Raw genomic sequence first — 274,594 nt, forward strand, 5'->3', positions numbered from 1 at the left:
GAATGAACGAGGGTGGCTATGTGCAAACACGACTTTATTTACAGACACTGAAATTTAACATAATGATCATGTTGAAAACATTTTCATTTTTGAACCACTTATGAATATGTTTTAAAATTTTAGATCATGGGCAATATAAAAATCACCAGCGAGACCTTGGGCACAAGTCATGGATTGCTGACTCTTGCTACTAGATTGGTTTATCCAGAGTTAATGGTACCTTAAATGTTTAACAGAGTTCATTCACAAACCAAGTGACTTTAAATAGATGAAATCCTGCCAACTTTCTCATACTTGAGTAATGCATTAATAGTTTTAACTCTGCATATCAATCTTGCATTTTCTATTTAATTCATTTATTCCAAATGGCCTATTCATTCATGTTCTCTACACTATCAAAGACTGTTGTCAAACATAAACTTGGATTTTGTCACCAAAAAGCTCAGATCACCTTACATTCGTGTAGATCAAAGGGAATGTCACAATACTTCTCAGCATCATGGAATCAAATTTTAAAGGAACACAGGCAAATTTCATTAGCTACCTGCAGAGCTCCACTCCTGACCCACGATCGGCTTCTCCCTTCATCCCACTGCATCATTTTTACGAGATGACTACCATAACTTTTTCCTATTCCTTTTTCCCTCCCTCTGGTGCTAGGGATCAAACCCAGGGCCTCACGCCTGCTAGGGAAGGACTCGACCACTGAGCTACATCCCCAGCCCCTACAGTCACATTTCAATGTCCAGGGCCACCCTCAACAACTTAGTGCCATCCTACCAAACACTAAGAAGGGTTGTAGATGCGCTCAGTGATAAAGCACCCTGGGTTCAATCTTCATTACCACAAGAAAAGAAAAGGAGCAAGTTTACTGAATGCTTGGTATGGACCAGCACTGTGTGGCACACCTTATGCATTAATCATTGAGAGGATCACAATACAAGCTTTATACAAATGAATTAATTACATTTTCACTTAAAAAAAACAGTCTGACTGTGAACAATGAACTTATAAGGGACAAAAACAAAGGGCAGACAGATGAGTTTTTAAGTGACATGATGCAGCTGAAATGGTATCCTGAGACTACGGCGATGGCAGTGAGGAAGGACTCCAGAGGAATCTGGGGAAGAGGTCCACAGAACTGGACGTGGAGGAGAGGGCAGGGCGCGTGGAGGACTCTGCAGAGTGGCCCCGCGGAGGGTGGGCACAGTGTGCTGTGGGCCTGAAGCCTCTCCTGCTCTTCCTGCAGCCGTAGGGCCTCTCTCCAGAGTGAACTCTCTTGTGCTGGTTCAAGTGCCCGATTTGGATGAAGGTTTTCCTGCACTCCTTGCACTCGTAGGGTTTCTTCCCAGAGTGAATCCTCTGATGGACGCTGAGGGACTGCCGGTGGCTGAAAGCCTTGCCGCACGCACTGCACTCGTAAGGCTTCTCCCCGGTGTGACTTCTGCGGTGACAAATGAGGGAGGACTTGGTCTTGAAGGCCTTGCCACACTCCAGGCACTCGTAAGGCCTCTGGCCAGTGTGGAGCCTCTGGTGCTGGGTGCAGGAGGAGTTGTCCCCAAAGGCCTTCCCGCACTCCACACACTTGTAGGGCTTCTCCCCCGTGTGCACGCGCTGGTGCTGCGCCAGGTGGGTGGTCTGGCTGAAGGCCTTGCCGCACTCCTTGCACTCGTAGGGCCGCTCCCCCGTGTGGGTCTTCTGGTGCTGCGCCAGGTGGGCCTTCTGGGTGAAGGCCTTGCCGCACACCTGGCACTCGTAGGGCTTCTCCCCCGTGTGGATCCTCTGGTGAGTGGCGAGCTGGGAGCTGATGCTGAAGGACTTCCCGCACTCGCCACATTCAAAGGGCTTCTCTCCAGTGTGGATCCGCAGGTGACTGGCCAGGTGGATGTTCTGCCTAAAGGCTTTCCCACATTCTTTGCACTTGAAAGGCTTCTCCCCAGAATGCACTCTCTGATGCTGCGTGAGGGACGCGTGATGGCTGAAGGCTTTTCTGCAGACCTCACACTCGTACGGCTTTTCTCCAGTGTGGATCCTCTGGTGCACAGTGAGGGAAGAGCCGTACCTGAAGGACTTGTGACACACGTCACATGTGTAGGGCTTCTCTCCGGTGTGGATCCTCCTGTGCTGGTTCAGCCCTATGTGATCACTGAAGGCCTTCCCGCAGTCGGCGCAGTCGAAGGGCTTCTCCCCGGTGTGGTAGTACCTCCAGTGGCGGACGAGGGACGTGTTCTGTATGAAGGCCTTCCCACACTCGGTGCACTCATAGGGCCTCCTGCCCGTGTGACACCGCTGGTGTCGTGCAAAGGAGGAACCGTCACTGAAGGCCTTCCCACACTCGCTACACTTATAGGGCTTCTCTCCAGTATGAATTCTCTGATGAACAGTGAGGGATGAGCTCTGAGTAAAAGTTTTCTTACATTCATTACATTTGAACAGTTTTTTTCCTGCATAGATTCCTGCTTGTTTTATTACCACTGAAGTTTTCTGAAAACCTTTACCTGAATCACAACTATGGACTCTCTCTTCTGAACTATTCAAGTGGAACCATCTTCTAGGTTTGTTATACAAATGCTCTCTCTCCTTTGGGGGGGCTTGGTCATGAGTGACTGTCTCGTGATGTGCCAGCTTCCCTTCACACACACACTCAGAAGCCCAATTTTCTCTGAAAGTGGAACCCGCAAGTTTGGCACTCGAAGTTCTGTCTATTACTCCATCAGCACATAAGTCCTGTTTTGGAAATAATTCTTGGGTCTCATGAACAGATTGCTGGCCTGAAATAAATCAAGAAAACAATTATTCTTTCTCAAGTGCAAGAAAAGAGAACTCAGCTAAAAGGAAAACTGGTGAACTAATTCACTAATTGGCGAATGAAACACAAATTCTGCAGCTCTAAAGCCATTACATTTAGACATGCAGTCTGCAAACACGTGACACTCCAGACTGAAGTCACACAGGACCGGGGGAAGTTCAGAACAGTTAAGTACGCCTGAGCCCGTCGCACGGCAGAGAAGAGGCCGCGAGAGGCTGTGATGTTCCTGCCTTGATCTCCCTCTCAGTCACAACTGTCTACCTGCTTTGGATGCCACGTAGTGGTCATTCAGTGTCACACTACCACATCACTAATGTGTCCAAAGGAGCATGCAAAAGCACACAAAAGACCCTTATTCTACGGCGATCATTAGGATTATTTGGAAGTCCAGTTATTTCTCTATAAGTAGAAAATGTGTCTTATTTTATTCAGTGTATTTGGACACAGACACATTTGCAATGGATTGCTCAAACTCAGCCGTCACTGCACATTTCTGTGCTGTCTACAAGCCAGGAGAAAAAGAAAGGAAGGAGAAACCTCACGTCCCTGGCCGTTTCTTAATGGTGCTTGCAATGCCACTTTTTTATAAGAAACTTTTTTCCAGATTTGTTGAGGTGTCGTGACAAATGTGCACACTTAAGATATGTGGTGTGTTCTGACACACCCGTACACTGCGGCATGACTGCCACAGCAGTCAAAGAGCACGCGTCACCTCACGCACTTACTGTGTGTGTGCGCGAATGCTCCAGACCGTCTTCCTGGTGACTCTCCCGCGGCCGCCGTCACTCATCACAGTCACCACCAGCACGTCCGCCGGGCCTCTGGGATGGCTCCCAGTGCACTGCAGTCTGCACACCCGGACGGACACCTCCCGCTTCCCCGCCCCGTCCCTGGCAGTCGGTCACTCTCAGCTCCTCTCCCGAGTCTGAACCCTCCTCCCATTTTGGACACGGTCCTTCCTCTTGGTTCCTCGCTTCTTTCTGGGCTGCAGTGTCAGTCTCATGAGACCCCACTTATTCCTGCTTCTGTCACCTGCACTTCAGTGTCACCTCCAGACAGTCATGCCAAGACTGATGTCAGGTGCCTTTTGCCTGTTCTAGCTGGCGCGTGGGTCTCATGTTGGAACTGATTTCTACACCTGGTGTCAGGAGCTGATCTCTTTCTCCTCCTCTCAGTACTGCTTGAACCAGCGGACATTCGACCAAGAGGCACCGTCTCCAGCCCCTTGTTTTATTCATAACTTCTGGACACTGGTGATTGGACCCAGGGGTGTGACCAGTGAGCTACATCCCCAGCCCTTTTTATCTGGAGACAGGGTCTTGCTCAGTTGACGAGGCTGGCCTCAAAACTGAAACCCCCTCAGGCTCCTGGGTCACTGGGATCACGGGCATGCCCTGCACCTGACTCTTTTATCTATTTCTCTTCTTGCATGTGACATTCAGTTTTCCAAAAACTATATATTGGAATCATTATACTTCGGCTTCTGTATATTCTTGGCCTCTGTCAAAGGCTGGTCGACCTTATAGGCATGGGTCTATTTCTGGGGTCTCTCTTTGCTCCTTTGGTCTATGTGCCTTATATGGTTTAATTCCAAAACATAGCTTTGTTTTTTTTTTTTAAAGAGAGAGTGGGGGGGGGACAGAGAGAGAGAGAGAGAGAATTTTAATATTTATTTATTTTTTCTTAGTTCTCGGCGGACACATCTTCGTTTGTATGTGGTGCTGAGGATCGAACCCGGGCCGCACGCATGCTAGGCGAGCGCGCTACCGCTTGAGCCACATCCCCAGCCCCCGATAGCTTTGTAACAGAATTTAAAATCAGGAAATAGGATGCCCTCAGCCCTATCTTTTAGCGACTTGGGGTCTTTGGGGGTTCCATATGAATTTTCTGTTGCTTTTCCTATTTTTAGTAAAATGCCTTTGGAGTTTGGATTAGGCCACACTTGAGTCTAAGAGCACCTTGAACACGGGACATTGGGCAACCCCATCCATCAAGCCCCCTTACTGGTGGTTCAGTTTTCAGCGTACACACTTTCACCTCTTGGCCTGACTTTGTCCCCAAGTGCTCCACTCCTTTTTTTGGTCACTGTTGTAAGTGGTGTTCTCGAATTCTTCTTCAGAGCGTTCACTGTCTGTCTAAAGGACTGTCACTATTTTCCACGTCGGTTGTATATCCTGCTTCTTTTGCTCAGCTCGGGTCTGGCCGGCTTCTGTCGTGTGCAGGGACCTTAGAGTTTCCTACGTACAGGGGCATGTCATCTGCGACGGAGACACGAACTTCTTTAAACTCACAGCCATGTACTCCTTTTCTTGACTAACAGTCTGGCTAGGGCGTCCAGTGCCGTGTGAAGTGAGAGTGGGCAGCCTAGTCTTGTTCCTGGCCTTCAGGGACAAGTGTCCCACTCCTGCACTGACGACAGTGTAAGCTGTGGGTTGTCACAACAGCTTTGATTTTGTTGAGGTAGAACTCATTTGTTGAGAGTTTTTATGAAAGAATATTGATTTTTTCAAATGCTTTTCTTGCATCTATTGAGATGTTAATTTCTTTTTTGAAAAGACTGTTTTATAGCAATACCAAATACTAATATTATATTTAATTACACTCATATACACTATTGAGCAAGCCCATTCTGACTCATGGGGAAGAGAGAGTGTGCCTGACATCTTTTCACTAAGTCACCCAGCATGTACAAGAATTTTGGGAAAGCATAATTATCCCCCCCCACAAATATAGATGAAATTGTCTTGAGGGAACTGATGCAGAGCACCAAATGTTTGGAAAAAGACTTCTTCCTCATGTTGAACGACTGCAAGTTCTCTGCCTCAGATCAGGACAGAACTGATGCTGCCTCCCCACCCCACTGAGCACTGCCCTGGGCGCTGCAGTCAATGGGCGAGAAAAAGAAGGCATCCGAGTGAGAAAGGAAGAAGTGCAACACTTCTGTCCCCAGCCCCACGTGTCCAGGATCCTAAGGAATCCATGAAGAAGCATTCAGCTAATGAATCTGGGGAAACTGCAGAAGAGTGAATTCAGAAAAAATAAATACACAAAAATCGGTTCTATTTCTATATACTCAAGAATTCAAAAAGGAAATTATAAAAACAATTTCATGAAAAATGCCATTTAAAAAATCAAATACTGAGAAGTAAATTTAGCTAAGGAAGTGTAAAATTATATGTTGAAAACTACAAAATGTTGCTGGATGAAATCAAAGAAAACCTAAATAGATATCACACATTCATGGTAAGAAGATCAACAAAGGTAAAATGTAACAGTCCCTAAAGTAATCGAAAGATCCAGTGCAATCCCTAGCAAAATGCCAGTCCTCTTTGTGCACATGTGGGAAAGCTAACCCTAAAATTCAAGTAGAGTTGCAAGGGCCCTTAATAGCCAAAATCAACCTTGGAAGAGAACAGAGTGAAGGAGTACAATTCCTGACCTCAGAGCCTACTACAGGGTGGGCTGTGACTCAGTGGTACAGGGGGTCCCTTGCATGCGTGGGGCACTGGGTTCAACCCTTCGCACCATGTAAATACATAAAGGTACTGAGTCCACCTACAGCCTTGAAAACCACCACCACCAGCACCTGATGCAGAGCGAGGTATCCAAGCCAGTGAGGTACTGGCCCAACGACAGACACAGATCCACGGAACAGAACTGAGACCTCAGAAGTACACCCATACAACCAAGCCAACTGGTTTCCTAATAGAATTATGATTATTATTCTAACTATTTTTCTTTATTCCATTTTATCATGGAAAGAACACTTAAAATTGACCTTCTGAGAAAAATTTCAAGTGTGCAGGATACTCGTGGTCACTGTAAGTGAAATGCTGTATGAAGCAGATCTCTCGTACCTATATTCATCTTGCTTCTTTATGCTCCAATTGAATCCTGACACCCATTCATTCTAACTCCTCATTTCTGCCTGCCCCCAGCCACCGCCAATTACCATTCTACTCTCGGATTTTGTTCACTGGACTATTTAAATGCCATGCCTCTGAGCAAGCACTCCCAGCCGTGTTGTCACTACTGCAGGGTTTCCTTTCTGTGGAAACAGAGTGTGTCTCATTGTGGGCATTCACCACATTTCCTTGTTCCTCTCGGGACGGACACGTGCATGTTTTCCACATGTTGGTATATGAATGGTGCTGCAGTGTGAATTCATGTAAGAGGACTACTGTCTCTTTGAGATCCTGACTTCAGTCCTTTTGGACCGACACCCAGAAGTCAGCTGGCTGAGTCCGACGTACTCCTGTTTTCGATATCACGAGGAATCTCCATACAGTTCCCCACTACACCATCCTGCACCATCTCTTTATCTAACAGCCCAACATCCGTGTCTTGATACGACCTGGTCCTGGTCCGCATCTCCCTGAGGGACTCTGAGCACTTTCCATGTACTTGCCATACACTTCACGCTTTCTCTGGAGTCAACTGATTTTCAAGGGTCCTGAGACCCACCACTGGGGAAGAACGAGTTGAGGGCTGGGCTGTGGCTCAGAGGTACAGCACTTGCCCGGAGTTCAGGCTCCAGCATGGAAGAAAGGGAGGGAGGGAGGGAAATGGAGAAGAGGAGTGGGAACAGGACCAAAGATCTTTACCTCACATCAAATACAAATACTGACACAACACGGGCCAAATCCTACTCTAATGGAAAACCACACAGACCGTACAAGATCTCTAGGACCCATAATCGGCGATGGTTTCTTATGTAGCATCAAAATAAGCAACAAAAGAATGAGTAAACTGGACCTTAACAATATTAGAAACTTCTGTACATCAAACATACTACCAAGGGCTGGGGATGTGGCTCAGTGGTAGAGTGTCTACCTGGCATGAACGAGGCCCCGGGCTCAATCCCCAGCACCACTGCCCACACACACACACAAACAAACAAACAAACAAAGAAACTATAAGATGCTGGTGCAGTGGCACACACCTGTAATTCCTACACACTGGGAGGCTGAGACAGGAGGACTACAAGTTCAAATCTAGTCTCAGCAACTAAAGTGAAACTCTGTCTCAAAATAAAAATTTGAAAAGTGAGGGGGGTGGCTGGGATGTAGCTCACTGCTAGAGCACCTCTGGGTTTAATCTCTATTAACAACAACAACAACACTATCAAGAGTGAAAGAGAGCCATATATAATGGTGCATGCCTATAATCCCAGCAGCTCAGGAGGCTGAGGCAGGAGGATCACAAGTTCAAAGTCACCCTAAGCAACTTAGCAAGACCCGTCTCAAAACACAAAAAGGGCTAGGAATGTGGCTCAGTGGTTAAGCACCTCTGGGTTCAATCTCCAATACCGAGAGAGAGCGAGCGAGAGAGAGAGAGAGAGAGAGAGAGAGAGAGAAAAGAAGTACAAAAAAATATTCCACAAAATAGGAAAAAATATTTTTAACTCATAGGTATCATAAAGGTCTAGTTGAGCATGGCAGTACATGCCTATAATCCCAGAGATTCAGGAGGCTGAGGCAGGAGGATTGCAAGTTCAAGGCCAGCCTTAGTAATGTAGTGAGACTTTAAATGATTTAGAAAGACCCTGTCTTAAAACAAAAAATGAAAAGGGCTCCGGTTGCAAGAACCAAGGCACACACCTGTAATCCCAGCAGCTCAGGAGGCTGAAGCAGGAGGAGCACAAGTTCAAAGCCAGCCTCAGCAACTTAGTGAGGCCATAAGCAACTCATGGAGACCCTGTCTCCAAATAAATTACAAAAAAAAAAAAAAAAAAAGGTGGGGATGTGGCTCAGTGATCAAGTGCGATCAAGTGTCCCTGCATTCAATCCTAAGTAGTTAAAAAAATAAAAGGCTGGGGCCATAGCTCAGTAATAGAGCATCATGGTTAAATAACCAACATTTAAAACAAAAAAGAATTGAAAGCAGGAGCTTAAATACAAACATAATGTCCAAATGTCCAAAAGGTAGACACAGCCCCAGTGCCCACCAGTGAGCTGACCGACAGATGTGGCAGAGCCACAAGGTGCAGTGTTGTTCAGCCGTAAACGAATGCTGCTTGGCACATGCTGCACCCCAGGAAAGCCTAACCCTAACCCTAACCCTAACCCTAACAGAGGCTGCATGGTACAGGTTCCTGTATGTGAAGTACTCAGAACAGAGAACCCCTGGACAGACAGACAGTGGTCACCACGGACTGGGGAAGGAGGAATGGTAATGACCACCTAGTGAACAGGAGGTTTTCTTCTAGAGCAATCTTTAAAACCTCTGGAATTAGACAGTGGTTTTGCTGTAAAATACTGTGAATGTACATAAGGCCACCAATCGTGTGCGCTAGGATAGCTACATAGTCATGTGTACTTTTCCGTGATAAAAACAGGTAAATAAAACAGAACAGCAGCCCGCACGGCAAAAGAGAGGACAAAGAAAGGTGGGCAGGGAGAAGGAGGGGCAGGAAGCAGGGGTGGGCAGGCGTCCCAGCAGGGAGCCTGTTCCTGTTCCTGAGCACGGGCGTCCCTGCACTGCGTAGAGAAGAACTCTAAGGGCAGGAAACGCAAACAGAAACAGCCTGCAACAGACAGACCCTGCCTGTGACGATCTCCAGAAAGGGGCACTCTCCTGTGTCCAGCAGTGTCTGTGAGGCCCATGGACCTTAAAGAGGTATTCTGACATATAAGCAAAGAGAATGTGCAAACTGAGCCTCTTCACTACAGGTAGAAAGTGGAACAGACCTAAACGGTCAGACGTCTTCCGCAGTAAGCGCCAGGGTAGTGGATGTCATGGGCTGTACTACTGGACAACCATTATCTCATATATATATATATATATATATATGTATATACATTTAGCTGTCAACGGACCCTTATTTTACTTATTTATATGTGGTGCTGAGAACTGGACCCAGGCCTCGCACAGGCCAGGCAAGGGCTCTACACTGAGCCAGCCTAGCCTTTGTCTTACTTCTTATCTTTGATGGGGTTCTTTTTTGTTGTCTTTTCTCTTTGGAACTGAAGCTCAACCCAGGGCTTTGCAAATGCAAGGCAAGGGCTTTGCTGATGAGTTCCATCTCGCCCCAAAGGTTGTTTGTTTTTTAACCTTATTTTTTTTTTCTAAACAACCATTGAAAAATGAAGCACAACTATGTGTATAAGTTTATAAAGACAGAAACAGAGAAATCATAATAGAAAACATATAAAAATTCAGGGCTATGGTTGGGGCTCAGTGGTAGAGCACTTGCTTAGCATGTGTGAGGCACTGGTTTGATCCTCAGTACCACATAAAATAAATAAATAAATAAAGGTATTGTGTCCGTCTATAGCTAAAAAAAATTTAAATTAAAAAATGCATATGAAAATTCAAACATTTTATATGTTCTAACTGAAAAAGATCTATTAAAATCAAGACTTTTAAAAAATTTTTTTTTGCAGTTGTAGATGGACAGCATGTATTTATTTTATTAATTTCATTTTTATGTGGTGCTAAGGATAGAACCCAGTGCTTCCTAGGTACTAGGCAAACGCTCTGCCACTGAACTACAGCCTCAGCCCAAAATTAAAATTCTTATTACCATTTGTCAAAAATGGTTTGAGACAATATGTCTATGAATTTGCATGTTTATACATAAAAAATACCAGGACTGTGAAGAAAACATCTCAGGCAAACAGCAAAGTGCAGGTAAACATGGAAAAGAAAACAGAGGAAGAGGGAAACAAAACTTAGGGGCAGCACCAAATCTTTCATGATAAGATGATGATTTCAAGCTATCTAATCTTTCACCAAATAACAAGCAAGAGTCGGCAAATCAATAGCCAAGATTTTGAGGGTGCTTCTTTTTTTCCTGAACTGGGGACTGAGCCCAGGGGAGCTCTACCACGGAGCTACATGACAGACTTTTTTATTTTGAGACTGGCCTTGAACTTGTGATCCTCCTGCCCCAGCCTCGAGTTGCTGGGATTACAGGCATGTGCAAGATTACCACATCTGCTTCAGGATGCAATTAAATCCACACTCCCAGTCCCTGCCAACCTCACCAAAACAAAACACTGAGCGAGCGCCTAGCAGGCAGTCCTGTCCAGGGGTGCAGCAATCGCCGGCTGTGCATAAAGAAACCGTTGTAGCATCCCTTTAATAACTGAGAAACCTAACACGAGCAGTGGGCGTCCACGTCCACGGTGAACCCAGGGCACCCACCACTGTGTGAAAAGGAGCGCAACCACCATGTGAGAGGTCTAGGGTCACGGGTGCCACTCCTTCTCCAGTAGGCAACATGGTCACGTGTTCTATAAACCGTCAGCTTGACAGGGATTTCTTGCGCTTTACCTGCTGCCCCTGCCTTCTAGCACACGACTTCTGCCAGCCGTCCTGAGACACAGGGGCCTCTCAGGCCCAGGCAGGCTCTGCCGGCTCTGCTCCTGCGGTTCTCCAGGGCTGCGGTGTTGTCCTGCTGAAGTGACCCTTCCCTCAGCCTACACACTCACACAGGCCTCAGCCTGAGCATCCACCTGCCTCCCTCCAGTCGCCTGCCTGCACTGGGCAGAGGGGCCCACTGGCACACCCCAGATGGTGCTTCTCACAGGAGGGGTGCGTGATGGACAAACGGGCCCTTCGGCCATAGAGGAGTGAACCTGAAAGACGCTCAAGAGCACGTACAGGTCAGGAAAAGTCACTCAAAGCTGAGAGGCCGACACAGGTGCCACTGGCCGAGAGGAAGAGGGCACTGTGGGAGATAAGCTGTTAGGAGGAGCAAAGGCGGCGGCCATCCTTCTGGTCCAGGACTGACTCCCTCCTGGATCTGGAGGGCTTGGTAAAGCTTCTACAGCCTCCTGCTGAGGACCCGCGCTCTGTGGTGACAGTTCACTCTCACCTGCAGGGACTTCTCCACACCAATGTCCACACTCACCTGAGAACAGGCCTGCAGCCAGCTCTCTGGGCACCATCCAGGGCTCCTCCTCTTGCTCCAGGAAAGAGACCACGTCTGGCTTAGAAACGCCCCGTCCTGCGTGAGGGCGAGAGATGGGGTGGTCACACTGTGGCCCTCTAAACTCAGGCTCTCATTCCCTGGTGAGGATGGGAGTGGTCAGGAGGAGGCGCCATCAAGACGACCCCTGGAGCACAAGGACCGCACCAACCTTCCCCTGCATGGAGGCCAGAGGCGCACGGCGCAGCCAGGGCCGGACCCTGGGCGGCACCTCAGAAGACCCTCCCCTGTGTGTGCAGTGGGGCTCTGCAGACAGACCTGGTCTGGAGAGGGAGGTCCTTACCTACAGACTCCTGGTCACTCTGCTCCTCCCACAGCACATCCTGACAAAAAGTCCTCTGAGCTGGGTCTGGCTGCCGGGAGAAGTCCACGGCCATGCTGGTGACGGTCACCGAGCCCTGGAAAGGTGTGAACACGCTCCTGATCAGGTCACGCCTGCAAGCTTGCGTGGCCTCAGTGGAGTGGCCATGGTCTGTACCAAGAAGCGTGACCTTGGTCACTCAGCGTGGGGCTGAGTCGTCTCAGTCGCACCGTAATGGCCTTGTTAAGCCGAGGTGCTGGGTGAGAGCAGGAGAGAGGCTGAGGGCTGCTCCCAGAGTGCTCGCGTCCTCTCCAGCCACCCCCAGCCGGCTGGCTTCACCTCGTCCCAGCCACCCCCTTTTCTGCAGTGCAGCGAGGGGACAGCGTGTCCACAGGGATACTGCCCTCAGATGGAAGCCTCTCCCAGCGCTGCTCATAAAAGGCTGCCTGAAGTCTACCTCCTGACTTACCGGCTGTGTCTCAAATAGAGCATTGGAACCCCAGTTCTCCCCTAAAACAGAGTCCTCCAGACAACAGCCCGCGGGCCCCGCTGCTGCTGCCGCCGGGGTTCGTCCTTCCTCACGTGGGCGATCGGGAAGGGACTCCTGGGTCTTCTGCACAGCCTTCGCTTCTGAAAGATAGAAAACCAATCTCTCCTCCGTTACATGTTAGCATGAAGAAAGTGCCCAAGCCCAACAGCTGAATTAAGATCCTCAAAAGAGCCTGTCATGGGCTGGGCTGGGCTGGGCTCAGTGGCACAGCGCAGGCCTTGCACATGTGAGGCACTGACTGGGTTCGATCCTCAGCACCACATAAAAATAAACAATAAAGACACTGTGTCCATCTATGACTGAAAACATTTTTTAAAAAGCATGTTGGGCTGGGGATGTGGCTCAGTTGGTGGAGTGCTTGCCCTGCATGCACAAGGCCCTGAGTTCAATCCCCAGCACCACACACAAAAAAAAGGCATGTTATTTTGGAAACTTAAAAATGACTATGAACATGCTTAACTTTGTGAGGTCACAGCACAAAAGGGTGCAATGTGAGCCTTCCCACCCACAGGCTGAAGACGTAGTGCTCGCTGTGTTATCCATAGAAGACTGGAAACGGAGCTGAGAATGGGGAGCTGCGAGTCCTCCGGCAGGGCACAATAAGCCTGAGGCCAGTTCCACCCAGTGGCACAACTGAGAGGAGGTTCCAGTCTGAACGTGGCTCACCCAGACAACCAGGAGGCAGACGCCATGAAAGGAGGCTGCCATGCGACTGCTCCGGCTTCCTCCAGTCTGACGAAAGCCCACCTCTAGCTCCCCATGCCTCCCTTTGGTCCTAAGAGAGCAGCTCCAGCCTCACGAGCAGCGGGTCTCCACCAGGAGAGGCGCCTGCCAGGAAGACCAGCTCGTCTCCTGCACAGTCCACGCAGGGGACTTGGTGAGACGCTGCAGGGCAGAGAACTCACAGGCATGGCCCGCCGGGGCCTCGCCGGGTACAGGGCCAGCGACCTGTGCTTTCCTTCAACACAACTCCACCTTAGAACTCAGATTTGAGCAGAGATCTATGAGAGTCTCACTGCCTTCAAAACTATTGCCATTTCCTATTATAATAGAGCCTCCAAAAGAAATCTACGTCCCCAGCTGTGTCCACTTGACCAACTGCTGCTGCAGGAAGGACGCCCTCCTAGTCCCAACAGCCTGATGTCATCACAACAGCAGGACGTCTGTCCAGCCACTCAGGCATCTTCTGAAAGCCAACTACCTAGCTGCGCACTGCCCATCTGCACTGAGAAGCCCCCTGGACCCCAGGCCCATCCCCACGACCCTCTCTCCTGCCCGACGCTCTGTCGAGCTCCAGTGTGACTCTAGCCGCCCCGGCTCAGCCCTGGGGCTCTCTTACTCCCTAGTCCTGCCGTCCTTGCCACCCGCAGACCCCAGCTGCTGCTCCCTTCAGGGGTGTACAGAGGCACCTCCCCCGGGAGTGGGTCACTCTTCCACGTCTGCCCTCCTCGTGCCACCCAGCATCTGAGAGACTCAGCTGACCAAACCCTAACCAACATCAAGTCCAACAACAGACCATGCGAGCATCAGCCAGCGCTGGGCTGGGGCTCCGTGGTGACGCTGCCTGGCACAAGAGGCCCTGGCCTGGTCCTCAGCAGCACACAAAAATAAACACAATCAAGCCATGCTGTCCTCCTGTAACTACAAAACGGGTTTCAAAAGGGATCAGCAAAAGATTTTTCTCAAAACCACAGGTGATTCCACACATCTGGAAGACACAGGAGAGGAGGCCCTGGAGCAGGTGGCTGTCTGATGGAGAAGGGAGGCGGGACCGACACGTGGGCAGGAGGACTGCCCAAGGGACAGTGTGCAGGCAGCGAGCCAGGCCGCAGCCCGCCCGCCCCACACTCACCTGGGCACCTTCTCCTCACCGTCCAGGGGGCTCTTCCTTGTTCTAGGGAGGAGATCACGTAGGGCTTAGAAGCACAGAGTCCTGGAGGGGTAGGAACAGGCATGTCACACCCACCGTGGGCCTGTCCAGACAGGGGCGCAGCCAGGACTGGGCGCTCCTCAGTCACAACAGTGGGCGGGGCGGGGCAGGTGGGAGGACGGAGGGGGAGGGAGGGGGGCGGGAGGGAGGACATAGGGGGCGGGAGGGGGGCGGGAGGGGGAAGGGAGGGAGGACATAGGGGGCGGGAGGGAGGACATAGGGGGCGGGAGGGAGGCGGAAGGGGCAGGAGGGGGGCGGGAGGCAGGCGGGCAGCCCCTTACCCAGCGATGCCAGGCTCCGGTAGTTCTCCAGCATCACCCTCCTGTACAGGCTCCTCTGCGTGGGGCTCAGCCACTCCCACTCCTCTGGGGAAAAAGCTACAGCCACGTCCCCAAAGGTCACCAAGCCCTGAAAGGACACAACCCCAGTCGTGCTCACCGGGTGGTTCCCAGATGTGTCCCGGGCTCTGTGCAGTGGGAGAGCAGCTGTGTGCAGACACGACTGTTAGGGAGGAAGTCACGGAGGCCTGGGGTGGAGGCCTGCTCCAGGAGCCCCTCAGAATACGAGGAAAAGACACAGGGACAGCACGGGGAGAGGGACAGACGGCGCGAGGGCTCGGGAAGGCACCGTCTGATAGCCAGCGCCCGCAGCCTGAGCTTGCAGAGTGAGGAAGGAGACTTCTGGGATTGACGCTCCCCCACCACCCCGTGTGTCCAGGCCGGACCGCCTGTCCTTGTTGTAGTTGCTGGTGGACCTTGACTTTATTCGTTTATTTATATGCGGTGCTGAGAACCGAGCCCAGTGCCTCGCACATGCCAGGGAGGCCCCAGCACTGAGCGCAGCCCCAGCCCAGCTGCCTCTCCTTTCAACACACTTTGTGCCATCTTCTAATCACCTAGGAAGACTGGATGCTTCAAGGAAGGACTGAAGTCTGTCCTCGACCTGCACAGTAGTGTGGAGCCTTTTTTTTAAATAAAAGACCGATGCTTGGTGAGCTGAGGGCTGAGGGCTGGTGGACAGCGGCCCCTTGCTTGCTTTCTCTCCTGGTGCAGAGGTGGGAAGCCTGGAGCACACGGAAGCACATGCTGCCTCGCAGAGCCACATCCGGGCCTGGACAGCCGGCTTCCCACCTCAGCCTCCACAGACAAAAAGAAACATGGAGACACCCCTGCCTTGGAGTCTGCAGCTTTGTGGGGTGGCAGGAGGCGCACCCATATTTGCCATCAGTTCCAAACAGTACATAACAGGGCTGACTTGTTCCATATACAACAGATAGGAGGGCATTTCTCACACTGGGGACAGGCACGTGGCCTGGGGTAGCACAAGCATGGGGAAAGATAGAGTCGACTGACAGGAAAAAAAGAATAGGGCATGTGTGAGGCCTGGGTTCAGTCCCCAGCACCAAAAAATAAATAAATAAAGGTAAAGCCTGCTCTGACCCACACCCTCCTGCTCTGACCCACACCCTCCTGGATTCGCCTACAGCTGGCACACACACACCGCCAGATTCTAACGTGTGCCCTCAAACTCTGACCCCTGGAGTCTGGTGAGCATCCGTGTGACTCGCAGGGCAGGCGGCTGCGCCTCACCTACACAGATGCCCTGGGCTGCCTCCGCCCAGTCCCGCCAGCCCCTCAGTGTGCAGGACGTGCGAGGCCAGGCAGAGGCCAGGTGAGTGCCAGTGAGTGCGGACCACCTGCTGCTGCCTCGCACCCCATGCTGTCCCCAGCCTGTCACCTGCATTCCCAGGGCAGTCCCCACTGGCTCCCGCGGTGCTCTACGTCAATAAGCCCCACACTCCAAGCCGTCTGACCTGTCTCCAGCCGGCCACCCCAGTCCCCATCCAGCTTTGCCCTCCCCTCAAATGAGCCAAACCACCCCGGCCGGGAAGCCCACCCAGGTTACACCTGGACCCCAGAGGGGGCTGCGCCCACAAGCCCTGCCTGCCTCTCCCCGCTGCTGGCTGAGCATGCGTGCTGGGTGCTGTCTACCCCGCTCCCTGTTGGCACTACCCTCTGGGACCTGAGTAACCCCCGATTTGGGGTCCCTCACTGTGCAACTTGCCCAGCTCGGACCACACCTAAGCACACAGAGACCCCAACACTGAACACCTGAACCTAAAGGTCGCACAGTGCTACCAGGAACCAAAGTCCTGAGAGGCTTGGCATCTGATGAACAAGAGCCAACCATTACTTCAGAGCCTGCCACCAAGCTGCGGGGGCACTCTACTGAAGAGTGCAGAGGTGAGTGGAGGACCCTGTGGGGAAATCTCCCAGGGTCCTACCCGGGACAGAGTGCCCGGCAACACCTAGAGAGGGCCAAGGATGCACTAACACACCTGCCTGAGCCATCGAAGCTACACACGTGCTGCTCGGCCCTCAGCAACAACTGTGCCAGCTGCAGGATCTGGGCACAAAAGCACACCAACTGATTTTTGGGAGGATGGATTTTTTTGCGGGGGGAGCAGGTACCAGGGATTGAAGTCAGGGGTACTTCACCACTGAGCCTCAATCCCAACCCTATTTTGTATTTTATTTAGAGACAGGTCTCACTGAGTTGCTTAGTGCCTCGCCCTTGAGGAGGCTGGCTTGGAACTCCTGCCCCAGCCTCCCAAGCTGCAGGGATTACAGACATGCACACTGCGCCTGGCAAGAGGTTTATCTGGATGGGAAGAAGCACAGCTGGTTTCCTGTTGACTGTGTCCTCTATCACGACCTGCACTTTGCACCAGCAGATGTCACATGCCACCACTCAGGCAGTGGGAACCCACAGGCATGCTGAAGCACCTCAGCATCCCAGACGTCCCAGTGCACATGTGGCTCTGGAGCTGTGTTCCAGGACAGACACAATTAGGTGCTCAAACAGTGCTGCGCCTGGGCAGGGAGACGGGCTCCTGCTTGACTGCCCAATCCTAAGACAGGCTCCCACGATCCAGCCCAAGACTCCAGCTGTACACTCCTGCCTGCTCTGTCTCACACAGACTATCTTCATATTTTCAAATATGAAAATATTTTTAAGTACACCTCTGTATGTAGAGCAAGTTATTTTTATGATATCTTTTAAAAATCTTTACATTTTTATAAATTTGTTAATACCAAAGTAAAATGTTGCCCACTCTTCTATCATTTTTAACTACCTTGTCACTGTCAGGAAACCCGGAGTCTAGTGACTCCTAAAGAGAAGTAAACAAGTTCAAGTACTTTCTTAAACTGGGAACAATCTTTTTGGTTTTGATATGTTTTAACAAGAAATGTCTCCTGCCGGGGAAAGTGGTACACTCCTATAAGCCCAGCACCTTGGGAGGCTGAGGCAGGAGGATCCCAAGTTTGAGGCCAGCCTCAGCAACTTAGGGGGGCCCTATCTCAAAATGAAAAAGAAAAATGGGCTGGGGATGTAGCTCAGTGGTTAAGCGCCCCCTGGGTTCAATTCCTGGAACAAAACAACAAAAACAAAAAAAAAAAAAAAAGAAGAAGAAGAAAAGAAAAAGTCCCCTTCTCCATCTCTCTGACCTGTGTTCTGAGGGACCCACATTAGTCATGTGCACATCCTTCTAAGACATTTTCTCAGTCAAGGACTTTTGTCAGCAAATGCCTGTGGCTGTCAATAGCAGCTGAGGACATTCCAGAAACAATTCTGCACCCTCATATATTAGCTTATTTTATCCCACAACTGCTTTCCTCACACAAGAGAAAATAAGGAGCTGAAACTTGCCCTGGATCCGTGTCCGTTGGCTGCAGAGCTGGGATGCAGCTCGGCAGTCTGACCCCATCACCCATGCTGGACATCAGAGGCCAGCAGAGTTTCTCTGCAAAGACCCAGAGAAACAAAATTAGGCTTTCTGAGCCACTGGGCCTCTGCCACGACCACTCCGCTCCGCCTGGGCAGCACAGGTGGCCCAGGCAGCAGGACGTGAACAGGCATGCCCTGCTCCAGGACATCTTGCGCAGGGACACCAAATCCAACTGCACGTGACCTCCACATGTCCTCAAATACTGTTCTCCCTTTCATTTCTTTTAATAATTGAAATATGTAAAAACTATTTGCAGCTCATGAGCCATATAAAAAGAGGTGACGGGCCAGATTTAGCCAGAGGCCATAGTTCCCAACGTTCTTTGTACATTGTGTACACTTTTAAAAAGCATGCCACCTTCAAGGCTTACCTGCAAACCTCTAAAACTGCCATGACATCATGAGGCTGCTGCCAGCTGACTCCAGCAAGTTCGTCCAATGTGCTCGGCACTAATGAGACGACAGAGGCAGTCCTTACGAGAACCACGGAAGCAGCCTTTCATCTTCCTCACGGACAGAGGAAGAAAATGGGACCCAGTGATTGAATGTCAGCCCTGACGCTCGACCCAGGCAGCCTGGCTCCATAATCCACGCCTTAAGCGCCATGCTTCTCTGCCTTCATTAAAATGCTTAACTCCTGCCGGGCGCGGTGGCGCACACCTGTAGTCCCAGCAACTTGGGAGGCTGAGGCAGGAGGATCATGAGTTCAAAGCCAGCCTCAGCAATTTAGCAAGGCCCTAGCAACTTAACGAGACCCTGTCTCAAAATATAAAAATAAAAAGGGCTGGAGATGTGGTGGCTCAGTGATTAAATGGCCCTGGGTTCAATCCCTGGTACAACAACAACAAAAACACCTCAACTCTGACAGCGATAGAAATAGTGAACACACTCCTCCTCTCCTGACCAGGAAACCAGATGCACTAGAAGACAGCACGTCCTCCCACAGAGGAAGACAGACTTTCTCTGACAGCTAGATCAACCTGCTTAACTCCAGGTACAAACACCTGCTGAAAGGTCCAAGTCCTGTTCTATTCCTGTGCTGCAGCATACACAGGCAGACCTCCATCCAAACAGGCTTCACGATCCACACCACACCACTGAGGACACGTTAGTTGAACCTGGTGCAGCCTCAAATTCAGTTATTTAACTCTTCCTTAGTACACATGTGAAAACATGAATTTAGCCCCCCAAACAGCAACTCTATCCTTACAGAAAAAATGCTTTCTGTTGAAATTTTACAGAGAAAAGTGAATTAAAAATGTTATAGGAAAAAAGTATCAAAAAGTGTTGTTGTTTTGCTCAATTAAATGCAGTTAAATTTTAAAAGCATGTAGAAACAAATATTTGGTGATTATATTTCTGGGTGGTTACTTTTTTGGAGCATCAATTCTCGTTTTTGACATTCTACTGCTGTTGTCTCCACATAAAATTTTCAAAGTACCATGTTTTCACCTAAGTTTGGGAAACCTTAGTCCATAGAGAAAGGAAAACTTCTGGGAATGTTCCCAATAAAATAATAAGAGATGATACAATTATCAAGTGTAAGAATAATTATTCTAGCCAGGTAAGGTGGCACACGCCTGTAATCCCAGCAACTTGGGAGGCTGAAGCAGGAGGATTGCAAGCTCAAGGTCAGCCTCTAAACACTATACTAAATAGCAAAACATTGGTCACAAGAGAACTGAATATATTTACACATCTATCTAACAAATATTTTCTGTATCAGGCACTAGGGCAAAATTGCTCTGAATCTCTGCTTATGAAGTATGGCAATGAGGTAGGAGAAAATAAGATATTAAGTAAAATAGTATATTGAAAGTGCTTAATTTTAAAATAAGTAAATAAATAAAGCAAGGAAGAGGAATTTGAAGAATTGTGGTGGGAGGCTCTTAGATGTTAGAAGGTATGATCTGGAAAACAAGAAGGTGATTTTTCAGAAAGAGTGGTGGTGAGGCAAAGCAGCAGGTATCAAGGATAACAAGAAGCCAGTTGGGGGCCTGTCAGTCATAGTAGGGATTTTGGCCCTTCTTCAGGGAAACCATTGGAAGATTTCAAGCAAAGAATGACAAGAGCTATGTTTGAGCAGGGTTACCAGCTGCTGCATTGGGGAGGGGCTGTGGGAACATGGGCAGAAACAGGAGGTCATAGGGGCCAAGAAAAAACCTGAAAGCGGGGGTTAGAACCTGGTGTCCAGACCCTTGCTTGCCTCCCTGACGTCCTGTCAACAGGCTGTGAGCCCCTTGAGAGGAAGGAATGGGGCTTAGCCAGCCGGACATGGTGGCACAGGCCTGTAATTCCAGTGACTTGGGAGGCTGAGGCAGGAGGTGTGCCAAGTTCGAGGCCAGCCCCAATTTAACCAGGTCCTGGGTGAAACCCTGTCTCAAAATTAAAAAAAAGGGGGGGGGCTGAGGATATTGCTCAGTGGTAAATCGCCTGAGTTCACGCCTCCAGAAAAATCAAAGAAAGAAAAAAGAAATGGCATTTAGGGGACTGGCATTGAATGGGCACAAACAAACCAGGCACAGCACAAGGGGCCACCTGTTTCCCCAAGGAGCACACTTCCACTCCTGGAGACCACCTGTGACAAAAACGGCACAGAGGAGAGGGGTCGGAGCCCCTCATCGACCAAGACTGAACACTGGCCGGGGTGCAGAGGAAGCAGGTGGGAGGCGCTGGGCAGCGGTCAGCAGCACTCAGGACAGATCTCCCAACCAGGAACTTCACGGAAAAGAAACCTCAGTGAGTAGGAGGCAGAGGACCGCCAACTCACCTGCGCCATGGCTCTCAGTCCAGCTCCCCGCCCCGCCACCTCCCGCTGGCGGTTCCTCTCCCGGAGCGGCGCGGTGTCCCCGGAAAGCAGAGCTGCAGAGGAGAAAGAGAAGAGACGCGCCTGCAGCACGCTCCCCACCACCCGGGGCGCCCCTTCCTCAGACGCGGGGAGGCGCTCTGGAAGGCGCAGGGGGACCCGCAGGGCACGGCCGGGGAGCGCGGGCCGGCCACCTCCGCCCCAAACCCCAGCGCCGCCGGCCCCACCCTACCCTCGCCCCCGAGGACGCGCTGTCACCTTGCGCCCGCCGCCGGGCTCACCTCCCCGCACGGGCGCCCAGGACACCGCTCCTCGCCGGGCCTCGGGGACCAGGCGGCCCCGCGATCGCGGCCTTCTCCGCGTGGCGCAGGCCGGGGCCGCTGGCGCCGCCGCTGTCCCGCCCCGGCCCGCCCGGGGCTGGGTGCGCGGACCGCCTCGCCTCGGGAGGGCGCGGGCGCCCGCGGCCCCACGCATGTCACCGGACGCGCGCACCCGCGCCCTCGGGCGGCTCCGCGACACGCCCCCGGCCACACCCGCGCTCCCGCCCCGGCCCTGCCCCGCAGCCCGACGCTCGCGCGCACTCAGCCGGAAGTGGGCGTGGCCACGCAGCGCCCGCTGGGAGGCGTAGTCCCAGCTCAGGCCGCCGGGCTCGGGTTCCCTCGGGCCTACTTCGCACGTCGTTCCGCCCCGGGCCGGCTTTCGCGCGACTCGCCCAGGGAAAGCCCACGCCGGGCCGGGAGCGCGCAGACGTAGCGGGGGCGGGGCTTCCTCGGGGCGGGGCCTCCCGGGGGCGTGGCCTCCCCAGGCCGCCTCCACCCTCGAGCTGCCCGAGACGTGCAGGCGGGACCCGCGCTGGCCTTGACCACCGAAAGATGCGGGCGCGGGGGCGTGGGGATACTGCTCCCGGCCGCCCTTCGGGCTCCTCCTGGTCTTCCGCGTGCCTCCCGAGGCTGCCCGCGTCCTGGATCCCTCCGGGGCCCTGGCCCGGTGGAGGTGCGTGGCCTAGGACAGCCCCGCGGTCCGCCCAGCGCGGGCGGAGGTGGACGCCCTTCGCACGTGCAGCTGCGGACCTGCAGTTCCCGTCCCTAGTGGGGCTGCGCTCGCCCGGCCGCCCCAGGCCCGACCCGGTTGGACACGGGAACCAGTAGCGGACAGAGTGGCCACAGCCCCCGGGCCTTGTCTCAGTCTGGTGCCAGCGGCTTTCCTGCTCCCACTCCCGCGAGGGCAGTGTGCCCCTGCCAGCCCTGCTCACCATGGACGGGGGTCGGGCCTGCGCAGAGACAGGCCCTTCCCCAGGACCCAACTCAGAGACCGCGGCAGCCGAGCAGCCGGCTGGGCTCGCCTTCCCGCCTTCCTGTGGGCAGTTCCGAGCCTCCAGAGCTGTCCCTCACCTGGAGGCGGAGCCGTGCTCCCGCTGGTCCTCCAGCTTGAAGCTTGGCCTGCACCTTCGTGCTTACTTTAAGTTCGTTTTAATTGACACCGGTCCCAATTTCCCCAGCCTGTGGCCTCAGTGATGGACTCAAAGCGACTTACATCTCAAGCCGGTGGGGCGGGAGGGTGTCTGTCCGCGTGCTCAGGAAGACCAGGCCGGCGCCCCCTCCACGCTCTGCGGCCTCCCGGGGAGCGCTGACCCCGCGCTCCTCTGCCGTGGGCGCCGCCAGTGTCCTCCCCCAAGCCTGCTCGGCCCTACCTCCCCGCCAGCGCAGCGCCCAGTGGAACCCAGGGGGCCTTTCCACTGGGCGGCCTGCGTACCATCCCCAGGCCGGTGCGGGCCGTGCCTCTCATTTGGGATGTAATTTTTAGTCCAGTGAATTTCGCTATCAAGTCAACCTAATGAAAATATGAATTTTGTACAACTTCCTAGGTTGGGATCTTCTTTCTGAGGGGATTTTGTTTTATGTCCACGGACTTTGACTACATCATGAGATGTCAATCCTTCCTTGGCCCACTCTGCCAACAGGGCACAACCCCACCCTGGGCCAGTACCAGTATTCAAAATAAGACTAAACCAATGACAGTCTCCTGTCGCTGCGAATGAGGAGGCTTCCCGTGAATCCTGGGGGTAAAGAGATCCCCAGTACAAGGTGAGCTTTGTTAGGAAAGACAAAGGGGTGAGTGGAGACCAGGCGGACAACCAGGAGAATGTACTAAGGGAGTGCCAGGGGAAAGTCAGACTGGGATTACAGCGCCATGGGCAGTTCTGCAGGTGGGCAGCAGAACACAGACTTTGTCTTCTACTAGAAAAAGCATTATGGGGCTGGGGTTGTAGCTCAGTGGTTGAGCACTTGCCTTGCATGGGTGAGGAACTGGGTTCGAGCCTCAGCACCACATAAAATAAATAAAACAAAGATAAACACATATGAAAAAAAACAAAGATATACATGGCACCTACTATAATTGGAGAATGGCAAAAGGCTTCAGCCCATCAGTCTCACTTTGGTCACACGTTTATGAACTTTCCTGAAAGGCAATACAGTGACAAATTGTACTTCATCAAAAGAATGTGTTTAAACTGGAATATACAGCATGTTAGAATTTCGCTGGGCTTGCCCACACGCTGGGGCACACCTCTGATCCCACTGACTCTGGAAGCTGAGCAGGGGCACTGGCCCTTGGGTCCTTGTCTCCTCAAGTTCTGTGACCCCAGGGCTGTGGCCTGCATGTGTGCTGTGTACAAATACGTCTCCTAATCACTGGAAGGGTGTTCTCCATCTTAAAGATACTAAATTAAAAGCCAGTCGTGATGCCAAGCACTTTATGTGCCACAACTTAAAATGCCATAGTAATGTTTTTTTTTAAAGAGAGAGAGAGAGAGAGAGAGAGAGAATTTTTAATATTTATTTTTTAGTTCTCGGCGGACACAACATCTTTGTTGGTATGTGGTGCTGAGGATGGAACCCGGGCCGCACGCATGCCAGGCGAGCGCGCTACCGCTGGAGCCACATCCCCAGCCCCAGCAATGGTTTTTAAAGAGAGCAACATGGTGACATTTACATTTACCTACAGCCTGGAGAATGGCCCGAGGGGACAACAGCAGCTGCAGATCCGTCCAGGCCACGTCACTGTACTTCACCTAGGCCAGGCCAATGGGAACCAAACGTGGATGATCCCAAATGCTCAGCAGATGGGTCTGCGGGCCTCGGTGCCATGGGGAACATGGAGGAGCCAGATGCCCCAGAGGACAGCACAGCACTGCTCCGTTGGAGATGGCTCCCATTCCTTGGGTTCACCAGTGCCCCAGGGTGGATTCCTCCGCGCAGATGGAGGTGTCCAGTCTGGCTGAAGGCGCCCTCGTTTCCGGCACTGCTTTCCCTCCAGGCTGAATTCTCTGAAGAACAGCTGAGGGCTTTGCCACAGGCACACCTTCAATGTTTCTTTCCAACATGACATCCGGTGACGGTCATCGGATGGCTTTGTTCTGAACGCCTTCCCACATTGAACACAGACATAGGGCCTTGGCCAGTGTGAGGCCAGTGTACCTCTGGTGCTTGGTATGGGCTGGGCCATCACCAAAGGCCTTTCCACATTCAGTACATCTATAGGGCTTCTCTCCAGTGTGAACCCCCTTATGTCTGATCAGGTGGGCAGTGCAGCTGAGGCTTTGCCACATTCCTGATATTCATAGGACTTTTCTCCAGCATGAATTCTCAAATGAACAGCGAGATGTATGCTCTGCCTAAAGGCTTTCCCACATTTCTTTTTTTAAAAAAATATTTATTTTTTAGTCTTAGGTGGACACAATATCTTTATTTTATTTTTTTTAATGCGGTGCTGAGGATCGAACCCAGTGCCTCACGCATGCCAAGCGAGCACTCTACCACTTGAGCTATAGCCCAAGCCCACATTTCTTATATTCATGAGGTTTCTCTCCACAACGAACTCTCTGATGTCCAGTAAGTGACATGCGATGGCTGAAGGCTTTCCCACAAACATCACATGCATAAGGCTTCTCTCCTGTGTGAATTCTCTGATATGCAGTCAGTGATGAACCACTGCGAAAGGGTTTCCCACACACATTACATTTGTAGGGTTTCTCTCCAGTATGGATTCTCCTGTGCAGAGTAAGTCCTATGTGAACACTGAAGGCTTTCCCACAGTCAATGCAATCAAAAGGCTTCTCTCCAGTATGGTAACGCCAAAAGTGTGGAGTAAGGGACATGCTCTACCTGAAGGTTTTCCCACACTCCATACAGTTGTAGGGTTGTTTGCCAGTGTGACATCTCTGATGTTGAGCAAAAGATGAGCTATCTCTGAAGGCTTTTCCACATTCCTTACATGCATAGAGCTTCTCTCCAGTATGGATCCTCCGGTGCTGAGCCAGGTGTGATGGCTGCCTGGAGGCTTTCCTACATTCCTTACCCTTGTATGTTTTTCTCCAGTGTGAATCCTTTGATGTATAATAAGGTGTGCGTTCTGGCTGAAGGCCTTCCTACATTCCTTACATTCAAACAGTTTCTCCTGGGTGTGTGTTCTGTGATGCTGAGCAAGGTGGGGACTCTGCTTGAAGGCCTTTCCACATTCTGCACATTCACAGGGTTTTCCACCAGTGTGAATTCTCTGACGTGTAGAGAATCAGATGTAACTGCATTACTATTACTGTCCTTGATGGAGTCTGCCTGCAAACGGGATATTCTGTCAAGGTATAGATAAGTAACAGTGGATATGCTTGAAAACGAGGTGTCTGCTGTCCTTGGGAGGACTTGCCTGCAAACGGGATGTTCTGCCAAGTGGGCTAGGAGGGCGCTGAGAAAAATTTTATTATCTGTTCTTAACAAAGAGCACAGCTCAACATACTCTGGGCTGAGAATAGATTAGCCAAGAGAAGCGGGTCACTTCTGATTAGAAAGTAAAACTTCTGTGTGCTATGTTTAATTAGCTGAAAGACCTGATTTATTGATGTTGGAAGGCTGCCTTCTTTGTTCACAATACTATAAAAAGATTGCTTGTACACAATAAAGGACTTTTTTTTCTGCTGCTGCTTCGCTTGCTCTGCTGCTTCTTCTTTCTTTTCCCATGCTGACCTGCAAGTGAATTACTGCAACATTTGGCATAGTCGGCAGGATCCAGCACCGAAAGGGTAAGCACCCCGGGTTAAGAAAATGAAAGGGGGACTTTCGGGATTAACAAAATATCGAAAGGTATCGCCCCAGGTTGAAAGAAACTTTAGGGGGACTTTCAGAACTAACAAATATCGAAAGGTATCACCCCAGGTTGAAAGAGACTTTAGGGGGACTTTCAGAACTAACAAATATCGAAAGGTATCGCCCCAGGTTGAAAGAGACTTTAGGGGGAACTTTCAGAACTAACAAATATCGAAAGGTATCGCCCCAGGTTGAAAGAGACTTTAGGGGGACTTTCAGAACTAACACATATCGAAAGGTATCGCCCCAGGTTGAAAGAGACTTTAGGGGGACTTTCAGAACTAACATGGGAAACTCCCAGTCCTTAAAGGAACAATATGTGGAGTTACTACAGGGATTATTATATTCCATAGGTGTGAAAACATCTCATAAGAGACTCAAGGAGTTATTTAAATTATAGAATGTCATTGTCACTGGTTCCAGTCTCAAACTAAGGTCCAGTTAAATTTAAGGGAATAGAAATTGGTTCAAAAAGAGCTCCGTAAGCAGCATCAGGCTGGGAATGTTATTTCTTTAGATTTGGACATTGTGTAACGCTATTACTCAAGCATTACAATTATTAGAAAGCAATAATGAAAAGGGCTCTCTTTGTGAAAGGCAAGTTAATACATCAGAATCTGATAATAAGATTAACAAAACGGAGCCCTAAGAAAATATTTGTGATACTATAGATGACTCTCCTAAATCAGATCTGGGCAATGAGGAAGATTCAAAAAGTTCAGATAGTGACTCCAATATGAAAGAAATTATGGAGGGCCTTTGTGGATAAAATGAAATTTAAAAAGCAAAGGTCCTCTCTTAAACCTACTGCTCCTTCTAATGCTTCTCTCTTTCCAATGACAGAGTATAGAGTTGATGTGGGTAGAGAACAACAACGTTTTTCATTTCCTCTTACTATGATACATGATGGTGATGATGATCTTGCAGCCCCTCCTGGTTGTTTTGTTGATCCACAACATTTGTTTCCTATAACTAGACAACAAAACCTTCAAAATCCCCCAATGACTGATGTTCACTATACTGCAGTGGAATACAAGTTTATAAAGGATTTAAAAGCTACAGCCTTTCAATATGGCCCTCAGTCTCCTTTTGTGTTAGATATGTTAGAAAATTTGGGAACTTCTAAATTACTTATTCCTTTGGATTGGGGGGCATTAGCCAAAACAGTTTTGGAGGGATCTCAGTGGTTACAATTGAGAAGTTGATGGGAAGAGGAGGCACAAAAACAAGCTGGAGAGAGTGAAGTTCAAAATCCCCCGGGACCTATGGAGGATAAGTTAATGGGGGAGGGTAATTACCGTGCCTTTAGAGACAGGCTCAATATACAGATCCAGATCTTCAACAAGTTTGACAGGTTTTCTTAAGAGCTTAGAGATGTGTGATACCCACTGGTCAAGCACAACCTTCCTTTACTAAAACTGTACAAGGGGCTACTGAACCTTACACTGATTTTCTTGCAGGACCGAGTACTTTTATAATGAGGGCAATAGGTCAAGATCAAATAACAAAGGTATTATTGGAAACATTAACATTTAAAAATGCAAATCCTAAATGTAAGCGTATTTTGGGGCCATTAAAAGGACAAAACGCCTCATTGAGTAAATATGTGAGAGCTTGTGCTGGAGTGGGAGGAATTGAACATCAAGCTTCTGTTTTTGCTGCAGCCATGGCTGGAGCCCTTAAACCCAATAAATCAGGAACCTGTTTCAACTGTGGAAAAGCAGGTCATTTTAAAAGGAATTATAAAAAATAAAATAGCTACAAGGCCTTTATTGTGTTATGTGTGCACATTTGTATTATATGTTGTATGTCTGTTTGTGTGTATGTCCATATATAATGTACATGATATAAAGATTGATATATATGTAAAGAGCACTCATAAAAATTAAAAAAAATGGATCCAAATATTTTTAATTCACTGATTTAAATGGTTCAATTTAAATTGGGTAAACAGATAAAAATTAAGATGTCTTTAAAATGTTAATGACTGATGTGCTTTGGTTCTAGGACTTTTCTTCAACAACAACAACAAAAAAATGGCTAACATGGTTCATTATACTTGTCTAATGTTTTGATAAAATAAGTAAATTAATTAGACATAAGATTATTTGTTTATGAGTATTTGTTAAATATCTGATTGTTTTACAAGGTTAATATGCTAAATGTTAAATATACCATTAAATGCTTTTAACTCCTTAAATTACATTAGATAACATTATTAATAATTTTTTAAGTTGGTAAATAATATGAATGAATGAATGAATAAATAAATAAATAAATAAATAAATAAATAAATAAATGGTTCTTTATCATCCCTAATATTTAGACACTATATTTTCATAATATGGTAAACAAATGTGATTAATTGTGTACTACAAATAACAAAATATCTCTTATTAAAATGGAATAATTTGCCTAAATTCAAAAATTTACAAGGATTATTTCAAAGTGTAAATAAAGTAGGGGTTAAAAAAAATTAAAAAGGTTCTAAGTATATATTTAATAAAAAAAAGAGTTTCTAAAAGTGAGTAAATAAAAGAATTTAAGCAAATGATAAAGAAGGTCTGTGTACGTTGGCTATATATGTAAATTTTTGAACAAATAATCTTGAAAAAATTAAGGATTATACAGATATGGTTAAACAACAACTGTTATTTTGCAATATTCTATTATGTTATTTAAGAGCTAAACTTAATTAATATAAAAACATCAATAGTAATTATGGTACTATTACTCTTCTTTGTATATTAAATGTGTCCATATTTTCCAGGTATATAAGTCATTAAGATAAAAGCTTTAAAAAAAATTATATCAAGCTGGTGTTCTCCAAAAGGTTGCATGGTAATTTTAGGTTTATAAAAATAACATATTGGAGATTTATTTATATCCTTTAATGTTCTATAACTGGGCCTATTATCAATAAGATATATAAAGTTTTATGTTACTTTTTACACTGCGGTACAATTTAAATGTATTTTTTAAGTTAATGAGAGCCTTATCTACATAAAGGTTAATATTATAAAACACAAGAACATTTTTATATTTCTCTAAAAAAAGCTAAAAGCTTTCAGCCTTTCTTTATTTCATGTTTTAGATGTGTTATCATATTGTGTTAGTTTTTACTCAAATAAACTTAAACAATTATTTATATAAAATTTATAATATTTAAAAAATAATAATAAACTTTACAACACTTTACTTAAATTTATAAAGAGCCCTACTTACCTAAGATAAGACTTTATGTCCTATCTGACTACATGTAAAAATAACAACAATAATAGTAGGCCAAATTTCAGCATATTTTACTCATATTAGAGCACATTCTACACTGCCAGGACCATTAACTAGAAAAAAATCAAAATATTGATCAACTACTATTCCCCTTACAAAAGGCTCATCTAGAGCATGCTTTACATCATACAAACACTAAAGGACTTTATAAAAAATACAAAATAACTGTTCATCATGTGCTCCTTTTAATATTCCTTACTGTCCTCCTGGTGTTAATCCAAGGGGACTCCATCCTAATGCCCTTTAACAAATGGATGTTGTTATAATTCAGTCATTTGGACAACTAAGATATGTACATCATACTACTGACACTCATACTCATTTTCTATGGGCCACAGTTTATCTTAAAAAAAGCTGATGCAATCATTTCTCATTTATTATCTTGTTTTGCTATCATGGGAATTCCTTAAGAACTTAAAACTGACAATGCACCTACATATACCTCACAAAAATTGCATTCATTTTTACAAAAGTATGACATTACACATACATTTGACACATCTTGTAATAGTCAGGGTCAAGCTATTATAGAAAGGGCAAATTGTACGTTAAGAGAATATATACTAAAATAAAAAGGGGGAATATAGCTATGGTTTATACACCTCAAAATATACTTCATAAAACTTTACTAACTTTAAATTTTTTAAATGTCTGGTCAGCTTCCGAGGTTCCTGAAGCCCAGCAACATCTCTCTACATTTAAATCTCAGCCATTATTTCTAAAATTGGAAATACCTATGTGGTACAGGGATGAAACTTAAGAATGGATTTCTAGGTTGTTGCACCACTTGGGAAGGGAGTTTGCTCTTATTTCTACAGGTAAAACACCTTTCTGGGTACCTTTCAAGACTTATCAAATTGCAGAATGAGCGACCCGTTTGTCAGACAATTTCAGGAGCTGACAATGCAGAGAACTTCTACGATGGCAACGAGAACAGCGGACCCCCAACATGGGGACAGATGAAAAAGTTGACTCAAGAAGCTGAAAAAAACCTTCAAAAGGCAAATCAGCCTTTAAATCCTGTTAATCTTTTATTAGCTATGCTTGCCGTTATTAATTGCCAGGTAAGTATAGTTTCTGCCCATTCTTTTGCTTATTGGGCCTATGTTCCTAACCCTCCTTTGGTGCACAGTGTTTCCTGGGGAGAACCTGAAGTTCGTGTGTGTACTAATAATACTAATTTTCCCCCCTCCTGTATGTGGGGGAATTAAAAATATTCCATTCCATTAAAATCTGTATAATATTTCTAATATAACTGTAGCTGTTGAAGGAGTCCCATCGTATATAGGGGCTCATTCTTTCTGTTTGCCTCTTATAGCACATAACAACTCTCTTTCTTATAATAGTTGGGGAGTTAATTATCCTAGTTATTCTACTGCTGTTTTTACTGTCATGATATCTTCCCGAGGGTTTAATACCTCTAGTATGTATGTTAATCCATCATGGCTATCATCTGAAGAATGCTTTGTCAAAACTCATCTTCCTTTATGTTCAGCTAAATATTTTGAAACATTTTTAACTCATTTAAAGTGGGAAAGATGTCATGATCATCACCCTAAAAAACAGTAGTTAAATATCAAAATATCACTATAGTTGGGTGGAGTCCTGATCATTCTGAATTTATAGAAAGTTGGTCAAATCATACTTTAAGATGGCATTGACATAATGGGACAATAAATGCTTGGGGTAATGAGACAATTAAAATGCAACATTATGCTTTGGTCTCTCCAATGTTACAGCATATAAGGTTTTCCAATATTCAAGGGGATATATGGAAATTATGGGCAGTATCTGGGAAACTCACTCTATGGACTGGAAATTTCACGTTAGATGTATCCCGTTCCTCTCCTTTTGAAGTACATCTACATAATAATCTGACTTATTTTGCTTCTGCATGTGTTAAATTCCTTTATTCTCTTATGATTGGAAACTGAGATTGGAATAAAACTTGGGGAACAATATCATGTGTAGACTGTTATCTTACTCAATGTGTAAATAGAACTAATTGGGAATTAATAGAAATTAATAATTATTCTTTAGTTATTGTTAAAGCTTGCACAGAATTGTGGGTGCCTGTTAATTTGACTCATCCTTGCTCTGATTCATTGTCTGTTACTCATGTGTACAATGCTGTTCAAGTTTTGTTATATCACTCTCTACGATTAATAGGAATAGTTATAGCTTCATTCCTTGCAGTTGCTTCTGTAACTGCCACTGCTGCGATAGCTAGTGTTGCTTTGCATCAAGACATTCAAACTGCGAATTTCATGAAAACATAGCATCAAGATGCTCATTTAATATGGCAACAACAAAAGGACTTAGACTCTCAATTGGCTACAGATGTGATCAATTTACAACATACTGTTTCCTGGCTTGGCAATCAAGTGACTATCTTGGCTACCAGAAGTGTTCTGAAGTGTGACTGGAATTCTTCTCATATTTGTGTGACTCCTGTGCCATATAATACCAGTGATTTCTGGGAAACTGTTAAAAGATGGTTAAATGGACATCAAAATTTAACTTTAGAAATTATGAATTTGGAAAAAAACTATTATGGATACCTTTAGTAAGACGTTACTGGAACTTACAGGATCTGACATTTTACAAAAATTGTCTTCAAGTATTGCTAATTTAAATCCTTTAAGTCATTTCTCTACCTTGTTGTCAACTTCTTTAGGTAACACTGTAATAATTTTTGTTTTGTGTTTTGTTTTGTATATAGTCTTCCAACGCTGGAAAAAGCAAAGGCAACTGAAACATGAAACCTCTCTTATTGCTTCTGCTAAGGCTCATTTACAAAAACAAAAGGAGGGAGATGTAGAGAATCAGATGTAACTGTGTTACTATTACTGTTCTTGATGGAGTCTGCCTACAAACGGGATATTCTGTCAAGGTATAGATAAGTAACAGCGGACATGCTTGAAAATGAGGTGTCTGCTGTCCTTGGGAGGGCTTGCTCGCAAACGGGATGTTCTGCCAAGTGGGCTAGGAGGGCGCTGAGAAAAATTTTATTATCTGTTCTTAACAAAGAGCAGAGCTCAACATACTCTGGGCTGAGAATAGATTAGCCATGAGAAGCAGGTCAATTCTGATTAGAAAGTAAAACTTCTGTATGCTATGTTTAATTAGCTGAAAGACCTGATTTATTGATGTTGGAAGGCTGCCTTCTTTGTTCACAATACTATAAAAAGATTGCTTGTACACAATAAAGGACTTTTTTTTTTTTCTGCTGCTGCTTTGCTTGCTCTGCTTCTTCTTCTTTCTTTTCCCATGCTGACCTGCAAGTGAATCACTGCAACACTGACGAACAGTCACAGATGAACTATGGGTGAAAGTTTTTTCACATGATTACATTTAAAATTTTTCTTTCCTGCATGAGCATTCTTGTATTTTCGTACCATGGAATGTTTGGAGGATCTTTCTGTATCAGACTTATGATTATAAACGCTTTCTTCTCCATTGTGCAGGTGGCCACGATCCCCAGATCTGATGAATCTGTAGCCTGGTTCTGCAGTGCGGGCTTCTTTATGAGGAGCTGATCCTTTCCTGCTAAATGTCTCTTGACTCTGCCTCTCAACAAGGTCTTCACACTTCCAACCTTTTCAAAGTGCAGAGTGTGAAGTTCTCTCCACTAACACATCATCACACAAAGATTGTGTCAGAGACAGTCACTGTGTCTCACATTCCACCTCTGAAAGATGGGGAAAACAAAGGTTTCCTTTATCATGGGCTATTAGCAATGGAAACACAGCAAGAAAGGTAATTCAAAATTATTTCATGAACACCCCCGCCCCCAAATCTATTAAATACCAGCATCTCAAGTGGAAGATATGCAAGGAGGTTCCAGAGAACAAGAGTAAATAAAAGGATACAAAAAAAAATGACTAAGACTTGAGACCTGCGATCCTGGAGGAGGAGTCTGCAGTGACCCTGATGACACTCTATGCCTACGTTGACCCCGGGGACTATGGAAAGCTCGCTCTCTTCCACTTGCAATTGATTTTCATATATGCAGTAGGTTTCTCTGTTGAAATACCAATAGTGTCTTATTACTACTGCTGCTCAAGAGTCTCTAGAGAGGGGCTGGGGCTGGGGCTCGGTAGGGTAGCACCTGCCTGGCATGTGTGAGGCACTGGGTTCGATTCTCAGCACCACATATAAATAAACAAATAAAATAAAGGTCCATCAACAACTAAAAACATCGTTTAAAAAAATCTGTGGAGATCCCTCACAACCACACACATGGTGCTCTGTGACCTTCTCTGGGATGTAGAGGCGATCCTGTGGCTATCTTCTCCTAACCAGATGATGGATTTTTCCGGTTGTTTTCTTACTTCAGTAACCTAGGTGTGCCACTTCTCAGGCCAGTTCTTAACGGGTTTTATTGTTTTTGTTTTGTGCAAAATGAGTTATAAGAAGAAAATGAAGTGCAAGCGGCTGTGTTGGGGGTACCTGACAGCAGCAGGCTTCCCTCTCCCCCAGACATGTGGGGTGTGAGAAGCAATTCTGAGAAGCCCCAGTGGCTCCCACCTCTGCAGATGGCTGAGCCACTTTCTGAAGGGATTTCCCTACCTGGTGCTCCCACACTCACCTGGGAAGGGGCTTCTCGTCATCTTGCTCTTCACCTCCCAAGGCCGTTTCCCTAGCTCCAATACAGAACTTACATATGGCTTAGAAATGCAAAGTCCTGAATACACAAGAAGACATGAAAATCGGTCATGTTCTGGGTTATTCCACAACTATAATCCAGTTCCTTACTTTGATACAATGACAACACAGGAGTGGCTAGATACAGAGACAAACCACATTCACAAGATAGACCACATAACATTGGAACAGTCCCATAGGACTGCCAACAGTAGATTTAGAAAAATAAAACTCTGGGGGTTGGGGAGCAGAAATCTAGCCCAGAACCTATGGACCATCAGACACTATGGACCATCAGACACTATGGACCACACAGACACTAGAAAATGTTGTACTTTTATAAAGGATCCCTAGAGACAGAATTTGGAGTGTAACTCCAGTTAATTGCTTGTTTAACAAAACAATCAATACCCTTCAGAAGAATGGAACAGAATTCATTCTCTACAATGTTTTATTTATAGTGTCTATAATATAAACCCAAATTATTAAACAAAGGAAAGAGGAAAAAGGTAATCATCAAAGAATAAAATGTAATCAATGCAGATCAATCCTGTAATAACACAGATGTGGGACTTAGCCAAAAAGAGTTTTGTTTTTGTAGTGCTGGGGATAGAACCCAGGACCTCATGCATGCTAGACAAATGCTTCACCACTGAGCCACATTGCCAACAAGTAGACAGAATTTTAAAAGAGCTGTTGCATCTCTGTGTGCTCAATAATGTAAAGGAAGTGAGCTGAAGGCTGGGTGAGAGCAAAGGGTGTGAAGATTCTACAATAAGTTTATCTGCAGTGACTTACATGAAGTTTTCACAAGAGGATTAAAAAAAGAAACCTTTCATGTGGAAAAAAAAGGAATGTAAAGGAAAACATGACTGTAATATAATGCCAAACAGGAAATCTCAGCAGAGAACAGAAATTAAAAAAAAAAGCCAAATGGAAATTCTAGATTTGAAAATACAAATGGAGGCCAGGCATGGTGATACACACCTATAACCCCATTTCCCCACAGGCTGAGGCAGGAGGAGGATGTCAAGTTTGAGACCACTTTCAGTAACTTAGCAAAATTCTGTCTCAAAAAAAAAAAATCTAAAGGGCTGGGGAGCTGGGCACATAGCACCTGCCTATAATCCCAGAGACTCAGGAGGCTGAGACAGGAGGATCAAGTTCGAGGCCAGCCTCAGCAAGATAGGGAGTCCAGGTTCCTCTAGTTCTCCAGCATCACACCGTTGTAGCTGTGGGATGAGACAGCCTCACCCAGTGACACCAGGTACCTGTAGTTTTCCACCATCACACCCCTGTAGCTATGGGAGGAAACAGCCTCACCAGTGACACCAGGTTGCTGTAGTTCTCCATCACACTCCTGTATCTGTGGGCGGGGACAGCCTCACCAAGGGACACCAGGTTGCTGTAGTTCTCCACCAAGACACTCCTGTATCTGTAGGAATGGACAGCCTCACCAAGTGACACCAGGTACCTGTAGTTCTCCACCATCACAGCCCTATATCTGTAGGAATGGACAGCCCCACCCATGACACCAGGTTCCTGTAGTTCTTCACTATCACACTCTGAAGCTGTGAAGGAACAGCCTCACCCAGAAACACCAGGTTCCTGTAGTTCGCCACCATCATACTCCTGTATCTGGGGGATAGTACAGCCTAACCCAGTGACACCTAGTTCCTGTAGTTCTACACCATTACAGCCCTGTAGCTATAAGAGGGGACAGCCTCAACAAGTGACACCAGGTTCCTATAGTTCTAAGCATCACACTCCCGTACTTGTGGGAGGAATCAGCTTCACCCACAGACACCAGGTTCCTGTAGTTCTCCAGCATCACATTCCTGTAGCTGTGGGAGAGGACAGCCTCGACCAGTGACACCAGGTTAATATAGTTCTCCTACATCACACTCCTGTAGCTATGAATGGAAACAGCCTTACCCACTGACACCCTGTTACTCTAATTCTCCACCATTACACTCTGTACCTGTGGGAGGGGACAGCTTCACTATTGACACCAGTTTCCTCTGTTTCTCCAACATCACACTCCTGTAGCTGTAGGAAGAAAGAGCCACACCCAGTGACATGAGAATCTTGTACTTCTCCACCATCACACTCCTGTGGCTGTGGGATGGTACAGGCTCACCCACTGACACCAGGTTACTATAGTTCTCCAGCATCACAATCCTGTGCCTGTGAGAGTAGAGAGCCTCATCCAGTGACACCAGGTTCCTCTAGTTCTCCAGCATCACACTCCTTTAGCTGTGGGAGGGGACAGTGTCACACAGTGACACCAGGTTCCTATGCTTCTCCAGCATCACACTCCTGTAGCTGTGGGAGGAAACAGCTTCACCTAGTGACACCAGGTTCCTGTAGTTCTCCAGCATCATACTCCTGTAGCTGTGAGAGAAAAGACCCTCACCCAGTGACACAAAGTTCCTGTAGATCTCCAGAAATACACTCCAGTAGCTGTGGAAGGTACAGCCTCACACAGTGACACCAGGTTCCTGTAGATCTCCAACATCACACTCCTGTACCTGTGGGAGGGGACAGCCTCACCCAGTGACACCAGTTTCCTATGGTTCTCCAGCATCAAACTCCTGTAACTTTGGAGTTGGCAGTCTCACTCATGACACTAGGTACTTTTAGTTCTCCTGAATAACACTCCTGTAGCTGTGGGAGGGGCAGCCTCACCCAGTGACACAGGTTCCTCTAGTTCTCCAGCTTCACACCCGTATAGTTGTGGGAGAAGACAGTCTCACCAAGTGACATCAGGTTCCTGTAGTTCTCCACCATCACTCCTGTAGCTCTAGAAGTGGACAGCCTCACTCATGACACCAGGTTCCTGTAGTACTCCAGCATCATATTCTTGTAGCTATGGGAGGGAACAGCCTCACCTAGTGACTCCAAGTTTTTCTAGTTCTCCAGAATCACACTCCTGTAGCTGTTGTGGGGGACAGCCTCAACCAGTGACATCACATTTCTGTTGTTGTGCACCATCACACTCCTGTGGCTTTGGGAGGAGATAGCCACACCCAGTGACACCAGGTTCTTGTAGTTCTTCAGCATCACACTCCTGTGAATGTGGGAGGGGACAGCCTCATCCATTGATATCAAGATCCTATAGTTCTCTACCATCACATTCCTATAGCTCTGGGAGTGAACAGTCTCACCCAGTGACACCAGTTTCCTGTAGTTCTCCAGCATCACCCTCCTGTAACTCTGGGAGTTGGCAGTCTCACTCATGACACTAGGTACTTTTAGTACCCCTGCATCACATTCCTGTAGCTGTGGGAGGGGACAGCCTCACCCAATGACATCAGGTTACTCTAGTTCTCCAGAATCATATTTCTTTAGCTGTGGGAGAGAACAGCCTCACCCAGTGACACCAGGTTCCAATAGTTCTCCACCATCACACTCTTGTAGCTCTGGGAGTGGACAGCCTCACCCATGACATGAGGTTCCTGTAGTTCTATAGCATCACACTCCTGTAGCTGTAGAAGGGAACAGCCTCGACCAGTGACACCAGGGTCCTGTAGTTCTCCAGCATCACACTCCTGTAGCTGTGGGAAGGCACAGTCTCAACCAGTGACACCAGGTTAATATAGTTCTCCTACATCACACTCCTGTAGCTATAAATGGAAACAGGCTCACCAATGACACCATGTTATGCTTATTCTGCACCATTATAATCTGTAGCTGTGGGAGGGGACAGCTTCACTATTGACACCAGTTTCCTCTGTTTCTCCAACATCACACTCCTGTAGCTGTGGGAAGAAAGAGCCACACCCAGTGACATGAGAATCTTGTACTTCTCCACCATCACACTCCTGTGGCTGTGGGATGGTACAGGCTCACCCACTGACACCAGGTTACTATAGTTCTCCAGCATCACAATCCTGTGCCTGTGGGAGTGGAGAGCCTCATCCAGTGACACCAGGTTCCTCTAGTTCTCCAGCATCACACTCCTTTAGCTGTGGGAGGGGACAGTGTCACACAGTGACACCAGGATTCTATGCATCTCCAGCATCACACTCCTGTTGCCGGGGGAGGAAACAGCTTCGCCCAGTGACACCAGGTTCCTGTATTTCTCCAGTATCATACTCCTGTAGTTGTGGGAGGGGACTGACTTACCAAGTGACACCAGTTCCTCTAGTTCTCCAGCCTCACACTCCTGTAGCTGCGGTAGGGGACAGCCTCACCTTGTGACACCAGGTTCCTATGGTTCTCCAGCATCACACCTCTGCAGCTGTAAGAGAAGACAGCCTCACCCAGTGACACCAGGTTCCTATGGTTCTCCAGCATCACACTCCTGTAGCTGCAGTAGGGAACAGCCTCACCCTGTGACAGCAGGATCCTGTAATTCTCCACAATAGCACTCCTGTTAACTGTGGAGGAGTAAGCCTCACCAAGTGACACAAGGTTCCTGTAGTTCTTCAGCATGATACTCCTGTAGCTGTGAGAGAAAAGACCCTCACCCAGTGACACAATGTTCCTGTAGATCTCCAGAAAGACACTCCAGTAGCTGTGGAGGGCAAAACATCACTCAGTGACACCAGGTTCCTAAACTCCAGGATTACACTCCTGTACCTATGAGGGTGAACAAGCTCACACAGTGACACCAGGTTCCTGTACTTTTCCAACATCACCCTCCTGTACCTGTGGGAGGGGACAGCATCACCCAGTGACACCAAGTTCCAATAGCTCTACACCATCACACTCTTGTAGCTCTGGGAATGGACAGCCTCATCCATGTCATGAGGTTCCTGTAGTTCTATAGCATCACACTCCTGTAGCTGTGGGAGGGGCAGCCTCACCCAGTGACACAGGTTCCTCTAGTTCTCCAGCATCACACTCATATAGCTGTGGGAGGGGATAGCCTCACTAAGTGACATCAGGTTCCTGTAGTTCTCCACCATCACTCCTGTAGCTCTAGAAGTGGACAGACTCACTCGTGACACTAGGTTCCTGTAGTTCTCCAGCATCACATTCTTGTAGCTATGGGAGGGGACAGCCTCACCTAGTGACTCCAAGTTTTTCTAGTTCTCCAGAATCACACTCCTGTAGCTGTTGTGGGGGACAGCCTCACCCAGTGACATCACATTTCTGTTATTGTGCACCATCACACTCCTGTAGCTTTGGGAAGAGACAGCTGCACCCAGTGACACCAAGTTCTTGTAGTTCTTCAGCATCACACTCCTGTGAATGTGGGAGCGGACAGCCTCACCCATTGATATCAAGTTCCTATAGTTCTCCACCATCAAACTGCTATAGCTATGGGAATGGACAGCCTCACCAGTGACATCAGGGTCCTGTACTTCTTCAGCATCAAACTCCTGTAGCTGTGGGAGGGGACAGTCTCACCAGGTGATACCAGGTTCCTATAGATCTCCAGCATTAGACTCCTGTAGCTGTGGGAAGACATAGCCTCACGCAGTGACACCACGTTTCTCTAGTACTCCAGCATCACACTCCATTAGCTGTGAAAGTGAACAGCCTCACCTAGTGACACCAGGTTCCTATCATTCTGTAGCATCACACTCCTGTAGCTGTAGGAGGGGACAGCCCAAACAGTGACATCTGGTTCCTATACATCTCCACCATCACACTCCTGTAGCTGTGAGAGGGAACAGCCCCATCCAGTGGCACCAGGTTCCTCTAGTTCTCCATCATCACACTTCTGTAGCTGTAGGAGGGGACAGCCCAACCCAGTGACATCTGGTTCCTATAGTTCTCCACCATCACACTCCTGTAGCTGTGGGAGGGAACGGCCTCACCCAGTGACACCAGGTTCCTCTAGTTCTCCAGCATCACACACCTGTAATGCTGGGAGGGGACAGCCTCAACCAGTGACACCAAGTTCCTATAATTCTCCAATATCACACTCTGTAGCTGTGGGAAGAGACAGCCTCGCCCAAAGATACAAGTTTCCTAATGTTCTCCAGAATCACAGTCCTGTAGCTATGGGAGGGGACAGCCTCACCCAGTGATACCAGGTTCCTGTAGTTCAGCATCATACTCTGTAGTTGTAGAAGGGAACAGCCTCAGCCAGTGACTCCAGTTACTATATTTCTCCACCATCACACTCCTGTAGTTGTGGGAGGGAACAGCCTCAACCAGTGACCCCAGGTTCCAGTAGTTCTCCAGCATTACACTTCTGTAGTTGTGGGAGGGAAAACAGCCTCACCCATTGATACCAGGTTCCTATAGTTCTCTACCATCAGACTCCTGTAGCTGTGGGTGGGGACAGCCTCACCCAGTGAGACCAGGTTCCTATAGTTTTCCAGCAACACAATCATGTAGCTGTGGGAAGAAAGAGCCACACCCAGTGACATGAGAATTCTGTAGTTCTCCACCATCACACTCCTGTGGCTCTTGGAGGGGACAGGCTCCCACTGAAACCAGGTTCCTATGAATCTCAACCATCACACTCCTGTAGCTGTGGGAGCTTTATCCAGTGACACCAGATTCCTCTAGTTCTCCAGCATAACTATTCGGTACCTGTGGGAGGGAACAGCCTAAATAGTGACATCATGTTCCTGGAGTTCTCAGCATCAAACTTCTGTAGATGTGGAAGGGGACACCCTCACCCAGTGACACCAGGTTCCTATAGTTCTCCAGCATCTCACTCCTGTACCTGTGGGGGGCAGGAGACAGCCTAAACAGTGACCCCAGGATCCTGTGGTTTTTCACCATCACACTCCTATAGCTGTGGGTGGGGACATCTCACACAGTGACACCAGGTTCCTGTTGTTCTCCACCATCACACTTTAGTTAGCTCTGGAGGAGGACAGCCTCATCCAGTGACATTACTTTCCTATAGTTTTTCAGCATCACACTTCCGTAGCTGTGGAAGGAAAGAGAATTACCCAGTCATAACAGGTTTTTGTAGTACTCAGCATCACACTCCTGTAGCTGTAGGAGGAGACAGCCTAACCCAGTGAAACCAGGATTCTATAGAAGCGAGCATCACACTCCTGTACCTGTGGAAGGAGAAAGCATTACCCAGTGACACCAAGTTCCTGTAGTTCTCTAGCATCACACTCCTGTAGCTGTGGGAGGGAAAAGCCTCATCAGTGACACTAGGATCCTGTAGTTCTCCACTATCACACAGCTGTATATATGGGTGGGTACAGCCTCACACAGTGACACAGGTTACTGTAGTTCTCCACCATCACACTCCTGTACTGGTGGGAGGGGACAGTCTCACCCAGTGACACCAGGTTTTTATAGTTCTCCACCATCACACACCTGTAGCTGTGAAAGGGGACAGCCTCACCCAGTGTCAAGAGGTTCCTAAGCACTCTAGCATCAAACTTCTGTAGCTGTGAGATAAGAAAACCTCAACCACTGACACCAGGTTGCTATAGTCTCCACCATCAAACTCCTTTAGCTGTGGGAGTGAAGAGCCTCACAAACTGACACCAGGTTCCTATAGTTTTCCACCTTCACACCCTGTAGCAGTGAAAGGCGACAGCCTCTCTCAGTGATATCAAGTTCTTGTAGTTCTCCAGAATCACACTCTTGTAGCTCTGGGATGGGACAGCCTCATCCAGTGACATCATGTTCTTCTAGTTCTTCAGCATCACATTCCTGTACCTGTGGGAGGGAACAGCCTCACCCAATAACACGAGGTTTCTGTAGTTCTCCACCATTACACCCTCTAGCTGTGGAATGAGACAGCCCCACCCAGTGATACCAGGTTCCTATTGTTCTCCACCATCGCACTCCTGTAGCTATTGGAGGGGAAAATCTCACCAAGTGACACCAGGTTCCTATACTTTTTCTACATCACACACCTGTACCCATAAGAGGGAACATTATAATCCAGTGTCACCAGGTTCCTCTAGTTCTTCAGTATCACACTCTTGAGGCTGTGGGAAGAAACAGCCTCACCCATGACACTAGGTTCCTATCGTTCTCCACCATCACACTCCTATAACTGTGGGAGGGGACAGCCTAACCAAGTGACACCATGTTCCTATAGTTCTCCAGAATCACACTCCTGTACTGTGTGAGGTGACAGTATCACCCAGTGACACCTGGTTCCTGTAGTTCCATAGCATCACACTCCTGTAGCTGTGGGAGTGGACAGCCTCACCCAGTGACACCAGGTTTCTGTACTTATTCATAATCACACTCCTGTAGCTGTTGGAGAAGACAGTCTCACCCAGTGCCACCAGGTTCCTGTACTTCTACACCATCACAGTCCTGTTAGCTGTGGGAGGGTATCGCCTCACCCAGTACCACCCGGTTCCTGTAGTTGTCCAGCATCACACTCCTGTTGCTGTGGGAGGGGACAGTCTTACCCAGTGACATCTGGTTCCTGTAGTTCTCCAGAATGACACTCCTGTAGCTGAGGGAGAAGACAGACTCACCCAGTGATTTCAGGTATCTCTAATTTTCCAGGATCACACTCCTGTACCTGTGGGAGGGGACAGCCTCACCAAGGGACACCAGCTTCTTGTAGTTCTCCACAATCACACTCCTGTAGCACTTGGAGGGGACAGTTTCACCAATGATACCAGGTTCCTATGATTCTCCACCATCAAACTCCTATACCTGTGAAGGTGGACAGACTCATACAGTGACACCAGGTTTCTCTAGTTCTCCAGAATCACACTCCCATAGCTATGAGTGGGGACAGTCTCACCCAGTGACATTAGGTTCCTGTAGTTCTCCAGAATCACAATCCAGTAGCTCTGGAAGGGAAGAGCTTCACCCAGTGACAACATTCCTGTAGTTCTCCATCATCACACTCCTCTAGCTGTAGAACAGAACAGCCCCACCCAGTGATATCAGGTTACTATAGTTCTCCACCCTCACACTCCTGTATCTGTGGGAGGGATTAGCCTCATCCAGTGACACCAGGTCCCTATAGTTCTCCAGCATCAGGCTCCTTCAGTATGGGAAGAGACAGACTCACCCAGTGACACCAGGTTCCTCTAGTTCTCTAGAATCCCACTCCTGTAGCTGTGGGAGGAAACAGCCTCACAGAGTGACACCGGGTTCCTCTAGTTCTCTACCATCATACTCCTGTAGCTGTGGGAGAAGAAAGCCTCACACAGTGACACCAGGCTTCTCTAGTTCTCATGCATGAGTTCCTGTACCTGTGGGAGGAGACAGACTCACCCAGTGACACCAGGTTCCTGTAGTTCTCAGCATCATACTACTATAGCTATGGGAGGGAACAGCCTCACCCAGTGACATCAGGTTCCTAATGTTCTGCACCATCACACACTGTAGCTGTGGGGGGAGGGAATAGCCTCACCCAGTGACATCAGGTTCCTAATTTTATGCACCATCACACACTGTAGCTGTGGGAGGAGACAGCCTCACCAAGTGACACCAGGTTTCTGTAGTTTCCCAGCATCACACTCCTGTAGCTGTGGGAGTGGACAGACTCACCCAGTGACACCAGGTTCCTATAGTTCTACAGCATCACACCCCTGTATTTGTGGGAGGGTACAGCCTCACCCAGTGACACCAAGTTCCTAGTTCTTCACAATCACATTTCTGTTAGGTGTGCGAGGGCATAGCCTCACCCAGTGACATCAGGTCCTGTAGTTCTTCAGCATCATACTCCTGTAGCTCTGGAAGGAAAGAGCCTCACCCAGTGACACCAGATTCCTGTAGTTCTCCAGCATCACACACCTGCAGCTGTGGAGGGGACAGCCTCATCCAGTGACACCAGGTTTATATAGTTTTCCACCATCAAACCCCTATAGCTCTGGGAGTGGACAGCCTCACCCATGACACCAGGTTCCTGTAGTTCTTCAGCATCACACTCCCGTAGCTGTGGGAGTGGACAGCCTCACCCAGTGATACCAGGTTTCTCTAGATCTCCAGCATCACACCCGTGTATCCATGAAAGGTGACAGCCTCACCCAGTAACACCAGGTTTCTGTGGTTCCCCAGCATCACACTCCTGTAGCTGTGGGGGTGGACAGACTCAACCAGTGACACCAGGTTTTTTTTTTTTTTTTAGAATTTTTAATATTTATTTTTTAGTTCTCCGCGGACACAATATCTTTGTTGGTATGTGGTGCTGAGGATCGAACCCGGGCCGCACGCATGCCAAGCTGTGGGGAGCCATTCTGACACGTGATTGGGTGACTCCCGTTAAGGGCCTGAGGCACTCTGGCTGTGTCGGAGTTATCCCGACCCTTTCCTGATGAGAGAGCCCATCCGTGTGGGGGTGTGCGTAACCACTGACCCTGGAGACCCAATCACTGACCCTGACCTTGGAGTACAGCCCCCCCTCAACCTTCATTGGATGGAATTCTCCCCTGAATCTCTTGTTTCCCCCAAATAAAAGGCTGATCCCCGGCGTGTTCGCTCTCTCTCTCTCCTGCTAGCCCAGAGTAATCCTCGCTGCCCTGCTGAGCGGCTGGAGGCAGGGAAACAGGGAGACCGAGCCGTCTCGGACCTAGCATTAAAATAAGGTACTGTCTGTGTGTTTTATTTTGATCTCTTCTAACTAACTGAATGCCAGAACCTCATTAATGAAACCACTGCGCAGGCCGCGTGGTAGAATTGGCGCCCAACGTGGGGCACATTCTGAATTAGTTAGATTGAGTGGAAACGCGCGCTAAAAAGATTAAGGGAAAGAAATAAAGAGAAAGGAAGATAAGGAAATAGAAATAAAGAAATAAAGAGAAAATAAAGGAAAGTAAGGAATAAAGAATAAAGAAAAGAAAGAGGTGACATTTGGGTCACAAAAGTAATAAAGAAGATAAAGAAAATAGAAATAAGATAAGAGAAAGAAAAAAGTGACATTTGAGTCACAAAAGTACCGGAAAATATTGAAGGAAAGAGACGTTAATTTACTTAAAATGGGAAATTCTACTTCTTCGGATAAGGAAATGTATCTAACTATTTTAGACAGTATAATTAATCAGAAAGGAAAACAGATAAAGAAAACTCAGTTATTGCAATTCTTAAAGATTGTAGGTGAATATTGTCCTTGGTTTTGTGACCAAGAGTCTCCAAATTTACTTACTTGGGAGAAATTAGGAAGAAAGTTACAGAGAGTTTGTCTTTCTACTGAAATACCTGGAGGCATAGAGAATATACAGAAAACTTGGACGGCCCTAGAAATTTGTCTCTTTGAATACATGGACCAGAGTCCGTGGCCACCAGAAGAGCTTCTGAGAGGTATTCAAAGAGCCATTAGGTCTATTCAAATGGAAAATCAGCCTGAGGCTAAGTTAATTTCCTTTCCTTTGAGCCGTTTTAAAACAAAAGCGCTAGGAGCTAAAACAAAGGTTAGAAATGTGCAAGCTAGCCCGAAGACAGATTATACAGAACAGCATGATAAAGAAGAAGCATCTCTAATCTTGGAGAGCCCTCCAGAAGTGGTAACCAATCTTCCTGGAGAGGAAAATACAAAGGAAACTCCTAGCGGGGCTCAGGTTTCTTCTCAGCCACGTGAGTTAGAAACCCAAATTCCAAATGGCGATAGTACAGAGTCTGATAGCAGCTCGCAGTCTGAGGAAGAAGAATTAGACATAGAAACTCAGGACTTAGAGAGAAATTTTAATAGATTGCATTTAGCACCACCTGCCCAAGCCTTTAAAATTCAGCCGATACCTGCTAGAAGAACCAAATTTAACAGGTGTGCTGAATTAAAGATGACTTTTCTTACCCCAGTTCAGCAAGGTATTAAGAAGGCTCAAGAAATGGGGGAGGATACTACTGGTTTTCACCTCTTTCCAGTTTTTGAGCAAACTGATGAGCAAAATCAGAGAGTTAGAATTCATGCTGTAATTCCATTTAAAACTATCAAGGAATTAAAAAATGCATGTGAAACGTACGGCCCAAATTCGCCTTTTGTTCAGAGTCTGATAGAAAATATCTGCTCACAACCCCTTCCTCCTAGTGACTGGGTTTTTTTAGCCAGATCTTGTCTGAGCGGGGGAGATTACTTACTTTGGAAAACTTACTGGACTGATTTTTGTAATGAACAGGCAGAAAGAAACAGAAGACAGGGCATAAAAACGCCAGTAACGATGTTTTTAGGGACTGAAGATTTTGCTGATTTAGTAAGACAGTTAAATTATAATTTTGTAGTGTACAATCAAATAACTGATTGTGCAAAACGTGCCTGGAGGCAAATTGTCCCCAAGGACCAGTCCAATTTAGTTCTTACCAAAATCAGACAAGGTGCCAATGAGACTTATTCAGATTTCGTAGCCCGACTATATCAGGCTGCGAACAGGTCCATCGGAGACCCAGGAGCTAGCGAATTTATTGTTAGACAATTGGCTTTTGAGAACGCAAACAAAATTTGCCAAGATGTTCTCCGCCCCCATCGTAAGAAAGGAACAATTTCTGAGTACATTCGCTTGTGTTCTGACTTAGATTCCACTCAGTTGCAAACGGTAGCCTTAGCAACAGTATTAAAGGAAACTTTGGGGCCACAAAATTCAGTTCAGAAGTCCCACAACAAGTGTTACGTTTGCGGAAAACCCGGTCATTTCGCCTACGAATGTCGCCAACGCAAATTTAGGTTTAGGGCTCCATCTACTGGCGATAATAGATATTGCAGGACTCGGCGCCACATGGTTGATTCGGGTGGCGCGGATGAGCCCGCCTTCTCGCCACAAGTATTTCCTCCTAGCGAGGGGACAAAAAACTTCCGTTCGGCCCCTCCCCGGGCCCAGAAACAATATGGGGAGACATCACACAGTGTGACGTCACTAGCGGCGCCGACCAGGACAGTCCGCGATTTTTACCGGAGCAGAGACATGGATCACAGACAGTTTTCTTAGGACCTTCAGAGACAGTTGAATTAGATCCTGAAACGGGACCAACACAAATCCCTACTGGGATTTTCAGGCCACTTCCTGAAAATACTGTAGGTTTAATTTTGGGGCGTAATAATTTAAAGGGAGCTATTGAAGTAATACCTGGTGTGATAGATTCAGAATTTAAAGGGCAATTATATGTTACTGTAAGATCCAATTATGCCCTAAGACTCACCCCAAAGGATATTTTTGCTCAATTAATATTATTGCCTTGTGTCTCAGAAAGGCACCTGCCAGCAGATTCAGTTTCTAAACCGCCGGACAGAGTATATTGGTCCCAGTTAGTGCGACAAGAACGCCCTTTATTAAAACTTAGAATTAATAATAAAAATTTCCTAGGAATAATTGACACAGGGGCTGATAGTTCAATATTGTCCAGCCGATTTTGGCCCAGGCAGTGGCCTCTACATACAGCCTCAGCTAATCTAGAAGGAATAGGAAAAATTTCACAGCCTGCTCAAAGTGCCAACTATCTCCGTTGGGAAGATTCTGATGGGAACAGTGGAATATTTAAGCCTTATGTGTTAGAGTCTTTACCAGCTAATCTATGGGGAAGAGATATACTAGCCAAAATGGGACTGCTACTAGTCACCCCAAATTCTATAAGGTCAGTTGAAGAAATTAATCAGAGGTATTTTCCTGGAGATGATAGGGAAAACTTTCAGGAAGAATATCTGTTTACAAGCCAGTCTACACGGCAAGGATTAGTAAATACTTCAGGACAAAATTTTTATTAGGGGCACTGAGTACTTCCCCGATCCTTAAGACAGCTGAAAAAATTACATGGCTCACAGAAGAGCCTATTTGGATTTCTCAGTGGCCCATCTCAGGGGAAAAACTTAAAATAATTCATAGATTAGTTGAGGAACAACTTCAGGCTGGTCATATTGAACCAACACTTAGCCCTTGGAATACACCTATTTTTGTTATTAAGAAAAAGTCAGGAAATTGGAGATTATTACAGGATTTAAGGGCAATAAACCAGGCAATTCGGCCTATGGGATCATTACAGCCAGGACTTCCCTCCCCCACAGCCATTCCTTTAGATTACAGCTTGATGGTAATAGATTTAAAAGACTGTTTTTTCTCTATAAGGTTACATCCTGAAGATTGTAAAAAATTTGCTTTCACTGTCCCAGCAGTTAATTTTAAGGAACCTGTTAAAAGATACTGCTGGAAAGTCCTCCCTCAGGGAATGCGTAATAGCCCTACCCTGTGTCAAAAATATGTTGATCAGGCAATAGATCCCATTAGAAATAGCTTCCCTGATGCATACATTATTCATTTTATGGATGATATATTATTGGCCCATGCTAATTCAGAAGTACTTTCAGAAATTTTTACTCAGTTAGAGACCTCACTTACAACTATGGGTTTAAGTATAGCTCCTCAAAAAATTCAAAAGGTATCTCCTTTTCAATATCTAGGTCAGATAATTCAAGGGAGTACAATCCGTCCTCAAAATCTTCAGATAAGAGTCAAAGAGTTACGTACCCTTAATGATTTTCAAAAACTATTAGGAGATATTAACTGGCTAAGACCATCCTTAAAGTTAACTACTTCTGAGTTAAGTCCTTTATTTCAGATATTACAAGGAAATCCTTCTCCAACCTCTCCACGTCAACTAACTTTGGAGGCCAAAACAGCCTTAAGGAAAGTGGAAATTGCAATTAAAAATGCACAGCTTACTAGAATAGATCCTAAAGAAATACTGTATTTATTAATATTTCCAACTGAACATACCCCAACAGGAGCCATATGGCAAAAATTAGGAGTTATTGAATGGATTTACTTATCTCATTCCCCTCAAAAAACATTAACACTTTTTCATGATTCTACAGCTCAATTAGTGATTAAGGGTAGAACTAGGATTTTACAATTAATTGGATCTGAGCCTGATATCATAATTATTCCATTTTCTGTTCAACAGACTAATTGGCTTTTTCAAACTTCTAGTTCATGGCAGATAGCTTTTGCAGATTTCCCTGGCCAGATAGATAGCCATTATCCTCGTGATAAGATTGTACAATTTGCATCATTAACATCACTTATTTTTCCAAAGATTGTACTTTCCCATCCAATAGAGGGAGCTTTATCGGTGTTCACAGATGGTTCCAGCTCTGGTAAGGCAGGTTTCTTCAGCCGTGTTCATACAGAGGTAATACAAACTTCTTATACTTCAGCTCAAAGGGCAGAACTTCAAGCCCTGATTTTGGCCTTAGATTATTTTTCAAATGAGCCTATTAATATCTATTCTGACAGCTTATATGCAGTCAGAATTACCAAAAATATTGAAACCTCAGTTATTGGGTTTACTTCATCACAAGAGTTATTTGAATTATTTCATAATTTACAAAAGACAGTGCTAATGAGGAAGTACCCATGTTTTATTGGACATATCCGAGCACATTCTAGCCTCCCTGGACCTTTGGTTGCAGGTAATGATAATATTGATAAATTAGTAGCTTTTTGTCAACAAATGTCTTCATATGACTGTGCCCTAGCTTCCCATTCCTTGCATCATCAAAATGCTTCTAGCTTACATAAAAAATTCAGTATTACCAGAGAACAGGCTCGTCAGATTGTAAGCCAATGCCCTAAGTGTGTTATTTACACTCCATCTCTGCCATCAGGGGTAAATCCCCGTGGTTTAAAACCAAATCAAATATGGCAAATGGATGTAACTCATATTCCTCAATTTGGTAAGCAATGTTATGTGCATGTCATAGTGGACACTTATTCTAGATTTATTTTTGCCACAGCACGTACTAAGGAAAATACTCAACATGTAATTTCTCATTGCTTAGCAGCTTTTTCTGTTTTAGGGTGTCCTATGCAGATTAAAACAGATAATGCTCCAGCTTATGTAAGCTCTGCTTTTCAACAATTTTGCCAAGAGTTTCAAATTAATCATAAAACAAAAATTCCTTATAACCCCCAAAGTCAAGCCATTGTAGAACAAGCTCATTTATCTATTAAGCTTCAATTACAAAAATTAAAAAGGGGGAATAAGATAATGACTCCCCAAAATAGCCTTAATCATGCCTTATTTGTTTTAAATTTTTTAAACTGTGACACAGAAGGTCACACTGCTGCTGAGAGGCAAATGTCTCCCTCGGTGACAGGCCCTTTAGGCAGAGTTCTGTGGAAAGATTTACAGACTGGTCAGTGGAAGGGCCCAGATCCGGTAATATCATGGGGCCGAGGGCATGCTTGTATTTTTCCAGAAGGTGCTTTTCGTCCTATCTGGGTGCCTGAACGTGCTATCAGACATGGAGGAGATAGAACCCAGACTCAAGCGACTGAGGATAGACACGGAGGAGCCACAACCCAGAAGGAGGAGATATCGGAAAAAGATGAAGAAAGACCAGATTGAACCAGCCGAGAAGCTGATTTCGTGGAAAGATGTGAAGAAATTGACAACCCAGGCTTCCCAAATACTTCGACGCCTAGGAAAGAACAGGACCCCAGTCTTGATGGTAGCGACAGTAATTGCCCTACTGGGCTGTCAGGTAAAAGGGAATCAAGTAGACACTTATTGGACATATTTCCCAGATCCACCCCTGGTACACCCAGCTGTGTGGACTGGAGAATCTATTCCAGTATTTACTAATGACTCATTCATGATGGGAGGATTTACAGATGCTCATATTACTCCCAATCATGTGACTAGATTTAATTATTCTGGCTACAGTGCCCAATTACCTTTATGTTGGTCACATGATAAACATGCTGGCTGTCTAAAAGTATCATTTGAAGAAAAGACAGCAATTGGTAAACCTAGACTGACAAATAATTCTATTTATGGAGACTTAAAACCTAATACTAGATCAATAATTAAGATGGGACTTTCCCATAACAAGCCAGTCATTTCTGCAAAACCTCCACCAGTACCCCACTGTCCAAATAGTTCTATAATTGAAATTGGCACCTTTCCAAAATGGATGGATTGTGTAAATACCTTTCCTGTACAACATAAGGTGTCTAAAGCTAGTGGGTATATTTTAGACTGGTCTCCAAAAATTGATAAGAGACAATTACGAAGAAATTCTGCTATGACACCTACAGGATTTGTTAGTAATATTTTGACTTATAGTGAAGGAGGCATTCAAAGAGATATTTGGCGTTTAATTGCTGCCTCAGAATATTTACATTTTACAGATAAACCTTTACCAAAATTTGTCGGCAAGAACTGTAAAGAGGGATCTTGCTATGGCCTAAGAGCCTGTGTCCAATCTCCTTATGTTTTAATTATTGGAAATGTAAAAGTTAGATGGATAGATGATAGATATTTTGTTACTTGTAATAAGTGCAACCTAACCAATTGTATTTCTAGGTATAATGGAGGAAAAGGAGTGCTGATACTTCATCAGCCCTCTTTTGTTTTATTACCTGCTAATATTTCAGAGCCATGGTATGCTGATGCTGGTTTACAAGTTTTACAGCAAATTCATGCCCAGCTAACAAGACCTAAACGTGCTATTGGAGTCATAATTGTTGGTGTCTTAGCACTGGTCTCATTTATTGCCTCAACCGTCTCTGCATCTCTGACATTGTCTCAGAATATTCAGCATGCAAAATTTCTTAATAATTTAGCTCAAAATACTTCCAAGGCTCTGCGTAATCAAGTAAATATTGATGAAAGGATTGAGACTAAATTAAACGCCTTAGAGGCGACTGTTATTAACATTGGTAATGAACTTTCAGCCTTAAAATTTAAGGAAAGGCTTAAATGCCATGCTAATTATAAGTATGTATGTGTTACAGCTGCCAAGTACAATGCTTCTCTCTGGGATTGGGAGAAGGTTAAAAACCATTTATTAGGTATTTGGCAAAATAGTAATAATAGCTTGGATATTCTGGAACTTCATCACCATATCCAAGACATTCAAAATAATAGAGCTGATTTTTCAGATCCTTCTTCTTTGGCTAACCAAATATTGAAGGAGTTAAATGGATTCAACCCTGGAAATATTCTTAAACACTCCGCTTGGTACATTATTGGATTATTCTCTTTGCTGTTAATTCTCTTTTGTATTGTAACTATAGGATGGCGAGTCCTCCAATCAAGAATCCGGGGACTCCAGAGAGTGAACTGCCGCCTCATTGTTAAGAATAAAAAGGGGGAATATGTGGGGAGCCATTCTGACACGTGATTGGGTGACTCCCGTTAAGGGCCTGAGGCACTCTGGCTGTGTCGGAGTTATCCCGACCCTTTCCTGATGAGAGAGCCCATCCGTGTGGGGGTGTGCGTAACCACTGACCCTGGAGACCCAATCACTGACCCTGACCTTGGAGTACAGCCCCCCCTCAACCTTCATTGGATGGAATTCTCCCCTGAATCTCTTGTTTCCCCCAAATAAAAGGCTGATCCCCGGCGTGTTCGCTCTCTCTCTCTCCTGCTAGCCCAGAGTAATCCTCGCTGCCCTGCTGAGCGGCTGGAGGCAGGGAAACAGGGAGACCGAGCCGTCTCGGACCTAGCATTAAAATAAGGTACTGTCTGTGTGTTTTATTTTGATCTCTTCTAACTAACTGAATGCCAGAACCTCATTAATGAAACCACTGCGCAGGCCGCGTGGTAGACCAAGCGAGCGCACTACCGCTTGAGCCACATCCCCAGCCCTGACACCAGGTTTCTCTAGTTCTCCAGCATCACACTATTCTAGCTGTGAAAGGTGACAGCCTCACCTAGTGACACCAGGTTCCTGTAGTTCTCCAGAATCACACTCCTATATCTGTGGAAGGGGACAGCCTCACCCAGTGATACCAGGTTCCTATGATTCTTGACTATCACTCTTCTGTACCTGTGAGGGGGGGACAGCCTCAACCAATGACACCAGGTTCCTCTAGTTCTCCAGCATCACACCCCTGTAGCTGTCAGAGGGGAAAGCACACCAAGTGACACCAGGTTCCTATGGTTTTCCACTATTACACTCCTGTAGCTGTGGGAGGGGACAGCCTCACCCAGAGACACCAGGTTACTATGGTTTTCCACCATCACACTCCTGTAGCTGAGGGAGGAAACAGCATCACCCACTGACACCAGGTTTATATAGTTGTTCACCATTACACCTCCTTACCTGTGGAAGAGGACAACCTCACTCAGTGACATCAGTTTCTTCTAGTTCTTTAGCATCATACTCCTATAGCTGAGGGAGGGGACAGCCTCACTCAGTGACATCAGGCTCCTATAGTTCTCAGGCATCACACTTTTGTACCTGTGGTAGGGGAAAGCCTCACCCAGTGACATTAGGTTCCTGTAGTTCTCCAGCATCATACTCCTGCAGCTGTGGAAAGGGACACAATCAACCAATGATTCCAGGTTCCTATAGTTCTCCAGCATCGCACTCCAGTAGCTGTGGGACTAAAAAGCCTCACCCTGTGACACCAGTTTCTTCTTATTTTTCACCATCACACTTTTGTAGCTATGAGAGGGAACATTCTCTCCCAGTGACACCAAATCCTTGTAGTTCTCCAGCATCACAATCCTATAGCTGTGAGAGGGGACAGCCCCACCCAGTGAGATCAGGTTCCTCTAGATCTCCAGCATCACATTATTTAGGCTATGGGAGGGGTCAGACTTACCCAGTGACCCAGGTTGCTTTAGTTCTTTAGCATCACATTCCTGTAGATTTTTAGGGAACAGACTCACCCAGAGACACAAGGTTCCTATGGTTCTCCAGCATCACAATCCTGTAGCTGTGAGAGGGGACACCCTCACACAGTGACACGGGACACCCTTACACAGTGACACAAGGTTCATATGGTTCTCCCTGATAACAATCCTATAGCTGTGGGAGAAGACAGCCTTATCCAGTGACACCAGGTTCCTATAGTTCTCCAGGATCACACTTCTGTACTTGTATGAGGGGACACTCTCACCCAGTGACCCCAGGTTCCTGTAGTTCTTTAGCACAACAGTCCTGTAGCAGTGGAAGTGGAAAGCCTCACCCAGTGACACCTGGTTCCTATAGTTCTTCACTATCACACTCCTGTAGCTGTGGGAGGGGATAGCTTCACCCAGTGATACCAGGTTCCTATAGTTCTCCAGCATTACACTCCTGCAGCTGTTGGAGGAGACAGCCTCACCTATTGCCACCAGGTTTCTAGAGTTCTCAATCTTCATGCTCCTGTAGCTGTGAGAGTGGACAGCCTCACCTATTGACACCAGGTTCCTGTAGTTCTCCAGCTTCACACTACTGTGGCTGTGGGAGGGGACAGTTTCAACCTGTGATATCAGGTTCCTCTAGTTCTCCACCATCACACTCTTGTAGCTGTGGGAGAAGGCAGCCTCACCCAGTAACACCAAGTTTCTTAGTACTCCAGCATCACACTCCCATAGCTGTGGCAGGGGACAACCTAACCAGTGACACCAGGTTCCTATTGATTTCCACCATCACACTCCTATAGCTGTGAGAGGGGACAATCTCACCCAGTGAAACCAGGTTCCTGTACTTCTTCATTATCACACTCCTGTAGCTGTGGGAGGGTATAGCCTCACCTAGTGACACCAGGTTCCTGTAGTTCTCCAGCATCACACTCCTGTACCCGTAGGAGGGGATAGTCTCATCTAAGTGCCACAAAGTTCCTCTAGTTCTTTAGCATCACACTGTTGTAGTTGTGAAAGGAAACAGCCTCGCCCAGTGACACTAGGTCCCTATAGGTCTCCACCATCATGCTCCTGTAGCTGTGGGAGGGGACAGGCTCACCCAGTGATACCCAGTTCCTATATTTCACCAGCATCACACTCCTGTACCTGTGTGTGGGGACAGTCTCACCCAGTGACACCATAATCCTGTAGTTCTTTAGCATCACACTCCTGTAGCTGTGGAAAAGCACAGCCTCAGCCAGTGACTCCAGGTTCCTGTAGTTCTCCAGCATCACACTCCTGTAGCTGTGGGAGGGGACAGCCTCACCAATGACAACAGGTTAATATAATTCTCCAATATCACACTCCTGTAGCTCTGGGAAAAAAAGCCTCACCCAGTGACACCAGGTTCCTATAGTTCTCCAGCATCACACTCTTGTATATGTGAGAGGAGAGAGCCTCACCAGGTTATACCAGGTTCCTGTAGTTCTCCATTATCAAACTCCTGTACCTATGAAAGTAGACAGTCTCATGCAGTGAAACCAGGTTTCTCTAGTTCTCCAGCATCACACTCCTCTAGATGTAGGACAGGACAGCCTCACCCAGTGACATCAGGTTACTATAGTTCTTCACCATTACACTCCTGTATCTGTGGGAGGGATCAGCCTCACCCAGTGACACCAGGTTTCTCTGTTCTACAGCATCACACTCCTGTAGCTGTGGGAGGGGACAGCGTCACCCAGTGACACCAGGTTGTTATAGTGCTGCAGCATCACACTCCTGTAGCTATGGGAAGGGACAGCCTAACCAAGTGACACCAGGTTCTTGTGGTTCTCCACAATCACACTCTATTAGCTGTGGGTGGGGACAGCCTCACCCAGTGACACCAGGTTCATCTAGTTCTCAAGCATCACACTCATATAGCTTTGGAAAGAAAGAGTCTTACTCAGTGACACCACGTTCTTGTAGTTCTCAGCATCACACTCCTGTTGATGTGGAAGGACAGCCTCACCCAGTAACTCCAGGTTCCTATGGTTCTCTAGCATCATACTCCTGTGGCTGTTGGAGGGGACAGCCTCACTCAGGTACACCAGGTTTCTATAGTTCTCAACTATCATATTTTTGTAGCTGTGGGAGGGGAAAGCCTCACCCAGTGACTTCAGGTTTCTATTGTTCTCCACCATCGTACTCCTGTAGCTGTGGGAGGGGACAGGCTTACCCAATGACTCCAGGTTTCTGTGATTCTTAACCATCACACTCCCATACCTGTAGGAGGGGACGGCCTCATCCATTGACATCAAGATCCTGTAGTTCTCCAGCATCACATTCCTTTAGCTATGGGATGAAACAGCCTCACTCTGGTATACCAGGACACTATAGTTCTCCACCATCACACTCCTGTAGCTGAGAAAGGGGACAGCCTCTCCCAGTAAAACCAGGTTCCTGTCGTTCTTCAGCGTCACACTCCTGTGGCTGTGGGAGAGGATAGCCTCACCCAGTGACACCAGGTTCCGATGGTTCTCCAGCATCACACACCTGTAGCTGTGGGAGTTGACAGCCTCACCCAGTGACACAGGGTTTCTGTAGTTCTCCACCATAAAACTTCTGTAGCTGTGGGAGGGGACAGCCTTACCCAGTGACTCCAGGTTCCTGTAGTTCTCCAGAAACACACTCCTGTGGCTGTTGGAGGAAAGAACCTAACCTAGTGACACTAGGTTCATGTAATTCTCCACCATCACACTTCTGTAGCTGTGGAAGGGGAGATCCTGACCCAGGGACTCTGGGTTCCTACAGTTCTCCAGCATCACATTCCTGTATCTGTGGGAGAAAAGAGCCTCAAACACTGACACCAGGTTTCTGTAATTCTCCACTATCACACTCCTGTAGCTGTGGGAGTGGACTTCTTTGGCTATGGGAGGAAACAGCTTCACCCAGGTACACTAAGACACTATAGTTCTCCACCATCACACTCCTGTAGCTGAGAAAGGGGACACCCTAATCCACTGACACCAGGTTTCTCTATTTGTTCAGCATCACACTCCTGTAGGTGTGGGAGGAAAAAGCCTCACCAAGTGACATGAGGTTCCTGTTGTTCTCCAGCATCACACTCTATAGCTGTGTGAGTGGACAGCCTCATCCAGTTACTCCAGGTTCTTATAGTTCTCCACCATCACACTCTGTAGCTGTTGGAGGGGACAGCCTTACCCAGTGAGACCAGGTTCCTGTAGTTCAGCATCACACTCCTGTGGCTGTGGAAGGGGACAACCTCACACAGTGACACCAGATTCCTGTAGTTTCCCACCATCACCCTACTGTGGCTGTTGAAGGGGACAGTATCACCCACTGACACCAGGTTCCTATAAATATCCACATCACACTCCTGTAGCTGTGGGAGGAAACAGCCTCACCCAGTGACACCATGTTACTCTAGTTATCCAACATCACACTCTGTGCCTGTGGGGGGGACAGCTTCACCCACTGACATAAGGTTCCTATAGTTCTCCACAATCACATTCCTGTATTTCTGGTAGAAAATAGCCACACCCAGTTACACCAGGTTCCTGTAGTTCTCCACCATCACACTCTTCTAGTTGGGAAAGGGGACACCCTTACCCAGTGACGCCAGGTTTCTGTAGTTTTCCAGTATGACATTCATGTAGCTGTGGAAGGAAACAGCCTCAACGAGTGACTCCAGGTTCCTATAGTTCTCCACCATCACACTCTTAAACATGTGGGAGGGGACAGCCTCACCCACTGATATATAGTTCCTCTAGTTCTTTACCATCACACTCCTGTGGATGTGGGAGGAGTTAGACACACTCACTGACACCAGCTTCTTGTACTTTTCCAGCATCACACTCCTGTAGCTGTGGGAGAAGACAGCTGCACCCACTAAAACCAGGTTCCTGTAGTTTTCTACCATCACACTCCTGTGGCTTTGGAAGGGACACCTCACCCAGTGACTCCAGGTTCTTATATTTCTCCACCATCACACTCCTGTAGCTGTGGGGAAAACAGCCTCACCCAGTGACACCAGGTTTCTGTAGTTCTTCACCATCACACTTCTTTGGCTGTGGGAGGGGACAGCTTCACCCAGTGACACCAGGTTCCTATTGTTTTCCAGCATCACACTCCTGTAGCTGTGGGAGGGGACAGCCTCACCCAGTAACTCCAGGTTCCTATAGTTCTCCATCATCACATGCATGTAGCTGTAGAGATGTCAACCTCACCCAGTGACACCAGGTTCCTAAAGTTCTCCATATCACTCTCCTGTAGCTGTGGGAGGGGACAGCCTCACCCAGTCACACCAGGTCCTGTAGTTCTCCAGCATCACACTCCTGTAGCTGTGGGAAGGGAGAGCCTCACCCAGTGACAAAAGGATCCAGTAGTTCTCCACTGTCACACTCCTGTGGCTGTGGAAGGGGACAGGCTCACCCAATGACACCAGATTTCTATAGTTCTCCAGCATCACACTCCTGCAGCTGTGGGAGGAGGAGCCTCACCTAGTGACTCCAGGTTCCTATAGTTCTCCACCATCACACTCCTGTAGCTGTGGGAAGGAACAGCCTCAACCAGTGACATCAGGTTACTATAGTTCTCTAGGATCACACTTTTGTAGCGATAAAAGGGACAGCCTCACCCAGTGACAACAGGTCCACTTAGTACTCCAGCATCGCACTCCTGTAGCTGTGGGAGGATATAGACTCACCCAGTGACACCAGGTTCCTATAGTTCTCCATCATCACACTCCTGTAACTGTGGGAAAAGACAGCCTAACCAAGTGACACCAGGTTGCTTAGTTCTCCACATTCAAACTCTGTAAGCTGTGGGTGGAGACAACATCACCCAGTGACACCAGGTTCCTGTAGTTCTCCAGCATCACACTCCTGTAGCTATGGGAGGAAAGAGTCTCACTCAAGTCCACCACATTCCTATAGTTCTCCAGCACAATACTTTTATACCTGTGGAGGAGACAGTCTCACTCGGTGACACCAGGTTCCTATTGTTCTCCACCATCACACTCCTGTAGCTGCGAGAGGGGACAGTCTCACTCAGTGAGACCAGGTTCCTGAACTTCTTCACCATCACACTCCTGTAGCTGTGTGAGAAGACAGCCTCACCCTGTGACACCAGGTTCCTGTAGTTCTCCAGCATCACACTCCTGTACCTGTAGTAGAGGAGAGTCTCATCCAGTGCCACAAGGTTCCTCTAGTTCTTTAGCATCACACTCGTGTAGTTGTGAGAAAAACAGCCTCACCCAGTGTCACTAGGTTCCTCTAATCCTCCATCATCACAGTCCTGTAGCTGTGGGAGGGACAGGCTCACCCAGTGATACCAGGTTCCTATAGTTCACCAGCATCACACTCCTGTACCTGTGTGAAGACAGTCTTACCCAATGACACCAGGATCCTGTAGTTCTCCACCATCACCCTTCTGCAGCTGTGGGAGTGCACAGCCTCACCCAGTGACACCAGGTTTCTGTAGATCTTCAGCATCACACTTCTGCAGCTGTGAAAGGGGACAGCCTCATCCAGGAACATCAGGTTCCTGTAGTTCTCACCCATCACACTCCTGTACCTGTGGGAGGGGACAGCCTCACTCAGTGACACCAGGATCCTATAGTCTCAACTATTAAACTCCTGTAGCTGTGAGAGGGGACAGCCTCACCAATGACACCAGGTTAATATAGTTCTCCAACATCACACTCCTGTGTGGGAAGCCATTCTGACACGTGATTGGGTGACTCCTGTTAAGGGCCTGAGGCGCTTTGGCTCTGTCGAAGCTTTCCCGACCCTTTCCTGATGAGAGAGCCCATCCGTGTGGGGGTGTGCCTGACCACTGACCCTGGGGACCCAATCACTGACCCTGACCTTGGAGTGCAGCCCCCCCCTCAACCTTCATTGGATGGAATTCTCCCCTGAATCTCTTGTTCCCCAATAAAGGGCTACTCCCAGGCGTGTTCGCTCTCTCTCTCTCCTGCTAGCCCTGAGTAATCCTTGCTGCCCTGCTGGGCGGCTAGAGGAGCGGACCAGAGAGGGGAGCCATCTCGGACCTAGCAATATAAATAAGGTAACTGAGTCTGTGTGTTTTATTTCGATCTCTTCTAACTAACTTTATGCCTATAACCTCATTAATGAAACCATTGCGCAGGCCGCGTGTTTTTCTTAACAATGAGGCAGCGGTTCACTCTCTGGAGTTTCTGGATCCTTGATTGGAAGACTCGCCATCCTATGATTACAACACAAAAGAGAATTAACAGCAAGGAGAATAATCCAGTAATGTACCAAGCGGAGTGTTTAAGAATATTTCCAGGGTTGAATCCATTTAACTCCTTCAATATTTGGTTAGCCAAAGAAGAAGGATCTGAAAAATCAGCTCTATTATTTTGAATGTCTTGGATATGGTGATGAAGTTCCAGAATATCCAAGCTATTATTATTATTTTGCCAAATACCTAATAAATGGTTTTTAACCTTCTCCCAATCCCAGAGAGAAGCATTGTACTTGGCAGCTGTAACACATACATACTTATAATTAGCATGGCATTTAAGCCTTTCTTTAAATTTTAAGGCTGAAAGTTCATTACCTATGTCTATAATAGTCATCTCTAAGGTGTTCAATTTAGTTTCAATCCTCTCATCAATATTTACTTGATTATGCAGAGCCTTGGAAGTATTTTGAGCTAAATTATTAAGAAATTTTGCATGCTGAATATTCTGAGACAATGTCAGAGACGCAGAGACAGTTGAGGCAATAAATGAGACCAGCGCTAACACACCAACAATTATGACTCCAATAACATGCTTAGGTCTTGTTAGCTGGGCATGAATTTGCTGCAAGACTTGTAAACCAGCATCAGCATACCATGGCTCTGAAATATTTGCAGGTAATAAAACAAAAGAGGGCTGATGAAGTATCAGCACTCCTTTTTCTCCATTATACCTAGTAATACAATTGGTTAGGTTGCACTTATTACAAGTAACAATATATCTGTCATCTATCCATTTAACTTTTACATTTCCAATAATTAAAACATAAGGAGATTGGACACAAGCTCTTAAGCCATAGCAAGATCCCTCTTTACAGTTCTTGCCGACAAATTTTGGTAAAGGTTTTATCTGTAAAATGTAAATATTCTGAGGCAGCAACTAAATGCCAAATATCTTTTTGAACACCTCCTTCACTATAAGTCAAAATATTACTAACAAATCCTGCAGGTGTCATAGCAGAATTTCTTCGTAATTGTCTCTTATCAATTTTTGGAGACCAGTCTAAAATATACCCACTATTTTTAGACACCTTATGTTGCACAGGAAAGGTATTTACACAATCCATCCATCTAGGAAAGGTGCCGATCTCAATTATAGAACTATTTGGACAGTGGGGTATCGGTGGAGGTTTTGCAGAAATGACTGGCTTGTTATGGGAAAGTCCCATCTTAATTACTGATCTAGTATTAGGTTTTAAGTCTCCATAAATAGAATTATTTGTCAGTCTAGGTCTACCAACCGCTGTCTTTTCTTCGAATGATACTTTCAGACAGCCAGCATGTTTACCATGTGTCCAACATAAAGGTAATTGGGCACTGTAGCCAGAATAATTAAATCTAGTCACATGATTGGGAGTAATATGAGTATCTGTAAATCCTCCCATCATGAATGAGTCATTAGTAAATACTGGAATAGATTCTCCAGTCCACACAGCTGGGTGTACCAGGGGTGGATCTGGGAAATATGTCCAGTAAGTGTCTACTTGATTCCCTTTTACCTGACAGCCCAGTAGGGCAATTACTGTTGCTACCATCATCACTGGGGTCCTGCTCTTTCCTAGGCGTCGAAGTATTTGGGAAGCCTGGATTGTTAGCTTCTTCATGTCTTTCCACGAAATCAGCTTTTTGGCTGGTTCAATCTGGTCCTTCTTCATCTTTTTCCGATATCTCCTCCTTCTGGGTAGTGGCTCCTCCGGGTCGATCCTCAGTCGCTTGAGTCTGGGTTCTATCTCCTCCATGTCTGATAGCACGTTCAGGCACCCAAATAGGATGGAAAGAGCCTTCTGGGAAGATACAAGCATGGCCTTTTCCCCACATTATTACCGGGTCTGGACCCTTCCACTGACCAGTCTGTAAATCTTTCCACAGAACTCTGCCTAAGGGGCCTGTTACTGAGGGAGACATTTGCCTCTCAGCAGCAGTGTGAACTTCTGTGTCACAGTTTAGAAAATTTAAAACAAACAAGGCATGATTAAGGCTATTTTGGGGAGTCACAATCCTATTCCCCCTTTTTAATTTTTGTAATTGAAGCTTAATAGATAAATGAGCTTGTTCCACAATGGCTTGACCTTGGGGGTTATAAGGAATTCCTGTTTTATGATTAATTTTAAACTCTTGGCAAAATTGTTGAAAAGAAGAGCTTACATAAGCTGGAGCATTATCTGTTTTGATCTGCATAGGGCACCCTAAAATGGAAAAAGCTGCTAAGCAATGAGAAATTACATGTTGAGTATTTTTCTTAGTACATGCTGTGGCAAAAATAAATCTAGAATAAGTGTCCAATATGACATGCACATAACATTGCTTACCAAATTGAGGAATATGAGTTACATCCATTTGGCATATTTGATTTGGTTTTAATCCACGGGGATTTACCCCTGATGGCAGAGATGGAGTATGAATAACACACTTAGGGCATTGGCTTACAATCTGACGAGCTTGCTCTCTGGTAATATTAAATTTTTTACATAAGCTAGAAGCATTTTGATGATGTAAGGAATGGGAAGCTAGTGCACAGTCATACAAAGACATCTGTTGACAAAAAGCTACTAACTTATCAATTTTGTTATTACCTGAAACTAGAGGTCCAGGAAGATTAGTATGGGCACGTATGTGTCCTATGAAACATGGGTACTTTCGCATTAGCACTGTCTTTTGTAAATTATGAAATAATTCAAATAACTTCTGTGATGAAGTAAACCCAATAATTGAAGTTTCAATATTTTTGGTAACTCTGCATATAAGCTGCCAGAATAGATATTAATAGGCTCATTTGAAAAGTAATCTAAGGCACAAATCAGAGCTTGAAGCTCTGCTCTTTGGGCAGAAGTATAAGAAGTTTGTATTACCTCTGTGTGAACACGCTGAAGAAACCTGCCTTACCGGAGTTGGAACCATCCGTGAACACCGATAAAGCTTCCTCTATTGGATAAGCTCGTACAATCTTTGGAAAGATAAGTGACGTTAATGATGCAAATTGTACAATCTTATCATGAGGATAATGGCTATCTATCTGTCCGGGAAAATCAGCAAAAGCTATCTGTCATGAGCTAGAAGTTTGAAAAAGCCAATTAGTCTGTTGAACAGAAAATGGAATAATTATGATATCAGGCTAAGATCCAATTAACTGTAAAATCCTAGTTCTACCTTTAATTACTAATTGAGCTATAGAATCATGAAAAGGAATTAATGTTTTTTGAGGGGAGTGGGATAAATAAATCCTAATCTTTACCATATGGCTCCTGTTGGGGTAGGCTCAGTTGGAAATATTAATAAATACACTATTTATTTAGGATCTATTCTAATAATCTGTGCATTTTTAATTGCAATTTCAACTTTTCTTAAGGCTGTTTTAGCTTCAAAGGTTAGCTGACGTGGAGAGGTTGGAGAAGGATTTCCTTGTAATATCTGAAATAAAGGACTTAACTCAGAAGTAGTTAGTTTTAAGGATGGCCTCATCCAATTAATATCTCCTAATAGTTTTTGAAAATCATTAAGGGTACGTAACTCTTTAACTCTTATCTGAAGATTTTGAGGATGGACTGTATGTCCTTGAATTATCTAACCTAGATATTGAAAAGGAGACACCTTTTGAATTTTTTGAGGAGCTATACATAAACCCATCGCTGTAAGTGAAGTCTCTAACTGAGTAAAAATTTCTGAAAGTACTTCTGGATTAGCATGAGCCAATAATATATCATCCATAAAATGAATAATATATGCATCAGGAAAGCTATTTCTTATGGGATTTATCGCCTGGTCAACATATTTTTGGCACAGTGTAGGACTATTACGCATTCCCTGAGGAAGTACCTTCCAGCAATATCTTTTAACAGGTTCCTTAAAATTAATTGCTGGGACAGTGAAGGCAAATCTTTCACAATCTTCAGGATGTAACCTTATAGAGAAAAAACAGTCTTTTAAATCTATTACCATCAAGCTATAATCTAAAGGAATGGCTGTGGGGGAGGGAAGTCCTGGCTGTAATGATCCCATAGGCTGAATTGCATGATTTATTGCCCTTAAATCCTGTAGTAATCTCCAATTTCCTGACTTTTTCTTAATAACAAAAATATGTGTGTTCCAAGGACTAAGCGTTGGTTCAATATGACCAGCCTGAAGTTGTTCCTCAACTAATCTATGAATTATTTTAAGCTTTTCCCCTGAGATGGGCCACTGAGCAATCCATATAGGCTCCTCTGTGAGCCACGTGATTTTTTCAGCTGTCTTAGGGATCGGGGAAGTACTCAGGGCCCCTAGTAAAAATTTTGGTTTGGAGCATTTACTAATCTTTTTCGCGGAGACTGGCTTGTAAACAGATACTCTTCCTGAAGGGTCTCCTTATCATCTCCAGGAAAATACCTCTGATTAACTTCCTCAATTGACCTTATAGAGTTTGGAGTAACTAATAACAATCCCATTTTGGCTAAAATATCTCTTCCCCATAGGTTAGCTAGTAAAGACTCTAACACATAAGGCTTAAATACTCCACTGTTTCCATCGGAATCTTCCCAACGGAGATAGTTGGCACTTTGAGCAGGCTGTGAAACCTGTCCTATTCCCTCTAGGTTAGCTGGTGCTACATGCAAAGGCCAGTTCCTAGGCCAAAACCTACTAGACAATACCGAGATATCAGCCCCTGTGTCTATTATCCCTAGGAAATTTTTATTATTAATTCTAAGTTTTAATAAAGGGCGTTCTTGCCGTACTAACTGTGACCAGTATACTCTGTCTGGCGGTTTAGAAACTGAATCTACCGGCAGGTGCCTTTCTGAGACACAAGGCAGTAATATTAATTGAGCAAAAGTATCCTTTGGGGTGAGCCTTAGGGCATAATTGGATTTTACAGTAACATATAACTGTCCTTTAAATTTTGAATCTATCACACCAGGTATTACCTCAATGGCTCCCTTTAAATTATTACGTCCCAGAATTAAACCTACAGTATTATCAGGAAGCGGCCCGAAAATCCCAGTAGGGATTTGCTCTGGCCCCATTTCAGGATTTAATTCAACTATCTTTGAAGGTCCTAAGAAAACTGTCTGCGATCTCTGTCCCGGCAAAAATCGCGGGCTGTCCTGGTCGGCGCCAGTGACGTCACACTGTGCGACCTCTCCTGGAATTCCCCGTATTGTTGCTCGGCTCCCGCTAGGAGGAAATGATGGCGACGAGAAGGCGGGCTGATCGGCCCCATCTGAATCCTCTGCATGGGGCTGCGAGTTTAAGTTCACATTTCTAACCTTTAGCTTGGCCCCTAGTGCCTTTGTTTTTAAACGGCTTAAGGGAAAGGGAATTAACTTAGCCTCAGGCTTATTTTCCATTTGAATAGACTTAACAGCTCTTTGAATGCCTTTTAAAAGGTCTTCAGGGGGCCTCGAACTCTGGCCCATATATTCAAAAAGACAAATTTCTAGAGCTGTCCAAGTTTTCTGTATATTTTCTATGCCTCCAGGTAGTTCATTAGAAAGACAGACTCTCTGTAACTTCCTTCCTAATTTCTCCCAAGTAAGTAAATTTGGAGATTCCTGTTCACAAAACCAAGGACAATATTCACCTACAATCTTTGAAAATTGTAATAACTGAGTTTTCTTTATCTGTTTTCCTTTCTGATTAATTATACTGTCTAAAATAGTCAGATACATTTCCTTATCCGTAGAAGTTGAATTTCCCATTTTAAGTAATTTAACGTCTCTTTCCTTCAATATCTCCAGGTACTTTTGTGACTCAAATTGTCACCTCTTCCTTTATCTTTATTTTTTCCTTATCTTTATTTTTTTTCCTTATCTTTATAGCGCGCTCCCACTCAATCTAACTAATCTAGAATGCCCCCCTCGTGGGCGCCAATTCTACCACGCGGCCTGCTCAATGGTTTCATTAATGAGGTTCTAGGCATAAAGTTAGTTAGAAGAGATCAAAATAAAACACACAGACTCAGTTACCTTATTTATATTGCTAGGTCCGAGACGGCTCCCCTCTCTGGTCCGCTCCTCTAGCCGCCCAGCAGGGCAGCAAGGATTACTCAGGGCTAGCAGGAGAGAGAGAGAGTGAACACGCCTGGGAGTAGCCCTTTATTGGGGAACAAGAGATTCAGGGGAGAATTCCATCCAATGAAGGTTGAGGGGGGCTGCACTCCAAGGTCAGGGTCAGTGATTGGGTCCCCAGGGTCAGTGGTCAGGCACACCCCCACACGGATGGGCTCTCTCATCAGGAAAGGGTTGGGAAAGCTTTGACACAGCCAAAGTACCTCAGGCCCTTAAAGGGAGTCACCCAATCACGTGTCAGAATGGCTTCCCACACTCCTGTGGCTATAAACGGAAACAGCCTCACCCAGTGAGAACAGGTTCCTATAGTTCTCCAGCATCACACTCCTGTAGTGTTGGAGGGGACAGCCTAACCCAGTGACATCAGGTTCCTCTAGTTCTCCAGCATCACACTCCTGTAGCTCTGGGAGAGGTCAGCCTCATTCAGTGACACCAGATTTTTTTAGTACTCCACCATCAAACTCCTGTACCTGTGAAAGGGGACAGCCTCACACAGTGACACCAGGTTTCTCTAGGTCTCCAGCATCACACTCTTGTATCTGTGAGAGGGACAGTCTCACACAATAACTCCAGGTTTCTGTAGTTCTTCATCATCACACTCCTCTAGCTGTAGGAAGGACAGTCTCACCCTGTGACATCAGGTTACTATAGTTCTCCACCATCACACACCAGGTTTCTCTAGTTCTTCAGCATCACACTCTTGTAGCTGTGGGAAAAGACAGCCTAACCAAGTGACACCATGTTCCTGTAGTTCTCCACAATCACGTTCTGTTAGCTGTGCATGGGGTCAGCCACACCCAGGGATACCAGGTTTCCATGGTTCTCCAGTATCATACTCTTGTATCTGTGTGAGGGGATAGCCTCACCAGTGACACCAGGTTCTATAGTTCATTACCATCATACTCCTCAACCAGTGACAGCAGGTTCCTGTAGTTCTCCAGCATCACACTCCTGTAGTTGTGGAATAAAAGAGCCTCAACCAGTGACACCAGGTTCTTGTATTTCTCAGCATTGCACTCCTGTTGCTCTGGGAAAGGACAGCCTCACCCAGTGACATCATGATTCTATAGTCCTCCACTATCACACTCCTGTGGCTGTGGTAGGAGATAGACTCACCCAATGACACCAGGTTTCTATAGTTGTCCAGCATCACATTACTGTACCTGGGGGAGGGGACAGCCTCAACCAGTGACATCAGGTTCTTGTAGATCTCCACCATCACACTCCTTTAGCTTTGGGAGGGGACAGACTCCCCAGTGACACCAGGTTCTTATAGTCATACAGCATCACACTCCTGTAGATGTGGAGAGGACAGCCTTACCCAGTGACACCATGTTCCTATAGTTCTCACCATCACATGCCTGTAGCTGAGGGAGGAAACAGACTCACCCAGTGACACCAGATTCCTATAGTCCTCCATTATCACACTCCTGTAGATGTGGGAAAAGACAGCCTAACCAAATGACACCAAGTTCCTTAGTTCTCCACATTCACACTCTGTTAGCTGTGGGTGGAGACAACCTCACCAAGTAACACCAAGATTCTGTAGTTCTTTAGCATCACATTCCTGTAGCTGTGGAAGGAGGCAGCCTCACCCAGTTATTCCAGGTTCTCTAGTTCTCCACCATCACACTCCTGGAGCTGTGGGAGGTGACAGACTCACCCAGTGACTCCAGGTTCTTCTAGTTCTCCTCCATCACATTCCTTTAGCTGTTGAAGGGGACAGCCTCACCCAGTGACTCCAGGTTCCTATAGTTCTCCAGCACCACACTCTTGTATCTATGGGAGGGGACAGCCTCATCTAGTGATGCCAGTTCTCCACCATCACATTCCTGTGGCTGTGACAGGTCCCTATAGTTCTCCACCATCACACTCCTGTAACTGTGGGAGGGGACAGCCTCACCCTGTGACTCCAGGTCCCTATAATTCTCCACCATCACACTCCTGTAGCTTTAGGAGGAAACAGCCTCACCCAGTGAGATCAAGTTCCAGTAGTTCTTCAGCATTACACTCCTGAGGCCGTGGGAGGGGACAGCCTCATATAGTGACTCCAGGTTTCCTCTAGTTCTCCAGCATCACAATCCTCTAGCTGTGGGAGTGGACAGCCTTACCCAGTGGTACCAGGATCCTATGGTTCCCCAGCCTCACACTCCTGGAGCTGTGGGAGGAAACACACTCACACAGGTAGACCAGGGCCCTATAGTTCTTCACAATCAAACTCCTGTAGTTGTGGGCAGGGATAGTCACCCAGTGACACCAGGTTCCTGTAGTTCTCCAGCATCACACTCCTGTACCTATGGGAGAAAACAGCCTCACCCAGTCACACCAGGTCCCTATAGTTCTCCACCATAACACTGCTGTGGCTGTGGGATGGGACAGTCTCACACAGTGACTCCAGGTTCCTTTAGTTCTCCAGCATCACACTCCTGTAGCTATGGGAGGAAAGAATCACCCAGGTACACCAGTTCCCTATAGATCTCCACTATCACACTCTTGTAGCTGAGAAAGGGGACAGCCTCACCCAGTGACACCAGGTTTCTTTAGTACTCTAGCATCACACTTCTGTGGCTATGGAAGGGGTCAGCCTCACCCAATGACTCCAGATACCTGTAGTGCTCCAGCATCACACTCCTGTAGCTGTGGGAGGGGACAGCCTCACCCCGTGATACCAGGTTACCATGGTTCTTCAACAGCACACTGCTGCTGTTGGAGGAGACAACATCATCCAGTGACACTAAGTTCCTGTAGTTCTCCACCATAAAACTTCTGTAGCTGTGAAAGGGAATAGCCCCACCCAGTGCCACAAGGTTCCAGTAGTTCTCCACAATCACACTCCTGTAGCTGTGGGAGGAAAGAGCCTAACATAGTGACATCATGTTCCTGTAGTTCTCCACTATCACACTCTTATAGCTGTGGGAGGGGTCAGCCTCACCCAATGACTTCAGGTCCCTGTAGTTCACCATCATTCTCCTGTAGCTGTGGAAGAGGAAATCCTTTCCCAGGGATTCCAGATACCTATAGTTATTCAGCATCACACTCCTGTATCTGTGGGAGATTACAGCCTCACCCCATGACACCAGGTTCCCTTAGTTCTCCAACATCACACTCCTTTATCTGTAGGAGGGAATAGCCTCACCCACTGACACCAGGTTTCTATAATTCTCCACCATCACACTCCTGTAGCTGCGGAAGGGGACAGTCTCAACCAGTGACAAGAGGTTTTTTTAGTTCTCCACCATCACATTCCTGTAGCTGTGGGAGGAAACAGCCTCACCCAGTGACATTATGCTTCTGTATTTCTCCACCATCACCCTTCTGTAGTTGTGGGAATGGTCAGCCTCACCCAGTGACACCAGGTTCCTATAGTTCTCCACCATCACACTCGTGTAACTGTTGGAGGATAGAGCATCACCCACTGACATTAGGTTCCTATAGTTCTCCAGGATCACACTGCTGTAGCTGTGGGAGGGGACAGCCTCACCTTTTGCCACTATGTTCCTATAGTTCTCCATCATCACACTCCTGTAGCTGTGGGAGGAGACAGCCTCCTCCAGTTATATCAGGTTCCTGTTCTTTAGTATCACACTCCAGTAGCTGTGGAAGGGGACAGACTCACCCAGTGACACCAGGTTTCTGTAGTTCTCCAGCATCATACTCCTGTAGCTGTGGGAGAAGACAGCCTCACCCAGTGACACCAGGTTCCTGTAATTATTCAGCATCACATTCCTGTAATGTGGGAGGGAACAGCCCCAGCCAGTGAAATGAGGTTTCTTTAGTTCTTTAGCATCACTTTCCTGTAGCTTGTTAGGGAACAGACTCACCCAGGGACATGAGGTTCCTATAGTTCTCCAGCATCACACTCCTATAGCTATGGAAAGGGTCAGCTGCACACATTGACACCGGGTTCCTATAGTTTTCCAGGATCACACTCCTGTACCTTTGTGAGGGGACAGTCTCATCCAGTGACACCACGTTCCTTAGTTCTCCACCATCACACTCCTGTAGCTCTGGGAGTAAAAAGCCTCACCCATGACACCAGGTTCCTGTCATTCTCCAGCACCTTGTAGCTTCGGGAGGGGACAAGATAACTAAGTGATTCCAAGTTCTTTGGTTCTCCAGCATCGCACTCCTGTAGTTGTGGAAAGAAATAGACTATCCCAGTGACACAAGGTTCCTATGGTTCTAGGCATCACACTCCTGTAGCTGTTAAAGGGGAAAGCCTCACCCAGAGACATTAGGTTCCTGTCGTACTGCACCACCACACTCCTGTAGCTATGGGAGGGGACAGCCTCACTCAGTGACACTAGTTCCTGTAGTTCTCAACCATCACAATTCTGTAGCTGTGGAAGTGGACAGGCTCACCCAGTGACTCCAGGTTCCTATAGTTCTCCAGCATCACACTCCTGTATCTGTGGGAGGGGACAGCCTCACTCAGTGACACCAGGTTCTCTATAGTTCTATACCATCAACTTCTGTAGCTGTGGGAGAGGACAGACTCACTCAGTGACACTAGTTCCTGTAGTTCTCAACCATCACAATTCTGTAGCTGTGGGAGAGGACAGACTCACACAGTGACTCCAGGTCCCTATAGTCCTCCCAGCATCACACTCCTGTAATTGTGGGAAGAAACAGCCTCTCTCAGTGACAACAGGTTCCTATGGTTCTCCACCATCACACTCCTATAGCTGTTGGAGGGGACAGCCTCACCCAGTGAAATCAGGTTGCTGTCATTCTGCCATCCCACTCCTGTAGCTCTGGGAGTGGAAAGCCTCACTTTGTGACACCAGGTCCCTTTAGTTCTCCTGCATCACCTACCTAAGGCTGTGAAAGGGCACAGCCTCACCAACTGGTACCAGGTTCCCTTAGTTTTCCAGCATCACACTCCTGTAGCTGTGGGAGGGGACAGCCTCATCCAGTGACACCAGGTTCATGTAGTTCTCCAGCATCACACCCTTGTACCTGTGAGAGGGCACAGCCTCACCCAGTGACATCATGTTCCTGTAGTTCTTTAGCATCACACTCCTGTGGCTGAGGGAGGGGACAGACTCACCTATGAAATCAGGTTCCTATAGTTCTCCAGCATCACACTTTTGTACCTCTTGGAGGAGACAGCCTCATCCAGTGACATCAAGTTCCCATAATTCTCCAGCATCACACTCCTGTAGCTTTCGGAGGGGACACCCTCAACTCGTGACTCCAGGTTCCTATTATTGTCAAGCATTACACTGTAGTAGCTTGTGGACAGGATAGCCTCACACAATGACAACAGGTTCCTGTAGTTCTTTATCATCACACTCCTGTAGCTGTGGGAGGGAACAGCCTCACCCAGTGACACCAGGTTCCTGTAGTTCTCCAATATCACACTCCTGTAGCTGTTGCAGGGGCAGCCTCACCCAGTGACATCACCTTCCTGTCGATCTGCACCATAACACTCCTATAGCTGTGGGAGGGGACAGCCTCACCCAGAGATGCCAGGTTCCTGTAGTTCTCCACCATCACTCTCTTGTAGCTGTGGGAGGGGACAGCCTCACTCAGTGACACCAGGTTCCTGTAGTTCTCTCCACTATCACATCGATGTAGCGGTGGGAAGGGACAGTCTCACCCATGGATACCAGGTCCCTGTAGTTCTTCAGCAACATACTCCTGTTCCTGTGAGAGGGGACAGTCCCACTGAGTGCCACCGGGTCCTCTAGTTCTTTAGCATCACACTCCTGTACTGTGTGAGGGGACAGCCTCACCCAATGACACTAGGTTCTTTAGTGCTCCACCATCACATTCTTGTAGCTGTGAGAGGGCACAGCCTCACCAAGTAACACCAGGTTCCTATAGTTCTCCAGCATCACACTCCTGTATCTGGGTGAGGGGACAGTCTCACCCATTGAGACCAGGTTCCTGTACTTCTTTAGCATCACACTCTTGTAGCTGTGGGAGTGAACAGCCTCATCCAGTGACACCAGGTTTCTGTAGTTCTCAAACGTCACACTCCTGTACCATGGGAGGGGACAGCCTCACCCAGTGAAATCAGGTTTCTATAGTTCTCCAGCATAACACTTTTGTACCTGTCCCTGGGAGGGGACGCCCTCACCCAGTGACACCAGGTTCCTCTTAGTTCTGTAGCATCACACTCCTGTAGGTGTGGGAGGACAGCCTCACCCAGTGACATCAGGTACTTATAATTCTCCAGCATCACACTTTTGTATTTGTGGAAAGAGACAGATTCACCTAGTGACATCAGGTCCCTGTAGTTCTATAGCATCACACTCCTGTAGCGGTGGGAGAGGACACCCTCACCCAGTGTCTCCAGGTTCCCATAGTTCTCCATCATCACACACCTATAGCTCTGGGAGTGGACAGTCTCACCCAGTGAAAACAGTTTTTTCTAGTCCTCCACCATCACACTCCTGTACCTGTGAAAAGGGACAATCTCTTTATGTGACTCTAGGTTCCTCTAGTTCTCCAGAATCACATTCCTGTAGCTGTGGGAGATGATAGCCTCACCCAGTGACCCCAGGTTCCTATAGTTTTCAACCATCACACACCTATAGCTCTGGGAGTGGACAGCTTCACAAATGACATGAGGTTCCTGTAGTTCTCCACCATCACACTCCTGTAGCTGTGGGAGAAGACAGCCTCACCCAGTGACACCAGGTTCCTCTAGTTCTCAAGCATCCCACCCATACAGCTGTGGGAGAGGACAGCCTCACACAGTGACACCAGATTCCTGTAGTTCTCCAAAATCACATTCCTGTAGCTGTGGGAAGAGACAGACTCACTCAGTGACAACAGGTTCCTGTAGGTTTCCACCATCAAACTACTGTAGCTGTGGGAGGAAAAAGCCTCACCCAGTGACACCAGGTCCTTGTAGTTCTCCTGCACAGCCTCCTGTAGCTGTGGGATGAGAAAGACTGACAAATTGACACCAGGTTCCTGTGGATCTAAGTATCATATACCTGTTTCTGTGGGTGGGAAGAGCATCACCCAGTGACAACAGGTTCCTGTCGTTTTCCACCATAACACCCCTGTACTTTGGGAGGGGACAGCCTCACTCATGACACCAGGTTTCTATATTTCCCTGCAATCACACTCATGTAGCAACAAAGAAGACAACCTCACCCAGTGATACCAGGTTAAGGTAGATCTCAATCATGACACAGCATCTGCTCTGAATGGGGACAGCCTCACAGTGACGCCAGTGTCCTATATTTCTTCATAATCACACTCCTTTACCTGTGTGTGGGGACAGTATCTCCCATTGCCACCAGGTTCTTCTAGTTTTTTAGCATTACACTCCTATAGCTGTGAAAGGAGACAGCCTCAGCCAGTAACACCAGTTTCTTCTAGTTCTCCACCATCACACTCCTGTAGCTCGGAAAGGGGACAGCGACACTCAGTGATACCATGTTCCTGTAGTTCTCCAGCATCATACTCCTGTAGTTATGGGAGAATACAGCCTCACCCAGAGACACCAGGTTCCTCTGCTTCTCCAGAATGTCATTCCTGTAGCTGAGAGAGGGAAAGCCTCACCCAGTGGCACCAGTTTCCTATAGTTATCCACCATCACACTCCTATAACTCTGGGAGTTGGCCATCTCACTCATGACACTACGTACATTTAGTTCTCTGGCATCACACTCCTGTAGCTGTGGGAGGGGACAGACACACCCAGTGACACCAAGTTCCTCAAGATCTCCAGCAAGACACCCATGTAGCTGTGGGAGGGGACGGCCTCACGAAGTGACATCAGGTTAGTCTAGTTCTCCAGAATCATATTTCTTTAGCTGTGGGAGAGAACAGCCTCACCCAGTGACATCAGGTTCCAATAGTTCTCCACCATCACACTCTTGTAGCTCTGGGAGTAGACAGCTTCACTCATGACATAAGGTTCCTGTAGTTCTCCAGCATCACACTCCTGTAGCTGTGGGAGGGACAGCTTCACCCAGTGACACAGGTTCCTCTAGTTCTCCAGCATCACACCCGTATAGTTGTGGGAGAAGACAGTCTCACCAAGTGACATCAGGTTCCTGTAGTTCTCCACCATCACACCCTTGTAGCTCTGGGAGTAGACAGCTTCACCCATGACATAAGGTTCCTGTAGTTCTCCAGCATCACACTCCTGTTGCTGTTATGAAGGACAGCCTCACCCAGTGACACAGGTTCCTCTAGTTCTCCAACATCACACCTGTATAGCTGTGGGAGGGGACAGCCTCACTAAGTGACATCAGGTTCCTGTAGTTCTCCACCATCGCACCCGTATAGTTGTTGGAGAAGAAAGTCTCACTAAGTGACATCAGGTTCCTGTAGTTCTCCACCATCACTCCTGTAGCTCTAGAAGTGGACAGCCTCACTCATGACACCAGGTTCCTGTAGTTCTCCAGCATCATATTCTTGTAGCTATGGGAGGGAACAGCCTTACCCAGTGACTCCAGGTTTCTCTAGTTCTCCAGAACCACACTCCTGTAGCTGTTATGGAGGACAGCTTCACCCAGAGGCATCATGTTTCTGTCATTCTGCAACATCACACTCCTCTAGTTTTGGGAGGAGTCATCCACAGCCAGTGACACCAGGTACTTGTATTTCCTCAGCATCACACTCCTGTGGATGTGGGAGGGGACAGGCTCACCCATTGATATCAACTTCCTATAGTTATCCACCATCACACTCTTGTAGCTGTGGGACAGGACAGCCTCACCCAGTGACACTGGTTCCTATAGTTCTCCAGCATCACACTCTTGTATATGTGAAAGGGGACAGCCTCTCCCATGACACCATTTTCTGTAGTTCTCCACCATCACACTGCTATAGCTGTGGCAGTGGACAGCCTCACCAAGTGACACCAGGGTCCTGTAGTTCTTCAGCATCGAAACTCCTGTACCTATGGGAGTGGACAGTCTCACAGAGTACCACCAGATGCCTCTAGTTCTTTAGCATCACTGTCCTGTATTGTGTGAGAGGACAGCCTCACCCAGGGACACTAGGTTCATTTAGTTCTCCAGCATCACACTTCTGAAGCTGTGGAAGGGGACAACCTCCCCCAGTAACATCAGGTTCCTGTTTTCTCCAGCATAACATACCTGCAGATTTGGGAGGAAACAGACTCACCAGTGACATCAGGTTCCTCTAGTTCTCCACCATCACACTCCTGTAGCTGTGGGAGGGAACAGCCCCACCCAGTGACACCAGCTTCCTCTAGTTCTCCATCATCACACTTCTGTAACTCTGGGAGGGGATAGCCTCATCCAATGACAACGAGTTTCTGTAGTTCTCCACCATCACACCCTTGTAGGTGTAAAGGGGGACAGTGTAACCAAGTGACACCAGGTTCCTATAGTTCTCAGCATCACACTCAGGTAGTTGTGGGAGAAAATATCCTCACCTAGTAACACCAGGTTCCTGTAGTTCTCCAATATCACACTCTATAGCTGTGAAAAGGGACAGCATTGCCCAATGACACAAGATTCTTCATGTTCTCCAGCTGCACAGTCCTGTAGCTATGGTAGGGGACAGCTTTACTCAGTGATACCAGGTTCCTGTAGTTCTCCAGCATCACACTCTGTAGCTGTGGAAGGTGACAGCCTCACCCAGTGACTCCAGATTCTATAATTCACCATCATACTCCTGTAGCTGTGGGAAGGCACAGCCTCAACCAGTGACACCAGGTTAATATATTTCACCAATATCACACTCCTGTAGCTATAAATGGAAACAGCCTCACCCAGTGACACCATGTTATTCTAATTCTCCACCATTATACTCTGAAGCTGTGGGAGGGGACAGCTTCATTCTTGGCACCAGTTTCCTCTAGTTCTCCACCATCACACTCCTGTAGCTATTGGAGGAAACAGCCCCACCCAGTGGCACCGGGTTCCTGTAGTTCTCCAACATCACACTCCTGTAGCTATGGGAGCAAACAGACTCACCCAGTGACTCCAGATACTATATTTCCCCACCATCACACTCCTGTAGCTGTGGGAGGGAACAGCCTCACCCAGTGACCCCAGATTCCTATAGTTCTCCATCAGACTCCTGTAGCTGTGGGAGGGAACAGCCTCACCCAGTGACCCCAAGTTCCAGTAGTTCTCCAGCATTATACTTCTGTAGCTGTGGGAGGGAACAGCCTCACCCATTGACACCAGGTTCCTATAGTTCTCCACCAGCAGACTCCTGTAGCTGTGGGTGGGGACAGTCTCACCCAGTGATACCAGGTTCCTATAGTTTCCCAGCAACACACTCCTGTAGCTGTGGAAAGAAAGACCCACATCCAGTGACATGAGAATCCTGTAGTTCTCCACCTTCACACTCCTGTGATTCTGGGAGGGGACAGGCTCACCCCCTGACACCAGGTTCCTATGGATCTCAACCATCACACTCCTGTAGCTGTGAGAGGGGAAACATTCACAAAGTGACACCAGGTTCCTGTACTTTTTTAGCATCACACTCCTATTGCTGTTGGAATGGACAGCCTCATTCAGTGACATCAGATTCCTCTACTTCTCCAGCATGACAATCCTGTCCCTGTGGGAGGGAACAGCCTAAACAGTGACATCAGGTTTCTGTAGTTCTTTTGCATCAAACTCCTATACCTGTTGGACAGGAAAGGCTCGCCAGTGACCAGGTTCCTATAGTTCTCCAGTATAACACATTTATACCTGTGGAAAAAGAGTGCCTCACCCAGTGACATCAGATTACTCTAGTTCTCTACAATCACTCTCCTTTAACTGTGGGAGCGACACCCTCACCCATTGACTCCACATTCCTATAGGTCTCTGGTATCACACCCCAGTAGCTTTGGGAGAGGACAGCCTCACCAAGTGACATCAGGTTCCTCTAGTTCTTCACCATCACACTCCTTTAACTTGGAAAGGGGACAGCCTCCCTCAGTGATAACTTGTTCCTGTAGTTCTCCAGCATCACACTCCTGTACTTATGGGAGAATACAGCCTCACCCAATGATACCAGGTTCCTATAATTCTCCAACATCACACTCCTGTAGCCGTGGGAGGGGCAGCCTAACCCAGTAACACAGGTTCCTCTAGTTCTCCAACATCACACATGTATAGCTGTGGGAGAAGACAGCCTCACCAAGTGACAACATATTCCTGTATTTCTCCACCATCATTCCTGTAGTTATAGAAGTGGACAGCCTCACTCATGACACCAGGTTTCTATAGTTCTCCAGCATCATATTCTTGTAGCTATGGGAGGGAACAGCCTCACCTAGGGACTATAGGTTTCTCTGGTTCTCCAGAATCACACTCCTGTTGCTGTTGTGGGGGACACCCTCACACAGAGACATCACGTTTCTGTCATTGTGCACCATCACACTCCTCTAGTTTTGGGAGGAGAAAGCAACAGCCAGTGACACCAGGTACTTGTAGTTCTTCAGCATCACACTCCTGTAGCTGTGGTATTGGACAGCCTCATCCAGTGAAACCAGATTCCTCTAGTTCTCCAACATGACAGTCCTGTAACTGTGGGAAGGAACAGCCTAAACAGTGACATCAGGTTCCTGTAGTTCTTTTGCATCAAACTCCTATACCAGTTGGACAGAATGGCCTCACCAATGACCAGGTTCCTATAGTTGTCAAGCATAACACTTTTGTACCTGTGGGAAAAGAGAGCCTCACCCAGTGACATCAGATTATTCTAGTTCTCCACCATCACACTCCTTTAGCTTGGGAGCAGACACCCTCACCCATTGACTCCAGGTTCTTATACTTCTTTGGGATCACACTCCAGTAGCTGTGGGAGAGGACAGCCTCACCCAGTGACACCAGGTTCCTCTAGTTCTCCACCATCACACTCCTGTAGCTCAGAAAGGGGACAGCCTCACTCAGTGATACCATGTTCCTGTAGTTCTCCAGCATCATACTCCTGTAGTTATGGGAGAATACAGCCTCACCCAGTGACACCAGGTTCCTCTGCTTCTCCAGAATGTCATTCCTGTAGCTGAGAAAGGGAATAGCCTCACCCAGTGATACCAGTTTCCTATAGTTATCCACCATCAAACTCCTGTAACTCTGGGAGATGGCCGTCTCACTCATGACACTAGGTACATTTAGTCTCTGGCATCATACTGCTGTAGCTGTGGGGAGGGACAGGCACACCCAGTGACACCAGGTTCCTCAAGTTCTCCAGCAAGACACCCGTGGAGTTGTGGGAGGGGACGGCCACACCCAGTGACATCAGGTTAGTCTAGTTCTCCAGAATCATATTTCTTTAGCTGTGGGAGAGAACAGCCTCATCCAGTGACATCAGGTTCCAATAGTTCTCCACCATCACACTCTTGTAGCTCTGGGAGTAGACAGCTTCACCCATGACATAAGGTTCCTGTAGTTCTCCAGCATCACACTCCTGTAGCTGTGGGAGGGACAGCCTCACCCAGTGACACAGGTTCCTCTAGTTCTCCAGCTTCACACCTGTATAGTTGTGGGAGAAGACAGTCTCACCAAGTGACATCAGGCTCCTGTAGTTCTCCACCATCACTCCTGTATCTCTAGAAGTGGACAGCCTCACTCATGACACCAGGTTCCTGTAGTTCTCCAGCATCATATTCTTGTAGCTATGGGAGGGAACAGCCTCACCCAGTGACTCCAGGTTTCTCTAGTTCTCCAGAATCACACTCCTGTTGCTGTTGTGGGGGACAGCCTCACACAGAGACATCACGTTTCTGTCATTGTGCAACATCACACTCCTCTAGTTTTGGGAGGAGTCATCCACAGCCAGTGACACCAGGTACTTGTATTTCCTCAGCATCACACTCCTGTGGATATGGGAGGGGACAGGCTCACCCATTGATATCAACTTCCTATAGTTATCCACCATCACACTCTTGTAGCTGTGGGACAGGACAGCCTCACCCAGTGACACTGGTTCCTATAGTTCTCCAGCATCACATTATTGTATATGTGAAAGGGGACAGCCTCACCCATGACAATGTTTCCTGTAGTTCTCCACCATCACACTGCTATAGCTGTGGCAGTGGACAGCCTCACCAAGTGACACCAGGGTCTCATAGTTCTTCAGCATCAAACTCCTGTACCTGTGGGAGGGGACAGTCTCACCGAGTACTACCAGATGCCTCTAGTTCTTTAGCATCACTGTCCTGTATTGTGTGAGAGGACAGCCTCACCCAGGGACACTAGGTAAATTTAGTTCTCCAGCATCACACTTCTGAAGCTGTGGAAGGGGACAACCTCACCCAGTAACACCAGATTCCTGTTTTCTCCAGCATAACATACCTGCAGATTTGGGAGGAAACAGACTCACCAGTGACATCAGGTTCCTATAGTTCTCCACCATCACACACCTGTAGTTTTCAGAGGATACAGCCTCACCAGGTGACACCAGGTTCATATAGATCTCCAGCATAGACTCCTGTAGCTGTGGGAAGACATAGCCTCATGCAGTGACACCACGTTACTCTAGTACTCCAGCATCACACTCCAGTAGCTGTGAAAGTGAACAGCCTCACCTAGTGACACCAGGTTCCTATCGTTCTGTAGCATCACACTCCTGTAGCTGTAGGAGGGGACAGCCCAAACAGTGACATCTGGTTCCTATACATCTCTACCATCACACTCCTGTAGCTGTGAGAGGGAACAGCCCCATCCAGTGACACCAGGTTCCTCTAGTTCTCCATCATCACACTTCTATAACTCTGGAGGGGATAGCCTCACCCAGTGACACCGAGTTCCTATAGTTCTCCACCATCACACCCCTGTAGCTGTAAAGGGGGACAGTATAACCAAGTGACACCAGGTTCCTATAGTTCTCCATCATCACACTTCTGTAACTCTGGGAGGGGATAGCCTCATCCAATGACAACGAGTTTCTGTAGTTCTCCACCATCACACCCTTGTAGATGTAAAGGGGGACAGTGTAACCAAGTGACACCAGGTTCCTATAGTTCTCAGCATCACACTCAGGTAGTTGTGGGAGAAAATATCCTCACCTAGTAACACCAGGTTCCTGTAGTTCTCCAATATCACACTCTATAGCTGTGAAAAGGGACAGCATTGCCCAATGACACAAGATTCTTCATGTTCTCCAGCTGCACAGTCCTGTAGCTATGGTAGGGGACAGCTTTGCTCAGTGATACCAGGTTCCTGTAGTTCTCCAGCATCACACTCTGTAGCTGTGGAAGGTGACAGCCTCACCCAGTGACTCCAGATTCTATAATTCACCATCATACTCCTGTAGCTGTGGGAAGGCACAGCCTCAACCAGTGACACCAGGTTAATATATTTCACCAATATCACACTCCTGTAGCTATAAATGGAAACAGCCTCACCCAGTGACACCATGTTACTCTAGTTCTCCACCATTATAATATGAAGCTGTGGGAGGGGAAAGCTTCACTCTTGACACCAGTTTCCTCTAGTTCTCCACCATCACACTCCTGTAGCTGTGGGAGGAAACAGCCCCACCCAGTGGCACCAGGTTCCTGTAGTTCTCCAATATCACACTCCTGTAGCTATGGGAGCAAACAGACTCACCCAGTGACTCCAGTTACTATATTTCTCCACCATCACACTTCTGTAGTTGTGAGAGGGAACAGCCTCACTCAGTGACCCCAGGTTCCTGTAGTTCTCCAGCATTACACTTCTGTAGCTGTGGGAGGGAACAGCCTCACCCATTGACACCAGGTTCCTATAGTTCTCCATCAGACTCCTGTAGCTGTGGGTAGGGACAGCCTCACCCAGTGAGACCAGGTTCCTATAGTTTTCCAGCAACACACTCCTGTAGCTGTGGGAAGAAAGAGCCACACCCAGTGACATGAGAATCCTGTATTCCTCCGCCGTCCCACTCCTGTGATTCTGGGAGGGGACAGGCTCACCTCCTGACACCAGGTTCCTATAGATCTGAAACATCACACTCCTGTAGCTGTGAGAGGGGATGGTCTCACAAAGTGACACCATGTTCCTGTACTTTTTTAGTATCACACTCCTGTAGATTTGAGAGTGGACAGCCTCATCCCGTGACATCAGATTCCTCTACTTCTCCATCATGACAATCTTGTCCCTGTGGGAAGGAACAGCCTAAACAGTGACATCAGGTTCCTGTAGTTCTTTTGCATCAAACTCCTATACCTGTTGGACAGAAGAGCCTCACCAGTGACCAGGTTCCTATAGTTCTCCAGCATAACACTTTTGTACCTGTGAGAAAAGAGAGCCTCAACCAATGATATCAGATTACTCTAGTTCTCCACCATCACACTCCTATAGCTGTGGGAGAGGACAGCCTCACCCAGTGGCACCAGGTTCCTATACTTCTCCAGCATCACACTCTCGTATATGTGAGAAGAGAGAGCCTCATCCATGACACCGGTTCCTGTAGTTCTCCACCATCACACTGCTATAGCTGTGGGAGTGGACAGCCTCGACAAGTGACACCAGGGTCCTGTAGTTCTTCAGCATCAAACTCCTGTACCTGTGGGAGGGGACAGTCTCACCAAGTACCACCAGGCTCCTCTAGTTCTTTAGCATCACTGTCCTGTACTGTGTGAGAGGACAGCCTCACCCAGTGACACTAGGTTCATTTAGTTCTCCAGCATCACAATACTGTAGCTGTGGAAGGGGACAATTTTACACAGTAACACCAGGTTTCTGTTTTCTCCAGCATAACACACCTGTAGATTTGGCAGGAAACAAACTAGTGACATCAGATTCCTATAGTTCTCCACCGTCACACACCTGTAGATTTGGGAGGAGACAGCCTTACCTGGTGACACCAGGGTCCTATATATCTCCAGCATTAGACTCCTGTAGCTGTGGGAAGACATAGCCTCACCCAGTAACACCATGTTACTCTAGTACTAGACCATCATACTCTAGTAGCTGTGAAAGTGAACAGCCTCACCGAGTGACACCAGGTTCCTATCATTCTGTAGCATCACACTCCTATAGCTGTGGTAGGGGACAACCCAATCAATAACATCTTGTTCCTATAGTTCTCACCATCACACTCCTGTAGCTGTGGGAGGGGACAGCCTCAACCAGTGACACCAGGTTCTTCTAGTTCTCCAGCATCACACTCCTGTAACTCTGGGAGGGGACAGCCTCACCCAGTGACTCCAAGTTCCTCTATTTCTCTACCATCACACCCCAGTAGCTGTAAGAGGGGACAGCCTCACCAAGTGACACCAGGGTCCTATAGTTCTCAGCATCACACTCTGTAGGTGTGGGAGAAAATAGCCTCATCCAGTGACACCAGGTTCCTGTAGTCCTCTAATATCACACTCTGTAGCTCAGGGAAGAAATAGCCTTACCCAGTGACACAAGATTCCTGATGATCTCCAGCATCACACTCCTGTAGCTATAAAAGGGGACAGCCTCAACCAGTGACTCGAGGTTCCTGTAGTTCTCTAGCTTCACACTCTGTAACTCTGGAAGAGGACAGCCTCACCCAGTGACTCCAGGTTCTTATACTTCTGCACCATCACACTCCTGTAGCTGTGGGAAGGCACAGCCTCAACCAGTGACACCAGGTTAATATATTTCTCCAACATCACACTCCTGTAGCTATAAATGGAAATAGCCTTACCCACTGACACCCTGTTACTCTAATTCTCCACCATTATACTCTGTAGCTGTGGGAGGGGACAGCTTCACTCTTGACACCAATTTCCTCTAGTTCTCCACCATCACACTCCTGTAGCTGTGGGAGGAAACAGCGCCACCTAGTGGCACCAGATTCTTGTAATTCTCCAATATCACACTCCTGTAGCTATGGGAGGAAACAGTCTGACCCAATTACTCCACTTCTATATTTCTCCACCATCACACTCCTGTAGTTGTGGGAGGGAACAGCCTCACCCAGTGACCTCAGGTTCCAGTAGTTCTCCAGCATTACACTTCTGTAGCTGTGGGAGGGAACAGCCTCACCCATTGACACCAGGTTCCTATAGTTCTCCACCAGCAGACTCCTGTAGCTGTGGGTGGGGACAGCCCCACCTAGTGACAGCAGGTTCCTATAGTTTCCCAGCAACACACTCCTGTAGCTGTGGGAAGAAAGAGCCACATCCAGTGACATGTGTATCCTATAGTTCTCTGCCGTCACACTCCTATGTCTCACGCACTGACAACAGGTTCCTATGGATCTCAACCATCACACTCCTGTATCTGTGGCAGGGGACAGCCTCAACCTTGACACCATGTTCCTATAATTTTTTATCATCACACTCCTGTAGTTGTGGGAATGGACAGCCTCTTACAGTGACACCAGATTCCTCCAGTTCTCCAGCATGACAATCCTGTACCTGTAGGAGGGAACAGCCTAAACAGTGACATCAGGTTCCTTTGGTCCTTTTGCATCAATCTCCTATACCTGTTGGACAGAACATCCTCATCAGTGACCAGGTTCCCATAGTTCTCCAGCATAACACATTTGTGCCTGTTGGAAAATAGAGCCTCACCAGTGACATCAGATTACTCTAGTTCACCACCACACTCCTTTCGCTGTGGGAGCGGACACACTCACCCATTGACTCCAGATTCCTATAGTTCTCTGGGAATCACACTACAGTAGCTATGGGAGAAGACAGCATCACGCATGACACCAGGTTCTTATAGTTCTCCAGCATCACACTCCTGTAGCTATGGAAGGGGCAGCCTCACCAGTGACACAGGTTCCTCTAGTTCTCCAGCATCACACCCGTATAGCTGTGGGAGAACACAGTCTCACCAATTGACACGAGTTTCCTATAGTTTTCCACCATCAGACTTCTGTAGCTGTGGCATGGGACAGCCTCACCCAATGACACCAGTTTCCTGTACTTCTTTAGCATCACACTCCTTTAGCTGTGGGAGTGGACAGCCTCATCCAGTGACACCATATTCCTATAGTTCTCCAGCATGACATTCCAGTACCTGTGGGAGGGAACAGCCTAACCAGTGACATCAGGTTCCTGTAGTTCTTTTGCATCAAACTTCTATACCTGTTGGACAGGACAGCCTCAACAGTGACCAGGTTCCTATAGTTCTCAAGCATAAGACTTTTCTACCTGTGGGAAAAGAGAGCCTCACCCAGTGACATCAGATTACTCTAATTCTCCACCATCACACTCCTTTAGCTTGGGAGCGGACACCCTCACCCATTGACTCCAGGTTCCTATAGTTCTCTGGGATCACACTCCAGTAGCTGTGGGAGAGTTCAGCCTCACCCAGTGACACCAGGTTCCTCTAGTTCTCCATCATCACACTCCTGTAGCTCGGAAAGGGGACAGCCTCACTCAGTGATACCATTTTCCTGTAGTTTTCCAGCATCACATTCCTGTAGTTATGGGAGAATACAGCCTCACCCAGGGACACCAGTTTCCTATATTTCTCCACCATCACACTCCTGTAACTCTGGGAGTTGGTAGTCTCACTAATGACACTAGGTACTTTTAGTACCCCTGCATCACATTCCTGTAGCTGAGGGAAGGGAGAGGCACAACCAGTGACACCAAGTTCCTCAATATTTCAGCAAGACACCCGTGTAGCTGTGGGAGGGGACGACCTCACGAAGTGACATCAGGTTAGTCTAGTTCTCCAGAATCATATTTCTTTAGCTGTGGGAGAGAACAGCCTCACCCAGTGACACCACGTTTCTGTCATTGTGCACCATCACACTTCTGTAGTTTTGGGAGGAGACAGCCACAGCCAGTGACACCAGGTTCTTGTAGTTCTTCAGAATAATACTCCTGTGGATGTGGGAGGGGACAGCCCCACCCACTGATATCAAGTTCCTATAGTTCTCCAGCATCACACTCCTGTATCTCTAGGAAGGTACAGCCTCACCCAGTGACACCAAGTTCCTGTAGTTCTCCAGCATCACACTCCTGTAGCTGAGGGAGGGGACAGCCTCACCCAGTGATTCCAGGTTTCTATACTTCTCCACATCACCTTCTTGTATATGTAAGAGGGGACAGCCTTACCCATGACACCGGATCCCATACTTCTTCATCATCACACGGCTATAGCTGTGGCAGTGGACAGCCTCACCAAGTGACACCAGGGTCCTGTAGTTCTTCAGCATCGAAACTCCTGTACCTATGGGAGTGGACAGTCTCACAGAGTTACCACCAGGTGCCTCTAGTTCTTTAGCATCACTGTCCTGTACTGTGTGAGAGGACAGCCTCACCCAGTGACACTAGGTTCATTAGGTTCTCCAGCATCACACTTCTGTCGCTGTGGAAGGGGACAGCCTCACCAGGCTCCTGTTTTCTCTAGCATAACACACCTGTAGTTTTGGGAGGAAACAGACTCACCAGTGACATCAGGTTCCTATTGTTCTCCACCGTCACACACCTGTAGCTTTGGAAGTAGACAGCCTCAGCAGGTGACACCAGGTTCCTATAAATCTCCAGCATTAGACTCCTGTAACTGTGGGAAGACATAGCCTCACGCAGTGACACCACGTTACTCTAGTACTCCAGCATCACACTCCAGTAGCTGTGAAAGTGAACAGCCTCACCTAGTGACACCAGGTTTCTATCATTCTGTAGCATCACACTCCTGTACCTGTAGGAGGGGACAGCCCAACCCAGTGACATTTGGTTCCTATAGTTCTCCACCATCACACTCCTGTAGCTGTGGGATGGAACAGCCTCACCCAGTGTCACCAGGTTCCTCTAGTTCTCCATCATCACACTCTTGTAACTCTGGGAGGTGACTACCTCACCCAGTGACACCAAGTTTCTGTAGTCTCAACCATCACACCCCTGTAGCTGTAAGAGGAGACAGCCTCACCAAGTGACACCAGGTTCTTATAGTTGTCAGCATCACAATTCTTTAGTTGTGGGAGAAAATACCCTCAACCAGTGACACCAGGTTCCTGTAGTTCTCCAGCATCACACTCTGTAGCTGTGGAAGGGGACAGCCTCACCTTGTGACTCCAGGTTCCTATATTTCTCCAACATCACACTCCTGTAGCTATAAACAGATATAGCTTCACCCAGTGACACCATGTTACTCTAGTTCTCCACCATTATACTCTGTAGTTGTGGAGGGGACAGTTTCATTCTTGACAACAGTTTCCTCTAGTTCTCCACCATCACACTCCTGTAGCTGTGGGAGGAAACAGCCTCACCCAGTGGCACCAGGATCCTGTAGTTCTCCAATATCACACTCCTGTAGCTATGGGAGGAAACAGACTCACCCAGTGACTCCAGTTACTATATTTTTCCACCATCACATTCCTGTAGTTGTGGGATGGAACAGCCTCAACCAGTGACCCCAGGTTCCAGTAGTTCTCCAGCATTACACTTCTGTAGCTGTGGGAGGGAAGAGCCTCACCCATTGATACAAGGATCCTATAGTTCTCCACCATCAAACTCCTGTAGCTGTAGGTGGGGACAGCCTCACCCAGTGATAACAGGTTCCTTTAATTTTCCAGCAACACACTCCTGTAGCTGTGGCAAGAAAGAGCCACACCCAGTGACATGAGAATCCTGTAGTTTTCCACCATCACACTCCTGGGGATCTGGGAGGGGACAGGCTCAACCACTAACACCAGGTTCCTATGGATCTCAACCATCACACTCCTGTAGCCTGGGGAGGGGACAGCTTCACCATGTGATGCCAGTTTCCTGTACTTCATTAGCATCACACTCCTGTAGCCATGGAAGTGAAAAGCCACATCTAGTGATACCAGATTCCTCTAGTTCTCCAGCATGACAATCCTGTAACTGTGGGAGTGGACAGCCTAAACAGTGACATCAGGTTCCTGTAGTTCTTTTGCATCAAACTCCTATACCAGTTGGACAGAATGGCCTCACCAGAGACCAGGTTCCTATAGTTCTCAAGCATAAGACTTTTCTACCTGTGGGAAAAGAGAGCCTCACCCAGTGACATCAGATTATTCTAGTTCTCCACCATCACACTCCTTTAGCTTGGGAGCGGACACCCTCACCCATTGACTCCAGGTCCTTATACTTCTTTGGGATCACACTCCAGTAGCTGTGGGAGAGGACAGCCTCACCCAGTGACATCAGGTTCCTCTAGTTCTCCACCATCACACTCCTGTAGCTCAGAAAGGGGACAGCCTCACTCAGTGATACCATGTTCCTGTAGTTCTCCACCATCACACTCCTTTAGCTTGGGAGCAGACACCCTCACCCATTGACTCCAGGTCCTTATACTTCTTTGGGATTACACTCCAGTAGCTGTGGGAGAGGACAGCCTCACCCAGTGACACCAGGTTCCTCTAGTTCTCCACCATCACACTCCTGTAGCTCAGAAAGGGGATATCCTCACTCAGTGATACCATGTTCCTGTAGTTCTCCGGCATCACACTCCTGTAGTTATGGGAGAATACAGCCTCACCCAGTGACACCAGGTTCCTCTGGTTCTCCAGCATCACACTCCTGTAGATGAGGGTGGGAACAGCCTCAACCAGTGACACCAGTTTTATATAATTCTCCAACATCACACTCCTGTAATCTGGGAGTTGGCCGTCTCACTCATGACACTAGGTACTTTTAGTACCCTGCATCACACTCCTGTAGCTGTGGGAGGTGACCGCCACACCCAGTGACACCAAGTTCTTCAAGTTCTCCAGCAAGACACCCATGTAGCTGTGGAGGGGACAGCCTCACCCAGTGACATCAGATTATTCTAGTTCTCCAGAATCATATTTCTTTAGCTGTGGGAGAGAACAGCCTCACCCAGTGACACCAGGTTCCAATAGTTCTCCACCATCATACATTTGTAGCTCTGTGAGTAGAGAGCCTCATCCATGACATGAGGTTCCTGTAGTTCTACAGCATCATACTCCTTTAGATGTGGGAGGGGCAGCCTCACCCAGTGACACAGGTTCCTCTAGTTCTCCTGCATTACACCCGTATAGCTGTGGGAGGAGACAGCCACACCAAGTGACATCAGGTTCCTGTAGTTCTCCACCATCACTCCTGTATCTCTAGAAGTGGACAGACTCACTCGTGACACTAGGTTCCTGTAGTTCTCCAGCATCATATTCTTGTAGATATGGGAGGGGACAGCCTCACCCAGTGACTCCAGGATTCTCTAGTTCTCCAGAACCACACTCCTGTAGCTGTTGTGGGGGACAGCCTCACCCAGTGACATCACGTTTCTGTTGTTGTGCACCATCACACTTTTGTAGTTTTGGGAGGAGACAGCCACAGCCAGTGACACCAGGTACGTGTAGTTATTCAGCATCACACCCCTGTGCATGTGGGAGGGGACAGCCTCACCCATTCATATCAAGTTCCTATAGTTCTCCACTATCACACTCCTGTAGCTGTGGGAGAGGACAGTCTCACCCAGTGGCACCAGGTTCCTATACTTCTCCAGCATCACACTCTTGTATATGTGAGAGGGGAGAGCCTCATCCATGACACCAGTTCCTGTAGTTCTCCACCAACACACGATTATAATAGAGGGAGTGAAGAGCCTTACCAAGTGACTCCAGGGTCCTGTACTTCTTCAGCATCAAACTCCTGTACCTGTGGGAGGGGACAGTCTCACCGAATACCACCAGGTGCCTCTAGTTCTTTAGCATTACTGTCCTGTACTATGTGAGAGGACAGCCTCACCCAGGGACACTAGGTAGATTTAGTTCTCCAGCATCACACTTCTGAAGCTGTGGAAGGAGACAACCTCACCCAGTAACACCAGGTTCCTGTTTTCTCCAGCATAACATACCTGCAGATTTGGGAGGAAACAGACTCACCAGTGACATCAGGTTCCCATAGTTCTCCACCATCACACACCTGTAGTTTTCAGAGGAGACAGCCTCACCAGGTGACACCAGGTTCATATAGATCTCCAGCATAGACTCCTGTAGCTGTGGGAAGACATATCCTCATCCAGTGACACCACGTTACTCTAGTACTCCAAAATCACACTCCAGTAGCTTTGAAAATGAACAGCCTCACCAGGTGACACCAGGTTCCTATTATTCTGTAGCATCACTCTCCTGTAGCTGTAGGAGGGGACAGCCCAAACAGTGACATCTGGTTCCTATAGTTCTCCACCATCACACTCCTGTAGCTGTGCGAGGGAACAGCCTCACCCAGTGACACCAGGTTCTTCTAGTTCTCCAGCATCACACTCCTGTAGCTGTGGGAGGGAACAGCTTCACCCAGTGACACCAAGTTCCTGTAGTTCTCCACCTTCACACCCCTGTAGCTGTAAGAGGGAACACCCTCACCAAGTTACACCACGTTCCTATAGTTCTCAGCATCACACTCCTGTAGTTGTGGGAGAAAATAGCCTCACCAGTGAAACCACGTTCCTGTAGTTCTCCAATATCACTCTCTGTAGCTGTGGGAAGGGGCAGCCTCACCCCATGACACAAGTTTCCTGATGTTCACCAGCTTCACACTCCTGTAGCTATGGGAGGGAATAGCCTCTCCCAGTAACACCAGGTTCCAGTTTTACAGCATCACACTCTGTAGCTGTGGAAGGGGACAGCCTCACCCAGTGACTCAGGGTTCCTATACTTCTCTGCTGTTGGAAGGGACACACTCAACCAGTGGCACCAGGTTAATATATTGCTCCAACATCACACTCCTGTAGCTATAAATGGAAACATCCTCACCCAGTGACATCATGGTACTCTAGTTCTCCACCATTATACTCTGTAGCTGTGGTAGGGGACAGCTTCACTCTTGAAGCCAGTTTCATCTAGATCTCCACCATTACACTCCTATAGCTGTGGGAGGAAACAGCCCCAAGCAGTGGCACCAGGTTCCTGTAGTTCTCCAACATCACACTCCTGTAGCTATTGGAGGGGAAAATCTCAGCCAGTGACACCAGGTTCCTATACTTTTTCTACATCACACACCTGTACTTATAGGAGGGGACATTATCATCCAGTGCCACCAGGTTCCTCTAGTTCTTCAGCATCACACTCTTGAGGCTGTGGGAAGAAACAGCCTCACCCAGTGATACTAGGTTCCTATCATTCTCCAACATCACACTCCTGTAGCTGTGGGAGGGGATAGCCTAACCAAGTGACACTAAGTTTCTATAGTTCTCCAGCATCACACTCCTGTACCTGTGTGAGGTGATAGTATCACCCAGTGACACCTGGTTCCTGTAATTCATTAGCATCACACTCCTGTATCTGTGGGAGTGGACAGCCTCACCCAGTGCCACCAGGTTCCTGTACTTCTACACTATCACAGTCCTGATAGCTCTAGGAGGGTATCACCTCACCCAGTACCACCCGGTTCCTGTAGTTTTCCAGCATCATACTCCTGTTGCTGTGGGAGGGGACAGTTTTACCCAGTGACATCTGGTTCCTGTAGTTCTCCAGAATGACACTCCTGTAGCTGAGGGAGAAGACAGACTCCCCCAATGATTTCAGATATCTCTAGTTTTCCAGGATCCCTCCTGTACCTGTGGGAGGAGACAGTCTCACCAAGGGACACCAGCTTCTTGTAGTTCTCCACAATCACACTCCTGTAGCTCTTGGAGGGGACAGCCTCAACAATGACACCAGGTTTCTATGGTTCTCCACCATCAAACTCCTATACCTGTGAAGGTGGACAGCCTCACACAGTGACACCAAGTTTCTCTAGGTCTCCAGAATCACACTCCCATAGTGTGAGTGGGGACAGTCTCACCCAGTGACACCAGGTTCCTATGGTTCTCCACCATCAAACTCCTAAACCTGTGAAGGTGGACAGACTCACACAGTGACACCAGGTTTTTCTAGTTCTCCAGCATCACACTCCAGTAGCTGTGAGTGAGGAAAGTCTCACCCACACCCAGTGACATCAGGTTCCTGTAGTTCTCCAGAATCACAATCCAGCCTCACCCAGTGACAACAGGTTCCTGTAGTTCTCCATTGTCACACTCCTCTAGCTGTAGAACAGAACACCCCCACCCAGTGATATCAGGTTACTATAGTTCTCCACCCTCACACTCCTGTATCTTTGGGAGGGATCAGCCTCACCCAGTGACACTAAGTCCCTATAGTTCTCCAGCATCATGCTCCTTAGCTATGGGAAGGGACAAGGTCACCCAGTGACACCAGATTCCTCTAGTTCTCCAGCATCATACTCCTGTTATTTGTGGGAGGGAAAAGCCTCACCCAGTGAAACCAGGTTTCTGTACTTCTCCAGCATCACACTCCTGTAACTGTGGAAGGAAAGAGCCTCACCCAGTGACAACTAGTTCCTATAGTTATAAGCATCACACTCTTGTTTCTATGGGAGGGGACAGCCTCACCCAGTGATATCAGGTTCCTATAGTTCTCCACCATCACACTCCTGTAGTTGTGGGAGGAGACAGACTCACCCATTGAAACCAGGGTTCTATACTTCTCCAGCATCACACTCATGTAGCTTCAAGAGGGGACACCCTCAACAAGTGACACCAGTTTCTGTAGTTAACCAGCATCACAATCCTTTAGGTGTGAAAGAAGACAGACTCACCCAGTGACACCAGGTTTTTATGGTTATCCAGCATAACATTCCTGTAGATGTGTAAAAGGACAGCGTACCAAGTGATACCAGGTTCTTGTAGTACTCAACAATCACACTCTGATAGCTATGGGTGGGGACAACCTCACCCACTGACACCAGGTTTCTTAGTTCTTCAGCATCACACACCTGTAGCTGTGGTGGGACACACTCACAATGTGACACCAGGTTCCTATAGATCTCCAGCATCACACTCCTGTAGCTCTGGAAGTAAACAGCCTCACTCCATGACACCAGGTTCCTGTAGTTTTCCACCATCACATGCCTGTAGTTGTAAGAGGGGACAGCCTCACTGACTGACACCAGGTTCCCATGGTTCTCCACCATCTCACTCCCATAATGATGCGAGAGGACAGCCTGACCCATTGAAGCTAGAATCCTCTAGTTCACCAGAATCATACTCCCATTGTTGTGGGAGAAAACAGCCTCACCTAGTGACATCAGGTTCCTGTAGTTCTACAGCATCACACTCTGGTACCTGTGGGAGGGGACAGCCTCACCCATTGACACCAGATTCCTGTAGTTCTCCACCATCACACTCTGTAGCTGTGGCAACAGATAGCCTCACCCAGTGATATCAAGTTGCTATAATTCTCCACCATCACAATACGGTAGCTGTGGGAGGAATCAGCCTCACCCAGTGATACCAGGTTCCTCTAGTTCACTACAATCCCACTCCTGTAGCTGTGGGAGGAAACAGCCTCACTGAGTTATCAGGTTACTATAGTTCTCCACAATCACACTCTTGTAGCTGTGGGACAAAACAGCCTCACACAGTAACACAAGGTTCCTCAAGTTCCCCACCATCACACTACTGTAGCTGTGGGAAAAGAAAGCCTCACCAAGAGACACCAGATTTCTATAGTTCTCCAGCATCAATTCCCGTACCAGTGGGAGGAGACTGACACACCCAGTTACAGTAGTTTCCTGTAGTTTTCAGCATCATACTACTGTACATATTGGAGGGAACAGCCTCACCCTGTGACATCAGGTTCCTATTGTTCTGCACCATCACACACTGTAGCTTTGGGAGGAGACAGCCTCACCAAGTGACACCAGGTCTCTATACTTCTCCACCATCATACTCCTGTAGCTATGGGAGTAGACAGCCTCACCCACTGACACCAGGTTACTATAGTTTCAACTCTACAACTCCTCTAGCTGTGGAAGAAGACAGTCTCACCATGTGGGAGAGGACAGCCTCATTTAGTGACACCAGGTTCCTATAGTTCTTCAGCATCAAACTCCTGTGCCCTTGGGAGCGAACAGCCTCACCAAGTGAGACCAGGTTCCTATGGTTCTCCACCATCATACTTCAGTAGCTCTGTGAGGAAAAAGCCTCACCCAGTAACACCAGGATCCAGTAGGTATTCACCATTACACTCTTGTAGATGCAGGAGGGGACACCCTGACCCAGTGACACCAGGTTTCTGTATTTATCCACCATCACACTCATGTAGCTGTGGGAATGGACAGCCTCACCCAATGACATCAGGTTCCTATAGTTCTCCATCACACTCTTGTAAATGAGTGATGGTCAACTTCACACAGTGACTCCAGGTTCCTAATGTTGTCTAGTATCACACTCCTGTACTTGGCAGAGGATACAGCCTCATAAAATGATATCAGGTTCCTATACTTCTCCAGCATCACACTTTTGTCCCTGTGGGAAGGGACACCCTCAACAGTGATATCAGGTTCATCTAGTTCTCCAGCATCACACCCCTGTAGCTGCTGGAGGGTACAGACTCTCCAAGTGTAACACCAGGTTCCTATGGCTCGCCACTATAACACTCCTGTAGCTGTGAGAGCAGAGAGCCTCACCAAGTGACACCAGGTTTCTATAGTTCTCCAGCATCACACTCCTTTACCTGTGAGAGAGGACAGTGTCACCCAGTGACATCAGTTTCCTGTAGTTCTTTATTATCACACTCCTGTAGCTGAGGGAGGGAATAGCCTCATGAGTGAAATTAGTTCCTGTAATTCTAAAGCATCACACTCATGTGGCTGTGGGAGGGGATACCCTCAAATCCTGACTCCAGGTACCTATTGTTCTCCAGCATCATACTCCCGTAGCTGTGAAAGGAAACAGCCTCACACAGTGACACCAGGTTACTGTAGTTCTCCTCAATCACACTCCTGTAGCTCTGGAAGTAGACAGCCTCAGCCAAGACACCAGGTTCCTCTAGTTCTTCAGCATCACACTCCTGTAGCAGAGGGATGGACAGACTCACCCAGTGACACCAGGGTCCTGTAGTTCTCCAGCATCAAACTCCTGTAGCTGTGGGAGGGGACAGTCTCACCAAGTGCCACCAGGTCCTCTAGATTATTAGCATCACACTCCTGTTCTGTGCGAAAGGACAGCCCCACCCAGTGACACTAGGTTCCTTTGGTTCTCCACCATCACACTGCTATAGCTCTTGCAGGGGACAACCTTACCCAGTGACATCAGGTTCCTATTGTTCTGCACCATCACACACTGTAGCTGTGGGAGGAGACAGCCTCACCAAGTGACACCAGGTTTCTATAGCTCTCCACCATCATGCTCCTGTAGCTGTGGGAGTGGACAGTCTCACCCAGTGACACCAGGGTTCTGTGGTTCCCCAGCATCACACTCCTGTAGCTGTGGGGGTGGACAGACTCAACCAGTGACACCAGGTTTCTCTAGATCTCCAGCATCACACTATTGTAGGTGTGAAGGTGACAGCCTCATCCAGTGACACCAGGTCCTAGAGTTCTACAGCATCACACTCCTGGAGTTGTGGGAGGGTACAGCCTCAACCAGTGACATCAGGTCCTATAGTTCTCCATAATCATACTCCTGTAGCTTTGCAAGGAAATAACCTCACCTAGTGACACAGATTCCTGTAGTTCTCCAGCATCACACACCTGTAGTGGTGGAGGGGACAGCCTCATCCAGTGACACCAGGTTCATACAGTTCTCCACCATCAAACACCTGTAGCTCTGGGAGTGGACAGCCTCACCCATGACACCAGGAAACTGTAGTTCTCCAGAATCACATTCCTGTAGTTGTGGGAGTTCACAGCCTCACCCACTGACACCAGGTTCCTATTGATTCAACTATAAAACTCCTGTAGCTGTGGAAGGGGACAGTCTCACCAATGACACCAGGTTAATATAGTTTTCCAACATCACACTTCTGTAGTTCTGAAGAGAAACAGCCTCACCCTGTGACATCAGGTTCCTATAGTTTTCCAGCATCATGCTTTTGTGATGTGGGAGGGGACAGCCTCATTTAGTGACACCAGGTTCCTATAGTTCTCCAGCATCACACTCTTCTACCTGTGGGAGCGAACAGCCTCTCCCAGTGAGACCAGGTTCCTATGGTTCTCCACCATCATACTCCATAGCTCTGGGAGTGGAAAGCCTCACCCATTGACACCAGGTTCCAGTAGTTCTTCACCATTACACACTTGTAGCTGTAGGAAGGGACAACCTCACCCAGTGACACCAGGTTTCTGTAGTTCTCCACCATCACACTCATGTAGCTGTGGGAATGGACAGCCTCACCCAATGACATCAGGTTCCTATAGATCTCCATCACACTCCTGTAACTGAGTGATGGTCAACCTCACACAGTGACTCCAGGTTCCTTAAGTTCTCTAGTATCACACTCGTGTACTTGACGGAGGATTCAGCCTCATAAAATGATATCAGGTTCCTATAGTTCTCCAGCATCACACTTTTGTCCCTGTGGGAAGGGACAGCCTCACCCAGTGACATCAGGTTCATCTGTTTATCCAGCATCACACCCCTGTAGCTGCTGGAGGGTACAGACTCTCCAAGTGTAACACCAGGTTCCTATGGCTCGCCACTATTACACTCCTGTAGATGTGAGAGCAGACAGCCTCACCCAGTGACACCAGGTTTCTGTAGTTCTCCAGCATCACACTCCTTACCTGTGGGAAGGGTCCGCCTCACCCAGAAACACCAGGTTACTATGGTTTCCCACCATCACACTCCTGTAGCTGTGGGAGGAAACAGCATCACCCACTGACACCAGGTTTATATAATTGTTCACCATTATACCCCCTCACCTGTGGAAGGGGACAACCTCACTCAGTGACATCAGTTTCTTGTAGTTCTTTAGCATCATACTCCTATAGCTGAGGGAGGGGACAGCCTCACTCAGTGACATCAGGTTCCTATAGTTCTCCAGCATCACACACCTGTAGCTGTGGGAGGGTACACAATCAACCAGTGACTCCAGGTTCCTATAGTTCTCCAGCATCACATTCCAGTAGCTGTGGAAGACGAAAGCCTAACCCAGTGACACCAGTTTCTTCTAATTTTCCACGATCCCACTTTTGTAGCTGTGAAAGGGAACAGCCTCTCCCAGTGACAACCAGTTCCTTGTCATTCTCCAGCATCACAATACTGTAGCTGTGAGAGGGGACAGCCCCACCCAGTGACATCAGGTTCCTGGTGTGAGAGGGGACATCCTCACCAACTGATACCAGGTTCCCTTAGTTTTCCAGCTTCACACTCCTGTATCTGTGGGAGGGGACAGCCTCACACAGTGACATGAGATTTCTATACTTCTCCAACATCACACTCCTGTAGATGTGGGAGGGAACAGCCTCATCCAGTGACACCAGGTTCATATAGTTTTCCACCATCAAACTCCTGTAGCTCTGGGCGTGGACAGCCTCACCCATGACACCAGGTTCTTGTAATTCTCCAGCATCACACTCCCATAGCTGTGGGAATTGACAGCCTCACCTAGTGACACCAGGTTTCTCTACATCTCCAGCATCACACCCGTGTTGCTGTGAAAGGGGACAGCCTCACCCAGTAAGACCAGGTTTCTGTAGTTCTCCAGCATCACACTCCTGTAGCTGTGGGAGTGGAAAGCCTCACCCAGTGACACCAGGGTTCTGTAGTTCTCCAGCATCAAACTCCTGTAGCTGTGGGAAACGACAGTCTCACCGAGTGCTACGACGTCCTCTAGTTTTTTAGCACCACACTCCTGTGCTGTGCGAGGGACAGCATCACACAGTGACACTAGGTTTCTTTGGTTCTCCACCATCACAGTGCTATAGCTATTGGAGCGGACAACCTCACCAAGTGACATCAGGTTCCTATTGTTCTGCACCATCATACACTGTAGCTGTGGGAGGAGACAGCCTCACCAAGTAACACCAGGATTCTATAGTTCTCCACCATCATACTCTTGTAGCTGTGGGAGTGGACAGCCTCATCCAGTGACCCAGGTTTCTGTGGTTCCCCAGCATCATACTCCTGTAGCTGTGGGGGTGGACAGAATCAACTAGTGATACCAGGTTTCTCTAGTTCTCCAGCATCACACTATTGTAGCTGTGAAAGGTGACAGCCTCACCCAGTGACACAAGGTTCCTATAGTTCTACAGCATAACACTCCTGGAGTTGTGGGAGGGTACAGCCTCACCCAGTGACATCAGGTCCTGTAGTTCTCCAGCATCATACTCCTGTAGCTCTGGAAGGAAAGAGCCTCACCTAGTGACACAGATTCCTGTAGTTCTCCAGCATCACACTCCTGGAGTTGTGGGAGGGGACACCCTCATCCAGTGACATCAGGTCCTGTAGTTCTCCAGCATTATACTCCTATACCTGTACAAGGAAAGAGCCTCACCCAGTGACACACATTCCTGTAGTTCTCCAGCATCACACACCTGTAGCTGTGGAGGGGACAGCCTCATCCAGTGACACCAGGTTCTTATAGTTATCCACCATGAAACTCCTCTAGCTCTGTGAGTGGACAACCTCACCCAGTGATACCAGTTTTCTGTAGTTCTCCACCATCATACTCATGTAGCTGTGGGTATGGACAGCCTCACCCAATGACATCAGGTTCCTATAGTTCTTCATCACACTCCTGTAACTGAGTGATGGTTGACCTCACACAGTGACTCCAGGTTCCTAAAGTTCTCTAGTATCACACTCCTGTACTTGACGGAGGATTCAGCCTCATAAAATGATATCAGATTCCTATAGATCTTCAGCATCACACTTTTGTCCCTGTTTGAAGGGACACTCTCACTCAGTGACATCAGGTTCATCTAGTTCTCCAGCCTCACCCCCCTGTAACTGTTGGAGGGGACAGCCTCTCCAAGTGTGACACCAGGTTCCTATGGCTCACTACTATTACACTCCTGTAGATGTGAGAGCAGACAGCCTCACCCAGTGACACCAGGTTTCTATAGTTCTCGACCATCACACTCCTTACCTGTGGGAAGGGTCCGCCTCACCCAGAAACACCAGGTTTCTATAGTTCTCCTGCATCACACTCCTGTAGCTGTGAAAGGGGACAGGCTCACCCAGGTACACTAGATCCCTATGCTTCTCCAGCATCACACTCCTGTACTGTGGGAGGGGACACAATCAACCAGTGACTCCAGGTTCCTATAGTTCTCCAGCATCACACTCCAGTAGCTGTGGGAGTGGAAATCCTTACCCACTGACACCAATTTATTCTAATTTTCCACCATCCCACTTTTGTAGCTGTGAAAGGGAACAGCCTCTCCCAGTGACAACCAGTTCCTTGTCATTCTCCAGCATCACAATCCTCTAGCTGTGAGAGGGGACAGCCCCACCCAGTGACACTAGGTTCCTGTTGTGAGAGGGGACACTCTCACCAACTGATTCCAGTTTCCCTTAGTTTTCCAGCATCACACTCCTGGAGTTGTGGGAGGGTACAGCCTCACCCAGTGACATCAGGTCCTGTAGTTCTCCAGCATCATACTCCTGTAGCTCTGCAAGGAAAGAGCCTCACCCAGTGACACAGACTTCTGTAGTTCTCCAGCATCACACACCTGTAGCTGTGGAGGGGACACCTTCATCCAGTGACATCAGGTCCTGTAGTTCTCCAGCATCATACTCCTGTAGCTGTGGAGGGGACAGCCTCATCCAGTGACACCAGGTTCCTATAGTTTCAACTATAAAACTCCTGTAGCTGTGGAAGGGGACAGTCTCACCAATGACACCAGGTTAATATAGTTTTCCAACATCACACTTCTGTAGTTCTGAAGAGAAACAGCCTCACCCTGTGACATCAGGTTCCTATAGTTTTCCAGCATCATGCTTTTGTGATGTGGGAGGGGACAGCCTCATTTAGTGACACCAGGTTCCTATAGTTCTCCAGCATCACACTCTTCTACCTGTGGGAGCGAACAGCCTCTCCCAGTGAGACCAGGTTCCTATGGTTCTCCACCATCATACTCCATAGCTCTGGGAGTGGAAAGCCTCACCCATTGACACCAGGTTCCAGTAGTTCTTCACCATTACACACTTGTAGCTGTAGGAAGGGACAACCTCACCCAGTGACACCAGGTTCCAGTAGTTCTCCACCATCACACTCATGTAGCTGTGGGAATGGACAGCCTCACCCAATGACATCAGGTTCCTATAGATCTCCATCACACTCCTGTAACTGAGTGATGGTCAACCTCACCCAGTGACTCCAGTTTCCTTAAGTTCTCTAGTATCACACTCGTGTACTTGACGGAGGATTCAGCCTCATAAAATGATATCAGATTCCTATGATTCTCCAGCATCACACTCCTGTAGCTGTGGGAATGGACAGCCTCACCCAATGACATCAGGTTCCTATAGATCTCCATCACACTCCTGTAACTGAGTGATGGTCAACCTCACACAGTGACTCCAGGTTCCTTAAGTTCTCTAGTATCACACTCCTGTACTTGACGAAGGATTCAGCCTCATAAAATGATATCAGATTCCTATAGTTCTCCAGCATCACACTCTTCTACCTGTGGAAGTGAACAGCCTCTCCCAGTGAGACCAGGTTCCTATGGTTCTCCACCATCATACTCCATAGCTCTGGGAGGGGAAAGCCTCACACATTGACACCAGGTTCCAGTAGTTCTTCACCATTACACTCCTGTAGCTGTGGGAGTGGACAGCCTCACCCAGTGACACCAGGTTCCAGTAGTTCTCCACCATCAAACTCCTGTAGCTGTGGGAGTGGACAACCTCACCCAGTGACATCAGGTTCCTATCGTTCTCCAGCATCACACTTTTGTCCCTGTGGGAAGGGACAGCCTCACCCCGTGACCTCAGGTTCATCTAGTTCTCCAGCATCACACCCCTGTAACTGTTGGAGGGGACAGCCTCACCAACTGTGACACCAGGTTCCTATGGTTTTCCACTATTACACTCCTGTAGATGTGAGAGCAGACAGCCTCATCCAGTGACACCAGGTTTCTATAGATCTCCATCACACTCCTGTAACTGAGTGATGGTCAACCTCACACAGTGACTCCAGGTTCCTTAAGTTCTCTAGTATCACACTCGTGTACTTGACGGAGGATTCAGCCTCATAAAATGATATCAGATTCCTATGGTTCTCCAGCATCACACTTTTGTCCCTGTGGGAAGGGACACCCTCAACAGTGATATCAGGTTCATCTAGTTCTCCAGCATCACACCCCTGTAGCTGCTGGAGGGTACAGACTCTCCAAGTGTAACACCAGGTTCCTATGGCTCGCCACTATAACACTCCTGTAGATGTGAGAGCAGACAGCCTCACCAAGTGACACCAGGTTTCTGTAGTTCTCCACCATCACACTCATGTAGCTGTGGGAATGGACAGCCTCACCCAATGACATCAGGTTCCTATAGATCTCCATCACACTCCTGTAACTGAGTGATGGTCAACCTCACACAGTGACTCCAGGTTCCTTAAGTTCTCCAGTATCACACTCGTGTACTTGATGGAGGATACAGCCTCATAAAATGATATCAGGTTCCTATAGTTCTCCAGCATCACACTTTTGTCCTTGTGGGAAGGGACAGTCTCACCCAGTGACATCAGGTTCATCTATTTCTCCAGCATCACACCCCTGTAGCTGTTGGAGGGGACAGCCTCACCAACTGTGACACCAGGTTCCAATGGCTCGCCACTATTACACTCCTGTAGATGTGAGAGCAGACAGCCTCTCCCAGTGACACCAGGTTTCTGTAGTTCTCGACCATCACACTCCTTACCTGTGGGAAGGGTCCGCCTCACCCAGAAACACCAGGTTACTATGGTTTCCCACCATCACACTCCTGTAGCTGTGGGAGGAAACAGCATCACACACTGACACCAGGTTTATATAGTTGTTCACCATTACACCTCCTTACCTGTGGAAGGGGACAACCTCACTCAGTGACATCAGTTTCTTGTAGTTCTTTAGCATCATACTCCTATAGCTGAGGGAGGGGACAGCCTCACTCAGTGACATCAGGTTCCTATAGTTCTCCAGCATCACACTCCTGTACTGTGGGAGGGGACACCTTCATCCAGTGACATCAGGTCCTGTAGTTCTCCAGCATCATACTCCTGTAGCTCTGCAAGGAAAGAGCCTCACCCAGTGACACAGACTTCTGTAGTTCTCCAGCATCACACACCTGTAGCTCTGGGAGTGGACAGCCTCACCCATGACACCAGGTTCCTGTAGTTCTCCAGCATCACACACCTGTAGCTGTGGAGGGGACAGCCTCATCCAGTGACATCAGGTCCTGTAGTTCTCCAGCATCACATTCCTGTAGCTCTGGAGGGGACAGCCTCACCCACTGACACCAGGTTCCTATAGTTTCAACTATAAAACTCCTGTAGCTGTGGAAGGGGACAGTCTCACCAATGACACCAGGTTAATATAGTTTTCCAACATCACACTCCTGTAGCTCTGAAGAGAAACAGCCTCACCCTGTGACATCAGGTTCCTATAGTTTTCCAGCATCATGCTTTTGTGATGTGGGAGGGGACAGCCTCATTTAGTGACACCAGGTTCCTATAGTTCTCCAGCATCACACTCTTCTACCTGTGGGAGCGAACAGCCTCTCCCAGTGAGACCAGGTTCCTATGGTTCTCCACCATCATACTCCATAGCTCTGGGAGTGGAAAGCCTCACCCATTGACACCAGGTTCCAGTAGTTCTTCACCATTACACACTTGTAGCTGTAGGAAGGGACAACCTCACCCAGTGACACCAGGTTTCTGTAGTTCTCCACCATCACACTCTTGTAGCTGTGGGAATGGACAGCCTCACCCAATGACATCAGGTTCCTATAGATCTCCATCACACTCCTGTAACTGAGTGATGGTCAACCTCACCCAGTGACTCCAGTTTCCTTAAGTTCTCTAGTATCACACTCCTGTACTTGATGGAGGATACAGCCTTATAAAATGATATCAGGTTCCTATAGATCTCCATCACACTCCTGTAACTGAGTGATGGTCAACCTCACACAATGACTCCAGGTTCCTTAAGTTCTCCAGTATCACACCTCTGTACTTGACGGAGGATTCAGCCTCATAAAATGATATCAGATTCCTATAGTTCTCCAGCATCACACTCTTCTACCTGTGGAAGTGAACAGCCTCTCCCAGTGAGACCAGGTTCCTATGGTTCTCCACCATCATACTCCATAGCTCTGGGAGGGGAAAGCCTCACACATTGACACCAGGTTCCAGTAGTTCTTCACCATTACACTCCTGTAGCTCTGGGAGTGGACAGCCTCACCCAGTGACACCAGGTTCCAGTAGTTCTCCAGCATCAAACTCCTGTAGCTGTGGGAGTGGACAGCCTCACCCAATGACATCAGGTTCCTATAGATCTCCACCATCACACTCATGTAGCTGAGGGAGGGAACAGCCTCACCCAGTGACACCAGGTTCCAGTAGTTCTCCACCATCAAACTCCAGTAGCTGTGAAAGTGGAAATCCTTACCCACTGACACAAATTTATTCTAATTTTCCACCATCCCACTTTTGTAGCTGTGAAAGGGAACAGCCTCTCCCAGTGACAACCAGTTCCTTGTCATTCTCCAGCATCACACTCCTGTAGCTGTGAGAGCGGACAGCCCCACCCAGTGACACCAGGTTTCTGGTGTGAGAGGGGACAGCCTCACCAACTGATTCCAGGTTCCCTTAGTTTTCCAGCTTCACACTCCTGTATCTGTGGGAGGGGACAGCCCCACCCAGTGACATCAGTTTTCTATACTTCTCCAACATAACTCTCCTGTAGCTGTGGGAGGGAACAGCATCATCCAGTGACATTAGCTCCTGTAATTCTCAAACATTACACTCATGTGGCTGTGGGAGGGGATACCCTCAACCCGTGACTCTAGGTTCCTATTGTTCTCCAGCATCACAGTCCACTAGCTGTGAAAGGACACAGCCTCACCCAGTGACTCTAGGTTACTGTAGTTCTCCAGCATCAAACTCCTGTGCCAGGGACTAGAAGGGAGTTCTCCTTCAAAGAATGGCCTGACAGTTACAAGAAACAGCCCCCTGGGAGACATCCTGCCTGGGAGACACCCTGCAGCCATCTATCTCCCTGAGACATCCTGCGGCCATCTGTCTTCCTGAAATATCCTGCGTTATCTCACCTTGTGAAGACATCCAGCAACTGCCGATAAGAGAGCTTCCCCCATCCCCAGCACATAAATACCCCTGTGTGAACAATAAAAGTTTGCAGCTTGATCAGACTCCTGTCTTGTTGTCACCCTTCGTGTCTCTTTTCCCTTCGTTCCTCCCCATCTAGGTTCGCTGCCCATGTTGCTGTGTCCTGCCGGTCGGGACACTCCTGTAGCTGTGGGAGGAGACAGTCTCACCAAGTGCCACCAGGTCCTCTAGTTTATTAGCATCACACTCCTGTGCTGTGCAAGGAGACAACCCCACCCAGTGACACTTGGTTCCTATGATTGTCCACAATCACACTGCTATAGCTGTTGGAGAGGACAACCTCACCCAGTGACATCAGGTTCCTATTGTTCTGCACCATCACACACTGTAGCTGTGGGGGGAGACAGCCTCACCAAGTGACACCAGGTTTCTATACTTCTCCACCATCATACTCTTGTAGCTGTGGGAGTGGGCAGCCTCACCCAGTGACACCAGGTTTCTGTGGTTCCCCAGCATCACACTATTCTAGCTGTGAAAGGTGACAGCGTCACCCAGTGACACCAGGTTCCTATAGTTCTACAGCATCACACTCCTGGAGTTGTGGGAGGTTACAGCCTCACCCAGTGACATCAGGTCCTGTAGTTCTCCAGCATCATACTCCTGTAGCTCTCCAAGGAAAGAGCCTCACCTAGTGACACAGATTCCTGTAGTTCTCCAGCATCACACACCTGTAGCTGTGGAGGGGACAGCCTCATCCAGTGACATCAGGTCCTGTAGTTCTCCAGCATCATACTCCTGTAGCTCTGGAAGGAAAGAGCCTCACCAAGTGACACAGACTTCTGTAGTTCTCCAGCATCACACACCTGTAGCTGTGGAGGGGACAGCCTCATCCAGTGACACCAGGTTCCTGTAGTTCTCCAGCATCATTCTCCTGTAGCTCTGGAAGGAAAGAGCCTCACCCAGTGACACAGATTCCTGTAGTTCTCCAGCATCACACACCTGTAGCTGTGGAGGGGACAGCCTCATCCAGTGACATCAGGTCCTGTAGTTCTCCAGCATCACATTCCTGTAGCTCTGGAGGGGACAGCCTCACCCACTGACACCAGGTTCCTATAGTTTCAACTATAAAACTCCTGTAGCTGTGGAAGGGGACAGTCTCACCAATGACACCAGGTTAATATAGTTTTCCAACATCACACTTCTGTAGTTCTGAAAAGAAACAGCCTCACCCTGTGACATCAGGTTCCTATAGTTTTCCAGCATCATGCTTTTGTGATGTGGGAGGGGACAGCCTCATTTAGTGACACCAGGTTCCTATAGTTCTCCAGCATCACACTCTTCTACCTGTGGGAGCGAACAGCCTCTCCCAGTGAGACCAGGTTCCTATGGTTCTCCACCATCATACTCCATAGCTCTGGGAGTGAAAAGCCTCACCCATTGACACCAGGTTCCAGTAGTTCTTTACCATTACACACTTGTAGCTGTAGGAAGGGACAACCTCACCCAGTGACACCAGGTTCCAGTAGTTCTTTAGCATCACACATTGTAACTATGGGAGAGCACAGCCTCACCCATGACATCAGGGTCCTGTAGTTCTCCAGCATCACACTCTTGTAGCTGTGGGAATGGACAGCCTCACCCAATGACATCAGGTTCCTATAGATCTCCATCACACTCCTGTAACTGAGTGATGGTCAACCTCACACAGTGACTCCAGGTTCCTTAAGTTCTCTAGTATCACACCTCTGTACTTGACGGAGGATTCAGCCTCATAAAATGATATCAGATTCCTATAGTTCTCCAGCATCACACTCCTGTAGCTGTGGAAGTGAACAGCGTCTCCCAGTGAGACCAGGTTCCTATGGTTCTCCACCATCATACTCCATAGCTCTGGGAGTGGAAAGCCTCACCCATTGACACCAGGTTCCAGTAGTTCTTCACCATTACACTCCTGTAGCTCTGGGAGTGGACAGCCTTACCCAGTGACACCAGGTTCCAGTAGTTCTCCACCATCAAACTCCTGTAGCTGTGGGAGTGGACAACCTCACCCAGTGACATCAGGTTCCTATCGTTCTCCAGCATCACACTTTTGTCCCTGTGGGAAGGGACAGCCTCACCCCGTGACCTCAGGTTCATCTAGTTCTCCAGCATCACACCCCTGTAACTGTTGGAGGGGACAGCCTCTCCAAGTGTGACACCAGGTTCCTATGGCTCACTACTATTACACTCCTGTAGATGTGAGAGCAGACAGCCTCACCCAGTGACACCAGGTTTCTATAGTTCTCGACCATCACACTCCTTACCTGTGGGAAGGGTCCGCCTCACCCAGAAACACCAGGTTTCTATAGTTCTCCTGCATCACACTCCTGTAGCTGTGAAAGGGGACAGGCTCACCCAGGTACACTAGATCCCTATGCTTCTCCAGCATCACACTCCTGTACTGTGGGAGGGGACACAATCAACCAGTGACTCCAGGTTCCTATAGTTCTCCAGCATCACACTCCAGTAGCTGTGGGAGTGGAAATCCTTACCCACTGACACCAATTTATTCTAATTTTCCACCATCCCACTTTTGTAGCTGTGAAAGGGAACAGCCTCTCCCAGTGACAACCAGTTCCTTGTCATTCTCCAGCATCACAATCCTCTAGCTGTGAGAGGGGACAGCCCCACCCAGTGACACTAGGTTCCTGTTGTGAGAGGGGACACTCTCACCAACTGATTCCAGTTTCCCTTAGTTTTCCAGCATCACACTCCTGGAGTTGTGGGAGGGTACAGCCTCACCCAGTGACATCAGGTCCTGTAGTTCTCCAGCATCATACTCCTGTAGCTCTGCAAGGAAAGAGCCTCACCCAGTGACACAGACTTCTGTAGTTCTCCAGCATCACACACCTGTAGCTGTGGAGGGGACACCTTCATCCAGTGACATCAGGTCCTGTAGTTCTCCAGCATCATACTCCTGTAGCTGTGGAGGGGACAGCCTCATCCAGTGACACCAGGTTCCTATAGTTTCAACTATAAAACTCCTGTAGCTGTGGAAGGGGACAGTCTCACCAATGACACCAGGTTAATATAGTTTTCCAACATCACACTTCTGTAGTTCTGAAGAGAAACAGCCTCACCCTGTGACATCAGGTTCCTATAGTTTTCCAGCATCATGCTTTTGTGATGTGGGAGGGGACAGCCTCATTTAGTGACACCAGGTTCCTATAGTTCTCCAGCATCACACTCTTCTACCTGTGGGAGCGAACAGCCTCTCCCAGTGAGACCAGGTTCCTATGGTTCTCCACCATCATACTCCATAGCTCTGGGAGTGGAAAGCCTCACCCATTGACACCAGGTTCCAGTAGTTCTTCACCATTACACTCCTGTAGCTCTGGGAGTGGACAGCCTTACCCAGTGACACCAGGTTCCAGTAGTTCTCCACCATCAAACTCCTGTAGCTGTGGGAGTGGACAACCTCACCCAGTGACATCAGGTTCCTATCATTCTCCAGCATCCCACTTTTCTACCTGTGAAAGGGGACAGCCTCAACCAGTACTACCTGGCTCTTCTAGTTCTCCAGCATCACATTCCTGTATCTGTTGGAGGGGACAGTCACACCCAGTGACACCAGGTTCTTGTAGTTCTTTAGCATCACACATTGTAACTATGGGAGAGCACAGCCTCACCCATGACATCAGGGTCCTGTAGTTCTCCAGCATCACACTCTTGTAGCTGTGGGAGGGGACAGCCTCACCCAGTGACACCAGGTTTTTCTAGTTCTCCACCATCACACCCGTGTAGCTGTGGGAGGTGACAGTCTCACCCAGTGACACCAGGTTTCTGTAATTCTTTAGCATCACACTCCTGTAGCTGTGGGAGGGGACAACCCCACCCAGTGACACCAGGGTCCTATGGTTCTCCATCATCACACTCCTGTACATGTTGTAGGGGACAACCCCACCCAGTGACACCAGGGTCCTATGGTTCTCCATCATCACACTCCTGTAGATGTTGTAGGGGACAACCCCACCCAGTGACAGCAGGGTCCTATGGTTCTCCAGCATCACACTCCTGTACAAGTTGCACTGTTGGCTCTCATCCTCTCCTACTCCTCCTGGGAAATATCGACTGCCACATCTTTGAATGTCATCAAGTTGTGAAATGACACAAATATATTTTTGAGTAACCAACGCTCATGTCCACAAATAACTCTCAGGTGAAATTCTACAGTGTTTCAGTCCATGGAAGAGAATAAAAACTTACACACATTATATTACGAGTTGTGACCCAAATAGTACTTAGTGAAGTGCCAAGACACTCCATGTGTACAATAGTGGCGACCCATGCCTGGGCATTGTGAATATGGGGGGGCCTCAGCACTAAACAAGGACATCAAGGAGGATCACAGACCTGCAATTGAATCTCCAAAACTGTGAGATCAAAAAAATCTAAATTGAATTTGTTCCTAACATAATCTATGGAATTTCGGTGGGTTTTGTGGGGAGGGAGGCACTGAATTGATATCACCGTTTGTTTTCTTAAACCTTAAGAAATACACTTAGAGTGCAGTATTCTTGCACATTAAGTTCTATGCCTCTCCCAGTGGTCAGTGCAGCACAGTAAGGCAGCACCAGCCCAGTGGGACATTCAACTGTGCACTGCATTTGTGATAGTAAAAGCAACCATTCTGTAAAACAACCTTGCCAAGTAGAAGAGTCATGACTGAAGCAAGATGTTCTTTTCCTTTTTCTATAGAAACCTTTAAGAACACGGAACTACCTAATGGGGTATTGTTTCTGTAACTAGGGTAACAGGGCTCTGATTCTGAAACTGGGGTGACTGGGCTAACTGTGATTGGTTAGGCTTCCCTCCGCCTGACTGCACTCTCCTGCTTCTGTAACCTGGCTGGCTTGCATTGGCTGGACCCCCGAACATCCCTTTTGCGGTTTTCAGGCTTATAAGGAGCGCCCTTACAGTTGTTGGGGGCTGATCAGGGGAACAGCTTTATGTTCTGATCAGTCACCACTGGTGTGCTTCAATAAAGGCTTGATTCGATTGTACGTGAGTGGTCTGGATGTCAGTTTAGGAAACCCCAGGATGAAGCTTTAACTATAACACATTCGCATACAAGACAAGGAACACCAGACTACATCAAAACAGAACTGAAGAGCTGTGACTGGGTTTCTTAAAGAGCTAAATGTGTCAAGAGACAAACTAACATGCAGTTACTGTCACCAGCAGGTTCAAAGGAATTTTTAAAACTGACATTTTTCACCTGCGGGTTCATTCCCTTTGAAAGTAAAAATCTTTTTTGTTTGTTTGTTTGTGGTGCTGGGGATTGACCCCGGGGCCTTGTGCATGCAAGGCAAGCACCCTCCCACTGAGCGACATCCCCAGCCCTAACAATCTTCATCTCATTGCCTGATGTGCAAAACCATCAAGGATATTGATAACCATATAAAGACAAACCATGCAGACTTTTTAACTTGCACTTGAATAGTAATGTCCCCTTCATACTGGGGATTGAAACCAGGGGTGCTTAACCATTGAGCCACATTCCCAGCCCTTTTTATTTTTTATTTTAAGACAGAGTTTCACCAAATTGTTTGGGGCCTCTCTTAGCTGCAGGCTCTTTGAACTTGCAGTCCTCCTGCCTTAGCCTCCCAGTCTCTGGGATTACAGGCATGGACCATCATGCTGCCTACGGAAACACTGATTTTTAGCACAAAGCCTGACAAGATGCACTCAGCCTGTGGGACCGTGATGTCGTGACCTATGTCTGGTATCCATTACCACTCGTTAGGTCTTTGATTCAGATGTGACACACACACACCCCCACCAAAGTCTCATGTGTCAAAGGCCTGGTCCCAAGCTGCAGGTGCTATGGGGAGAGGGGTGGACCTTCAGGAGCAGGTGCTGTGGAAGGTAGTGGACCTTCAGGAGGCAAGGTCCTGTGGAAAGGGGCCAGGTCACTGGGGGGGGGGTGCGCATGTCCTTGAAGGAGACGTTGGGACCTGGGCCTTTCCTCTTTCATTTTGCTTCCTGGTCAACATCAGATGAGAAGATTCCTCTGTTACTGGCCCAAATGCAGTAAGGGCAAAGCGACTATGAACTGAAATTTCTGAAACTATGAACCAAAATAAACTTCTTCTGTTTTAAGATGATTATCTCAGCAATGGAAAGCTGACACACCATGTCCTAGCATGCAACCCAACATCCTTGACATCATTAAAAGAGTCTCTTTTTTGTGGGGGAATGAATTCATTAAGAGTTTCCAGTCTGTAGGTTCAGGATGGAAGTAGTCACCTCAAAGATCAAGGCAAGATTGGGTCAGAACTTTTCAGTCACCAACCCCCAGGGACAAGAAAGGACCTGAAGGCTACTGCAATCAGAGGCACTGGCCTGATCTATTACACTCACATAACACTGCCCTCACCACACCCAGAGGACAGACTCAGAGGTTCCGACGGCCCACTGGGAGCGGTTCCCGAGGGTGGCCCCCACAAAGTGGGCAGCTGCAGCACCTCCTTCCCACACACCTCGCCCTGGCATCTCTTTACCACGTAAAGTCCTTCATACTAAACAGGACAATGTGCTTCCCTGTGTTCTGTGAGCCACTCGAGCAGACTAAGTGAATCCAAGGAGGGTGGTGGGCATCCTGGTTTGGTCAGGACAGGGAAACAAACTAGGGCTTCTGACTGGCCTCCCGTAGCAGGAGGCCTGGGACCAACCTCAGTGTGGGACCCGACACCAGCTCCAGGGAGAGAGCGTCAGAGCGGAGTTGGATGAGAGGACACCCTGCTGACATCTGCTGCAGAGCTGAAAGGCTGCTGATGGGGATGAATCCCACACCTCAAGGCCACCAAAGTCGTTGGAGAAGGTGGGTAGAGAGACGTGAGAAGGGAGATAAGGGGAAGGAGACTGGAGCTCACTCCATCTCAGGTGACAAAAGGCCACCCCACTGGGGGAGAGGGAGACCCAGCCATAAAGCACCTGTGCCCTTCCCAGACCCCGTGGATTTTGCTCAGGTACTGACGGGAAATGTCCCAACATGGCAAAATCAGCTCAAGGGCACTAAGTGCAGCAGGAAACAGCAGTAAGTGCCCCAGACACATGGCTCCAGGAGGGACACCAGCCGAACCCCTGGCAATCCCTGTCTTGGGACAGCTTGCTCACAGTCCCTCCATCATACCCTCACTGGGTAAATAGGCCCTTTTGCTTATCCTACGCCTCCTGACGGAAATCTTTCTTTGGAGAAGACAAGAAGTGAGGTATTGGTCACCCAGTTAAAAAGTGACCAGTCTTGTCAGAGCAGAGCAGGACACACTGACTATGCTGCTGCTGCTGCTGTTCACAGGACTGTACAAGTCACACATATCTTTAGAAAAATGATCGTTTTTCCATAACTGTACATTTTTCAAGTCTCACTGAGAACCACTGGTATCCTGAAACCTACTTCTCACCTTCTAGTTAGTTAGGAACTCATGACGCTGAGAACCACCACTTCACATATGCTAGAAGGTTAAAAATGAGACAGATTTATTTTTTTCCTCATTCATTCATTCATTCATTCACTGTGGTACTTGGAGCTGAACCCAGAGGCACTCTATCATGAGTTATATCCGCATCCCTTTTTATTTTTTTGACACAGGATCTTACTGAATTATCCAGGCTGGTCTCACACTTGCAATCCTCCTGCCTCAGCCTACCAAACAGCTGGCATTACAGGCATGCACACCGCACCTGACTGAGACAAATCTGTCCATGCCAGCAAAAAGTGGTCACACATATGTGATATAATTTCGTCATTATTCAGAAATAAATGATCTGGATATTGCCACAGAAAATAAATTCATTTGTGTGTGATCTTGGTACTCATAGTATAATAATTTTTTATGTACGCTACCAGACTCTCCCCAATGTTTATATATATTTCCTAATAGACATGCAAGTCCATTAGGTTCTATTTTTAAAACTGATCAAGTAAATTCAAGTTGATAGTGTTTGAAGAACTTGCATTTTTCTCTTAGAAGAAAACCATTTATTGCAAGGTATCAGGTGACTTATGGAACTGCTAGGAGAAATCAGGTTTGGATGCTCCACAAACAAAAAAGAAGCCAAAAGGTTTGGAGGCATAGCATTCACAACCTCCTGGGTACCTGTGGCGATATCCACAGAACCACCAAAAGAAAAGATCTTTCAGGGTACAGTAGTGCATGCCTACAATCCCAGAAACTCAGGAGGCTGAGGCAGGAGGATCACAAGTTCAAGGCCAGCCTCAGCAACGTAGCTGTCTCAAAATAAAAAGGTGCTGGGCATGTGACTCAGTGGTAGAGCACCTCCAGATTCAATCCCCAGTACTCAAAAAAAAAAAAAAAAAGCCAAATTATATCGATATCATTTTATCCATAAAGCTCATTTCCAGATTAACCCAAGCTGAGCACCTAACACGCCAGGAGACCTGCACAAAAGAGTTCGGCCAGAGTTCCTAAGAAGAAACAAACTGCCCGACCAACAGGTTGGCCATAAAATCCCTGCCCACTCCCTCAGCTTCCCGTTGCCACTTGTGCCTCACTCCTCTGTCACTGCAATTCTGACTAGGGTGTTATAAACCGTCCCCACAACTCGCCTGCAGAGGGACTTTGCATAATGCATTTAGAGCTTTCTAGTGTACCACAGAGCGCCCACAGGGACCTGCAGCAGGGCTCAACTTGAGAACCTGCAGTACTGGCCACAATGTGCATCTTCAGCCAGCAAAGAAAGTGACCTAACATTTAACTGGTCGGGCGTGCAGTGGCACACAGCTGGGACTTCAACTACTCAGGAGGCGGAGAGGGGAGGACTGCAAGTTCAAGGCCAGAGCTGGGAAGTCATCAGGCCCTGCATCAAAGTAAGAAACTATAAAAGGGGCCGGGAGCACTGGCGCACACCTGTGATCCCCGAGGCTGGGGAGGCACAGGCGGGAGGATTTCAAAGCCAGCCTCAGTGACTGCAAGGCACTAAGCAGCTCAGTGAGACCCTGTCTCTCAATAAAGTACAAAATAGGGCTGGGGATGTGGCTCAGTGGTCAGTGCCTCTGCATTCAATCCCTGTACATGCCCCCCCCAAAAAAAAACAAAAACATAAAAAGAGTTAGGGTGTAGCTCAGTGGTAGCATACCTACCCTAGGGTTCAGTCCCCAGTATCACAAAATTAATTGATTAATTATAATAAAATAAAATTTATCTGGAGAAACTTCAAAATTGATTGAAGTAACTCAATTATTTCCTTCATGGGCAAATTTATTTAATCTTGGAAAGGTACCTAACATATTGTATAATATACCAAAACCATATATCAGAAACCAAATCTTTTCACAAGAGTCAACACAATTAAAAATGTCCACAAGTTAGGAAGAGGTCAAGAGTGGCTCTGCACCCCACCATGCTCAGCTATCCCTCGCTCGTCAGGCAGTAAAAGTTAAGGACTATGTCCTCTGGGAGAAATGGGGTCCAGGCCCTGGGACAAGACTGTTAAAGGAATTTTCAAAAGAGGCATTACTAAGCCCTAATCAAAAAGACCTTCCAGGGCTGGGGCTGGGCTGAGTGGTACAGCGCTTGCCTAACATGTGTGAGGCCCTGGGTCAGATTCTCAGCACCACATATAAATAAATAAGTAAAATAAAGATGCATCAACAACTAAAAACTAAAAGACCTTTCAGCCACGCACAGTGGCACATGCCTGTAATCCCAATAGCTTGGGAGGCTGAGACAGGAGGATCGTGAGTTCAAACCCAGCCTCAGCAACTTAGTGAGACACTTAGCAACTCATCAAGACCCTGTCTCTAGATAAAATCTTTAAACAGGCTGGGGAGGCCAGGCTGGAGAGGAGCAAGCACGTGAGGCCAAGGTCTCCAATGCACTCCCCAAATCACCACCCTAAACACTCTTATGCCCCTTTCTTCCTCCCACATAACTGTGTGACAAGGGGACACCTAGGGCTCTCCGGGGAAATGGCCACTGACTTTTTCTCTTGGGCTCAAGGTTCTGATTTGTCTCCCCAAGCGGCTTTCCCACTATTTGGTGGTCTTATGATTGAAACTAAGAGATGTGCTCGGTATTCTGTGCAGATTATGTTCCAGTCATGAGACAGTCCTACAAATAGGCGCTTCCTGGACCTCAAGGTACAGTCGGCCCTGCTGGGGCCTCTGCGTCCGGCTCTGACTCAATCTACAGGAGGCGACCTGACTCTGAAAGCCACTCGAAGCCAGGATCACGACCTGCTACATCTGCACCCCAGGCCTTCCCTTTCCTCCCCCTGATCCTCAGCACTCCAGCGGCCACCTTCCTCCCGCCCCGGCCTCCGCCCACTCACTCCCTCCTCATGTCCACATCCGAGGGTGTCCCTGGCTTGTCGGGAGCACAGGAGGTCATCCCACTTCTTGGTCCTGACTGGACACTCGGATCTGGGATTCTTATCCCAGCGACTCATAGGTATTAAGAGACCCAGTGCCACACCTGGTGACCCCACACAGAGGCTCTCAGAGCTCTGCACACAAACCCACAGAACCACAGCTTGTGACCCCACATGGAGGCTCTCAGACGTCTGCACACAAGCCCACAGAACCACAATTGGTGACCCCACACGGAGGCTCTCAGTCTTCTGCACACAAACCCAGAGGGCCACACCTGGCAACCCCACAAGGAGGCTCTCAGATCTGCACACAAACCCACAGAACTACACCTGGTGATCCCCATGGAGGCTCTCAGATGTCTGCATACAAACCCACAGAGCCACACCTGGTGACCCCACACGGAGGCTCTCAGACATCTGCACACAAACCCAGAGAGCCACACCTGGGTATCCCACACAGAGGCTCTCAGGTGTCTGCACACACACCCACAGAGACACACCTGGCGACCCACATGGAGGCTCTCAGATGCCTGCACACACACCCAGGGTTGTTCCCTCACACAACCACAGCCACCCAGCACATTCTCGGCTACTCCAGGGGTTACCTTGTGCAGCCTCAAGTGACACATGGACCACACAGTCTCTTTCTGACCTTTCTAGGTCTCACACCAGTCTTCCTTCCCCACTCTCACAATCATGATGGGCTCACACCCTACGGTTTCCTTCAAGGACACATCAGTTTCTCACACATTCCAGTCTCTCATGAATGCACACAGCCTGGTCTTCCACGCTCCTATTACTTCCTCACACACACAAAGCACACACCAGTTTCCTCACCTCTCCTCTGTCAGTGCACAGTCCCGTCCCATCCTGCCCCAGCACCCTGCACACTGCCCTGCACACTCGAGCTCCCACCAACCTCTCACTCACATACCAGGACTTCTCCTGCCCTACTCTTCACAGACACTCATACTTGCACACTTGGGAGAGGATGAATAAGTCGGCGTCTCAGAACCAGACTGCTGGGATTGAACACCGCCTGCGCCTCACCAGGGTGGAACCATTCTGGTTCTGAAGGCCGTGGATTTATTCTGTTTGGTTGTGTTGGAAGTTGAAGCAAATAAGAAAAGCAACAATTCCTTGCCCGCTTACAACTTACCTTCCTGCAGATGGAGTTGAGACAGAATTTGGAGATACAGAAAAAAGATATTATTGGCACCCAGTCTTGAGGTTGTCACTTAGGAGCACGGCCACAGCAGCACTCGCCTCAAGCGCCCGTGCAGACTGAGTGTGAGGTGCCACCACCCAGCCGGCACCTCCTGCTCTGACCTTTAATTTGCCGGCACTGAGTTCCCTCTGCCAGAAGCAGCCTTGACTCGCCCATACCTGCGGACTGTGGGCAGTTTGGTGCAGTGCCATTTATTTGAAAAGAAACACCTTTTGAAAAATGCTTTTCAATAAGAGGCAGAGTTGTTTCCACAACTTTTCAACTCCCCTGTGATACTCTGTAACCATCTACCCCACAAGATCTCAACATCTATTATATACCCAGGAATGGAGGCCATGAACACTGCATAGGGGTGGTGGCAGGCGTCACGCCACAGTCCACCTTATCACCTGGACTCTCACTGTCCTCCCCCAACCCTACATCAACACCGATTAACCTGCCTAAGAATTTGTCAGCATTACCTTATATCCATGCACACGTAGCTCCTGTGTCCAGCAACGCGGTCACGTAACGTATTTCTTGAAGACAATCATTACCAATTCTATATATGGCCTCTAGTCCAGGGACAAGGCTCAGGCCCTGAACTTGACCTTTATCTAGTCATCCCATACCCAAAGGCTCCGACTCCTCTGAGAGGCCGAGGCCGTGGCTCACTTATCATTGCATCTTCTAACAGGAGACCCATTCTGCATTTCTGAGGTCTCCCCTTTTGTCTTCCTTATTGAGAGGTAATGGCAGTTGAAGCCTCTTGTCCTTGGGCACTTGCTCCCTAACCATACTAGGGTGGCATTAGGTTGTTTCCTATTTTCCTTTCCTTACTCCTGCTGCCCAAGTCTACCCACATCTATCTACAGGAGACCAAGAGAGGTCCTTCCAGTTTGGGCTGGATTTTCCTCTGCATGTGTCTCCGTTAGATCTGCCATCAGTGTGCTGCCCTACTAACAGGGATAATAGTGACACCAGTGAAACAGTTTTGAGATGGAACTAGGGTCCCTGATCCTGCTGGCAGATGGAGTTTGTCCAAGCCGCAGGCCTCACCAGTTTCCTTCTGGGTTCTTGTCTTGCAAACCTGAAGAATAAAATCCACCGACAGTAATGGAAGGCAAAGGTAAACAGAGTAGGACTTCAGTGAGAAGAGAGAACTACTATGTGGGAGGGGAACTGATCTCAGGAAAAACCTGTTTGGTGTGGTAGCCTGGAGGATCACACAGTTTTTGAGTACGCACATTTATCAAAATCTGTGTTACACAGGTTTGGAAGAAGTGTCAAGAATGTTGGCAGTGTCTTTTAGCCTGAGTTTTAATCGTTCCTGCAACCCTCCTCTGTGGGCACCCCTGCCTTCCATTCCCACCCACCCACACAGGTGGTCTTTACACTGGAATAAGGCCTACGTGCGTCCAGTGCCCTAACTGTCTGACCACCGACTGCCCTTATCTGGTATCAGGACCCCATGCTTGTTAGCAGCCCTGGAATAGAGCCACTGACATAAAGCAAGGGAGAGTCCTGCACGGTTCCCCTGTTGTGCGGTCTGCTCCAGGGTCCCACAGCGAAGCCCTAGGCAGGGACATTGTCTTTTATTTCCTGCCTGAACTCTGACTCCAGTTCCTCCATTCCTGTGGGGTCTCATGGTGGGACGTAAATCTCTCTCTGGAGCAGGGAGTTGTGGACCATAAGTGGTCCACCTCCAACTTCTGAGTCACTGGAACCAGTGGCTCCCTGAGTGGGTCCCATGTCTGAGGGTCCCAGTTTTCTCGTCACCAATGCCCTAATATGAGCTTGGCCAGGAAGTCCTTTCAGTCTAGCACAACAGCATGCTGTTACTGCAGGAGTTGGGCTCGGGTTTGTGTTCCACAGAATGAACACCACCAACGCTGAGTTGAGCAGAGAGCCATTTCTTAGAGCTTTGGGTGCCAGCCTCCAGCCTGGACTCCTTCATTCCTGTGGTCTGTGAGTGAAGGACAGCTCGGCCTATAATGACAAGAAGGGTGATCTTGCTTTTGCTGTAGTCAGGGAGGGGACCAGGGAGAAGAGCAAGGGAAATAAATAAACTGCAGTGGAAAGGGCTATATTCCAGGCATGAAGAGGGCCCCTGTTACACAACGGCAACTCGAGCTGGGCTGCAGTGAGGCTGCCCGATCCAGATGTCCACTGCTGGACCCTGGCTCGGGCCAATTCACGGATGTGCCCAGGACATGGAGAAGATTTGGCCGATGTTTTGAAAGGGCAAAAGGTTTGAACCAACCCCTGGTTCATCAACCAGGAACGGAGATGATGTGGAGGTGCTCTGCTGAGAAGATGGCAGAGTGAGGCCCTTTCAGTTCAAAATCAGGACAGAACCAACATTTCATTTAGGATTAATAATACATAAGTGGCCAAACAAAATGCAGAGCCAGGGAACGTAACCTAACGCCATAAAGTGTACTTGAGGCCATGATGATAAAGAAGAAGTGGTGTCTGAAGGCCACTGGGTTCTCAGGCTCTGCAGTGCTCCCTCTTAGCTGGGTTGGTATGTTAGTATCATTCTTCTGTAAACTGGCCATGGAGATTTTAGAGAGGCTTTAACATGTGCATAGAACAAATTTAAGGGAAAAAAATCACAGTGCTCAGTGTAGGAGTACCTATCTCTTACTGCTGGTGATAGTCACCTGTCACAAAGTCTCTGCCTTCTTTCAAATACTGCACTGTAGGAAGTATGGGGGAAAGTCTGGTAATTAAAAACAAGATTTGGGACCTAGTCTGGGCAGCAATTTTAGGCTGCAAATCATTAAATAGTAGTTACTTGCTCCCTGGCAAAATCAGAGGCCCTCCAAGTCTTTACCCCCTCTTCTCCTGGTACTCCCCAGGAGGTAGAGCCCAGGAACGCCCTACCACTGAGCTGCAGGCCCAGCCTTTTCACTTGTATTTCTCATTCTTAGACAGGGTCTCACTAAGTTGTCAAGTCTGGCCTCCAATTGTCATCCTCCTGCCTCAGTCTCCCCAGTAGCTGGGATCCAGATGGAGGGGAGTTCTGTATTGCAAATCGGCTTGGTAGGAGGCAGTCTGTCCTGCTGGTACAGAAGCAAAGGCTAAATGATGATCTTTTCTTTGGCAGTTTTGATTTGGGGACATTCGGCCCGAGGTGACAGACACACTGGTAAGTAGTGCAGTTTGAGGTCTCCTGGGAAAGGGGCGCCCTTTTTTCCTTTAGACCCTTGAGGAAAGAGTTGAGAAGCGCTGACTTGCTGAGACCAGGAGCTCCTCCTAGGAGGCTGACCTCCCTTCCTCCACCTGCGCTGCCTGCAGCGGAGCCCCGCAGTGGCCCAGCGATGACCGGGTCCCCAAACAAGCCCGGTCCCTCAAGGCTAAAACGCAGAGTGGGCATTAGATGCGACTAGGCCCCTCTGACGGTCCGCTTCCCGCCTGCGATGGCTGAGACCCCGCCAGGGAGACCCCGCCCGGGGTGGCCGGAAGTGCGATGGCGGGATGGCAGGATGGCAGGATGGCAGGATGGCACGATGGCGCGATGGCGGGATGGCAGGAAGCCCCGGGCCTGCTCTTCCCTGCAGGCACCTTTCTGACAGAGGGGAATCTGAGTCACACAAACCTGAGGGCAAATGACCACCCGACCACTCCTCTCCCAGCTCTGCATTGTCTGACAACACACTTTTTTCTACATCTTCATTTAAATTTTTCTTCTATACAGAAAATAAAACCTGACTGAGGCTATTTTGAGGAATTATGATGAGATATAAGAAGAGAGGAGACAGGCAGAGAGTCTCTCTCACACCCCAAGGACCAGGCCCAGGGAGACAGCGATCTGTGGGTACAACCAGAAGGGGCAAGGCATAGGAAGGACTTCCACTGTGTATCTTTCTTACAACTTCAAGTTTTTAAGTCACAAATGTGTGTATACACATATATTCAAATGTTAAATTTTTAAAATAGAAGTAAAACACAACAGTTCAGTACTGATTAAACATTTAGGAAAAAATTTTTCTTCAGGCTGAAAGACGGCATGAAGCTAAATGCTTAATATTCTGAATTCCCAGGGCAGACATTCTTGCCAAATTCCCAGTTTCTTACCAGGATTGTGGTTCTCCAAAGTTCACATCTTGATTAGCCCAGGGATTTGTAAATATGTTACAGATCAAGGGGGATCAAATTACACACAGAATTACGATTTTTAATCTGTTGAGGTTAGATTATTCTGGATTATGCAGATGCACCCAATGTAATTAAGAGCTCCTCCGAGGTGGAAGAGGGAGGCAGAGGGTGCCATGTCAGAGACAGTGACACGGCATGAGGACTGGTCTGGCTATTGCTTACTCTGAGGGCGGAAAAAGCCTCCAGCTAAGGAGCCTGGAAGCTCTGGAAGCTGGGAAGAGCAAGGAAGTGATTCCCTTACTAGTGTCCAGAAGAGAACATGGGTCCCCCAGCAACTTGGTTCCAGTCCAGGGAGACCTATTTGAGATTCTGACCTCCAGATGATAAGTGTGACAACTTATTACAGCAGCAACAGGAAATGAACACATCCACACAAACCATGAGATTCAGTCTGATGCCCGGTCCCTCTTCTGAAAGTCAAGAAGCCATAACTCATTGAAATGAGGGCCACAGATCATTAAAGCTCTAAAAATGTTCAGCCAACCTAAAAAACAACTTATGAAGGTGTAAGAAACTCCTGAACATGCGAGAATTCAGAATATGCCATAATTCATTGAGATAATATAAACACCCAAGAGAAGTCTCAATGGCATTGGAAATAAAACTGTCAATTCTGTACAGGAGAAAACCATGCAAATCAGTGGCCAGCAGTGACTGGCACTCTTGAGCATACTTATACTTGAGTGCAAGTCCAGGTGAGGCTGGTGGTAATACAAACATCAAACTTGTATTTGGTTATTAGAAAGAAAGGATAAAGAATGGGCTTCGAAGGGAGGAAAGAACAATCAGGGGTGGCTGCTTCATGGGAGAGGCAAACTTCATAGTGGTTAGGAAGTATAGTGATCTCCTTCTGCCCAAATAATGACCAAGAATGGGGAGATGGCCTCCATCCTAAGCATTCTGAGAGCTCTAATTTCGCAAGAGAAAGGGAACCACCAGCCAGCGTAAGACCCAGGTAGCATATTAGCACATACCAGGTGAAGCAAAGGAATGGAGCTGAACTAAGATTCACTTTTCATTTTGAAAAATCAGGGTGTGTGTTTTCCCTGGGATCGACCACTGAGCTACACCCCCTTTTCAAGTTTTTGCTGAGGTTGGCCTTGAACTTGGGGGTCCTCCTGCTCAGGCTTTGGAGTTGCTGGGTTACAGGTGTGGCCACCATGCCCCACTGGTAAGGTCATTTTTTGTCCTGGGAATTAATACAAGGGCCATGTGCATGTGAGGCAATTCTCTACCACTGAGCTACATCCCTGCCTCATGAATGTTTTCTAATAAGTTAAGGGACAGGGGCTGACAACAAGTGTATGGCATGATAGGGGACAGACAAGCTGGCGTGGCAGGAACACAGGTTAAGGAATGATCCTACACAATGGGCGCACTGTGCTGACCCCCACACTTTCTTTTCTAAGAAGCAATTTGCCTGCAGCCCTGATGGTCTTGAGGGGACAGGATATGTCACATCCCTCAACAAACTGTTAACTGTAGGAAAAATACAGGCCTGAAATAATGTCCGTAAGAGGAACCCGAGCCACCCTGAAGGGGGAACCTTTTATGTCCCTTTCACAGGCCAGATTTAAAATTCAGTGAAATGAGTCTAATTTCTCCTAACTGTAAGATCTGTAAGAATGTGTGGTTAAGAACCAATTAGGGCTGGGTATGATGACAACAGAGGCTCAGGAGGCTGGGGCAGGAGGACCCCAAGTTCAAAGCCAGCCTCAGCAAAAGTGAGGCACTAAGCAACTCACTGAGACCGTCTCTAAATAAAATGCAAAATAGGGGGATGTGGCTCAGTGCCCCTGAGAATTCAATCCCCAGTACCCTCCACCCCCCACAAAAAAAGGGGGCTGTGGATGTGGCTTGATGGTTAAGCTCCCCTGGGTTCAATCCCTGGTAACAAAAACAAAAAAGAATCCAATTAGAACTGGTCAGCACAGGCCAAAGTGACCAAGAGTTGTCATGGCAGTGAGGTCTTCCAAGTCCGATGTCATGCTGTCCAGTCAAAAGTCAAGAGGTGGACCTGGGCAGGACTCTCTGGAAACTTCTCTGGGATCCCCAATAAAACTGGAGCACAGGAGGGGCACATTGTCCCTCTCCTCTCTGAGGACCTACTTTCTCCCTTGAGAGTGTCCCCTTCCCCTTTTCCTATCCCTTCTATAAACTCATGCCTGTTACTCTGAGCCACACGTCTGAAATCTGACTGGATCGCAAGAATCTGGGTCTAAAGGGGGCCTTTGCCCTACCTCAGCCTCCAGAAGGCCCAGCCTGTAACAGGGAGAAGCACACCACACAGAGATAAGGCATTACAATTAGTATACAAAATCTGAAAATAAATAGCCACAGAATTACTCGGCCACGTAGGAGCAAACTTTCTATCTAAAAAGCCCGACAGTAAACATAGTCTTGTGGCCAGTCTGTTGCAACATTCCAGTGGCACAAAGGCGTCAAACAACAAATGGACGAGCAGGCCTGTCCAGTGAGACCTGACAGAACAGGCAGCAGCTGTACTTGGCAGAGGTGGGCACCACATAAAGATGAAAGGTGTGGCATTTGGGCTGGGGCTGGGGCTGAGTGGCAGAGCGCCTGCCTCGCATGTGGAAGGCACTGGGCTCGATCCTCAGCACCACGTAAAAATTAAAATAAAGGTATTGTGTCCACCTACAATGAAAAAAATATTTTAAAAAAAGAAAGGTGTAACATGCATGTAGAGGATTAGTAACGTCCTTACAGCCCAAACAACAAAAAGCAAAAGTCTCAGGAATCTCAGGACCTTGTTTTTTTTTTTTAAAAAAAAAAAAAAGAAGTCAATTTTAGGAAATTCTGATCCAATATATCAAGATATATAAGAATATAGTGAATTTTATCATTAAAACCCACTGGCTTTAACAGATTTATTTCAAAAACTATATCCAAAAATGTAGCATACATACATTTTTTGAAGTTCATGGAACATATTTAAAAACCAGCCCTATATTTAGCCATGAAAAAAGACAATCAAAGCTGACATTTTCAGGCCACACTTATCAATCGTAAAAAAAAATTAAATATTTTTGAAGTTATATCATTTGGAACGCTTTTGGATGCAAATTTACAAAAGACCCAACTAAAACATGGGCAGTGAAGGTTTACTTCTCACACAGAGGCATCAGGCCACCCCAGCCTGGGGTCTCTGGGCTCTGAGTCAGCTTCTCTAGGTCCTTTTTCCTCCTCTTGGCTCCACGACAGCTGCAGTCTCACCTTCCCACATGAAGATGTCCAACAACGGGAAGTGCACAGGGCAGGAGTGAACTGCTCCCCAAAAGCCCCACTCACAGTGGGACACACTGGTCACTCTGAGTGGCACAGGAGGTTGGAAAATGAGAATCTGACATTTTCACATCCTAAGCAAGAGACGATGCTGCCAATAAGGTGAGCTGCCACAACTTCTGGGCAGGCAAATGACACCTGCCCATGACAGAAGTCACAAAATACGACCCAAAACAAGCTGCCCATGGGGAAATTAAGAGACTCTCCCAAACAGACTCTTCCTGAAATAGGGACACAGAGAAATGGTGATGACCAGGAGATGACCATCTGCCCTGGCACCACTCTGTCCACCTGCTGTGCGGCCTGGGTCTCTGTAGGCTGACCAGTACCCTTGGTGTGTCTGAGCTCCCCGGCTTGTGTGCACGCAGTGCTCAGGAGGAGCATGGGCCGTCGGACCCCTTGGTGTGAACGACCTGCTCATCACCCTTTATGGTACCTGCATGATGTACTTCCCGGGGAGTAATCCAGGAGTAATCCAGTCAGTTCTTCACCCACCCCCAAGAAAACCAAAACTTGACTCTTATTGAAATTAGTAAGCTGAGGTTAGAAAATATGATTCTGAATGTGTCAGAGATAAATATTCCCCAACCTTCCCCGCCTGATAAATAGTGGTCTAAGCACATTCCTTTATATCCACAAATGTTTCTGCAAAATATTCCCCAACCTTCCCCGCCTGATAAATAGTGGTCTAAGCACATTCCTTTATATCCACAAATGTTTCCGCAGAGCTTACAACTTCAGATGGAAGACAAGCTCTGAGTGAAGAAGGCCTTCCCACCCCCTTCCCCCTCAGGCCTTTCTGTAAGGTGCGGGAGCTGGCAGCTGTGGCTGGCCTGAGCTGCTGGGCTTTCCCCTGACTTCCATTCACATGGCTGCTGGCCAACACAAACTCCCTGATGATCAACAATGGGTATGTGCTGACGGCGGGCTCTTCTGCACTCAATAAATTCGTGCGTGTTTCTCCACTCCGCAGCCTGGAGTGTTGAAGCGCAGTGGCACTTCGAGCAAGGGTCATCCCCCATCCTTCGTGTTCCCGGGGCTTTCCCTCAGCATGAGAGGCCTGGTGCTGAACCAGCTGGGAGCAGTGACTGAAGGCCTTCTCACACTGCGTACAGTCATATGGCTTCTCGCCCGTGTGAGTCCTGTGATGGACGGTGAGGTGTGACACCCGTTTGAAGGCCCTACCACACACCTTGCACTGGTAGGGCTTCTCTCCAGTGTGGATTCTCTGATGTTGCCTAAGCTGGGAGCTTACTCTAAAGGCCTTCTCACACACCTTACATTCATAGGGCTTCTCCCCAGTATGAATTCTCTGATGGCGAATGAGAGTTGATCCCTGATTAAAGGCTTTCCCACATTCCTTACATTCGTAGAGTTTCTTGCCAGTATGAACAGTCTGATGCTGAATCAACTGAGACCGATGGCTGAAAGTCTTCCCACACTCCTTACATGCATAGGGTTTTTCCCCAGTATGAGTCCTGTAATGCACTTTGAGATGTGAGATCCGATTGAAGGCTTTGCCACACTCCTTACACTGGTAGGGTTTCTCACCAGTGTGAATCCGTTGGTGTTCAATCAACTGCGAGCTCCGACTGAAGGCCTTCGCACAGTCCCTACATTCATAGGGCTTCTCCCCAGTATGAACTCTCTGGTGCTGTATGAAATTGGACCCAGAATTGAAGGCTTTTCCACATTGCTTACATTCATAGGGTTTCTTGCCAGAATGAATATTCTCATGCTGAATGAGTCGTGAGCCATATTTAAAGGCCTTCCCACATTCCTTACATTTATAGGGTTTCTCGTTAGAATGAATTCCTGGATGATTAATAAGGAATTCCTCCTGCCAGAAGTCATTTCTACACTTATTATATCCATGTGGCTTTCCTCCAGTGTGAATGTTCTGGTAAAAAATGAGGGATGTCTGCGGGTTCAAAGTAGGTATTTTTTCATGACTGATTAACATTCGACTGAAGTGCCTCTCTGGACCTCCTGGTTGTCTGTCAAACTGAGTTTTGCAATCCCAGTCGCCAGGCAAACCTGAGCACCTGAGACCATAACTTGCAAGTCTTTCCATTATCTCCCACCGGGGCGACTTGACTTCATGAACATGCTGCTCTGGAGGTGACACTTTGGTATCATATCTGGATTTCAAGACTAAAAAAGAAAAAAACAGTTATGTTTTATTTTTCTTTTCTAGAAGGAAATTTAGTAAAAACTGGAAAGGTTAGGCTCAAAATAATACTTATAAGTTCTTGAGTGTGGCTAAGCAATTAGAAGGTAGCCAAGTAGAACAGAGAAAAGAAAAACAAATACCATAAATGAAATGAGGGTGGTAATCAGAGAGATGATAAGAGTAGTTCTAAACATGTTAGTGTATATCTCAACCACCTCTGAATCACTTTTTTAAAAAAATAGTCTTTATGGCTGGGTGTGGTGGCCTGCACCTATAATTCCAAAGGCTTGGGAGGCTGAGGTAGGAGGATTGTAAGTTCGATGCCAGCCTCAGCAACTTACCAAGACACCCTCTAAATATAAAAAATAAATAAAAAAGACTGGGGATGCAGCTCAAAGGAGCATCCTGGATTCAAGGTTCAAGCCCCAGTACCAGCAAAGAAAAAGAAGCTTCCATGAGACACTAGAAGAGACAGATATGATCTGACATGACCCAGAGTGACCCAGAAATGGCTGTTGCCTGGAGCATGAAGGAGCATGTGGGAGGAGCATGAGAGAGCCCAGGGAGCCTTCAGGTCATGCCAATGTCCTGCCTTGACTGTGTGATGGTCACACTCATTAATATCACACTTAAAACAGGTACATTTGTTGAATATAGATCATCCTCAGTATTTTTCAAAATCATGGAGATTTCACAAGATATAAAAAGTTCAAAGTGGCGACAGGTGCACAGTAGTGGATATGATCACTACTGAATTGTATACTTAATGGTTATCATGGTAATTTTTCTTATGTGTATTTTATCACAGTTTCAAAAAGTAAGACTAAGTGGGGCTAGCCCTGTCCTGCCTCGGCACCCAGAGGCCGTGCTGACAGGGCTGCTACGGCTTCTGTGGCGTTTTCTGTCACTGAAGTTTAGCTGACCACCACGGCAAAGCCACCAACAATTGAGCAGCCTCTCTTGGACCTTTCCACTGCCTATGGTGATTTAGGAACAAGAAGCGCCCTGTTTTAAGATGATCAGGCACAACTGATGAAGGGTGGGTCCCTTCCAGAACTACATATTTTGCTGCTTATTCAAATTACAAGCAAAAAGTGAATGGTGTATTAGATCCAGAGTTCACAGGCCCAAGATTTCAGTTGAGGTGGTTACTATTACAGCTACCAACCCCATTTGGCTAAAAAAGACTCACTGTCAGCTTGATATCAGGAACCACAGGGGAAAGCAGATGGGTGCTTTTGTACAGGCCACGAAGTGTTCTCAGCATACGGCCTGGGAGGACTTCACGGGTACGTGTTTGCCTCTTATGGTGGCATATCGGTTCTGCTCATTTTGTTGTTAAAGTATTAAGCAAAAACTATTGGAATATAAAGGTTGCTTCTACAGCAGAAGGTGAGGAAGACTGTGAAAGATCATGAGGTTTTGTGAAAATGATGTGGCTGCTGTCACTTCGAGACCTTGTGCTACAACCATAGTACATCCACACAACTCCATGAAGAGACAGTGCAACGAGGCAGGGTAAAGACACACTTCCAGGCAACAGCTGTGCAGGAGGAAGGTCGAGTCTCTACTGCGGCCAGGAATGCATCTGGCGAGACAGATTCCAAATAGTCACTCACGATGTCCCCCTGTATGGCCCTATTCAGTGGTGAGGACATTCCACCAAAGAAAGGAAGAAAGGAAAGGGCACCAAAGGATGGCAGCAGACCACGGAAGTAAAGCTGGCCAGTGGACAGAGGAAAACGGTGTGGGACAGCCAGCTATGCCCCGTGGCCACTGTTGGAGGAGCAAAGTCACAGTACCTTACTGCTCTTTTTTAACTATGTGGGAAAAAACCTTGGCTACTTCCAAGGAAAAGCCTTTAAAAACACGCCTTTCTCTGTGTGCCGATCTATCACATCTGCCTTAAATGCTCAGACTTTATCGATCAATGGCAGAGCGTAGTGTTGACTCCATGAGCATTTTCCCAGTCTTCTAAATATAAACATCTCTGATTATATTACTATCCAAAGAAAGTACTATCATCCTGATTTCTAACCTCTGTGTCTACTTAACTCCTTGTGAATGTGAAACAGCAACAAGTGAGGTCTTATCCCGGGGCTCAGAAGGCTGAGGCAGGAAGCTCTGAGCTCAGAACCAGCCTCAGCAACTCAGCAAGGCCTATGCACTCGGCGAGATCCTGTGTCTAAATAAAATATAAATTAAAAAAAGCGGGGGGGGGGGGCCTGTGGCTCAGTGGTTAAGCACCCCTGTGTTCAATCCCCAGTACCCCACCCTCCAAAAAAGTGAGTTATTCTGTGTTTTCATCTTTCCTGATGAGATCTGGAACAGCACAGGGAGCTATTTGGGAATTAGTACTCACTGTTTTGAACAAACAATGAAAAAATATCTAAAAATCTTATGAACAGTCAGCAATACAATATTTTGGTTTTCACTTCTAACAAGTACTTGAGTTTTGCATAATTAAACATTTCAATTTTGAGTACATCAAATTCAAATGGTGATAAGTAAAGACAAACTATTAATTGTTGGGGATAACAGTGAAGTGTTGACTCTTAGTTATATTAGTACACACTGTGCTGGCACCTTCTCCAGGTTTGTGACAAGTGAAGACAGCTAGAAGGCAACTGTCTTTGGTGGTTTATTCATGACGAACCTGGACTGTCAACTATTTGTCACACCCAGCAGCATGGTTTGGACATGGTCCCCATGAGATGGCACTGAGGTGGTGGGACCTCTAAGAGGAGGGCCCAACGGGAGGTGATTAGAACACAGAACACCACCCTCCGAAGGGGCTAACGGCTGACACCTGGCTCCCGGGAGCAGGGTAGGCCTCATGTCAATAGACCAGTTCTGAGAGGGAGCCGCTTTATGTGAGGCCACCATATATGCTTGGCCCTTCTTCATGTAGCCGTTTCACTTTTCTACCATGCTATGATCCAAAGCCAGGAGGACCTCACCATACACCAGAACAATGATGCTGGGTCCTTTTAGTCACCATGAGCCACATAAACCTATTTTATTTATAAGTGAGCCAGCTTCGTGTATTTTGTTATAACAAAACAAAATGGATCAAGACCTAAGCATCATGTAGTAGTAGCTGCTGAAAGACCTACTTAACATGTTGAGTAGCAGATGGACTTGTGAGTCCCCTGGCTCACAGGAGACACTTCCCTCAATTTCAAAGTCCAAATCTGAGGACTATGGACACTTTGATTTCAGGCCCCTGAGCATGTGAGGCAAGTGGTCCACCACTGAATCACATCCCCAGTCCACACCCAGTGCTTTTAAATGCATCTGAGCAAGCTGTGCCACCAAAGCTTTGCCTTACTAACACGCGTGAGCCATAGAACTGACTCTACTAGAGGAGGCACACCAACAGGAGATCTGGAACGCTGAGACCAAGCCAGACTAAGGTTATTTACCTGCCTTTTGTCTTGTAAAAAATGCTAACAACTTTATGGAGCAACTTGATTACATCAGAAAGAGCAGTTTGGACTGTTAAAAAAATGAACGGCAGCCAGGTGCAGTGGCACACACCTATGATCCCAGCTGTTCTGGAGGCTGAGGCAGGAAGATCCCAAGTTTGAGGAGGTGAACACAGTGGTGAACACAGTGGTGCACACCTGTAATCCCAGAGACTTGGGAGGCTGAGGCAGAAGGACTGCAAGTTCAAGCCAGCCTCAGTGTATTGAGGCCCCGAGCAACCTACAGAGACCCTGTCTTAAAAAACAAATACAAACAAAAAAAACCACTAGACAGCTATTTCGTTATTTTTAGATTTATTTTAAATTACAGATTGTTGCTATCACTAGATGAGCACTTCTTAGTTGAAAATATATTAGTTTAGCTTTTTCCTCCTTCATTATTGGCCCTGACTCTAACATTCCTAAAAATACACAAATTTCTGAATGATTTAAATTAGGATACTTAATATAGCAAAATATTTAAAACAAGGTTCCAACATTCTGCCCACTCAAATCTCTTCTCCATCATGCCTTCGTATTTCTTGTTAATCTAAACGTTGTGTTTTTTGTGACTTTAGGAACCATGAGCTGGGTGCAGTAGAGCATGCCTGTAATCCCATCTGCTCAGGAGGCTGAGACAGGAGGGTCGTGAATTCAAAGCAAAAGCAAGGTGCTAAGCAACTGAGACCCTGTCTCTAAATAAAATATAAAATAGGGGGTTGGGGCTGTGGTTCAGCGGTAGCGCACTTGCCTGGCATACATGAGGCACTGGGTTTGGTTCTCAGCACTGCATGTAAATAAATAAGATAAAGGTCTATCCACAACTAAAAAAAATATATTAAAAAAAAATACAGGGCTGGGGTTGTGGCTCAGTGGTAGAGTGCCCGCCTAGCACATGCGAGGCCCTGGGTTCGATCCTCAGCACCACATAAAAATAAGTAAACAAAATAAAGGTATTGTGTACAACTAAAAACTAAATATTAAAAAAATACAAAATTGGGCTGTGGATGTGGCTGAGTGGCTGAGAGCCCCTGAGTTCAATTCCTGGTACCAGCAAAAAGAAACATGAGGGGCTGGGGTTATAGCTCAGTGGCAGAGTACTTACCAGGCATGTGTGAGGCACTGGGTTCAATTCTCAGCACCACATTAAAAATTAATAAAGGTATTATGTCCACCTACAAGTACAAATATTGAAAAGCTAAAGAAAAAAGAAACACAAGGTGAACACAGTGGTGCACACCTGTAATCCCAGAGACTTGGGAGGCTGAGGCAGAAGGACTGCAAGTTCAAGCCAGCCTCAGCAACTTTGTGGGGTCCTAAGCAACTGAGTAAGAGCCCATCTCAAAATAAAAAACAAAAAGGGTTGGGGATGTGTTTCAGTGCTAAAGTACCACACAAAAAAACAAAAAACTTGTGAGGAACATGCTACCTACACATTCTCAGGTGGGTCCCACACATCATGGCTTGGATCCTCCACATGGGCAAGACCCCTGGCAGTCCCTGGCTCACACCAAGATGCACCTTCCTCTCCCATGCTCCATGCCTTGCTCGACTCCAGCTACCCTGGCCATCTGTCTCAGAGGCACCAAGAAAGACTCAGCTTTCACACGCTTAGCTGATGTTTACCAAGGGCCATCAAAGGCCTGCGTCTCAGCTAAAATGCCTCCTCCTTGGACCAGCTGCCCTGCTGTGCGGCCCAGATGACCTTTTCTTTTTTCCCTGTTTGTGCATGTGCTTGCGTGCGTGTGTTCATGTCTATTTCTTCTGGCAGTTAAGCTCCACGAAGGCAGGGACACGGTGTGGCCCCCTCACCAGTATACACTGTGGTGCATGACACAAGCTCAAAAATACTTGTTGATTGTTCTCCAAAATTTAAATAAAGAGCTGACACAGATTCCTTTAGAAAAGTGGTTAAAGGACATACATCTCTTTCCAAAAAGAAAATACTTTCCTTAGGAAGTGTAACATTTGTATTCACTCAATCGCTAAATACAAGACGATAAATAAATGTTTCAGGAAGGAAAGATCAAGGACCTGTATGCAAGACCTGACCTCTGAATCTGGCAACTTGAAGGGAAGACTTTCTAATGCCAAGGGCCACCTCCTTGATGCAGGTCTGCCCTCTCTCCACTGATGCCTCACTCACCTGTACACAGGCTTCCTGACACCACCCTCTCCTCCATCCAGGGCTCTTTGCCTTGCTCCAGGAAGGAGATCACATCAGGTTTGGATATGGCAAGACCTGGCAAAGAGAAGAAAAAGACCACACAGTTATAGTGGAGATGGGACGACCAGAACTCAGACTCAGGGCTGGGTCATTGCACAGGAGAGGCAGTGGCAAAAAGAAAGCTAGAAGACAACTTAATGATTACTTGAAATCAATTCAGCTAGTGGGATGCCCTTTAGTCACTCCCCAAATGACCAACACTCACAGAACTAACTGACTGACACCAGAAACCAACCAGGAGGGGACAGAAACGCCCTAGAGTAAGATCCAGGCTGACAGACCGTGTCAGGAGCCACCCATGGGTTGCATGTGGGTCACCATGCGTGGAAGCCTTGTGGATAGAGACATCTGGTGTCTGGGAATGACCAATGGACATTTTCTCTGGTCAGCTGCTCAGGGTCAATGTGAATCTCTAGCCCACTCTGCTGTGGCCCACATAGTACCTGAGATGGGTGTGACCTGCCAGATGTCAATCAACCTCCTGACTACAAGACATTAAGAAGCAAGACTCTGCCCCTGAGACCTTACCCCTGCCTTTGATGGACCCCCTTAAATAAACCACCAGATCCATCTTCTTTGTCTAGTTCCAGAACCCACATGGACTAGATCAGGAGCTTCGCGTTTCGTGAATACATTTCTGAGTATCTGTGTTTTATTATTCATTAATAATTTGAGATTTTAAGTTTTAGGGTGGCTTAGATTCTCCTGGGTAGGAAGAACCCTCCAATGAGACACTGGCCGTGGACCCCTGATAAGACCAGATCACCTTACCCAGTGAGACCAGGTTGCGGTAAGTCTCCAACATCACATCTCTGTACAAATCCCTCTGAGCAGGCTCCAGCCATTCCCATTCTTCTTGTGAGAAGACTATAGCCACATCCCTGAAAAATTCTGACCCCTGGAACAAGAGGAATAAATGATACATGTATATTTCAAGATGTTTTCACAGTGGGATGAGAAAAACTGGAAGTCTTTGCAGGAAGGGGTTGTTCTGGTGAATGAAAAAGCTGGGGCAGGGACAGAGGAAGTGGGCAAGACTAAAACAGCAAGCCAAAGCTCTTGTGCATGTCTGGGATGAAAATGAAAAAGCTAAATGGAGTTTTCTTTATTCTGTGCAATAGTGTGCTAAAATAGGCTGCCCGCTCTGCTTGACACCATTAAGGTAAGACCAATAGTTTTTACCTTGATGGGACACAACAAAAAAAATACCTGATGGGCTTTCACCTAATTATTGTTCAAAAATTTTTATAAAAATGTTTTTATCTAAAAACAGGATGTTCATCTACATCAAGAATTTCTCAGAAACCTAAATTCATCATATCAGAATATATCGTGAGCATTTTCTTCATGAGAAAAACAACGAACACAAACATGACTGTTAATGACTATCCAATTTTCTTTTTTTTTTTTTAAAGAGAGTGAGAGAGGAGGGGGGAGAGAGAGAATTTTTTTTAATATTTATTTTTTAGTTATCGGCGGACACAACATCTTTCTTTGTATGTGGTGCTGAGGATCGAACCCGGGCCGCACGCATGCCAGGCGAGCGCGCTACCGCTTGAGCCACATCCTCAGCCCCAATTTTCTTAAAGTGAAAAGAATGGCATGCTCAGTTACTGTGGACCCAGAACTGATCACAAATCTCGAAGCTCTCCCGTGATCTGACCACCCACCAGGCTGACAGTCTACACTTGCTATCAGCCACATCCTTAGTTCTGCGCTTCTCTCTCTCTTATTGAAGAACGACCCAGAATCAAGTGCTCTGTGCAGCCTCAAATTAGATCTTAACTCTGGCATTCAATCTCAGATTCTCAGCTAAGCCTCAATTATTTCTTCCAAAGAAGGACACTAATACACACTCACATGGAGACCAACCTGCACTAGCTCCATGCTTTTCTACATCCCCAAATGTCATTTCCATTCTTTTCACCTCAGTTCTGACAAAGGGTGCTCTCATTTCATAAACCAAAGTGTATTTTTGCTCCATCTGTCCTCCTAGCTGAAGGCTGAACTGTCAGGACACATGTGATGCTATGTAGAATGGACCCATGGGCATTTGTGGGGGCAAGCAATAGGACAGGAATTAGCTGTCTGGGCCTTTCAGTCCCTAAAATGGAGACCTCTGAGAACTAAATTAACAAATGGAACACAGATGGGCAGTTTCAGGATAAGGAAAACAAATATTTACATGATTTTAAAACTCACGAGGGACATGACTTTTAGAATTTCAAAAGGTGGTAGGTCGTCCTCCAGGTTCCTCTCTTGAGGAAGTGCAGTCTCCTGAGATGGTGGAGCTGGGGGAAGGAAAGAACAGAGGGTAGGCTTGCCTCACAGCTCCCAGAAGAGGAGGTTACAAGCCCTCACCTGCTTGTCCCCAACCACCCTCAAAACAGAGTGAGGACAAACTGTGGCTGTCACTCAACCCAGCCAAGGAGGCAGGAATCAAGGGTCCTCTCTCTCTGATTTCCCTTAAATACCCAGAGGTTCTGCCTTGTTGCTGACACACATCTAACACAAGGATGCTCACACTTATTCCAGTGACTGAGACCCACATTGTACCTCAAGTACAAGGAAAATTCCTCTTTAGGTAGAGTAATATAGAGGATTTGTATAATAATATGCATAGCCCCAGCCCAAAATAAAGTTTCCCCAGGATTATGCCATTTCGTTCTCTCATGCATCAAATTTAACATCTTCAAAAGTCTACCTGTGGCTTGAGAGGCCGAGGCAGGAGGACTGCGAGTTCAAGGCCAGACTCAGTAACTTAGGGAGGCCCTAAGCAACTGAGTGAGACCCTATTTCAAAATAAAAACAGAAGAAGGGTAAGGTGCCCCCTATTCAATCCCCAGTACAAAAAAAAAAAAAAAAGCCTACCTGGCTCTTTGCCCAACTTCCACAATCAAAAAGCCCGCAGTTCAACAGGCTTTGTGGACACCACTTTAGGGTCTACCTCGAGTCAAGAAATGGAGTGGAGAGGCAGATAAATTAAATGGCGCAAGCGCAGGGCTCCATATCAAGACATAAATGTGGCCCTCCATAGACACAAAGTAGTGTGCACATTTGCACACCAAGCTCTGCAGAAGAATACGCAGCACATAAGGAGTCAGGGCTACAAGTCGGCCAGTGGCTGAATCATTTTTGGCACAACCAAAATAATGTTGGACATCACGAACAAGATATCCAACTCGGGATCCTCTGCATGATGTGGGAAACGCAGCAGCAAGAAGTCAAGCCACGCAAACGCTCACGGGCTCAGCGCCCGCAGAACACCCTCGGTCTCTCTGACCCTCGAGGTCAGCACCGAGCAGAGCTTCGCACAGGCGCGGCAGTGCCGCCGGGAGGCAGGCGTCGTGCGGGCGCCCAGGCAGCAAGCGCCCTGCTGCCGACGCCCGCCCGGGCCGCCGGCGCCTCGCGCGCCGCCTCCCCACGAGGGAGCCACCGCGACCCCTGACGCGCTGCCCGTGCAGCCTCGGCTCCCACGGCGGGGCGCCCAGGGCTTCGGGGTCTTGAAACTCTCGGGAGACCCCCGCGAAGCCAGTCCTCGTCCGGGTTAAACACACGCTGCGCGAGACGCGCGCGCTCGCGGAAGAAGTGGCGCGTCACTCCCTGACCTGCCGCCTGGGGAGCAGGCGCCCCGCCTCTCACGGCGCGTCCCGCGGCGCCGACCGGAAGCTAAGCGATGCGCACGCGCGGGCGCCGCGGCCCCTTCCGGGGAACGCGATCTCGGCGTGGCGAGGCGGATCTCGCGGCGTTTTGAGAGGACCGACGTGTGGGGACGTGCGTGCGCGCTGGTTCCTGCTCGGGCGGTGTCGTGCGCTGCTCCCCGCGCGTGCAACGTGGTGCGAGGGAACGGAGGGAGCGCCTGCGGACCTGCCTGCCCCAGACTTGATCTCAAAGGGTTACTGAGTTTCCCATCCCCTGGGTACGGAAAGGCTCACCCTCCCATTTTATGGGAAACTCCGGCCTGGAAGTGACCAGACCACCGCGACGCCCAAGCACAGCTGTGCCTCCTACGAGCAGGGGTGGCCTGCAGAGGTCCGCCTCTCCGTTCCTGCCCACACGTTGTCCTCGATTCTAGCCCTCGTGCTGGGCAGGAAGGTGCCACCGTGGTTTAGATGTGTCCTGCCCCACTGATCGAAGAGGGGACTCCCAAGCTCGAGTGGACCGGATATATATCTTCTTTGGGGAAAAGGCGGCTCGCATCCGTTGTTCACTTGGAAATTGTGCTATTTCTGTTTTTATTAGCAAGGTGTGTCTTTGCAAATTCTGGATTCAAATCCTTATCAGATACCTCAACGGATTTGACAGTACAAAAAACGATCGGGCCCAGTGCAGTTGTGCGTGCCTGTAATTTCAGCAACTGAGGAGGCTCAGGCTGGAGGAACATTGAGGCTAGCCTCGGAAACCTGGCCAGGGCATGGGGGTATAGCCCAGGAGCAGAGCACTTGCCCAGCAAGTGAGGCCTCTGCTCAGCTCCCGGTGCGGGATGACAGGGCAGAAAACAGAACCCAAGAGTATTTCGTGTTTCATTGCCACTCTGTTTCTTGTCCTTTTAAAACAGAGGTCCTGGGCTGGGGCTGGGGCTCAGTGGTGGACGCTTGCCTAGCACGAGGTCCTGGGTTCAATTCTCAGCATCGCGTGAAAACAAATGAATAAAATAAAAAGGTACTGTGTCCAACTGCAACTAACGGCTGGTGCCTGACTGTCTCCGACCTGCCCCAGATCCCAGGTGCCCATTCCTGAGCCTCAACTGATGCCTTTGGGACACATCGGACTTGTCCTTCCTCAACTTTTTAAGTTGCTCCGCTCAGGCCGTGCGTCGTTGGTGACTCTGGCGAGAAGGACCGAGAAACGAGTTCGGTGGACATTTCCCAAAAGATAGAAGACCAGAAAAAGGGGACGACGTCAACACTTGGCTGGGTCCTCATAAGGCCATCCCTTTACCCTAGTGGATTCTCCCGGGCGCCACACAGCTGCCACACGCTACAGGCGCTCTGGGATGTAGTGACTAGACTACGGCTGCGCATGCGCACTTGTCCGACCGCGAGTCGCGCCTGCGCACTCTGCCTGCCCCCCCCCCAGTCCTGGCGTGGGCGGGCAGGGGGCTGAGGCTCCGCCGCCGCTGGGGGCGGAGCCTGCGGCTGGCGTCCCCCCAGCCTCCCAGCGCGCCCCTCGCCGCACTCCACTCCCGGCGGCCCCCGCGGCCTGGCCGCCTGCGCCAGTGCGCGGCGCCTTTGTGAGCGCGGCGGTCGGCGGAGGTTCAGCCCCGGGCCGCCCGCGCGCGCCCGAGCGAGGAGGCGGTGAGCGGGGCCGGGGGACGGCGTGGGAGGGCGCGACCTGTGCGACCAGGGACACCGCGCCCGAGACTGAGTGTTACACTGTGTCTGACGGTGTGACACCGCGCCCGCGGGCCGTGCTTGCGGCTGAGACTGTGGGGGTGACAGTATGACATCGCGCCCACGTGCACGGGCCGTCCTCGCTGCTGAGACTGAGAGTGTGACACTGTGTGTGACAGCGTGACAGAGTGCATGGGCTGTGCTTGCAGCTGAGACTGAGAGTGTGACACTGTGTGACAGCGTGACAGAGTGCATGGGCTGTGTTCGCGGCTGAGACTTGAGTGTGACACTGTGTGACAGGGTGCATGGGCTGTGTTCAAGGCTGATACATGAGAGTGTGACACTGTATGTGACAGAGTGCATGGGCTGTGTTCACGGCTCAGACTGAGAGTGTGACACTGTGACAGCGTGACAAGAGTGCATGGGCTGTGTTCATGGCTCAGACTGAGAGTGTGACACTGTGACAGCGTGCATGGGCTGTGCTCATGGCTGAGATTGAGTATGATACTGTGATAGTGTGTGCTGACCCAGCTCACAACTGAGACTGAGTGTGACACTGTGACAGTGTAACGGCGTGTATGGGCCATGCTTGCAGCTGAGACTGAGACACTGTGTGACAGTGTGACACTGTGCCAGTGTGCATGGGCCATGCTGGCATGTGAGGCTGTGAGAATGTGACACTGTGTGTGATAGTGTGACACCACACAAGTGTGCACAGGCTGTGCTTGCCACTGAGACGAGAGTGACATTGTGTGACAGGTGATGCCACGCTCACATGCGCAGGCTGTGCTCACAGCTGAGGCTTTCAGAGTATGATAGTGTGACATTGTGCCACCAAGTATTAGGGGGCCCATGACACCCTGTAAGACTGGAAGTGAAGTTGTGACATTGTGTGACAGTAAGAGATCTACAAATCTATGCAAGGGAGCCTGGACAGTGTGTGTTGGTTGTACCACCCTGTAACAATGTGGGAGACTGAAAATGTGTCTGATGCTCTCTATGACAGTATGAGACCACCCCATCATGTGAGATGGGGCCCGTGACCCCCTGAACACTGCTGTGAGGCTGAGAGCATGTGTGTAACACTGTGACAGTATGAGACGGTGTCAGCATTGGGGGGGGGGGGCACAACAGTGTATGAGACTGAGATGGAATGTCTGTCACTATGTGACAACATGACACTGTGATCTGGACTGTGACAGTACAGCACATGACACTGTGTGACAGTGAACCCCTGCCACCATGTATCAGAGGTCCTGTAACTGGGATTATGACTGCGTCAGATGGTATGACCTTTGGAGTCTGACCATGTAAGACTGTCACTGTGGGACCATGTGAGACTGAACACAGTTGGACTGGGGGTAGCTGGGTGTTTGAATTTAAGCCTTCTGATCCCAGGCCCAGGGCCCTCTCCACCCCATATACTGGGCAAGTGCTCTACCACTTTACTACGTCCCCAGCCTTCTTTGTGTTTTATTTTGAGACACAATTTGTTAAATTGCCCAGGTTAGATTGAAACTTGGGATCCTACGGCCTTAGCTTCCTGGTTAGATGGGATTGCAGGTGTGGGCCACGGTGCCCAGCTAGAGCTTCTTATACTCACTATGCTGCTGTGTTCTGTTTTGTTGTTGTTGTTTTAGTTTGTTTGTTTTTTCCCCTGCAGTGCTAGAGATGGAACTCAGGGACGCCAGATGCTAGACAAGCACTCTACCACTGAGCTATACCTCCAGCCCTATGCTGCTGCTTATTGCTTTATTCTTCAAGTTAGTGAGCTCTAGTGGAAAAGAACTCAGGGTTAAGAGGTTCCAATGACTGTCCACCAAGAGCCTTGTCTCCTACCTCCATCGACCCTTTCTCAGGAAATGCTCAGAGAAGTTAAGAGCTTGGTTTTTAGATGCATTTGTTATCAGCCAGGACCCAAAGCAGGTTGTCCTGACTCTTGTCTAATGTCTTCAGACAACATGACCCCTCTGATGCCCACTCTGTGTAAAGGTGCTTTCCCTAATACATTCACTTGGTGGCTTTCTCTCTTAATTCTTTTTAAAAGGTTGGACATATTTCCTTTCAACATCATCATCTGGTAGAAAGACTAAAAATTAAGACCTCATTTCCACTTTGGATTAATTATTACCATGACACTTTGGGTATGTTTTGGATTTTATTTTTTTAGACAGGGTCCTACTAAGTTGCTGAAGCTGGCCTCAGACTGGATACTCTTGCCTCAGCCTCTGGAGTCAACCTCTGTAATTCCAATGATGAAAAGCCTTCATGAATGAAAAGAGTGGAAAATCCTTCCTTGATAATGCCATTCTGTAGTTGCTGTTATTGTCCTTTTTTTTTTTTTTGAAATATTTTTTTAGTTGTAGATGGACACAGTATCTTTATTTATTTTTGTGTGGTGCTGAGGATCAAACGCAGTACCTCACATGTGCAGTGTGCTCTATCACTGAGCCTCAGCTCCAGTTATTGTTTATAATTTAAAATGAGTAGATAATTTATGCACAAATTATACATGGTATTCTTGAGATATAATTGTAAATTGTAAGTTCAGAATTCTTTTGAAAAACAATTGTCAGTTTAGATAAATGTCTCAATTCAGTGACACTGAAAGCTTCAGTTGCGGGAGGAAGAGAGGGAAGGAAAGATTGTTTCTAGGCTGATCACCTTGGGAGCTGCTAAGCTAATCTGGCACTCTATGGTTTCTTTTTCCCTCTCCAGCTCTATTTTCTCAGGACCCTGCCCCTCTTCCAGAGGGGAATTTGAAGGAGGAGGACAGAAGAACTCATAAACTCTTAGAAGTCTTAAAGCCATGTCCAAGGTAAGAAGCATTTCTCTAAAACACCATCTTATTTTTCAGGTTATACGAACATTTAACTTTTCTTCCATAATGCCATAGCCTAACAAAATCTCATTTATGGGGCCGGTGTTGGACTCAGTGGTAGAGCACTTGCCTAGCATGCGTGAGGTACTGGGTTCAATCCCTGGCACCACATGAAAATTTAAAAAATAAACAAAAATAAAAATTAAAAAACAAGTTAAAAAAATCTCATTTATGAGTGACTTGCTCCTTATACCTTTCATTCCAGAAAAAAAAGAAGTCCCCGAAAAGCCATGAACTTCCCTATTTTCCCCTAATTCGTATTTTCATTTTTATTCAAGGAACATTCCACCTCTGCTGAGCACATTATTTGAGATGATTTTGAGGAGTGAGATGTATTGTATCTTGAGCATAAGAGTGTGGATCAGCGGAGGCAGGGCTTTTTGAAGGTACTTTGGTGGAGTTTGAAGGGTAGAATTTTATGGGAATAGTAAATTCTCATTTTAGGGACATCCTGAGTTCACAGGAGGCTGGAGCTATGATATTCTAGGCCATCCAGTTAAGATTAGTGGAATTAATGTGGAAAATGGATACTTTTTTAAAAAAAGAGAGTTATGGGGGAAGCACTTGAAGCTACATTTTTTTAAAAATGGAAAAGATCTATAATAATGAAAATTGTAATAGCCTATGGAATTGGAACTAGAAGAAACATGAAAAGATCAGTATATAATGTCCAGAAACAAATATAAGAATTCCATAAGAATGGAAAATATTTACTCATTCACTGAATATGTAGTTACTAAAGACTGTGAACTAAGTGCTGTGGAAAATAAAAATAGACATTGTCTATGTAGAATTTAACATCTACTAGTTTGCTTATTATATGATAATGTACTGGTATAGTTTTAAATCAGTGGGGAAAGAATGGATTATTCACTTAGAAAAAAAGTTCTTCCTTACACTTAGAGATTTTGTACGTTAAACATTAAAAAAACAAGATTAAAATACAGAGAATGGTTGTATGAGAAATGCAGGCCAGATTTGGCCTGCAAGAGGAACATGCCCTGGTGAGTGAGAAATAATCTACAGCAACACTACCAATAGAACTTGCAGCCTTCTGCCTCAGCCTCCTGTGTCATGGGATTGTAGGCGTGGTCTACCATGATCACCCCAGTGTGATTTTTTTTTTTTTTTTTTTGGTACTGGGGATTGATTCAGGAGTACTCAACCACTGAGCCACATCCCTAGCCCTCTTTTGTATTTTATTTAGAGACAGGGTTTCACTGAGTTGCTCAACACCTCACTTTTGCTGAGCTTGGTTGGAACTCATGATCCTCCTGCCTCAGCCTCCTGAGTCACTGGAATTAAAGGCATGCACCACTGTGCCTGTCTCTCAGTGTTATTTTAATGCATACCTTTTGAGAATCTCTGCCAACAGAGATTATATTTAAAGTATGACTCTTACAAATAGCATATAGTTGTTTTTTAAAATCCAATATGGTAATCTTGGTCTTTTAATTAGTGTTTAGTACATTTTCATTTAATGTTATTACTCATGAATGTGTGTCTAAACCTACCATATTTCTGTTTGTTTTCCAGTTATACCATTTTTTCTTGGTTCCTTTATTTCTCCTTTTTTGCCTTCTGATACAAGCATTTTCCCCTTATTATCTTATTAAGTGCTATCAACTTTATAACCTTTTAGTGACTACTTTAAATAATATTCATCCATTACTTATTATATAATATCTTGTTTACTTCCCTAGTGTATCCTGGTTTCCCCAGATTGGGAAATGCCCTGACATTTAGTATGAATAACCTATTAGTTTATTCTTGATTGATTACAGTTTTCCGTCAGCCCAATTTTGTGTGTGTATGTTTGTATGTATGGTAGATCTTTTCCATCCCAATAGCTATTCTCTCTGAAATTGTATACTTTCCATCAAAGCAAGCAAAAAAGTCATCTACCAGTTATTTGACACGAATTGCTATGAACTTAGTACACTGTCAGAAGATTTTTCTATATGCAATAATATATCCAAAACTGAAGACAATTTAACTCTTTCACTTAGGCCCGTAGTAGGATTTGAACACTAATTGAACAAATATGTGTTTGTGCCATTTCAGAATTTGGTGACATTTGGGGATGTGTCTGTAAGTTTCACTCAAGAGGAGTGGGAATGGCTGAACCCCACTCAGAGGACTTTGTACAGGAAGGTCATGTTGGAGAACTATAGGAGCCTGGTATCACTGGGTAAGGAGGACTCCTTATAATTCAGAATTTTTATGCAGGTTTGCGTTCCAGTGTTTGGAGAGCCTCCAGTGTGCCTCCTGAAGGATTCTTTCTTGAGCGGGGTGCCCTGGTGTGTGCCTGTAGTCTCATCTACCTCAGAGGCTGTGACAGGAGAGTTGTAGAGCCCAGCAGGGCCAGCCTGGCCAGCATAGCAAGACCCCATATAAAAGTCTTTTTTCTTATGCTCCCCCAAATAGGTGGAGTTTTGTAGAATTGCTATCTTCATTAGTATGGTCCTGCAATTTCATCTTCCCCATTTTTCAGAATATTTTACCACTTCTTTATCTTCTTCCTATGATGCTCCCCGCCGCCCCCCCCCCCAGGCCTGATGACCAAGAAACTTGACTAATTTACAGGTGTGGCTAATTCCTCTTTTATCTCTTATAAGCAGGGATTTCTTTTTCTAAGCCAGATGTGATCTCATTATTGGAGCAAGGAAAAGAGCCCTGGATTGTGAAGAAGGAAGGAGCAAGAGGAACATGCCCTGGTGAGTGAGAGAACTAGGAGGCACACTGCTAGGGACAGTGTAGCTCCAGCTCAGAATGGATGCTTCCTGGGGGCTCTATTCAAAGCAGAGGCCTGAGAAGTAATATTTTTAGCATAGTGCCTTGATTTATTGTTTTTGTATATCTTCTCTCGAAAATTATTACCTTCTCCAATGACTCATTTTCCTGATCTCTGGGTCCAAATGTCAGTGTCTCCTTGTCCTTGTCTTGTTTTGCACTAGTTATTCATTCTATTTGTTTAAATCCAGACTTTGTTCCTTTCCAGATATTTATTCCTTTGATTGAAGGATTGATTCATTTTTTATTCACTTATTATTTCACTGAGTTTCTGTTTTGAGCACAACACCTTGCTAAATTCTTGGGATTATTAAAGAGTTTTATAAACCATAAAAAAAAAATAAAAAATAAAGCATTTCTTTTTTTTTTTTTTAATTGGCATACCAGGGATTGAACTCAAGGGTACTCGACCACTGAGCCACATCCGCGGCCTATTTTGTATTTTATTTAGGAATAGGGTCTCACTGACTTGCTTAGTACCTCGATTTTGCTGAGGCTGGCTTTGAACTTGTGATCCTCCTGCCTCAGCCTCCCGAGCCTCTGAGATTTCAGGCATTGGCCACCATGCCCAGCTCTAGTTTTATTTTCAAGTCTAAGTAACTGGAAGGTGATAGCACTTAATAGAAACAATCATAAGAAAATATCTTGGCAGGAGGAAAGATGAGGAATTTTGCTGGGGAAAAAAATTTATTCTCATGACATATGAAGGTTTCCAAGTGTAGAAATGCAACATGCAACTGGATTGGAAGACAGAGGTTCAAAAAAAATCGAATTTAAAGATGTCAGTGTGAATGAATGAGATCACTTGTCTTGAGAGTTTGAGAGGTAAAGACTTAGAGTCTTATTAAAAGCAGATCTTTGACAACTTTCTCAGAGTCCTTTGTAGTAAATTGACTCTGTAGATTTGTCTTTGGTTAAAAAATTTTTTCTACATAACTGTCCTTTTCATTATCAGATTTTTTTCCCATGATTTTGAACAAAATAATCTTTTTTTTTAAGCTTTATTTTATTTATTTATTTATATGTGGTGCTGAGGATTGAACCCAGGGCCTTGCACATGCTAGGCGAGCGCTCTCCCAGTTTCTTTAGTCTTTTCTTTGATAGTACTGGGGCAGTCTACCATTGAGCCAGAGCCCCAGCCCCAGCCTCACCCCCTGTCTTTTTTTTTTTTTTTTTTAGACTTGGTCTAAGTTGCCAAGGCTGACCTTGAACTTCTGATCTCTCTGCCTCAGCCTACTGAATTGCCAGGATTGCAGGCATGTGCCACCACGCCTGGCAAGTTTCTTATTTTATATAGTCATTGTTTTTTTTTTAATTTATTAGGTTGCCACTCATAAATCAGTTTTCTTTTTCAAGACCCAGCTAATAGATTTCTCTTTTTAGTGTTACTGCTCTTCTCTTTTTCAGTTCTTTGTTCTTTTGCTTTTCTTCCCTTACTGACTTTTTCTTTATAATTTTCTTCTTTATTTTGTTCTCTATGTTGCTGAAATGAGAGCTTAATATGTTAATTTCATTTTCTTTTATTCAGTAATGAAATTATTAAGAGCTATGTATTTTAAATCTTTTTCTAGAACTCTCTCCTACAGACTTTGACATTTAAAAGTTTTGTTATTGCCATTTCCCAAATAATCTACAATTTTAAAGTTCCCTTTCACTGAAGAATTGTTTAAAAAATAATTTTCTGGTTTTAATATATTTTGATCTACTTGTTCTATTGTATTTTATCAGATCCTATTAATATTAAGGATATTTATAAACAGTAAATTGTATCTACATAAATTATACAACTTAAGTAGTTCTGATATTTGCATATATCCTTAAATCTTCACCACAATCAAGCCACATAGTATTTAAATACCAAAAGACTACTTATGGGGTGGAGGAATAGCTGAGTAGAGCATGTCCAAGACCCCAGTTTCATCCCTTGTACCACAAAAAAAAAAAAGGAAAAAGAAAAAAAGATTACATCAAGCTCTGTGCAGTCCACCCTTTTCTCCATCTCCAGTTCCAAGTGAATACTGATACTTTCTTTGTCACATTAGATTAGGTTGCAGCCAAACTAAATGAAATCATCTACTGTGGCTTAGGTTCTGTCCAGCATCTCTTACTTGGCATGATGATCTTGAAATCTGCCCACATTGTTCATGTATGAATATGTGGCTCCTTTTTTTGTGGTTATTATCTTTTTAGTTGTAGGTGGACACACCGTATCTTTGTTTTTACCTGGTGCTGAAGATTGAACCCAGTGCCTCACACTCGAGGCAAGCGCTTTACCACTGAGCCACAACCTCAGTCCCACGTTGATCCTTTGATTGGTGAGGAGTTTTACATTGAATAGCATCCATTGTGAATGGATAAACAGATCACCCACCTGTGTTGTTTCCAGTTTGGGCTATTATAAATAAAGCTGCTATGAAGCTGTCATGTGAAGAACTTTGGGTAGACAGTTCTTTTCATTTCTCTTGAGTAAATATCTAAACTAGGTCATATGATAATTATACGTTTAACTTCATAAGAAACTGCCAAAGATTCCCAAAGGGACTGTCCATTGTACATAACCTCTAGCAATATATTAGCATCTTGTTTGCTTTATGCCCTCAAAAAATATTGTTATTATCAGTATTATTTTTAATCTAAGTCATTATAATGGTGGTATTGTAGTTTTGTTCTGTTCTGTTTTATTTGTACTGGGGATTAACCTGGGGACAATTTACCATTGAGATACATTCCCAGCTTTTTATTTTGTTTTGAGACAGGGTCTCACTGAGTTGCTCAGGGTCTCTTTAGGTTGCTGAGGCTGGTCTTGAACTTGAGATCCTCCTGTGTCAGTCTCCCAAGCCACTGGGGTTTCAGGCAGGTACCACTGCACCTGGAAATTTATACATTTATCCTTTCACCAGAACCACATCGCCTTGATTGCTGTAGCATTATGATTAATTTTGATATCAGATTGTGCCATTTGTTAAATCACTTTGACTGTTGGAAGTCATTTACATTTTAGAATGAAGTTTAGAATTTCTCTTCAACAAGGTTGGGTTTTGGTTGGGATTATGTTGAATCCATGTACCCATTGAGAGAGAAGTGACACCTTAACAACATTCTTAGCTAGGTGCAGTTGCACATGCCTATAATTCCAGCAGCTCAGGAGACTGGGGCGGGAAGATCATGAATTCAAAGCCAGCCTCAGCAGTGGCAAGGCAATAAGCAACTCAGTGAGACCCTGTCTCTAAATAAAATACAAAATAGGGCTGGGGATGTGGCTCAGTGGTCAAGTGCCCCTGAGTTCAACCCCAGGTAATCCCTCCCTGAAAAAAAATTTTTTTTGATTCTTCTAATCATGAGTATGTTTTTTTAAAATATTTTTTTAGTTGTAGATGGAGATAATACTTTTATTTATTTTTATGTGGTGCTGGGGATCCAACCCAATGCCTCACACATGCTAAGCAAGCGCTCTACTACTGAGCCACAACTTCAGCCCCCATGAGTGTGTTTTAATAAGCCATTTAGTATACTTTAATTTCTCATAGGATTATTTTATAGTATCTAGTGTAGTGATGTTGTATAGCTTTTTAAATTTTTTCCTGGATCTTTTATGGTTTTTGGGTATCACTATAAATATAATTTTTTAAAATTCTGTTTTCCAATAGTGTTCTGCTTGTATGCAAAGAATGTAAAGTGTTTTTATATTAACTCATTTCTACTATAAGTATCTTAAAGAGTTTCATATAGGATTATAGGAATTCTTTTATATATTTCTGAGGATTTTTCGAAAACACAGTTATAACATCTGCATATACAGTTTTATTTCTTTCTTTCTGATCATTTCTTTTTCTTGATGCATTGCAATAGCTAGCATCTCCTATACAATGTTGAATACAAGTGGTAAGAACAAATATATTTATGTTGTGCCATTCTTGAGAGGAAATGTATTCTATCCCTATTCCCTTGATGTAAGCTATAGTTCTTTCCTTAGATAATCTTGATGAATTCGATGCAATTCCTTTTAAAATATATTTTTTAGATATTGATGGATCTTTATGTTATTCATTTATTTATATGTGGTGCTGAGAATTGAACCCAGTGCCTCACACATGCTAGGCAAGTGTTCTACTACTGAGCTCTAGCCTCAGCCCCTAAAATTTTTTATAATGGGTTAAATACTCATTCTAAACATGATCATGCAGTTTTTCATCTTTATTCTGTATTAATATGATGAATTGCATTGGTGATTTTCAAATATTAAACCAATTTGCTTTCCAGGGATAAAACTCTACTTGGTCAAGATTATGCTTTTCATATTGTCCTGCATTTGATTTGGCAAAGTTTGACTAAATATTTTACATTTATGTTCATATGCTACATGGATTTACCCTTTTGTAATTTCCTTACCAAGATAATGCTGGCATTATGGAAATAAGTTGGGAAGTATTTCATCCTCTCCTATTTTATGAAAGAGTTGGGTATAATAGTATTGTTTTTCCCCTACACTGGTGGAATTCAATAGTTAAGACATCTATGCCTGGAATGTTGTTTATGTGGAATATTTTTATCCATTAATAGATTTAATGGATATAAGGGTTATTTTTGTTATATAATTCTTCTTGAATCAACTCTAGTAGGGTATATCTTTCAAGGGATTTGTACAGTTTATTTGAGTTGTCCAGTTTATGTATATGTTGTTCATAATATTTTCTTCTTAATGTCTATAGGGTATATGATAATTCTTTTCAGTTTGTTTTTTTTTTGTTGTTGTTGTTTTGTGTTTTGTCTATGGTACTGGGAATTAAATGCAGGGGTGCTCTACCATTGAGCTGCATCCCTAGCCCATTGTATTTTTATTCTGAGACAGGGTCTTTCTAAGTGGCTGAGGCTGGCCTTGAACCTGTGATCCTCCTGCCTTAGCCTCCTGCATGGCTAGGATTCCAAGTGCATTCGATCACACCAGACTCCTCTTTAAAGCTCTGATTTTTCTGACTTCTATTCTTTTTTTTTTTTCTCCCTAATCAGTGATCTTTTCAGTGAACCTACTTTTGGTTTTACTTCTCTGTCAATTGTTTTCTATTTTGTTATTTTCTCTACTTAGCTTTTTTTTTTCTATTTTCCTTGGGTTTATTGTGGTTTTTCTTCTCACTTAGATTGTTGATGTTTATACTTTTAGGTTTTTTTCTACTATAAGTATCTTAAAGAGTTTCCTTTAAGTACTGTTTTAGCTACATCTTACAAATTTCCGTGTGTTATATTATCATTATTGGTCAATATAAGATATTTTCTGATTTCTTTTATTAAACTCTTTGACCCATGAATTATATAGAAATGAATTGTTTCTATATAATTTCCCAGATGTGTGAATTTTACAAGACATCATTATTTATTCATTTTGAATTTAATTCTGTTGAAGTTAAAGAACATACTGTTTACTAAGACTTGGCTTATGAACCAGCATTCCGTCTATCTTATTGAACATGCTATCAATACCTGTTGTACAGTTGATGTGCATAGTGTTCTGTTAATATAAATTACATCAAGTTAGTTAATCCAGACATTATCTTCTATGTATCTACTAATTTTTATCTAGTTTTAGCAATTGCTGGATATAACATATTGAAATCACTTACTATGATTAAACAGTATCCTTTAGTACTTAATATTGTCAGATTTTGTTTTAAGGTATATGAGGCTATGCATTAGATGCATACACATTAATAATTATAATTTCCTGATGACTTGATCATTTATCATTGTGATATATCCCTCCTTGTTTTTGGTGATGCTCTCCTTTGAAGTCTGTTTTATCTGTGTGAACAGAGGCACTCTGGCCTGTACTTACTGTTTGCATGTTACTGTGGACAGCATGGGTCTTCTTTCTTACACTTGCTACCCTTTAACTGGTTAGGAAATCCATTAATATTTAGTATGCAGGTTGAACATCCCCAATCCAGAAATCTGAAATTCTCCAAAATCTGAAACTTTTGAATGCTGACATGCCATATGTGCAAAGTTCCACACCATGAGACTTGTTTTATCCATAAAATTATTTAAAATATTGTATAAAATTACATTCAAGCTACATGAAAGTTTATATGAAATGTGTTTCCACTTAGGTCCCATCCCTAAGATGTTTATTTTTATTTATATATATATTTTTTTCAAAAATGCAAAAAAAAAAATCTAATATCCAGAATACTTCTGGTTCTGACCATAAGAGGTACTCAACCTGTAATTATTTAGGTAGCTTGATTTTGGTCTGCCATTATCATTTTTTTTTTCTTTGCTCTTTTATTCTTTTGTTTTCCTCTTCTTTTAGCTTATTTGACTGTGTTTTAGAATGTTAATTTATTTCCTGGCTTTTTAGGTGTACCCTTTTTACGTTATGTTTTCAGTGGCTGCTGTTGGGCAGTAGTACTCAAAAATATGATCTTGAGATGAGCAGCGTCACCTGGGAACTCATTAGAAATTTGGATATTCAGCTCACTTCCCAGACCTACTCAGAAACTCTGTGCATGGGGCCCAGTGATCTGAATGTTTTTTCTATTTGTGGTACTGGGGGTTGGACGCAGGGGTGCACTACTATAAGCTGCATCCCAACTCTATTTCTGTGTGTAGGCATTTAGTGAACTATTATTTTTTTTTTTGAGGGAGGGGTCTCACTAAGTTGCCAGGGTTGGCCTTCAACTTGTGATTCTCCTGCCTCAGCCTCCTGAGGTGCAGCAATCTATATTTTAACAAGTTCTGTAGGTAATTCTGATATATTCTAAAATCTGAGAGTTGCATGGCTGTAGTGAATATAATATAGATCCCTCACTTATCAGTCCATTGAGAATTAATATTAAAAATCACACTACTTTTATTTTTATTTTTTTATTACAGTTTTATGAATGTAATCCTGAGTTTGCCTCGATTGAGTCTTCAGGACTGCCTCTTCATGTTGACTTTCTAGGGGACATTCATGAGTTGGTGTGTGATTATTTAGCTACAGGGTAGGAGTCTGCAAGAGCATTGAGGAAAGGCAGCAGGAGTAATCAGCTGCAATTCAGATCTGTTGTCTTGATAGTTTTCTACCACTTTTCCTTATCTACTGTGATATATCCAGCTTTCTAGTAGTATTTCAGTCATTTACTTCATTTGTGCAAGCAGATCATTCAAATGAAAGGACAAATTAATGTGGCGTTTCAAGTGTTATTGATTCACAATCCTAATCCTGGCCTATTCTAGGCAGTGGGTATTCAAGAAATAGGAAGGGATGGTTCCTGCATATACAAGTGTCCATTCTCGTGATGACAGAGATTAAATTAACATGTATGATAATGCGAACTAAGTTAAGTGCTATGAAGTGCCAAAGAACAGATAGTGCTAAGTGTGTAGTAATTTATATTAGGAGGTCAAGGAAGGTCACCTAGAGAGGTAATGTGTGAGCAGACCCTGAGTGTAGCCCACTAAGGGAGGGAAGAAGGTATTCAGGGTAGGCACTTTCAAGTGGGAATACCCACTAGCTGAAGCCCAGTAGGCAGGAGAAGGACAGTGGAAGGGGTCAGAGAACAGGCCCCACAGGATTATAGACCAGGCTAGGGATTTTGATTTTAATGTACACTGGTAAGAAATCACTGGAAAGGAGAAGGCAGATTAAGGCCTGGGCTGTTAATAAAAGCAAGTAGCTTGATACAAAATTTTTGTTTTATGTAAAGGAATCTTAGCTTCAAGGATCAATTGAAAGAAAATGTATGTTTAGTTGGAATTTAGCATATAGAAAATTATGCTCAGAAAGACCTTTCTCTAATTGCAAAAGTTTACACATATAGCTTGATGAACAAGCAGTTTCATGTGCATCCTAAGTCTTCTGGTGTGTGTTTAGTTTTGGGGGATCCATGGAGGCTTATTAGCTATATTCTTGACATTTTACACTTGGTGCTTTCTGTTGTTGTTGTTACTGGAATTGAACACAGGGGGCACTGTACTACTGAGATACACCAACTCCATCTTCAGGCCTTCTTTTTTTTTTTTTTTTTTTTTTTTTTGAGACAGGATCTTGTTGCCTAGGTCTTGTGGCTTTGAATTTGTGGTCCTCAGCCTCCTGAGTTGCTGGGATTACAGGCAGGCAAGACTGCACTTAGTTTATAAAATCTACTTTTTAAAGATAACCAACTTAGATTGAATGCAGAATAAACTGCAGCAATAGAGGAAAGATGAAGACTATAATATTAACTTAGATATAAAACAGCAATTGTGATTTTCAATGACCTCTTCAGTGTTTTGCTCTTCTAATATCACCTTAGTGGTTATATATGATTATTTTATTTCCTGAATCACCTTTCTTAAGCTCTCATTGTTTGTACTTTCATAAGTCTTAGAATGCATTGAGACATTAATTTTGAAATACTTTAGCATTTCATTTTCCCATTTTTGTTTTAGAAATTTCTTATAATGAAAATATACAAAATATGTTTGTTTTATTGATATATTTTAGATTGGGAGTATCTATTTAAAAACAGTGACTTTTCATCAAAGCAAGATGTTTATGAAGAATCCGCCAAAGCAGTGACACTGGGAAGAAGCCATCTCTCTCATAGCCTTGTGTGCCCCAGTTGGAAACACTGTGTAAGTGAGGACTGGTTTAAGAACAAGTTTGGAAGTCAGGAGTTACATTCTGATCAACTTACCATCACTCATAAAGAATTCCTCCCTGAAGATCAAAGTAATGAGTGTAATAAATCTTGGGAAACATTCAGTCTGGATGCAAGACTAAATATACATCAGAGATTCCCCACCAAAGAAAGAGTGCATAAGTGTGAACCACAAAAGAGATGTTATCGAAAAAAATCTGTTGAAATGAAACATAAGAAGGTGTATGTAGAAAAGAAACTTTTGAAATGTAATGAATGTGAGAAGGTCTTCAATCAGAGCTCATCACTTACTCTCCATCAGAGAATTCATACTGGAGAGAAACCCTATGCATGTGTGGAATGTGGGAAAACCTTCAGCCAGAGTGCAAACCTAGCTCAACATAAAAGAATACATACTGGGGAGAAGCCTTTTGAATGTAAAGAATGTAGGAAGGCCTTCAGCCAGAACGCACACTTGGCTCAGCACCAGAGGGTTCACACTGGAGAGAGGCCTTATCAGTGTCAGGTATGTAAAAAGGCCTTCAGCCAGATCGCCCACCTGACTCAGCACCAGAGAGTTCACACTGGAGAGAGACCTTTTGAATGTATTGAGTGTGGAAAGGCCTTTAGTAATGGTTCATTTCTTGCTCAACATCAGAGGATTCACACAGGAGAGAAACCTTATGTATGTCACGTGTGTGGGAAGGCCTTTAGCCATCGTGGATACCTAATTGTACATCAGAGGATTCATACAGGAGAGAGACCCTATGAATGTAAGGAATGTAGGAAGGCCTTCAGCCAGTACGCACACCTGGCTCAGCACCAGAGGGTTCACACTGGAGAGAAGCCCTATGAATGCAAAGTATGCAGGAAAGCCTTCAGCCAGATTGCATACCTGGATCAGCACCAGAGGGTTCACACTGGAGAGAAGCCCTATGAATGTGTGGAATGTGGGAAGGCCTTTAGCAATAGTTCCTCCCTTGCACAACACCAGAGAAGTCATACTGGAGAAAAACCTTATATGTGCAAGGAATGTCGGAAAACATTTAGCCAGAATGCAGGCCTTGCTCAGCATCAGAGAATTCATACTGGAGAGAAGCCTTATGAATGTAATATTTGTGGGAAAGCCTTTAGCTATAGTGGCTCTCTTACTCTACACCAGAGAATTCATACTGGAGAGAGACCCTATGAATGTAAAGATTGCAGGAAATCTTTCAGGCAGCGTGCACACCTTTCTCATCATGAGAAAATCCATACTATGGAGACATTCTTGACCATTTCCTCTTCCTCACCCTCTACATCTAATCAGTTGACAAGACCTGTAGGTTTGATCTCCTAATATGTACAAAAGCTGACCCATTTAATGCATTTCCATCATATCACCCTTATCCAATACATATGAATCTACTGCATATGGAAATGGCTTCTGGTTGGTTTACAAGGAGCACCATTGCCTCTGTCCATCATCAGCATTTCAGCCAAACTTGTATTTAAAAAAAAAAAAAAAGAGGTGTAGGTCACATCATTTCTGCCTCATTAAAATCCCTCAGTGACATTCCATCATTCTCATCACATTTCTCAAAATAACCTAAAAAGCCTCCTGCCCTCCCACAGCCAATACCTTATTCCAGACTACCTTCCCAAACCCTCTCTTTTCCTGAATATTTATTCAGAATTAAGTACTTATTCCAACATCCAGTAGATCTGGTGTCCAATCCTGACTCTTCCATTTTCTAGCCCTAATTTTGAGGAAGCAGTTTTTCCTTTGTAAACTTAAGTCTTATAGGAATAATAATGGTACTACCTCAAAACTTAATGAGAAAATTAAATAATGCATGTAAATTGCTCAGCAGAGTGCCTAGCATGATAATAACTCAAATGTTAATGTAGAATTAAAGACCATGGCATACAAAGAGCTGTTGGACTTCACCATAAGAAAGTCGACCAGCCGAGCAGTTGTGAGACCTTTCCTTAGGAGCAGCAGTGTAGGTGGTGAGATCTACTGCAATTCTCATTTGCGTCTCTGCTGCAGGGTAATGTGGCTTTACTTCAGAATGCAGAGATGTGGATACATGACCACTGGTAACAAGGACAACTTCATTAGAAATTCAAGAGTTCTCAGAAGCTAGATTTTATGCAAAATCACTTTTCAAAAGAGAACTGAGGGCTGGGATTTAGTTCAGCAGCAAAGCATCTGCCTCTCATTCACAAAGCCCTGGGTTTGATTACCAGTTCCAAAAAAAGAAAAGATTAAAAAAAAAAGAGAAAAAAAAAGATTTTAAAAAGAACTGAGATGTGTTCCTCATTTACATATAAACAAAACAACAAATTTTTAAAACTAGATAAAACTTCATCCGTAACCAGTGAAGATAGAGAATAAAGTTTGACCTGCTTTCCTAATTCCAGGTGGATGAATTGTCTCAAACTTATGTCATTTAAACTAAAGAAGCTGTTACATTTCTAAAATTCCAAATTACTAAAGGAGAAGGTAAAGTAGAACTATGGATGGATACTCCAACTGGCTGTCCACAAACATTGGTTTAATGTGCATTGAGTTTTAAATGAACCTAATACCTTTATGACAATGTTATTTCTAGTTCTCCAAAGTTCAAACCACTCGCCATTCCCTCATATCTACCCTGCTGTACTGTTTATACTCCTCCTGACTCCTGAAGGCTTTGAGTGTGCAGCAACACAGTAACCAGCTCACATCGGAACATACGAGATGAATGGAGGATGGAAATGAAGACTTGAGTAGACATTTATCAACCTCTATGGGAATTTTCAGCATGATATAGATATCAGTAGCCCACAAATTAATATACAGATTATTTAAACCTAGCAAAATCCTGAGAATTTTCCACGGCTTGAAGTATGTGTCTCTCTGTGTGAATGATTGTGTGTGTGAATAGACATATACATTCATAAAGACACACATATAAAGAAAATGCATAATAAAAGTCATATTTGACAACAATTGTTTCAGTATTTGGGAAAAATTGATTCTGCTCTGTTCAAAACTACTCCCCATCTGGGGATGGTGGCACACACCTGTAATCCCAGCAGCTCTGGAGGCTGAGACAGGAGGATCACAAGTTCAAAGCCAGCCTCAGCAACAGCAAGGTGCTAAGCAACTCAGTGAGACCCTGTCTCTAAATAAAATACAAAATAGAAGTGAGGATGTTGCTCAAATAAAATACAAAATACGTGTGAAGTCAAGTGCAGTTCAATCCCCGGTACCACTGCCCGCCCCCCCCCCAAAAAAAAAACACGAATCCTCTCCTCCTGTACATGAAAGTTACTTTAAATAGTTATCTAAATGTGGAACAAACACTAGAGGACAATGTAGAATCATTGAATGACGACAATCTCCCTAAATATGTGAGATCACAAACCTCCCTCCCCTTGCACATGAAGATTCAGGTTTGCTAAGAATTTCATAAAAGTCTTTATATGGTCAAAGACAGTATAACATTCTACTGTCATATATAACTAAAAAGAACAAATAAAATTTTTAAAAGATGGTATAAACAAAGTAAAAAGTTTTAAAATCCCAGATTGGGAGAACACACTTCTCCCTCCAACAGCAAAGAATATGAAGATTTATCAAGTGATAAGTGTGTGGTAAGTACTGAATCTCACTGGCCAGAAATACAATTTGAAGAACCATTTTGCAGTACATTGATAAAATTTTGCATGGTGCAATCAGAGGAAAGGAGAACCTGCTATGCACTGCCGTGGGGTGTAGTGTGAATTTGTACAGGTTTCTGGGAAGTAATTTGCCAGTATCAAAATTGTCAGTGGGGGGCTGGAGTCATGGCTCAGTGGTAGAGTGCTTACCTAGCATGTGAGAGACACTGGGTCTGATTCTCAGCACCACATATAAATAAAGGTCCACTGACAGCTAAAAATATATATTTTTAAAAACTGTCATTAGGAAAAGCAATAAAAATAGCACTCGACTTGGTCTTCCCTCCAAATCGCCTTTAGCCAATTGGTCAGCATAAAAACTGCCAAACAAAAGAAAAGAAGGTCAAGCAAGATTGTCAGTGTTTCTGCAAAAGGCAAAAGGGGTGAAAGAGTTCCTGACATCCAGAGGAGATAGCTGCTCCCTGGAGCGCGGGAATGTCCACTAGATTGCTAAAGGATCCCCTGAGTTCTGGCAAAGGATGCGAGTGGACAAGAGAATGCAGGCTTGTAAATCAGGGTCCCCGCTCAGCCTCACCAGCATTAAGTTGCAAGTTTAAAGTACACTATCACGCACTGTCAGTGGTGTGGAGTGAGTGCTGTCACCCCAGCTACAGCGGAGGCAGCCTTTTGAATGCTCACCGCTCGCTGCTCTGGGCTCGGGCTCGTGGACCCTAGGAAACAAATTTCAGTTTCCATCAATGCATTCACAACTGCAAGTTCTATCCAGCAGGTAAAAAGAATGGGCTGACGATATTGGTATGGATTTGATTAAAAGACTAAAAATTGCAGAATTCGTATGTATTATATACTTAAAAGCACATTTCTAGCCAGGTGCAATGGCAAACACTTGTAATTCCAACAACTTGGGAGACAGGAGGATCACAAGTTGGAGGCCAGCCTCAGCAACTTAGTGAGACCTTATCTCAAAATAATTAAAAGTAAAAAGGGGTGGGGATGTAGTTCACTACTAGGTCACCCCTGGGTTTATCTTTGGTACTGGAGAAAAAAAAAAGTAAGGGATTTATGTAAGTAAAAAATGCTTAGGAAAAGTTCTGAACAGATCTAACTGGTCAATGTTCCTTCTGGGGAAGGAACTAGGATGTTCTGCTCACAGAAATTTAGTCTTATATGTATTGTTGGAAAAAATTTTTTTCTCATAGTGATGGAAATTGAACTCAGGATGTAGTTATAAGTTTTAAACAATAAGGTGATAAAAAAAAATTACCATTAAAGAAACTGTATTTACAAATAACCTCAGCAGCTTGAGAGTGAAGAGTAGCAACCTAAGGGAAGGCCTCCTCTTTGATATGTGGGAGCCTCTCCGTGGCTTGCACCCCTCCCTGTGCACATGGAGGGCCTGTTACCCATGGCATTCAGCAACAGGAGAACATCCAGAGTCCCCTTCCATTTACACAGGGTGGCCACACCATGGAGCTCGAGAATGTGTGTAGGTGGTCAGGGGTCATCACATGTGGTGAGAGCCATCTGCATGAAAATAGCCAAAAGACAGCACTAGATCCAGAAGGTCAAGTTGTGTCGTAAGGGAGGAAAGTGAGAATTCCAGTATAATCTGAGATATGAAGAGATGTTGCATTTTTAAAATAGGAAACTATTTTTAAAAGGAATAATAATACAAAACTCCCAAGAATAAAAGAATTACTGCTGTAATAATCAAGTTGTGAAAGAAAATTAAGGAAAATCTCCAAATACATAAAGAGACAGAAAAATATGAAAATGGACATGGAAATTTAGAAGGTCCACATCTTACTATGATTTTTTAAAAATCAACAGAATTTAAGAAGAATGTATCATAAATAATTGAGAATATTTATAGGCTGAAGCAAGTCATTCATGTTCCGCTTGGAATACCTTACTGAATAGTGGACAGGATTAACTGCAAAAACAACAATAGGGGGAAAATCCAGAAATACATTTGTGAAATCACAGAATACTGAATATGAGAACATTGTGAAAGCTTTCAAAAAATGTCTTTCCTAAAAACAAAAATTTAAAAAAAACAGAATTAAGCTAGTTTTCTCTCTCAAATCAATGACAGAATACAGAAAAGCATCTGCCAAGTTATGAAGTAAAATTACTATAATCTTAGAAATACCGATCCAATAATAACTGAAAGCATGAGGCCAGGTACTGATATTTTTGGACAGGCAATTAACACAAAATATATTTTTTTATAAAAATGGTTTTAGTTGTAGATGGACACAATAGCATTATTTTGTTTTAGTTTTATATGGTGCTGGGGATTGAACCCAGTGCCTCACACATGCTAGGCATGTGCTCTACCACTGAGCCACACCCTAGCCCACAACCAAATGCTTTTTTTTTTAGGGTATTAAAAGTTTGCCTCTCTGGGCACAGTGGTGCAAGCCTTTAATCCCAGTGACTTAGGAGGCTGAGGCAGGAGGATCACAAGTTCAAAGCCAGCCTCAGCAAGGGTGAGGCACTAAGCAACTCAGTGAGACTCTGTCTCTAAATAAAATACAAAATAGGGCTGGGGATGTGGTTGAGTGCCCCTGAGTTCAATCCCTGGTACCAAAAACAAACAAACAAAGTTTGCCTCCACCAAACTGTGGAAGGATAAGGAAGAAAACAGCAGAACTAGCTTAAAAAAAAAACAGTAGCTCTCAAAGAGAAGAGTGGGGGAGGAGGAGGGTCACACTCTAACTAGCAAAGAGAGAACAATCAGACCAAATTACTGGTAGACCAAGAATTCAAGAAGTCTTATGTTGATAAATAAGAAATATAGGCTAGCTATATTTTAAGCTAAAGTATAACTCTCTTGGTGGGGTGAGTTCAGTCCCTAATTTTCATAAGACTGATAAAGAGCATGTAAAGTTGACAGATTCAGAAACAGCAAGCATAGTCAACACTGATGGAAATGTGACTCAAATACCACTTCCATTTCCATCCTGGGGGTGCAGGGGAGGTGGTCTCTCCCAGCCTAGGCTTTGGGCCTGCTCTGGGTGAACCACTAGATCCACAGCACGGGGTCAAGTGCGTGTGCAGAAAGGTCGGACTGCTGGATTGACCGTTCACAGAGACACGTGCAGCCCTGGCTGGGAGCTGGCAGGTGGCGGTGATGCTCTGCTTTGGTACCAGCCCAGAGACAGTGGAGCCAGACAACTATGGACTGCACCCACTGAACCAGCCTGTTCAGTTGCCCAGGCAGGCCTCTAACTTGGATCCTCTTGCCTGAGCTGCCCACGTTGCTGGGATTGCAGATGCCACAACCAACCCACCTGAACATCTGTGTTGTAAGGATATGCAAGACGGCAAGGCCAGGTAGAAGTCAACGGAAGGTATCAAAAGCTCCCGCAAAAGAAAAATACTGGGGTCAGACTAACAACTGGGGACATTCTGAGACTTCTGAGGCCCAGTGGACTGTACCTGATGCAGTATTCTCACAGTGGAGTGGTTCCTGAGGATCTAATGAACCAACAATGAATCGTAGATTCCAATATCAACTGGAATACATTGATGTACAAGTTGTGTGTCATTCATTCCAAAAGCTAAGAAAAACAACAGTCTCCCAGCAAATTGATTATACAAATGGCAGAAGATTCACAGAACACTTCTGAAACTAACCTTGAATATCAGACAAAAGTAACAGAAACTGGTTTCGAATCAGAAGAGAACTGTAATCTAAAATCCATTTTCTGCCCACCTACTGTATTGACTGGTGTAGTTAAAAATACCTTGAATGATAAGAGCATTGACAAGATGATTTCCAATTTAGAACCAAACGCCAGAGTCACTTGATAAAAGGCTAAATAACATTTTAAATCTAGACTAATGTTTTTTAGCTGTGGAGAAAACACCTTACTTGGTGAATTCAGTTCATTTTTCCAACTACTACTAATATTCTGAAAAGAGAAAACAGTAGAACCTGTCACTCCAGCATTTCAAACTGTAAAATCACAGACTCAAAGTGGCAGTCATTACTTGACATGGATAGTATGAATCAAAAGAATATGATGCTTTCAGAAAACAAAATGTTAGATGCATGAAAACTTCAGAGCCAACTAATGAAAATATTTGTGTAGCTTTGGAAAATTGAACAGCAGCACTGGAACAGGTCAGGCATTTGATTCAAAGTGATCTCTATACACAAATTACAAGCTATTTGATAAAAAAAAAAACTGAAAGAACTGAATGAACACATGGGGAAAACAGGAACAGGAATAAAATTGAAGCAATAGCTGACGAACCCCTTACAAAAATAGCCAGACTTCAAAGACATATGAGAACAGCAATATTACCTCAAAACTGTGTGGAACCAGATTCTTAGCCAGTAAGATTACAAATCCAGAAACCATGAGTTTGGGTAAGAAAAAAGAGTTAATTGTCTGAATGATGTGGGGACTTCTGCTGGGAGTGGTAGGACATGCCTGTGATCCCAACAGCTTGAGAGGCAGAAGAAGAGGATCACAATTTCAGAACACCAGCCTTAGCAATGTAGCCAGACTCTTTCTCAAAAAATAAGATGGGTTAGGGATGAGGCTCAGTGGTAAAGCCCCTTGTGTTCATCCCTAGTACAAAAAAAAAGGGAGAGGGAGTGATTTCTGTGAATTGTGAACCTTCTAACCCCTCAGTGAAAGCAAGTGAAAAGATCAATTTGTCACCACTTTGGGTTAAGTTTGTTTTTGAAAGAAACAATGATGATGACGACATGCTGATTTCTGTAGAAAGCCCTAATTTGGCAACTCCAATTATATAAAATCCAACAGATATTAGGAAAAATACATCAGGAAATTCTAACAATTCCAACCTAATGCCATAACTGAACTTGGGCTATAGAGAAGAAACAGCTTGATTTTCTTTCTGATTTGACAGAAGAGGTCCATTCAGGCTGGAGTTGTAGCTCAGGGGTAGAGCACCTGCCTAGCATGTGTGAGACACTGGGTTTGGATGCTGGCACCACATATAAATAAATAAATAAAAATAAAGGTCCATTAAAAACTAAAAAAAAAAAAGTTTCTATAAAAAGAGGTCTAGTAGGGAGGGGCTAAAGGGGTGAGAAAGACTGTAGGAGTTGTGTGTTTGGAATTGGGGTCCCTGATGACTTCAGGGCTGTGGCATGCTTGGTACCTGGGAAAGTTTGTGCAAAGGCATAGGATGCCCAGTTGCTATGGCAATGCCCTGCATGCTAGAGTCCTATCAGCTTCACCTTAGTCTTAGGGAATAAAGGAACCTACTTGCTAGATAGCTACAGTGTTTCACCAAGCTCCAGTGCTCCTGGAGCTGCCCACCTAACAGTAACTTCAGAGAACTACACAAAGCTCCTGACATTGCATACTGTAACTGTGAAATGTAACTGCAGAACAAGCAGCCTTACTGACACTCTGAACAATAATGTGGTTGTGGTACTAATGACCTAATGCAACATGTTGATACAAATAAAGGTCTTTCAGCCACTCTGCCACTTTCCTGCCTCTGCACCTTGTCTCTGTCTCTTCTTTATTATTATTCCTTCAAAAGGCAGTGGCATGAGACAGACATCATTACCCTTGGTACATGTATGATTGCACCAATTGTGTGACTACTTCATGCACAACCAGAGAAGTAAAAGATTCTGCTTTATTTGTGTATGATGAATCAAGGAGCTTTCTACGGTTATGTATAACCAGTTAGAACTAATGAATAAATAAATCTAAAAAAAAGTCGTCATTGCTTCCTAGAATGCATCGGCACCTCCTTTCTCCTGTATACAGTGCAGGCACCAGTAAGGATTCGGTGCTACCTCAGGAAGGGCCTTCCAATTGTTCATTCAACAAATGTCTACTGAGCAGCACTCTGAGCCAGGTACTTCTGAACCTTGGGAATGCAAGGCAAATCGGCTCAAAGATCCCTGTCTTCTTGCGGTTTACTGTCTCAGGAAGAAACGAGTCAATGAACAAACAACCAAATACATTTTACTTCTAGTAAGAAGTGCCAAGGCTGGGGTTGTAGCTTTGTAGAGTGTTTGCCTTGCATACCTGAGGCCCTGGATTCAGTCCCCATCACCACATTAAAAAAAAAAAAATAGGCAAATAAAAATAAAGATGTTGTGTCCATCTACAACTAAAAAAAAAAAAAAGATTAAAAAAAAAAAGACAGAGGAGAAGAAGTGGTGCCATGGAGAAAGTAAGTTAGAACAGGCACAGCTTGTGGGATGGTGGGAAGTGACAGGCCACTGGTCAAGGAAGGCCTCGCAAAAATGTGATGCTTCCACAGAAAGCTGGCGTAACGTCCTAAGGGGAAGTTTGCCAGGCAGTGTTTAAGGCTGGATAAAGCACCGAGTCCAGAGAAAAAGTGACTATCCAACCACAGCAAGAAAGAGGCCATGGTAGCCAGAAAGCATGAGTGAGAGAAAGAATGGTAGGGAACAAGGACCAGGATGCGGCAGGGCCTTCTACAGACCATGGTCTGTTGTGGAGAGGCATCGGAGAGATTTGTGTGCCCAAGGAACATGTTCTGATTTATGCTTGAAGAGTATGCAATGAAGAGTAGATTCCAGTAGGCCAAGGCTGATACGCAACAGGGAAAACAGGTAAGAGGCTACTGGGATACTCTAAGAAAGATGGGTTGGGGGATTAACAGTAGCAATAGTGAGAAGTGGTCAGGCCCTTGTGTATTTTAAAAGTAAAGCTCACTCACAAATATTGGACCCAATGTGGCTATAAAGAAAGGAGATGAGCCGGGTGCGGAGGCACACTCCTGTAATCCCAGCAGCTCAGGAGGCTGAGGCAGGAGGATCACAAGTTCAAAGCCAGCCTCAGCAAAAGTGAGCCACTGTCTCTAAATAAAATATGAAATAGGGCTGGGGATGTGCTCAGTGTCCCAGTGCCTCTGAGGTCAAAAAGAAAAGAGATGAGTCAAGCCTTGATATTAGTTCACTTACTGAACACCTGCGATGGACCAGCTTAAGGCTCTTGGTGTGGATGCAGCAATAACTGTCACAGCTTCTTGCCCTTGTGGAGTTCCATTCTAGCAGAAGAAACAAAAAATGAAATGCAAAATAAATAAATTAAAAAATATGAAATAAAAGGTTTATTCACTGCCACACAGAAACGCCAGCATCCACTCTGGAGTCACCTTTGAAAACTGTTTTAAGGGGCTGGGGATGTGGCTCAAGCTGTAGCGCGCTCGCCTGTCGTGCATGCGACCCGGGTTCGATCCTCAGCACCACATACAAAGATGTTGTGCCCGCCGAAAACTAAAAAGTAAAGATTAAAAACTTCTCTCTCTCTCTCACTCTCTCTCAAAAAAAAAAAAAAAAAAAAAAAAAAAAAAAAAAAAAGAAAGAAAACTGTTTTAAACTCAAAAGAAAAAAACCCAATGGCAGAACAGGAGTCAAGGATTTCAATTTCTTTGAGCACCTGCCACCCCTCCCTAAACTGGAGGGCAGAAGTGGAGACATGCTCCCCCTACGCCCCCCGGAGGCAAGAGCCCAGCACGCACCCTGCGGAAAGCTGCCATCTCTTCCTGTGCCCTGAGAACTTGGACAATAAGTTGATCTGCAAGAAAAATGGAGAAGTTAAAAGAATAACTGCTTTATCTCCCTTTTTGGCTTACAACAAGTATTTATTGTCCAGGCAAGACATTTTGGGGTGATATAGATCACTCTGGTTTTGAATGTGTGTGTTTTTTGGCACCAGGGATTGAACCCAGGGTGCTTGACCTCTGAACTACATTTCCAGCTCCCTTGCCTTTTAAAAAATTTTCATTTTGAGATCGAGTCTCGCTAAGTTGCTTAGGGCCTCAATTGCTGAAGGTGGCTTTGAAATGATGATCCTCTGTCTCAACCTCCCAAGCCACTGGGATCACAGGTGTCGCCCCCATGCCTGCTGGGTCATTCTGTGAAACAAAATCTACCCATGGGTTTTCTGAAAACCTTACCTAAAAGAAAAATCCCCAAAAGTTATGTTTTAGGGGCTAAGCTTGTGGCTCAGTGGTAAAGCATTTGCCTGGCACATGTGAGGCAGTGGATTCAATCCTTAGCACTGTTAAGCCATGAAGCAAAAAAAAAGACCACCAACTCCAATTTAAATCAAATTAAAGCAAGCCTGTAATTCCAACCGGCCAGGGCTGTCCCTCCCAAAACCCGTGGGGTAGAAGACAGTACCCCAGCTCTCTAGGAGCACAGTTTTATAGCACAGAAATTTGCAAAAGGGGGGTGTCTTGAGAACTTACAGATAACAGGATTTTGACAAGCATAATACAAAAGCAGGTAGTAGGTTATTGGTCTAAATGGTTCAGCACTTAGAGAGTAAATTTAGATACCAACATCGGAATTTATGAAGCACCACTAAAGTTCCAGAGAGGGTTGTTATCTGGTCAGGGAAAACCAGGCGTGGGTGAGTTCAAGGCACAGGCAGGCATTGCAAGCAAGTTTAGAAATCGCAGTAATTTATAGTAAAGCTGAAATTACCTTTTCATGTCTTTGTGACAAGATAGCTCCCAATCTTAAGAGGGAATTAAGCTGGGTTTATCAGCCCCACATAAAAATTTAAAAAAAAGTATTATGTCCATCTACAACTTTAAAAAAGTAACATTGTTTTTTTAAAAAAGTATGTTTTATACTGTTTCTTTTCTACAGACTTGAGTGTTGGTTCAGTGTTTCTCCAACACTGTTGCCATTTTACAGGGCCAGTTCCAACTGTGAGCACTTTGGTGTAGGGACCGTCAGTGGCTCCTAGCTCTACTGATTCCTGATTCTCCCGGAGCCTGTGCTATCCGTGTCTGTATTCTCGGACACACACTCTGGTGGGCCCACCTTGCTGCACTCTGCTGTGCACAGCCACTTGGCTACCGGAGCCACTGCTTCTCTCAGGAGCCCTGGGATACAAGTAGCCACCACTCCTTTACACACCGTCAGCATTTGTGACCTCCTGTGGTCACCTTAGCTACAGGCTAGGTTACATCTCCATCCAAATTCCATAAAAATCCTTTTTCAATTCTCTGGGCTATGAATTTGTGCCCCTCCTCTTTATTTCTTTTGGCTGTTAGTCATTTGGGGAATTAGCCTGGAGGTTTCCCCAATGTGTGTTTGTGTTTGTGTATGTGTATGTGAGAGTGTGTGTGTGTGTGTAAAATTTGTTAAACGTTGTGTGCTATGTACACAAAAACACTGTCCAACCACACAATTTCAGTTGTGAAGTTGTGCACCTTAGACTTCGGGCTTTAAATTGGGATTCCCTAAATGCTACCCTTTGCGAATCTCGAGGCTGCCATCACTACTAAGAGAAAGTTTCACCAAGGTCTCTGAGGGACAGGTCTCCTGGCACCTCCCCCTAGGACACACTGAGGAAAGTACAAGCACCCACAAAATGGAGCCCATGGATGGACTTGAGAAGTGGAATTCAGGGCCTGAGGGAGGCTGTCTTGTGGCTAGCTAATAACTACGACATTGAGAAATAGAACAATAAAAGATTGCTTAAAAAAAAAAAACACTGAATGGCAGCTGGGTGGAAAGGGAAAGCCTGACCCTGGATGAGTGTATCACCCACTACCATTCATTTCACGTGGGGTGAACATTCGTGTCTTTTGCTGTAGCAGTACTGACAAGTTTGATAAGGGTGTTGCCTTAGACCCTGTAGTAAGGGCAAGTTAAACTGCCGTGAGTTTTGAAAAGGTGCCTTACTAGGTGACCGAGGAGATGAGAGGACTGTACAGTAAAAGCTAATTCCTTGTAACTCCAAGTGCTGTCCGGGTAGTAACCTGAGGATCCGTGACAATTCCAGAATTGTGAGTCCTAAACTGACCTGCTATGCAGAATCTGCCTTTTTACAAATTCCCCAGATGATCTGCCTTAAGGTTTGAAAATCACTAGGCAAAAACAACTTCCTGCTAATCTGAAACACCCCCTTGATAAGTAACTCATCAGGAAGAACTCTCTTAATTTTTTTTTTATTGTTGGTCGTTCAAAACATTGCATAGTTCTTAATATATCATATTTCACAGTTTGATTCAAGTGGGTTATGAACTCCCGTTTTTACCCCGTATACAGATTGCTGTATCACATCAGTTACACTTCCATTGATTTACATATTGCCATTCTAGTGTCTGATGTATTCTGCTGTCTATCCTATTCTCTACTATCCCCCCTCCCCTACCCTCCCCTCCCCTCCCCATTTCTCTCTCTACCCCCTCTACTGTAAATCATTTCTTCCACTTGTATTATTCTTCTCTTACCCCTCCTTTCCTCTTATATGTAATTTTGTAAAACCCTGAGGATCACCTTCCATTTCCATGCGATTTCCCTTCTCACTCCCTTTCCCTCCCACCTCTCATCCCTGTTTAATGTTAATCTTCTTCTCAAGCTCTTCGTCCCAACCCTGTCCTTGGTTACTCCCCTTATATCAAAGCAGTCATTGGCATTTGTTTTTTAAGGATTGGCTAGCTTCACTTAGCATAATCTGCTCTAATGCCATCCATTTCCCTGCAAAATCCATGATTTTGTCATTTTTTAATGCAGAGTAATACTCCATTGTGTATAAATGCCACATTTTTTAATCCATTCATCTATTGAAGGGCATCTAGGTTGGTTCCACAATCTTGCTATCGTGAATTGTGCTGCTATGAACATCGATGTAGCAGTGTCCCTGTAGCATGCTCTTATTAGGTCTTTAGGGAATAGACCAAGAAGGGGAATAGCTGGGTCAAATGGTGGTTCCATTCCCAGCTTTCCAAGAAATCTCCATACTGCTTTCCAAATTGGCTGCACCAATTTGCAGTCCCACCAACAATGAACAAGTGTACCCTTTTCCCCGCATCCTCTCCAGCACTTGTTGTTGTTGGACTTCATAATGGCTGCCAATCTTACTGGAGTGAGATGGTATCTTAGGGTGGTTTTGATTTGCATTTCTCTGACTGCTAGCGATGGTGAGCACTTTTTCATGTACTTATTAATTGATTGTATGTCCTCCTCTGAGAAGTGTCTGTTCAGGTCCTTGGCCCATTTGTTGATTGGGTTATTTGTTATTTTATTGTCTAATTTTTTGAGTTCTTTGTATACTCTGGATATTAGGGCTCTATCTGAAGTGCGAGGAGTAAAAATTTGTTCCCAGGATGTAGGCTCCCTATTTACCTCTCTTATTGTTTCTTTTGCTGAGAAAAAACTTTTTAGTTTGAGTAAGTCCCATTTGTTGATTCTAGTTGTTAACTCTTGTGCTATGGGTGTCCTATTGAGGAATTTGGAGCCCGACCCCACAGTATGTAGATCATAACCAACTTTTTCTTCTAGACTTAAAAATAAGAACCATATGATCATCTCGATAGATGCAGATAAAGCATTTGACAAAGTACAGCATCCCTTTATGTTCAAAACTCTAGAAAAATTAGGGATAACAGGATCATACCTCAACATTGTAAAAGCAATCTATGATAAGCCACAGGCCAGCATCATTCTGAATGGAGAAAAATTGAAGGCATTCCCTCTAAGATCTGGTACAAGACAGGGATGCCCTCTCTCACCACTTCTGTTCAACATAGTCCTCGAAACACTGGCCAGAGCAATTAGACAGACGAAAGAAATTAAAGGCATAAAAATAGGAAAAGAAGAACTTAAATTATCACTATTTGCAGATGACATGATTCTATACCTAGCAGACCCAAAAGGGTCTACAAAGAAACTATTAGAGCTAATAAATGAATTCAGCAAAGTGGCAGGATATAAAATCAACACGCATAAATCAAATGCATTCCTGTATATCAGCGACAAATCCTCTGAAACGGAAATGAGGACAACTACTCCATTCACAATATCCCCCCAAAAAATAAAATACTTGGGAATCAACCTAACAAAAGAGGTGAAAGACTTATACAATGAAAACTACAGAACCCTAAAGAGAGATATAGAAGAAGACCTTAGAAGATGGAAAAATATACCCTGTTCATGGATAGGCAGAACTAACATCATCAAAATGGTGATATTACCAAAAGTTCTCTATAAGTTCAATGCAATGCCAATCAAAATCCCAATAGCATTTCTTGTAGAAATAGATAAAGCAATCATGAAACTCATATGGAATAATAAAAGACCCAGAATAGCAAAAACAATGCTAAGCAGGAAGTGTGAATCAGGTGGTATAGCGATACCAGACTTCAAACTATACTACAGAGCAATAGTAACAAAAACAGCATGGTACTGGTACCAAAACAGGCGGGTGGACCAATGGTACAGAATAGAGGACACAGTAACCAATCCACAAAACTACAACTATCTTATATTTGATAAAGGGGCTAAAAGCATGCAATGGAGGAAGGATAGCATCTTCAACAAATGGTGCTGGGAAAACTGGAAATCCATTTGCATCAAAATGAAACTGAATCCCTTTCTCTCAAAAGTTAACTCAAAATGGATCAAGGAGCTTGATATTAAATCAGAGAACTCTCTTAATTAAAATAACAAAAGTCCAGCTACTCGGGAGGTTGAAGGGGAGAGCCATTGAAGCCAGATTTACAGATAGGTAGTTAGGTAAATCGGGTCTATGTTGAATAAGATAAATAAAATGGAGGCCATTATAGAGAATGGAGTCCAGGAAACCAGAGCAGCACTTGGGGAAATTGAAATGTTAATGTCCCCAAGGCCTGGAGCCCATTCTAAGCAACTGTTAATGGAACAGCTCCCAGCAAACAGGGAAATGCTGATCAAAGCCCAGATTACTCCTCCAGCCCACCTAATCTCCCACCTTTTGGCCTTCCCACCTGCATTCTATCACAGCAAGGTAACAAGAAACAAAGGATAGGAGTATGGGAAAGCTGAAAGACCTTAGCTATAAAAATGTGAAGACCTCCCCCTTCCACAGATTCCGCCTTTTGGATCTCCTTTTCCTCCTGGGGAAGTCTTTTCTGCTGTCCTTTAATAAAACTTCTACTTTGCACTCTTCACTGCCTCGGAGTGCTTCTCTGGTGTTACACTTCAGCATTCGGGAAGCAAGGACTCGTCAGCGGTAAACAGCAGTAACACCATGAGCTGGAATCCAGCCTGAACAACTTAGTGAGACTCTGTCTCAAAATAACGTTTAAAGGAAGTCCATCCTTTCACAGATTATGTAGAATGTTAGAGACTCAAATTCACAGATAATTTCCCAAACTCAACAAAATGAAAAGAAAAAAAAAATCACTTTCGAGTGGCACCACTTCATACCGCTGGGGCCTGGGGATGTGTTCAGTGGTGGAGTGCTTACTCAGCACACAGCAGCCCTGGAGTCAATCCTAAGCACCCTGATGTAATGCAGGGCTGGGCACGGAGCTCAGGGAAGAGGTCTTGCTCTACACAGGACCTGGGTTCAATGCCCAGCACCAAAAGAGAAAAAAAGTGTGCAGAAACGATGATTTGGGACACACTAAAAGTGCATCCAGCATCTTTGGTACTTTCTGCTGTCAGATGAAAGCATCATAATGAAAAAGTCTACACAAAGAAATCGTGAACACCCTCGCTGCTCTGTCCACTGGGTGGCAATAAGAAGGCAGCGCTGAAGGAAGGCACACAGAATTGCTCTGAGGGCCCTTCTGCTTCACTCCAAATGGACACTGCTTTGGTTAGGAAAGACAAGTGGCCAACATTATTAAGGCATGGCTACCTTTGCTCCATTTGTCTTCCAAAATATTGGGTAAAGCTTTTCAAAAGCATATGTACAAGCCAGGAGTGGTGATACACACCTATAATCCCATTGGCTTAGGAGGCTGAGGCAGGAAGATTGCAAGTTTGAGGCTAGCCTCAGCAACTTAGTGAGACTGTAAGCAACTTAGCAAGATCCTGTAAAAAAAAAAAAAAAAAAATCCTGGGGATGTGCTCAGTTGTTAAGCATCCCTGATTCACCCACTGGTGCAAAACAAACAACATTGGGGGGGGGGGGGGGGATGCGAATCAGTGGTGGGGCACTGGCCTAGCTCATGTGAGGCACCACATAAAAATAAAGGTATTATGTCCATCTACATTTAAAAAGATTATTTTAAAATAAAATATGTATGTACAGGAATGTTAAATGGATTCTACTTTCCTCTCTAAATGCTTATCTAAGAACTAGCAAAGACAAGAGTTATAGGGATTGGTTTAACCTATCTAAAATGTCTTTTAAAATACCGAACAAAACATATGGAGTGTTGGTGTTCAGGACATTGTGCGTAGAAGGACAGACAGTAAAACAGGCAGGCAGCGCAATCACCATACAGGCTGCTCCAAATGTACAGGCCACCCCATGAGATTAACCATCGGTCCTCTCATGGCGGAAAGTGTAGAGCAGGTGCGACCTGAGTGAAGGCTACAGACTCAAGGACAAAGAGGGCACTACCAGTTGGGGAGTCCCAGACTGATCCGAGAGCTTCCCCACATCCAGCATGTTTAGCTTAGATGTAGACAGCAGCCATGGCACTCTTCTAACACCTATTTAGCAGACTGGCCAGTGACCTTACCTTGTAGTATATTAACTCCTAGACTAGCACACCTGGATGACAATCTACCCTTAGGTCCCCTCTCACCTGGCAAGAATTGTTTTTCTTCTCACTTAAATCCTCTTTTAACTCTTGCCTTCCATTGTCTGTGGGTTTCATTCTTTGGATTCACAAGAACCTGGAAAGAAATCACTGGTGTGGCTGGGTCTGCTGCAATGCCAAGAGGGCATCTTCCTGCCACCAAGAGCTGCGACACTGCCTCGACTCTGCTCCACTGCACTGCTTCAGAGTATGGTCCTGCTGGCTGAGGGCACCCTGCAGCAAAGACTGCCACTGCTGCAGAGGACACCCGCCAGCAACTGCAGCAGCAGAGGTTCAGAATCCAGTTTGAAATGGACATCACGCAAGGGAAGACTGAACCCTGAGAAACGGGAACACAAGACAAGTACTAGGATGTCCCCAGACAACTGCATTGCTTGCGGGCATCTCGCACTAACAGGACGGAAGTCAAAGAACAGAAAACTTCAGGAGCTGTTTCTATGAGAATGTCAATGAACCCAATGAACTTTCATTCAGACTGACCAAGAAAAAAAGGGAGAAAATAGGCTACCGATAGATGGAGCAGCAGAGGTGACATGACAAATTCTGGCCATAACAGGAATGGCAAAATATGTGTACACACACACACACACACACACACACACACACACACAATGGCCTTTCCAGAAATAAATTTCATAACAGATAAAATGGGAGAACTTTTGGAAAGAATCAAACTACTAAAGGTTACTCATGATAATCAGAACAGTTCAGACTATTAAAAGAGATGGAATTTGTAATTTATGCCTAGCATTCTTCATGTTATTATTGCTTATTTGTTACAAAAAACACACTTTGTAATAATTTTCTAGCATTTATTAAATGTTTAATGATATCTTGCAAATATTTAGTGAGCACTTAAAAAAGAATGTGTGTTTTGCATGTACTAAGTGGGATTTTTTAATAAATATCTTTTAGTTGTCTATGGATATTTATTTATGTATTTATATGCGGTACTGAGAATTAAACCCAGAGCCTCACACATGCTAGGCAAGAGCTCTACCATTGAACCCAGCCCCAAAGTGGACTACATCAGATTTTCCCAGCAGTTTGAATATAATTTGCCTTGGTGTCTGTGCTTTTGGTACTTGTTTCTTGGTGCTCTCTGAGCTTCACATTGGCATTCTGGGATCAACTTTGGAAACTTCCTAGCCTCATTTCTGGTGTTTCTCCTGCCCCATATTCCATATGCCTTCTGGAATTTCAATTATTTTGTTGGACTAAAAGATATTTCCCCACAGCTGTTGGGTGCTTTTGACACCAGCAACACTTTGTGTTTCAGTATGGAGACATATACATATATTTCTTACTTTCGGGTTTATTCATTCTTTATCAGAGTTTCAATTATATTGATGAACTTGCTGAAGACACTGTCATCTATTATTTTCATTCTTTGCATTTCCATTTGATTATCTCTCGGCTTCAATTGCCCATCTATATCTGCCCATTGTGCACTTTTTCTGCTAGAACATTTAACACATCACTCTTACTTCAATTCCATCAGTACTTCTAAGGATGGCCTCCTGTCCTGACGGGGAGGTTTATTTCCTTGCATTTTTTGTGCCCTGTACTCTGTTTTTTTCTGGAAGTCCAGTATCTTGAGTAGGGCAATAGAAAGGGGTTCTCAAAAGGCCACATCTTTCTGTTAAGCCTTCCGTGTCGGGCAAGGCTTCAGGTTGGCTATGGCTAGTTACCTGAAGTTCACCACTCGTGACTCTTAGTTTGGGGTGAGGGCTAGTTCCCAAGTGTTTACCTCAGCATGCAGGTCCTCTTCAGGTTAAGGCGTGCTCAGAGACAGTCCAGTTCTACTAGAATATTTTCAGTGAAATATTTCATTAAGTGCTTACCACTCACCTGTGGGGTACTAAGTGATGGAGTTTGCAGCATCCCCCACACTCCACTTCTCCTGCATTATTTATGCATGTATACTTTTCTCCTGGCCTCCCACCTTGTTCCTCCTTTAATACCATCACCATCTCTAGAAGCAGTCTGCCTACCTGCCTCCCCCACCGTGGAGATCATCACCCTCTGCCTGAACCTTGCACACACTTCCCTTTTCTCACACCCTGTATTCTCTGGTCATCAGCAGATGCCTGTGGGCAGGAACAATGTCTAGCCAGCTCGTACATCCCTGGATTTAGGAGTAATTGTTTCCAGGACAGCAACACACAAATGTGCAGACACGATGTCACTGAAGGATTATGGAAAGTCCATAGGCACAGCTTAAAAGCAAAATACTGGGCTGGGGTTGCAGCTCAGTGACAGAGTGCTTGCCTCACACGTGTGGGCCACTGGGTTCAATCCTCAGCACCACATAAAAATAAAATATAGGTACTGTGTCCATCTACAACCACAATAATACTTTTAAAAAACAAAAAGAAAAATACTGTCAAAATCGCCTCTTCTATACCAGGCAAGTGAATAAAACAAATTTTATCAGGATTTTAAGTTTTAGGGATTAAAGCAAACGAATATTGATTTTCTTGAGGTTGAATGTACTTCTAAAACTTATGAATATTACTAAAAAATTAAATAATGAAGGTTTTGATCCTTTAGAAAATAACTGAGTTGCTAGTAGTTGGGAGCACAGGTAGGTAAGCCTTAAGTCACACTGCCTATGTGGCGCCCTCAGAAATGCCTTCATGGGCTACAGAACTGTGAGAATAGGCCTAACAAGATCAAGTGAGGAATTCTGATGGGGTCAGCAATAAGGCAGCTACAATAAGCAGTTCTCATAACCCATCCCAAGTCGGCTTCTGAGTGAATGAACTGCCATCCCGATGCACTCTTGCAGTTTCCAAGAAGGGCAAGAAGGCCAACAGGCAGTGAGACTGAAGGGAGTGAGTGACCGGGGCAGGTCATCCTCTCGCTCCTCCCCACTCTAGGTACACCACCCTCCATCGGGAACCACTCATATGGCAGCCTGGGAGAAAGAACAAGGTGGAGAGGAGGCACACGTGTGCAGAAGCAGGAGGAGAAAAGATGCTTCCTGTTGCCTCCCCCAGGCCCTCACTCACCCATTTACTCCACGTGGAGATTTATTTTTAGTGCTTACTTTTCATATCTGAAAGGTCGAATTTAAACGGGAAACTGAGTTGGTTATGCTGCATGCATGTTCACTCCTCACAATTCTGGTTGTTGTTTTCACTTGTCAAAGTCAAAATAACCTAACTCATGTGATCCCACATTCCACAAAGTTGTATTAACAAGTATCAAGTATTCATAAAAGTAGATTTTTTTTTGCAGAAGGAAAACACAAACAGAAAAGCCTGACTATATAATTAATCACAAAACAGAACTCTGACTTTATTTCTGACATGTTTTACACACACTGGAAACAGGTAAACAGCTGAAATGAAAAGAGCTCAGTATATATACCTAGAGGCTCCCCAGTGTCTTGGTCCACTTGAGCTGACATAATAAAACACCACAGACTGGGGACTTAAACAACAGAATTAACTTCTCAGTTCCAGAGGCTGGAAATCTGAGATCAGAATGTCTACCAGGTCAGTTCCAGGGAGGGTTGTCTCCTTGGGTGCAGACATCTGCCTTCCTATGTTCTTGCATGGTGCAGAGAGTAAGCTCTCTGGTATCTCTTCTTCTAAGGGCAATGACCCATCATGAAGCCTTGCCCTCATGTAATGCTAAATACTTCTCAGATGCCCCATTTCCAAATATGACACATTGAGGGTGAGGGCTTCAGCATGTGATTTTGGGGTGACACACACATTTAATCTGCAACACATTTCACAAGTCACTTATTACACATCGGTATTACATGAAAATACCAATATATAGTCATATAAATATAAACAATTTATTTTCAAATATAAATTTTCTCCCTGCTCTGAAGTCCCTCATTTTGCCACCGCCTCATGGTTCTTCCCCATTAGCCTGTCTTGGACATATTCAATCTTCACACCATGTCTTCAAATCCATGAAGACAGTATGGTGGACACTGCTGCTGCACACCACTACAGGTGCTGTCTTTATCGCCCTAAAGACTGTCAGGTGAAAGCAGCATCCTATTTTGCCAGGAACTCCCTTTTAGGGGACAGTTTTGGTTCTGAGGAACTGACTCAAACTCATGTGAACTCAAATCAGGCTCAACGCCCCATCTACAAAACCAGACTTCACAATTCCATTGTGTGGCATGTGGCCAGTGAAGTCTCTTCAAAACTACACTAGGAAATAAAACATCAAAGAAAAATAGCCTTCATCCTCAAAAGACTTATCTTTCTCCTGAGCTTGCCTCAGTTGGTTTCAAATCCAGAGGTCAAAAGTCACCAGTGACTTTTGTTCTTTGGCTTTCAAAGTGGGATACATCATCACATCACCCCATATATACAGAATTTATATTAGAGACAGGTACAGACAGACCTCAATATACAAAGCTTAATCTGTGAGTTTTGGCTTTATGATGGTGCAGAAGCAATATGTTCTGTAGAAACTGTACTTCAGGATGGGATCTTTTCCTAGGCTAGCAGCAGGCAGTATGATGCTCTTTCATGGTGCTGGGCGGCAGTGGTGGGCACAGCTCCCTGTCAGTCGTGCAATGATGAATGATCGGTACTCTGCACTGGGCTGTGTTGCAAAGCTCTGATGTTCGGTACTTCAAGTGTGTTATTCACTCTATTTTCAACCCTGGGGAGTTTCTCAGGACACAATCCCACCCCCTAAGGAAGATCTGTACATTTCCCCCATGCCTGTGACTGCTTCTTTGATAACCTCATTCTTAGCTTTCACAGATTTAAAACATTAGGCCTTTTCTTCAGAATGAGTGTTCTGATGTCGAATCAGGGACGAGCTCCGACTATACGCCTTCCCACACTTGCTACATTCATAGGGTTTCTCCGAAGAATGACTTCTCTGATGTCGAATGAGGTCTGAGCCACTGCTAAACGCCTTCCCACACTCATTGCACTCATAGGGTTTCTCTCCAGTATGACTTCTTTCATGGAGGATGAGGGAGGTGCGCTGACTGAAGGCCTTCCCACATGTCTTGCAGGTGTACGGCTTCTCTCCAGTGTGGATTCTCTCGTGCTGGGCAAGATGTGCACTCTGGCTGAAGGCCTTCCCACACTGATCACATTCATAAGGTCTGTCTTCAGTATGAATCCTCTTGTGTCGAGTTAGGGATATTCGGTGGCTGAACGCTTTCCCACATTCCTCACACTGATAGGGCTTTTCTCCAGTATGAATCCTCTGATGTTCAATAAGGAATGACTGGCGACCAAAAACTTTACTACATTTATTGCACTTGAAAGGTTTCTCTTCAGAATGAATGTTCTGATGTATTTTAAGGTTTGCAGTTCCAGAAAACATCTTTCCACATTCCTTACACTCAAAGAGCTTCTTCTTCCGTTTATGAATTTTCTGATGTTGAATGAGGGATGAATGCCGATTACAGACCTTCTCACATTTATTGCATCTGTACAGCTTCTTTCCACTGTGAACCCTTCGATGCAGAATAAGGGTTGAAAGGCGCCTAAAGTCCTTCTCACATTTGTCACATTTATAGGGTTTACCTGAAGCGTGAATTTTATGATGAAGCAGAAGGGGTGAAACCCTACTGAAGGATTTCCCACATTTTCCACATTTAAAGGCATTCTCTAAATGGTGACTTCTCTGCATCACGCTCTGACTTAAGGCCTTCACACTTTTAGGCGGTTTCTCTCCAATATGAATTTTTTCATGTGTAACAAGGGCTGGTTTCTTTTTGAAGCCTCTCCCACATCTATTGCATTTATGTATTTTCTTTGTACTGTGAATTCTCTTATGAACTAAAAGGGATGACTTCCGACTAAAGACTTTCCTACATTTTCTGCACTGGTAGACTCTCTCCACAATTTGGATGTTGTGATGTACACTGAGAGATGGGCATGAACTCAAACCCTTCCCACAATTAGACATTTCCTTTCCATTATGAATTTTTCTATGTAGAATAAAGGCTATTTTGTTATTGAAACTTTCCCCACATTTATCACACTCATGGCTTTTCTTCCCATTGTGAACTCTCTGATGAAGAATGAGAGATGAGATCTGTCTGAAAGCTTTTCTACAATTACCACATTCATAAGGTCTCTCTCCAGTATGTGAGTTCTGATGCAGTTTAAGAGAGATGCTTTGACTAAAGGTTTTAGCACAGTAATCACATTTTAAGGCTTTCTTCCCTGAATTACCTTTCTTGGGTTTGCTTAGAAATGAACTTTTGCTGTAGCCCCTGCTCCCTGTTGGAACCTTTTGTTTTGTAGAAACTGGTTTCTGACAGCTGCTTTGCCCAGATTTGTTGCACTGATTTGGTGGTAATTTCTTCACCTCACACTTAGACCTGGAGTCTGAAAGATACCAAAAAATTGATTGGTTGTTTTCCTGTGCTTGAAAAATCAATCTTCTACAATATGCATGCAATCATTATCATTACTGATCAGAATAACTATGAAAAACAGAACAATAACTTTTTAGTGTCTTCTTGGGGTTTGAATTATCATATGAAAGATTTTAAAGAAATATTTAATATTTCAGGAGAGTTTGTGATGAGAAAGTAAATAAATCAAAGTTTTATTTAGAGGATAAATTTGTACCACATACCACATTCAACCCCATAGGTGTCACTGGACAAATAAATGTAGTTTTGTTTTATGAAATGTCTATAAAAGGCAAATCTGCAGAGACAAGACCATTAGCTGTCTGGGTCTGGAGATGTCAATCAGGATTATCTGTAACTTGGCAAAAGAGATCTTAGTAGGGTGATGAAAATGTTCTGAATCAGAATTGTGGAGATGGTTACACAATGTGGAAAATACATTTTTTAAAAAGTCACTGAATTATGTTCTTTAAAATTATTGAATCTTATATTATAAATTACACATTTGTAAAATTATAAATCCCTCAAAATGCAGAAATCAAATATTTAAAGACTGCAAACCTAGTAGCAATTAGAATTCAGTATTTAGATTTTACAAGAGTGAAAACTTTAAACTCAGAGAAGTAGGAAAAAAGGTAAAAGATTAGACTAAATAAAAATGAACCTCTTATCTGGCAAAATAGATGAAATGGAGTAGGACCCAAAAGTCCAGATAATTTTAAATGATTGTACGGCAGACTGACTATAAACCTGAAATTATAGGGAACAATAAACACAATACAGGTTCAGAGCTGTCCAATACAGCACCCACAAGGCATATGGGTCTACTGAGCTCCACAACACATGGCTGGTCTGATGTGGGACGTGCTGTGTGAAATACACTCCAGATTGTGAAGATGTAATACAAAAAAAGGGCAGTAAAATATCTCACTGTAAAAACAGTGATCATACATTGCAGTATTTTAAATACACTGGGTTAACAAAATAATTTTGCCTGTTTTTAAAGTTATTTTAATGTAGGTAGTAGAAAAACTCTGATTCAATGTGTGGCTCGTGTTGTATTCCTATAACAGTCATGTGTTAAATGGAACTTGAACTTACTGAAGAGTGTCGTTTAACTACCTCACTGTGAGAAACTCTACATCTATTGCTGTTATACTCTTTCAAGTGTGTACGCTTACCCACCTCACGGGTCTCCCGCTGGTCAGGAGGAGATGGGGGCTAAAAGCCCAGACAACAATCTCCTAAAAGTGTTCTAGAGAAGAATTCTGTGAACCTGTGGCTATTTGATATCTGTAGTAACTACCATTGTAGTTCCCATTAGGAGATGTACCTTAAAATAATCATGCAAATGGGGAATCAAGAAAGGGAGGCTAGGGAAACCTTCACAGCAAGGCCGGGGCCTCAGCCAAGTGGAACCCAGGTCTCACCCTAGAGTCTGTCCTGCCCCACACCCTGCTGTCTTCCTCTCCTTCTCTGCACATCCCTCATTCAAGACCTCACTTTTTTTGTGTGGACACAAACATCACCTCAGCTCATCTCTCTGCTGTGTATCTAGAAGTCCCTTAAACCACAGCACATACCAGAATTCACCCCAGTACATTAGGTCAATGTGAGCATATAAACCTGGGAGTGAACACGTACATGAGGAGGAGAGTGACCATGCTGTAGCCCCGTCTACCAACGCATGGCTTTCCCACCTGCTGCCATCTTGGGACACTGCAACTACCTGCACAACCCCTCCAAGGTGTTAGCCTCCACCTTGGGACAATGGACAGGGCCTGGAGGTAGCAGCCTGATGCAGCACTACACATCACAGCGCTGCTGGCCAATGCAGGAACTACCCTCTCAGCCCCATCTCTGAAAGCAATCACCTTAATCTTGGGACACCTCCACTGCCACCACCATCATCTTTAGTCAGGGAAGCTTCCTTCTTAGGACAATGGCTAGGGGCCTGGAAGGCTTGACACTGCCGCTGCCACCAACGAGGGACATGCTCGCTACAATCTAAAAACAACAGCCAGAATCTGGAAGACCATCACCAAGGTCCCTGCAAGCTTGGTTCACCAGAGGCACCCCTGCTAGCCTGCTTCTCTTGATCCTCCTTCACTCTTCTTGTGAGCTAACACCTCTCTATTCTCACCTCCCACCCGCCCCTGCTCTCTACCATCAGAAACTACAGACCCTTACGCAAACCTACTATTTCATTATAGATATTAATCAAATTCACCATTTCTGTTTATTGTGAAAAAACTATAACTGTCTAAATAGAACCTATACGGTTTAAGGATGCATATTGTTCACCTTGAGTGCTCTAAATATTGATCTCCCCCTTAAAGATGAGGTATTGGTAACCTGCAGGGACACTACAAAATTACAGAAGCATCACCAACAGACTAGATCATTTGGAAGACAGAACCTCACACAATGAAGACAAATGTATAATCTTTAAAAAGTTGACCACACAGTGAAGATGGTAAGAATCCATGAACAGAAACTCCAAAAATTATGGGATAACCTAAAATACCAAATCTAGGAATTATCAGGATAGAGGAAGGCACACAGCTTCAATCCTAGGTGCACAGGCAGCTCAGAGAGCCACAGCGTGGGTTAAGGCCCTGCATCCGTTCTACCAGTACTTGACTCAGGAAAAATGGATGAGAAAGACTACTGAACAGACACTGACCACCCATGCTGGTCAAATATTTCGACCATTTCGGTGGAGGTCACTTTGGTCTACAACTAAGACATTGGATATTTTTCTTTTTTTAAAATACACATGTATTTTTTAAAGTTATTTTTTTCTTATTCCTCCCATGTGTGAATTTGTGTGTGTGTCTATGAGCGTGTGAATTCTGCTGTCCTCTTTCAGGGACAGATAGATTACAGTTATTTGTCATGTTTTCTCTCATATTCAGCATTTTAAAAATGTAATTGTCTTTTTCTAGCTTTGTCTTATGAGGGTTCTATAGTAAGCAGTGTTACTTATTAGCACATTAGAGAAGACTTCACAAGATATAAGAGATTAGACTGAATATTTCACTTTGATTTTGTATTATTTTCATGTGTTTATTTCTCTTATATCTTATCTTTTGCTATTCACCAAATTCTAACATTCTCTCTCCCAATACAGGCTTTGATTTTCTCCACTCCCACTACATAATATCACCTGCTATGCTATTCTGAATTTTCTCTGTTCATTTTCTGAAATTGTGAAGTCTTCTCTAATGTGCTAACACATTTCCTTTCAGCCCCAGTTAACTGCATTTCTACATCATTCAGAACTAAATGGTTTATATACCCCTGCCCCCACCATCAAAGCTAAAACAATCACTGCCACTGTGGTGAAATAGCTCACACCTGCTGTTTCCTTTAAAGCTGTGGCTAGCGTTCATGGTTATTGTTTTCACTGCTGACAACTGCTGAACCCACCAATCCTGTTCGTTGGTGGCAATTAATGTTTAAGACTCATAATAGGAACTGGGTATTTAACACTGCTTACTATCTGTTGTTTCCAATAGTTGTCACTATTATTTATTTTTCTCCCATATTTTGAGGACATTAAAAGTGCACAGGCTGGAGACCCTGCTGCTAAACATTCTCTGACATTACACCAACTCAAGAAATGAAGAGACAAAAGCCCCAAACCAACAATAAAACTCAAGGAGGAACAACCAGAGAGGGAACTCAGGTCCCACCCCTTGGCATCTACTCATACATCAAAAAACAGGAAGAAGTCCCAGAACAAATAAGATAACTACACACAAAAGGACACTCACAAAAAAAAAAAAAAAAGAGGTAGAGGAATCCATTTAAATTGATGCACAAGACCAAGACCTCTGAAAACATGAGAAATCAGACAGACAAATGTCCCCCCAAAATCCAACATCCCCCAACAAAGGATCTCACTGACAGTGAGGCAGATGAAAACCCAGAGGAAGACTATTAAAAACTAATTATCAAAATGTTCAATGAACTAAAAGAAGATCTAAGGAAGAAATTACGAGAACAATTACAGGGAAATGTTTAATAGAGAAATAGAGATAGTGCAAGAAACCATGCAGACCTCTCAGAAATGAAACACAAAATCAATTAAATTATAATCTCACTTGAAGGCATCACTAACAGATGGTGTAGAAAACAGAACCTCAGCCCTTGAACATAGAACTTTAGCCACTGAGGACAGGGTATATGATCTTGAGTCCAAAAATAATAAAGAAAAAGATGAACAGAACATGACCAGAAAACTGGGACAACTTTAAGAGACTGAACCTGAGAATCACTGGGATAGAAAAGAACAAGGAGATACAAACTAGAGGCACAGAGAACATTTTCAATGAGATAGTTATAGAAAACTAATCACATATCAGAAACGAGATAGACAACCACAAACAGGAGGCTTACATGACCCCAAATAGACCCAGCCAAATGAGAAGTTTGTGGAGACATATAATCAAAATCCCTAAAATGGAAAACAGGGAAAGAATATTAAAAGCTGCAGAGAGAAATATCAGGTCACATTTAGAGGCAAATCAATAAGGTCCATTTCTGATTTCTCTGCTCATACCCTAAAATAAAGGAGGGCTTGGAATGAGCTGCTCCAAACTCTAAAAGAAAAGACCTGACAGCCAAGGTTACTATACCCAGAAAAACTCAGTTTCAATTTTAAGGGGGAAATTAAAATATTCCACAATAAGAAAAAACTAAAACAATTCGTGAATACCAAACCAGCACTACAATGAACATCCAAAGATAAACTTCACACAGAGAAACTAAAAGATAATTTCCAAAGCCCTCAAACAGAGAACAAACAATAGAATAAAAAGCCACTAAGTGAGAATCAAGAATGGCTAAAATACAGCAAAAAAAATTTTTAAATGGCAGGAAACCACAAACACATATCCATACTAACACTGAATGCTAATGGTCTCAACTCCCCAGTGAAAAGACACAGATTAATAGAATGGATTAAAATAATCCAATTATATGCTGTTTAAAAGAGACCCATATTATAGGCAAAGACACCCACCCGCTGAAGAGAAAAGGATTGTAAAAAATATTCCAGGCACATGGTCCAAGAAAACAAGCAGGAGTAGTTATTCTCATATCTGACAAAGTACATTTCAAGCAAAAATTAATCAGAAGACACAATGAAGGCCATTCCATCCTACTAAAGGAAATAATTCGACAAGATATAACCATAGTAAACATCTGTCAATGCACCCTTACATGGAAAAACTACTCATGACATTAAGTCGTACACAGACCACAACACAATCATACTGGAGGATTTCAATACCTTATCACCAATAGATAGGACATCAAAACAACAACAAATCAACAAAGATAAATCCAACCTAAACAATGCTATAAATTAAAGGGACCCAAAGGACATCTACAGAATATTCCACCCCAAAACAGCTAAATTTACCTTCTCAGCCTATAATAAAAAATTAGAGATCCCAAATAAATTAGCTGATGCTCCAAACTCAAGGCCTTAGAAAAAGAACAAACTAACCCCCCAAACCAGTAGAAGGCAGAAAATAATTATGATAAAAAATTATTGAAATCAATGAAATTAAAAATAAGAAAACAATATACAGGATAAATATTACATAGAGTTGGTTCTTTAAAAAGACAAATTTGAGATGAAAGAAGAGATATCAACACAGACCCCTCTGAAATTTAGATGATTATCAGATCCTATTCTGAAAATTTATACTCCAATACACTGGAAAATCTGCAAGACATGGACAAATTTCTAGACACATATAACCTGCCCAAATTGAACCATAAAGATATAGAAATCACACAAATCAATGAATGTGATCATCTCAGTAGATGCAGAAAAATCCTTTGATAAAATCCATGTTAAAAATGTTGGAGAAGCTACAGCTCGAAGAAACTTACCTCAACATCATAAGGGCCTTATGACAAACCCAAAGCCCACATCATACTAAATGGAAAAAAAAACTAAAACCATTTACACTAAATTCGGGAACAAAACAAGGCTGTCCACTCTCATGACTCCTATTCTATATAGTCCTCAAAATCTTAGCCAGAGCAATCAGGCAAGGAAAGGAAATCAAAGGGATGCAAACAGGAAAAGAAGTCAAACTATCTCTGTTTGCTGGTGATAAGATCCCATATGTACAAGATCCATACCCCCGCCTCCAAGAAAAAAAAAAAACACCGCAACTTGGGAATTAACCTAACCAAGGAGGTAAAAGAGCTCTACAATGAAAATGAAAATTATAGAACACTGAAGAAATAAATTGAAGACCTTAGAAGATGGAAAAACATCCCATGTTTTTGGATAGGCAGAATTAATATTGTCAAAACAGCCATATTATCAAAAGCAATATACAGATCCAATGCAATCCCCATAAAAATACCAATGACATTCCTCACAGAATTAGAAAGGAAAAATTTCTTAAATCCATTTGGGAGAATAAGAGACTCAGAATATCCAAAGTAATACTAAGCAAGAAAAGCAGAAGTAGAAAAGTAGAGGACAACATCACAGAAGAAGCAGAAGTAGAAGGCATCGTAACATGTGATCTAAATCACACTACAGAGCTGCAATGACAAAAACAGCATGTACTACACAAGACAGTCGGGAAGATCAGTGGAACAGCACAGAAGAGGCAGACAGACCCACAAACCTACAGCTGTCTGATATTGAAAAAGTGCTAAAATACATCTTGGAGAAAAGATAGCCTTTTAACAAATGGTGCTGGGAAAACTGGACTGCTATATGCTATATGTAGAAAAATGAAATCAGACCTCTATCTTTCACCTGCACAAAATGCAAATAAAAATGGATTAGACACTTAGGAATTACACTAGAATCTGTATGTAAAGAATAATAATAAGGGGCTGGGAATGTGGCTCAGGCGGTAGCGCGCTCGCCTGGCATGCGTGCGGCCCAGTTCGATCCTCAGCACCACATACCAACAAAGATGTTGTGTCTGCCAAAAACTGAAAAATAAATATTAAAAATTCTCTCTCTCTCTCTCTCCTCTCTCACTCTCTCTTTAAAAAAAAATAATAATAATAAAAGAGGAGACAGAGACAAGGTGCAGAGGCAGGGAAGGTGGCAGAGTGGATTCTCATGTAGTGTTTCACCTATTTTCAAAAAGAAAGCGTATACATTTAGAATGTTTCTACTTTTTTCTTTCCGTGTTGTAACATTAGGGAGGAACTAGTTAAGAAAGCTGGCTGAAAACAGATAAGATAGCCAGCCTAGCAGCTTGGATTTAAAAGAGACACTTTTTTCCTTTTGTCTTAACTGGTTTTTCATAAGCCTAGTAAATCTTGTAGGTCCTGAAACTTACATTTTAAATATAAGGCTAGGAAAATTAGAGATCCAGCAGAAGTTAAAAGGTAAGTAAAACTGTTATAACCACTTTTTCTTTCCTAAGATAATTCTCTCAAAGCATGGTGTTTCAGTTTACATACTTTGTGTAGAGTTATTTTTTCGTTTTCCTTGTTGTTTTAAATCTTGCAAATTTTGTGACAGTTTCCACATATGGTTGAGTATAAGTAATGATTTGCTGTGAATTGGGAGGCACAGAGCATGGTAGCCACAGGGAGCTTTTGGACACCTGTACAACTGCTCGAGGAAAACACAGGGTCTGCCCTCCATCGTGTAGGTGCTGGCGCAGACTTCCTGAACAAGGCCCAAAACACAAGAAACAAAACCAACAATCAGTAAGTGGGATACTATCGGACTGGGGTTGTGGCTCAGTGGTAGAGCACTTGCCTGGCCTGTGTGAGGCCCTGGGTTGGATCCTCAGCACCACATATAATAAAAGACCACTGACAACTAAAAAATATTAAGAAAAAAAAATTAGTGGGATACTCTCAAGATAAAAAGCTTCTGCACAGCTAAGGAAAGAATTAAGAGCATGATGAGACAGCTTGCAAATGGGAGAAAATCTTGGCCTGCTACTCCTCCAATAGGAGATTAAATATCCCAAATACACAAAGAACTCAAAAAACTTAACACCAAAAATACCCAAACAACCCAATCAACAAATAGGCAAAAGAACCAAACAGAAACTTCTCAAAATAAGAAACACAAAATGCCAGTAAATACATGAAAAACATGTTCAATACCTCTAGCAATTAGGGAAATGCAAATCAAAACTACACTAAGATTTCATCTCACTCCAGTCAGAATGTCAATGATCAAGAATACATACAATAAATGCTGGAGAGGCTGTGGGGAGAAAGGAAGACTTGTACATTGTTGGGATTGCTGCTTAGTCCAACAACTCTGGAAAGCAGTTTGTAGATTTGTTAAAAAAAACCAGGGATGGCAGCACCATATGACCCAGCTATCCCACTCCTTGGTGTTTCCCTAAAATATCTAAAATGAGCATACTAAAACGACACAGCCACATCAATGTATATAGCAGCACAATTCACAAGAGCTAAACTACGAAATCAACCCAGATGACCATCATCAGATGAATGGATTCAGAATTTGTGATCACACACACACACACACACACACACACACGGAGTTCTACTCAGCCATTAAAAAGAATTATGAGGGCTGGGGATGTGGCTCAAGCAGTAGCGCGCTCACCTGGCATGGCATGCGTGCGGCCCGGGTTCGATCCTTGGCACCACATAAAAACAAAGATGTTGTGTCCGTCAAAAACTAAAAAATAAATATTAAAAAAATTATCTGTCTCTCTCACTCTTTAAAAAAAAAAGAGAGAACTCTCTCTCACACTCTTTAAAAAAAAAAAAAGAATTATGAAAAAAAAAAGAGTGGAATTTTCTGGGAAATGAGTGGAACTGGAGACTATCATGTAAGTGAAATTAGCCAAACTCAGAGACTCAAAGGTCAAATGTTTTCTCTCATATGTGGAAGCAGAAGTAAAATAAAGAAAGGGAGAAAATAAGATTACATGAAGAACCAATCAAATACAAATTAACGGACAAGTGAAAGGAAATCTAGTAGAAAAGAAGAGGGAGAAGGGGAGAGGGGAGGGGGGCTGGAGGGAAAGGGGGACAGAAGGGCTGTAGCATGAACTGAAATCGATTTCCATGGCGTATGGGCCAACTGGATGAACCGACTATGAATGACCATAAAGCTCTATAAAAGTAACAGCAAAATATAATGTCACTGTGTTTTTAATGATGAAGCTCCCTGTACAAGCTTCATCACCAGAAGAAAGACACAGATCAGGGGCTGGAGCTATAGCTCAGTGGCAGAGCACTTGCCTAGCATATGAGAGGCAATAAGGTCGATCCTTAGCACCACACAAAAACAAACAGAATAAAGACACAGTGTCCACCTACAACTACGAGAGAGAGAGAGAGAGAGAGAGAGAGAGAGAGAGAGAGAGAGAGAGAAAGAGAGAGAGATATCATGAGGAGACAATTTACAAGAGAATAAGTTAAATCAGAAAACAAATGCCAGCAAGTACATAAGAAAAACAGTATGGTCTACGGGGTAGGAGAGTGTGGTATTGAGCAGCTCTATATGGGGGTCAAGAAACACTGCCAGAGCTCCAAGCCTTGCCCCACTGTCTGCCCGATGAGAGACCCTGGACAAGTCATTTGACTCAAGACTCAAATCCTCATCTGTTGCCCAGGAATGCAGAGGTACCTACAAATGTTGCGGGGACTATGGCCCTTTGCCTAGAACCTGCACACAGTAAGTTCTTCATAAGCCAAGAGAACAGTTGGGTTTTTTTATATTTATTTTTTAGTTGTAGTTGGACACAATATGTTTATTTATTTATTTTTATGTGCTGAGGATCGAACCCAGGGCCTTACACGTGCTAAGCGAGTGCTCTACCGCTGAGCCACAACCCCAGCCGAGAAAAGTTTTTAATAAGAATATCCAGTATTGTGAGTATGAAAATCAAACTGACACTATGCTTTGTTTCTGTCCATGGTGCTGATCTGTTAGACCAATGGCTGGGATCCATTACAGTGAAAGAGTACAGAGCAGAATCAGCAAAGGGAGTGGGCTAACGGGGCAAGGTCCAGTGGAAATGAAGCACAAGCTTCCTATGGATTCACAAGCAATAAACTATGGCCGACCAAACACAGGAAATGTTGTCCACAAGAAAAATACCTAGCGTTAGTGCCCAGAGTTTTTACTGGGGGCTAGCAAGCTGACAAATCTATAACATAATTCAGAAATATTTAGTCTGAAAAGTGATCCTACCCTTTGACCCAGCAATCCCGTTCCTGTGACTCAGTCCTACAGCAAAAAGGGCAAAAGTGCACATAGTGTGTGCACACAGATACACACATCACACACTCATGTTGACATTAATGTGAAATTAGAATCTAAATAGAAAATGGAATGAGATTATTAATAGAATATTTCAACTAAAACTTGTGAAAACAGCAGAAATATATGAATTTTATGACTATGATAATTTTCAAAAAATAAGTATAGTTACCAATAACCACATGTAGCTGTTTTTTTCCATCTTTTCCTTTCTCTGAACTTTATGTAATTTAAAAAACAGTATTTTGATAAAGGAAATTTCTTCTTTTAATGTCAAAACATGAGCCCCACTGTTTTCCCTGTGCTGCCATCTGGCTTCTTTTAATTCATACCCTAAGAAACCAGAAGTCTCCAAAGCTCCATCGATGCCTCAGCAGGTGGCCTCTTCGCCTGGCTTACACCACACTGCTGATCCCTACTCCTGGCAGAGGTGTCCCATGTCCAAGGAGAAACTCGATGACTGAGGAGAAGCCAAGGAGGAATCTAGGCTGGCCTCTCGGCGCAGGCCTGGGTATGGACCTGTGAAGTGGGCTCCCGGGACTTCAAAAGCTTGCCCCCCAGGACTGCCTGGCTCTCACGCAGAATGTGCCTACATGACAGCAGAGCAAACGCAGGTCGGGCCCAGATTTGTCTGTCTAAATCCTCTCCCCCAAGGGGATGTCATGTGGAGGTGGCCCCTCTGGGAGGTAATCAGGTCACTAGTGGAGTCCTACTAAAAGAGAAAGCAGAAAGCTTCCTCTCTGCTCCAGCTCCAGAGGTCACAGAAGGCGGTCGTGTATGACCAGGAAGCAGGCCTTCCCCAGGCACTACTGCCAGTGCTTCATTGTGAACTTCCAACTATGAGATGTGAGTTTTTGTTGTTCATGAACCACCCAGCATCTGGTACAGTAGCTTGAACTGTAAGAAGTAGGCCCTGTCCTTGGTCACTCACCTGGGCCCTGGCGTCGTCTTGGAGGCTCCACCATCCAGGGTGCTTTCCCTTTCTCCAGTAAGGCAATGACATTTGGCCTTCGAGAGGAAAGACCTGCACATAGGACAAGCATGGAACTGACCTCACTGTCAGCACCACAGTCGGAGCCAAGCCCTGTGTCAATGGGGTGAGGGTGTACCAGCCCAGCAGGGCACACAGGACACAGAGGGCAGCTGAAGAATGGGCACTGTGATACTGTGACTTGTAAGACACATAAACCCTCAACCCTAGAAAATAACTGGTGGCCAGGTACTCCTGGGAGCCTCCACATGGGTCAGAGGATCCCAGTATGTGATCAGAGGAATGGGACTTTCATCTCACCCCAGAACTCTGGAGAAGGACAGGGGCTGGACAGAGATCACTGATGGCCAGTGATCTCATCAATCAGGACCACATATGAAGCCTCGACAAGGCCCAAAAAGACAGGTTGGGAGAGCTTCCTGTTGCTTACCTGTGGAGGTGGACCACCAGAGAGGGAGCAGAAGCTCCACACCCCTTCCCCTCACCTTGCCCCCTGTATCTCTTCACCTGCTCTTCATCTGCATCCTGACATATCTTGATATTTAACTGGTAAAGCCTCAGTAATGTGCTTTCTTGAGTTCTGGGGTAAAACCTGAGGAGGGGACTCACGGGAACCCCAAATTTACAGTTGGGTTGGTCAGAAATCCCAGAGGCCTGAGCTGCCAGATGAGGCAGTCTTATGAGATGAAGCCCCCAGGCTGTGGGTTTGATGCATCTCCAGGTAGTGTCAGAGCTGGACTGTCAGCCAGGCATGAGAATCGCCTGGTGTGTGGTGAAAACTCCAAACACGTGGGGCATCACACTGTTCTGTGCTGAGTGGTGAGTGACAGTTGGAGAAATTGTTTGGTTTTTAAAGTCTTATACCAGGAGGATGCACACTCAGCTATAGCCAATAGAGTGCTCCATTCTAACTCCACAAAACCAATTATTTTCCTGAACAAGGAGGTCAGATGCTCGAAGATGGGTTAGTAGGCTACTCTCTCAGCTCTACCCTTCTATGCTCGGCTTTATCACACTAGGGTCGGACTTTAGCAGCTGCTTCCACTCAGTGTCCACCAAAGGGGCTCTGCCGACTTCCATCTCTGGTTTTCTTTTTGTCCCTGCACTCCCAGAACTAGCCGCCTCTGGCTCCCTCAGAAGTAAAAACCAAACAGGCAGTGCAACTCCCCTTCTCCTCAGAATATGAACCCCTGTGCTGGCATATGAATGTTCACGGCATATGAATGTTCACAGCAGGGTGGAAATGACCCAAACACCCAGGAGCTCATGAGTGAACGAACGAATGAGATGTGGTCTATCCACACAATGAAACACTATGTGGCAATGAACAGGAATGGGGTTCTGATACATGCTATAATATAGACGCACCTCAAAAACTATGCTAAGTCAAAGAGACTACATACTTTAGATTCTATTTGTATGCAAGCCCCAGAACAGGCAAGTTCATAGAGATAGGAGGAAGAGTAGCAGTCATCTAACCTGGTAAATCAGGTGAGCAGGGAAAGAAGAGTGATTCTAATGGGTATTGGTTTTCTTCGGGGGCAATGAAAACATTCTAAAATTCACTGTGTGGCCAGGCAGGTGGCATATGCCTGTAATCCCAGTAATTCAGGAAGCTGAGGAAGGAGGATGGGAAGCCTCAGCAACTTAGTGAGGCACTGAGCAAATTAGCAAGACCCTGTCTCCAAAAAAAAAAAGGCTGGGGCTCAGTGGCAAAGCACTTGCCTTCCATGTATGAGGCACTGGGTTCGATCCTTAGCACCACATAAAAATGAAACGAATAAAATAAAGGAATTCTACCCATCTACTACTACAAAAAAATTTTAAAACTAAACAAAACAAAAAAAATGCCGGGTGCAGTGGTGCACACCTGTAATCCCAGTGGCTCGGGAGGCTAAGGCAGGAGGATTGCAAGTTCAAAGCCAGCCTCAGCAATAATGGTGAAGCACTAAGCAACTCAGTGAGACCCTATCTCTAAGTAAAATACAAAATAGGGCTGGGGATGTGGCTCAGTGGTCAGGTGTCCCTGACTTCAATCCCCAGTAGCAAAAAAAAAAGTCTGGGGATGTAGTTTAGTAATTAAGTGCCCCTGGGCTCAATCCCCAGTACCAATGAATGAATAAATAGCTAGCTAGCTAGATAGATACTAAGAAATGAGAGAAAGAAAAAAAAAATTGGTTGTGATGGCTGTACAACTCTAACTCTGTTAATAAAACAAAAACACTGAATTATGTACTTCACATAGACAAACTACATTTTAAGTGAATGATACAATAGAACTGTTAAAAAATTTTAAAAAAAGCAAAAAACCAACACAAACAAATAAGTACCACAACTGGATTAGCATCCATTTCCCTAACTAGACCCTAATTGACAAATGTCCCTTAATAGGCTTCTTCTGGATTATGGAGAGAAGGGCCTTACCCAGTGAGACCAGGTTCGTGTAGTTTTCCAACATGACATCTTCATACAAATCCTTCTGAATGGGGCTTAGCCATTCCCACTCCTCCTGGGAGAAGTAGATAGCCAAGTCCCCAAAAGTCACTGGTGCCTGAAATGAAAAATCGAATGTCCATTCACCACGACCTTGTGCTTCCACAAAGCTGGAGAAAATGGTAGCCTCATCCCAACACAGATAACACATGGTACCAGGAATCATGCAGGGAGCACTGGGGGTTCTGAGGCTAAAGGGTGCAAGTGTTTTACATAAATTAAATAAAATGCAGTGCAATATGATATAACTGCTATTAAAAGAGTATTCCAGGTGTGGTGGCACACACCTACAATCCCAGGAGATAAGGCAAGAGGATCACATGTCCAAGGCCAGCCTGGCAAATTCAACAAGACCCTGTCTTAAAAAATAAAGCCAGGCACAGTGGCACACACCTGTAATCCCAGTGGCTCAGGAGGATGAGGCAAGAGGATCTAGAGTTCAAAGCCAGCCTCAGCAACAGTAAGGTGCTAGTGAGACCCTGTCTCTAAATAAAATACACAACAGGGACAGAGATGTGGCTTAGTGGTTGAGTGCCCCTGAGTTCAATTCCCAGTACCCAAACAATTTAAAAATTAAAATCAAATAAAAAGGACCAGAGGTGTAGTTCAGTGGCAGAGTGCCCCTGGATTCAATCTCCAGTATGAAAAACCCAAATAAACCAAAAAATATTATGTTGAATAAAAAGCAGACCAACTCAGACATGCTGGGAATTCACAAAGAAAGGCATCTTTAGCACCTGCCTAAACTGGCTCACTAGTGCTCCTGTGAACCACAGGTCCTGGACCTGCCCCCGGGACCACAGTTAACTATGCAGGTGAAGGATCTGAGGCCACACAGGCAAGGCAGCTGACTTAACAGGAGGACCTGGCAGTTTGGCTCCCCATTCAAGCTCCTAAGCATAGACTCTGTTAAAGAACATATGAATAAGTTATGTATGACAAAAAGTTCCTTGCAGGTACACTAACCACTTAACACAGGGAGTCTGGCTTGGCTGTTGGTTGTTGCTGGCTTAAAGATGGAAAAGGGGGGCCAAGAGAACATCATGAATATCAGAATACAGCTGACACCTTGACCTCAGCTCTAGAAGACCCAAGCAGAGAACCCCACTAAGCCATGTTGTGCCTGGACCCTGACCCATGAAACTGCACAATAAGAAACATGTGCTGAGAGGCCAAGTTTGAATTTGTCATGAAAGCAGAAAAGAATGAATGTCCCCAACACAGAGAGAAACGTGCTTGTTTTGGAAAACTGTTCCACACTCGTCCTGAAGACTGTTCCAATGTCCAGTGGTGAGGAGTGCTGACCACAGGAGGCTAGTGTACCGTGTGGCCCTGCCTGCAAAGCACCCACAGGTTCTTCTCAGACTTGGATCTTTGCTGGAGGACTCTACTCTGTGCTAATGTGGGTTTTACAAGGAGAAACAAAGCCACCAATGGGAATAATATGAAGCACATGTTGAATCTTCTCTGCCTCCGCAGGTCTCACGTGGGCACTTGTCCCCACCCAGAGAAACCACAGGGTTCTTGTCTTCCCCTCAGGAGAAGGCACTCTGCCAGCACTGCAGAGCCCCTGGGGATGCTGAACGGTCAGTCATGGGCATACTGAGGAATGGGCACAGGGCCCTGGGCGGCTTCCTGGGCCTCTCACCTCTCATTCTCCAATATCACTGGGAGAACCCCAGGGACGGACGAGGAGTCTCCTACAGGCAGGAAGTCTCCGGAAGGAAAGCAAATGGCTACACCTTACGAAACAGAATGGACTATTCCTGAAAAGAGGAACTGCCACTTACCTTGGATTTGGATTTCCGCCGTGCAGCAGGCATCCTTTCCCTTCCCTTCAGGCTCCACGTTCAGAGAGAGGCGGAGTACTGGGAAGGCAGTGCTGGGGAGGAGAGAGATCATGGGGTCAAGTGGACCTTTTGAGTGGTCCCAGAGTCCCCTGGACCCTCACCTGGACATGACGTGCAAATACAAGTGTTTGCACGGATGCCATGGTATCTGTAGCAAGCCTGCCCTCTCCCAAAGTCAGGCAAGGGGAGGGACTATTGGCCATGGCCAACAGTGCCCACTTTTAGGATCATGGCAGGCTCCTGATTGGGAGGCAAATGAGGAATGTGCTATTATCTCATTTTCCACTTGACACGCATGTATTAAGCATCTAAAGGTGCCAGGCACTGTCCCTGGCACTGGGGAGAGCAACAAGCTAGGACAAACAGTACCTGCTCCCATGCCCCTGTACTTGCAACAGAGAAAAGCAATCCACATGGAGCACAATGACAGCCAAGGTCACTGCTATGAAGGGAAGAGGGCCAGTGTACAGGAATAGAGAATGATGTGGTGGTCAGGGAAGGCTTCTCCTAGAAGGTGACAGTGAGCTGAGGTCTGAATGCAGAAAGAATGTGAGCTACCAAGTCACAGAGAAGAGCTTCTGGGCAGAGGTACAGCAGGTGTAAAGGCCAAACAGCAGGCCTGGCTTGGTGAATAAGGAAGTGAGGTCATATACTGAAGCAGAGTGAGGTAGGAGGGCAGGAGGGAAAGATCAAGAAGGTGGTGAGCAGTTTGGATTTGATCCTAAGTGCTAGATACCACTAGTGGAGAGAAGGGAGGAGCTGAGCAGGGAGCGACAAAATCTAACTTTACATTTAACAAAATGTTGGAGGGTGGCCATAAATTTGTTTGGGATATGAGGGAAGCAAGAGATGAAGCAGAAGTTGGTTAGACAGTGATACAATGGGGGGGGGGGACAACATTATGGGGGGAACAACAGTGTGGGCTAGGGTAGGAGGAATGCAGGGGAGATGGTCAAACCACCTCCTTGAGTTGAGGACGTAGCTCAGCGGTAGAGCCTGCCTGGCATGCACACGGCCCTAGGCTCAACTTCTAGCATCACAGTGAGAAAAACACAAAATACCCCCTCCAGTCTAAAGGAGTCTCAGGCCTAAGTGAGTGACACCTATGCCATCCAGTATAAATGCCACAAGACACAAGTGATTAGCAATGGAAATAAGGTCAGTGCAACCGAGGCATTAACTGTATTTGAATTCCAATTAATTCATTACTGAAACAACTGAATAGTAAATTCAAAAATCTCTAGATAAAAATCTATTATGAAATTAAAAGCATTTTTAGAACAATTTGGTGTGTTGCTCTATTTTTCCAACAGTCAATTTTATGAAATAAACAGACTTATTAGTATGAAAAAAGAATATGAAATACTTCACATACTTTTTTCTATTGTTACAGGTTAAATGATAATGTTTGGGATACACTGACTTAAATAAAACGTGTCATTAAAATCAACTTTAACGGCATATTTGCTTCTTTTCACTTGTTTTCAACAAGGCTACTGGAATGTTTACATTGTACATGCTTCTATTACACCTATAAAGGACAGTACTCTTCCAAACCACAGAACCTATGTTCCAACATCGTTCCTTTTTCTTCAGATCACTTACTGATTTTGTACTTTTCTGGTGTTGGGAGCCTCACACATGCTAAGCCACCAGTCAGAGCATTTCCTGTTCATGCTTCCAAGGCCTGAGAAACACACCCAGTGAAACTGCCCAACCACCCTCTGGGTGCTGAACCAGAGGCAGAATTCAATCATTTTATGCTGATACCATATCACAGAGAAACAGTTCTGCTAGCCACAGCCCTCTAACTTGTCCCCTGAAGAAGATCAGAGGAGGAACAAACTCTTTACTCCTCTCTGTAGAACACAACAGTAGCAAAAAGTAACAGCAACAAATAAAACTAAGATCAATTAGTAAACATTGAATACTTACATGTATAGTTTGAAGCCATGGGCAACTTTTTACAGCAGCCACAGGAAAGGAGTATTACAACCTTCCATTGTTTCCTTCCAACTCAGGAAACCCCCAAATGGACTTCTTTTTGCTTTGTCGGTGGCTTGATGCTGAAAAAAATGTGTAATTCAGAATTTCAGGTATGCAGGGGGAAGTATGCTTGCTGATGGCTGAGACTAGCCTGTCAGGCCACTCCCAAGGGCCAGAAAGAGCACCAAAACACTAGCTCCCGCCTCAGGTTACAAGTGTAGCCCAACTCAACTGTACAGTCGTGCAATTCTCTGGAAGACCTCCAATTCCACGGTTTTAAGTAAGATCTGGTAGAAACCTAGTCACACTGCCACATACTTCTAAAACCACTGACAGTCCTCAGCAGGGTCTCATGGACTTGATAAACAGCCACATCAGATTGTCAAGTGTACACACCAGAGCAACAGAAAAGCACGCAGGCCCATCACCCAGCACTGCTGCAGAATCCGGTGATCCTGGGCCCATCACCCCGGGTCAGAGAATCTCGCACCCACCAACCTTTGATGTGGCACCATCCTGTGACCCTAGACCCAACGCACCTCGCTGTCGCAGAATCGGGCGCAGTCCCAGGCCCATCACCCGAGGCACTAGCTCTCAGACACTTCCACACCAGCGTCCTGGTGGCGCCCACCGCCACAACTGCGCAATAACCCCCGCGCATGCGCGGTCGCCTCCGGGACCCCGGCCCGCACGGCCCCGCCCCCAGGGCTTCCCCGAGCGGGAAGGCCCGCCCCCACCCACGGCCCCGCCCCTCAGCGTGAAGCCAGGCCAGCACGCTCACGTGAAGGGAGCCCCAGCCGCCAGCCAACCCGCTCCTCACCCGGCGGGAAGCCGCGTGCACGCGCCTCTGGGCTGAGGCCCCGCCCTGATGTGCTCGCCACGCCATCTCTCTGCTCGCCGTCCGGCCGGCGTTCTCAGGCCGCGCCCCTGGCTGGTGGGCTTCGAGGCGGCTTTACTCACGGACCTGTCGGCCTATAACTCTCAGAAGCCTCCGGGCGGCACGACTGTGGAGGGCCTCGCCCAGGACGCGGGGCTAAGGAGGCTCCAGCCGCGCGAATTCCCATCTGTCCAGTGTGGCAAGAGCGGACCGAGAGAGGGCCAAGGAGACAAGTCCGCGCCCTCGCAGACGGGGAGGCCCAGGCTGCTCTGCGCGGTCCCGGACTAGGCTTCCCAGAAGCCCCCGGGCACGCGCTCCTGTGAACTGCGCCTGCGCGGCGGGGAGGGGCAGGCGTGGTGGCGCTGAGGTGACGGGCGGTGGGGCTGGCGTGACGAGTGGCTGCGCGCGCACGCAGAGTCCCGTTTTTTGATGGACGCGGGTTCCTCAGCATCCATTAGGCTTTTGCGCAAACGCAGAGCTCTGCGATAGCTTCCGCGCCCCACAGAGATGGAGTCACGTGTGGCCCTTTTGGCTCGGGTGCTCACCGGTGGAGAGTGTGCGTGTGTGGCGGGGGCACTGGCCGCACTTGTCTGCCCGCGTTTGCACCAGGACTCAGTGCTGCAGGTGCAATACAGAAAGCCTGAGATGCTTCATTGTCTGTCTCTTTATTTTTTTTTTTTTAAAGAGAGAGTGAGAGAGGAGAGGGAGAGAGAGTAAGAGAGAATGAGAGAATTTTTTAATATTTATTTTTTAGTTTTCAGCAGACACAACATCTCTGTTGGTATGTGGTGCTGAGGATCGAACCCGGGCCGCACGCATGCCAGGCGAGCGCGCTACCGCTTGAGCCACATCCCCAGCCCATTGTCTGTCTCTTTAGATCTCAGTTTTCGTGATTTATGCGTGGAAAGTCACGTTTTGTGACCAGGTGTGTTGAGACGCAGTTTTTGTGGTGGGTCAGATGAACGCACAGCCCAGGGCTTGCATTCTCAGGCACGTGACCCTGTGAGTTTTGGAAACTAGGTATGGAGATGGAGGAACCAGACCTGATTATTACGTGAAATTATAAGAACCTTATGATGAAGAACCAATGCCTGAGGCAAGGGTTGTCTTTTCCCCCTCACCTCTGTCAGCTTCTCTTTAGGGAACCTAAATTAACCATGGGTCCCTACCTATTGGATTGTAAATGTCCCCGGACAGGTTTTCTCCTCCCCGCCCACCCCAGGGAATTTTTCCTTATTTTTCTTTTTGTAAAGTCATTATTAAGGTACGGGTATAAGGGTATCACGTGAAGCAGGACATCAGACAATCCAAATAAACTAGAAATTAAACCAAATCCTGCAGGCAGGGTGGGAGGTGACACATTCTTTCCAGAGCTGTCCTCAAAAGCAAGAATGGAAGACAAAACAAACAGAAAACCCCCACTCAGCTGCAGAAGGAAGCTGGGGACTTGCCTGATAGCTGTTAATGTCTTTATGAGAGGGCAGGCAGCCATTTAAGTGCCTTTTCTGGAATAGACCAAGGATGATAAGTCCAGTTATTTTTAAGGCTTCAGTTAGCTCTGTGGCCAGCGGGTTGTGGAGGGACACACCATCCTGGGAGTACACCCAGGTTTTCTCAGTCCAGTCCTACTGCTTGGGTCCACTGGAAGGAGATGATAATCAGATTAGTTTGTTTGGGGTCTACCTGTTGGTCACACAAGTTCCTAGATCTCCACCCAGTTTAACTGTTAGGACACCACTCCCAAAGAGACATAGTCTTCCAGTGTACAGGGCTTGCCTGCAAGGTCTTCAGAAAACTCTGCCAAGGCGTCCAGCATTTCCTCTGCTGGTCTTTCGTAGGCGGTTTCGTCTAGAGAGCCTGGGTTGCCCAAAGATCCTGAGTTCCTCAAAGGCATGAGATAAGACACTCTGCTTTTTGACATTCAGGATCTGGTTGAGGTAGTGGAGGTTCAAACTGGCTTGGCTGGGCACATAGGCCACAGCGGTCAACACCTGCAGTCCAGGGCTGCCACAAAACCAGGCAAGAGCTCCATCCACTGGATGACTCCCAGGAGGCTGGTGGCCATGCAGCGCAGGATGTCCCTGGGACAGGTTTTCAAAGCCAGAGATTGAACAGGTGCCTGTCAAATAGTCTTGTTTCTTACACTTTGTGACTTTTTGAGCTCTATAGGAATGTGGCTACATCACTTAATGCTTGACCAATTAACTGCCATCTAAACTATAACCTGGTAGACTTACTTCTTAGAAATAAAGCTCTTAAGGAGGTAGACTCAAGTTATCTTGAATTACTGCTGCCTGTGGTGAAGGCCACTTTGGGCTAACACAGATGACAGATAACCGTCTTTTTTCTACACCACTTATCATAAATTCCCTCTGCGTGGTCTTTGGTCAGGTAGGCCAAGAATTCAAACCCACCAATGTTGTAATGGTTAACAGAAATTGTCAAATTTCCTATAAAAGCCCCATGTAACCTCAACTTGAGGCCCAGAACTTAGTTCCTCTGTGTAACTAAACATGAGTTCTCTAGCCCTCTTAGTCTCTTGTGGTCTTGATTCTCTTAGCAGTATTAAGAGTCAATGTATGGGGGGAGGGGCAGGGTTGTGGCTCAGCCTTCCCGGCTAGTGTGTGGGAGGCGCTGGGTTTGATCCTCAGCACCATATAAAAATAAATAAAGGTATCCTGTCCAACTACAACATATATATATTATATTATATTTATTTTTATATAATATTTTATATATATTTATATATGGGGGGACTAGTTTTGGCTTCTTATTTGTGTAACCCGGTGGTGATAATAAAAAGATAATAAAATATAATAAAAAAGTAATAAAAGTAATAAATAATAAAAAGTAATAAAAGTAATAAAAAAGTAAAAATTAAAAAAATAAAATATAATTTTAAAAAAGATAATAAGAAGAGCAGCTAATATATATGACCCTTGGGACTCTTAGTGTTGCTACTGAAACCAGAACTTTAAGATGCTGATCTCTGCAATTGAAATACCCAGTTAGTGTTAGCAGCTGCACACAGCAGGAGGGATCTTCAGCAGGAGCTTTGTGAGGGTTGCTGATAGTAAAGCTGGATTTTCCTGTGAGAAACTGATGTGACTCCGTTTTTTGAAGAATAAAGGAATAACAGCAGCTTCTACCTTAGGGCCTGTCCTAAGGAAGGGGGCGTGACCCTTGTCCCTGGAAAAACCCACAGAGCACTCCTAATTACATATCCAACCTGCTGTTGTTTATCTGTAAATAACAGGAGAGGTCTGTGGCGCCAGGTGTCCCTGACTCAGCCAGGCTAGGTGAGGACCCATAGCAACCCCCCTAGCAACCTCCAATCAGCATGAGACAGGGAAATACCTGAGATGCCAGATGACCCCCCCAGTAGTTTATGGTGGTTGATAACAAGTTGGGAGACCATGTAGTTCAGCATGTACACCCCTCGTGGCCTAAACCAATCAGTTCAAAAAAATCCCCTTCTTGTACTAACCAATCACCCCTACCCAACTTGTTCCCGCCAGTGAATGTGCTAATCAATGTTAAGAGTTGTTGTTTGATTTTCCCGAGGTATGGAATGATTTGCTGTGTGATGTTGTGACGCATACAGTATCCCCCCAAAACCTGTAAAATCTCACTGAACAAAGGACCGGGACTCACTCCCTAGGACCGCTGCGTCGGGAATGGTTGTGAGTCCAGGCTCAAGCTTGCAATAAAGGCTCTTGAGTGATTGCATTGGATTCTCTCCTGGAGGTCTATGGGGTCCCAGGAACCTGGCATAACACCTGCTCTATGAAGCCAGCAATGTGTTGCAGCAAACCCCAGTAACTCAGTAACTCGTGGCCAATTTCCTCCCTGGTTCTTGTCTCACAGACTTGAAGAATAAAATAGACAATCAGGAAAGGGAAGCGCCAACAAAGTAAGAGCAGGATTTAAGTGAGGAGAGAAACCCTGCGATGTGGGAGGGCCCTGGAAGCAGGACACAACTTTGATGTGCTGACTTAAAGATTTATATAGGTTTTGGGTTTGAGCACTGATCAAAAGCTGTGTTAAAAAGGATTGAAAAAGTATCAAGACTATTATGTCCTTCAGCCTGAGTTTCAAGCATTCCTATAAGTCCTATTTGGGTTCACTTCTACCTTCCATTTCCCTGCTGCTGGGTCAAAGGAGCTGGCTGGAGGAGTTCCCACTGGGGAGCCTCAGGTCTTTTACATTTGAAATAGGCCTGGAGGGTGCCCCCTAAAATTTCTACTCATTAACCTCCAGGTGTGGGTTCTGCATTTGAACAAAACCAGGGGGTGAGGGGTGTCACTTCTGATTGCTGACCATTGACGATTCTTATTAACTACCAGCACCCTAGAACTGATGGGCTGTGTGTCCCTGAACAACAACAAAAAAAAAATTTAAGATGGCCCTCAAGGTCTTGCTTCTTTCAATCCTCTTCTGAGTTTTTTCATCAAATATCTCCATTTTCCAGGTGTATAAACTGACGCACAGGGACTTAATACCCCCAAGGCTGCCAGCTAGAAATGGTCAGAGTTGATTTTGAATCTGGGTCTTTTTCTCTTTTTCCCTGTGCACATTATGGTGTTTAAGATCTCTGGGCTCTGGGTGCCAGGAGCAGCTCCACCTAATATGACAATATAAAAACCTTCAGGGCCAAATGTCCCTTGGAAATGCACAGTCACCCCTACTGAGTACCACTGGCTTAGGCTACAGACAGATGGTTCACTCTCACTTTCTTTGTGAGGCCTTGACCACTGGTAATCTTGCCCAGTAAGATGCTGCAGGCTGGGCTGGCGGGTTTGGTGTCTGTGGTTGGCTAAAGGGCCACTGGAATAAAACCACCTCCTGGGGAGATGACCTAGTGCCTCAAAGACAGATCCCCTTTCTTCCCTTGCCCTCCTGCCCCCAGTGGGGTTGGCCCAACCAGGAAGTATTGGGCACCTCAGAGTGGTCCTCGGCCTGCCCTGGGGGTGGGGCTTGAACGTGTTGCCAAGACTATCCTTGCCCTACACTCAGAACAGGCCCTGAGCGGATGCTACCACTGCACTTGTCCCTGCAGAACCTCACCAGCGTCTAACTGGTGGGTTGCACACTGTGTTCCTGCCTCTCTGCAGATGGGGGTCAGGGTCCAGGACTGAGTAGGGAGCACTCAGATCTGTCCTTTTGGCCAAGGCTGGGGCTGAGAAGCACACCCCCGAGATTTAATCTGCCTGTGCAGTCTGTGTGCAGTCTAGCCACCTCCAATCTGTTACCTCCAAATCTGTGGTTGGGTCTCTGTGTAGGTGAACATGTCATGTCTGCATGAGGCCTTGGAATTACATGGGGGAGAAGCCACTCTCGAGAGAGAGAGACTTAGAAGATTTAGATAGGCTGCCTGCAAGTCCCACTGGAGGACGCTGGCCCTGGGCAGCACCCTGTAGAGACTGGAAAAACCATGGCTGCCCAGGAAGGCTCCTTTAGCTGGCAGGAACATGCTGCAATGTAAACTTGCAAAAAAATAGAAAAGGAAATGAAAGAATGAATAAGTAGATGACACCAGTATGAAGTCCCCAGGAGTGGGTAGGTGACGTGGCAACTGCCAGTGCTCACTAGCATCAGGGTTAACTGTCATTCTACCAAGGACCTCTCAAGCTTTCCCTCTGCATTAGTCAGTTCATACATCTATTTACAAGGATGGGCTTGAATCTACTGGCCTAGCTACCTATCTAGATCTGCTTGCCTATCTATCTGAAAGCCGTGTGTTTGTCCACAGACAGAGGCAGAGAGAAAAATCCAGTTATTTCATACATTTCAATAGAGGTTTCTCCAGGATGACTTGTCCCCAGCATTACTGGTGCAGCTGGTGAACTTTTGTTTTCCTTGAAACACGATGCTTTCTCTTAACCAAACAGCCAAGAGAGCAGTCAAAGCAGGGCTGTGGTGGAGGTGGCTCTGGGCAGTGGGCTCTGACCCAATGTGCCTATTTCTGAGACACCCTTTCTGTTCCCAATGCAGGCTGTGGGCTGAGGGCCACTATCCAAAAAGGAAGAGGGAATACTGCCTATCCAAAAGGAGTCCTTCTTAACCCAAAGAACCCTTGGGCTGACTCTGGCATGAATGGCTCTGTCCTGCCCTTGCAGTTGTGTCCTGGTGTTGTCTGTGAGGCACTGAAACACCGCCATGGTCAGAGCCGACAACCAGACTCTGAGCCACCCTTCTCACCTTCCTCACGCCCTGCTTCCTCTGCCCTTGCTCTGCATCAGCCGCCCTACCCCAGCTACCTGCCTCCCCCAACAGACCTAATTAGCAGCTGGGTTCGGTGGCTATGTCCTCTGTTTTGGCCAAAACCATCATTGTGGTCATGGTCTTCCAGGCTACGAGGCCAGCAAGCAAGATCTGAAGGTGGGAAGCCCCAGGACAGCTCCCTGTGCTGTCCTCCTTTGCCTTCACACAGGCGGTCTTCTGGGGGCTGGGGGGCGGGGATCTGGCTGAGGATTTCTCCTCCCTTCCCCGACAGGACCCACACCACAGTCCCCACCTGGCTACATGGTAGTCTAGTGCAGCCAGAGTTTTGTCAGCCTTCCATTGTGTCCTGGGCCATTTGGCCCGCTGGTTCTGGCGACCTGAACTGGAGCTTTCTTGGCCAGGAACCTGCCTGGCATGTTCAACAAGGCCAGCTCCCCGCCTTCAGCATGCTGGTATCTACAGCATCTGGGTGGCCTTCCTCTCAGGTTACCACAGCACCCAGGACAGGGCCATGGGGACCCTGAAAGTCTTCTCTATTGTGGCCTTCTGCACTGGGCTACTGGGCTGCATCTTGGTCCTCAAGTGATACTTTTTCATCCAGAAGGGAACACCCTGTAGTCTTTAGGGAGGACATCAGAGAAGCCTGAGATGTAGAGATAAAGTGAAACAAATGGAGGAGGGACTAATGCCTATCAGTGATAAAGAACGTGTAAACTAATTATAGAAATTACTCATTATTGATTAGTAAACAAAAAACAAATGACCTATGTGAAGAAAATGGTCATGAGATACAGGAAGGCAATTCACAGGCAAAACATGAATACGCAATGAATAACAAAAAGAGACTATACCCAAACAGTAATAAAAATTCAAATTTAAGGAACCATAAAACAGTTTATTCTCAGTACCATGATAAAACTTTAAAATCTATAATCACTAAATATTAACCAAGACATGGAGCAACACACAAACACACGCACACAGACATGAGAAGATCTGGATAAACTTGGCACCTGTTAAGAAAATGATTTTCAGGAAATTTGTTGAGTCAAACTGGAGAGCATAAATGGGCACATGCACTGTTCCATCCTTTGTAAGAAACACAGAAAAATCACCACAAACAAATGAAGATGGTTACATGTACAATGGATCCATGGAAATGGGGTAGGAATGAACCTCCGCTTGCCCACCTTTTTAAATAAATTTGACTTTTGAATCATGCAGTTGTTGTGTATATTCAAAATAAAAATGAAGGGGCAGTGGGATAAAGTGGATATAGCTCAGTGACAGGTACGTGCTTTGCACATGCAAGGCCTTGGCTTAGACCCCCAGCCCTGCAAAAAACGGCAAATGAAAAATAAAAACAAAGGGAGCAAGGCACAATCCATAAAATCCAAAAACAGCAGAAACACAAATCTACGCTTATAAGAAACTGACCACACCAAGAGCAGGACCTTCCTTCTGCAGTCAGCGCACCGACCTCACCCTTAGACAGTCCCACAGGACTGACCAGACAGGCAGCAGGCAGGTATGGGCACAGCAGCCCTGGGGGGCTGCACGGCAGGTGGGCTCAGGGGCTGGACAGGGAGGAACTGCAGGGTGCTGTGAACTCTGCTCCTGAGGCCCAGGAGCCAAGATTGCGGCCACCACTCCCCACCAAGGAGAGCAGTGCAAACCAGTTGAGAGGACTGATCTTCAGGTGCCAAGGCAGGAGCAGCTGCACAGCGAGGTAAAGCGCTCCCCTGACCAGGTGTGACCGGCGGTCTACCCGCCAGCCTGGAAGCACCCCTCTGTCCAGATGCAAGGCAGCCCTTCGGGGCATAAAGCACCCCTCTGGATGGACTTTAACATGTTTTAACACATAAGCAGCCATGAGTACATAGAGATACAAAGCAGGATATGCCCCGCGTGGAGCAGAGGCTCTTTACAGGCGCCAACCAGTACTTGGGAGGGCGTGACACGTTGGAATACCTCCTTGTTGCAAACCCTGATGCGAGGCATTCAGAGCTACTTAGAGTTATTGAGAAGTAGTATATCTGTTTTCAACTTTTCTGTCTGCAGGCCTTGGGGTGGGGTCTCCGTGTGGGTGAAGAGTCCAGCCTTGGAGCAGAAGCAAGGACTCAGCCTAAAGCAAGCATTGGGACAGTGTCCCTGGAGTGGACACAGCTGGGCCACAGATGGCCCCCTTGGGAGGAGGGCTAGGTCAGATGACCGACACCTGTACTTAAGAACTTAGAAAAGTTACAAACACACCATACAAATAGATCTTATACATAGAAAAAAAAAACTAAAAAATAGATTTTAAAGGGTGAAATAATTGAATAAATGTCCTGATTTTTTCTTTACGTACCCTCATGAGAGTCTCATGGCTATGCCTAACTTCTAGCAGATGTATAGTATGACACCATGTATTTAAAATTTAACTATGTGCAAAACAAGACACACATATCTGTGATAAAAATATAAGCTCTGGCACAGAAATAGTAAACACCAATTTAGTACAGTGTTTGCCAGTAGAAAAGGAAGCCAAGGAGCACCGGTCAGGGTGATGTGAGATTGCCCACATCTGTACTACAGTGTTTCCTAACTACATGGTCAGTGGATAACAAAAATTCCTATTATTAAGATACTCAAACCTCATTGAGTTAAATAAGAGGTAGGTTCACTGGGCCTACTCCTTTAAAGATAACATGCAGAAACTCAGAACCAACCTGAAGGTAGTCCAATTTCTTTACCATAAAGATGACTTTCTTCCTACTTTGATGATTTGTGTGCTCCAGTTAGACAGACCGTTCAACAGATGCCTTCTATGGCAATTTGGAGATCCTCAAGCAGATCCAGGCATCAACAGTGGCTGCCACCCAAAAAAGCACAAGGTAAAATGTGCATTTGATCTTGGTTCCTTTTCGGGCACACAGCTCCTGAAACCCTTGGGATCTCCAGGGTGGTTAGTGACTTCTGTAATGAGTGGCTCTATGATGGGGCTGGTCTCTGGGAAGACCTAGGCAGGACTAGGTCTGTGTTGAACCTAGGTCTTCCCTTTCTGCAAATCCTGTGGAAACCTGTGAACTTCCCCCAGAGACATACCAGGTCATCATCTCCTCTATTGTGCACTGGGGGGCAGTCGGGCATGATCATTCAGAGCACCCATGCCATGCTGGGGACAGGGCCAAGTGCTAGGGACACTATACATAGTAAAGGTGCAGATAAGGCAATGGGCACAAAGACATTGTATAGACAGAGGCCTTAATGCAGTTTCTTATTTCAGTTTCTGGAGGTGATAATGAACCAGAAGGGGTAAGCATGGGTTTCATGCCAAGAACCCTGGGTTTCTGTCCTGGCTTGCCTCTTAGAAGCCACATAATCCAGAGGCCAGGAATCCATTTCTTTAAGCCTCAAGCTCTCCATCTGTAACACAGGAACAGAGTGGCTTTGAGGTTCAGACAAAGTAACAGTTACAGAGGCAACTATATGTCAAAATTAACACAGCAAGGAGGGATGGAGCCAGCATTCAGGGTTTCTGTGTGCCACAGACGGACCCTGTTTTATACCTGACAGCAGCTCTGAGTGGAGAGAATCACTGTACCCATCTCTGAGTTGGTAAAACAGACTGGAAGAAGTCACATGACTCACCCTAGGGCACCCAGTGATCAGAACACTACCCCTTCCCACCCTGAAGAATATGTCCATGTCCTAATCCGCAGCAGCTGTGAACAGGAGAGGTACTCCAGCAGGGTGAGCAGAGCTGAGCAGAATCAAAGTTGCTAATCAGCTGCTTTCAACTAGGGAGGTCACCTTGGATTACCTGGGGGCCCATAACAGGGCCCTCAAGTGGGAGTCGGTGTTGGGGTCACAGAGGACGACCTCAGGCCGCTGGCTTGCCCACAGAGGAAGGACTGCGGCGAAGGCCTGCCGGAGCTCCCGCAGCTGAGGAAGTAGGGAATGGATTCTCCCCAGCTGCTAGTTTAGGAGGCAGTGATGAGCCAGCAGTGAACAGAGGAGGGCAGCAAAAGGTGGGGACAGGCAAAGACCCTTTGCATGCTTGGGAATGAGAGAACTGGTGAACAGTGGGCCACACAGAACTTGGAGGCCGTCTAGTCAGTGCCCCTCCATCTTTTGCACATTAGAGTTCTCTGAGCAACTTTGAATCACACTGCCCTAGGCTCTCATCAAGACATCTGAGCCAACCTCTGGAGGTGAGTTCTGCACAGTGAACTCACTGACACTGAGCCACATCCCCAGACTTATTTTTTATTTTATTTAGAGACAGGGTCTGAGTTGCCTAGTGCCTCGCTTTTGGTGAGGCTGCTTTTGAGCTCGCAATCCTCCTGCCTCAGGCTCCAGAGCCCCTAGGATTACAGGTGTGCACCAACTCGCCCTGCCAGCACAGTGCCTAATTGGGCTTTCTCAGGGAAAGAAACTCCAAGTTTAGGGGTGCACCCTGTGTTGTTACCAGTGGTGTCTTATCCAAGGTCCCCAAGCAAAGTCAGGGCAGTGCCTGGCCAGAAACTAGAATTACAAGTTCTCAAATGGCTTCAACATGTGCCAAATTTAAGAACCACTGAATGTACCAAATTTGTTTAAAAGATAAAATATTACAGTATAGTAAGGAACACCAGTGTTACTTACAGAGAAGATAGTGATAACAGGACATATAATAGAGAAAACTGGATCCCAAAGAGACTGGAGAACTTTGGAGCTGTTACCGACACACACCCCCACACTAACAAGAGAGACTGGAGGAGAGTTAGAAAGGGAGCAGATTTCCTAACAAATGCAGCAGGGTGGCCCATGCCTTCTCCCTCCAGGGCCTCAGCCAGGGCGCTTAGTTCATCCCTTCTGCTCAGAGATGCCACAAGGGAAACAGGGCAGGGCCTGAACTTTCCGACAATTTTTAAGGTAAGCATTTATAAGCAATGGGGCAGGCAGACCTCAGATTGACAGGAACAAGATGCTGGGCAACACAAAGAGGGCACCAGGTGGAGGGAGGGCAGTGAGGCCCTAGAACTACTAACTGGGCTTTCTCAGTGAAAGAAACTCCAAGTTTAGGGGTGCACCCTGTGTGGTTCCCAGTGGTGTCTTGTCCAAGGTCCTCAAGCAAAGTCAGGGCAGTGCCTGGGCCAGAAACGAGAATTACAAGTTCCCATATCACCTAATCCCGAGGAAACTCGTGACTCCTTGAAAGGCGAGGACTGACAGGGATCAAACAGCATTGGACATGGCAATAAGCGGTTGCTGGAACTCAGTGTCTTAGCACGAAACCTGTAGCATCCCTCAGCGAGGAAAAAGCCATTCGTTGCGTGCTCAGAAGAAAGCTTAGCGGCCACAAAACCCAATATACTCATCAGCTCGCAGATCAACTTCCCAGATCCCAAGGGAAGGGGTGGCTTGTCCAAATCCTCAGCCCCAAATGAGGGCGACGGTTACCAAAGCCACTGACGCAGGAGTAGTCCCTACATGAGGACCACTGTTCTTAGGAACCCTTAGTCCTCGCCACAATCCTACCGAGGCGAATTCCACAGTCACCCTCATTTCACAGATGGGGAAACTGAGGCACGGGGCCTATGCACCCTGCTCGAGGCCGCTGAGCTTGAGCTCCGCGGAACATTTCACAAAAGGGGAAACCGAGGCGCAGAGAGCACGAAGAGGCCTACCATTTCCAGAAAGAGGGGGTACAGGGCGGCACAGAGCTCACCACGGCTTCAGATTTGCTCAACCCACTCAGGACTGTGACGTCACAGAGGCGGGGGAGGCACCGTGGACCCCGGGAAGCCGCGGCGGGGCCTCTCCGCTCGGGAACGAGGCCCGGCGCGGCCAGCGACCCAGCGGGCCCACCCAGACTCTCCGATCCCGGCAGGCGGCACCGAAAGGCGGTGGGTCCCCGCAAGGCGCAGGTGCCACTACCCGCTCCAGAAGCTGTGGCCTCTCCACCAATCGGAGTCCCGCCTCTGGCTTGGCCCCGCCTCTTTCCCCAGACTTCCGGCGTCTCGCCAGCTCCACGGCCATCCTCAGCGCGAGCGGCCCAGGGTCTTCTGGGTAATGTGTGGACGCAGCCCCGGCCGCCCGCGGGCTCTTGGATCAGAAGCCCCCGGGGCGGCCAGCCTCTCCGCGCTGTCGGCTGGGGCAGCAGGCGGGGCGCGAGCGGCGGCCCAGCCCCGGCACGGGCGGCAGCCGGGCGCGGGTGGCAGCTATCTGGGCGGTCGCTGGCGGCTTTCTGGCAGCGTCGCGGTCACCCCGGTAACACTTTCCGCCCTGGCGTGGTGACGTCACATGCAGGTCGTCTGCGCGTGCTCTGGGGCAGGAGGCGGGTCCGTGGGGAACGCGCGTCCTGGCGTCTTGGGTGCCGTTGGGCGGTGGGCTGGTTGTGACCTCTGGTGTGCGTCGGCCTTTGTACGTTTTGCCTCGCCACCTGAGTTAGATTCGATTGGCGAGACAGCCGTAGGATGAAAGTTTTCTCCATTTTAGTATAGAAGTTTCAGTGCACCAAGTGCAAGTGTCCATATTTCTGCTCCCTTTTAAGGGATAATCTGGACATGGGTTCATAAACTCACACACAAAACATCACCTCATTCTTTTTTCTTTCTTTTTTGGTACTGTTGTAGGGACAGATGAGGCAGAGCAGAAAAGAAAGCAGGAAACAGTTTTACTTGGCTGCAGCCAGCTTCAGAGGGTACAGGTTTTGCTGGAATCAATCCCCTGAACCCCGAGTTCAGGTAGTTTCAGAACTTAATACCTGGCATGTAAGGGGAGGGGCTCAGAAGTTCCCATAAAAGCAGCTTTTTCTTTCACTGTTCCGGGCAAGTTAACCCTCCAAGGACAGCACCTGAGAAGGGGGGAGCTTCTTCTCCCCTTTCTTTCCCCCCCCTGCCAGCTGTTACCATGGAGCCCAGTTGGTAACGCCTCTTATCCTAAAAATGTAGACATCTCTGTGAAGCCCAGCTCCAGGCCAGAGGCCTAAAAATCACGTATCATTTTCAAACACACTTTTACAAATTTCTGGATAAATGTTTGTGAAGCAGCACGCAGCACCTGGAGTGCTGCAGGCCAGTGGCCAAGTAATAGAGCAACAGGAAAATAGGAAGTTTTCCTACATGGAACTCTTGTAGAGACTCTGTCGTTGATAGTCCTAAAATCAATTATGGTGAAGGTTTCTGGAGAAGCTTAGGTAAGGTTTTCTGGGGAGAAGAGCGTGCCACTACAGTTCTGGATATTCAGCTCAGGGGCACTAGATCACTGAACCCCATCCCCAGTCCTATTTTGTATTTTACTTAGAGACAGGGTCACAACTGAGTTGCTGAGGGCCTCGCCATGGCTGAGGCTGGCTTTGAAGTCGAGGTCCTCCTGTCTCAGCCTCCTGAGCTGCTGGGATTACAGGCCTGTGCCACGGCAATCACCTCATTCTTATATCAAAAGACTGGCAAATGGGCATACAGTTACATATTTTAAAACAAAATGCTTAAAATATGTTTAAATTCTCCATTTCAACCAACTTGATGAACTAATCAGATGTTGCTTCTATTATGATAGGACTTCTGTGCTGTTAGTTTGCAGATGATAAAATAAGGCATTAAGAGGTTATAACTTCCACGGGGCACGGTGGTGCATGCCTGTAATCCCAGCAGCTCAGGAGGCTGGCGAGTTCAAAGCCAGCCTCAGCAACTTAGCAAGGCCCTAAGTAACTTGGCGAGACCCTGTCTCTAAATTTAAAAAAATAAATATTAAAAAGGGGTGGGGCTGGCTGGGGATGTGGCTTGGTGGTTAAAGGCCCCTGGGTTCCAGTCCCTGTACCAAAAGAGAGAGACAGACAGACAGACAATAGCTTCCTCCACATTGCTGTATCCAATAAGAAGTGGAACTGGGATTGAACCCAAGAAAAGCATGTCCGGAGCCTCGGCTCAACCAGGACACTGGGCCTCCCCAAATGCAGGCAAGAATATGCTGCTGGACAGGGGACTCAGCTGCTTCTGGGGCAGCCCCCAGGTCTTTACACAAAAGAATAGGGATGCTGGAATAAGGTCTGCAGAGGCCAGTCCCAGCTCTGCCACTGTGTGACCTTGGGCCAGCATCGAACCCTCTGAGCCGGCTCCCTCCACCTATACAGCTAAAGCTCCGTAGAACCTTCTGGTAGGATTGGTACCTGTATTAAATGATAGGTGACCTACCCCTGTCCCCTGTGTCAATGCTCCACGTTGGGTGGGTGGAAGAATCAAGCACTTAGCCATTCAACAAGTGTGCATTTAATGGGGGGGGGGTCGACAATGCCTGGAGACCCCCCAAGAGGTTCACTTGGCTACTCTGGGCCCATCCTCTAACGCGGCCTCAAAGAGGCAGACAGAGCTGCTGCCAACCTCCACGCTGGCCATCCAGGGGACAGAGGATTCTCTGGGAGATGGAGGACCCTGAAGGTTGAGTTGGGCAGAAGGACGCGCACTAGAAAGCACAGCAAGGGTCGTTCCTGAGGAAGGGAAGAAAGGGGAGGGCAACAGTCTGTGGGTGTCCTCATGTCTTCGCGTCCTCATGCACTGCCAGGCCACCCACGGTGCCCACCCACAGTGCCCACGCACCTCTGCATGGCCCTCCGCAGCTCAGTCCGGCCACCTTCTTCCTGGGCCCCTCTCCCCTCACTATGTTCTGCCCACTGTGTCCCCCGCACTGGCTCCTCCCCATCTCAACAGGGGCTCAGAGCTGGGGGCTCTTGTAGCCCACAGAGGGGAGAAGGCTGCCTGGGTCACAGCACCTGTGAGCTCTCGGGCCGCTTGCTTGTCCCCACCTGTCACTAGAGGGTCCGCTCCAGGAAGAGGGACCTCTCCCTTTTAACCATTTTAAAGTCTGCAGTTCAGTCTTGTGTTCATACCCTCATGATATTGTGCAGTCATCATGACTAATAGCAGAAATTTTCATCACCCCCCAAAAAGAACCCCTTACTACCCCAGCCCCTGGCAACTAGCAGTTGGCTTTCTGTCTCAGGCTTCGTCTATTCTGTACATTTCATATTAATGGAATTGTACACTGTGGTCTTTTGTGTCAGGCTTCTTTCACTTAGAATAACTTTTTCAAAGGTTCACCCATGTTGTGGCAAGTATCGGAGATTCATTCCTTTTTATGGCTATCTAGTATTCCATGGTACCAATATACCCTATTCTGTTCATGCATTCATCAGCAGATGGGTACGGCCAGGCCCAGCTGTTTGTGTACCGCCTGTGGTTGCTGTGGCTGCAGTGGACACAGCATGGCTTGCCAAGCCAGAGTACTTGACTGACTGGCCTTCACAAAGAACGTTGTCCCCCTCTGGCCTAAAGGGTCAGATACTCTCATACCAAAACAGAAAGGTGTGACCCGTGCCGCGAAGGACGGTCAAGGGGGGCGGGGAGCATCATTCCCCCGTCGCGGCCAGCTGCCCTACAGTGGTGTCCACCCCTGAGCCCAAGGGGTGCCTAGGTGGATCTTGAGGCTCAGGAGGAATGTTCCAGGCAGGCAGAGGGAGGAACACCATTCCTTCCTGTGAACTCAAGATTCTTCTCCACCCTGTTCACCACTGAGTGCAGGATCCATCCATTAAAGGGTAGCTGATCAGGGCTGGGGCTGGGGCTCATGGTAGAGCACTCGCCTGGCACATGTGAGGCCTGGGTTCGATCCTCAGCACCACATAAAAATTAATAAAATAAGGGTATTGTGTCCAGCTGCAACTAAAAAATAAAACGTTTTTTTTTTAATTTTTTAAAAATAAAAATTCACTGGGTAAGTTCCCCAATAAGTTAGACACAGAATTTCACTTGACCTCACAATTCCATTCCTAGGTGTGTACTCAGAAGAGTTTTACAGGTTCAAACAAAAATCTGTCCACAAATGTTCATGAAAGTCCTGTCCTCAACCATCAAAAAGTGGAAATGACCAAATGTCTTTCAACTCTAAGTGGATAAATGAGTGTGGTAGATCCATACAATGGAATACTATTCAGTCATACAAAAGAATGGTGTGCCAACACACACCATGACCCGGGTGAGCTTGGCCAACTGCATGAAGCCAGCCATGACACAGAGTGGGAGTCCACTTACAGGAAAGGTCCAGATGTGTGGACCAGTAGAGATGGACAGTGCACTCCGGGCTGCCCGGGCCATGGGGAGGGACCCCTAAATGGTGGTTCCCCTTTTCTGAAGGTAGTGGGGATGAATGTCGCCAGGGGCAAGTTCTATGTTCTGTGTATCTTTTCACAATTCTAAAAACCCAAGACAAAAGGTGTGGAGTTCATTCACAAAGGAGCCCCCGCCCCCCGCACGCCTGCTTCACTCCCAGTGGGCCACCTTGGCGGCCACACAACATGAAGGGCGGTCACTTGGGGCTGCCCCACAATCCTGTGATTCTGTGGCTGGAGCCTGCAGACCGACGCCACCCTCCTGGCCGCCATACCTGTTGTCCACTTCCGGGTTACAGTAGTGGCAGTAGCACTTGGGGACACGGGGCCAGTCAGAGGAAGAGGCAAACAGAAGCAGCAGGTGAGGTGCAGGCCCGCCCCTTCCCGCACCCCACCCGCCCTTCCCGCCGGCCCTGGGTCCCCCCTTCCCCTCGGTCCCGAGCCCTGGGCCGCTCACCCAGTCTCCTCTGTTGTAGGACACGAAGAGGAAGGTCACCATCAGGTAGGCGCACCTGAAGAGGTTCCAGTGGGTCCTCTTCGCGCTGAGCTTCTTGGGAAGGCTGGTGACCAGGCCCGGCTTGACTGAGGGGACGGGGTGGGACTCTCGCTGTTCCAGAAAGCCTCGCCCTGGGGAGCTGGATCGGGGCCCACACGTGCCAGCCTCCCATCCGGACCCGGCCCAGGCTGACCCCGTCCCGGGCCTCATCAGACCCCTGCCCCCCGCCACTGGCCTGGATCCGCACAGGGGCCTCTGTGGCACCCTCGGGTCCCTCCCGGGAGGCACCCGCCTGGCCCTGCTGCTTCCTCGTTCAGACCTCGGGGCCACCGCGGTGTTCCTGCCCCGGCTTCTCTCCCTCCCCTCCATTCAGGGAGACCCACGTGGTTCCGGCCGCAGGCCTGCCCCAGCAGCCCCAGGTAGAAGCCCTGACCACTGCTGCTGGACAGGTAGAGGCACATCCCACACACACAGTGTGTGTTCTCCTGCTGAAACTCAGCAAGAGGTCCCCTCCCTCTCTGAGAGTGTCACTGGGTCCCTTGGATGGGGGCAGGTCTTAGGAGCCTCCGGCCCCAGCTCTAGGACCTGAACCCCGTCTCTGGGTGATGCAGACCTGAGGACCTAGCCTTCCCGTGGGGGCCACGTGGCTCCTCACTGCCCTCCAGCGCTCTGGCTCCATCCCGAGGGCCACTGTGCTGTGGGCTGTGTCCCTTCTCTCCCTGTCTGCAGGCTCTCGGCGCTCACTGCATTCTGGCTCAATGCTTTTTCAGTAAAAAACCTGTTCCCTCTCTTCTCCCTTGGTGGAAAGAGGTTCTGGATAGGAGGGCATTTTGTTTTGAAATCTCACCAGCAGCAGCCTGTCCGCAGGTATGCCCTCCCATGCAAAGGCAGATTCTAGGTTCCCGTTAAGAAATGAGTTTTCAGCCAAGCATGGGGTGCACGCCTGTAACCCCAGCTACTTGTAAGGTGGAGGAGGCTCACAAGTTGGAGACCAGCCTCTGCGACCTAGGCCCTGTCTCAAAGTAAAATGAGGAGGCTGGGGAGGTGCCTCCCGACTCAGGGCTGAGGCCCTGGCTCAATCCCAGCCCTGGGGGAGGGGCGTGGTCTTTTTTCCCTGCACACCTGGGAGAACACCAGTGTGGGAGTGGTAAGGACACACGTCTCCTGGGAATTCGGGAAGGGACCTTAGATGCTGCAGCATCACACGCTCCTGGTGACTCCTTAACACACTAAGATGTCCCCTTCCAGGGCTGGGCTGGGGCTCTTGGCAGAGCTCTTACATGGCCCGTGTGAAGCCCCGGGTTTAATTCTCAGCACCGCATGTAACTATGTAAATAAAGGTCCATCAGCAGCTAATAAAGACATTTGTTAAAAAGGATGTTCCCTTCCATTCTTGGCTTACCGAGACTTTTTTTTTTTTAATCATGAATAACTGTGGAATTGTATCATCTTTTTCTGTATCTACTAAGATGATAAATCTGATATTCCTTTTTGTATTAATAAGGTGAAAATTACATGAGAATCGTCACATATTAAGCCATCTGTGCATTGTTGAGATAAACTTAATTTGGTCATAATTTTAAAAAAACTTTTTGCCTGATGAGATTTGTTGATTCTAGTGTGGGATTTTTCATCTGTGTGTGTGGGAAAGATTAGATGAAAGTCTCCTCTCTGGTACTCTCTCAGAGCTTTTATCAAGGTGGCTTTGTCCTCAAAATGAGTAGCAAGTGACTGATTTTAATTTTCTGGAACATTCCGTGGGAGATGTTAGCCTTCAGAGTTGAAGGGCCCCGTGAGGCTTCTGGGAAGGGACCCTCTTTATATCTCTTCATTAGCTCTTGGACACTGCCCCGGCCGCCCGCCCTGCCCTCCCGGGTCTGGTCTCCCTGCCCCTCCTTGGTCCCCTGAGGTCTGCTCACTAATTCCCCTTGCTGCTTCCAAGCCCAGCGGGGGTCTGGATTCTAATTTCATCCCATGCTCTGTGTGCACCATAACCCCAAGAGACATTTTCAGGAATTTCTTGTGAATTCAGTGACCCCGTGCGCACTTGTCTCCATCGTCTGGGTCACCCGGCGCCGCCTGCTGTCCTCTGACTTTCCCTCAGTTTCCGTCCACATAACCCTATGTCTCCAGCAGGAGAAGCACCTTGGGTGTGCCCGGGTGTGCCACTGTCCACCACACAGCGATGCGGACCGAGGGACCAAGTGGCTCAGATCAGGAGCTGCCAGGTGCAGGCTCCTGCCCCCCGCTGCCCGGACTTCCTCTTCTCAGGGCTGTATTATGCCCAGAGGATGGCGCTCCCCCCCAGGGAAGGCGCTCCCCCCCAGGGTGCCGGTGCCACTCACCTTCCTCCTTACAGTCACTGGTTTCTTCTGTGGAGGAAGAAGAAGGAGGAGGGGGAAGGGAGGACAGGGAGATCAGCCCTGAACAGCACCAGCCCTCGGTGAGGGGACTGTGGGGTGAGGGGGATGTGGGGTGAGGGGACGTGGGGTGAGGGGACGTGGGGTGAGGGGACGTGGGGTGAGGGGACGTGGGGTGAGGGGACCCTGGGGTGACGGGGACCGCGAGGTGAGGGGACGTGGGGTGAGGGTTACTGTGGGGTGAGGGGACCCTGGGGTGAGGGGACGTGGGGTGAGGGGACCCTGGGGTGAGGGGACCCTGGGGTGAGGGGACGTGGGGTGAGGGGACCCTGGGGTGAGGGGACCCTGGGGTGAGGGGACCCTGGGGTGAGGGGACGTGGGGTGAGGGGACGTGGGGTGAGGGGACGTGGGGTGAGGGGACCCTGGGGTGACGGGGACCGCGAGGTGAGGGGACGTGGGGTGAGGGGACTGTGGGGTGAGGGGGATGTGGGGTGAGGGGACGTGGGGTGAGGGGACGTGGGGTGAGGGGACGTGGGGTGAGGGGACCCTGGGGTGAGGGGACGTGGGGTGAGGGGACCCTGGGGTGAGGAGACGTGGGGTGAGGGGACGTGGGGTGAGGGGACGTGGGGTGAGGGGACCCTGGGGTGAGGGGACGTGGGGTGAGGAGACGTGGGGTGAGGGGACGTGGGGTGAGGGGAGGTGGGGTGAGGGGACTGTGGGGTGAGGGGGATGTGGGGTGAGGGGACGTGGGGTGAGGGGACGTGGGGTGAGGGGACGTGGGGTGAGGGGACCCTGGGGTGAGGGGACGTGGGGTGAGGGGACCCTGGGGTGAGGGGACGTGGGGTGAGGGGACGTGGGGTGAGGGGACGTGGGGTGAGGGGACCCTGGGGTGACGGGGACCGCGAGGTGAGGGGACGTGGGGTGAGGGGACCCTGGGGTGACGGGGACCGCGAGGTGAGGGGACGTGGGGTGAGGGGACCCTGGGGTGAGGGGGACCGAGGGTGAGGGGACCGTGAGGTTGAGGGGATGTGGCGGCCCAGGCGCTCTCCTGCCTGGGGCCTTTGCCACAGGCTGCCCCACTGGGATGCCGCCCCACACACCCCACAGGCCTGCGCCCTCACTTCTTTGGGCCTTTGCTAGAAGCCCCCTCCCGGACCCTGACCCAACCGTCTAGAAGCCTGCGGGAAGCCCGTGCGCCTCCCTTACTCTGCCCTCCTGGGGGACGCGGGTCCGGGGGACAGGAGCCCCTCTCCCTGGAACGTCAGTGAGACCATGTGAGTTAGTCAGGCCACGTTAGTCAGACCATGTTAGTCAGTTAACCATGCTAGTTAGTTAGACCATGTTAGTCAGTTAACCATGTTAGTTAGACCATGCTAGTTAGTTAACCATGTTAGTTAGTTAGACCATGTCAGTTAGTTAGACCATGTGAGTTAGACCATGTTAGTTAGTTAGACCATGTTAGTCAGTTAACCATGTTATTCAGTTAGACCATGTGAGTTAGACCATGTGAGTTAACCATGTTAGTCAGTTAGACCATGTTAGTTAGACCATGTTAGTTAGTTAGACCATGTTAGTCAGTTAACCATGTTAGTCAGTTAGACCATGTTAGTCAGTTAACCATGCTAGTTAGTTAGACCATGTCAGTTAGACCATGTTAGTTAGACCATGTTAGTTAACCATGTCAGTTAGACCATGTTAGTTAGACCATGTCAGTTAGTTAGACCATGTGAGTTAGACCATGTTAGTTAGTTAGACCATGTTAGTCAGTTAACCATGTTAGTTAGTTAGACCATGTCAGTTAGTTAGACCATGTTAGTTAACCATGTCAGTTAGACCATGTTAGTTAGACCATGTCAGTTAGTTAGACCATGTTAGTTAGACCATGTTAGTTAGTTAGACCATGTTAGTCAGTTAACCATGTTAGTCAGTTAGACCATGTTAGTCAGTTAACCATGCTAGTTAGTTAGACCATGTTAGTTAGACCATGTTAGTTAACCATGTCAGTTAGACCATGTTAGTTAGACCATGTCAGTTAGTTAGACCATGTGAGTTAGACCATGTTAGTTAGTTAGACCATGTTAGTCAGTTAACCATGTTAGTTAGTTAGACCATGTCAGTTAGTTAGACCATGTTAGTTAACCATGTCAGTTAGACCATGTTAGTTAGACCATGTCAGTTAGTTAGACCATGTTAGTTAGACCATGTTAGTTAGTTAGACCATGTTAGTCAGTTAACCATGTTAGTCAGTTAGACCATGTTAGTCAGTTAACCATGCTAGTTAGTTAGACCATGTTAGTTAGACCATGTTAGTTAACCATGTCAGTTAGACCATGTTAGTTAGACCATGTCAGTTAGTTAGACCATGTGAGTTAGACCATGTTAGTTAGTTAGACCATGTTAGTCAGTTAACCATGTTAGTTAGTTAGACCATGTTAGTCAGTTAACCATGTTAGTTAGACCATGTCAGTTAGACCATGTTAGTTAGTTAGACCATGCTAGTTAGTTAGACCATGTTAGTCAGTTAACCATGCTAGTCAGTTAACCATGCTAGTTAGTTAGACCATGTTAGTCAGTTAACCATGTTAGTTAGACCATGTCAGTTAGACCATGTTAGTTAGTTAGACCATGTCAGTTAGTTAGACCATGTCAGTTAGACCATGTTAGTTAGTTAGACCATGTTAGCCAGTTAACCATGCTAGTTAGTTAGACCATGTTGGTTAGACAACCCTCTCTGGCTGGGGGTTGTCCGTTTGTTCCCTAAGGCCGCGGGATGGTGGAAAGGTGAGGGCGTTCACGCTGCCGCTGCCGCTGTGGGGGGCAAGAGGGTCGGCTCTCCAGGCTGCTGCCCCCAGGGCAGCTGGGAGTGCTGTGCCCCTGTGCCAGGAGCAAACCCAGAGCAAACCCAGACGGGGGACTCACCGTTCAGCACCTGCAGACTCAGCAAGCCTAGGGAAGGACAGATGGGGAGTCACCAAGACCACGTCCGCAGGCCACGGGACTGCTGGGCTCCAGAACTTCCTCGGTGGACCACCCTTCTCCGCCCACTCCCTCGGGACATCGGCTGATACTGTCCTTGGATGATGTGTGACTGTCCACCTCCCCCATCGGACTACTGCAGAGGCCCCAGCAGGGGCACAGTCAGGGCCGCCCACCCGCTCCTCCTGGCACATAGGAGGGCCAAGGCCAGCTTCCCACAGTCTCACCCAGAATCTCTGTCCTCCGTCCAGAAGCCAGCGTGGTCCAGGGGCACAGGACAGTGTTGAGTCCACGAGAGGTGGCCCACGAGGAGGAAAAGCCCAGTCAGGCCCGGTGGGAGGTGCCAGCCATGGAGGGCAAGCCCAGGCGGGCACCCGTCTCCTCCCCACTGTGCACAGCAGGTGGCACGGTCTTCTGAACCTGCTGCTCTCACAATCCCATCTCAACATGACCACAGGACCGCAGCACGCAGTCAGCGGCTCGGCACGTTCATAGGGCTGTGCAGACTTCACACAGGCAACCTTAGACATCTTCGCCACCCCAAAGAGAATCCTGTAGTCAGCTGTCGGCTCCAAATCCCGCCCAGGCTGGCCACCCCCGTACCCTGGCCTTCCACAGCTCGACCTCCTGTCTCTGGTCTGCCTGTTCCGGACAACTCCCACAGATGGCCTGAGCCTGGCTTCCCCACCTGAGCGCGTGTGCTCAAGGCTCGGGTGCTCAAGGCTCGGGTGGGGGGCCGTGCCTCGTTCCCGTGTGGCTGACTTCCTTTCTCCGTCCCTTCATCGGTGGACGGGCACTTGGGGCCCTTTACTTAAAAGCCTCAGTGGACCCAGCCAGTCCACCTTGACACATTGGCAGGCTGCGCCAGCGTTGAGCAGTCATCAGGGAGCCCAAGATGTCTGCTCCCTGGTGCTATATGGAAGAAACTGTTGAGGACCTCTGCTCTGTATCTCTGAATCCAAGAGAATAGCCTCTCCTCCTCTGGGAGAAGACAAAAGCCCAGCGGTTGACTTGCACCCAGCAAGCAGCCTGCAGAGCGGAGCCCCAGCCCCGTCCATGGCCTCGACACCCAGCCTCTCCACTGCCACACGGCCTCCAGTAAGAGGCGACCACAGGCTGCGGCCTGGCGCACGTGGGTCTCCAGCGAGCCTTGGGGGCTTTCTGGGTCTGCTTTCCCTGTTGCTGTGCAGGCTGCTCTGCTATTTGGCGGGTGCTGTCTGCTCAAGTGTCTGCCGCGTGAGGTGGGCAGGCCCCAGGGAAATGGGCAGACAGTGGCGCCCGCTGGCCAGGACAGCCCTCGCCAGCCCCTACCCCAGGCACGGTGCTCAGCGGCTTCAGTCTCCACACTAGCCAGAGTCGGCCGGAGGAGTCTGGCTGTGAGCGCTCTATGCAAGGTGCTTAGCAACAGGCCCGGTTCAGCCAGGTGCCATCTGCCTCCGGCCACCTCTTGGGTTCTGGCAGAAATGTCTCCAGGTATCCAGATGCCTCAGAGTGGCAAACCCTCCCCACAGACCACCATTCCACTAAGGGCCAGATCCTGTTTCTGCCCCAGGCTCAGGGGGCAGGAGCTACCTGGGCAGGGCACCAGCACAGACCCCAGGAGGCTGAGCCCTCAGCTGCGGAATTCCCAGTCCTCAGAGCCCTGGGTGTGCAGCAGGGCTACACCAGGAGGCCACACCCTCCTGTTCCCACTCTGAATTCCACCCTCCTTAACAACAGGGTGATACTAACCCTCCCAGTGCAAGAACCAGGCAGGGACCTGCTAATAGGAGGTGCTTCAAGCCTTATCAGGTCACGGTCAGGAGCACATTGAGCCTGGTGGGCAGAGACAGAGACCAGGGAGCAGGGTCCAGGCTGCCTGGGCTCTCATCGGCACCTTGTAGTGTGACCTGAGTAGGTCACTCTCCCTCTCTGCTGCAGCATCCTCACTTGTAGGACAGGATGGCCTCTTGAGGTGACAAGCACAGCACTTGGGACAGGTCTGGGATGTGTAGCATTGTTTTTCATCTGGGATTTCTTGGGTTTGACTGAAGCCCCTTCTGCATGAAGGTAGGGTTTGGAGGTGGCTCGAGGCTCGGACCAGATAGCGTGTTGGGCCGAGTGTAGACAGCTTTGAAGGTGGGCCGGGAGGTAGAAGTGACCCAGATGTCTCTCAGGGGGGTGAGTGGGTGAGTAAAGTGTGATGCAGCCACGCAGGGGACCAGGAAAAGTCACATGAGCCACAGGGGGCATGGGGACCCTGGACGTTCCTGCCGCAGAGAGGCCGGAACAGAGACTGCACCGTCCAGGGCTCCCTCAGCCCCGGGGCAGAAGCAGGAAGGTGGCAGGGCCAGGCAGGAGGGCAGCGGCTCCTTGTGGGTGCAGGAGAGGGGAGGCAGAGGAGGGCGCTCTGAAGTGGAAGAACAGTGGCTGCGTGACACCAAATTTACCAGGCCACGGAATTGTCCCTTTAAAGAGGGTAAAGTGTGAGTTTTATGCTTTGTGCCCGTATCAGGATTTTCAGTTTGAAAGAGGACCCGTGACCTCTACTTAGCAGTGATTTTCAGGGAATGGTGTCGTGAAATGGTCAGAGCTGCCTTCAGGAGACTGAGTCTCCTTGAGAGTGGAGGTGGTGGCAGACCAGCCTCCTACCCACCCCACAAGGGGCTGTGCAACCCGGGTCCGGCTGCTGGACCTCTCTGTGCCTGCGACAGTGTGGGTAAATACTACCTGCCTGGGGAAGAAGTGGCGGGGAAGAAACAGACCTGACTCCTAGGTAGCCCTCAGTTTCAGGGTCACCACCAGCCCTCTGCAGACCTCGTCCCAGGAGGTCCCTCAGATAAGATGCCCCACCTTTCGGAAGGTGAAAGCCATATAGTCGTTTATCCAGTCCCTGGGCTAAGAGACTTCTCTGCCAGAGATAAGAAGGTAGACACAGCAGAGGGAGAGACGGGAACTTACGTTTCAGTACTGTGGAGCCGTGAGCGCAGCAGGGAAGGAGGGTCCGGCCAGGTTGGTGAAGTGCAGAGCAGAGAGAAGAGAGTCAGAGACACCCTCCTGTCTCACCCCGCGCCTCGGAGGGCTGGAGGCCTTGCTGGGTGCAGCCCGGCCCCCCAGGAGAGAGTTCCCGGGTGCCCTGCTCCCCTGTGGGCTCCTCCTGAAGAGATCAGGGAGCCCCGGAGCCTTGGGTCCCCTGTTCTCCCCGATCCCCGCTGGGGCAGGTGGGGAAGCCCATGGAGGGCACACGCTCCTCTGTTCTCTAGAAATAGATGGATGCTCGGTTCTCCTTCTGTGTTTGCAATCTGGGGCAACGGGCCAGGGCCTCTGGGAGCTCAGGAACTGGACGCTGCAGGACACACTCAGGGCTCTCCTCCCAGCTCTGGGGGCAGCCCGGACAGCCTCTGCAGGATGCCTGAGCCCGGGACACCGGAGTTCTTCCCTCCTTCCTTCCTCCCAGGACCCAAGCACATCCAGGTAGGAAAGGAAAACCACTCACTTTTCACTGCAGGGACCGCCACCAGGAGTCACATGGAAGAGAGAGAGAGAGAGAAAGAGAGAGCCGGAATGAGAGAGAGCAGAATGAGAACCGGCGCCCAGGCCGCTCCTCCTGCGCCACATTCTGCTGCTTTGAACTTCCCGGTGGCTCCCTTAAAGCTCCGCTGGGTGGAGGACAGGCCAGAGGGAGCCCCGGGGCAGACAGTGGCCCTCCAGGCCAGGCACAGGGGCACCTGGAGCTGTCTCCTGCGGGTGCCTGAGCGGCTTGAGCGCCCTCACCAACACCTGAAATCCGGAGAGCTGCGGCTGGGCCTCCTGAGCGCCAGCACGATGCTCAGGCAGTTTGGGATTTGAGGTTTGGGGTTGGGGATGTTCAACTGGTAAAGTTTAAACAGAGTCCAAAATCTGAAAAAAAAATTTTTTTTGTTTTCAGATGTGGAATGCTTCTGGCCCCGAGTGCTCCAGATGCGGGTTCTCACCCTGAAGCATGTTGGAGGAAGGCAGAACTCAGGAGCAGCCAGGCAGAACGGCCAAGGTGCTTGTCGCCCTGACCAGGGACGTGTGAGGGCCACCAAGTGCCGCGTTCCCCCTTGAGCCAGGTCTTGGCCTGGCCTGGGGCCTGTCCTCCGAGGCTGCCCCGATGGCCCTGGTGGAGCTGGCCTGCAGCTGCTCCACTGACCGACTACTGTTTGTCAGATGAACCCCTCGGGCTCTTACTGTGCCTCAGTGCACCTTTAAACATACAGAGCATTCTCTGGAGACATTGAAAAACTGTACAGAGGCGTCCTGTTCCCCCCAGCCTCCCCGAAGAGTGGCACCGATGGAGACCCGTCCCTCAGACCTGAGCTGGGATCCCAGAACCTCACCCCAAACAAAGGCCTGAGGACCTCGCTCTAGCTCAGAGATCAGCGGACTTCTGTAACGGCCTTTGCAGTCAGGAAGGGACCTGGCTTTGGAAAAAGTTTTGGGGTGATCAGCTGGTTTGGGGGGCCCCATGCTTTATGACTGGGCTCCATCTGATTGGAGCTGTGGTGAGATTTCAGGGAGAACCGGGCTGGTGCTCTGCTATCAGCCTTGCTCCGCTGAATGAGCCCCCCCAGGTCACCTCTTCTCCTTCCAGAGAGCTAGTCCCTTGGGAACCATTCACAACAAATGGCTTGCACACAATGGCCAGGGCCATTAGATCAGGGGACTGGGCCATCTAAGCCAGCAGCGACTTGGAACCAGCCATGGCAAACGGCCACCGCTCTATCTCAGGGCGCCTTTCCTGCATCCCGCAGAGGTGGCCGGGTGCTGAGTGGCAGACCACAGTGATTACTCTCCTGCCCCCGACCAAGGCCCAATGCCAGGGCCTGCACCAGGCCTCCCCCAATTTTTCAAAGGGTCTCAAGGCCCAGAGGGTGTGAGAATCCAGCTGGGGGAGTACCACTGTCCCGGGACTTACTTTCTTCTTCTGTCCTGTCTGAGGCAGGAAGGCAGGCAGCCAGGTTCCAGGGGAGATGCAGAGCAGAGAGAGAAACAGGCGTTAGGACTCAGGCCCTGGACTGGCTGACAAGTCCCGACCCCTCAGAGACCAGGGCTGGAGATGCCAGCGAGCCCCAGGGCTGACGGTGCTGGTGCAGACAGATGCCCTGCTGGAGTCTGGCTTCCTCCAAGACCATGGGGAATCCGCCCCGTGCAGACAGGACAAGGCGAGGCACAGGGCAGCGAGGGCGATGGACACAGGCCCGGGGTGCAGTCTCCTCCAAGGCGCGGGTGACAGAGGTGTTGTGAAGTGGGGGACAGGTCAGGGGGAGCTGTGGGCCGACCTCGGGGCTGAGGACCTGTGGATGCCAGTGCTGACCTTGTGGGGGAGCCAGGGGAAGCATCTTGGAGGGGTTGATGTGTCTGAGACCTGAAAGATGAGCAGGGGTTAGTGGGGCGAAAGGATTTGGGAGGAGAAGGAGCAAAAGGTCCAGGACAGAGGGCACGGTCCTGGCTGGGAAGGAGTCCAGAGTCTGAAGGATGGAAAGGACCTGGGATTCAGCTGAGTGCTGCGGACAGGCAGGCGTCTCAGGGAGTCCCTCCGGGAGGCAGGGGACTCTGAGCACGTGCACCTGAGCTGGGTCTGGCCCTGCTGCTTGCTAGCTGGTGAGCGCCAGCAGCTGAACCCCTTGGTCTCATCGCCAGCGCAAATCATTGGGGGAGACCAACCGTCCTGGTTCGCCCAGGATTGACAGGTTCCTAGGACGTGAGGGCTTCAGTACTGAAACTGGAAGTCCCAGAAACAAGGCCATGCTGGCGGGTCCAGGTTCCAATGGCGTCTCGGGTGCTGCAGAGACTGCATTTGAAGAACGAGCATCCACGGCTCCTTCAGGGCGCTCCATGAATGCGTTCTAGTTGCTACTTTGTCTCTGATGCTCTGCTTCTTCCCAGGCCTCAGATTCCCCTCCTGTAAGTAAGGCCAAGGAACCCCAGCCCCAGGAGGGCTCCGGCTCAGCTCCAGGCTGGTTCTGCTGACCTCTGCAGGGTACTAAGAGGATGCTGCTCTTCTACCGGGGTTCCTCCTGGGGTGCCTGGCAATGGCTGCGTTAGATTGAGCTTTGCTCCGCAGTAGGTGCTTTGCGTGTGGATGAGAACATGCTGCTGTTGGTGAGGTGCACTGCCGTCCACAGGTGGCTCAGGGGCACAGAGGCTGCCGTCATGGCTGGGGGGCCTGTGGGGGTGGCTTGGAGGGTCTGCAGCTGCACAGGCGGGCAGGGGGAGACAGGAGGAGAGCAGGGGTGAGCTGGCCCCGGGGCACCATCTGGGGGAGTCAGCCCCTCCTGAGGCTCGGATCCTCACCGAGCTCCTCCACTGCAGGTCTGCACACCTGTCTGGGGAGCCGAGAGGGCGCCTTCTACTCCTCTGCAGAGACAGCAAGCCGAGCACAGCTGTCTTGGCCCCAGGGTGGGAGAACCAAGGAGCCACTGGCTCTGAGGAGCAGCGGAGCCTCAGGAGCGGAGGGGGACGCCGTCCTCTGTCATTTCATGGTTCTGTGTGCCCACCTGTACAGCGAGCGCTGCCACTCTGCTGTGCAGGGGCCAAGGCAGGTCCTCCTGGCTGGGCTGCTAGTGGACGAGGGCGCTGGGCCAAGACTTCAGGTGTGCAAAGGACCCACAGGGGGTGCCTGGTGATGGCCGCAGACCGACAAGTCTCCTGGTGATGGGTGCAGACTGGGCTCTAACTCCCTGAGCATCTTGCAGCAAAAGCCAAGCCTCTTCGGAGCCCACTGGTCTTGAGCCCCTGGCGCTGGCTAACCTCGCTGCCTGGGAGAATCCGCAGCAGAGAGCGGCGTCCAGGTAGCAGCGCTCGGCTCTCACCTGCTTAGCCTGCGTGGTCTTCTCACAGCCTGGGGTTGTTGCTGTCCACTTACTCAAACGAGGCAAAGTTTCCTTTTAAAAGATGAGAACCGAGGGCAAAGAAAACCAGGGCTCAGTCCACTGGGAGAGCTCGTGGGGGCCGACTCTCTTCAGCCCCACATGTTGGAAAGTGAGAAGTTAGGTGTCACCCTGAGCTGCCCAGCGGGCGTGAGCAGCGCTCCTCCAGGCTGTGTGTGGAGTGCGGGTCTGTGCACCTTGTCCAGGCTCGACCTGCACGCGCCCCTGCTTGTACCGTTCCCTTTGAGGGACTGAACAGAACTGAGCTTGCAAAGCACGAGAAGCCTTGCGATGCTCGTTGCAGCAGGGCTTGTGACGGCAGTAAGACACAACCCTGAGTAAAAACAGGACGGAACTGACCAGAGGGCCCTTCCTCAGGTGTGACCGCATGGCCAGGCGTGGGAGAGAAGGAGGGAAGACGCACTACCATTTCTAACTTGCAGAGCCAAGCTCCTGTGAGGTGCTTTTGTAAGAACACAAAGGACACGGGTGACCGTGTTGCCGCTGGTCCTCAGAACTGGGCAGGAGACAAAGCGGATGGCCTGGCTCTTACTTTACGTTCCCTGGACTTTTCCCATGTGCATATCCTATTTCTAAAACTCAGGGAAAGCCGCAGGATGGTGCTCACTCGGTCAGACTCCGGCTGTGCCTCCTGAGGCCAGGAAGGGGCCAGTTCACTCAGACTCCAGGAGACACAACCTGCAGCCGGTATGTCCAGAGCCCCGGGCCCAGGGAGTGTAGCACTGTGGAGGGAGGGAGAAGGGCCAGGGCCAGCGGGGGACCCCCACTCACCATCCGGGGACAGCCTGCTCATCAGACCTGAGGGAGGAGAGAGGACGGTCATGAGCACATGCAGGGGAGAGGCCCAGGGGGAGGCCCGCAGGGGAGAGGCCCAGGGGAGAGGCCCAGGGGAGAGCCCTCAGGGGAGAGGCCCGCAGGGGAGAGGCCCACAGGGGAGAGGCCTCAGGGGAGAGGCCTCAGGGGAGAGGCCCACAGGGAGAGGCCCACAGGGAGAGGCCCGCAGGGGAGAGGCCCAGGGGAGAGGCCTGCAGAGGAGAGGCCCAGGGGAGAGCCCTCAGGGGAGAGGCCTGCAGAGGAGAGGCCCAGGGGGAGGCCCGCAGGGGAGAGGCCCAGGGGGAGGCCCGCAGGGGAGAGGCCCCGCAGGGGAGAGGCCCCGCAGGGGAGAGACCCACAGGGGTCCCCCGCCCTGCTGACTCAGCACCTCTCCTCCCAGGAAGTGTGGCCACACTTAGGGCCTCCCCACACTGCCACTGGCCCTTGTCCTCTGCAGGGGCCCTGGCCTCTGAAGTCCCTCTGGACCTGGGTGAGGTGATCTCCGTGGTGCAGTGCCAGGAGTGTAGCTTACGCCTCAGGGCTCTCAGCACTGTGACCTGGGACCACTGCCTACGTGGGGCCCGTGGGTGACTGAAATGTCCCTTGAGGCTTGTGTCACCTGTCAGTTCCACCAGGGCTGAGCTGCTGAAGTGGGAACCTACTGGGTCCGGGCTTCTGTGGCCCAAGCGTGAGGGCAGGCACAGAGTTCAGAAGTCCCCGGCCAGGTGCCCTGTGTGGCAGGTACCTACCTACGATCCCTGAGAGCCGCCCATCCAGGAGCAGCGCGGGGCGTCACGGGCGTCACAGACACGGCAGCAGAACGTTGGGCCCAAGGGTCAGAGACCAAGTCGCACCAGAGAGAAGAAAAGGAGATCAGACGCTGGGCGGGGAAGGGCTGGGAGTGGACCCAGGCAGCCACCCTGGGCAGTGGGACCAGGCCGGCCTCCGGCAGGGGTTCAGCGGGCCGGAGGGGCTGGAAGGCAGGCCTGGCCCGCTGCAGGCTCGCTGGGCAGGGGAGAAAGACCACTGCCTGGCTCCAGAGGGAGGCTCCGCTGCCCCACCGCGGCCGCAGGGACCAGAGCATTGTCCCAGCACTGCCAGTGGGGACAACAGAGCTCTAGGTGACACCCGCAGCAGGATGCCACACGCAGACCTCCCCCTCCTCCACCTACGTCCACTCCTCTTCCACAAAGCAGAGTCCAACCCGCTGGGCCCGCAAAAGCATCCTCCTGGCCACCTGGGTGCCCTGCAGTCGGTGCCCTCTGCGGTCAGGAGTGGTGCACGGCCGAGGGCTGGATCCCCAGCCGCGGCTTTCACCACCTGGTGGTCATGGGAGGGTCTGAGCTCTTCCTGGCCCTGCAAAGTGGGCCCCCCACTCCCACTGAGTGTGGTGATAGTCGGGGGTGTGCCGAGCACCTCGCCAGCCAAGGTGACACGGCCAACACCAGAGGCACAGGTGAGTGGTGACGGCAGCCACCAGTGCGCTCTCAGTAGTGGTGAGTATGTGTGTGAGTGTGAGAGACTGTGTGAGAGTGTGTGAGTGTGTGTGAGTGTTGTGTATGTGAGTGTTAGTGTGTGTGAGTACGTGTGTGAGTGTGAGAGTGTGTGAGAGAGACTGTGAGAGTGTGTGTGAGTATGTGAGTGTGAGTGTATGAGTGTGAGTGTGTGTAGGTGTGTGAGCGTGAGAGTGAGTGTGAGAGTGTGTATGAGAGAGTGTGTGTATGTGAGTGTGAGTGTGTGTGTTGTGAGAGTGTGTGTGTTGTGTGTGAAAGTGTGTGTGAGTATATGTGAGTGTATGAGTATGAGTGTGTGTATGTGTGTGAATGTGAGAGTGTGTTAGTGTGCGAGTATGTGAGTGTGAGAGTGTATGAGTGTGAGTGTGTGTGAGTGTGAGAGTGTGTGTGTGAGAGACTGTGTGTGAGATAGTGTGTGAAAGTGTGAGTATGTGAATGTGAGTGTATGAGTGTGAGTGTGAGAGTGTGTGTGTGATTATGTGTGTGAGTGTGAGAGTGTGTGTGAGAGAGACTTGTGTGTGAGATAGTGTGTGTGTGTATGTGAATGTGAGTGTATGAGTGAGTGTGAGAGTGTGTGTGTGAGAGAGTGTGTGTGTGTGAGAGTGTGTGAGTGAATGTTAGTGTGTGTGTGTGTGAGCGTGAGAGTTTGTGTGAGAGTGTGTGTGTGTGTGAGTGCGTATGTGAGAGTGTGAGAGTGTGTGTGTGAGAGTGTATATATGTGAGTATGTGAGTGTGTGAGAGTGTGTGTGTGAAAGAATGTGTGAGTATGAGTGTGAGTGTATGAGTATGAGTGTGTATGTATGTGAGTGTGAGAGTGTGCGTGTTAGTGTGTGAGAGTGTGTGTGAGTATGAGTGTGAGAGTGTGTTAGTGAGTGTGTGAGTATGTGAGTGTGAGAGTGTGAGTGTGAGAGTGTATGAGTGTGAGAGTGTGTGAGTGTGTGTGAGTATGTGTGTGAGTGTGTGAGTGTGTGTGAGTGTGAGTGTGTGTGAGTTTGTGAGTGTGAGAGTTTGTGAGTGTGAGTGTGTGTAAGTGTATGTGGTGAGTGTGAGAGTGTGTGTATGTGTGTAAGTGTGAGACAGTGTGTGTGATTGTGTGAGAGCATGTGTGTGAGCCTGAGCATGTGAGAGTGTGTGAGCATGTGTGCGTGAATGTGACTGTGTGTGTGTATATGTGAGAGTGTGTGCATGTATGTGTGTGAGGGTCAGTGTGTGAGGGTGTGTGAGGGTGAAAGTGTGTGTCTCTGTGTGAGTGAGTGTGTAAGTGTGTGTGTGGGAGTGAGTGTGTGTGAGTGTGCGTGGGCACGTGTGGTACGGAGGGCAGAGCAGGGAGAGCTTAGTCTGGGTTCCTGGGTTTGGTGAAGGTGTTTCACGTCTGTAAGCAGCATTTAGTCCTGTGAAGGCCCAGAGAGGTGAGGTCGCCTCTCCAAGGCTGCCCAGCTAGGAAGGTGGCCTGGGCTCTGAACACAGAGGTGCTCAGAGCTAGACCTTTGCCCCCATCATTGAGGGTCCTCATCTGGCTTCCTGACTTGGCCTCTCGCCTTGCAAACTTGTGAGCCCAGTCTCCAGGTGTGTCACTGACTTGCTCTGACCACGTCCGTAGGGACTTCCCCACAGTGCCGAGTTCTACCCGACCTCAGGAGGCAGAGATGGACATCAGTGTGCACCAGGGTCAGCTCTCAGGCAGACCAAATCAGCCCCCAGCCCAGCGGCTTCCTGTGGGGTCACAGCTCGTACCAGGACACTCCTGCTTCAGGGAGGGGACAGTGCTCCTCTCTGTCAGGGGTCTAGCTCCTGCTTCTCGGTTCCCGCCCCAGAAGTGGGCAGTGGACACCCGGAGAAGGAGAGCTGGTGGAGGCCTGCAGAGGCCACCTCTGCTGGGTCAGGGCTGCGAGGACTGAGGGGAGGGAGAACCTCACCTTTCAGCACTGTGGACGTCCAGCCGTGGGGCAGCGGGCAGCGGGCAGCGGAGTCGTTTTGCCAACCCAGGTTTGGAGAGAATGTGAGATGAATTAACACTCAGCACCTCACTGCCCCCCACCAGCCCGGAGGCAGATAAGTTACTGGGACACGGGGGCATGGCCCCTCCCAAGGGTCCCTTTGTCCCAGACCTCAGAATCCCCAGGGTGCAGCTGGGAACCTACTGTCACCTCCACTTCTCAGCTGGAGGCCAGGACAGTAACTCCTGCAAAGGAGGGAGGTGTGTCCACCTGCAGGGCTATTCTCACCCACCTGTGGCCACTCACATCTAGCCCGCTACACAGTGGACCATCAGCAACCCCGGACCATCAGCAACCCCGGATTCTCCTGCCGTCTGGCACACACCCAGCCTCCCACGAGGCCCGGGGCACACAGAGGTCCGTCCTGTGGTCCCACCAGGCCCTCCAGGGGGTTCTGGTGGGCCCACCTGCCCTGGGTGGGGCGTCAGGCCCTGGTGCGGCTTCCCTGGTCGCCCCTGTGGGCCAAGGAACCCAACGCACATGGGGAGGGAGAAGTGACTCACGTTTGACTGAAGGACGACGGAGTCAGAGGTCGGGGTCAGCGGAAAACAAAGGCAGGAGGAGAGAGGGTCAGTCAGTGCCACACAGCCCTCCACCCTCCGAGGACGTGTGGCCTAGGCTACCTGGACAGGGCCTTGCATGAGGGGCTGTTATCACATGAGAGGTCAACAGGGTGACACCACTGTGTTGACAAAGGTGTTTTTCTTTATTTTTTTTTGGTACCGATGTTTGAACTCAGGAGCCCTGAACCAGTGAACCACACCCACAGCCCTTTTGGTGTTTATTTAGAGACAGAGTCTCACTGAGTTGCTTAGCACCTCCCTAAATTGCTGAGGCTGGTCCTCCTACCTCAGCCTCCCAAGCTGCTGGCATTACAGGCGAGCACCTCCGAGCCCTGCTGAGTCCTTAGTTGGACAGTTAGAAATGAGCTTCACAGGTCACTTCTGTACATATACCCACAGCCTTGGGCCTAATAGGTAACTAGCATCTCGTGTGATAGATGAGCCCAGATATCTATATCTAATTCTACACGTACTCGGTAAGCCCTCAAACCCGCAGGTCTGCATCCAAGGATTCAATCCACGGCAGACAGAAATGTGTGTGTGTGTGTGTGTATACAAATATATAAAATATATTTAATATATATATTAAGTTGCATATGCAGCTTGGCAAGGTGGTGCACACCTGTAATCCCAGAGACTCTGGAGGCTGAGGCAGGAGGATCGTGAGTTCAAAGCCAGCCTTAGCAACAGTGAGACACTAAGCATCTCAGTGAGTCCCTGTCTCTAAATAAAATACAAAATAGGGCTGGGGATGTGGCTCAGTGGTTGAGTGCCCCCTGAGTTTAATCCCCAGTACTGCCCCCCCCAAAAGAAAATCAAAAGTACAAAATGCTGGGAATGTAGTTCACTGATCAAGCACCCTGGGTTCAGTCCCCGCTACTGGGAAAACCTGCATATGTGCGACATTTCCCACTCTTCACTCCCTCCTCAACAACACACTACACAGGCCTCTAGTGTTTGTAGTGTACTAGGTTCAATAGGAAACCTAGGGATGGATAGGTAGGGCACCAGGAGGACATGAGTAGGTTAGAGGCAGATTCCACTCCCGTTTACATAGGATCTGAGCATCCAGATTGAGGTATCCTTGGGCAGTGGGGCAGGAGGGTCCTGGATGCCGAGGGACTACTGCATACATTTACGTAGTTCTACAGATGCCTACGATATATGGTCATAGATTTGTGTGTCTCCCACATGTCTGACTTCACACAGGATGAGTTCTTGCCTTGATTAGAAGAGCAAACTACTGGAAGCACCCCGGGTGCCCATCAGTGAGTGACTGCTTAGATAAAAGAGTGGACATGACTCAAGAAAAACCACACAGCCAAACTGCGTCCACGAGACTGATGGCTTTTCATGGACTGCCAGGGCAGTGTTCAGGGGGCACTGCAGGTGGAGGACGCAGGCCCACGCAGAGCCGTCTGTGCGACGTACTGACTGTTACATAAAACAGACACAGAAGACCTGGGGCGTGCCAGCACACATCTCTGAAAGATCTTCAAGGAACTGGGATTAACTGGGTGTGGTGGCACACACCTGTTTCCCCAGCAGCTCAGGAGTCTGAGGCAGGGGGATGGCAAGTTCAAGGCCAGCCTCAGCAACGTAGTGAGACCCTGTCTCAAAATAAAATGATGATAATAATAAAAACAGGAGCTGGGGATGTGGCTCAAGCGGTAGCGTGCTCGCCTCGCATGCGTGCGGCCCGGGTTCGATCCTCAGCACCACATATAAAACAAAGATGTTGTATCCGCCGATAACTAAAAAATAAATAAATATTAAAATTCTCTCTCTCTCTCTCTCTCTACTCTCTCACTCTCTCTTTAAAAAAAAAAATAAAAAAAATAAAAACAGTGGGCTGGGGATGTGTAAAGTGCCCCTGGATTCAATCTCTGGTAGCAAGCAAAAATTTAAAAAAAGAATATTGTGTTCCTTCAGGAAGGAGAACTGGGCAATAGGTAGGGAAGGAAGTTTTTACAGTAGAATCTGGAGAACTTTTAAAATGCTGGAAATATTATTATTATTATTATTATTTTTAAATTTTTAGTTGTAGATGGACACATTACCTTGATTTTATTTATTTCTATGTGGTGCTGAGGATCGAACCCAGTGCCTCACACTTGCTAGGCAAGCGCTCTGCCACTGAGCTACGACCCCAGCCCCCTGGAAATCTTATATATTAAGTGAAAGTAAAATATTTTAGGTTAAAACAGCATGATATCTTAAATATTTAATTATTAATTCAGATATTATTAAATGTTAATGCAAATGGTAATCTACACAACTAATCTAAATATTAATACGTTAGTGATTCAACATAAAATAAAAATCGAACAATTAAAACGGTGTACTGTGGAGCGACTGAAGTGGGACTCCTGAGAAGTTTGCCTTTATTCCGGTTTTTCCAAACCAAGAGGCGAGCTTCTCAGTGAAGGGATCCAGACTGTCACCTGAGGCGTGTGGGTTGACAGGGCTGGGTGGGGCCTGGATGCTTTGGGAAGTCCCAGGTGAGTGACAGTGTGAGGATCCAGAGCGCTGACAGCCTCGGGCTCCTTGGGGACAGCAGTAGTTTGAAAGCTAAGTTGCATTTCACGTTTAACCCTCGGGACACGCTGGGTGCCTGGAGCGGGGCTCCCTGACCCCCCTTCTTCCTTTAGTCTGGGGAATAGCATTCGTCTGTGTTTGTCAACACTCTCCAGTTTGGGCAGCCCTTTGGGTAGGAACTGTCTAGGCCTCAGGAAGTCTGCAGGCTTGCAGGGGTGGGAGAGAAAGACACTCCTCTCAAAGTTTCATCCAGGGACCACCGGGGGCCTGGGGCCTTCCAGGGGCCATGGCTGATCTGGCGTGTCTCACTGACTGGGCTGGGGGTGCCCCCGGGGCTGGCGGGATGCTTCCTCAGTCATTACGGCATCCATCTCAGCGCGCCAGTCCCTTTTCTGAAGACTCCCAAATCACTGGGATCAAGGCCTGCGCCACCGTGTCTGGCATCACCCCCAATTCTACACCCAGCCCCTGGCAACCACCACCACACATCTGTCTTTATGCATCTGCCTCTCGGGGTTCACCATCAGTGGATTCAGACAACAGAAAAGACAGGCACTTCCTCTGAGCGGGAGGTTCTTGAGGTTCATTTATGCCGCAGCATCTGTTGGCTCCACGGTCGGCTAAATAGTAATCCACTGTATGCACAGACCACCTTGTGTTTGCCACTCATGAGTTAAAGGTCACTGGGCGATTTCCACTTTTTGACTATTATGAAGAGAGCATCGGTGGATGTCTATGCTCCAGTGTAGACTCCTATTTTGATTTCTTTCGGGCATGTACTTAGAAGTAGAATCGTCAGGGCTGGGGGATATAGCTCAATTGGTAGAGTGCTCGCTCCGTATGCACCACAAGAAAGAAATCAGTGGAACCGTGTGTGACTCAATGTTCAGCATTTTCAGGAGCAGGGGCTCTCCTCCACAGAGGTGAAAGAGGAATCCTGGCCAGCACTTGTTACCCTCCCTCTCTTTTGTGGTGCTGGGGATTGAACCCAGGGCCTTGTGCCTGTGAGGCCAGACTCTACCAACTGAGCCACATCCCCAGCCCCCCAGCCCTCTTTTGTCATGCGTCACCTGAGGGTGTCTATGGGAATCTTGCTGTGGTTTTACTTGCATTTTCCTGGTGACTAACAATGTGGGGCTTCTTCCCTGTGCTATTGGCCATTTGCAAATAAATATTTTTAATTAGGAACGTTTAGTTTATAATAAGGTAAATATCAATAAAGATCACCCAAACTAGAAAAATAAGCTCTTTGGGGTTCTTACTAAATTTTAAATGTTCAGAGGCCCCTAGACCATAATCCAGCTAGAGTGGGTATGGACAGGGCCCCTCTTCCCCAGAGTTCCCAGGGGCATCTCCAGATCCAAGGGAGTCAAGAGGTGCTAGCTGTGGGGATAGAGAGCTGAGGGTATCACAGTCCTTACTTTTTTCTTCAATGGCGACTGGGGGTGAAAGTGTCAGCCATTCGGATTCCAACAGGATCAGAAGCAGGGAGCAGGGAGAGAAGTAAGCATTAGGCTCAGATCATGACAGTAACCAAGAAGACTAGAGCAGGTGTGTCCCTGGAGGATAGGTGATTCGTCCACTCTTTGTATCCATGAAGCTACCCAGGTCATCTGTCTGCCCATCCATCCATCTACCTGCCACCCATCTCTCCATCCACCCAACCCTCATTCACCCATCTATCCATCCGTCTGTCTGTTGTCTATCCCTCTACCTATCCATTGTCTGCCTATCCATCATCCACCAACCTCTACCCAACCATCCACCCAACCCTCCATCCGACCATCCAACATTCCCTTGGTCTACACTCCAGACACTGGTCTATACTTCCTGCTAGAGACACAGAAACATCAGACACAGCCCCTGCTCTGCGGGCCTTTGCCAATCTGATGGGAAGAAAGCTGTGGGGGCAGGAGTAAATAACACTTCCCAAGTCCTGTGCTCATGGAACTTGGAGTCTGTGAATGTCTCGGTCATCCACCGACACTTCAGACTCAGCAAGCCCAGAAGGAGTTTCTGGTCATCACTCTGCTGCCCACAAAATGCATCTATCGATGCAGTAGATACCCGTGAGTCCACACGGATACAAAAACTTGAAGGGAAAAAAAGTGAACGAGGGAGAAGGGTCAGCTCTTCCTTGCAGAGAAATTCCATTAATGCGTGTGAAAGGAACAAGGGGGACAGGAAAATCGCCCAGTGATCCCATCTGCAGGCGAAATGCACAGATGGATGCTGAAACCAGCAGGCAGACGTGGAGGAGAAGCAGGACATCTACAGATTCTCCAGGTACCCCCCCGAGAGGTGGTGCCCACCACGGAGAACCGGTAACGAGAGACTGGCAGACCAGCTCCACCAACATGCCAGAGTCAACATGCGCAGTGAGACCCAGCAGCACTGTGAGACCCACATCTGTGGCACTCCTGTCCCAAATGCCTGACCTCAGCCCCCTCCAGGGGGAACTGGAGACAAACCTGGGTTGAGAGACATTCCGAGAACCACTGACCAGAGCTGACCCAAGGTCCTGAGCTCCTAGAGACAAGGGGGACCGGGGGCCCAAGCCCAAGTGTTGAGGAGCAGTCAGCCTGGAGCCGGTGACCCCGTGTGAGGAAGCGCTAAGAGGACCCCGGCCGGATCCTCCAGGAGAGGCCGTCCGTTAGGGAAAGGGGAGAAATCTGAGTGTGATCTGTCTTTAGGCCACAGCTCTGTGTGGTGTGGCTCTCGTGTGCTGTGGGGCTGTGGTAGGAAGGAGTGACGTTGGAGGAAGCAGGTGAAGGAATTGGGGAACCCGGGGTGGCACTGGGCTCTGCAGCGCCCTCCTGCCTGTCGGGGGCTGCCTTGATCCCGGAAGGGAAACGAGGGGGGGGGGCCTTGCTCCTTATTCCCTGACTTCCGGCACTGGGTCCCCACTCCTGCTCCTCCACGTCTGTCACCTGCTCATGCTGCTGTCCTCCTTGGTGACTGACATGTCTGAATTCGTGACTTTGCTTCTACTCTGATTCCCACCCAAACCATTCCTCACCCTGGGGAAAAGCTGATTGTCTCTCTCTCTCTCTCTCTCTCTCTCTCTCTCTCTCTCTTTCTCTCACACACACACACACACACACACACACACACACACACACACACACACGCCGCACTCCCTTCCTAGAAGTGTGAGACACTTCCTTTCACCCTGAGGAAGACATTCAGAAGCCCTCAGACCCCCTGCCAGGCCCTCTCCCTTCTTGTGACTATCCCCCACCTCCTACTCCATCTGTCCACCTTCCTCGGGGCCTTCTGCCCCAGGGCCTTCGTACGTGCAGCTCTGCCTGCCTGGATGGTCTCCTGACTCTTCAGCTGCTAGCCCTGCGCCTCACTGGGGTCTTGGACAGACCTTCTCTGGGTCCCCAGTCAGGACGCGTTGGCTGGCCGAGCATGGGGATCCCAGGAGGACACCTCTGGGTCCCTAGCCCTGAGCACGTGGAGCAAGCCAGGAGTGGCACGAGCACTGGAGCAGGGAGTCCCCTTCCCAGCGTGCTCTCCGGTGTCCGCACATCGCAGGGGCCGGAGTCTCACTGGACCCTCTCCCTCTGGGGATGTCAAGTCCTGCATCTACACAACAGCAACCTCTTCAACGACGCGAGCAGTCCTGGGAACTGGGGACCCTTATGACCCACTAGTGAGATGAGGACAGTGAGTGCAAGAAGCCATCAGACACCGGGGTGCGCGTCTCCAAGGCTAGGCCAGTAAACAGGGACTCGCCCACCCACCCACCTCCTCCGAGGGGAAAGGAAACCCAGTGCCTAGGCCTGGACAAGGGGCATCTGTGAGGCCTCGGGGGGCCTGTCTGAACCCAGCCCAAGAGGCACGGGGGGCCATTACCCTCTCGAGGGATGCAGGCTTGCGCAAGGCCCAGGAGGAGCAGAAACACCGGGGACATCTTCAGAAACGGCTCCAGGCAGCACATTGTGGGGCCGGGACTGAGCTGATGTCCTCCTTCCAGGGTGGACAGCAGTCTGGTCTTCCACCTCTTCCAGGCTGCAGGGGCAAAGCCAGCTGCCCACACATGCCCTCCAGCTGAGCTGGCAGCTGCAGACTGGCGCCCACGCCACCAGCCGCCGGCCAAGGAGCTGCTTCTCCTGCTGCCAGCATCTGCTTACGCATGGCGAGTCCTGCCTACCTGCTGGGGGGCGAGGGCCCATGCCAAGAGCAGCTCTGATATTTTTATTTTGTTTTTTATTTTTGTGGCTTTTATATTTTTAAGTGGTTGGGGGAAAAGACAGAAGAAAACTGTGGCATGCGAAAATGACAGAGTGGGAGCTTTTGTTGGAGTCACCGTGCCTTCCACCATGGACTCTCGGCTGCTCGCACACTACGGGGCAAGGTGGCCCTTGCCTCTGAGTCCCTCTGGTCCCCAGTGCCTAAAGTATGCACTGCCTGGCCCTTTACAGAAAAGCACCTCTGTGCATCTGTGTCCCAAACACATTCCAAATTTCAGAAAAACAGAGCAAGCCAACAACCTCGTCATGTTGTACATGGCAACAAGCATGGCTGCCACACCGTCTGCGTTGACACGTGTCTCCAGCACTTACTAGTCCCATGAGTGACGTGCCAGGTCCACTGCCTCCTAGTGCCGTCATCTTGTGCCAGCCGTTGGACCGCAGGCCTGCGAGTCACAGTGTGGACCGGTGGGGTGCAGGCTCTTTCTGCTGGAGTTAACAAGTATCTGGGGAGACAGAAATGAATGTTCTGGGGTCCCATGTTTTCAGGAAATGCTGGGTTCAACATCTCAGAGGTGTTAATAACTAAAGGGTGAGGGATCCCCAAGAGGATCCTCCACAGCTAACAGGTGCCAAGAATACTCAGGAAGAAAGGAATGTACAACAGAAAGCATTCCCCGGATTTATCTGACCTTAGAACTTTTTCTCCTGAAGATCATACACGTGAGACCTCATTTGCCAAGAACCATTGGTGATTCTGAGAGCTCCGCCTGCTGTGGTCCAGCAAGGTCCCACGGGGACACTGATGCCTGTCCAGCCTCACAGGGCCCTCCTCTCACCTCCCTGCAGCAGGTCACACGTCCTAGGTCCGCTGATCACCAGGCTCTGCAGGCCCTGGGCTTCCGTGCCCGAGACTGTAGGGCCAAGCCCCTCTCTCCTTCTGCCACTTGGGGCCCAGTTCTGGAGGTCCCTAGAGTCCTCGGCTCAGAGGTCCCCCTCCGTCTTCAAAGCCATGACCACAGCCCCTCTGAGTCCCTGTGGACTCCCATCCCTCGTCGAGGCCAGCAGGGGCCACTCCTCTTCCTCCAGGCAGAGGTCCAGCTCTGATGTGTCGTTACTTCCTGGTCCCTGCCTCTCGCTTTCACTTGACTGATTGATTGATCGATCGATAATTTGGTGCTGGGGATCAAACCCGGGGTCTTGCACCTGGTAGGCAAGTACTCTACCAGCCCCTCTCCCGCTCCTGGGTACATACTCCAAAGAATCGGAGACCAGCCTCCAACGCGTTTGCACGCAGATGTTCATAGCAGAATGTCCATCAACAGATGAATGAATCGACGCAGCACCGCCACGCCAGGGTGGCCACTCAGCCACAGGAATAAAGGAAGTACTGGACCCCTGGCGCAGGCCGAGTGAACTCCACCAGACGCAGAAGGCCTGGCTGGGTCACGCCATGGGTGCAGGTGTGTCACTTTCTAGGACAGAAAGTAGGTTAGTGGATTCCAAAATGTAGGAACAGCAGGGAAAGAGGACCAGCTGCTGAGAGACGGGCTCTCTGGGGAGAGGGGAGTGGTCACAGCTGGGAAGACCCTCTGTGGGGTGAGGGGAGTGGTCATAGCTGGGTAGACCCTCTGTGGGGTCAGGGGAGTGGTCATAGCTGGGAAGACCCTCTGTGGGGCGAGGGGAGTGGTCATAGCTGGGAAGACCCTCTGTGGGGCGAGGGGAGTGGTCATAGCTGGGAAGACCCTCTGTGGGGCGAGGGGAGTGGTCATAGCTGGGTAGACCCTCTGTGGGGTCAGGGGAGTGGTCATAGCTGGGAAGACCCTCTGTGGGGCGAGGGGAGTGGTCATAGCTGGGAAGACCCTCTGTGGGGCGAGGGGAGTGGTCATAGCTGGGAAGACCCTCTGTGGGGCGAGGGGAGTGGTCATAGCTGGGAAGACCCTCTGTGGGGTCAGAGGAGTGGTCATAGCTGGGTAGACCCTCTGTGGGGTGAGGGGAGTGGTCATAGCTGGGAAGACCCTCTGTGGGGTCAGGGGAGTGGTCATAGCTGGGAAGACCCTCTGTGGGGCGAGGGGAGTGGTCATAGCTGGGTAGACCCTCTGTGGGGTCAGGGGAGTGGTCATAGCTGGGTAGACCCTCTGTGGGGTCAGGGGAGTGGTCATAGCTGGGTAGACCCTCTGTGGGGTCAGGGGAGTGGTCATAGCTGGGAAGACCCTCTGTGGGGTCAGGGGAGTGGTCATAGCTGGGAAGACCCTCTGTGGGGTCAGGGGAGTGGTCATAGCTGGGTAGACCCTCTGTGGGGTCAGGGGAGTGGTCATAGCTGGGAAGACCCTCTGTGGGGCGAGGGGAGTGGTCATAGCTGGGAAGACCCTCTGTGGGGTCAGGGGAGTGGTCATAGCTGGGAAGACCCTCTGTGGGGCACAGGAGTGGTCATAGCTGGGTAGACCCTCTGTGGGGTCAGGGGAGTGGTCATAGCTGGGAAGACCCTCTGTGGGGTCAGGGGAGTGGTCATAGCTGGGTAGACCCTCTGTGGGGTCAGGGGAGTGGTCATAGCTGGGTAGACCCTCTGTGGGGTCAGGGGAGTGGTCATAGCTGGGAAGACCCTCTGTGGGGTCAGGGGAGTGGTCATAGCTGGGAAGACCCTCTGTGGGGCACAGGAGTGGTCATAGCTGGGTAGACCCTCTGTGGGGCGAGGGGAGTGGTCATAGCTGGGAAGACCCTCTGTGGGGTCAGGGGAGTGGTCATAGCTGGGAAGACCCTCTGTGGGGCACAGGAGTGGTCATAGCTGGGTAGACCCTCTGTGGGGTCAGGGGAGTGGTCATAGCTGGGAAGACCCTCTGTGGGGCGAGGGGAGTGGTCATAGCTGGGTAGACCCTCTGTGGGGTCAGGGGAGTGGTCATAGCTGGGTAGACCCTCTGTGGGGTCAGGGGAGTGGTCATAGCTGGGTAGACCCTCTGTGGGGCGAGGGGAGTGGTCATAGCTGGGTAGACCCTCTGTGGGGCGAGGGGAGTGGTCATAGCTGGGTAGACCCTCTGTGGGGCGAGGGGAGTGGTCATAGCTGGGTAGACCCTCTGTGGGGTCAGGGGAGTGGTCATAGCTGGGTAGACCCTCTGTGGGGTCAGGGGAGTGGTCATAGCTGGGAAGACCCTCTGTGGGGTCAGGGGAGTGGTCATAGCTGGGAAGACCCTCTGTGGGGCACAGGAGTGGTCATAGCTGGGTAGACCCTCTGTGGGGCGAGGGGAGTGGTCATAGCTGGGAAGACCCTCTGTGGGGTCAGGGGAGTGGTCATAGCTGGGAAGACCCTCTGTGGGGTCAGGGGAGTGGTCATAGCTGGGTAGACCCTCTGTGGGGTCAGGGGAGTGGTCATAGCTGGGAAGACCTTCTGTGGGGTCAGGGGAGTGGTCATAGCTGGGAAGACCCTCTGTGGGGTCAGGGGAGTGGTCATAGCTGGGTAGACCCTCTGTGGGGCGAGGGGAGTGGTCATAGCTGGGAAGACCCTCTGTGGGGCGAGGGGAGTGGTCATAGCTGGGAAGACCCTCTGTGGGGCGAGGGGAGTGGTCATAGCTGGGAAGACCCTCTGTGGGGTCAGGGGAGTGGTCATAGCTGGGTAGACCCTCTGTGGGGTCAGGGGAGTGGTCATAGCTGGGTAGACCCTCTGTGGGGTCAGGGGAGTGGTCATAGCTGGGTAGACCCTCTGTGGGGTCAGGGGAGTGGTCATAGCTGGGTAGACCCTTTGTGGGGCGAGGGGAGTGGTCATAGCTGGGTAGACCCTCTGTGGGGCGAGGGGAGTGGTCATAGCTGGGTAGACCCTCTGTGGGGCGAGGGGAGTGGTCATAGCTGGGAAGACCCTCTGTGGGGTCAGGGGAGTGGTCATAGCTGGGTAGACCCTCTGTGGGGTCAGGGGAGTGGTCATAGCTGGGTAGACCCTCTGTGGGGTCAGGGGAGTGGTCATAGCTGGGTAGACCCTCTGTGGGGCGAGGGGAGTGGTCATAGCTGGGAAGACCCTCTGTGGGGCGAGGGGAGTGGTCATAGCTGGGTAGACCCTCTGTGGGGTCAGGGGAGTGGTCATAGCTGGGTAGACCCTCTGTGGGGTCAGGGGAGTGGTCATAGCTGGGAAGACCCTCTGTGGGGTGAGGGGAGTGGTCATAGCTGGGAAGACCCTCTGTGGGGTCAGGGGAGTGGTCATAGCTGGGAAGACCCTCTGTGGGGTGAGGGGAGTGGTCATAGCTGGGTAGACCCTCTGTGGGGTCAGGGGAGTGGTCATAGCTGGGAAGACCCTCTGTGGGGTCAGGGGAGTGGTCATAGCTGGGAAGACCCTCTGTGGGGCGAGGGGAGTGGTCATAGCTGGGAAGACCCTCTGTGGGGTCAGGGGAGTGGTCATAGCTGGGTAGACCCTCTGTGGGGCGAGGGGAGTGGTCATAGCTGGGTAGACCCTCTGTGGGGTCAGGGGAGTGGTCATAGCTGGGAAGACCCTCTGTGGGGCGAGGGGAGTGGTCATAGCTGGGAAGACCCTCTGTGGGGCGAGGGGAGTGGTCATAGCTGGGTAGACCCTCTGTGGGGTCAGGGGAGTGGTCATAGCTGGGAAGACCCTCTGTGGGGTCAGGGGAGTGGTCATAGCTGGGAAGACCCTCTGTGGGGTCAGGGGAGTGGTCATAGCTGGGAAGACCCTCTGTGGGGTCAGGGGAGTGGTCATAGCTGGGTAGACCCTCTGTGGGGCGAGGGGAGTGGTCATAGCTGGGTAGACCCTCTGTGGGGTCAGGGGAGTGGTCATAGCTGGGTAGACCCTCTGTGGGGTCAGGGGAGTGGTCATAGCTGGGAAGACCCTCTGTGGGGTCAGGGGAGTGGTCATAGCTGGGAAGACCCTCTGTGGGGTCAGGGGAGTGGTCATAGCTGGGAAGACCCTCTGTGGGGTCAGGGGAGTGGTCATAGCTGGGAAGACCCTCTGTGGGGTCAGGGGAGTGGTCATAGCTGGGTAGACCCTCTGTGGGGTCAGGGGAGTGGTCATAGCTGGGAAGACCCTCTGTGGGGTCAGGGGAGTGGTCATAGCTGGGTAGACCCTCTGTGGGGCGAGGGGAGTGGTCATAGCTGGGAAGACCCTCTGTGGGGTCAGGGAGTGGTCATAGCTGGGAAGACCCTCTGTGGGGTCAGGGGAGTGGTCATAGCTGGGTAGACCCTCTGTGGGGTCAGGGGAGTGGTCATAGCTGGGTAGACCCTCTGTGGGGTCAGGGGAGTGGTCATAGCTGGGTAGACCCTCTGTGGGGTCAGGGGAGTGGTCATAGCTGGGTAGACCCTCTGTGGGGCGAGGGGAGTGGTCATAGCTGGGAAGACCCTCTGTGGGGTCAGGGGAGTGGTCATAGCTGGGTAGACCCTCTGTGGGGTCAGGGGAGTGGTCATAGCTGGGTAGACCCTCTGTGGGGCGAGGGGAGTGGTCATAGCTGGGAAGACCCTCTGTGGGGTCAGGGGAGTGGTCATAGCTGGGTAGACCCTCTGTGGGGTCAGGGGAGTGGTCATAGCTGGGTAGACCCTCTGTGGGGTCAGGGGAGTGGTCATAGCTGGGAAGACCCTCTGTGGGGTCAGGGGAGTGGTCATAGCTGGGAAGACCCTCTGTGGGGAGAGGGGAGTGGTCATAGCTGGGTAGACCCTCTATGGACTCACAGAAAATGGTCAACTCTTATGTTGTGTGAATTTTACCTCAAATTATTTTAAATGTGGAAAAATATACTAAAACTTCCAAAAATATCCATAAAAATGAACTGTGTGTAGACCAAATGCGGGAGCAGAACGTGGTGACCCAGCCGCAGTGCAGCTCAGGCAGACTGGCGGAAAGGTCACGACCTAGTGCAGCTCCTGCAAGGGTCCAAGCTCCGTCCTGGTGGGGAGGGATGAGCATTCTGTCCGTCACTCCCACGGAGCAGCGCCCACTGCTCTCCACAGCGAGGCTCCTGTGCTGTTGACCGCCTGGCTGACCTCTCCCAGCTGCCCAAGTCCCCTGCTGCTGGCCAGGGCCTGGGCTGGCAGCCCCCTGCTGGGCTTGGGCTGGCTCTGGTCAGTCCTGTGTGTCACCTCCCTTTGTGAAATGAGCAAGAGCTCGGGAGTTGGATCCAGACCTGCCACTCACCTGCCACTCCTCACCTGCCACTCACCTGCCACTCACCTGCCACTTACCTGCCACTCCTCACCTGCCACTCACCTGCCACTCACTTGCCACTCACCTGCCACTCACCTGCCACTCCTCACCTGCCACTCCTCACCTGCCACTCACCTGCCACTCACCTGCCACTCCTCACCTGCCACTCCTCACCTGCCACTCACCTGCCACTCACCTGCCACTCCTCACCTGCCACTCACCTGCCACTCCTCACCTGCCACTCACCTGCCACTCCTCACCTGCCACTCCTCACCTGCCACTCACACGCCACTCCTCACCTGCCACTCACCTGCCACTCACCTGCCACTCCTCACTGCCACTCACTTGCCACTCACACGCCACTCCTCACCTGCCACTCACCTGCCACTCACCTGCCACTCACCTGCCACACAGTGCAGAAAGTGCCTCTTGGAGCTTCTTTTCGACTTACAGGGAATCTACACCCTTGGGGAAAGTAACTAGGTGGGGACATAGACGGGTAGCTGTTGTGTGGCACAGAGTCTATGTGGCTCCTGGGGACACACTGATAGTGCTATGACCGTTGTCATTGTAATGCACTGGGTCCACCTCAAGGTTCTTATGAAATCTATCCTCCTTTGAAATGTGGCCTTATCAATTCCTGGTCCTTCTCTCTGGCCTCCCTTCAGGTAGAAGTACAGCTCCCATCCCATCTCAAGTCCACGCTGCTCTGCATACTTGATGAACAAGGACTTCGCTGCCTGTGCTGTCCTCCTGGGAGGTGACCTGTCCCTTTGTCCCAGGTGTCCCTGCTACATACTTGCCCACTGCCAGTCACTTAGTAGCCACCTCCAGTATCAGACTGACTGTCACAATATTGGTTTAAAAGAGCCCCAAAGTGTGAGCACAGTAAGTCTGGCGATGGCTGCAGTGTACCGCCACCCTGCGCTGATTCGTCAATCGTGGCAAACCCTGGTGAACCCCTGCCTGTGCCTGACTCACCCCTCAAGCTGCACCCTAGGAGTGCACACCTAGGGAAGAGCAGAGTGCACACAGGTACAGGTAGTGTCCACCTCAGGCCTCTGCTGGGGGCTGGGACACAGCCCATGGGCAAGGGGGACCCACTGGGGGTCTGGGACACACCCAGGGGCAAGGAGGGCCCCATCAGGGGTCTGGGACACACCCAGGGACAAGGAGGGACCTATAAGGAGTAGCGACTGTTGGCATCACCTCAGCGGGATGTGGGAAGACGACTGCAGCCTCATCCAGACTCCAGGGGAGCCGAGTCCAGGGCTCTGGCGTAGGTACCGTGGAGCTCTGGGAAAATGTCTATCAAATGGAGCCACTTGGAGCCGGGGATCTGGTGGCCTGGCTGTGGGATCCCTCCTCCGGATGCTCTTCAGAACCTGTGAGCCCTCTCTGCCTGGACGTTGGGGGGTTGGATAAGATGCCTCTCATCAGTCGGGTGGGTCCAGACCCCTGGCCAGCGTGGCTCAGGAAGGTGGGGGTGCCTCTGTCCAGGGGCACTGAGCATGTTCCCGGCCCATGAGGGGCCATTCCTGACCAGCTGAACTTACCCGTAGGACTCACTTCTCCCAGAGCATCACCTCACGAAGGACACATGGCAGGAACCCTCGAAGTCACAACATCCTGGGGCCACGTGCACAATGTTGAGCATGGGGACATTCTTCTGGGAAGAAGAGCTGAAGCTCTTATCACATTGAGTGTGCTCCACCCTAAAGAGGGGCAAGGACCACCCCTGAGTCCCAATGCACAACCCAGGTTCCCTGAGGGAGGCACTACCAGGCTCCCCAAGCCCAGGAGCAGCCCACCAGTAAGGAAGTCACACCCACAAAATGTATTTTTTTAAAGCTCTTTCTACCAACAGACACATGAAATGCACAGCAGAGGCACACGGGAGAGTTCGACTCGATTACCCGTGGGCAGGGTGAAAGTCAACCAGTCTGCACACAAAGACTCTATTGCACGTGAAGCAGGAACACGGATCCCACCCAACGCAGAGACCTAGACACCAGTGTGGGAGAAAGCCGGCCAGATGACAGAGCCATGTGCCGTGTGACACCAGCGAGTGCAGCTCTGGGTCAGGCAAAGTCAGTCATGGTGAAAGGAGTCGGAAGGTGCACGAGGGTCGCTCCCGACTGCTGGGGATACTCCACATCTGACTGGTCACAGCTGTGTCTGTCCAAATGTCAAAATTTGTTGAACTGTGGGGCTGGGGATGTGGCTCAAGCGGTAGCGCACTCGCCTGGCATGCGTGCGGCCCGGGTTCGATCCTCAGCACCACATACCAACAAAGATGTTGTGTCCGCCGAGAACTAAAAAATAAATATTAAAAATTCTCTCTCTCTCTCTCTCTCTCTCTCTCTCTCTCTCTCTCTCTCTCTCTCTCTCTCTCTCTCTCTCACTCTCTCTTTAAAAAAAATTTTTTTTTAAAAATTTGTTGAACTGTAATTTAAGAATGGTGCCTTTCGGGGCTGGGGCTGGGGCTGGGGCTCAGGGGTGGAGCGCTTGCCTAGCATGTGTGAGGCCCTGGGTTCAAACCCCAGCACCACACAAAAATAAATTTAAAAATAAAGGCCCATTGACAACTTAGAAGAAGGAGAAGACTCGTGTTCACCACATGTAAGTCATCCCTCAAGACTCACCAACTTAACATTCGGGGAAACTGGCCAGGCCATAAGACTGGGGAGGGCTCAGCTGGGTGCCCTGCCCAGTGTCTCACTGGGCACCAGGGCTGCACCTACCCGGGTGGAAGCCTTGGCCTGGCTCCGGCCCGCCCTCCTCAGGGCTCTGACTGGAAGCTGGAAGCTGAGCTCCCTCCCAACATGGGGACCTCAGGCAGGGACAGCTGAAGGCACCCGGGCCCCTGGTGCAAGTCAAGAGAGGTCGCACCTCCTTCTTACTTGCTTGGATACCATGCAGTGTCCTCTCTGCCACCTTCGGTTGGACGCAAGACAGCGGCTAGCCGCCTGCCCACTGGCACGGGAAAGGGATTGGTCTCTGGTGTGGAACTGCCATGTTTGGTGAGGATGGTGGGAGGCAGGCGGCCTGTGAGCCTGCGCCCCATGGGGCTGCAGGGGCTACGAAGTCTGCAAGGGCAAGAACCTTTCCTCCGTGTCCTGATGCCCCCAGAAGCCCTCCACACAGGGGTGCCCAGTGGTCACTGAGGCCTTGAGGTGGCCAGGGTCGGGTGACCACTGCTTGCAGCAGCTCCGAGGGCGGGTGAGGGACAGTCCCAGAAACTTGCCCAGGGCTCACAGAGCCTCCAGGGCCTGTGTCTGAGCTCAGATGGGGACAGGCGTGGGGGCCAGTCCCCAGCCAGGTGGCAGCGTGTGCGTACTCTCTGCATCAGAGATCTGTGTCGGCTGAGGCCACTGCAGTCTGTGTCCCCGGACGAGTGGTCCGTGTCCTCCCCAACGCCTCCTGAGAACAAGCCCATGGGCCTCTGCCTCTTCCCCATGGCTCCTGGGTCCTCCTGCAGCCTGGTCAGCCGCGTTGCAGGGGTTCCAGCTGCTGGTGCACCCCGGGCCCTCTGTCTCTGCTCATACTGCCCTGGAGAGCTCAGGACCCGTCCTTCCCAGCTCTCCCCAGCTGGCCCCTGTGCCTGGCCCGAATGCAGCTCTGCACATCGTCCCTGGTGTCAGCCCCCTGGTGATGGCCCGGTCAACGTCCACCCGGACCCCGAGATCCAGGTGTCCTTGGCCCCAGATATCCACAGACTCGGGACCTCAATTTCCCCGACCTGCTTTCCACCCCTGGTCTCCCTTGCGGGACCTACAACTACCTGCTTGCCTTCCTTGGCAGCAGCCTGTGACAGGCAGACAGCGCACACCTCTGCCTCCCAGTGCCTCCTCTCTTGCCAGACTTTTCCTCCACCCATGGCCTACCTCTGGGCAGCATGGTCACCAGCCAGCATCTTGGAGGTGAACCGATGACCTCCCTGCTGGCCCCAGCCTCCAGGGGCCCCCACATGAGTCCCCACACTGACTGAGTTTAAAATGTCTGTTTTCAATCGACATGAGAACCGTCCATGGGGCTGGGGATGTGGCTCAAGCGGTAGCGCGCTCGCCTGGCATGCGTGTGGCCCGGGTTCGATCCTCAGCACCACATACCAACAAAGATGTTGTGTCCGCCGAGAACTAAAAAATAAAATATTAAAAATTCTCTCTCTCTCTCCTTCTCACTCTCTCTTAAAAAAAAAAAAAAAAAAGAAAGAACCGTCCATGTTTATGGGTTATAGTATGAGTATACACTGCTGGGGATCAAGTCAGGGTGCTTAACACAGCCGTCTCCTCCAACAGTTATCCTTACACTGGTGTCTAAAGGAAATTTGGATCACGTCACTGTTGTGTATAAGCCTCTCCAGTTGTTCTGCCTTTTAATATGCACGTCTGCTGTGTGTGACGTGTGTGTGCATACAGGTGATGTTACATTTATGTACATACGTATGCCTATACAGCTACCTGCACATATAATTACCTATGTCACCCTTCATCTCCACAGACCCACATCCTCCATTCAGCCCACACCTGACAGAAAATGTCCACAGGAAAGTCTACACCTGGACTGAGCAGCACAGGCTTCCTCCTGGTTACTCCTAAGCCATAGGGTGTGATGGCATCTCCACCCAACATAATCCAGAAGGTTTAAAGGATGTGGAAGGATGCGTGTGGGACAGTGGGAATAAGGCACCTTCCTGTAAGGGACTGGAGCCTCTGGTTTGGGTTCACAGGGTGGGCGTAAAAGAAACCCCCTTTGTGCACACAGATGTGCACAGGCACACAGATGCACCCTGAGTATCAGAACACACATCCGGTATTGCTGGGTGGACGTGTTCCTTTAAGATTGTCACCTTTAAGATCAGAGCAGCTGCAGGCCCGGCTCCGTAATGAGCGGCAGGGAAGCAGGCCACCCTGGGGGTTGGGAGCCAGCTGTTTCCCTGATCCTCAGAGTTAACTTTCTGACTTGGAGTAAACTTTCAGCAGGTGAAACAGCGCGGCTCCCTCCCGCAGGGGCTCATTAAAAGTTGCCGACAGTCCCTCAGGGGGCTGAAGGAGGGTTGCACTCACGGTGCCTGCAGGCTGATTAAGATGATTTACTTCCCTGCTCAAGAGAAAAACAGCCTCTTAGGGAAAGGAAGTGCCAGAGGCGAAGGTTGGGAATAAACCCACTGAGCCCCGCACCAACTTCTGAAGCTCCCTGGGCTGCAATGAGGTCACCTGCCACCCCTCCCAGCCCTGCCCCCGGCTGTTCTGCTGCTCCCAGCTTTGCTTTGCCTAAACCGGAGGGGATGAGAAGCAGAACCGGCCACCCCCACGCGGAGCAGGGAGTCCCTCTGCACCGGTCCCGTGGGCCGTAGGTGCTCCGGCTCCCTGCAGGCTGACACACCAAGTTGCTGTCCCCCCTGGAATTGCAGATGAGATGCAACTTTTCGCATCTCTTCTGTATCTTAACATGCACCGACTTTTCCCAATCAGATCCAGAGGGAGCACAGATGGGACCAGAGGGACCTTCCCATGGGTTCCAGGACAAGCCCAGCAGGAGAGCAGGTCTCACGGCTGGCAGGGCTGACTTGCTTGTGGACCCCCGCTGGGCTGTCTCCACTGCCCTGAGGGAACTTGCTTTGTTTTTTGTTTTTTGGGGTTTTCTCCAGTTATCAATTTGTAACAGGCATATTTCCAGAACAGCAAATAACCCTTACTCCTCGATGGCCACCAAGTTACAGCTGGAAGGAGAGTCTCTGGGGCGCTGATAAGGACCTTGCACTGTTGCTTCATCAAGCTACAACAAAGGCTTCTCACCCCCCCAGAAGTGACGGGTGTTCCAGGAGGTGCCTGTGTTCAACTGGATCTGAGCACTCCACAATGTGTGCATGTATCGAAACCTCACAGAGTCACCATTTAATACGTACAATTGTTATGTTTTTATGTATCACTTAAAATAAATCATTTTTTTTACTTTTAAAATAATTTTCTATTTTTATTTTTTAATACTGGGGATTGAGCCCGGGGCGCTCTACACTGGGCTACATCCCCAACCCTTTCTATTTTTTATTTTGAGGTGGGTCTTGCGAAGTTGCCTAGGCTGGCCTTGAACTTGAACAGGGGCCCTGAAGGGGGATTGCCTCTCACGGTGCCTGCAGGCAGATTATGGTGATTTACTTCCCCTGCTGGTGGAGAAAACCAGCCTCTTCAGGAAAAGGAAGTTGTGACTCTGAGTTGCTGGGGTTACAGAGGAGAAGACCACCACACCCAGGGTTATGGCTATTCATTCATTCTTTCAGCAAATATTTATGGGAAGTGTAACACAGGAGGGCTACTGTGCAAAACAGTGATTAAAAAACAGTTGCAAAGAAAAAGAATAATTACTCTGTTACTAGAGATACAATTGTAACAAAGAAAATGGGGGGAGTTTAATGGGATAGTCAGATGAAATTTGTTAAGCTGCTTCTAAAATTCACCAGGAATTAAAAACATGCCCACGCACCAAACTAAGCGAAAAACTGGAAAAAAGAAAGAACAGTGAGGAGAGAAGTGTGTAAACATCAGAGACTGAAACAACATTGAGCCGGGTGAAGGAGCACACCCCTGTGATCCCAACAGCTCGGAGGCTGAGGCAGGAGGATCCTTAGTTCAAGGCCAGCCTCAGCAACTTAGTGAGGCCCTGTCTCAATAATAATAATAATAATAATAATAATAATAATAATAATAATAATGGCTGGAGATGTGACTCAGTGGTGAAACACCCCTGAGTTCAATCCCTGGTATCAAAAATAAAACCAAATACAAACAGAAAAACAACACTTTGATCAAGGAGGGCCGCTGAACAGGGTGCAGGTCCAAATACACCAGCAGGGTCCTGTGCGCCCTGCAAGGCCGCGTTTCCAGCCCAGATGTCCGCCAGCACCCGCTCCCTGATGGGAGGAACAAGGGGGACGGGGCCAGGACTCTGGGACGACGGCGCCCAGGGAGGCTCTCTGGATACCAGTCCACTTCTCTGAAACACGGAAGGGCAGCTGATCCACAGTGGCTGGAAGGGAGTGATGGCCAGGGCGAGGAGGGCTGCGGGTGGGCAGCACACGCCAGGCCAAACACAGTGACTGGTGAACCCTGGCAGAATCGTGGGGGAGAGTATCCATTTTGGTGATGAAACCCAGGGCTTCAGCCCTGAGCCCCAGCCCCGCCCCTCTGTTTTTGGAGTCAGGGTCTCACTAGGTTGCTTAAGGCCTTGTAGGTTGCTGAGGCTGGGCTTGAACTTGCCTCAGCCTCTGGAGTCTGAGGATTACAGCCATGTCCCAGCATGCCTGGCTAGAAAGAAATGTTTTTAACAAGTTGCAGTTTTTGCCTTCAAGGACACGACCAAGAGAGTGAAACGGGGCTGTGGTGATGGAGAAGCTCCCTGTAATGGTGCACAGGACCCGAGGTGGCTACCCAGTCGGTAGAGACCCCCTGAAAACAGGCAGCGGGTTTAAACAGACATTCCCCAAAGATGACAGGGTTTGGCCACAGCCCTGGGCCACTGCTCACCACCAACCAGCTGGGGGGACCAGCTGGCCCCTTGCCACAAACTCCCAGGAACAGCAGCAGGAGGAGACAGCAGGTCTGGGCAGCACTGCCCACAGGAGAACAGGGCCCAGGACCATGGTGAGCGGGCAACTGGGAACACGCGGCATGACCCACTGACCAGGCCTCCAGCCCGGGAAGGCAGAGTGCAGTGGGGTAGGGCCCCGGTGATTGCAGGACACAGAGCTCTCCAGGTCTGTTGCACAGGGTGACAAGGACAAAATGGTTAAGCTGGTGTGTTGTTACAGTACTTTATCTCAACTAAAATTCCAAAAGAAAACTTCAAACCCCACCTCTGAATGGGGGGGGGGGGAGTGACACATCTGGGGGCTTCCTCCCTGACTCCCCCCTGTGCAGCACCCCAGCCCCTTCCCCCAGGGCAGTGTGCCTCATCCAAAGCATGGCCCCCTTCCCCTTGATCTCTGCGTTCCCTCAGGCCAGCATCCAGCCTGCAACTGCCCCAGGTTCACAGGGTGTGACCAGCAGTGAGAGCAGCCCCAGCAGCACCGACTGTGAGTACAGCAGCTGCAGACACTCCCGAGATGACTCGGGACTCCCACCATGACAGTCCCAGGTGGGCACTGCCCTCAGGGAGCTGTGAGGACATCAAGGCCCCCAGGTCACACCCAGTGAGAGATCATCTAGCTGTCCGCACTCTGGCCATCCAGCCTGGAAGCCATGCAGGTGACCTCTGATGTGGCCCTGCACACAGTCCTGTGACAGAACCTGAGTCCCTGGTCCTGGGCAGGCCTCACCAATTTCTTTCTGGTTCTGGTCTCACAAATTTGAAGAATAAAATCCACAAACAGTAACAAAAAGAAGAGTGAACAGAGTGGGGTTTAAGCGACAGAAGACAGAACTGGGGGTGCAGGAGGAGCCTGCTGGTGTGACAGGGCGGGGCCTCCTGGGAGACCAGGCCCTGTGGAGAGTCCCCACCCTTCAAACCCCAATTCTTTTTTTTTTTCTTTTTTAAAGAGAGAGAGAGGTAGAGAGAGGTAGAGAGAGAGAGAATTTTAATATTTATTGTTTAGTTATCGGCGGGTACAACATCTTTGTTGGTATGTGGTGCTGAGGATTGAACCCAGGCCGCACGCATGTCAGGCGAGCGCGCTACCGCTTGAGCCACATCCCCAGCCCCAAACCCCAAATCTTGTGATGGGCAAGTGGCTCAGAGTAACAGGCTTGAAGGGGTAGGAAGAGGGAAGGGGACACTCTCAAGGGAGAGCGTGGGTCCTCTCAGAGAGGAGAGGGACCACGGGCCCCTCCTGTGCTCCAGTTTTACTGGGGATCCCAGAGAAGTTTCCAGAGAGTCCTGCCCAGGTCCAGCTCTTGACTTTTGACTGACATCAGACTTTCAAGTGCCCACTGCCTTGACAGTCTAGGTCACCTGGGCCCGTGCTGACCAGTTCTAATTGAATGCTTCACCAGAGATTCTTCTAGATTTTGGGGTTAGGAGGAATAAGTCTTATCTCCCCGAATTTCAGGATCTGGTCTGTGAACAGGGCTACAAAAGGCTCCCCTCAGATCACTGGGTTCCTCTCACGCACATTATTTCAGGCCTGCATTTCCCTTGCAGATATCAGGTAGTTTACTGAGGAATGTGACGCGACCTGTCCACGTAAGCCAGGCAGGGCTGCAGGTGAATTGCTTCTTGGAAAATCAAGCCCGTGGGGGTCAGCACAGTGGGCCAGTTTATAGGATCATTCCCTTGACCCCATGTTCCCACCACTCGCATCTGTCTGCCCCTAACAGCAGGGACAGTAGGGGATGCGTGGCTGGCCTCCTCTGGTTGCCCAGCGTGCTCTGGATGCGGACGTCTGTCCTAGTTCTAGGGTCAGTCTTGGCTTATGCTTATGATCAGCAACAACCCCTTTTTGTTCTCCACCTTGTCCCCATTTAATTTCCTGTCATTTTTCCTTTGCATGCAACACTGGGAATTGGCCCTTTGTCTGAAAAGTACCATCTAATAAAAGGTCACCTAGGGATCAGCCACATGGCCCCAGGCCCTTGGTGCTGGCCCAACACTGTCACCGTCTCACCTGCATTTAGTCCACACTGTCCTAATTACTGTCCTGCCACCTCTGGCCTTGCCAAGGCCCGTCTTGGCTGCTGGTCTGCTGAGAACATCCCCTAGGTCCGCTTGGGTCCGGACTGCCAAGCGGGACTGGGACGAGGGGCAGCATGCTGACTGATCAGCCCTGGGAAGGTCAAGGAGGTCAGTCTGAACTGGGTGGCTCACGGATCAGGGAGGCAGGCAGTGGAGGTAGAGTGCAGGGGTGCAGGGGGGCAGGGGATAGCCCGCGGCCTGGGAGTCCTGGTGGGGGAGGCTCCAGTCAGGCCAGGGGAAGAGGAGGTAGCCCTGTCTTCTTGGGTGAGTTACTTTACCAGACAAGCAAGCAGGACTTCTAGCTAGGATCACCCTCATTCAACAAGTCGCCTGCAGCCCACTGCTTCTGGGGTCCAACAGGGCGACAGCCAACAAGGGCAGGTTCAGCCAGATAAGGAAGCATCCCCTTGCCAAGCCCCCGATGTGGATTAGGTGAATTTTCATGTTACAGAACCAGGCTTCAAGAGCCAAAAATGACCTTGACCAAAGCAACGTCTGTCTTACAACAGCTCCTGAAATGGCCCCTGTCTCTATCCTGAGGCACCCAGGTCTCCCTTCAAGGAAACTTTCGACTTTGTTTAACATACACTAAATGTTGGATTTTTTCATGTTGACTTTTTAGTTGCAGTTGAACACAATACCCTTTTTTATTTATTTTTAGGTGGTGCTGAGGACCAAACTCAGGTCCCCGCAGGTGCTAGGCGAGCGCTCTACCGCTGAGCCCCAACCCCAGCCCAAATGTTGGAATATTTAACAACCATGGCCTTTTCCAATACAGACAAAATAGTGAATGCATTGAGAGAAAATAAATATCTGAGTCAGAATCTTTTGACATTGATTGTGGATAGTAAGTCTCTCAAAATGCCTGCCCCTGCTGTATGTGGAGTCTTCGGAACTAAGTGTTTAGTTTCAGCAAGAGCATCCTGTTTAACACAAGGCCATGCAGCTAGCTCAAGAGCGCAGGGGCTTGAGTCCTGTCTTCCTGTGCAAGAGGGGTTCTGGACGGGCAGGCAGTCCAAGACACAGGCGGACAGGCAGGAGCCCATCCCTGTTCCCCGGCTGTGCTCAGCTTCAGCTAGAAGCTCACTCTTCTACTTTGGTCCTCTACCTGCAGTTCCCAAGCAACTCACATCAAAGATATTTTTTTTCCACTTTTATCTTTATTGTCTTTCTGCTCTCAGAACCTTAAAAAAGTCCTTTGACCTTGGGAGAGGTAATAAAAAATGATGTGACAGTTTATTTGTTACCTTTAAAAATATGTGAATAATGACAATTTCAGCCCCCCCAAATTACACAAGAAATCAAAATGGGCTACAACGTAATTAGCCGGTAATCACCGGTAATCAGAAACTTGTTTCTACATAATTCAAAGTCAAGAAAAAAGGCAGACGGTGGAGACTACAAGTTGGCGTCCCACTGCCGGGGAGTTTTCGTTTTTAAGAGTGCTCACCCCCTGGTATAACAGGAAGACACTTGCTGTTGGGAAGCTCCCAGGATTTTAAGGAGAACCAGCTCGAGCTGGAGCCGGCCTTTGCTGCCACCTGCTGGAGTCTATCGCTAATTCCTGGAACTGGGGAGGGAGGCTGGAGAGGCTCAGGCAGGGGGGTCCCAAATTAGCAGGGGGTAGGCTGGGGGTGTGCCTCGGTGGTTAAGCACCCCTGAATTCAATCCCTTGAACCAACCAAACAAAATCCAGTTACAGTTCAGACTATCCAAATAACAAGGTTTGCTGCTAGCAACCGCCTCCCACCGCGCAAAACCCGGTTCTGTCAAGGCAGCGCTCGCCTGACCCCTCCATCGTGGTGCACAGTTCCCCAACATCTGAGCCTAGTCATTTCCCTCCAGGTGACCCCTGTGCCGACCACAGTCCTCGAATCTTTCCGCTCTGCACTCCCCTGGCGAGGGCATGACTATGCCTCCCTGTGGAGCCAGGACCTAGACCCGGCTGGGGGCCGGCACAGGCGTCTCCTGGTGCGTTTTCCGGTGGCGCTTGGAGGTCCCCAGCTGGCGGAAGGCGCGGCCGCACACGTCGCACGTGTAGGGCTTGGCCTTCGTGTGGATGCGCCGGTGCACGTTGAGGTTGCCCTTGTGGCTGAACCGCTTCTTGCAATCTGAACACTCATAGGGCTTCTCCTGGGTGTGGACCCTCCGGTGGCCCTGCAGGGTGGACTCGTGCGTGAACTGCTTGTGGCAGGTGGAGCACTGGAAGGGCCTCTCGCCAGTGTGGATGCGCTTGTGCACGCGGAGGTCTGAGGCCTGCATGAACCCCTTCCTGCACTCGCTGCACTTGAAGGGCCTCTCCCCTGTGTGAGACCGCTGGTGGACGACCAGCTGGGATGGGTAGGCGAAACCCTTCTGGCACACCCCGCACCGGTGCCCAGCTGCGCCCATGGCTTCTGCCCCCGCAGGGCACGCAGGTGGCGCGGTGCTGGGTGGAACTACTGAATTTACCCCAGCTGGACTCAAGAACCGGCCGGGATCTGGAGAAGCTTCGCGGGAAGCTTCGTGGGAACGTCTCTGCCGTTTGGAACAACGGCGTTCCCTGGGAGGATCTTCTCCCTGCCCAGCGAGGGTGGCAGGGGTGCCAGCGCGCGCATGTTTACTACAAACTTCTTGGGGCTTCTTCACAGAATCTGCTGGAAGAAGGAACACACACAGCACTTACTAGAGAGCATTCTCCAGGATGCCCGAGTCCTGGGAACTGAATGCTGATGTTGGGGCAAGTCCCCAGCTCCCCAAGATGGCACCTGGGGCTCCCAGTCTACTCACCAGGACCCTGCGGCAGCTGAGGCTCGGGAGACCCCTGGACAGGGAGGTCTCCACCTTCCTTCACATCCTCTCCCTGGTTCTGCAGGTCTACTTCGGCAGGAACCGGCTCTGGCAGGACTTCCTCACCCTGTCCAGTGGCACACGGAATTGCCAACAGGTCACATGGGGTGGAGCAGGCAAATCTGTCTGTTCCTGCTGTGATCCAACCTTTCCAAATTTGGTGGAGCTGTCTGGACCACCCCATGGCCAAAATAGCGACCTCGGCTACTTCCTAGGCCCTCTGCTGATGGGACCTGTCACCCTTCCCACCAGGCCCACTCCAGGGACCTTTCTCCTCCTCAGGGCTCCTCTCTGTCCCTGACCCCTGTCCTCCCGACCTCTACGTGGCACTACTGCTGGGTGATTCTTCCTGGGGTGGGGCTCTGGTGCAGTGTGTAGCAGCATCCCTAGTCTCTACCTGCTGGACACCACTAACAGTCTCACCATGTACACACAGAAGGACACTCCAAGGAAGTGCCCAGACATGGCCAGCTACCCGAGGAAGGCAAAACTACCCCGGCTGAGAACCACGCCTTCAATAAGGAATTAATAAGTTTCAGAAACTGGGTCCTTGTGGCCAGTTGTACCCTGAAAGGGTCTTTTGGATCCAGCCCACTTGCCACGGCAGGCAGATCCACTCCTATTTCTCAGGGACCGCTCTCCCACACTCTGAATGCCAACAGCTTGGACGGGGAGAAGGTCAAGAGCCTTGTTTGCCAGCACCTCTGTCAGCCATGGAGTGTGGTCCAGCCCACCCTGCATCTCTCAGGCACACCCGTGTCCTCTGGTACCTTCTCCCACCTCCCCAGTGGGGCATTGCACTCACCTGTGGTCCTGGTCTCTGGCCCTCCTGGGGGTTATGCAGTTCCTGGCTGGCCTCTCTGCTCGGAGGAGGTGCCTTGCTGGCTGAGGATGGGCACTTGCTGGACAAGTCCACCATGCTGTTTGATTCACCAGCCACGGCCTCCAGCATCTGAGCATCCGGATTCTGCATAAGGAATTTCTGTCCTTCTAAAACAATGATGGACTGTAGGGGACATGACCAGACAGACACCCAGTAAGGACCCAAAATGGCTCCCCCTCCTCAGCCCGGCTCTCTCCAGAAGTGCCCCGCCCCTGGGCCAGGGCTTCCATCGCCACCTGGACCAGCGGTCCTTGCTGTGGTCTGGGGGTCCTCCCAGTACTGTGGGGTTCTGCCTAGGAGAAGCCAGAAGTTGGAGCATCAAAACAAGCATCTCCAGATCCCTAGGCAAAGTCCCCACCCTGCCCTTGGGCAAGATGAGTTTATCACCATCCGAGGTCTCTGACCTATTTTTTGTCTCTGTCTTAAAAAGTAACATAAAATGCTAATTTAAAATTTACAAGTTGGGCTGACCTGCTCCATCTCAACCTGGCACAGTCCAGTCCCTGTCTACCTGGCTACAGGTGGAGACGTGGTGCCCTGAGACTGGAGCCTTGTGGAGGCCCTGTTTGGCTAGCTGGGGAGCCCCTGTAACCCAGGCTGACATCCTGTATCTCATGGGAGCAATTTCTACAATTTTATCAAAGCTTACCATTCCCATTCTCAGGTCGGCCTTAGAATTTCCCATGGACCCCACCACACGGCAGAAGTGCCAGAGTTGTCAAGCAAACTCGGCTGAGGCCATGGCTTGGAACTGGCCTTGTGCTGAGGATGGTTGAGCTAAGTTCAGGTCAATGTTGGGTGCTCTAACCAATTAGCCAAGTGCACCATGACCACCAAAGTACCTCCACACCAGGCTCCCCCTTCCCATCCCATACCGAGGATGGGGTATCCACCACAGGTCCCCAAGGATACCCACAGACAACTGCACTTCCTACTTTGCTCAGTTTTGCTTATAATTGCTCCCATAAACACTGGTAAGTTTAATTGGTCTGTAAGTCTTCCTTTGACTCCGTGTTAAACTGCAGTTGTGTCCACTTATAAAAACTCCCTGTGAATGAACCTTTTACCCCATGGTGGGGCAGAGTGTGCACACCCCACTAGACCCTGCAACCCTTGCTCCTGCCACACCCACTTCCTCCCTCTCCAAAGCATCCAGGCGCACACAGCCACCATATTGGAAGGTGCCCTGTGTAAACCCCACCCACTCCAGCGGTTCTCAGCTGGGAGGCCACCTGCAAGACACTGGAGAAGTCATCACAATGAGGGAGCTAGTGGCCTCTGGTGGGGAAGGCCAGGGAAGCTGCTAGTATCCCACAGACGCAGGACTCACAATGGACTGCTACTCACACAACACCCCTGCTGGCCAGTGTGATGGACCTTCATGGAGTCCAAAGGCTGTCACTGCCCTGGCAGCCACAGATCCATGGCCACCCGACACTGGCCATCTGAGACAATGAGAAGCTGTCACCTGGACTCCAGCATGTCATGGTGAACACCTTAAGGACAGCCTTGCCCCTCCCCCTCCCTGCACTCCTCAACCTGGAGCCGCTGGGCCACCCTGCTCTAGGGACCGTCTTGCCAGGGGGTTAGCAGCCTCGCTTGCCTCACCCATCAGATCAGGTAGTAGCTCTGCCCACTCTATCGTGACAACCAAAAAAGTCCCCAGACCTTGCCCAGCATCCTCATGGGGTGCTGCCTCCTCAGGTAAGAGCCAAAGAGGGAGTCAGCCTGGCGGCTGACCGTTGCTGCCCTCTTCCCCACGCCCTGCGCAGGCCGCACTCACCCATTTCTGGGGCTTCCTGTGGCTCCTGAGCAGGTCCTCCAGGTCCCGGTACCTCTTCACACCACTCTCCCTCACCAGGACCTGCAGGTCCTCGGGCATGGAGATCATGAATTGCTCAAGAATCAGCTGGTCCATGATCTCCTCCTTCGTGTGCAGGTCGGGCCTCAGCCACAGATGGCATAGCTCTGAGATCCTCTTCAGATCCTGGATGGGGTCCACGTCCCGCGAGGCAACGAATGTTCTAAAAACCATGTGCCAGCTCTCTGGGCTGAAGCTGGGCCTGGGGCTTCCTGGGGACGGTGAAGACGAGGGCTGATCCTGCCCAGGGCTGTCCTGGGGCCTTCTTTCACCTGGTTTTAATGTGGGGTCTGCTGCCATCTGTGGAGGGCTCGCCATCAGCATCTGATGAGCTTGTCAGAAAGACAGGAGGTGGCCTGTTCCCAGTGAGGACTCTGCAGGACAGTGGGCTGGTCAGTCTAAAGTGCTCCATCCTCCTTCCAAATCCCTCACACCCAGCACCAGATGCTCCCCCACAGGTGGTGTGCCTAATGGGGAACTGGTCCATTCTATCATTCACCCAACACCCACGCACCACTACATGCTTTGGCTTAGGTGTATGAGTGGCCATTGGATTCACCGCTGCATGTCCAGAAGTGGGGCTGGTTTTCCTATCTATCAATAGGGACATCATTGTTATTTATTTTTATTTTGAAGTGCAGAGGGTGGAAACAGCGCCTTGTGAAGGCTGGGCAAGTGCTCCAGCACCCAGCTATGTCCTCAGTCCTTTCTTGAAACTGTCCTTTGAGACGGAGCCTTGCTAAACTACACAAGCCGTCCTCAACCTGCCTCAGCCTCCAAAGTAGCTGGGGTCACCAGTGCCCCGAGGTGGTTCTGTTCGATTGCAGAGTGAATAGAATAATTATATGAAGCTCCCAGAATCTACTAGATGCAGAGCAAAAATCATGTTTAGTCAGAATTGTGCAGAAAAAGAAAAGTATTTACACCCTGAGAATCCCATGTGACGCAGCAATTTTGGAAATATTGACTCAGCTTGGCCCCCACCACATTTCCTTGCTGGTCTCAGAATATTTTGTTGCTCCAGGAAAAGGAGGATATAAAAAGATTCTCAAGCCAGGTGGAGTGGCACACACCTATAATCCCATCAGCTTAAGAGGTTAAGGCAGGAGGATTGCAAGTTCAAAACCAGGCTCAGCAATTTAGTGAGGCCCTAAACAACTCAGCGAGACTCTGTCCCTAAATAAAATACAAAATAGGGCTGGGGATGTGGCTCGGTGGTTGAGTGCCCCTGAGTTCCCTCCTTGGTACCAATAAATAAACAGATAAAATAAAACGGACTAGCGTTGTAGCTCAGTGGTAGAGCACCTGAGTATGCACAGAGCCCTGGGCTCAGTCCCCAGTACTGAAAAAAAAAAAGATTAAAATAAAAATGAATAAAGAAAAGAGTTCTTCTGTGTGATCCCCAGAGCAGCTCTGACAGGCAAGACAGTTGGTGTCTGCAGACACAGTTGTACCCTGCGTCCACAGCCTTGGGAAGGGAGCCTCCTCTCCCAGCAAGAGCAAGGCCCTGCGTCAGTCCCCAGCACTGGGTGAAAAACACTCTAAAAAGAGAAGAAAAGTCAGCCTGGAATTGTGAGTCAAGGGCTTCATGCTACTGGGGTCACTTGTAACTGCTCCGTAGCCATTTGGAGTTCCGGCACCCCAGGGGAAGCCCTGGTCCTGGGTGGACGCCTCCTGGTGACGTGTAGCCAGAGGCTGGATCTGACCCGGAGGAAGGCAGGACTCCACGAGGGCTTTGTAAGCAGAGGGGCAGTGTGGTGAGCACCACTCAGGGAGGCTGATCCCAGGGGAAACCAGGGCAGCACGGTTCACCACAAGTCTAGCCATCTCCCCGTCCTTCATGACACCCAAGGGAGCCCCCCTCAGACCCTCAAGGCTGTGTGACAGCTTTAGGCAGACTCCTCAGCGCATCCCCAAGCTCTGCCAGGCCTCGACCTCCTTCTCAAACTGGGGACAGAAACACTCTAAATAGGGGACAAGGCAGCAGGTGCTGGTGGTGCCTGGGCATGTGGGCATGGGTGGGCACTGATTCCTGCTGGGCCGCAGCCCCCTCCAGGCACAGCTGGGGCCCCACCCTGGTGTCAGCACGTAGGAGCCAGGGCTGCCTCCAGACATGCATGGGACAGCCCTCAGAACAAGAGAAAGGACATGGCCAACAAGGCCAAGTAGGGCGAACACAGACCAGTTCCCCTGCAGCCAGCCTCTGTCTACCCCAGAGGACCGCTCACCTGGCTTCCTCTCCAGGCCTCCTCTCCTGGCCTCCAGCCTCTGGCATCTGAGCTCCACTCCCAGAATCATCTCTATTTATACAGAAGTCAGGCCTCACTTCCTGTTACCTGGCCCCACCCAGTGATGGGTTGATCATTCCAGATTTTCTGCAATGATCAAAACACATAAACCAGCAGAATCCCATCAGGAGATTGACTTATTCAACACACCCACTTTGAAGGAGTACCTTTTCCCAGTCTATGGAAGTAGGTCACGTGCTCCATGAGTTTGAAAGGGCGCAGAGGCACAATTTTTAGCCAACTTGGGTCCATCTTTTTTTTTCTTTTAACTATAAATATATATTAAGGGTCTGGGGCTAGAGCTTAGTGTTAGAGGGTTGCCTAGCACGTGTGAGGTGCTGGGTTCAATCCTCAGCAACACATAAAATAAAATAAAGGTATTGTGTCCAAATATAACTAATATATATATATTTTAAAATATGTATTAAAAGATTCCATTTAAAATACATTGACAGGGCTGGGGATGTGGCTCAAGCGGTAGCAGGCTTGCCTGGCATGTGTGCGGCCCGGGTTCGATCCTCAGCACCACATACAAACAAAGATGTTGTGTCCGCCAAAACCTGAAAAATAAATATTAAAAATTCTCAAAGAAAAAAATTAAATAATAAAAATAAATACATTGACAACTGGGGCTGGATTGTGGCTCCGTGGCAGAGCACTTGCCTAGCACATGTAAGGCCCTGGGTTCAATCCTTAGCACCACATAAAAATAAATAAATTAAATAAAGGCATTTGGCCCATCTACAGCTACATAAATAAATAGATAATAAATAAGAACACCCTGACCGACGGATGGCTGTGACTCAGTGGGACAGTGCTTGCTTGGCAGGCACGAGCCCTGCGTCCGTCCCCTCTGCAAAATAAATAAACAAATAGATGGGTAAACTGAAAGGACCGGAGCACATTAGGACCCAGAGACAGGAGGTCGGGAGTGGGTGGGCAGGGTGTGGGGGTGCCTGCCCCCCATGGCACAACCTGTCCCACACATCCTCCTGCGCATTCCGGCCAACATGAGCACATGCTTCACTGATTCTGTAGACCACGCCAGCAGATTAGGCAGGCCCAGGGAGGGACCGCCCAGAGGCTGGGGGTCTGACGCTCCCTCCAGGAACCTTGGGACTGAATAGTACCAGGACGCCCAGTGAGTCCCTGAAGGACTGATACGAAAGACAAGTCCCCAGATTTGGTGACCAGGGATCACAGACGTATGCTGTGTCCATCTGGGTGCCTGACCGTGGACAAGTGCTTGGGTGGGGTCTTGTCCTTCACCATTCAGGACCAGAATTCACCAAATTGTGCGCTGCCAAGTGTGGGTTTCGTGGCGTGTTCATGACATCTCAGGAAAACTGTGATTTCTTTTCAAAAAGGCAGCAAAAGAGAAAGGAAAGGAGAGAAAGACAGAGGTGGAGAGTGTATCCGTGACTTCCCCAAAGTGCCCGAGACAGCAGAGTCTCCACCAGGACACGCTGAAAACAGGCGGTGAGTATCACATTGGTGACTGGGTCTGATTTGTGCAAAGTTTCGACAGTACTAATTCCCAGATCATGGAAAAATGAAAGGTGGATACTGGATAATCCGTATTGGTGAACGTTTAACTTGTTTTCATCAGCTTGGAATTAATGTCAATCTAGTTTGGCTCAAACTAGATTGGATCACTGGTTTGACATCCGGCAACATACTCTTTTACAGCATCAGGGGAAACCAGAGAAAAGCAGGCCCACTCTGTGCCCACGCTGGGGCTCCCGGGGCTGGTTTCTGGTGGATTGAGGCCCTTGCTTGGAACTGGGGCTGCCAACCCCTGGCTGTGCCTCACAGGTTTAGAAAAGCCTTCATGTGGGCGGTGAACTGCGCATTGTAGAGTCAGTGCTGGGTAATAATTAAGGGTTGGGCAAAATTAGTATGATTTTGGAAGCTCCATAGGATGGCCGTAGAAGAAAAAAAAATCATTCAAGCACAGTCTTAACACATTGAGTTCACAGTGGACTTGTTCAACCTCCAAGATGAATCCGAGGGATTCGGCCTCACTGCCCTGGGAGATCCTGAGCAAGCCTCTGGGTCCTCACCCTGGACTCCTGCGGTGGTTTTGGGGACCCTTCACCTTCCTGCATTCCCTCCAGTGAGCAAGACCCCGACCCCATGTGCCTGGCACACAAGGTCATTTAATCAAAGAACAAAAACCAAACTGTGATTACTTTTCCTTGTTGACACCAGAGGTGCTGATAAGAAGTCCGTTGAGAGTGGATTTAGCCAGCACATAATCTGTAATCCCATCTACTCAGGAGCCTGAGGCAGGAGGATTCCCAGTTCAAGGCCAGACTGGCAATTTGAGAGACCCAGTATTGGAAATGGTATGAAAGGAAAGGAAAGGCTAGGGTGTGGCTTGGTGGTAGAGCACTTGGCTAGCATTCCTGAGGTCTGGGTTTCAACCCTTGACAGCACAAAAGCATCTTACAAATTAAGAAAAAAGGAACGGATTTGTAACTGGAGTTAGTGGAGTCTGAAACCACCATTTACCTACCAGATGGCAAAATCCTCCACTCTGGAGACCTGTCCTCTGGGGCTGTGTGCTGCTGTGAGTTCTCCGTTGAGCTGAACATGTGTAACAGGCCGGGGCCCAGTGCTCTGCCTTGTCCTAACAGAAGCCCACAGGGGCTCAGTGGTTAGACTTCAAGCCTGACCTCTGAATTCTCTCTCTCTCTCTCTCTCTGTTTATTTATTTACTTATTTTGCTGGGGATTGAACCCAGGGTCTTGTGCATTCAAGGCAAGCACTCTATCAACGGAGCTACAGATCCCAGCACCTCTCTCTTTTTTAAAAATCATTTTTAGTTGTTGATAGACCTTTATTTTTTTACATGTGGTATTGGGAATCAAACTCAATGCCTCACACATGCAGGGCAAGTGTGCTACCACTGAGCCCCAACCCCAGCCCTCTCTCTCTTTTTAAACAATTCCCTCTTTTAGTCGCCAATGGACCTCCATTTTATTTAATTATTTATTTTTCTGTGGTGCGGAGGATTGAACCCAGGGCCTCACAGGTGCCAGACAAGCCCTCACCCCTGAGCCCCTGGCCCCGCCCTGAATTGTCTTAATTACATCACTGGGTCCTTTCCCAGACAAAAGGCTTTCATTCAAAGCTCAATTGAAAGTCTATTTGCTTTCTGTGTTTAATGACATACACTTATTTGACCAAAAACTTATATAAAAGGTGTATAAATTGATTTTTTTAAATCAATTCCTTTATTTTTAATTGACTAATAACAATGGCATATACTCATGGGGTTCCATGTTAGACTTTGATATATGTGTATGTAGTGGCTTGATTAAATCAAGCTGATTAACATATTCAGTGCCTCTTCTGGTCTTTATTGTGCGGTGAGAACATTTAGAATCTACTGTGGGGGCGTGGAGCCTCTCTCTCAGCGCCCTGTGCTGCACTTAACAGAGAACCACCTTCACCTTCAACAGATCTGTCCCTTGCCTCTTAAAAAAAAAAAATGTTCTTTTCGCAATTTCAAAGTATGCGATACATTATCAACTGTGGTTACCAAGCTGATACTTTGATATTAAACATTGTTGAGGGGCTGGGGATGTGGCTCAAGCGGTATCGCGCTCGTCTGGCATGCGTGAGGCCCAGGTTTGATCCTCAGCACCACATACCAACAAAGATGTTGTGTCCGCCGAGAACTAAAAAAAATAAAAAAATATTAAAATTCTCTCCCTCTCTCTCTCTCACTAAAAAAAAAAAAAAAAAAAAAAAACCATTGTTGAACAATCACCACGACAGGGTAATTAATGTCCATCAACAAACATGGCTACACTTAACCACTGAGCCCCATCCCCAGCCCTTTTTGTTTTGGAGACAGGGTCTCCCTAGGTGGCTTAGGGCCTCGATAAATTGCTGAGATTGGCTTTAAGCTTGTGAGTCTCCAGAGACACTGGGACCACAGGAGTGGCCACCACACCCTGCCCCCCTTCCTTTTCCGTGTGTGTGTGTGTGTGTGTGTGTGTGTGTGTGTGTGTGGTAAGATGCTCAAGAGCTTAAGTAATTTCTATCTTTTTTGGTGCTAGGGGTGGAACTGAGGGTGCTTTACCACGGAGCCACAGTCCCACCCTTTTATTTTTTACTTTGAGACAGACTGAGTAACTGAGGCTGGCCTTCGGGATGCTCCTGCCTCAGCCTTCCCAGTCACTGGGATGAGGTGTGGGCCCAGCTCTCTTTAGAGTGCAGTGATCCCTTGTCCTTGAGAGACGCCTTCCAAGAGGCTCACTGGGGCCTTGGGAGGTTCCCCCGCTGGACACAGGCTAAGCATGCCCTCCAGCTGCTCTCAGAAGACCTGGGGCTACCTGGGGGCGTGAGGCTGACTGCTGACTGGATTCTGGGGGTGGAGTGACATGGTAAAAACATCCTGTAACTAGATGGTGGCAACGGTATCCTGAAGACTCAGATGCCTGGACCCAGAGATGTGGATCTGCACTCTGGACCAGGAGGAACCCGGCACAGGAAGTCTTGCTGGGCTCCCTGGTGGGGCCAGAAGCTCCAGGCTGACCCCAGGAGGGCCAAGGGTGTCCAAGGGGAGGCAGGACTAGGTCTCTGGGTGTCCTCAGCACAGAGAGGCCTGGTCTGCCTGCTCCTCCTCTCCTGCCTCCTGCTGAGGCTCGGGCCTCACCACCCTCCTGTCTGCCCTGGGGTGACTTGTGCTGGGCTCCTGGAGGTGAGAGCCCTCCGTTGGAAGGCGGCCACGTGGTGTGCTGAGGTGTGACTCCAAGGCACAGAGGACCATCAGAGTGTGCCCCTGCTCCTGTTTTTAACGGCAACGTGTACCCAGCCTCCCTGGGGACAGGATTGCCTGAGCTGTGGAGCTAAGCCCACCCACGGTGACTCTTCTCTCAGGGACCCGATGGCCCTGTGGCCCCTCCTGGGCCAGCAATGAGGTGCTGGTGGAGAGGGAGACGCCTCCCCTCTGCTGCCAGCCTCTTCCTGGGCTCTCACCTGAGTGGCAGCGGGGAGGGCCAAGGCTCTGCCCTGAGCTGCGCCCGCCCCTGGGTGGGTCTTCCCTGTCTACACTGAGTGCTCCTGTGCAGGGTCGGCGTGGGACCCAGCCTTCCTGCAGTATCACCAGCAGAGCAGCCTCAAGGGCAAAGCCACCTTGGACTGGGGGAATTGGCCCACCCAGGCTGAACACTGCCAGCACCTCTGTCCCAGCAAGCCACACGGGGTTGGGGACCCCGCGGCCGAGCCCCGTTCCTGACCTACAGGACTGCGCTGTGGGAAAGGAGATGCTGCCCAGGCCAGTGGGTTTGGGGGCCTGGAGCCACCAACGTCAAGCAGAAGGGAGATGAGGGTGGGGGACACCATGGAGCCCCAAGTGACACTGGCCAGCCACGCAGCAGGGACCTGCAGAAACCAGAACGAAGCCCCTCCCAGGGGCCGTCCAAAGCCCGAGGCCTTGGTCTGCAGGTTGAGTCCTGCCCCTGCCGCTGGCCCTGGCCCCGCCCTCCTCGACCTGGCTGTCCCCCCAGATCCCGCACCAGGTAAGGGAAGCAAGACCCAGCTACTGGCCACCTGCTGTCCTCTCGCTCCTCTAGGTGCCCGCCCCTGCTGTATCCAAGGACAGGGAAGGGCGCTGTCCCCTGGGAGGACCCCCCAGTCCAGCCATCACAGAGTTCAGACCTGTCACTCACGGCTGATGCAAGGGAGGCCTGGATAACACAGAAGGTTCCAGAGTACAGTCACTTCCCCGACCTCCCCAGCCTCCCTAACAGTCCCCAGTCACCCCTGTGTCCTTTAAGGACGTCTTATACCTATTCCAAGAACTGACCAATAAAACCTGAGACCCTCCAAGGATATTGAATTCCTGTTTTTATTTATTTAAGGCTCAAGACTGAACCCAGGGTTTTACCACTGAGTTACAGCCTCAGCTTTTTCATTGTTTATTTTGAGACAAGATCTTGCTGATTTGATGATATTGGCCTTCAACATTCGCTCCTCCTGCCTCTACCTCCAAGCAGCGAGGATGGCAGGTTTGAGCAGCATCTTGCAATCCTTCTTCAATACTCCACATCTCTTCAGGAGGCCTGGGACTTCGTTTCAGGGTCTTGGTGCTCAGGCTCTGGGTTGCACAGTAAGGGGGTCAGGATAGAGGTCTTCCCAGGGGCGGGGGAGCTGGAGAAGAGAAGGACAAGAAGCCAGCCTTGGGGACCCTCCACCTCCGGGCACCTGCCTCCTCAGGAACTTCTGGGAGAGGAAGGGTGGGTGGGTGGATGCTGGGACTCAGCAAGCTCTCAGCAAGTTCTCAGGCCCATCGCAGGCACACCCACCGTCCTTCTCCCTTCTGCCCCCCACTCCGCTCAGCTCAGCCCCCCACTACCCTCTGCTCTGCCCCCCACTCCCCTCCAGGTCTGCCCCCCACTCCCCTCCCCTTCTCCCCCCACTCCCCTCCTGCTCTGCCCCCACTCCCCTCCCCTTCTCCCACCACTACCCTCCCCTTCTGGCCACCACTCCCCTCCTCTTCTCCCCCCACTCCCCACCCCTTCTCCCCCCACTACCCTACCCTTCTGCCCCCCACTCCGCACCCCTTCTGTCCCCTACTCCCCTCTACTCTGCCCCCACTCCCCTCCCCTTCTGCCCCACAGTCCCCACCCCTTCTGCCCCCCACTCCCCTCCTGCTCTGGCCCCCACTCCCCTCCCCTTCTGTCCCCTACTCCCCTCCCCTTCTGCCCCCCACTCCCCTCCCCTTCTGCCCCCCACTTCCCACCCCTTCTGCCCCCCACTCCCCACCCCTTCTGCCCCCTACTCCCCTCTGCTCTGCCCCTCACTCCCCTCCCCTTCTCCCCCCACTCCCCTCCACTTCTGCCCCCCACTTCCCACCCCTTCTGCCCCCCACTCCCCTCCCCTTCTGCCCCCCACTTCCCACCCCTTCTGCCCCCCACTCCCCTCCCCTTCTGCCCCCCACTCCTCTCCGCTCAGCCCCCCCCCCTCAGCTCAGCCTCCTGTTTGACTTCATCTCACGGGCTGAGATGCTCGAGTTCAGGACCCCCAGAAGACCACCAGAGAACAAGATCGATATAAGCAGCAAAGAGGTGTTTATTGCCACCTAGGTCAGTCCTCCTCTGCGCGCACACAGCAACTGGTGACATTGAGAGGCCCCGAGCCCAGGGTTTGCAGCAGTTTTATACACTCTTTGGGGAAGGCAGGGACTTCACATACATCATAGCATCTTTTAGCAAATCATCACACACTACGGGAAAATCAAATAACAACTCTAAAACTTGATTAGCACATTCACTGGAGGGAACAAGTTGGGGAGGGGTGATTGGTCAGTACAAAAAGGGTGTTCATTTGAACTGATTGGTTTAGGCCACGAGGGGTGTTCATGCTGAACTACATGGTTTCCCAACTTGTTATCAACCACCATAAACTACTGGAGAGTCACCTGGCATCCCAGGTATTTCCCTGTCTCATGCTGATTGGAGGTTGCTAGGGGGTTGCTATGGATCCCCACCTAGCCTGACTGAGTCAGGGACACCTGGTTCTGCAGATCTCTCCTGTTATTTGTAGATAAACAACTCAGCAGGATGGGTATGTGCCTGTGGGTTTTTCCAAGGACAAGGGTCACGCCCCCTTCTTGGACAGGTTTTGCTCTGAGGTACAGTCTGGTTTCTCAAAAATGGAGTCACATCAGTTTCTCAGGGCAAAGATGTCAGGGCTGGGGTCTCGCAGGAAGACATGAAGAGGGGCCACAGGCTCGTGCTCCCCCTGCATGCAGACGCCCCCCTGGGACCTACCCCTGAGTTCTCCCACTGCATCAGGCGAGACCTGGAACACTCCTTACACCATTCACGTCTGGAGGGACTCTACACAAGTGGAGGTAGGGTCCCCTCTCCAGGTTCCCAACTAGTAAGTGGCTGGGCGGGGGCCGCTGAGGCACTTGTGAGCCAATGGGGGGTTTCTGGAGAGGGGACCCTAACCCACTCACCTGTGGCCCTCCACAGGTCTAGGAGCTCCAAAGCCCACACCCTCTCCCTGTCCTGGTCAGCTAGGAGGATCAAGGGTGGTTGAGGACTGGGGCAGGGCGGAGAGAGGGAGGGTCAGATGGTGAAGTGCAGCACCAGGTGCCTCCCTGGGGCCTTGGCTCTGCACATGGACCTCCCCACCCTGCCCTGCCCTCAGAACCACGTGCTGCAGGAGGCAGGGCTGGGATGGACCCCACTGCGCCTGGCTCCAGGGCTCCGTTCTCCCTGCTCTGCCTGGCTGTGCAGGAGCCTGGGTCTACTGCAAAGTGGCACCCCCTTGCTCCACTGAAAAGTCTTAACTGGGTTCTCCAGAAATCTTCACCATGGCTGGCTTTAGGACTGTCAGTAAAAGAGTCTCTGCAAAAGAGGCCAATGTAGATAGACTTCCTATTTTCCTGTCGCCCTGTTTACTTGGCCACTGGCCGAGAAGATACCAGTACTCCAGGTGCTGCACACCCCTTACTAGTTTTTCACGAATATATGCAGTATAGTAGTTTGAAAAATGTGCCAATAAGGCCTCTGCCCTTGAGCTGGGCTTCACAGAGGTGTCTACATTTTTAGGATAAGAGGAGTTACCAACTGGGCTCCATGGTAACAACTGGCAGGGGGAGGAAAGAAAGGGGAGAAGAAGCTCTCCCCTTCTCAGGTGTGGTCCTTGGAGGGTTAACTTGCCCAGAACAGTGAAAGAAAAAGCTGCTTTTATGGGAACTTCTGAGCTCCTCCCCTTACACACTGGGTATAAAACTCTGAAACTACAGGAACTCAGGGTTCAGCGTACTGATTGATTATAGCAACAGCTGTGCCCTCTGAACCTGGCTGCAGCCAAATAGGACTGTTTCCTGCTGTCCTCGGTGCCTTGCCTCATCTGTCCCTACAACACTGGGACCACCGAGCGGAGCCCTGCCTGAACCTGCCTCAAGCATCAGGGGGACTTCAGCTGTCCTGGGATTAAGGGCAGCAATCAGCACATGGCCATGTGCCCAAGTGCCCAGGAAGCAGGGCAACCCAGGGGGAGGGAGGCAGGAAGAGGAGGAACCCCAGCCGGCCGTGGGCGGCACCCTGGTGTGTCAGCACAGCCCTCCCCATCCTCGCCTCCTAGGAAGCAGTGCATCACCCTCCCCCCCCCCCGTCTCAAGGGGGAAACTGAGGCACGGGGCAGCAGGCTGTGCACCAAGAAATGGCAGAGCTCACTGTGGACCTCAGATGGGCTCCGAGCCCATCCCTCTGCCTGGACAAGCCCAGAGGCAGATCTGGATTAACCACAGGCTCCCTGGAGTGGGTTGGAGTCTTTGCACCCTCTGGAGCTGGGGCCAGGAGAGAGCGGGCTCCCTCACCAGGACCCAGAGGGGAGCCAGCACTGTTGAGGGTCTAGCCAGAGATGGACAGATGGAGAAATCTGGATTCAGAGTTTCAGAGGGGCCGGGCCCAGGGTGGTGCAGGTACCAGGCCACTCTGCCTACGCCCTGGAGCAGGCCAGTCACCCCCGCTTTGTGGCGAGGAAGGAGGACCCCTGGCACACAGCAAGTCATCAGGGACAGCTTCACAGGCACTGCTGTGGGAGCAGAGGGGCTGCCAGCTGGGCGGGCAGCGGGACGGCTCTCCACCTGCACCCAGAGCCAGGCAGGCAGCACCGAGCCTGCGGCTAACAACCCATATCTGTGCTTCAGATATGTTGAGAGGTGGGTGTGGTGGCCACATGGGTGTCCCAGGTACTGGAAGGCTGAGGCAGGCTGGGCAACGCAGCAAGGCCCAGTCTCAAAATGAAAGGGGCAGGGGAGATGGCTCAGTGGTAGTGTCCCCGGGCTCCACCCCCAGGACTGGAAAAAAAATTGAAGGACAGCTCTCACGTTAAGAAGTATCACCACAAACCAACAAAACATCGCACACGGGAGTGAGGGAAATACGGGGAGGTGGCTTCGGGAGCTTGGGGTGGGTTGTGGAGTCAGGGGTGTGCAATGCCTAGCTCATCCGTGTGTGCACAGGAGGCGTCTGTTAATGCACCTTGTGTTAACCATACCTCAAGAAAGCCTTAAAATGCCATACTCTCTCTATTTTTTTCTGGTACTTGAGATTGAAACTCTGAGCCACATCCCCAGCCCTTTTTTTATTTTGAGGCGGGGTCTCACTAAGTTGCTGGGCTGGCCTTGCACTGGGTGGTCCTCTCCGCAGTCTGACAACTGCTGGGATCCCAGGTGCGTGCCACTGCGCCAGGCTGCAGCACTCCATCTCCTTACCTGGTCAGGTACAAGGAAGGCTCAGGACACAGCCAGGCGCTCAGCTTCGGGGAGCAGAGCTGATTTCCACATTCAGAGCAACGGAATTGTTTTGCTTTTTGGTGTGTTTTAAATTGGCAAATAAAAACCACAGATGTTTATGGTGAGCAGACGCTGAAATACTGAGCACCTGGCTCCGCCAGGCTGGCGGACATGCGTCACCTCACACTCACCATTTGGGGGAGAGAACGCTTAGCCTCCTCTCCCCACATCTCCTGCTCAGGGATGAACCGCCGACCTTCAGGGTGCTGTGATCTAGGCTGTGCCCCCTGCAGATCCGGCTCTGGAGCAGCTGCCCCAGGGAGTGTGCTGGAGGCAAGTTCTCCAGCCCCTGTGCAGCACCAAGCAGAAATGCTCCTCCCAGGTCCCTCCGGGCACCTTTTCTCTGGGGTTTGCTTTGGGGTGGGGCCTGAGGAAGGCGCTATTGGCAGCTCTGCACCAGGAGGCGCTGGCCTTGAGCGCCTGGAGCTCCCGCCAGCCTCTGGAAATTTCAGGCCTCTCCCCGGAGGGCAGTGGCCAACCTGGGAAGGGACGGGTTTACCTGTGGGCAGGTGCAGACGCCCGAGTCTCCGCCAGGCTCAGAAGGATGGCAAGAAGGACCAGAGGGACAGAGGAGACATGCATGGCCACAGAATGCTGCAGAGAGTATGGGAGCTGCTCCCCAGAAGCAAGGGACGCACAGTCCTGGCCAGGAGGAGTCCAGTGTCACCTCCACAGAGCTCACAGCTGGATGGCTTAGCCAGGGCCACATGCCCTGCCGCCAGGGCTCCAGCACACCGCCAGCTTCCCCATCCAGAGGGGCCCAGGGAACTCCTCCATCTAGGCCACCCGCCTCCAGCGTGAAGGTGCCTGTGTGGGGACTGACAGCTCAGGGACAGGGCTTTTTAAACACTCAGAAAGATAAATGCGAGCTGAGCTGTGCCTCTCTCTTTATGGAGCTGGTTGGGGCCTGGGGCTGTAGCCCAGTGCTAGAGCGCTTGCCTGCACATGTGAGGCACTGGGTTCCATCCTCTCCACCACAGAAAAATAAATAAAAGATATTGTGTCCAACTACACCTATTTTTTTTTTAAATAAAAAAGATTACTTACAAAAAAAGAGAGAGAGAGAGAGTTGGTTGAGGCAAAATGTTGGTTCAGGAAGTACAGCCGGGGGTGGTGGCCCCTGACTTCTTCCCAGCAGCTCAGGAGGATGGTGAGTTTGAGGCCAGCCTCAGAAACTTAGCAAGGCCCTAAGCAACTCAGTGAGACTCTGTCTCAAAATAAGAAATAAAAGGGCCGGGGATGTGGCTCAGTGGTAAAACATCCCTGGGTTCGATCCCCAATGCCATAAAAGAATTTAAAAATAAAATAAAAAGTCCAACCTCCCTCAGTATCTGTAGGGGACGCATACCAGGATGTCACGGACACCCGAATCGGAAGATGCTCCAGTCACCCACACGGAACAGAGCAGCACTTGCAGGGAACCCCAGGACCCCGCCACGGGTCATCCATGAGACCATGCAGACGGTTTGAGTCCCACAGCACGGTGGTGAAAGAGCCAGGGACAGGGGTTCTGTCTCCAGACACCAAGAACGGACAAAGCTTTCAGGGACACAAACGTCCTCTCCCGGATCTGGTCATCACCCACTGTGTCCGCGGATCCCAGCACACACTGCATCATCGTCAGGAATCAGCTCAGATAAAGCAATGTCCAGCAAACAGAAGCCACCCCCAAGGACGTGGATGACCTGAGGAATCAGCCCTGCTCCTGCCTGGGCCTCTGACCACCTCTGGCCATCCAGGCCTGGAGGCCCACACCCGTCCTGCTACCTCTGCCCAGGCCTGCCCTGCCCTCTTCAGGCTCCTCCCACCTCCAGGTCACAGTGCCCTCTCTTGCTGCCCCATCCTCTCCCTCCTCTCTCCCAGGACCCCACTATCCTGCTTCCTCCCTGGGCCCTGGACTGTCCCCGCTGGGTTGCTGGCTGCTCTTGCCCCTCTCTGCGTGTGGCTCTTATGGCTTCGAGAAGGAAGGAGCAGGCAGCAGGAGGAGGGTGGAGAGGAAAGGAGCAGGAGGCGCACAGCATGGAGGTGGGGGACAGAGGAGCAAGGACTTCACCAGGGCAGGGGCCCTCGGTCCTGGAGGGAGGCCCACCCCTTCCTCCACTTATTTTATATTTGATTGACATGATGCATACCCAGCCCTGTGTGTCCATGTCGGGGTACCTGACAGGACCGCAAGGCGCAGTGGGGGTGGTCAATCAAGCCCTCTCACCACCACCCCGGCTTTGTGGGGAGCAACCTCTCTTCTAGTTATTTGGAAATGTGCATCCCTGTGGTGGTCAGTGTCATCCTCATGGCGCTCCACTGCTGAGCTGCATCCCCAGTGCCTTGCTAAGTGCAGAGGCTGGCCTGGAAGCTCCCTCCTGCCCCGGCCTCCAGGTGGCTGGGACTGCAGGCCTGTGCGGAGGGACCTGGCTGACAGCAAGCTGACCACAGCCCCTGAGTTACCTTCTGACTCAGCTGGAGGAGGAAGGCCTTGGGAGAGGGAGGCCTGCCCCTCCACTGGGATCTGGAGGACAGAGGGGAGGAGGAGGGAGAGGAAGCTGGAGCGGGAGGCGCTCTGATCAAGAAAGTGGCCAGAAGACCCCAGTGGCTCTCCCCAAAACAAGGATGCTCTGTGGTGTAGCCCCAGCACAATTGTCAAAACACCCAAGTGACACCGACGTGGCACTAAGGTCCAGCCTGGGAGCCGGCCAGTCGGTCCACCCCTCAGACTCCTCCATCTCCTTTGCCTCCACGACCTTGGCATTACTAAAGGACAGAAGCAGGGCATTTTTCAGGGTGCCCATCAATCCGTGTCACGAACATTTGTTCACGTTGGTGGACAATCCACGGAGGTCACGGCGTGTCGGGTGTGTCCGTGGCTCTCTGTGCCTGCATGGGGCCGGGCCTAGCGGGCCCTTTAGGCTGGGGGTACAAACCTTACCTGTGCACAAGGTCTGCCTCTTGTTCTCTTTGTGACTTTTTCCTCCCTCCTGCCTTTCTGCCTCCCTAGCAGCAGGGGAACCAGGTCAAAAGCCCACGTCCTAGGTCAGTTCCTTCAGTGACCACAAGGATACAGGTCCCTGAGTCGCCAGCCAGGGCCTGAGCTAGAGCTGCTGGTCATAAGGACCCCGGGAGTCCGGTCCCTGCACTTTCCTTTCCTGCCCCCGTGAGGCGGACAGTGTTTGGGACCCTAGTCCCCTGCCTTTCCCTGGCTGGTGAAGCAGCAGAACTTTCCTTTTCCTCAAACCCTGTCCTTGTTAGCGGATATTGCTTGGTGGGTACTGCGGACAAGGGCCAAGCGTTCAGTGTCAATAGGAAGGTGATTCACCCATTGCTGGTGACTTAATTCCAATCGCTTGGTCAAGCTGCTGTCCCTAGATGTCTCCTCAGCAGAGCTCGGCCCTTTACAACTCCCGAGGACCGGAGGGGAGACTGAGGTGAGGTGTGTCTCCTGGCTCTTCTGGGGATTCTGGCCAGCCTCTTACTCTCTGGCCTCCCTTGTCTCCCCATCTTTCTCCCTTGCTCTCTCTCTCCAGCTCTCCCCCCCCCCCGCCTTCCTGCTCTCTCTCTCTCTCCATCTCTTCTACCTTTCCCTTTTCTCTCTCTCTCCCCCCTCCTGCTCCCTCACCCCCATCTCTTCTTTCTCCCTGTCTCCCTCCACCTCTCTCTTCTCTCTCTCTCTCACTTCTCTCTCTCTCTCCATCTCTTCTTTCTCCCTGTCTCCCTCCACCTCTCTCTTCTCTCTCTCTCTTCTCTCTCTCTCCATCTCGTCTTTCTCCCTGTCTCTCTCCACCTCTCTCTTCTATCTCTCTCCATCTCTTCTTTATCCCTGTCTCCCTCCACCTCTCTTTTCTCTCTCCCTCCCATCTCTTCTTTCTCCCTGTCTCTCTCCACCTCTCTCTTCTCTCTCACTCTCCCTCCATCTCTTCTTTCTCCCTGTCTCCCTCCACCTCTCTCTTCTCTCTCTCTCTTCTCTCTCTCTCCATCTCGTCTTTCTCCCTGTCTCTCTCCACCTCTCTCTTCTATCTCTCTCCATCTCTTCTTTATCCCTGTCTCCCTCCACCTCTCTTTTCTCTCTCCCTCCCATCTCTTCTTTCTCCCTGTCTCTCTCCACCTCTCTCTTCTCTCTCACTCTCCCTCCATCTCTTCTTTCTCCCTGTCTCCCTCCACCTCTCTCTTCTCTCTCTCTCTCTCTCCCCAATTTCTTCTTTCTCCCTGTCTCTCTCCACCTCTCTCTTCTCACTCTCCCCCACCTCTTCTTTCTCCCTGTCTCTCTCGACCTCTCTCTACTCTCTCTCTCTCTCCATCTCTTATTTCTCCCTGTCTCTCTCCACCTCTCTTCTCTCTCTCTCTCCCTCCATTTCTTCTTTCTCCCTGTCTCCCTCCACCTCTCTCTCATCTCTCTCTCTCTCCCCCATCTCTTCTTTCTCCCTGTCTCTCTCCACATCTCTCTTCTCTCTCTCCCCCACCTATTCTTTCTCCCTGTCTCTCTCGACCTCTCTCTACTCTCTCTCTCTCCATCTCTTCTTTCTCCCTGTCTCTCTCCACGTCTCTTCTCTCTCTCTCTCCCTCCATTTCTTCTTTCTCCCTGTCTCCCTCCACCTCTCTCTCATCTCTCTCTCTCTCCCCCATCTCTTCTTTCTCCCTGTCTCCCTCCACCTCTCTCTTCTCTCTCTTCCCCATCTCTTCTTTCTCCCTGTCTCTCTCCACCTCTCTCTTCGCTCTCTCCCCCCATCTCTTCTTTCTCCCTGTCTCTCTCCACCTCTCTCTTCTCTCTCTCTCTCCATCTCTTCTTTATCCCTGTCTCTCTCCACCTCTCTCTTCTCTCTCTCCCCCACATCTCTTCTTTCTCCCTGTCACTTCCACCTCTCTCTTCTCTATCTCTCTCTCTCGCCCATCTCTTCTTTCTCCCTGTCTCTCTCCACCTCCCTCTTCTCTCTCTCTCTCCATGTATTCTTTCTCCATGTCTCCCTCCACCTCTCTTCTCTCTCTCTCTCCATCTCTTCTTTCTCCCTGTCTCTCTCCAACTCTCTCTTCTCTCTCTATCTCCATATCTTCTTTCTCCCTGTCTCCCTCCACCTCTCTCTTTTCTCTCTCTCCCCCCATCTCTTCTTTCTCCCTGTCTCTCTCCACTTCTCTCTTCTCTCTCTCTCTCCCCCAACTCTTCTTTCTCCCTGTCTCTCTCCAAGTCTCTCTTCTCTCTCTCTCCCTCTACTCTTATTTCTCGCTGTCTCCCTCCACCTCTCCCTTCTCTCTCTCTCTCTCTCTCTCTCTCAATCTCTTCTTTCTCCCTGTCTCTCTCCACCTCTCTCTTCTCTCTCTCTCTCCCCCCATCTCTTCTTTCTCCCTGGCTCTCTCCACCTCTCTCTTCTCTCTCTCTCTCCATCTCTTCTTTCTCCCTGTCTCCCTCCACCTCTCTCTTCTCTCTGTCTCTCTCTCCCCCATCTCTTCTTTCTCCCTGTCTCGCTTCACCTCTCTCTTCTCTCTGTCTCTCTCTCCCCCATCTCTTCTTTCTCCCTGTCTCTCTCCACCTCCCTCTTCTCTGTCTCCCCCCATCTCTTCTTCCTCCCTGTCTCTCTCCACCTCTCTCTTCTCTCTCTCTCTCCATCTCTTCTTTCTCCCTGTCTCTCTCCACCTCTCTCTTCTCTCTCTCTCCCCGCATCTCTTCTTTCTCCCTGGCTCTCTCCACCTCTCTCTTCTCTCTCTCTCTCCATCTCTCTCTCCATCTCTTCTTTCTCCCTGTCTCTCTCCACCTCTCTCTTCTCTCTCCCACCATCCCTTCTTTCTCCCTGTCATCTCCACCTCTCTCTTCTCTCTCTCTCCCCCCATCTCTTCGTTCTCTCGGTCTCTCTCCACCTCTCTCTTTTCTCTCTCTCCATCTCTTCTTTCTCCCTGTCTCCTTTCACCTCTCTCTCTCTTCTCTCTCTATCCCCCATCGCTTCTTTCTCCCTGTCTCTCTACACCTCTCTCTTCTCTCTCTCTCCCTCCATCCCTTCTTTCTCCCTGTCTCTCTCCACCTCTCTCTTCTCTCTCTCTCTCCATCTCTTCTTTCTCCCTGTCTCTCTCCACCTCTCTCTTATCTCTGTCTCTCTCTCTCCATCTCTTCTTTCTCCCTGTCTCTCTCCACCTGTCTCTTCTCTCTCTCTCTCTCCATCTCTTCTTTCTCCCTGTCTCTCTCCACCTCTCTCTTCTCTCCCTCTCTCCATCTCTTCTTTCTCCCTGTCTCTCTCCCCCTCTCTTCTCTCTCTCTCTCTCCCCATCTCTTCTTTCTCCCTGTCTCTCTCCACCTCTCTCTTCTCTCTCTCTCTCTCTCCATCTCTTTTTTCTCCCTGTCTCTCTCCACCTCTCTCTTCTCTCTCTCCCGCCCATCTCTTCTTTCTCCCTGTCACCTCCACCTCTCTTTTCTCTCTCTCTCTCCCCATCTCTTCTTTCTCCCTGTCTCTCTCCACCTCTCTCTTCTCTCTCTCTCTCTCCATCTCTTTTTTCTCCCTGTCTCTCTCCACCTCTCTCTTCTCTCTCTCCCGCCCATCTCTTCTTTCTCCCTGTCACCTCCACCTCTCTTTTCTCTCTCTCTCTCCCCATCTCTTCTTTCTCCCTGTCTCTCTCCACCTCTCTCCTCTCTCTCTCTCTCTCTGTCTCTCCATCTCTTTTCTCCCTGTCTCTCTCCACCTCTCTCTCTCTCTCCCCCCATCTCTTCTTTCTCCCTGTCTCTCTCCACCTCTCTCTTCTCTCTCTCTCTCTCTCCATGTCTACTTTCTCCCTGTTTCCCTCCACCTCTCTTCTCTCTTTCTCTCTCTCTCCATCTCTTCTTTCTCCCTGTCTCCCTCCACCTCTCTCTTCTCTCTCTCTCTCCATCTCTTCTTTCTCCCTGTCTCCCTCCATCTCTCTCTTCTCTCTCTCTCTCCATGTCTTCTTTCTCCCTGTCTCCCTCCACCTCTTTCTTCTCTCTCTCTCTCCATCTCTTGTTTCTCAATGTCTCTCTCCACCTCTCTTTTCTCTCTCTCTCTCTCCCCATCTCTTCTTTCTCCCTGTCTCTCTACACCTCTCTCTTCTCTCTCTCTCTCTGTCTCCATGTCTTCTTTCTCCCTGTCTCTCTTTACCTCTCTCTCTTCTCTCTCTCTCTCCATCTCTTCTCTTTCCCTGTCTCCCTCCACCTCTCTCTTCTAGTTCTCTCTCTCTCCATCTCTTCTTTCTCGCTGTCTCACTCCACCTCTCTGTTCTCTCTCTCTCTCCCCCCCATCTCCTTTCTCCCTGTCTCTCTCCACCTCTCTCTTCTCTCTCTCTCTCTCCATGTCTTCTTTCTCCCTGTCTCCCTCCACCTCTCACTTCTCTCTCTCTCTCCATCTCTTCTTTCTCCCTGTCTCTCCCCACCTCTCTCTTCTCTCTTTCTCTCTCACCCCCCCATCTCTTCTTACTCCCTGTCTCTCTCCACCTCTCTTTTCTGTCTCTCTCTCTCTATCTCTCTCCCCCCACCTCTTCTTTCCCCCTGTCTCCCTCCACATCTCTCTCTCTCCCCCCCCCCCATCTCTTCTTTCTCCCGGTCTCTCTCCACCTCTCTCTCTCTCTCTCTCTCTCTCTCTCTCTCTCTCTCTCAATGTCTTCTTTCTCCCTGTCTCCCTCCACCTCTCTCTTATCTCTCTCTCCCCCC

The 274,594-nt window shown here is 48.4% G+C and overlaps 2 protein-coding genes, 2 long non-coding RNA genes and 1 pseudogene across 16 annotated transcripts; 1 reads left to right on the top strand and 4 right to left on the bottom strand.

Annotated features, from left to right (window-relative positions):
* Positions 1–121,339: 121,339 nt before the first annotated feature.
* LOC308637652 (zinc finger protein 667-like) lies at positions 121,340–192,933 on the bottom strand. 11 transcript variants are annotated; one of them, XM_081274246.1, is made up of 10 exons: positions 191,934–192,100; positions 191,344–191,474; positions 189,349–189,440; positions 187,490–187,616; positions 185,006–185,098; positions 173,626–173,781; positions 160,409–160,464; positions 159,849–159,934; positions 131,859–131,947; positions 130,430–130,554 (listed from the first exon to the last, which is right to left on the bottom strand). In XM_081274246.1, the coding sequence occupies exons 3-9, from the start codon at positions 189,379–189,381 to the stop codon at positions 131,881–131,883; spliced, it is 618 nt and encodes a 205-aa protein (XP_081130372.1). In that variant the 5' UTR covers positions 189,382–189,440; positions 191,344–191,474; positions 191,934–192,100; the 3' UTR covers positions 130,430–130,554; positions 131,859–131,880. The 11 variants fall into 11 exon arrangements, with proteins under 11 accessions (XP_081130369.1, XP_081130367.1, XP_081130368.1 ...); XM_081274244.1 differs by lacking the exons at positions 130,430–130,554; positions 131,859–131,947 and adding an exon at positions 143,421–143,532; XM_081274247.1 differs by lacking the exons at positions 130,430–130,554; positions 131,859–131,947 and adding an exon at positions 153,485–154,520 and having other exon boundaries at positions 191,934–192,099.
* Positions 134,825–152,237, top strand: LOC308637658. Of its 2 annotated transcripts, none has more exons than XR_014019651.1 (5): positions 134,825–134,953; positions 137,708–137,807; positions 139,935–140,061; positions 140,489–140,587; positions 149,125–152,237. It is a non-coding gene; the product is annotated as an uncharacterized lncRNA (long non-coding RNA). The 2 variants fall into 2 exon arrangements; XR_014019652.1 differs by having other exon boundaries at positions 134,826–134,953; positions 140,492–140,587.
* Positions 192,934–193,136: 203 nt separating the features above from the next.
* On the bottom strand, positions 193,137–204,502 carry LOC308637312 (frataxin, mitochondrial-like; annotated as a pseudogene). The gene is made up of 3 exons: positions 204,332–204,502; positions 202,302–202,423; positions 193,137–194,434 (listed from the first exon to the last, which is right to left on the bottom strand). The product of its transcript is annotated as a frataxin, mitochondrial-like (transcript).
* Positions 204,503–206,710: 2,208 nt separating this feature from the next.
* On the bottom strand, positions 206,711–232,724 carry EDDM13 (epididymal protein 13; the record flags this gene model as incomplete). The annotated part of the gene is made up of 7 exons (XM_081273625.1): positions 206,711–206,951; positions 208,904–208,941; positions 209,086–209,210; positions 211,470–211,496; positions 214,404–214,430; positions 214,688–214,777; positions 232,640–232,724. 7 exons carry the CDS (start codon positions 232,722–232,724, stop codon positions 206,927–206,929), a joined length of 417 nt encoding a protein of 138 aa, XP_081129751.1. The 3' UTR covers positions 206,711–206,926.
* On the bottom strand, positions 219,783–223,500 carry LOC308637659. Its single transcript, XR_014019653.1, has 3 exons — positions 222,916–223,500; positions 222,125–222,151; positions 219,783–219,828 (listed from the first exon to the last, which is right to left on the bottom strand). It is a non-coding gene; the product is annotated as an uncharacterized lncRNA (long non-coding RNA).
* Positions 232,725–274,594: the final 41,870 nt, after the last annotated feature.

Source organism: Spermophilus citellus (assembly GCF_964194105.1).
Source record: "Spermophilus citellus genome assembly, chromosome: 18".
In the NCBI taxonomy this organism is placed as follows: domain Eukaryota; kingdom Metazoa; phylum Chordata; class Mammalia; order Rodentia; family Sciuridae; genus Spermophilus; species Spermophilus citellus.

Excerpts from the sequence above, each read along its gene's own strand:
- LOC308637652 (XM_081274240.1), bottom strand. The coding sequence starts at position 189,381 with ATGCCTGCTGCACGGCGGAAATCCAAATCCAAG. Across the intron at positions 187,617-189,348 it reads GGCGGAAATCCAAATCCAAG|GCACCAGTGACTTTTGGGGA; the intron begins GTAAGTGGCAGT and ends TTTTCATTTCAG. Across the intron at positions 173,782-185,005 it reads AAGACGACGCCAGGGCCCAG|ACTCCAGGTCTAAGTGTGAG; the intron begins GTGAGTGACCAA and ends GGTATCTTTCAG.